The following is a 241,707-nucleotide window of genomic DNA, read 5'->3' as shown; positions in this document are numbered from 1 at the left end:
AGGAGGTCATCTAGTCCAACCCCAACTAAAGAGACACTTTAAAGAGGCCAGATTGCCTGAGTGTGGGTACAAAACAGTTTCTGAAAATTGGGTCCCTTTAAAGTGGGTCAAATGCGGCAGCCAAAATCACAAGTCACTTCTGACAATCTTGGCCAAAATGGATTTTCAGGGTGTGCCTGGCCTTCGAACTGGGGCGTCCGCTTTCCTGCTCAAGGAAAACTGACTTACTCGGAGACAACCTGTGCCTGCCGATAGTGGGGGGCAGAGTGAGGGCAGCCAGCTTCAGCAATGTTACTGAGCATGCTCAATACAAGGCAAGCTGCAAACCTGGGCAGGGGGAACGGGCATATGACCCCACATGCCTCCCGCCATGCATCCCCTCTGCTTACACTAGCTGTCATAAAGCTAGCGCCCTAAAAATGGAGTGTAGCCATGGGCAGGCGAGCCGTGGGAGGGGCTAGCCTCCCCGACTACAGACCCATGCCACGTACTCACGTAGCTAACCTGTTGCTCCACACTCCACTCTATTTTTAGCATGCTAGGTCAATGGCCGCTAGTGTGAGTGTGTCTCCCGCTGGGATTCGCACCCGCTGCTTGGCGCGAGGCCATCCCCTTAAAAGGACAGAGCCACGTTAAAAAAAACGTTTGTTCTTGTTCAGATAGCACCTTGAATGATCACAGACAGGTTTTAAATAATCTCATTTACTCTTCATTATTTAGACTGTTTACTGAGGGCATTTCTCTCCACTTGAGCCTTTGAAAAGAAAGGAGTTAGTTTCCCTTCATTCCTACCCTGTCTTAGCTCAGTTTCAGGTTCTCAAAACACAGCCATGTTTGAATAGCGAACACTGCAGACTGGGCCAAATCCCGAGAGGTGCTGAGGATCTGCATTTCCCATTGAATTCATTGGACATTGCGGGTGCTGAGGAGATGCTCAGCATTTCTTCGGATTTAGCCATTTGTTGGTTAAACAGCGAAGCAAAACAGAAAACAAAAAAAAACCCTAAACCCTGCTTCCATTGGAATTAGCCAGAAAAATATCATGGAGACCTTTGTGCTGATCTGAGGCTTTGTAAAAAGTTTTTACATCTCAGTCCAGATTGTGATACAGGATTACCCTTGCGAGCAGAGGGGAACCCTGTACTCCACGGGCAGCCCTGCAGTCTGGCCCTATAATTGGAGCTGAATTGACCTGACTGCATCCCTTTATTTCATCATTATTTGCTTGCAAAATGTCCCATTGGCAGTGACTGTCGTGGACAAGAGTCCGCAAAGGCCACTGTTTCCTCTGTTCTGGTAACGTGGATGGATATGAAGGATGCCTTCCTCTCCCATCAACTCTGACAGGGTGTAGAGAGAGGGGACTCTCCCGTCCTGCAGTGGATTTTCTTTCCATGGTGCGTGCCTGTAACTCCCATTCATGTTCATGGCATTTACTGGTGCAAGTCAAGGAAAGAATCAGATCCCCCTTGAGCAGTCCGATCCTGCCCTGGCTACTCACTCAAGGCTCCCTTTGATTCCAAGTGGAACGTACAGTAATAGGATTGTATTAAAAGGGCCCTGTCCAACACGCAGTCAAGCCAATGGATCAGGCCCTGGTAGGCTCTAACCTGAGTCTGAGGATCTTGCTTTCTCCTGCCTTTGGCCACTCTTCTCTAGCATATAACTTCTGTCCCCAGTAATGTAAGTGGTGTCTGTCACAGCTCTGTCTTTCCATTCCCTGCCCAGCCCCAAAGACGGTTTGGAGCCTACAGTAGCCTCTTGAATGTCATTCTGTGAGCAGCTGCAAAGTGGTAAGAAAGGCGACCTGCATTGTTCCCAGCACCACCACACAGAAGGAGCAAGCAGCGCGAGAGCTAGTCTGTACAGAGAGTTACTGTGCAGCAAGCCAGGGAATCAGTCTACAGCCCTCCAGCCCACCACACACTAACTGGCCGGGTGGACCCTGCTACCCTGTGGCCCTGCTTTGCAGTAGTTCAAAGTGCACTAGGGGACTTCATGTGCACGGCAGCCTAGAACGCTACACCCCAGCTTGCTGCTCACTGCCTCTCCATACAGACACACCCTGAGATCCCTGTTGAACAGGCCGATCGCTCGTAACCATCATTTGTTAGACCCTCAGGAACCCCCGCCCCAATAGCATGGGATGACAGGGTCAGTGAAGGCTGTTGTGCTCAAGAACTAAATTTAAAAAAATGAGTAGCTCTGCTATTCCAAAAGAGCCTTTTTCGAGGCGCATGGTATGTGCCTGGTTCTGAATGAGGCCTCCACCTGGCTTCCTGTTTTGTGGGTGGAAATTTCACACTCTCACAATTTTGTGAGGCAAATACTTGCAGGTGCCACTGTCTATGGTGCCATGTGGGATAGCAGCTGCCAATCACATCTTAATGACCTCAGCCATGCCTGCGTTTCTTTCCATACATGTCGATAGGTTTTAAATTAACTGGAGCCACTCAGGAAATAGACCTAGCTGCCAATACAGCCATTGCAATGGAAACATGTGCTCGGTGAGCAGCAGCGGTCAAAAGAGAGAGTAAAAGACCAAAAAAACGCAAAACCAGATGTTAGGCTTAATTAAGAAAGGGATAGAGAATAATGCTGGAAATACTGAGTGCCATTGTCAAATCAATGATACTCACTCTGCTTGGAGACAGTGCTCAACTCTGGATGCCTCTCCTCAGAAAGCATATAGGAGAAATGGAAAGGGTGCAGAGAAAGGCACAGAACAGGATTAAAGGCTTTGAGAGGAGATTAGAATAAAATAGAGCAATATACAGTTGTGGTGAAAAGCTCACCATTTCCCATAGATAATGAAGATTTGTAGTGAGCTAACCTCCGTATTTGCAGTACTCCCTGTACTAAGGCTAGGGAAGCACAGTGGATGCTGCTTAATAGCAACCCTGATATTAACAATGTCCAGTTCATAGCAACATTTTGCTGGGAACCAGTCCTGTCTCATTGACCTTAATGTTAATGGGATGCAGATACTGGCAGCAGGACATTGCTTACTGAGAACTGCTTTTGGAGGAAAGGCCCTGGCCACAGGCGGATTTGTGAGGCTGCAGACAATGAAGGAAACTCTGGGACCTGCCTTCCCTTGCTGCAGCCCCGCAAACCTGCCTTATTGGCAACAGCCAGAGAATGGCCCACTTGTGGCTGGCAGCGGAGGGCTTGCTAATGAATGGACTCTAGTGTAGAATGGAGTAGTCCACATACTGCACTATTTACTTAGCTTAGTTAAAGTTGGCACCATAGTTTAGTGGGAGGCAGATCTGAGGGGATGCTGTACAGGTATTTAAATAAAGAATAGCATAGAGAAGGTTAGTTGGGAGCGCCTCCTCAGTTATTCATATAATACCAGAGCAGGATGACACACAGCACCCAGTTTGAAGTGGATGGAAGGAAATGCATTCTAAACAACGTATGATTAAGCTGTGGAACTCGCTGCTACAGGATATTTTACTCAGAGCTTAGCAGGCTTGAAAATCCAAAGATTAAACATTTCCATGGACAATAAGAGCAACCCACAATTACATTAGATAGGATAAAAATACAAAAGGGATATAACCCTTTTTGCTTTGGAGCATAAACCAACCACTAGCTGCCTGGGGTTAGGAAGGAATTTCCTTAGATGCACCATAATTCCATAATGGGCCTCTATGGAGCTTCCTGGGCCTTCTTCCAAAGCATCTGGTACTGGCCACTGTCAGAGATGGGATTACAGACTAGATGAATCATTCACTGGTATGAGCCATTTCCGATGTTCCTATTTGTCCCTCCTAAATTGTGGATGCAAAATGGGAGGAAGCCAAGTCTCGAAATCAGGCTCTTTACTAGAATGGACCACTGCTATTACCTTATAGTTAAGGTTAAGACCAGCTTTCTGTTTAAATCTTGACTTGGTCTAAATGCTCAGATTGCCGTGAATGTCTCATACAGCATCCTCTTCTCACTTGCCAATAGCTACTGCTAATTTCCTCAGGCCTCTGAAATTGAGAGACCTGATTAGCTGTTAGTGTACTAACCCTCCCTTCCCCTTCCCGAAGAGTAAAAGTCTGAGAAAGGATCATTTCCCTTTCCTATGTTCTGTAAAGACCCAGTCATGCTGCCTGACACAAGCAAAGCTCCCAGGAGCAAACACTGGGGTGATTCTCACACAATTGGAAATAATAAAGGGAGAAACTATTGGCTTATTGTAAATTGATGTATAATATTTGGGGGCATCTTACCTGACAGGAATGCTTGATGCTGTTTGCTCAACCACCATCTCACCTGACTCTTTCAGGGACTGCACATCTCAACTCTTTAGTTTAATTCACATTCGGGGAGGGAGTGGAGTTTCATGATAGGGTATAGAACTAGCATGAGGGAGTTCTGGATTCTGCTTGCCTCCTCTACCACACTGACTTGCTATGTAACCTTGGTTAAGTCACGTAACCTTCCCGTGCCTCAGTTTCCCTATCTGTACAAACCTACCTCACAGGGGTTTTGTGCAGCTTAGTTAAACGCTTTGAGATCCTCAGAGGAAAGATGCTATGAAAAGTGTAAATGATTCTCTTTGTGCTACTTACCATTATTGTGTAGGCAGAAAGCTTGCATTGTTTGCATTGTTTCCTTGCATCCAACCTTCCTCTCTACTCTTATTCCACCAAACTGAATTGTTCCAGAGCATGAAACTTACAGCACTGGAACATCAGAATACCGCAGTGCCCCTGGGTTGGTAAAAATAAACGAATCTCTGTTGGTGTCAACCAGTATCGTTCCCTTGAAGTCAAGGAGTTTACACCAGCTGAGGGCCTGACCCCAAAACTGTACTGAAGTCACTTTTTAACATGATCTTCCACATTAGCGCACACAATGGGTTATGTTCAGTGTTGGGTTAGGGAGGTATCCTAATGTACGTGGCTGTTTCCCTGGCCCCTGCACTTATTATACATGTGTCAGGCCTTTATATTCGCATTGTTGACTAAAAGCTGGAGCAATGGGTTAATATTATGCATTCTGTGTACAAAGCTGAAATAACCAGTGCATATATTTTTGTATCATGAAATGTTTTCCAGAAGTAAGTAGCTTTCTTGCACCTTTCTCACAGACACACAAAAAAAGGTTGATACCTTTAATTACACGTCAGATTTCATGTAGCTTACTAAAAGTTAGCACTTTTTTTTTCTTCCACCCACCCATGCTTTCCTTCAGTAACACTAAAGATTATTGCTGTTCAGCTTTTTGCCTATCTTTCTTGTTTGTACATCGTTTAAATATCAAATGTGTCTCCCCAACGTGAGTTTTGTAGTGTTAATGTCACCATTTGGTTACACAACTATATAGTTCCCATGCTGCTGTGAAAGTCACAATTCTGATTCTTTGAATTTCCTCTCATGTGAAACATGACTTGGTTAAAAACATCTGGTTGTCAACTTTCTCATTGGGTTGGTTTTGTTTATTTTTTCACAGACAGTAAAGTTCTAGTTTAAATAGTAACAAATGAGATAATTTGTAACCTTCGTGGGTTTCTGATTTTTGAAAAGTAAATAACGAATAACGTTGATAACTGCCCAGGATGGACGCTTTATAAGAAAGTGAGCATTTCTATATCACACTATATATGTTTTTTGTTCTCAATAGAAATTGATCCCTTTGCAGGGATCCCTGTGTCTTTTCTAACCAGTATCCTAGTTAGAAAAGAGATGTTTAGTCTAGTTCTATTTTTATCATTTTCCCCTTGCTAATATTTTAAAAATTAAATGAAATATACTTATTTTTACATAATGCATAAGGAAAGGTAACCAGAACTTCATCTTGTTAAAAGATTGTCTGTATTTGGTTCCATGCTGTATTCAATTATAACTTTCTTCCTTCAGAGACTATTCTTACTTCACAAATACTCTTTAGTGTTAAAATGTAAGAAGAAATTGTCCTTATATTCCTTAACTAATGTATTATTAATAAAATATTTACAAAAAAAGGTAGAATCCAATGTAGGATTTAATCTGTATGTAGAGCTGGTTATAAAGGAAAATCTTTTCCAGGTGAGGGATAGTCTCCTTAACAATGTTTGAGCTACTGGGTTCCACACTGCTAATGTTGAAGTCAATAGGAGTTTTGCTCTTTACCCAGTGGTACTTACACTATCTTTCAAAGCAGAGAAATAATAAAGCAGAAAAGATCTTATCGTACAAAAAGGATGGGACTTGCATCAAGCCTCCAATTCCAAACTTCCCTGGAACTTGTGGAAGTTTGGGTCTGGGCCAAACTATGCTCCTCAGAACCCTCTCTTTGGTTCAGGTGTGTTGGACTGCACAGGATTCAAGTTTTCCAACATTTAGAATCCAGAATATTGTCTGTTGAGGGGTAAATTCACATGAGGGAATGGCCTGGAGGGAAATTGTACGATATCTGTGAGTGCTGCAGAGAGGATGGGTTTCTGTGTCCATAATTGTCCATCATTTCTACAGTATGATCCGTGATTGTTCATTATGGGGTTTCCTGCCCTTTCCTTGGAAGCAGCTGTCACAGTTGGAGACAAGTTGCTAGACCAGATGGACCATTAGTCTGATCTGGTCTGGCAATTGGTGTGTTTGCACCAGGTCCAAAGTGACAGGTCCCGGAGGGGCTATTGGGAGCAGAGCCGTGGGATCTGCCCGCTTGTGAAGGCTGGGAATTTCCCAGGAGCCTAATCCAAATCTTCAGAACAAGCAACTGAAGTTGGGCACCTAACTCCTTTACATCGCAGTCTAGCCTGTGAATGATCTGCATCACAGGTTGGGGTTTGGATTTGTGAGGCGTCTCTCTATGCCTGACATATCTCCATCTCTGTCTGCTCAGGACGACAGATAAAAGAAGATGTGGGAGGGGAAAGCTGAAGTCAAACAGTTTGCAGTTCATCTCACCTGGAATCTTGGGGGTTTTAATAAGAGGAAGCATCCAGCAAATGAATGGACGAGATTCTTCTCCCAGTGGTGACACATTCAGCTCAGATTCCAAAAACTTTGCTATAAAAAGCATTGCTATAACTTGCCCCATTTAGCGGCCCAATCCTGCAAGAAGCTGAGCTATGAGATACCGAACACCCTCAACTTCCAAGGCAGTGGATAATTATTAACGAGTGGAGGTCGCTCAGAACCGAGCAAACTTGTGCTCAATCTACGCAAGCTCTTATACTTGATCCAATACATCTGTTAGTCTATAAGGTGCCACAGGACTCTTTGCTGCTTTTGCAATACAGTTACGTACAGATGTGACTATGGAGGGTTCAGACCCAAATAGGCCCCGACTCATGTTTATAGTTTCAATTTATACAATGCACCTGTATAGTACGATAAAGAATTAAACTCTCTGGCAATAATCACCTCATCCAGCAGTGTGTCAAAATTGAGAGAGAGCGAGCTTCCCATCCCACCATAAAGGATCCCTCCCAGTGCAACTCGCCCAATTCACAACAAGCTGGAGTGAAGTGAGAGGCAGTTGCAACAATGCCAGAAGGTCAACAAACTCAGCGTATTAGACCAAGGGTGACAGTCAGGGGCCTGTGACAGACAGTGTCCTGCCCACCAGCCTTGCCAACACTCCCATGCTGGGACCAGCAGCTCATGCAGCCCAGCTCACCTCAACTCAACTCCTGGGTGAAAGGGTTTGTCTCTGAGATGCACGTGGCTGGGCACGTCAGCATTAACACCGGGCACCCAGAAACATGCTGGGAATCCAGGTACTTGCTCAACGCTCAGGCTATGTCCACACTTAGCATGTGAGAGTGGCCCAGCTCCAACTGCAGCCCGGTAGCACATCAGTGCAGCCACTTGCTGCAGCCGCAGAAAGAGGTTCTCCCGTTAGTATGGTAAACCCATCTCTCCAAGGCGGGGTAGCTAGTTGACCTTCCGTCGACCAAGAGCTGTCTACACAGGGGCTTAGGTTGGCTTAACTATGTCGCACAGGGGCTGGATTTTTCTCACCCCTGAGCAACATAACTGGGTCGATCAAAGTTTCAAGTATAGACCAGCCGTAAGTCAAGCCTCTGAATCTGCCAGCTAGGCAAGTAGCAGAGCTAGAAACAGAATCCAAGAGACTGGTTTCTGAGTTCCCTGACCTAACCACTAGACACGTGGCTACAGAGCAATTCATACCATTTAACTGCCTTGTGTCCTCCTTTGTCGACTGTTATGTGCTGAGTGAAACCTTGTTCTGGGTTGCAGCCTTTATTTGAAATAGCTTGGATAGTTCTGTGATAAACTATTGTGTCCCTAGGGAGAGAGCTCAGCTCCCATGGTACTACAGTTTTCAGATCAACAGGGTGAAAGTTACCCTGTACGATTCTCTTAGCTTGGGAGGCTCTAGGAACACACGGAGACCGAGGACAGTCACCACAAACACAGTGACAGGACAGAAGTCTTGTTTGTATTATAAATTTTACAAAGCAGATGATTAAGGTGACAACCACATGCACAAACCCCGAGAAAGCCCATGCCATAGCTACTGCTGTGTTCATACTCTCTTTGCCAGAGATGTTGTAGAGTCTGGTGGATCTCTCAACAGGTGGTCACTGATGGAGGGGGTAGTTCCTGCTGGAGTCTTCCCACCCTATCTATTTCAGGGAACCCTTTTTATCTTGTTGTTATGACCACGCCTACCACCTTATGCATATGCATGAAGGTGCAAACTTCCTTTTCCTTATCTGTACTTGCACACCTCATCAATTTTGGGGAGCCCCTGTTTTTATAGGTTGTCCTCTTAGTTCCCCTTATTCTTATAAACATTTATGTAAACATGTTCCCATGGTAACCCGCGGTAAGAGCAGACCTTTCTGTGACGTTACAATCAGGTGCCTTGTGTGGTCTAGACAAGTACACTGTGCAGTATATTTTCTTGGAACATCACCTGTTATCGTGTTCTTTACAATAATCTTGTAACTTGACTGACATAGCTATCCCTCCCCATGTAACCCTCAGTGGTTTGAGCATTGGCCTGCTAAATCAAGGATTGTGAGTTCAATCCTTGAGGGGGCCATTTAGGGATCTGGGGTGAAAATTGGGGATTGGTCCTGCTTTGAGCAGGGGGTTGGACTAGATACCTCCTGAGGTCCCTTCCAACCCTGATATTCTATGATTCTACTCCTGGGTCACCTATGTATGTCAAAAACCCTGAAGCCTACTATGACCAAGCTGAGATCTTACAGGCCTCAGCCTATAGGCATCACATTACTTACATACCTGATACACACTTATCACACCTAACTAGTTACTACTGTTATACTCCTGTCCTGCTTATTGCTATACGTATATCTACAACTGAAATCTATTCATCGCACATCAATTGCACATGAACTAACAGAGGAGTTTGCCATGACAACAGGTAACACAATTAAATGATAAAATGGCCTGTTTTAACAGGGTTGAGTTAAAACCATGTTCAAACTGATGTGGGAGCGAGTCTTCCATTTAAGATCATTGTAAGAAACAGTGAAGGGGCCCCACCTCAAACAAAGGCAAATAGAGTGCCCAGAAACTGACAGCGGGTGCCACTGGCCATTGTGGCCAGGTGGATGTGGATGTGTGAGAGCACACACACACACTGAGGACAGGCAAGAACAGGGAGGGGGCAGAGGCAAGAAAGCTAAGCGGAGGGCTGTGTGAGCACAGTATAATGCTGGAAAAAGCTAGAGAGAGTGTTTTGGGGTCTGTTGGCTAAAGGGGCTTGGGGCTGCAAGCTAGGCAGCTGCTCCTTTAGTTTTTGGTTCCACCAGTGTTCAGAGACCCAGGACTTTGTACCTGGTTTGTAAATAAACAAAACAGCATCAGAGAAATAGCAATTTTTACTCCCAATTTGAACATCCCAAGGGCCCCAAAATTCAACTAGCCACTCTGGTTGGAAAGAAGCAACCCTGAAATGCAGTCTTTGCCAGAGAAGGGAGCTTCCCCTTTTCCCGTAGTCAGCCAGGACTCTGCTGGATCTCATTCTGTCTGCATTAACAGAAGGGAAAGGCTGGCCTGGGACTTCTTTTTTATTCTTGCACTCAGAGGGTTAGCAGCTCCCCTTACTTCCCCATCTGCACATCTGCACTAATTTGTCATAAGGGAACTGGGCCTTCAAAAAGGCCAGGATCTGAATGAGTCATTAGTTTGCATTTCATTCTCATCACTATCTTTTATTACCCCCAGACGCTCTATGCTACAGTACAGCCAACAATAGTATTACAGGCATGGGGCTAACCTGCAATGAGGTATTATGTAATTCAGTAGCTGTACTATGCAATGAATTACTCAGCTCAGCTCTCTGGCAAGTGATATCATGGGATTCAATTGGCTGTAGGGCAATATGGTCCTGTCAGCAACGTTCCAAGCAAATTCTGAGGGAAAGTGGTATTGTTTGTAGCCCATGATGGCAGATTATGGGATTGGGCGGGGGAGGGGGTTTCGCTGAGTTTCTCCTGCTCCAGCAGAAAGTTACTGTTGGTTGCTGAGCCAGCATTATACAAAGCCGACCCATGCCTGCCAATCGTGTGGGGGGGGAGGGGCAGTGTGAGGGCAACCAGCTTCAGCAGTGTTACTGAGCATGCTCAGTACAAGCCAAGCAGCAAACTGGGGAGGTGTGACCCCCCGCATGACCCCCCAATGCATGGTCTTGGCAACACAGATGCCCAGGGCGTTGTACAAAAGTGGGTGAAAATAGTCCCGTGCCAAGGGTCCGAACGATGAGAACAGCAGGAGGCCATTACATGGAGACGGGCTTCTGGAGAGAGATGAAGGGCGAAAACAAGGTGGTGGTGTGGTGGCCTCAGAGGTGAAGTCTCACCGCTTGAACGTTGCCCAGGTTCTTTGTTCTTTTTGCAGAGGAAGAATTGTTCCGTAGCTAGTAAATCGACAACTGAACGTAACAGCGTGGAGGAGCGTCCTTGGAGACGTGGTTTCTGTGAAGGGACTTAAATGAGGAGAGGGCAGAGCTGTGGTGGCCAGGGACTGGATTCCAAGGAAAAGGATATGTTGGCGCCATCCAGCTTAGCACCTGGGGCCGCGCGAAGGGCAACGAGGAACTTAAACAGTGACAAGACGCCGCTCATCAACAAAGGTGCAAATTAATGCCAGATATAGGACTGGTTTTCTGAGGGTTTGTTTACAGGGGGAATTTTTTCAGCTGTATCATTAAACCACTATAGTTATGTCAGTGTAACACCCCTGTGGTCATTCTTATTCTAGAATGAGTGGCTTTTTTGGTTTAGCTTAAACTCTTCCAAAGCTACATAAACTGAATTGGAAAAAAGGCCTCCTTATACCAGATTATGAATGTCCACACGGTGATGATACCAGTGTAACTCTTGTGCTTAAAATTCACACCTTACTGTATACTTTTATAACTTTCTTATATAGATTTTGGTCCTTGTCCACTAAGCACTGTTCCAAAGTGAATACACCTGTAAAAAAGACCACTGAACTGCCAAAAGATGGCTTGAATTGGAACTCCCAACCTAGCGTAAGTGTTCGTCTACACAGGAAAGTTAGACTGGTACAAGGTAAGGGGTGAATTTAATCCCCTATATTTATACTGGTCTAACCCTCTGATGTGGACACCCTTATTCCAATTCCCCCTTTTTCCAATTCAGCTTATGTCGCTTGGCAAGCAGTGAGAAATGTCACTCTTATTCTGGAATAGGAGTGCCCACACAGAGAGTTATACTAGTATAACCATAGTTATTTATCTATACCAGTATAACTGAAAAAAAAAAAAATCTCGTCACCAAACTCTCAGATACTCATCCCCTATTGCCAGTTCCCAGAACTGCCCCTTCCTCTGTGGGTGCTGACCCAAGCAACACACTCTGGGCTTATTCACACACCAAACTAGCCACTCACGGGACATTGCATCCCCAGGGTTTCCTGGGTCACCTGGTACAGGCAATTGATTCTGAAGGGGACTTCTGCCGGGGCAAGGAAACCAAGAGCGCCGAGGAAGTTTGACTTCTTCAGGAACGGCAGCTCTCAAATCGTGAGCCTCAGGAGCATAGAGTACATCTGATCTCCCATGCACATACTTTGTAATACTCCATTATAATAATACCTAATGTATTAATAGGAACACAAAAGCCAAATCTGCTACATTGTTCACGCAGTGACAGGTTGACATTTTCTGCATAAACTATGAGATCTGATTGTAATATTTTCTTGATGTGAAAATGACAAGCATAAATTGGCAAGAACTCAGTTTACTACCAATACAATTAATGTATTGAAGGTTGATTGACTGATTTAGCAAACAATGAATATATCTGTGTTTATTTTAATTTTATTGCATTTGTAAGAATAATATCAATACGACAATATAAGACTTTCCTTTGGGTCAATTGGCATCTACCTTCCAGCAGCTCCCTCTGCACGCCAGATTGCGTACCACTGTGGCAGGATGGTTGAGTGCCCATTGGACTGGATGAGCCAGATCTTCAGCTCGTTGTCGGTCCACTGAAGTCAATAGAGCTACATTGATTTACTCCCACTGGGGAGCTGACCCCAATATGTTCAATGATCTAGGGAAGCATTATTATTATTATTTATTATTAACAACGATTTTATAAAGTGCCTTCTCTGACATGGGTCTGGGCCCATTGCATGGCACACCCAATCGGCATTGAACCTGAACATATTTTGAACTTCCACAGCACCAACCCGCCAAGACGCTCCAACCACTTTACAAACATTGACTAAAATTTATCCCCATGAGCTATTATTCTCATTTTACAGAAGGCGGGGGGGGGGGGCGGAGAGGAGGGGGAGAGGAGAAACTGAGGCCCACCCAGGTTAAATGACTTGCACAGGGGCCAACAGTAAGTCTATGTCAGAGCCAGGACTAGAATCCAGACTCCCGAACATGCATCATCTCTCCATGTGAGCCCCAGTCCTGCATGGCTATGAGCAACTCCTACAGTATGCCGCCTATTACTCCAGTCAAAGTTGAGGGCACGCAGCACCTCGCAGTATCAGACCCCTGGGGTGAATGGGGATTGGGCCTGAGCCAAAGCCCTCTGAAGACAATATGGAAAATTTTTCTGAAGCACTGAAGTGACTTAGGGGCCTAAGTCTCATTGCAAGTCCATGGGATTTAGTCTCCTAAATGCCCAAGTCACTTTTTGAAAATGGGGCTTGGACTCCTAAATCACTTAGGCCCAGATCCTCTAAGGGAAATACATGAGAATTACAAACCTAAATACCTTTGACAATCTGGGCATTAGGCACTTTTGAAACTTTTACCCTGATACTAGTTCCATTGACTTCAACAGACTTTGAAATCAGGCCCTGTACACAGAGCTGATCATGGGCTTTTGGGGACCATTCTGATATACCGTCACTGTTTACTTACAGCAATAAAAAATAGAAAAATCCCACCCAGCCAAGCTATTTTGATCTCAGTCAGATCAGGTTGGTCAGTCTCCATGCACTTGCATGGTGGGGTTGGTGTAACTACCTCTGATGACCATCGGCATTATAGCATCATCTCTTTTCACTGAGACGCTAATGCAAGGGGGCGGAGAGGGGACTACAATGTAGAGGCCAGAAGGATATTTCTTTGGATTGCCTTTCTCATTTGCATGGGATATACAGTCATGCTCCTCTATTTTCTCTAAGGCGTCATTAGTGCTGACGCCGCACACTCATTTCCACTGATAGCAAAACTGCTGGATCATTGGCACAGTTGTTTTCAATTAATTGAGGATATATCGCTCCGCCTCAGCTCAGCAACCTAACTGCCATGTGGAATCACCCGGCTTATGCACAAGGCACAATGGCACCAGCCACCATTCATTTATGTCGGTAATGAAATGGCATAGGCTGGTCCTTAACAGCCACTATTAGGGCCATAAACAAAGGATTTCTATTAGAGAAAGCGATTTCCAGTGGAGAGCCCCACCGGGCCCTCCCTGTGCCTCAGAGATCTCAGGAGCAGTCATCTGACCGCATTGCCATGCAGGAGTGTCTTTGAATATGGGCTCCATAAAGTTTTAGGGCTAGTGTCTTCTAATCCTCTGGGGGCCTTTGTGCCTGTAATTCCTGTGGTAACGAGGGCAGTTGTCAAGACAAAGGGAAGCAAGGAATGGGAAGGGCTGTGGTTGTAGTTCCCCTCTGGAATCTGTTCCCTTTCCCCTGGCTGAGCTAGTGCAGTGCTTGGGAGACCCCTGGCCACCACTGATTTAAGGACATATTCCTCAGGCAGGACAGAACGGCTGACAACCCACCTCCATCGTTGTGTTCGAAGTACCTCTTCCTGTCAGATGTGTGATTTGCTCATCGCACACTGCACTGACTGAAAGGAAACCCTCTGCCGCACAAGGGAAAGCAAGTGCGTAGGCTAGATCCCCAGTGTCTATAGACTTGGCTCATTGACTGGGAGAGAGCAAGGCCCATTGGCACCAGCAGGGGAGCTGGCTCAGGTCCTGCTCTTCAGAAAGATTCTGGAGATGGAAGCTAATCCCTTTGGCAGAGATGCCATTAAATGGCCGGGTTAAATGTTCTAGCACTGAGTCCGGGGGAGGTTACAGAGAGCTGCAGCCTGAGGGAAGACCCAGACTCCCCCTCATAGCTCTGTCAAAGGGGGGTGGGAGGGATGTCCTCCTTAGAACAAGTCATGTTTCTGTTCCCAAACTTCCTTACCTCAGTCCCTGCTAGCCTCCTCTGTCCACAGCTGACCTGAGGATCCTCCCTGAGACAGGGGTCCTCTCTGGTGAGGGGGATCTGTGGGAAGAAGCAATGCAGCATCTGGCAGCATTACTCTTCTGCCTCACCCCCCATGCAGTCCTGGGGCAGGAGGATTTCCCCCAACCCAGTAACACAGCTCCTTTGCCCACATACCTACTGTCATTCAGGGATCCCCAGACCTGTGGAGAGCCCTTGGCAGGCGTGGGAGCATGCTGCCGTGGAGGTACAGCAGACAAATAAATATTACTCCCTTTTAAACAAAAATACCTAGCACTGTTCATCCACAGATCTCAAAGGGCTTTACAAAGTAGGTCCAGAATCATTATCCCAGAGGGGAAAACTGAGGCACAGGAAGAGAAGTGACTTATCCAAGGTCACCCAGAAAAAGCAGTAGCAGAGTCAGGACCAGACCTCAAGTTGCCTGTGTCCTGGCATGCTGCTCTGTCCACTCCAGCAGCAATAGAAACCTTTTGCTGAAATCCTGCAACCAGCAAAGATTACCAGCTATTCTCTGGTATTCCAGCCCGTGCTGATTCCAGGCAGAACGAAGGGGATAGCAAATTGTGCTGCCTTTTTCCAGAAAGGGGAGGGTGTCAGGTCAATTCTCATCTCTCAGAACTGGGGCTCTTAAACTTAGTTAAAATCCTGACCAATAAAATGAGACTCTCTTTGAGACGTTCCATAAAATGGCAAACCCACTCCAGGGCGAAAGCCCAGAAAACTCCAGCTGATTTACGCCGGTCTTGATGAGTGCAGAATATGGCTCCATGATCATAAAATGGCTGGTGCAAAAACAATGTACATGTATATACTTAACTGCTCAGGAGACGCTGATGTTTAGGTAGCCCTGTAACTTTGCATAGCACTTAACAAAGAGAAGAACAAGTCCTTGCCCTGAACTTCTTTTTTATTATGTCAACTGTGGCCCACATCATCCCCCAGAACAGTAGAAACTGAGTTTCAGGGGCTGATTCTCAACTCACTAGTGTAAATCAGGAGTAACTACGGTCAATGGAGCTACTGTGGTATAAAACCAGTGTACATGAAGGAGACTCATGCCCTCAAAGCCTCTGTTCTCATAGTCCATTGTGACAAAGTTCCTCCTCTGCCTCGGTGGGTCCTGTACTTATTGGCGGATTTGCTCGCCTCAGAGATTCACAGCAGCCCTCAGTCTGGCCACTCTTGCTAGTGGCTCAAACCTGCTGTCCATTCAGCTAACCTCATCACTGGCCAGCATGGGGGAAACAGAGAACAATCCCCGCAGTCTCTGTGTCCCACCTAGTGGGTCAGGGACAGGGCAGATCCTTTTCCAATTTAGACCTTTCCTTCTGGTGTTTCTCACAGACCAGGTCAACTCCTCTTGTGTCCAGTCAGGAGTTGTGGGGCGGGGGGGGAGAAGAACCTGGGCCCACCGTCTACACCAGCGTCCAGCCCCAGGCCCTGTGGATAGCAGCTGTCTACAATGTTCCCCGTATCAGCTGCGTGATAGCTACAACTTCATGGGCTACTTTCTCAGGGCCTTTCCCCAGCACCTTCTTTATCCTCACTGCAGGATCTGCCTCCTGAAGCCTGATCATGCTTAACCACTTCAGTCCACCAGCAGCACACCTTCTCACTCCTGGCACGCCCCCCTGCTAACCCATGGGAGGGCCTTTTTAAACCAGGTGTCCTGATTTGCCTGCCTGCCATAATTGAATCTAGAAAGTTCTTAATTGGCTCCAGGTGTCTTGATTAGCTTGCTTGTCTTAATTGCTTCTGGCAGGTTCCTGATTGCTCTAGGGCAGCCCCTTCTCTGGTCACTCAGGGAACAGGAAGCTGTTCATCCAGTGGCCAATATATTTGTCTTCTACCAGACTCCTGTATCCTACTGGTCTGGGTCTGTCATACTGTGGAAGATCTGGTTGGTGGGAGACATGGGGGATCTCTACCTCTAAAATACTCAGGGGCAATGGACTTGAGCAGGGCTGGCTCTAAGGGCTTGAGAACAAGGTGATTGCTCTAGGCACCAAATTCCCCTCAGCAACACCGCTCAGCTCTTTTGGTTTATTCTCTGCTCCCAAGTCCTGGGCCACTGGGGGTGGGTAGGGAGGCCCGAGAGCTGAAAAAGATTTTCCCCCTAGCCAGCAAAATGGCTAGGGCCACCCCTGGAGTTGATGCATCTTGTAGAAAGAGGAAGTGTTGCCAGCTCCCAAGATTTCATCACAGCTCTTGTGCTATCTGGTGTTTGCCTGAAAGCTCCAGCTCCCAGGGTCATGTGAGTATGTACCACTCTCTGCTTCTGTTTTTGAAAAGTAAGTGTGTAGCCCTTGTGGTTGCAGAAAAAAGCTTGAAAAAGTGAATTGTAAAGGCTCAAAAACCAAAAGGCGAATAAAGAGCCCAACATTTATCAAGTCTTAAAATTAGGGCTGTTGAGGGATTAAAAAAATTAATCGTGCTGTTAAAGAATAATAGACTAGCATTCATTTAAATATTTTTGGATGTTTTCTACATTTTCAAATATATCAACTTCAATTACAACACAGATTACAAAGTGTACAGTGCTCACTTTATATTTATTGATTACAAATATTTTCACTGTAAAAAATAAGAGATAGCATTTTTCAATTCACCTAATACAAGTACTGTAGTGCAGTCTCTTTAGTATGAAAGTTGAACTTACAAATGTAGAATTATGTACAAAAATAACTGCATTCAAAAATACAACAATATAAAACTTTAGAGCCTACAAGTCCAATCAGTCCTACTTCTTGTTCTGCCAATTGCTCAGACAAACAAGTTTGTTTACATTTGCAGAAGATAATGCTGCCTGCTTCTTATTTACAATGTCACCTGAAAGTGAGATGAGGCGTTTGCATGGCACTGTTGTAGCCAGCGTTGCAAGGTATTTACATGACTGATGTGCTAAGGATTCATATGTCCCTTGATGCTTCAACCACCATTCCATCAGACGTGCCCATGCTGATGATGGGTTCTGCTCGATAACAATCCAAAGCAGTGTGGACCGGCGCATGTTCGTTTTCATCATCTGAGTCAGATGTTACCAGAAGAAGGTTGATTTTTCTTTTTTGGTGGTTCGGGTTCTGTAGTTTCCACATTGGAGTGTTGCTCTTTTTTTAAGACTTCTGAAAGCATGCGCCACACCTCATCCCTCTCAGATTTTGGAAGGCACTTCAGGTCCTTAAACCTTCGGTCGAGTGCTGCAGCTATCTTTAGAAATTTCACACTGGCACCGTCTTTGTATTTTGTCAAATTTGCAGTGAAAGTGTTCTTAAAATGAACAACATGCTGGGTCATCATCTGAGACTGCTATAATATGAAATATATGGCAGAATGCGGGTAAAACAGAGCAGAGGACATACAATTCTCCCCCACGGAGGTCAGTCACAAATTTAATTATGCATTTTTTTTTTTTTAAGGAGTGTCATCAGCATGGAAACATGTCCTCCGGAATGGTGGCCGAAGCGCTAAAGATTCATATCCCTCTTCGTGCATCTGGCACTTAAATGTCTTGTGACGCCAGCTACAACAGTGCCATACGAATGCCTGTTTTCACTTTCAGGTGACTTTGTAATTAAGAAGTGGGCAGCATTATCTCCCATAAATGTAAACAAACTTGTTTCTCTTAGCAATTGGCTGAACAAGAAGTAGGACTGATTGGACTTGTAGGTGCTAAAGTTTTACACTGTTTTGTTTTTGAGTGCAGTTATGTAGCAAACCCCTACATTTGTAAGATGTACTCTCATGATAAGAGATTGCACTATAGTACTTGTATGAGGTGAACTGAAAAATACTATTTATCATTTTTACAGTGCAAATATTTATAATAAAAATAATATAAAGTGAGCACTGTGCACTTTGTATTCTGTGTTGTAATTGAAATCGCTATATTTGAAAATGTAGAAAAACATCCAAAAATATTTAATAAATTTGGTATTCTATTGTTTAACAGTGCGATTAATCGCAATTCATTTTTTTACATTTGTTTACATTCACATACAAAATTAATCACGATTTAAAAAAATGAATCGTGATTAAATTTTTTGAGTTAATCGCATGAATTAACTGCAATTAATTGACAGCCCTACTTAAAATCTCATGATTTGTAAGCCAATCTCATGATTTGGGCAGAAGGAGCTGACTCAGGATTTCTGAATGAGTGGAGTTTGCAAAACCAGAGAGGTGATTAGTGTCAGTTTATGAAATCCTAGCTGAAATCAGTGAGACAGACCTGTGACCCCAGATCTAGGGCTCCTAGCCTGGATCTGTCAAGGACCCACAACGTTTAGCTGAGTCTCATTCTCTGTCCTTTCCAATTCTGGGTCCTGGGAACCGGGCCCAGGACCACCACGCCAAGCCCAGTTGAGAAGGGATTTAGAATAGGTGAATATGCATGAGCAGTGATTTAAGAAAAGCTCTTCAGAAAGTTCCAAGTTTGATTTACTTTTTTTTTTTTTTAAACCCAGCCTGTAGTGTAATGTTTCTGAAGCCCGGTCTTCCGCCCTGGGAAATTCTGAGAGTCCAGAATAGCCATTAGCATTACGGGAATGCTTGCTATGGGCCCTGGCCTCCATTAAGAAGAGCAAGCGAGAGGCCTAAGAATGAGCAGCTAAGAATTTGGGCTGAAAGGTCAGGGACCGCTCAGAAATAACTGAGAGGTAGGCAGGGTCTGTTCAGTCAAGAGAAAATAACCTCCTGCAATATCCACACGGGATCTCGGTATTTCTCTTACAACTCAATCCTCTGCTAAGTTCACCTGAAAACAAATCTCGAACACACAGCTGGTGGGAAAAGTAGTAATGTCATCTTTGCTTCCTAGCAGACTGGAATGTATGTGTACAGTTATGTAACATCCAGGCAGTAATGGGTTGGGTGTTGTTAAAAAGTATTTTAACTGGAAAGCCCACTGAGCAGATCAGGTTACTAAATCCACCTCCTCCTTTCTATACTGGTCTGGTTTTACAAGATGACTGCCCATCACAGTGTCTTCCGCACCAGGGATCCAGCGGTTGATTTGCAAAAGGTCCAGAGGGTACAAGTGGGAATCAAAGCTGTGTGCGGGAGAAGGCTGTCAGGATAACTGCTCCCTCCCCCACACCCCAAAATGGTGTTTCTAGTACCAGTGTAGTTCGGTGCACCCCAAAGGGGAAAAGTGTGCTCTTAGGGTCTCTCTCTCCCAATGGTAAGCCACCCCTAGAAGGGACAGGCTAGCAGGCTGCAGTGGTGGTGGGGAACATCATCTGGATGCAGGAGGAGGGATTTTTCTCCCACTCACTCTTCTTCCATCCAAACTTCCTCCACCCCCATTTTTCAGCTGCTGTGGAGATGGGGGCAGGAGCAGTGGCCAAGCAAAGTACTTCTGTATGTACCATCCATGGGTGGATCTTAAAGCATTTCACAACCATTAATACAACTAACTTGATATGTTTTTAATGAGATTACAAGTTTAGTTGATATAGGTAATAGTGTTGATGTAATAGGCAGACTTCTGTAAGGTGTTTGACTTGATACCGGAGGACACTTTGATTAAACAACAAGAATGATAGAAAAGTAACATAGCACACATGAACTGGATTAAAAGCTGACTAACTGATAGGTTCCACAGTGTCACTATAAATGGGGAATTGTCACTGAATTAGGTGGGGGTCTGTTCTTGGCCCTACACTACTTACCATTTTTATTAGTAACCTGAAAGAAAACAAAATCATCGCTGATCAAATTTGCAGATGACCCAAAAATTGGGGGAGTGGTAAATAATGAGACCAGGCCACTAATACAGAGCCATCTTGCTTGCTTGCGCCTTGTTTACCAAGCAATGTGCTTTAATACAGCTAAATATAGAGGTATACGTCTAGGAATAACGAATGTCGGCCATATTTACGGGATGGGGGCTCTCTCCTGGGAAGCAGTGACTCTCAAAAAGATTAGGGGGTCATGGTGGATAATCAGCTAAACATGAACTCCCAGTGTGACACTCTGGCCCAAAGCGCTAATGTTATCCTGGGATGCATAAAGAGGGGAATCTCAAGGAGGAGTAGAGAGGTTATTTGACCTCTGTGTTGGGCAGTGGGGTGACTGCTGCTGGAATACTGTGTCCAGTTCTGGTGCCAACAATTCGAGAAGGAAGTTGAAAAAATTGGAGAGGAATTGGAGAAGAGAAGATTAAAGGGTAACTAAAACTCTGTGATAGTGACAGACTCAAAGAGCTCAATCTATTTATTTAACAAAGAGAAGGGAAATGGGTGACTTGATTAGTTTGTAAATATCTAGGTGGGGAACAAGTATTTAATAATGGGCTCTTCAATCTAGCAGAGAAAGGTACAAAATGATCCAGTGGCTGGAAGTTGAAGCTAGACAAAATCAGACTGGAAATAATGTGCACATTTTTTAACAGTGAGAGTAATTAACCACTGGAACAATTTACCGAGGTCATGGTAGAGTCTCCATCACTGACATTTTTCAGATCAAGCTTAGATGTTTTTCTAAAAGCTCTGTGCTAGGAATTATTTTGGGAAGTTCTATGGCCTGTGTTATGTAGGAGGCTAGAAGAGATGATCAAACAATGGTCCCTTCTGGCCTTGGATCCATGAATGAATTCGGACTTGCACCTGGAGAGTAGGGAAATATTCTCATCCCCACTTCACACACAGGGAAGTGAGGCTCTGGGCACATTAACAAGACTTGTACAAGACCACAGAATGAGTCTGTGGTATAATTTAGGAATAGGACCCAGCATTCCTTCTTTAGGCACCTTGTTCTGCACTGAGTTTTAAACTGAATTAGGGAACTATGGTTAACCATGGGCCAGCTAGAATTTTATGCATAATATAGTTTGTCCTGCCAGTATGGCTGGATTAATCACCTGAGGACCATATTTCAGAGGATGTACACCCACACTGGTCAGCCAAACTGTGTTCGAAGTCAGTGGATTTGGATTCATGTTTGAAGTGAGCTCACCACTGCCCCCTAATGCAGTTAAAGGCCGGGGTAAACAGGGCCTAGACCATGCAAACTTTTGCATTCATTTGAGCGGCGTTTTTTTGGTTGACATTCACGTACCGTTATCTGTCTTTACCATCATCTGTTACAAAAGATGTACTGTGCTGTATTTAATGTGCAATCTGCATGCACCTCTGTCAAAAACGTGGGCTACTTACTGCCTGACCAAAGAATTCACTTTGGTCTCAAAACAAAGTCTGCAAACGGAGTCCCTAATAGTACTGCTTGGAAAAACAAAGTGAACATTTCATCAACTTTTTTTTTTTAATGTCAGAAAATCTCTGGTTCTTTGCAAGGTGAGAATGAGCTCATTGTACTGCAAGATCCGGCTGATTGCCCTCCCAGTTACCCAGCAATCACTGTTGAACCCCCAAAACTGAGCTCAGAAACCAGAGCCCCAAGAAATGGCCTTATAGCATCACAGACGTGGAAGACTGGAAGGGACCGCAATAGGTCTTCTAGTTCAGTGCCCTGCACTTACTTTTACTCCGGGCAGGACGAAGTAATAACTCGACCAGTCCTAGTTATGTTCAGCCTTGAGGGGTTAGACAATTATCTCAAGGCCAGGGGCCACAGTCAATACTTTAACTGCTTCCCTTGCCCCAGGCACACAGGTGTTGGACATAGGGGTGCTGCTGCACCTCCTGGCTTGACGTAGCAATCACAACCCAAATACGTGGCTTCTGCCTCCAGCACCCCCACGGTAAAAATGGTTCCAGCACCAGTGCTCAGGCAGAGCCGGTCGAACACCTCTCCTGCTGTCCCCAGGGCTCCCAGCTCCTAGTAGGGAAGAAGGAACGGAGCAGCAGCTTCTCCTCCCTCCCCTGCGAAGCAGCAGGTGCCAGCTGGGGAGCAGTTGTGAATCTGCAGCAGGGGAGGGCCAGAAAAGCTACTCCTAGGAGGCTGTTTTTAGCTTACTAGTGCTAAGGGTGATGTGGGAAGAAGCCAGACCACCATACGGGGCCATTTCGTAAATTCATCCCTGGTGTAATTCCTTGGAAATCAATGGACACTGGGCTAAACAATAATTGCTTTTGTCCTGTTATTACACATGCTTGGTCTCAGTCTTAATGGCAGCCTGGTTTCTAGTAGGCATTCTTCACTCTCGAGAGACCATGGATGCGCCCCTGAGAAGTAAAGAATTTACTCAGTTGGGTTTTTATGGCAGCCGGGACTGTGGCTGAAGACACCCACTCGAGAGACCATCGCTGCAGCAATAGATGGGGTGTTGCGCTGGGAGTCAGGAGCCCTGGGTTTTATTCCTGTCCCTGTTGCTGACCTGCTGGGTGAGCTTGTACAAGGTGATGTCACTTCAGTGCCCTGGTTTCCCCAACTGTAAAATGAAGATAATGATGCTGACCTCCTTTGTTACGTGCTTTTTGAGACCCATGGATGAAGAGCACTGTGCAAGAGCTACGTGTTATAACTATTGGTTTCCCCTCTAACCCTTCAACTTTCTTGAAGTATAAGCGGTTTGGGGGCAGGGAGTGTCTCTCACTATGTTTGTAAAACACCTAGCACCATGATCTTAGTTGGGGCCTATAAGAGCTGTACTCTAATACAAATAGATAGAAATACAGTTTGTGTATAAGCCTCCCTCTCTCTCTGCTCCTGTGTGTGCATTGAGAAAAGTTAGTCGTGCACGCTCTCTCTCTCTCTCTCTTTTTTTTTTTTTGGTTAGAATTTCATTGCTGTGGATTTAAGCTACCTTAATACTTCCTAACTTCAGCTGGAAATGTTTCACTGATACTTTTGGAACTTCCCTTTGTACATCTTGTACAAAAGGGACCAACGTTACTCCTTTTCTAGTCCTGACCATGTTGTCTGTGCACGTTCCTGATTATTGGCACAGTGAATTAAATTCAGGTGAACAAGATTCAAGATGTTCCCATATTTAAAACATCCCCCTCCCAAGACAACAAGTCAGTTTAAAAAAAAAAAGCCATTTCCTTCAGAACCTGATTACAAAGGATTATTAAGTAGAATAACTTTGCCCTGAAGAGTTATGTTTAACTCTGCAAGACAAATGGTCCCTTTCTTAAAGTGTAAAATAATTTGTTAGCTCTTAATTTGATCTTCTAGAATTAGCATGTAAAGCAATTTTCTCTTTTCTGTCAGTGCAATAAATCAATCCTTTATAGACAGAAACGTTGTTTATATCCTCTAAAGGGGGGGGACAGCACATGGAAGCTAGAGTTCTTCTCTATGGCTTTGTTTTAGACAGTAGAAATCTATCTTCAGCATCTTGCGTACTGTTGCTCTTTCTCTTACATGCAGTGGGTAAATGCATAACATACTTCCTCTGTAATTCCTCTCTCTTTGAATTGCCTGATTTAGGGAGCAGAGCTCTCTTTTAACACCCATTTGCTCACATGGTAGAAGTTTGCTTTAATTAATTTCCAGTGGGCTAAACTCATCCCTGTTGTATCAATGCACTGACTCCAGTCAAGATACACTAGGAATAGATTTAGCCCAATATATCTTGTTTTTATGGGGGGGGAGGGTTTTTTGAATTTCTTTAACTTCTGCCTAACTGTCCAAATCCCCTTCATCTGACCCAACGGTAGATAAGTTTTACCATATTAAATGGGAGATCTTTTCTTGCTCTTTGCATCAGAGTGGGCCAAATTCCTCCTTCTCAGTCATACCAGCATCAATCCGGAGCAATTCAACTGTGCAAGGAAACCCAGTGCAACTCTACTTTGCAGAACCGCTGTTCTATCAAAGCTGCCTCCCTGGGATGCTTTTGCAGAGTGAAATAAATGAAGCACATGCTTTGCATTTGCACAAGCCCCAAACAATTGGTGGAGGGTGCCCTTTCATTGAGCTAATCCAGAGTAAAAATAAAAACCGGCAGTGGTATTTGTAGCTGGGCCAAAGGAAAAGGTTCCCATACAACTTTCTTTCTTTTTTTTTTTTTTGGGTGCCCTTTAATTTTATTTTTTTGGTAACTACAGTGCGAACATGACCATCACTTTTTCTTGAGACTCCCCTCGCTGCCTTTTCCTTTATGCTTTGCAAAATGAGCCCGGCTCCCCTGAATCTCGGGAAAGAAAGCAGCTATTCGCCGGTTTATAAAAGAAAGTGCATGAGCCTTTTGATGTTCTCCTGGAATATCCAGGCTCCAGTTCAAAGCCTGGTGGGGCAAGGGGGGGATCCGTTTGCTTTGCCTTGAAATGTCCAGTCGCATAAAGCGCCAGTTGGATCTTTTGTTCCCCAGAAGGGGCCTCCAGGAGAGAGAGGAGTGAGTGTGCACGGGGGGAAGAGAGGGATCGCTGGCCCCGGTGCAGGGGAGGCAGTAATGTTCATGCCTGTGTGTTTGCAAAGAGCAAAGGGAGATGCTGACAGATCCCTGATAGATGTGCAAGATGGCGCAAGCCCATTCCAGCCTCTCCAGCCACCAATTGTCTTAGGCAGCGCTCGCACCATGAGGATCTAGGTTGGCTTCCAACCACCCCCCCCTTTTTCCATTTCGGTGCTTTGGAGCTATTTTGGGGGGCCCTGAAACCCGCTTTTGAGGGGGCTGATTCTCCCCCCCCCCCACACCACTCCAGCTGGATTTCCCCCCCACCCCCCCGGATCGCAGAGGAGGAGAGACACCAGCCACACCAAAAGTGGATCCATGGCTTCCCCCGGCTCTCCTCTGCCGGCCGGCGTGTTCGGGTTCCTGCTGCTCGCCTTCGCGGGAGGTAAGCGGGGCTCCCTCTCCTGCCTGCCCGGGGGGTTGGGAGGGGGGAGGGACCCACGCTGGGGGGTGACCCCCGCACCCCATTCCATCTACCCCGGCTCCGACCGGTCTCTCCCGGCTCGGAGCGTGTTGCTGAGCCGCTTTCCAGAAGGGGCAGGAGCCCCTCTGTGGCTGGGGCATTTATTTGCACCCGGACACTGGGTCCCTGAATTTCTACCTGGCTCTAAACGGGGGGGTGTCGGCGGGGGGCACCAGCGCTGATCCAGCCACACACTCCCCGCCTGTGTTTTGATTTTCCTGGCTGCTTTGCTGGGAGCACATGGGTCTGTCAACAAGCTCCTTTCCCAGCAGGGAAATTTGCCAAGCAGCCGTGAATACTACAGTATCGCTGCAAACGGGTCGCGCTCTCTCTGCACCCCCCCGCGCTCTCTCTCCACCCCCCACCCTCTCTCTGGGGCCAGGCAGCACTTGCTGGCTCGGTTGCTATTTTTTCTCCACTTTGGCAGTTCATTATCAGAGGCAGACTCGCTCTTTTCGGGGCTCCAGCCAGCAGCTCGAGAGTCACGGCAGTTACATGGGGAGCTGAATTCCTGAAGCTCAGTGAGGCTCATCCTTGCACTGAAATGCCCTTCTGATTTCATTTGGGTCTGAGTCATTCTGAAACCGGGCCAGAGGTCTGTAAGCGATATTCTGAAGCACCGAGTAAACTTTTTTTCAACACACACACACAGAGGCAATTTATATTCTGCATTAGCATCCCCATGTTTGCAAAGTTCGACAGGATTTCCCCTTCCAAGCGGGCTCTTATGCGGGGGCGGGGGGTATGCTGGAAAACTGCAAGCTAAGCCATTTAAAATGTTCTCTGGCCAGGTTTTTGAAGTTTAAATCTTGATTGGTGTCAGTGGGGAAGATTGTGTGTAGCTGTGTAGATTGGAAAGAAGGGGGGGGGTATACAATTAAATAATGGGGGATTCCCCCTCCCCCACAGATGTTCCTATAGAATTTTCTGATGGCCTGTCAAATTATAAACCGGATTAATTGGAAATGTTCCAACTATTTCAGAAATGCTTTATGTTTAATTGGAAGAAAGAAAAGAATCCCCCTGCATATAGATTCAGAATAGACCCCATGGCATTCGTTATCACTGATAGGAATTAACGCTGGTGTTACTGAGTGATCTGTGATTGCAGTGGTGTTTGCACCATTACTATTTAGAATTCACACCTGGAAGATATACACACACTGGGGTGTGTGTGTGTGGGATGAATCCTACCATAAAATGCACAATCCTTGTCAGTGGAAATGATAGCTAACAGGGTAGAAGTTATAGTGAAAGTTATAAGGGAAACAGCAAACTATTTTAAACCTACAAGTGTTATGCTTTCATGTAATGCTTGGCTTCGGTTCACACAAATGCCAACACAACCAGTAACACCCCCATAGGTGTAAGGCTGAACTACAAAAACGTCAAAGGGATTTTCCCCTGGACCTATCACAAACCCTGCTGATAAATTGTAACATTTTCTCCCCTAGTCTGGGTGCCCTTAAAATACAAAATCAATGTAAAAACAGAACCAAGAAAGGCAAATGATCTTCTTTGGCAAAGGTGGAAAAATTCATGTGGGAAAAGGATTTTCTCTCTTTCCCCCTCCCCGGTTCGTGGAGGAACCTGAACGAAATACGGTACAAGTTGTTTGAGAAACAGCTTAGCCTTCTCAGAACAGGAGAACAGTGTTACACTTAATCTGGGTGTATGAAAAATGATTAGGAAACCAGGGTGCTGGGTTATTACGGTAATAAACCTGCTGTACAGTTCTTAGCAGCCAGTGATGGAAGAAGTGTGTGTAGCCCTTGGAAAATATAAAAACAGTGATGAATTGAACAGTAATGAGACAGGTCTCCTTATTACAATCAGCCTGGTATGATTTCTGGACAGATAATAGTGCAATTAAGGTGATTGAAATAATGCTTGGGGTGTTTTTACCTCTTTTTTTTTTCCTTGCAAGTTATTGAAAGTTTAACCTTCAAAAATCAAGCTCATTATTAGTTTATTGTCTACTGATCTCTTAGATGGGCATCATGTTTTCGTTTGTATTGCAGTGTGTAGTTGTTTTGGTGACTTTGTGGTATGCTTTCGTGGTCCTTCTTAGGAACATTTGGCTGCGGTTTAAAAGGTGGTTGTTGTTTTTTCCTTCTTCTTCTAGGATTTTTTTCTCCCTCAATAGGCTTAACACTGTAGAAACAGTGAGTGTAAGTTTCTGTGGCCCGCTGAATTTAATAAAACGTTCTATGTGTATGTCAATCAGTAACTCAATAGAAACCTTTTCCACTGTGAGGGAGACTGTGACTCATAGGTTCTGCATAGAGGAGGTAGTGTGTCATGTTGGGCTTTCTTTTTCTCAGGATGCTCTCTCTTTTCATTACATAATGCTTGAGTTCCATCCTCCGTGTTTTTCAAACTTTCCAAAATTAGTGCAGGCTGCCTCTTAAATAAACCAAGTGAAAGCTGAACTGGCTGGGGGCTCAGTTCATGGGATCTGGGTTCAGCTTCAAGACAGTATTTCCTCTTTTTTTTAATTTCCTGGAGTTCTTTGTTCTGGGTGATGGACAGCTTTTGTCTGTCATTGCTGAGCCCTACATTCAAAGAAAGGCACAGGATATGAGATGCACCCAGGTTCTGCTTAGTAACAGCCTTGGAATTAAATGTTGTCATTTATATTTAAGTAGGCTTAACTTTTAAATTATTGAAGCTATAAGCTTTCGCTAATTCCTATTCTACATGGCTTTGGGTTTTTTTAATGTGAAAAGGGATTGCTTTCTCCTAAATTGGCATAAGACCCTGTCTTTTCTCTTAAAATACATACAGGGTATCTGGTATCATTTCCCTCATAAAACTCAAAGACAATATATGAAATTCAAACCTGCATTCAGTCTTTGTTTCGTTCAGGGAGTTCAGCTTGAGAATGTGTTTAAGTACTAAGAGCTGATCAGTTTTCATTTACAATCAAAATCTCATGGTTAATAAAATGACAGCAAGGGTTGTCTAGCAATAACAAAGTTACATGTAAAATCCGAGAGTGCTGAAAAGAGAGTGTAGAGTATGCCTGCATCTCCATATTGTGTAACTATACAATGATTGTTATTGTAATAACATCATTGTTGAGATCCCATGGTATCAGGGTGCCTATTATTATTTAATATTTATATTTCAATGGCACCTAATGGCTAATGCAGATAGTGCCCCATTGTATTAGGTGCTGTACAAACATATAGTCAGTCCCCGACCCAAGTAGCTAGATGAGACTCTGCATAATGGTAATACAGATAGAAATTTTATACATCTTTCTAATCTTTTTTTCCTGGTCTTCATTACGTATCAGCCTGCCGTCCTCCTACACCCAGAACTCCCTGTGAAGTCCATTGGGAGTTCAGAGCATGTAAAGAATACAGATTTGGGCCCAGGGTCTATATTACAATCCTGACTCCTCGCCCGCTCCCCCTCCATTTCTACACCAGTGTGACTCCACTGGTGTCATTTACATGGCATATGTGAGAGCAGAATCAGGCTCCCAGCAGTAACTTCTGTCAAATGGCAGAGAAGGCGTTTTAATGGTATACGTACAAATGAGGAACTGTCTTTTTTCCTTCGCACTGACTTTACTTTTCTGATTTCCTTCTTTGTGCCTGGAATTTCTCTCTCTCTTCTCTTCCCCTTGGAGCATGCTGAGTGCAGAGCACGGACCCCATGCAGCACCAGCCCCTTCACAGCTATGCTCCGCAGATACTTTAGAAGCAGTTCCATCGAGTGTGTGCTCCTTTATCCCCCCTCCCCCCCCCCCTGCGTTCGCTTCCCCACTGCCTAAAAGTAACTCCTTTGTCTGAAGTGTTGAGATCAAGAGAGCCTGGCTTTATCACCATGGCGCACCATTGACATTCAGAGGCTGGCTCCTACTCCCATTGAAGTCAATGGGAACTTTCTTATTGACTTCAACGGGAGCAGGATTGGGCCCGAGCCGTGCGGTTTCTGTGTGAGGAGCAGCATGTCAGTATAGCTCCATGCTGAGCTTCTGGCTTTTTCCTGTTGAAAGCAGAGAGCTAATTCTGCATTGATTAGAGAGCATGCCATGCATTTCATTTTGCAGATTGTAACAGCCTCAGAACATGAGCGGCTTTCTGGTTTTTTGACCCATAATATCACCCTTTTATTTGATCTAACCAGACAAGCCAGGCAAACCTTTTTCAGATTAAGAATTTTAATTTAAATTCGCCTATATCCAAATGCGGTGGGAGGGGAAATAGTCAATTCAGAATTACTTTGGAATCACCAACTTATTTGAACTTTACTGGAGCTTGTCGTTTTACAGAGTTTGGAAACTAATAAATTACAGAGCAGAGCTCATGAAAACCTACCCAGTCACTTTATCCAAAAGAATATGAACATTTTGGTTTTTCAAGGAAATAAAAATAATTGTTGACACATGTTCAGGAGTCACTGGCAAGCATATAAACCCAATGTTTAAGGGGCAGACATGTCAATAATTGCACTTTAAAAGAAGAGCGAGGCAAGCAGGCTGACATATTGGGAAAAGCACATAGCTACTAATCTGGTGTTGCTATTATATCAGATGTCACTGTCCCACCGCAGCCTGCACTTGAGTGGAGCCTAGACACTTAACAGTCCAGACCTGCTGCTGCTGCTTTAGTAATTTAAAACCGGAGTTTCATAGCCGAGGAAAGGATTTGTTTCATTTTTGCTCATTGTTTTGATGAAGCTAATCGTAAAACAAAAGTTGGGATTTTTTTTTTCTTTTTTGGGCAGAAGCTGGGATTGGACGATAAGGGATGGATCGCTGGATAATTGCCCTGTTCTGCTCTTTTCCTCTGAAGCATCTGGCACTGGCCACTGTCGGAAGACAGGATACTGGGTTAGATGGACCATTGGTCTGACCTAGTATGGCAGCTCTTTTGTAAACCGATGCTTTTGCCGAAAGAATCTTTGTAGCTCAGACCCATGCAATGAGTATGAAGGGGAAGAGGTGCTGATATTTCATTTGAAAACAGCTTTGATGTGTGGCCCACGCAACTGATACCCCCTGGAGGTGGAGCCAGTACTGATCAGCTAGCCCTTGGTACTTCGTTATATCTCCATCAGATTGATGGCCATGTTTGCCTCTGTTCATTTTCAGTAAGGTGTGGAATGAGAAGTGATAAGGCAAAGGGAATTGAAGGGGATGGAAAGAGCTAGTGTGGTATCTTTCTTCCTTAAATCCCTTGGGAATTAATAAAACACCCCAAAGATTAAATTAAGGATACGTTGGGGATATTTTTCCCCAAAGGAACCTGCTATGTCTGTCGTAGGGTCACCTTCCAGTCCAGGACTGTCAAGTCCGTGGCTTGGGGAGACTCTGAGTGCGGGCTGTAGACCTGTGATGCTAGAGAGAGAACTGCAGGGTCTCCAGGTGTCCTGCAGTCTCAATACAAAATCCCCTTCACTGTCCTCTTTCTTATCATCCACATGAGGTGCATGGCATTGCTGCCATCAGTTCGGAGCGAGAGCTCTCAAGGACGGTTTCCCTGCCGTCATTCTCCTTGTGAAGCACCAGGCACCCTGGGATGCCAGATAGGGATGGTGTGGCTAGTCCTCCCTTGGAAGTCTTGCAGGGTCCACGTTGTGAAGGATCCAGAAGGAAATGGGGAGCTCTTTGGATCCCAGTGCTATCTCCGGGCATTAGTTTTGATACCTTCAGGTGGCAGTTCTCCCCACAGACAACAGGGCTTGAACCAGCGCCCCTGGAAGTCAGTGAGGAAGGTTCCCATTCACTTTCTGAAAGGTCAGTGGGGCCCAGACACAGGGGTACAATGAGTGTCATATTTGGGGGCAGGAAAGAGTTCCTGACCTGTCACATGGAGCTATTGACATAGTCGTATTTGGAGGGTGAGGAGCAATTGCACTTTGCTCCCCAAGGGACAGAGGAGAAGATCAAGGTGGAGTTGCAGGAGAGAAAGAATGATAAAGAGGGAAAATGCCAGATGTTAAAAAAATGAGGGAGAAGGTCAAGTTAGAGAAGAAAACGGTCTTGAAGGAAGAGTGGGGACCAGGGGCAGAAGAAAAAAAAAAAAAAGATAAAAAGAACAGAACTTATGCTCTATGAAATATTTTGGATTAATTGGTCCCGTGGTGGTGGTTGTTTCTAGCTGTAGCAAAGAGAGATAGGGAAATATCCCTTTAAATAGTTTGCGGGCCCTCACTGTGCTCGGTGGTTTAGAAGCAGCCAGAGCATCAGTGTGCATGTAGGTAGGCCTGGTGTGTTTGGGTGTATTTAGAACAGGTGATTGTCTGGGACCCCGCTGTGCCTGGGTGGCTTCTTCATATAACTTGTTGTATGAAGAGCAAAAGACACAGCCATTGGTGACAAGGCTTGGGTCGCAACAGCGTCTGTGCTTTCTGCTGGAGCTGTATGAAACAGAGCATGTTCCCACCTTTGGAAGAGGATGGGTGATAATCCCTACCCCTGCCCACTCTGCTTTGGATGCTACAAGTAACCCATGTTTTCCGAGAGGTTGATTGGCATGGGCATGTTGGCAAGGACGTTGGGTGTTTTTGCCCTGCTTTGATACACATAATGTGAATCAGCCGTTGGGATGTGGTACGTGTATCCCATGTGGTTGACTTCCCATAACTGCAGTGGGATCTTGAGGATCTGTGTCTGAAATAGTTACAAAAAAGTTATATAGATCAAAGTTTTGTGGGCAAGATCCTTGCATGTGGCCAAATTGCACAGAGCACAAGTCAGGGTGTGTATATGCTCCCTTAGTCCTGCTGCTGCTCTGTGCCTGGCTCTTCCTCCTGTACTGGTAGAGCAGAACAAAGGCTGCTCTAACTTGCTCCAAGCCGCAATAACGTGCAGAAGGGGGCCCACTAACTTACCATGTGACCTTGAGCAATCATTTCGTCTCTCTGTGCCATCTTGTCTATTATAGTTCTTTGTGGCAGGGACTGTATCTTACTATGTGTGTGTACAGCACCCAGCGAAATGGAGCTGTGGTCTTATTTGAGGTCTCTAAGATCGACTGTAATCTAAATAATAATAATGCATCCTATACTCCCAGGTGACTGTCTACTCTATAATGACAGGTTTCAGAGTAACAGCCGTGTTAGTCTGTATTCGCAAAAAGAAAAGGAGTCCTTGTGGCACCTTAGAGACTAACCAATTTATTTGAGCATGAGCTTTCGTGAAAAGCTCATGCTCAAATAAATTGGTTAGTCTCTAAGGTGCCACAAGGACTCCTTTTCTTTTTGTCTACTCTATGAACACCTTATTGCTGACTAATTCCACTCAATAGCTCAATCTGGAAGAGGTCTTTCCCCTTTCCGGGTATTCCCAAATAGACTGGGAATTGAATTCGGGCCTCCTGAGTCTTAGACTGGTGCCCCACCCTGGACCATCCTTCCAGCTGAGAGCCCCACTGGCTACAGCTTTGTTTAAAGATGGTCACAACCAACATGTTTTGGGTCTCACTCTGGAGCAGGCCGTAGAGTTTGGAATTTTTCTCACCCTTGTTGTCACTGTCTTCAGAGTTCTAACCCCTGGGAATTGTCTGCTCTAGTTTATAACATCGGGGGGCATTTTGCTGAATGGGAGACTGGTTCTTCACTTCATACTTGCTCCTTACTCAGGCAAAATGTTCATCAGCTGATGGGAGGAGAGGCAATTGTACTGGGGCCCCAAAGCATCCGCAACTGGGGTGAAGTGGGAGCCAGTCAGTGAACATGATGTAGTGGGCCCAAAAGTCCTCTCTATGCCTGCAATCCCTGGGTGAAGAGGGCTGGGCTGGGCCCTAGGTCAGATGTCCCAGAGGTGCTGCGTTATCCTTGGCTAAGTCCTTGTGCACTCCCATGAATGATGGACGTGTTTTATGTGCGCTGATGGAAAATAGCTTTATATAACCTCCCATCGAAATGGAAAGGGGATAAAAAATTCGGTGCTAGTAAACTTTACTAGGGACCATTATAGTCTGTTCTCTTCTTTAAATGTAAATTTTCTGAATGCCCTAAAGAGCCAGTTTGCACTATACTACAGAGTAGGGCTCTACTAGTCAGTGACTTGGTCATCTTCAGGAAGATTTAAAGGGACACTGTCCAGATTTTTAGGTACCCAATTTCACCAGCCTCGAAACAGTTGTCATCTGCTAGAGAACCTCCTTCAGATCCTAACTCTCTAATAAGAATATAAGAATGGCCATACTGGGTCAGACCAATAGTCCATGTAATGCAGTACCCCGTCTCCCGAAATTGGCCAATGCCAGGTGCTTGAGAGTAGTGAACAGAACAGGGCAATTTATTGAGTGATCCGTCCCCTGTCGTCCGTCTCAGCATCTGGCAGGCAGAGGCTCAGGGATACCCAGAGCATGGGGTTGCATCTTTGCCCATCGTGGCTAATAGCCACTGATGGACCTATCCCCCATGAACTTATCTAATTCCTTTTTGAACCCAGTTATAGTTTTGGCTGTCACAACATCGCCTGGCAATGAGCACCATAGGTTGACGTATTTCCTTTTGTTAGTTTTAAACCTTCTGCCTATTAAATTCATTGGGTGACCCCTGGTTCTTGTGTTATGTGAAGGGATGAATAACACTTCCTTATTCACTTTCTCCACACCAGTCATGATTTTATAGACCTCGATCATATCCCCCCTTAGTCATCTTTTTTCCAAGATGAACAGTCCCAGTCTCTTTACTCTCTCCTCATATGGAAGCTGTTCCGTACCTTTAATAATTTTTGTTGCCCTTCTCTGTACCTTGTGCAATATTAATATAGCTTTTTTGAGATGGGGTGACCAGAACTGCATGCCATATTCAAAGTTTGGGCCTACCATCGCTTTATGTAGTGGCATTATGATACTTTCTGTCTTATTAGCTAACCCTTCTCAATGGTTCCTAACATTCTGTTCGCTTTCTTGACTGTCGCTGCACAGTGAGTGGATGTTTTCAGAGATTTACTACAGTGACCCCAAGATCTCTTTCTTAGAATGGTAACCGCTAATTTTGACTCATCATTTTGTATGTCTAGTTGGGATTACGTTTTCCAGCGTTCATTACTTTGCATTTATCAACACTGAATTTCATCTGCCATTTTGTTTCCCAATCACCCAGTTTTGTGAGATTTCCCTTGTAACTCTTTGCAGTCTGCTTTGAACTTAACTATCTTGCATAATTTTGTATCATCTGCAAACTTTGCAACGTCATTGTTTACCCCTTTTTCCAAATCATTTATGAATATGTTGAACCGCACTGGGCCCAGTACAGACCCCTGGGGACCCTGCTATTTACCACTCTCCACTGTGAAAACTAACCATTTATTCCTGTCCTGTCTTTTAACCAGTTACTGATCCATGAGAGGACTTACCGTCTTAAGAGCCTTTGGTGAGGGACCTTCTCAAAGGCTTTTTGAAAATCCAAGTACACTGTATCCACTGGGTCATCCTTGTCTACATGTTTCTTTGACACCCCCATTTTATTAAAACATAGTCCCGTGATACTGAGAAATTTAGAAAGCAAAACTTTTTTGTAGGACCTGACCAAAAAACAATTGGTTTGTGCTCCTCTTTCTGCTGGCTCTGCAGTTAACTATCAGAAGCTCTGATCCTGCTCCCACACATCCATAGGCATTTACCTTTACTAACCATGATAGTTCTGTGGGTAAGGCACCTTGGGCCGAACTCTTCATTGCATTTCTCCAGGTTTATGCTCATGTGGCCCCATTGACAGTGGAATAATGCAGAGGACAGTCAGGCCCCTTATATTCAATAGGCTACACGAGGCTGGATTTGGTAGTCTGACAAGTTCACGTTGTGTCACTGACATTGAATTTAAACCATCCAGAGAATTGGACAGGAAAATTGTCCCTGTGAAGGGGCATCTCCATTAGCCTAAAGCTGGCAAAGACTGCATAGCCATGTCATATACCAGCTGCCGCTCCTCCCCCAACATATGGAGACAAAGGGCTGGGTGAGGACAGCAGTGGGCATGGTGGAACTGAACTGGACTGGGACCCATTTTAATTCCTAGCTCTGCCACTGACTTCCTGTGTGACTTTAGTAAGTCATTTAATTTCTCAGTGCCTTGATTCCTTCACCTGTGGATTGGAAATAATCATAGTACTAGCTTTGTCTGCTTAAGCTGTAGGTTCTTTGAGGCAGGGATGATCTCTCTTTCCGTGTGTTTGTACAGCGCCTAGCACAACGGGGCCCTGATCTGAGTTGGGGACTCTACAAGTTACACTATTACAGATCTTAACAATAATTACTCTTGTAAAAGAAAAGGAGTACTTGTGGCAGCTTAGAGACTAACCAATTTATTTGAGCATGAGCTTTCGTGAGCTACAGCTCACTTCATCGGATGCATCCGATGCATTGCATCCGATGAAGTGAGCTGTAGCTCACGAAAGCTCATGCTCAGATAAATTGGTTAGTCTCTAAGGTGCCACAAGTACTCCTTTTCTTTTTGCGAATACAGACTAACACGGCTGTTACTCTGAATCTGGTAAAATAAGACTTTTTAATTTCATCTTTTTTGAAAGCACGGGGGGAAACGGTTCCGAAATGGAAAAGGACAAAATCAGGGGAAGAAAAATTTCTTTTCAAGCTTCTAAAGGGAATCACAATGAATGCTGAGTTTTAAAAAAATTAAAATTATAAAAACAAATAAACTTGGAAGTGTCTTCTAAGCTTTTAATTCATTCAAAGTTCCTTCTCTTTCAGCACTAGGTAACTCTCATAGTTCCAAAGTGCTAATTGGCTTCTCTGTGTGATCAATATGAGGAGATATTTTGCGTTCAGTAACCCTATACATTGACACGTGTATTATTCGGAAAGATGTTAAATATTTCTCAAAGGGGGAGTTGTAGGATGAAGCCTCCAGTCATTTTCTCTTTTCTTTTATGTCAGTGCTAATAATACTCACCCTCCCTCCCTTTAAGAGAAGGTACAGCAATTTCCCCTCACAAATTCCAAAGCATAGGCAGCTGGAGTTAAGACAATCATTTGTTTAATTGGCTGAACAGTGCCCGGTTACTCTGTGTCATCAGTCAAGCTGGCTGCTGAGTAGAGTTTTAGAAACAGTTTGCATCTTTTCAGGCAGTGAATATAACACACACTGACTCAGAGTCTATTTTCATAAATCCCTCTTTCCAGGGACTTTGCATGGGATGATGTTAGGTTTGATATACAGCCAAGATGTGGACAGGCATATCAGGGAATTAGACTTTTCTAATGAATGCACATGGCCTGAGTAATTACCCCCCACCCCAATTAATTACAGAGTTGAATGGTTTACATTTGACTAGAAAATGGAGTTTATTTCCACTTTGCTTCAAACTGGTGGCTTTCTGATAAATTTACTCTGCTATTTATGAGACAAGAGTTTACATTTGTTTGGTCCTTATCCATCTAATCTATCTATCTAATCTATCCATCCTCTCCTACATCCAGGTTGACCTCTAAAGTAAACATTCCTTTGTCTAAAAGGAGGCTGCTTGTCCCACAGGGGGAATTCTTGTGGTAACGTCATCATTCCTTTTACTGTAATCTGGACTGTCATGGAGAAAGCCTGGGCTCAGAGTTTGGAATCTGCCTTTTAAGATCCGGAATCTGATAAGGAAAATCTTTGCTTCACTTGAATTTCCCAATATGTGTAAAGTCAAATGGACTTTGAAAATCTCCCCCAGAGTCCAAAGGCATGGTGCCCAACTCCTTTTGAAAATCAACTCCCATTGGAGCCTTTGAAAAATCTTACCCAAAGAGAGCATTTCTGGGCCAAAAGGACTTTAGCTCAGGCAGTTCCTGGATCTGATAGCGCCACCCTTTCCCATGTTGAGTAAGGATGGGACAGCTTGGAGAGTAAAGTAATACTGAGGGTGAGTATGGGAAGCACCACCTGGCCCCGTGTGAGCAGAGGAAGTGATATAGGATCTCAGGCCTTCGGCTTAATTCAGTCCTTAGCGAGGCAAAACTTCCAGGACGAATTCCCTGTCTTATACCCCTGTCTCACCTGATTGGCTCTTTTTCACATGGAGAATCCCATTGATTTCATGAACAAGGATGTGCAGAACTGGGCCTCATTCAGTGGGAGTTTTGTCTGGGTAAAACCTGTGGCCAGATTCTGCCACATTTGATTCATGGTCAGTAGTACCTTGCTCCATGGATACTCAGTGTCTTACTTTCTAAGTGGTGCTTTCGAACGGTGTACCGGGTGTCCCTTCAGGTGTTGCCTTCCTCCTGACATTCCTGAATATGGGCACACAGGAATCTGGCTGTATATCTCAGTTACTTATATGGCCCCATTACTTAGTTTCTGAGCACCTCCTAAACATCTTAATGTATTTATCACCCCTGGGAGGCAGGGCAGGGCTGTTATCCCCATTTCACAGAGGGGAACTGGGGCCCAGATTTTTAAAGGTGTTTAGGTCCCTAAAAACACACACAGTGGGATTTTCTGAAGTGTCTAAGCACTTAAGAGCTTCTGAATATTCCACTGGTCACCCCTCTGCATCTTTAGGCACCTCACCTCAATGCCTGGCCCTAAGTGACTTGCCCAGGGTCACGCTGCTGGAAGTCTGTGGCAGAGCAAGGAATTGAACCTTATTTTCCTAAGTCCTTAGGCTAGGGCCCTAACCACAACACCAGCCTTCCTGTAAGCAGAGAGGTGTGTTCCACATGCCCACAGAATAAGCTGGTGGGAAATGGGCATAGCCAGCCCCAAGGTGCCAGCAAGCATAGTAAGCCAGAAGAGGGCTGGGGAGGGGTGATTTGCTGCTGATCTAGGCTAGGAGGAAGCTAGCCCTCTGGAGGAAGAGGGAATCGGGGTAGGATTCCAGCCCCAGAGAGGGGTCTGTGAGTTGCCATGCAAGTCCCCCAAAAGGCACAATCCAGCTCCTCACTTCAAAAAAAACCCACCCCCAGGTTCGGCGATCACTGAGTATCTTTCAAGCCTTCCACGAACCAGCACGTGCCTGAGAGCAACAGATTTTTTAAAATGACGAGCTACAGCCCTTTCCTCATTCAAGCCGCGCGCACAGTCAGGATCAAGGCAGAATGTTTACCGAGGTAAACATGATTATCCCCAATCAGAGGCCCTAATGATGGTTATTATAATGACAGCAATTGTGGGGAAAGGGTGTGTAATTACGTTGATTCTTCTCTTTATTGTACATATAATAATAAGCAATTTCATGCAACAGACGAGGGGGAAGATGGGGCATTTATTTCATTAGGCTCTTCAGTGATTGGGTGTTGGGCCAAATCCTGAAGTCTTTACTCAGGCAAAATTCCCACTGGTGGGAGTTGAATGAGTAAGAATCTTGTTCCTATTACAGAAGGGTCCAGAGGCCTCAGCAGAGAATGGGGCCCTGTTGTGTTAGATGCTATTTAGACTCTGGCCCATGCTGCAGAAAAATGCTGAACATTCGTCTAATTCCTTAATTTGGGGGGAAATGTAACTGACGGATTCTGCTGGCTGCACTTTGAGCCGCTGAGAGAGCCACAGGGCTGTCTCTTAAAAAGGAGCTGGAGGGTCCGGTTAATCATCGAGGTGTGTGAGGCTATCCTGACATTCTAAGACATGTAACAAAAGGTTCGTAACCTGGTGGGAGAGCATGTTTATTTTAGGGGGCCGCTGCTACATGGAGGCTGTCCATTTCGTGTACACATGCCTACCTCTCCAGCAGCACCTTTGACATGCCATGCATTACCCTGCCTCCTTCGCTGGCTCTGTCCCTGTGCCTCCTCTCAGGTTACACTCAGTATCTACCCCTAGTAATCCAATTTAAGCGGCTGTATATAAGTAACTGATAGGAACTAAAGGAAAAAAAAATAGAGGAAAAGTACCCTAGCTCACAAAGCAGAAGAGAAGGTAATTTTGTTTAAAAATAACCTTGTATCACTTTCCCTTATTTATTTTTAGCTAGCACGAAAGGTATGCATAAAGAGCCCCTCAACACATTTGATGTCATCTGTGTTTACAGCACCTAGCAGAACAGGATCTGGTTCTTGGATGAGGTCCTGTAGGCCCTACTGTCATATAAATGATAAATGATGATAAGTTGTGGCTTGGGGTCACCAGGTAAAACGTCTCTATAAAGGTGTCAATTCTGCAAACCTGTGCGCAGAATTCATCCCATTGGAGCCAGTGGGAGAGAGGCAGAACTACTTAGATAAGCGCTCCCAAAGCCAAACCCAAAAAGCCCCGTGGATCAGAATGGATTCTCTAGCACTAGTAGATTCCACCTGGTGGAACTTTGTCTGGACACATGCACATGCCAGGATTCCATTAACTTCACTAACCCATTCCAAGGCAAAATTTTAAGTTACGATACCAACAGCGCTTTGGGACAAGGAACTTGTTGATCTCTCAACCGCATCGGCAATTTTAGAATCGTCTGATGTCACAGTGTCAAACTTCCTTCTGACCCAGGGAATGATCCCTATTGCAACAGTTTCCTCCGGTGTAGCTGACGTATTGCTTGCTGGAGTGTTCAAAGTTGGTTTGACTAATTGCCTGTTTAGTCCCCTGGGGTTTGTTTATGAAGTGTGGTAGGTTCTATAGTAATCGTTAGAGAAGGAGAAGACATAAGGTAACTGGAAAGTTATCTAAGGTAGTTGCCCAGATTGCCACTATGGTATCTATGAGTATGGCAGTAGGATCTTGTCTGCATCCAGGGAATTTGCAGCAGTGTAACTATATCAGCAGAGTCCCTGGAGACTAAACACTGCTCTCCACCCTACAAGTGGACTTTCCAGGGCAGGGTTGAAACATATTGGCAGGGGAACATGAAAGGAACTTTAACCGCTATTACCCTAGCCCCTTTTTCTCCTCCTCCCTTCAAATCAGTGGGAGAGTTTTGCTGTTGATTTCAGTGGATGCGGGGTTGAGCCCATTGTGTGCTTGGCTGACTCTACCTGTTGAGGATGTTGCTGATTAAATGATGGCTACCCCATTAATTTAAACTGGAACTTTCATGTGCTCCTAGGACGTAAAGAGGTGAAGAGATACGGATACGTACTATGGAGAATGGCATCATTACTGCGGTTTTACTTGGTTACACTAGTTCTTACAACATCATCTCTTCTTCTCTTTTGCTAGAGAACTGCAAGAAGAGCTGAAGGGAGTGACATACCAAAGAAACGTTAGCTAGATTTGGTCTAATTTTCAGTGTATTTTGTCATCTTTTATGTAGTGTGAGACTGAATGGAAATATCCTCCAGACAGGACCATTTAAAATCCATGACAAGCCCCCCGTCGACATCAGAGGGAGTAAGATGAGACTCAAGGTGCATAGAAAGTAAATTTGGTGCTGTTGTTTCTGGAATATGTAGCAGAGAACTTTTCCACTGAGTATCAGCATGATCTGGCACTCATACCCATTCTGCAAATTGGTGGGTTCCAGGTACATTGCACATGCAGCCTGCAGCAAGCAGCATTTTTTTCAGAGAACTGTAGAAATTGCAGATGGAAGAGGCATGTCTGATGATCTGATCCCTTCCTGGAACTGCAGGATTGTGTTCAACAGCATTTCTATTTGATTTAGTTGGGGTACGTCCTGCAGCAGGGGGTTGGTCTAGATGACCTCCTGCGGTCTCTTCCAACCCTAATCTTCTATTATTCTCTGATCTCCTCATGTTTGAAAGCAGCATCTGATGAATGCCCCACATGATGAGGCTTCCAACGCAACCCTTGGGAGACTTGTAAAACACAATTGTTGGGAAGACTTTCCTGTTGTTCAACTTAATTTTCCTTTTCTCAGAGTCCTGACAGTACCTCTAGTGATCCTTCCTCTTAACCACCCTAGTAAAGTCTCCATCCATGGTGTTTACACCCTTCAAATATTTATATTAGGACAGCTGTCCTTTGATCCCCTTTTACATTTCAGGTGTGCATGTAAACACTTACTCTGAACTATTCTTAAAAGTGCTGGCCTATATTCATCTTTCCTTCAAGTCTGTAATCACGACTGCATTGCAAATTATAGCCTAAAAAGGTGTGCTGGACTAAATGAAGCATAAAATACAAAGAACATAGTGTTTAGACATTCTGTTGGGAAAAGGAGAAAATTAGCATGTATCTTTGTGGTGTGAAGCGTGGATTTGCTTAGTGTTAGAAATTCTACGTTAACCCATGTTCTAAAGATGTCAGTTAGTGTAATGGGCTGCAGGAGATGTTTTGTGTTTCTGCTCCATAAGATTGTGAGTTAATATTACTGTGCCTACTTTACTGTTCATTAAGAATGTAATAATGACATCATGTGACTGCTACTACATAAGATGTGCTAGGTGGTAAAAGTAAAGGCCCAACTCAGCCGATTAAGGGGCTTCCCTCAGAAGGCACCACTAGCTTCCTGGAAACAATAAGTTGCAAGGAACGTGCAACTTGAGGGTCGTGACTCCCGGGGGGGTGTCATAAGTCGGGGGCCGTGGCCACCATCCCTTTCTGTTTGCTTAGAGGAGTGGCTGAAGCTTTTTTTCCTGTTGTCACCTAGGGTCATGAGGTGGAGAATGGCTGCTCTAAAGTAACAGATGCGCATTGTTTGAGCGAATCCTTCTTTTATAGACATTGCCCCACCAGTCAGGGCTAAGGTAATAGTCTCGAAGTGGGTATAATATGGCTGAGATTTCCTAAGCCACCTCAAGGGTTTGGATGCCCAGTTCCCATTCATTTCAGTCCCTTAAGGCATCTCTGAACAACACTGCCTGCAGCTGCTCCTTATTGTATTTCCCTAGCCAGCTCCAGGAGGGTTCAAAATGAAACACAGACTCTGAGCTGCTTGTTGGAATGCGCGTGCTCTTCCCAGGTGCTCCTCAGGGCACCAGGAGCAACTAACTATTCCTTGCTGGAGCGGTCCCTTTCTAGTCTTCTTGACCAAGCAGCTTCTGCCCGTTTCTTGGGAAAGGTCCTTACGGCCCAGACACAGCAACCTGTTGTTTCTGGACGGGTTTCATAAATCCCTGGTCTTAGTCAAAGCCTTAACTCTGGATGCTTCTTGTGGATTAAGTAACTGACTTGGTTTGTTCCCTTTTCCCCCCATCTTCTAGATTTTGGTCATTCCACCGAGCTGGCCTTCGCCGTGGAGCCCAGTGATGACATAGCCGTGCAGGAGCGGCCGCTGGTGCTGTACTGCCAGGTGGAGGGAATCCCGCCCATCACCATTACGTGGCGGAAGAACGGGGCGATGGTCATGGACAATGAGAACACCTTCGTGCTGGCCAATGGATCGCTGTACGTCTCCCGCTTCCAGAAAGTCAGGGGGGACGGGTCGTCTGATGAAGGCGAATACGACTGCATGGCTCAAAACCGCTTTGGGCTGGTGGTCAGCCGTAAGGCGAAGATTCAAGCCGCTAGTAAGTACTGTGCTCGCCCTATCCAGGCCTCCAAATTCCAGCCAAGGATGGTCTTGTTTTGGAAGTAGAAACGTTCATTCCCTGGTACCATTGAAGGATGCATAGTAGTTGCATTGGCTGGCTGGAGGTAGAGCAGTAAGTCTACAAGGATCTAAATGATCTGAACGCCAAGGGGGCATCACAACTTGACTATAGATCTGAGATGCAGAGGCACATGTGCTCCCATTCTGTCCCAGAGCTAATGGGTTTTTGGGAGCCCAGCTGCCACTTACGTTTTCTGCCTGCCTGCCCTCCCTGTATCTGGTGCACAGAGACGTGGCTTGGGCGTGCTTTCAGAACTGGTGCAGGAGCGTCCGTGCGCCTCTTTCTGTAGATCTTACACGCAGGGCTGGAAGGGTGAAAGTTCATATATGGACGGGATTGCTAAACAGTAAGAACCAAGCCATTGGCAGGCTTCTGTCTGGAAACCTGAATGCGGGGTGGAGGAGAGGATTAAAAGAATGAGAGAAAAAGGCAAGTGGGGAGCAGATGTGGGCTATCGCTGTGATCTAATCTTTGGAATAATTGTACTCCTGTAAAAGGAGAGCTAATCAGCCCTTGCTTAAGGAGGAGAAAAATAAAGAGACCTCATGGTAGTAAATCCCCTGTCCCAAAGGAGTGTGTTGCAGTCAGTCACACAGCGAATACTCCATCACTCATGTCTCTTCTGTTCTGTGTTTTGAATTCTCTTTGCCTCTCGCCGCTGCTAGGTACCATTCATAAGGCATCACTTTTCCAACAGTAGGCAAAGACCTTTTGAAGGTCACTATTTCTTTGTTATTTAAGGCAGGCAGTATGGAGGCAGCAAGGCTTATTTACTCCGTGGCATTGCGTTGCCTTCGGGGGCGAGGCTAACAGCACAAGACAGATTGTCTGTTGTAGGAGCCTGTAGGGGGGAAAAAAATGAAAATGTCAAAGAGTGAATGAAATTTAAAAAAAGAAAGAAAGGGAACAAAATACTGAGTGGAACACGATTGTGATTCCGTGGCCTGCCTGTGCCTGCAGTCTGCTGCTCTCTTATTTATCCCATTGTATTTGGAAATGCTGTTCCTGAAGTTAATTCTTTCTTGAGTGGCATATGCTCTGCTGGTGTTTTCCTAAATGCAGCCTGCTTGGGTTTTTGATTGCTGGTTTGGTCATGAGTCTGAGGGTTGTCCAGATAGCAGCAGCAGCTAACAACCCCCTGAGTGGTGGTTTCTGTCTATGTGCCTTCCACAGAGGGTCTGTCCTTTTGCCAGTAGGCTATCTGCAGGCTGCCTGAGGTCCAATAGGGTGTCCTTTCTGCATTCAACCAGATCTGGTGGTTATATCTAGGCGTGTACTTTATGTACAGTTCGAGTAAGGAGATAGCCAAGGTGGGAATGGGGTATCACCAGGCTGAGGTCCTTCATGTAAAAATTCTGGGCCAACATTATGAAAAGACCCCAACTCCTTTAAGAGAACATGATTTGCTCGCTCTAGGAGTGGTCCCATAAAAACGCTTCCATTGCCTTTGTAATTTATTTTGAGACCATCTGATGGAAGGGGCAAAAAAGCCCAGGCAATATCCTCCGTCAGGGTGTGGAACTTCCCTGGTTATACTTATTGCCACCGAAACCACTTAAAATCCTTCCCTTCCTGCTGTGGGGCTTTGGATCGCTGACTGTCCTTAAAGGGAAAGTCCTGCCATCAACCGTTCCTGAGTGTATGGAGAGGCCATCAGCCAACCTCGCCTTTTAGTGGTGTGAGTAATGACAGTATCGAGGAGGCAAAGGGTCTGGATCTGTGCCAGGCAAGTAGCCAGATCTGTAACATGTCAGTCTCCTGAGGACAAGCCTCAGAGCGTTTTTGGTGACCAGTTTTGTCATTTCTGAGCTGGGAGATGGCTGACACAGGAGTATAATTTCCGACTTCCTGGCCCTGTAAGTGGGAGATGTAAGAGCCAGAGGAGTTACCTTTGGGATAGCTGATTGTCAATAAACAGTGCTCTCTAGGCTATGGTGTCAATATATATGTGAAGAACTGTGTGTTCCTCAATAGCATTTCCTTTGGTAACTAGATTTTAGCTTAAATCACAATGAAAGATAATCACGTTGAAAATATTCTGGACCATATTCTGGCTTCGGGCTTGGAACTGTCATAATTTCTTCCCATGCTCCATTAACCCTGTACAGAATATACTGTCTTCTCCTCACCCCGTGCAGTGAGATCCCACCAGGAATGGGAGTCATCTGCAGGGCATCGTGGTGCATGGAGCTGAGCATGTGTACTTGGGCCAGTGTAACCCACTGTTCAGCGTGTGTTGCCGATCCATAGAAAATATGAATCCGCCGCAAGTGCCAGCTAGAAACTTAGTTCAGTGGCTTATTCGTTAGGTCCCAGATTCAGTCCCCTCTGACGCTCAAGATGACGCCTGTCCTCCCTGGACCCAAAGCTTCACCACCCATCTTGCTTCTTCGTTAGAATGTAGAATGGCACCTCAGTCGACTGGGTATCAAAAAAGAACAGTTTCTATTTTTTTCAGCATTTTTATTAGGGGTTTTTTTTTTTTTGGACCGAAACAGGTGAAATTGGCATGAATTCATGAAAAAGTCCAGTGTCCCCGAATCTGCCTCTTTTGCTGAAAAAAGGTTTAGGTTGGAAATTTTGTTCCCCAGCTGTATTTAGAAGCAATGTTCCAAACAGGTGGAAATTGGTTTGTCGTCTCTTGCACTGGACTTCCACGCTGCCAGGGCCACCGGTTATTTATTCTTTGTCCCATGGTAGCACCTACGGGTCCCAGTCATGGATCAGGGCTCCATTGTGCTAGGCGCTGTACAAACATATACCAAAAAGATGGTCCTTGCCTTGAGGCGCCCACCTTGTGCATTAAGCACAGAAATTCCAGTTGCATTAACTGGTAACGAGCGCTTATAATCTTGGGTGCTGTTTTCCTTTAAGGAAGAAAATATGAAAGAGTTAAAAATGTCTATGGGCTAAATCCTGGTCCCCTGCAGATACGCCCTTCGTTCTGTACTGACAGCTGGGCAGAAAAGTGAAGGAGAAATAAAAAAAAAAAAATCATGAAAGTTTATCAAGGCTGCGCTACTGAGAAGTAAAAGGAATCTGACAAAGCAGAGCCCCCAGAGAGCTCTGCTATACATTTCACTCTGTTCAAAGGGATGACAGTCGTCTCATATCATCATGACAGACTCTGGCTTTGTATTGTCGCTTGGCTTGTAGTCTTCTTGGCTCGGTGGCGCATCCATGTTTGCATTCAGGAAGTGTGTTGGATATCGCCTTTTTTTTATGTTTCAAGTTTACTTCAACACATTGATATTGGGTAAAATTTAATTGGAAAACCAGGCTGATCACAGATGTACATATAATACAGGGTCCTCATGGTATGAATGCTCAGATTCGAACTCCTCATAGATTATTGGCATTGAAATGAAAGGTTATGCCGTATATCTCAGGGAAGGTAAATTACCTGAGCTTTTCAATAAAGTCTTGGATTTGGCAGTATTTAGACATCTCAGTGATGCAATGATTTGGGAAATTTTAATATAGAGAAACATGGTCTGAGCATAGAAATGGAGGCCAGACATTCCTGAGTCAACCAAGACTCCAAATCCTAGCTCTGGCACTGATTTTTCCTGCAGCCTTGGGCAAGTCATGTCATTTCTCTGCCTCAGTTTCCCCATCTGTAAAATGGGGCTAAACTGCACTTTTTTTACCTCCTAGGGGCAGGGTTATCAAATTTAATTAGTTAAATGCTATATAATTGCTATGTATTCTCATGAATAAAACCTAGGCTTCATAAGGGTACCTCTGTTGCTATACAGTAGTATTGCAGGGATGGAAATTGGCTTGTTCTGTTATGTGGATTTTCAGAACATGTGCAAATAGTATTTTCATACAGTAATTAATCGTACAGTAGTAATTAAACCGAACAAAGACCTTTGATATTTGTACCTGCATCTAGCAGACTTCTTGGCCTGTCCTTGATCAGAACTTTCCAGTTGTTTGTTGTTTGTTTGTCCAACCCCAGTGTGTGGGTTTGAAAGGTCGCAGCATATGGCATGCTGTTTTATAATCTGATTATGTTATTGAATACAGCTATTTTTTTCTAAAGATAACAGAACAGTTTCATAATTTATCTTCTCATATCTCTTAGCTTTCTTACTTAAAATCAGTTTCATGTATCCACGTTCTCCTAAGGGAAGGATCAGGGAGGATGTGTGAATGTATCTGTGTAGGTCTGGCTCTGGCTTGCAGAGATTCATGGGCAGGGGGGAAAAAGAGGTATCCTTTTTTAGCAGGACAGCATTAAAGATCTTTAGTTTGCCCCTGGAAAAGCTGATTAGAGGCACTTTGATCAGGCATTTTATTGCTCATTTCACACTAGCTCTCTTTTTCTCTCCAGGCCTGCAGATGTTGTGTTTAACTATAATAGCATCATTCAGTGGGCAGGCCACAGGTCTGGGCATCAGGAGACTCAGGGGTCAGTTCCTGGTTCTGATGCTGAACTCCTGGGCAATTTTGAGCAAGTCACTTCCCTTCTCTGTGCCTCGGTTTCTCCATCTGTAAAATGGGGATGATAATTCTGACCTCCTTGGTAAAGCTCTTTGAGCTCTATGGATGGAAATGCTATATAATCTCTAGGTATTAATAATGAAAAGGTGTGATGCTTTGTTTTGTTTTTGTTTTACATTCTCCATTTGCTGGATAAAACAGATGCAAAGGGCTTGATTGTGTCTGTAGGCATAGCCCTGAGCAAGACCATAAACTCCAGCATATCAACACTACTCTCTCAGAGGCACAAATTCCTCCCTGCTTCCTTCTCCTTCCAGCGGAATAGCACTTTCTGTTGGCTTCTACCACTGGCATGCAGGCATAGGGATTGGTGGAGCTCAGGCTCCGTCCACTCTCTGTCTACTCCTACCTACCTGCTCAGGTGAGGGAAGATAAATGGATCTAAGATCTGGAACGGATGAAGGAATGGGTTAGGAGCCCGTACGGTCTTGTAATTCAGGTCTCACAGCCTAGTCCCAAATAAACACAGGATGAGTTTAACATGGAAGAACTGAGTGGTATTTCCATTCCATGGGGTCTATGCCATGCACGCTGGTGTTATACCACTCTCCAGGCCTCCTTCAAGAGAAGAGCACTACAGAATGTAAAGCAGCTAGGCTCCTTACCATCACCGCCTTTTGTTTATCTAGGGCTGATCTGGAAGCCATGTGTCGTCTTGCAGAATTTGCAGCCTTTCCACCCGCACTATAATTTTGATGGAGCTGCCTTGCATCATCATAAATCACAGCCTGGCCTGTGGAATAGGACCCATTGATTATATCACTCAATAACAAGCAATTATCGCTAATTGGAAACCACTGTCCTAGTGAATGCTGGGTCAGCTGCTGCACACATCTGGCCTGATGCTGGCAAGTTGCACGGTTTGATCTGATTGTATTAAAAAAGGCAGTCTCATTGCTTGATGCCAAATGGGTTTCCTGAAGCCAGGCGAGATGTTTTGGCCTGATGCTTTGATCTAGGTTGGCACCCCACAATGGCTCTGCAGAGGGCTGTACCTGCCAGACAAGAGTTCCCCATCACCTCTTGTCCAGAGAGACCTCAGTTACCAGCACTGTAGGCGCCCAGCTCATTTACCTTATTTCAGCAGATCTCCAGCCACTTGCTTCCATCCCACTGTGCCTGTGTGTACTTGGCACTTCCCCTGTTGGCAGGAGGGGAGTGCTGATATTCCGTGCAAAGCAGATGTGACTTCTGTCCTCTGCATCGATCCTTTGGAGATGGACATTACAGACAACAGCACCAACTTCTCTAGTGAACCCCGAGGCCAACACCCCTTCCCTGCTAACCGCTAGCCTCCGTGATCTAAAGGGTGAGGGTCTCAAGGTCACTTGCAAAAAACTCTACTGTTCCCACATGCCTTTGAGTCCTTTTGCCTTTTAAGCTATTTGCCCGGCAAAGAAAGTTGTGTGCTTTTTTTTTTTTTCTTTAAAAGCAGCAAAGATCTTCCCATCATTTCAACTCCTCTGTATAGAAGACATTCAGTATGTTTAAACTGCAGCCCCCTGTGAGCTGTGGGATGGTAGGAAGAGCAGGCTGAGCCTAAATAATGGGAGAATTGATAGGAGGGAAGAGGCAAGAAGGAAGTCTAAAAGGATTAAGCAGAGACAAAGAGGGCTGATTATTTTATGGGTCACAATACAAGGCATTAGAGTGAGATCACAAAGGGATGTAATTACAAAAGAAGGCCATATTGGAAGGATCAGACCAGGATTATAGTGGGAAATACATTTACACCGTTTTGTTTCACTCATTATGAAGTTAGCATTTTAAATTAAGGTTGAAACAAGATAGCCCCAGTGTTGTCACAAATGTATTTCCTGGGCAGTGCCACCATATGGATTTGGATGCAGATTGCAAACCACCCTTCAGAACTTCATAATTAAACCTTAGACCCACCTACCTGGTTTGTTTTTCTCTTGTCGAGAAGATGGAGAGCCCTTTGGATGGAAAGTTGAGATCGGGTCACCACATTTCCAAAATTAAAAACTTGGGGTTCTTTTGTGGTGACACGTTTTAGGGTCATGAAATATTTGCACAAGACAAAAATGCACTTAAATATATATACGCCGGTGTTGCTACAGCCAACATCTGGCTCAAGAGTGACATGAGCAGATTACTTCTGGTGGAGGACTTTTTCCATAGTAGGTAGGCCTCCAGCTTCCAGTGATTTCAGTGGGCGTTAGGTACCTAATGTCTTTGTGGGTCTGGGTCTGAATGAGCTTTGATCTGAGACGTTGAGTAGTATCACTCTGAGCAAAAGAACTGCTTTGGTAATTAATGTCTGTGTGCTCCTTCGACTATTCTCCTCAGTCCAAATATTGTGCAGCATGCTGAACCCTCATTCAGTTGGACTGGATTGTTCTTGGTAAACCCTGAGCCGATTCTACTTCCTGGAGCAATATGTCTTGGGGGGGGACAACAAACAACATTTTAGTTATAAAATCAACCAAATGGTTTGATTGGCTGAAATGAAAAAACAAGGACATTTCAGGGGTCCTGTAAAGTTCTTGTGAACCAGCAAAACCACATGAAAGAAACAGAATTGTCCAAGGAAAACTGGGACAGGTGGCTTGGATTTTTAATAGATTTGCAGATTTAAGAGTTAGCCACCCATCTCCCATTGAATTTCAGAGTCTGCCTAAGTTGCCTTTGAAAGCTTGAAATTTGGTGCTTGTTTCACCTTTCTTGTAAAGGATGCTGGTTTGTAGCAGTGTGAGGTTCATTTAAATGTAATCTCACTCTTCTCTGTAATGGTTGAAATGTAGCTAGGACAAGCTGTAACTGCAGCAATGGTTTCTCGCTTATAGGAGCATTTGCTCTTCGAGCAGTAATGGCACTTAGTCGTTTGAAAGAATTCTCCAGGGAAATATATCAGAGGAGTTTCATTAATGGTAGGACTGTTGAGTTATTTGTCTCATTTAACCTTTGTAGCAAAGCTGAGGAAGTTTGGACATCTCTAAGGTCAGCAGGACCTAGATAACTGATTTTTAGACATAACCAGAGCAATTTGAAGGTGGCTTTAAAAAAAAAAAAAGTCTACATCCACAACTGGTGTAAACTGGGGTCTCCACGGAAGCCAGTGGAGCAATGCTGATTTACATCAGCTGCTGATCAAGCTCTTGGTGTTTCAGTTTTGTTTACTTGTGCTTTAAAAATCTCTGTTCTGTCCCTGCGTTATTTTGCAAGTTTGTTTGCCAAGATGGTAGCCGTTGTACTTGGCAAGAGTGGGACACTGAAGTTCTTTCAGATGACTGCAGGGATTCTATTGTTGGAGCCAGTAAATTTTCATTTTCATCTGCTGGGATGGTGGTTCTCAACCTTTCTAGGCTACTGTACCCCTTTCAGTTGTCTGATTTGTCTTGCGTACCCCAAGTTTCACCTCACTTGAAAATTGCTTGCTTACAAAATCAGACCTAAAAATACAAATGTGTCACAGCTCACTGTTGTTGAAAAATTGGTGATGGTCTCATTTTTACCATATAATTATAAAATAAATCGATTGGAATATAAATATTGTACTTACTTTTCAGTGTGATACTTGAACCTGTTTTTCACTTGAGCCTTGTCTGAAGCCTGGGCCCTAGGCAGCGGGGCTGAAGCATGTAACTTAGCTTCGCAGGGCTCCCTGTGGCGTGGGTCCCTGGGCAATTGCCCTGCTTGCCAGCCCTGCACTTGCAATATCCCTAAACCCCTTCTGTGACCCCTGCCACCCCCGGGGGGCTGCAACCCTTCGGTTGAGAAACACTGATCTAGATGAGTTGAGTACCCCCCAGTAGACCTCTAGCACCTTGTGGAGTACGCATACCACTGAACTGGGAGACTGGATGCCATTTTCTAAGACATCAAGTTGCCTGAAACTGTTTAATAGCAGATCAAGTCATCAGTAGTGACTATAGAAGAGTTCAAAACCAAAATGTCTGAACTGCAAGGATATTTAGACCCATGACAGACCCCCTCAGTCAGTCATGGTCCTGGATCTGAACTGGGTCTGGGAAAGCTCTGATTCCACTCTGTGTCCATCTCTAGGCTTTATGCCTTGGGCCCATCTCTAGGAACAAGGGAGTATGCCTGAGTTCCACGTGCTTGGCCTGGTATAAATCCAGTAAGAAAAAGAAAACTTTAAATGGGGACAGAAGACCAGATCCCCTCATTACAAAGCTCTTTTAATAGGGGAAAGGCACCCAGGGAAGCTGTAGTGTAGACTTCTCCATCATCGTGGGGACTGGGATTTCCGGATGCAGCCCTGGAGCGCAGGTTGATTGCCTGAGTTGCAGACGTTTGTTATGTCTTATTTTGACAGCTTGAAATCTTCACTACTGAAGTGGCAGGAAACACAGTGAATGCAGGCTGCTTTATCTTGAGCCAACATGGGGAACACAAGTAGCTGTGACCTAGTGTCCGGGAATCCAAACAATGCCTCTATAACTTCTATCCTAATTTGGAACCTTAGAGCTTGGAATCAACATTTATTGCCAGGAATCTCCCAGATTGCAAACCTCAAGTGCTCTGAGAACCTGTACAGAAGGTGTTACAAAAGAGCAAAGAATTAGGTCACATGATTCACTGGGAATTTATTTTGGCTTGGATCTAGAGATGCCCTTAAATCTTAGGCTTTGCAAGCCTATCAGCATGCAAATAGTATCCAAAGCCAAAGAAGAGAGGTGGCTACAATGACCAGGTGAGAGAGATGCTTCGTTTTTTTCTGCCACCGTTTATTGGAAAGACAGTGAGTAGGAATTGACTTTCTGGAGCCATTCGGCCCAGGAAATCCATACTGTTGGTCTGATGGGTAACTAGTGATTCTTTGTAACTTAAAAGATTCCTGTGCCTGGCTTGATATGTTGTATTTTGCTAATCCTGGGTTTGACCCTGTGGTTACTGATAATGGCCAGGAAAAGGAAACGAAATAAAAGATGTTTGAAAAGATGTTTAATCTCTGAAATCCAGCAGGGTGGTGGATTCTGCACTTTAACCTGCTGTCTGCAGTTACAGCTCCCTCCAGGGGCATGACAGCCCTGGGATAGGGTTTTAAACCCTTTTCTGTTATGTGCAAAATATGTCAACAGCTCCTAAGTGACTTAGGCACCCATGAGACTTTGGCTGCTAAGTCTCTTAGGTGCTTTGGAAAAATGGACCCTTAATGATAATACTTTGTACTCTGAAATCAGTGGCAGTCGTACCACTGATTGCAGTGAGAATTGGCTAAAGGGTTTAGGGTCCCACAGTACTTTAATCTTCATGTGCTCTGTGAGAGGAGCAAGCCCTATGCTCCCTGTTTTTGAGGTGGGCAAGCTCGGGCACAGAGAGGTTAAAACAGCTTTCCGAGGGATGGCAGGGGGCTGGGAATAGAACCCAGGACCACTGGCCCCTCTGTGCTCCAGGGCAAGAGAATGCAGAAAGGCTGCAGAGTGATACAGTGAGCGAGGAGGCAGAGAACTCACATGCTGGCTGAAGATAAGCAACGGGTTTCATTAGGAGAGAATGTGCTGCCAGATTGGTGAGACGTGCGGTGAGCACAGGTGCTAGCCTGTGCTGGAATGGGGATGTGGCCTTAAAGGTCAACACGGGGAAGGGACTGTTGCATGATCCCTTTTCTTCCATTGTATACCGACATCTCCAGGTCGGTCCCCTTTCTGAGCATGGGATGTGCTCACGCTCCCTGCAGGTATGGCACATGGTTTTCCAGCAGGTTCCTGCTTTAAACCCAGTTTTACAGTTGGGTTGACTGAGGCAAAAGGAGGTCAAACGATTCGCCGGAGGTCATTCCATAAGTGGCTCGGATTAAATCTGAACCCAGGACCCTGCCGGTTCCCAGCCTTGGCTGTGACTGCCAGACCAGATGGCCTCCTGAATGCAATTTAAAGATCCTCAGCCTTTTCTCTCCCTCATTGTTCTCTATTGTGGGTTTTTGAATGCCGGACGTTGAAAGTGAGAGTCGGTTGGGATTTGCTGAGTCTGAGTGACTGTTTAATGACGTGGGCTCTCAGGAGAGGGTTTAAAGCTGCCTTGCTGTGTGTTTCAGTCTGTAAAAAGGTTTGAAATCTCTTCGCTCTCCATCACTTTGAGCAGTTTTCTAAGCATAAAGCTGCTTTTCTCTCTCCAAACCAGCAGCAGGTGAAAATGGATCTCTCGTACATTTCATCTGCGCTGCTGTTGTTCCCTGCGTCAGCCCACTGCCAAGCTGGGATGGGTGGAGAGGTAAAGACAGGGCTGAAGTCTACGTGAAGGAAACTTTTTGGCCTAAATCCTATGGATGGCCTGGCTGGGTGATGTTTGCCCCTGCCCTCTCCCATCTCTGGTGGTGCAGTGAATGGGCATGCCATGCTCCTATGGCTTTCACACCCTGGTTGCTTGTGTGGGGTTTCAGTGCAGAAAGCTGCTGAATGAACCCGTGACTTGCTCTGGAAGTGAAGCCCATTTCTCCTGGGAACACAATGCACAGAGTGGCTGGCTCCTTCCCCCAAGCCACCCTCCAATGCACATGGAAGGGATGCTGGTAGCTACTTGGTGTGGGACGGTCTCTTCAGTCCACATGACCCCATGGTGTCCCATTTCTGTGATGTTTTGTGTGTCTTCCTTGATCCCCTGTGTACCATGCAGTGTCTGGGGGTGTTGGTGGCGTAGGGGCCATGAAAACAGAAAGGGGAACTGATGCATACATTTAAACACACAAAGGAGAATGAGGAGTTTGATGACTGTGAACTCTTATGATATTGCCACCTCCCCATGTCCTGGCTTCACCTTCCCTGACCCTCTTTTCACATCAGATCCACAGATGCAAAATCTCCATGGGCTGGAGCTCCGCAAGTTACTTGCTGGGTGAGCTTGGGGAAGTCACGTGACCGTTCTGTGCCTCAGTTTCCCCACCTATAAAATAGTCAGCGGGGAGGGGGGAAACTAACACGTTGACCATTTCTGTAAATCATTTTGAGATGCTTAGGGGAAAGGTACCGTAAACCGGCAAAGTCTGGAGGGGACAGTTACCTCAGCCACTTTGTGCTCCGGGAATAAGCAATATTTGGCTATAATTTCCATCTCCGTCACTTGGACAACATGGAAGAGGACATGTCTGTACACAGTTGCTCGTGTTCCTTGAAGAGCCAGGGAAATTCCTTTCCTAGGGCTGGACAGCTCCTCTCTGCAAGCCACCCTCCCCTCCTCCTCCTGTCGCTTTCTGCACCTTAGGAACAGCAGTGGCTCACATGCCTGAATAAGCTGGCACCTCTGGAGCATTCCTTGATTAATGACGTTTCTTTGTCCATCCTAAGAGGCCCCCATTATGTCCCTTTGATGCTGCATTTTGCACTTACCACTGTCACCAAGCTCAATGACTAATTTTCACAGGTCACGGCAGAGGGACAATGGATCAGGCTAAATTGGGAAGAAACAAATGAAATTTTGCTGCAACTGAGAGCGCTAATTAAGAGCAGGGATCAATTTTGGCACACAAAGGAGATAGTTTTAGGCGGGTGGTGTGTAAAAGAGTAGCAGTGCTTGCAATAAAAAAGACGTGTGTGTGTGTGTGTGTGTGTTTGTGTGTGTGTGTATGGGCTTCACCTGCAGTCTTGTTCTCGGTTGCATTTGATCATGGCCCATGCTTCTGTGCTTATTCATTGTGGAAGAACAAAATGTTTTCCTACCTAGCGTGTCTTCGAAGGTCAGGCATTAATGCTGAGAAAAGACTTATTAGATCTACTCCATTACCAGGTCAGTGCAGCATTGTACCCTGTGAGATATATTGTCCTGTTTAGCATTAAAAATATCAAGCCACCAAGCTCATATTCCACATGATCATTAATTACGGTTCATGTAAAAACATTTCCACAGCACGGTAAACTTACACGGTGCTTTGCAAACACAGAATCAGGTACAGTCCCTGCCCCAAAGACCTTGCAACCTAAGAGGCTGGTCTCTGATGCCCTTCCTGAGTGTGAGTATTGCCTCTTTCCACCAGTAGTCTCATTGATTGCAGTGAGACCATTCGCAAAGCAGAGTAGTACTCCAAGTGAGTGAGGATGGCAAAATCTGGCCCTAAGGCAGACGAAAACAACAACAGACCATAACAGTGCTGGGAAGCACCAGTGAGCAGAGGTGAGTGAAGGGAGAGGGGAAAGGGAGGGTTTCTGGAGGGTTTGGTAGGAGGGAGATCTTGCCAGATGTTGCAGGCACAACAGGATAGAAGGCAAGAAGCCAGGAATGTGTAAAAGTTAGGAAGAAAGCAGTAAGGAGAGAGGATTGGGGTTCACACGAGTCCTTCTCTGCAGGTGAAATAACCCATTCACAGAAAGAGCCTACTTTTATTTAGTGGGAGTTGGGTCAGGTCCTAAATATGGATCTGAGGCTTTGTTTAAACACCCAAGTCAGACTGGTCTAAATAAAATCTGTTTAAAAACCATACTGTGTAAGGTCTTGAGGACTGGGACTGTTTCACTGTGTTTGTCAGCTCCTAGCGCCATGGGATCCCAGTCTCTTTTGGGGCCCGTAGGCACCACCATCATACAAATAATTATCATTAATAACGAGATACTAGAATGTGAAGGTGAAAGCTTTTCTTCAAACGCAATCTGCACTCACAGCAACAGAAAACTATTGCCCCAGTAAGATATATTGGGCCAGATCCTAACCTGGCTTGGACTGCAACGAAAACAAGAAGGCCAATATTTTCAAAAGCGGTCTCTGATTCTGGACTGCCTTGATTCTCTGGCGCCAACCGAAGACCACAGCTCCTCTTGGCTTCAGGTGGAGTCCTGCGTGCTCAGCTCTCCTGAACACAGGTTGCACGGGGGCTCAGTGCAGGCACCCGCAAGGAGAGAGGCCCCCAAATCGGGGCCCACTTTTGAAAATGTTGACCTCCAGCTACAATTCCCTGACAGTAAAGGAGCTGCGTGGGAGGCTGGTCAGAGCCCAACTTGCCTGCTTAGGCATTCTTATGAAGGTTTCTCTTGAATGCCTGGCCATCGGCTGAAGTTTAGGTTTCAGGATCGATGCTAGCTCCTAGCTCCACTCGTTTATTTCGTTTTCCACCACCTTCCCTTGCCCAGTTAGTGTCAATCGAGACGGCGGCTCTGATGTTGAGCCCTCCTCAGTTTCACTGTCCCATGATGCTCAGCTCTGAAGGAAAGTCCTGTCCCTTTGTTCCCTCCCGTTTGGCGGTTCCCTCCTAAACGAGAATGCTTGCTGAGGCGTTTTGTTTGGCCAGAGCAGCGGAGTCCATCCAACTCACCATGGTTTCCCATGGAAATGTATGAAGGGGGTGGGAGGGAAAGACCTGATTGTGTCTTTCATTTACGATCCTAATGCACTGAGAGAGGGGGAGGGGAGAAGGGAAGGGCCCCCAAAGGGGTCAAATCTGTCTCTTGATTAAAAAAAAAAAAAGGAGAATTTCTTTTAAGTGAGCCTGGTTTGAAGCTAATGAGAGTTGGGGAAGTTTAATGAGTGTTGGGAAGAATCTCTCTAGCTTCTAGTGCTGGGTTAGACAGGCTCTCGCAGGTTTGGGGGATTCTGAGTGTTAATATGAGGAGGGAAGGCTTGGATTGGGGATGGGCGGGGGTGGGGGTATTTTTCTCTTCCTTTCTCCTGCTAGGGTTGTACAGTTCCACTTTGGCTGTACTCTTGACTTCCCCAGGGAATCTTCTACAGCCAGTTTTCCCTTCATGTTTTGTAGTCCAGTGTGTTTGCACATTTTCCTTGTGGTGAGCTAAGCAAAGCAGCGGTCAGGGGCTTCTTACGCCATAGGCCCCAGTCGTGAGGTGAGCTCCCTGCGGGCCAAGCTCTGAACTCGTGAGTAGCTCCAGGCGGGTGCAGGGAGCTCGATGCAGGATCGGGGCCATCATCTGCAAAGGCGAAAATGTTTGAAAGCTGAAAATCAAATGGAGGCTGCAGCTCTCTCATGAAATAAAACCCAAAGGCTCATTCCTGCCTGTGAGGAGAGGGGGTGGATTGTGAGGTGATATCACACATAAAGTACACAGCAGGGAGCAAAGAAATTCATGGAACTCCTGAGGTTGTGCCCAGGATTGTGGGCCAAAGCAACACATCACAGCCTTTTCGATGCATGAACAAGGTCAAATCTGAACTAGAATTATCTCCTGGGGAGGAAACAATTGCCCTCTCTGTGCTAACAAACTATAGTCGGAAGTGGCACTGCTGGAATTCCCAAACAGCGGGATTTGCAGGTGCACAAGCACCTGGTAAAATCAGGCTACTCTTCGTTCGTGTCCTAAGTCCTCGGTGGACTTTGGAACCTGCTTTTAAGGATTCAGCGCTGAAAATTTTGGCTGGGCTTTTCCTTGAGGTGTCAGGTACTCAGGAGACCCGGCTTTAATTCCTGGCTGTGCCACAAATTGTCTGTGTTGTTTTGGGCCAATTGCTTAATCTCCTTGTGTTTCAGTGCCCTAGCTGTACAATGAGAATAACAGTGCTCTTTTCTCCCAGCCTTTGTTTGGTCTATTGGAATGCAATTTTTGCAGGGCAGGCCCTTTCTCTTCCTATGTGTCAGTACAGTGCCTAGCACCGTGGTCTTGGTGGGGACTTCTGGGCACTATTGTAGTATGTGTGTGTATATTTATAGATATGTTGAGTCACAACTGTAGAGAATATGCACAGGCCATTCATGTTGTAAAATATCTGGTTAGCGTAGGTGTGGAACAACTCAATGATTCACGGAGCTGTGGGCTGTAGGGGGAACGTAGTATCTTGCCTTTGTTTCATAGCTTCCATCCCCAGAGAAGCCTGCTTAAATTTTTTTCATTAACTGAATTCACCCAAGATTGAGAGTACCTTCTTCTTCCAAAGAGCCTTTCCTATGTGTGAGGATGTTTGGGTGATTTACCAGTTTTAATTAGCTCTCCTGACCAAAGCATGGGTCCCCTCTTCGTTTGCATGTTGACTAGAATTACAATGAAGATTATCCAAACTGTATGGGTAACATCCAACTGGTGAGTGACAGACGTCCATCCATACTCATTTTTCCATTTCAGCAGGAGCCATTTGGGATGGACGCTGGCTCATTATTTGGGAATTTTTTGCTGACACACATTCAAACATTGGTTTGGAGTTTCACAGAGGCACTGAAATTCGGCCGTTCTATGAGGAGTGAGCACTGACTATTATTTTTTTTTTCTAATTTCAGTTCTGGATTTTCTCATGTTAAAATCTATAGTGATCTAGAATTTAGATTTCAGAGTAACAGCTGTGTTAGTCTGTATTCGCAAAAAGAAAAGGAGTACTTGTGGCACCTTAGAGACTAACCAATTTCTTTGAGCATAAGCTTTCGTGACCTACAGCTCACTTCATCGGATGCATACTGTGGAAAGTGTAGAAGATCTTTTTATACACACAAAGCATGAAAAAATACCTCCCCCCTGGGAGTGGGTGGGGGAAGGTATTTTTTCATGCTTTGTGTGTATAAAAAGATCTTCTACACTTTCCACAGTATGCATCCGATGAAGTGAGCTGTAGCTCACGAAAGCTTATGCTCAAAGAAATTGGTTAGTCTCTAAGGTGCCACAAGTACTCCTTTTCTTTCTAGAATTTAGACACATTCTAAACCTTTCGTGGGCAGAGAGGTGATTTAATTGGTGAATGGATGGAAGATGCCACATGTCTTAGCTATCTTGTTCAGAGAAGGAAGGGAGCATCGGGAGTCATTAAATTGAGAGCGAGGGTAAAATTGTCCTGGGGTTTGCATTCCAAACACTATTCACAGGAGGATATTGGGTTTTTCATGTCCTAGGAGGTAAACTTTTTTTGCTGTGATTTTTCCTCCACTTCAAAATATGCTGGTCTGAAGTTTATGGAACTCTTGCCACAAAACATTTGCAATCCTTGTGGATTATTCAAGGTACAAAACTAAGTATATAATCTATGATCAATAAATTCTATGGCTGAATTTGGGAGAGGAAATAAAGAGAGGGCAAGATTCTGCGTTCCAGAGATGAAAAAGGTATAGAATCACTCCACAAAAAGGAGCAGAGGAGCCTTTAGGTTCTGAGTCTGTGTTTTCCTACACAATGATTCCGATCGCCCTGCATCTGTCACAATTAGTTAGTCATTGTTTGAAAATTCAGAACGAATCAAATGAAAGGAACTCCCGTGGCTTGAAGAAAGCGTATTCTCTTCTGATGGCCCCGGTGAATGTTTGCGCCAATTCTACCTCTAGGTTTTGTTGTCCTGCTGCTGACACTGTTAGGGAAGGAAAATGATGCTGATTGCTCTTGCTCGTCCTTTGTGGCAGCTCCGCTCATTTGGCAAGAGATTTGGAGGGACGGGGGTTAAGTTTTGTTTTTTTCCCCCTTGGTTGCCTAAAAGTCAGATTTAAAATGGAGGAAGAGAAACTGTTTGTTCTAAGGTAAAAGTTTAGGACATGATCCAGCAAAGAGTTACTATCCCACACCTTATAGTGCCATGTAGGAGTAAAGAGACCCTTGTGTGTGCTTGCCCATAATAAATGTGCATATGAACCAGCTCCTGTTCTACAGCCAAGGAGCACACAGCTCCAGGGAAGAGGGAAGAGACTTGCATGGTTGTTGTAAAGCTCACCTTGGCTCCACCTAGATCCTGACGTCATGGCATGTAGGGCCAGTCCCCTGGCACTAGGTGAGAGCTGCTGTAATTTATGGTAGCTGTTAATGAGGCCCCATGGGGATGAATTGGTAACTGGGGATCAGTTCAGTAGAGCAGGTCTCCCTGCCATGACACCTTTCCTTCAGCCACATCCCCTGCCCCAGTGGTAGGGCAGATTGGGGGGTGGTTTAGGAACCTCCATGCTGGCTCTCTGCTATTGGAGGGCCCAGGGTCCACAGGTCGCGCAGTGCAAAGTGGCCCACAATATACGGCTATAGAAATTAGGATGCATTTATTAGCATTATTCTTCCTCTCCTCTTCCCTCTGGGCTAAAACAAGGCATTTGCATGGGTTTCACAGTGGCAGGGCTGTAACCACTCTTTTGTTCTTGAATAAAGGCTCAGCCAGCAGAAGGTCTTTTGTCACTGGAGTGAGGCTGTTTTGTTGTCCAGAACTATTTGAGTGAGATGTGGAGTTTCTAGCAGAGTGAGCACAGGAGCTGGTAGTGTGAGTGTCTTGGGTTATGGCCTGCTGCAATCGGTCTTTGCACGATGTTTTTTGTAAATCATAAGTAATTGGCAACATTCTAACACATCCGATAGCTGAATGGGATACTGGATGTGCGTATGGAGCCAAATGATATAATTCGGTGTCTCGTGCTAGGTTGTGTAGAGGGTGAATCATTTATAGCAAAATTCATGAATTATTTCTGTGGGGTGCGTCCCTAACTTCTTCCACACTAAACACAAACCAAAACATTTCAACGTGTAACTGAATGATGGACCCATTGGTGCAACTTCATTTTGGTGAAAGAGAAATGGCCGAGGAGCTGCTCCGGACAAGCAGACAGAGCTCTGTGCTGTTGTTCACCCCAATTGAAGCTTCACGGTGCATACTTGAACTCCCACCATAGCAACAAGTTCATCTGTAGGCCAGTATAATGGTCGAGTACAACATGGGGCTATAGCATAACAATGTACCCAGGAGACCGTCCAGACTGTGACTTCCCAGGGAAGAAAGGTCACTTTCTCCAGGAAGGCATGAGGGCGGGGTTCTGAATGACTACGAGAGACTTAGAAGAAAGAGTATGGCTCACGGGAGAAAGGGCCTGGCTATGTGATGTATGGAAATTCACCGTGGCATGAACGCGACAGGCTTCTGGAATTCTGTGGCACTTTAAGACCAGTCTCCATAATCAGCAGAGGGGAACTCTTCAGGAATAACAAAATGTACTGAGGGAGAGTGCAGGCTCTGCATTTCACACCCACAGAATGCACCGCTGGCTGCAGAATTCTAAGCGCTCTGGTTTCCCACACGCGCAAGGCCAGGGACTCACTTGCTGGCTAGTAAATGTAACCCTTGCAGCGTCAGTGTGGTGAATATGGATGGCTACTGCTGTCTAGTAGAGATAGTAGCTAGAACAGGAGACTGGGAGCCAGGACCTCCTGGGTTTTTATTCCTAGCTTCATCCCTTGCTTATTAGGAGGCCTTTTGGGTGTGCCCCTCATCATGTCTCTTATCCATCTGTAAAATTCAGCTGTTGTGAGGTGTAGGAAAGGTGCTATTTAAATGCGAGGTCATAATAACTACTACTATTGTCACTTAAAAACACCGTCAGAGAAGCCGTCACTGCACCAAAACAATTTTGTGGTGAAAAATACAGATTCAGTGACCTGGAAACAGGTTTTGTGCATTTGTGTCAATTTTGCAGAATGGTTTCCATTGGAAATTATTTTTTTTTAAAAAAAATCTAAACATTATTTTGATGTTTTTGAAATAAAATATTGAGTTTTTTTATTTGAAATAACTTTCACTTTGAAATTTCTTTTAGCTTTATTTTTTAATTTTCTTTTTAAAATGCTCAAGAATGAGACAATTTGTTGTACCTGAAATTAATTTTTCTTTACAATTTTGATAAACTGAAAATTAGGAAAAATTTCCTTTTTTGGTTCAACCTGCAGTGAATTTAAATTTTTTTTTTGAATTGTTGAGAAACTGAAAAAATCTGTTATAGGCCCTCTACTGAGGATGTTGGGATTTTATACCAAAGGTCCGTTTATACTGCGTGCCAGCGTCAGGCATCAGTGCTCCAAGTGTGGCTAAACCAGCCACATGCCACTGGCAGAAGGATGCAATTGGTGCCGATCAAAGTGAGCAGATGATAAGTGTTGGAAAACAGAAGAACGGGGATTGTAGTTCTCTTCACCTCTCTCCACTTTAAGATTTCAAATTTCTATGGTGAGAGACACATGAGGTGGAATATTTCTAAAGAGCCACTTTCCATCCTCTAGAGGATGAGGAGTAGGGCAAATGGAAGTAGGAATAAATTGTATTGCCAATTTTGTGTTAAAAAATCCCACTAAATTCCTGAAATTGGTTTAAAATTCAATTTAAAAGATTAAAAAAATATGTGGTTCTGTTTGTTTCTGTGCCTTTAGGATATACTCAGTTCTTGCTTTCAGGCTTTTCTCCATGATCATGTGGGCTAGAAACTTGCTACTTTTAATATAATGAAAGCTGAGATTATGTGATCGCAAGACTCCAGGAGCTGGGGCTTTCGGAAAAACACCACATAACATAATAAAATCACGAAAGCTGTCAAAACAGAATAAGATGATTAGCTTCGTGTGGTGCAAATAGACACCAATTTGGGTTTGTCAGTGTCGTATGGTAAAAACTGGTTTATGTTTTAGGAACCTTTAAATAAATACAAATTTACTTGGAGATGCTTTGATCGTGGTGAGCTTCTCATTATCTCTCTGATACTATGCAAAAAAGGAAATTGCTGTGTCTTTTGTATTTTTCTATTTAATGCCATATAAATATAATTGCTTCAATGAACTGTCTTTACCCTCTTGAGGGAAGTTGTAGTCTAGGAAGAAGCCCTTAGACGTGAATGGATGACTTTGTAATTGCCATAGTTTCTGAAACACATAAGGGGGAACTACTGCTAATCACTTATGGCATGTTATGGAAGCAGCATAATAGAAGTCCCATTTAAGATTCAGAAGAGCTAATATTATTGTGTATCTTGCAGGGGGAAACTCTAGCAAAGCATCTCCAGGGCTGGAGGTTTCCTTACTAATTAGATCTTGGGTTTGTGGTGGGCTTTTCCCCCCCCCCCGCGTCCGCTGATGGTACTTTAATTCTGTACAATTCTCTTCAAAATTATCATTTGGTTAAAGAGCTTAAGAAGTAGCATCCAATAGGAACACAGGAATTAGATAAGAAATAAAATCCCACTTGTCTGGTCTTTTGTCTCTGACAGCTCTAGATGCTTCAGAGGAAGGTACAGGACCACTGCAGTGGGCAGTTCTCAGATAGCCTGTCCCTTGGGAAAGTTTCCTCCTGACTCCCAATAATTAGAGGTTCACCGATGCCCTGAAGCATGGGAGTTTCTACCCCTTCCATAACTTTTAGTTTATTTCTGACTATTATAACTCTGAATATTCCTGTTAGCCCAGTATTGACAGCCCCAAGCATCCAAAATCATTAGATTGGCATAAATATAATGAAATTTTAAAATTAATGTGGGGTTCTTTTTAGTTATCTTCAGGATTTTGAGACTTTAGGGTCATGTTTTCAAATTGCCCTCCACAACCATGAGGGCTGGGAACTTAATTTTTTTTAGTGAAAGCTGAGATTTTCATTTAATCCCAGGAGCTGGGGCTTTAAGAAAAATACCAAATACTGCAAGTGTCACAATTAAATCATGAGATTAAGCAACACAGGAATATCCGTATAAATAGCCAATCCCTTTTGAACCCTCTTCAGCTCTTGGCCCCAGTGATACTTTGTGATAATGAGCTCCATAGGCTCCAAATGCCACAACTTACTGTAAAATGGTTGCTGGGTTGTGGACTCTTACTGGAGAATACTGTTGTGGATTTTGCAGCATTGCAAGGTGATGTTACATTCACTGCCTTGTCAGAACCACAAGAGACAATGGCGGTCTGCTTGTAATCTAAATTCCAAGCCAAATTCCCTTTGTAATAGAGTGATCGTGATAGGGTTAACTGGGTATTCAGCTATGCTCCATCCCTCCCTTCTTGTTTAGTCAGTGAAAGTCCCATTCTCCTAATTGTGATGCAGTTAAATAAAGCAGCAAGTTCCCAGCCTGCAGTCCTGTTAGTAGACTTACGTTGGTTGCACTGAGCAGTCCCTTTACAAATTTTTCCTACAGGAGCTCCTTCATTTTTTAAAGCGAGGGGTCCAAGGTGAATGCCTCTGCTGCTTGCCACTGCAGCTGTCTGACACAGGCAGAGAAACCTGTTGCATCCGATGAAGTTGGCTATAGCTCACGGAAGCTTATGCTCAAATAAATTGGTTAGTCTCTAAGGTGCCACAAGTACTCCTTTTCTTTTTGCGAATACAGACTAACACGGCTGCTACTCTGAAACCTGTTCACCCAATAGGTTTCAAGGCCAAATATGTTAAGGGCTGTTACAAAAAGGACGGTGATCCGTGGTTCACCATGTCCATAGATGGTAGGACTAGAAGCAATGGGCTTAATCTGCAGCAAGGGAGATTTAGGTTAGATATTGGGAAAAGCTTTCAAACTCTAGGGGTAGTTAAACACTGGAACAGGCTTCCAAGGGAGGTTGTGGAATCCCCATCACTGGATGTTTTAAAGAACAGGTTGGACAAACACCTGTCAGGGGTGATCTAGATGCTCTTGGTCCTGTCTCAGCACAGAGGGTTGGACATGATTTCTTGAGGCCACTTCCAGCCCCATCTGAGGATCTGGCCCTGAATGTTTCTACCTGCACTCCAACCAATAATGATCATTTCCCTGTATCTACGTGAGACTTTATTGTCTCCATCTGTCGTAATTCACCTTGTTTGCACAATCTACTGCGTGCATCACCTTGCTTCTGGAAAGTCTCTGCTTTTCATTAACAACTCGGAATACACAGAATTGTCCATGTTCTGAGCTGCCTGTCTCTATTTCTGGGCTTTGCTGTCGCTGATTTTTGTTTTGTAGTGGTGTCAGTTTACCCTCTTGTGGTTTGCAGGAGACTTTGTTGCTCGATGCTGCACTGCACTTGCAGGCTAATCGTAAATGCACACACAGCATCATAAAGGTAGAATCATAAACTGGATTAATGTTCATTGATCTTTTTGAGGGATTGAGGAGAAGGAGGGAGAGGTTTGAAGTCCAGCTAGAGTTAAGTCCCTGAATGTTTCCAGGTTGTCTCAGCAGCGGGTTAGCACTTACCTTACAACTCCTCCCCACAGCCTAATTGTTCTTTAAGCAAATTGTCTGCCTTCCATATCAGGGATGAAGGAAAAACATACAAGGAGAAAGAAAGTCAATTAGCCATTCATTGCCCATTGAACTCACCGACAGATTTCTCCCCAGGGTGCGCCTAGGTTTGGGCTGGATTCTTCATTGCGCCTCTGTGCTACTCCAGCAGCAGGAGATCTTTCCCGGAAGAACTTCCCTGACATAGAGGGGCTTCCCAGCCCGTGTTGCTGGTTGGAATGGTTCCATGCTGGCTCACCTTGCAGCACGTGGCTTAGCAGGCGTGTCGGTGAGGGGTTGGGCTGGGCTGGAGTGCTGATGCACTCTGGCTGTCCTTGGAGTTTCAAGGCTCCAGGGGGAGCAGGGGTGTCCTCAGCACTATTTAGAGAAGCCCTGAGGCTGGGTTTGGAATAGGGGAGGCTTCCCACCACTCCGACATTATGTGCATTTCCTCCAGAACCGAGAGTTGTACCCTTTCTCCTTGTTCCATTCCATCTGCCCCCATGTGCTACTTACATCAGATCGGATTGGTGGGCACCTCTGATAGTGGGCAGTTCGTTTCATGCCCTCAAGCTGAGTGCACTGAGCCGGATCCCCTTCACTTTCTTCCTTCCCAGCTGCCTCTGAGAGCTCCCCTGATAACATCCAGGTCCTTTCGTCCACAACGATGCCCAGAGTACTTGGCTCTCTTCCCGCTGAGTACTTAGGAACCTCTTGCAGCTCACCTGTGTCACGAACAACTGCCGTCCTCTTCTTCTCGTCGCTGCACACACACTTCCGTTTTGTCTTCTTGACAGACAGTCACTCCTTTCATACGCTTGCTCCCTGCACGTTCTCCCCCTCCCTTGACCTTAGCATTAAGTCTGGTCTTGGGATAGTGGCGGTGTCTCGTTCTATCGATAAAATATTACCAGCGCTCTCTTCAAATGACGTCTGCTTCTCATTTCATTGCTTTTGGGAGAACCCCTATAGGGTTGGCTCTGATGGTTTTAATCCCCATCTCTGATAAACCCAACAAAGATTAGCTGCCATTAAATCCCATGAAGGCTGCCCGTACCCGTCCTTCTCAGAACCTCATTTCACATGGTAGCTGGGTTTCTGCAGAGTAGATGTTTTGGATATTGCCATATTTTGCACTGCTATTGTTAAGTGTCCTAGAGAATCAGATATTCTACTTTACTATCGTGGTATAAAGAGGCCTTACAAGGAGGGGATTAGACTGCGTTTAATGTTGGTGGGCTGGAAGAGTTGAAGTTACCCCTTACCTGTGTGTAGGTAAGTAACCTCTCCATTTTGCAGATGGAGAGGTTGAAGAACAGAGAGATTAAGGGCTGGGGTAAACCAGAGTGATTCCACTAGGTAAAAACATTTTAAGGGTCTATGTCCCACTGACTTTGAGTGGGATTTAGGGTTCTGAATCACTGGTCTGCTTTTGGAAACTTTACCCATTGATTTCAGTGGAGCTATGTCCATTTATGCCAGCACATGGTCTAGACCTAAGTGACTGTGGCCAAGATAATACAGCAAGTCTGTGGCCAAGCCAGGAACAGAAGTCAAATTTCCTGCCATCCAGTCCTCTGCTTTTCCCATTAGCAGATTCTGCCTCAGTGTTAGTGTCGCCTGACCATTCTTCAAGGAAACCCTTGTCCGCCAGGTTTTCCTGATACCACTTTCCAGTTCTCTCTGATTGTCCTTGGGTGTTTGGTCGTGATCTGTGAGCGTATCAGAGCAGCTCTTCTACTGAATGCCTGCTGGGTTTTCCTACTTAGCCTGGTGCTTCAACTTAATGCCACCGACAAATGGGTGTGCTACCTTTCTCGCTTCTGGCATGCTCTGCATGGATTGTTGACAGCATTGCAGACACTCACTGGTTTAAATGCTGGTGTAGACGAGGCTAGACCATTTTCACCTCTGCCAGGAAAGGCAGCTCTGAGGGCTAGGGCACTAGGCTGATACTTGGGACATTGGGGTCCATTCCTGGCTCCGCCAAAGGCTTCTTGTGTGAACTTGGGCAAGTCAACGATGCTGTGCCTTATAGCCCATCTGTACAATGAGATAATAGGTCCCTTTCCCCACCCATTTTTTGTCTGTTTAGAGTGTAAACTTTTCAGAACATGGATTGTCTTTTACCATGTGTATGGACAGCACCTAGCCCGATGGAGCCTTGATCTCAGCTGGGGCATCTGTGTTCCACGAGAGCACAAATCACAATCATGTGCGGAACATTGGGTTCTTGCTGCTGTGGCTTCATCTGACATGGTTAGGTGCAGGGGGTAAATCTTGGTCTTAGTTTGGAATTTATTTTCACTAATTAGCTTGCATTGTTTCCGGAAGTTTGATTATATTTTTTTTGTCCAAGAAGGTTTTGCATTATAAAAAAAAAGAAAAGAAAAAAGAAAGCCAAGAGCGTCACACAAACCCTGACAAATGGCGTATTGTCCCCAACTAATAATGTGTAATTTTTCACAAGGGAATGTAATCTCTACCCATTGTAATTTCTTCTCCTAGCCTGGCTTACTGTTAATAGGATGAATAGTTACATGAAAACTCCACGTATGGCCAACTCTGGCTTTTGTAACAAATTGCTCCCAAAAAAACTGGGGAATGAAGAGTAGGGAGTGGATGAAAATCCTGACATAAAGTGACTTTTTCTGTACTGGGAATGGTTGGCTGGCAGCCAATGACAATAATGGCCCGGCGTGCCAGAATTAACAGACAAATAACACTTTCCCACTCCAGCGTAATTATGAGACGCTCTCTTAGCAGCACTCCTTCCTGTCACTCATTCTCCTGTGTCCAAAGGAGCTGTCAAGGGGGGAAATGTCTGAGTGTTGTGATGGGGCACTATGAAAACATGAGTGACAGACAGGCATTTTGACAGCTTGACTTCAGGTACTTACCGCAAATGTAAATACATTCATTTGAATCCAATTGAGACAAAAACAGGCCTTTTAATAGAAAATAAATGGAGGACAGCTTAATGGTGACATTTTTGGGGTTTTTTTTTTATGGGTTTTGCCCAGACTCGCAGAGTATTGTGGAGGGTGAAGTGGTTCCCAGTCCTCAACTGCTTGAAGCACATATTTTTCCATCAAATTGCTTCCTGCTCCCCCCAGTTCTAATGCTAATCCTTCTCTGAATGGCGAAACAAGGAGTTCATTCAATGCACATTAAAGCAGCTGATAAAACCCACCCCCAGTGATATCAAGCAGCCAAGAGTCTATCTTACCCAGTTCCTTTTGCCCTTTGGAGAGGTGCTACTCTGCAGGAGCAAAGGTGATAGAATCAGGCCCTTTCTAATTAATATATCTCACAAGGTCTTAATATGCGCGGGGTATTATCCCTGTTGTTATCATGTAGAAAGACTATACCCAGACTTATACCAACCGGGTTATAAAATGCAAACATAGAGCGCAGTGCACGCTTTTCAGGGATATAAAACTATTCATCACATAAGGTGATTGTCAAAAGGGTGAGGCCATTCTCCACCCTCCACAGAGCAGACAGAGGCCATATCTACACTAGCACTTATGTTGGGAAAACTTTTGTCGCTCAGGGGGTGAAAAAAACATCCCTCTAAGTGACATAAGTTTTGCCAGCTCATATGCACGGGGGGGTGCTCTCCTGCTGATATAGCTACCACCGCTTGTGTCACGGAGTCACCGGGCGATGCTGTGGAACTAGTCCATATGAAGACAGCCAGGGCTCTGGGGGAGCCTCCTCTCTCTGAGCAGACTGTCTCCAGGGTAAGAAGCTTACACAGCTTTGACCTTCCTGGGTCTGACCTTGGCGCATTCAGCATCCCCTTCTGACACCTTGCGCTTCCCACAGCTAGTCCGCACAGGACTTGGCTCCTGGGGAAGCCAGTGGGCCTGGCACCCCAATGCTGCAGTCAGACGTGACTCTCAGCCAGCCAGTAAAACAGAAGGTTTATTAGATGACAGGAACATGGTCTAAAACAGAGTTTTTAGGTACAGAGAACAGGACCCCTCAGTTAGGTCCATCTTGGGGGGCAGGGAGGCCAGAGCCCCATCTGGGCCTCCCTCCATTTCCCCAGCCAGCTCCAAACTGAAACTCTCCTGCCCCTCCTCTGGCCTTTGCCTCTTTCCCGGACCAGGAGGCCACCTGATCTCTTTGTTCTCCAACACCTTCAACTCGAACCTTGCAGAGGAGGGGCCCAGGCCATCAGTTGCCAGGAGACAGCCATTCTCTGTGCAGACACCATCACACTGGCCCTCTAGGGCTCTGTGACAATCACACATCCTTATCCCATCACCTAGATACTTAAGAAATGCCTTGGGGGAAACTGAGGCACCCACACAGTATTCAGAGAAAACGTTAAGAACATTCCCACTTCGTCACAGCTTGTTGAGCTGGTTTTATTATGTCAACGGCAGAGCTCTCGCCTGTCAACATAGCGCGGCTGCACACACACTGTATCACTACAGCTGTGCTGCTGTAAGCTTGTAAGTGTAGACGTTCTGTGAGTCTGTGCCCTGAGCTCACACCCTACTGGGGTTTGGCCGTAGGGGTAACTTGAACAGCTTTTTCTGCTGATTCGTTGTTCCTAGGGTGTCTCTCTGTGATCTCCTCTGTCTTAGTTCTCTGTAGCTCAAAGAGCTGCTTTTTTAATCCTGCTTTAAGGTAACTCGACCCACGTCTTGGTAGGACTCGGCAGTACCTAGCCTAGGGTGGCTTGACAAAAGACAACGCCTGGATTACTTTCCTCCAGGTACTGTTCTGTGCTGTGTAGGTTCTTGTACCATGCTCATCGTCGTAGTCTGAGCACCTTCCGGTTGTGCGTTAGGTTTTGTTCTCTCATGGGGGAGAAGTGTATGCAGCTGAACGCATGGGCAGCGGGTATCGCAGGCCAGGGGAGGCTGAGCCTCCCCAAACAGCTCAGGCATGGCCCTGCCCCCAGTCCACCCTGAAGCCCCCTCCTGCTTCCCTCTCTTCCCCTGTGGCCCGGGCTGGGTGGGGAGGTGTGCAGTCTGCAACTTGGGGCAGCTGGGTCTGGTACTCGGGCCGCCTGGCACTGGGGTCATGCTGCCTGGTGCTCAGGAGCTGGGGGCATCCACCCAGCACTGTGGGGTTGGGGGCGCCCACCCGGCGCTCCAGGGCTGGGAGCACTGTGGCTGGGCATGCCCACCCAGCACTCTGGCACTGGGGGTGCTCGGGCGGCCCGGGGTTAGGCAGCAGCTGCGATGGGGAGCTCCGGGCACCAGCAGGGGAGGGGAGGTGGCGAGAGGGGCAGGGATGAGGTGGGGCCGGGATCTAGCCTCCCTCAGTGGGCGGTTAATGCGCTGCCCATGGCTGAATGTCTTGTTTTGGTAGAGTTGTAAATGTTGCTCTGTATTTGTTAGGGAAGGCAGGTCACAGAAATGCGCCTTGTGTTGGAGCGGAAGATGGTGGAGAGGTTTGAGATGCTCCTTAATTCCTGGGGGAGACCATTCGCCAGTCTTGGACCAGCCCTCCCTGAGAACATTCTGTCTCCCACGCAGAATGGGCTTTACCCTTACTGCAGAGCGTTCCATGGTGCCGGAGGTGTGATGCTATCGACCCCGGTGAGCCTTTCCCTCTGCAATAGGTACGGTCTGGGCGATCTTCAAGCAGTACGTCACCCAACTGTAATTCAGCACAGGTAAGTAGGGTAGGCTGGGAATATTCATTTTCTTTAAGGGCTTGGCTCAGCACCCACTGAAGTAAAAATGGCATCCCTTCCATTGACTTCCGTGGGTGCTGAATCAGGCCGCAATGGTGTCAGAGTCCTGGGAACACCATTGAGTGCAAATGGATTGCAGCCATGTTGGCTTGTGGCTTGTCATCTGCCACCTACCGTACTGAGACGCATGGCACAGAAAGTCATGGCCCTACCATCAAAATGCTGCACTGCCCCTTGATTGTAAGTCTGAGTCTCATTAACCTGAAATCCGCTTTACACTGGCCTCGTAGTGCAAGAGACCCTGAAGATGGATGTAAGGAGCTGAACAGCACCTCACAGTGAGCGTATAGGGGTGTTAGGGTATGGGGGATTTAGGCCAAAGATCTCGATAGACACGAAGGCTTGCTGTTCCACCTCTCCTCCTGCAAGGGGCTTCCTGCTCTGCAGGGTGACGTCCATTGCATAACGCTGAATTCCTGCAAGACGTGTGGGGTATTGAGGCTCCAAGACTGTAGCACCGATGACCTACGTGCAGTTTACGATGGCAACACTCATAAACCAGAGATGAGACATGGGGGGCTTATTTCACTTCTTCCTCAGACCTCGCCGCTGAGCTGTGGGGAATCTGCTGTTTCAGCAACAGGTCTTGTATCTGCCATGCATAGGTGATCTCCATTATTATGTCTGGTGAAGAAATGGGTGGATTGGACAGATAGGGCTCATTAGGTTTCTGTTGCACTGGGCATTGTACAAATATGTAACAAAATGGTCCCTGACTCAGGGAGCTTGGTATCTGAATTCCTCAGCGTTCTGGAGTGTGTGACTCTGGGAGTTCGAATTGGACCTGTTTCTGCTGTACATAGAGGCTCCTAGATGAGCATAGGTTGAACACTGACTGTTCTGGCAGGAGAACAGACAGGTAAAGCTCACTCAAAGCCAGATCCTCCGTAAAACTGCATGGCAGAGCAGGACATGAGCTCCGGTAGTTCTTGGTGCAGGCACATGCAAATCAGTTAGCAGGATTGGTCCTTAATTTGCAAGCTCACTGGAGCAGGGAACTATTTTCTGGGAAGCACCCAAGCATGCTGGGGAGTGCTACAACGTATGACATAACGACAATGTCCCAGAATGATGTAGGGCACGCAAAGGTCTGAACGAAGTTTAGCTGGAACACATTTTCTGTGCGGTCACTTCCACAGGCCTAGTTAGATGGGACTCAGACCCATCGTGTAAATAGATGCTGTTTCACCCCACTTTTATTCTAGTTTAGCTGTTCTACTCAGTGTTAAAGTGGAAGGGGAAACAGGGAAGCTCAGTTTAATGGGGCAGCTCTTTCAAATACAGCCTAATGTAGTGATGCCGAATAATAACAGAAACTTTACTGTAACAGTGTAAAAATCTGTTCTGAATTGAGTTTGATGGGCTGCGTCAGATCCACCCGGAGGTTGCCACTCCCTGATAATCATGTTAAGCCCTGATTATTTTTTAAAATTTGTAAGCAGATTTGGATAAACCGTTTCCTCTGCCCCCCCTCCCTCCCCCGCCAAACTTGAAGTATCTTTCCTGCTTTCATACAAGCCTCTTCAAAACCTTTCTCTACTCCTTGATTGGTATGGTATGCAATGCATGTCAGGAAAATCCCTGGCAATAACAAACAGAGCACCCTATTCAAATAAACCAGCTGGGATATCTCATTTACCCTCCAGCTTCATCTGAGATTGTCTAGCTAATGGGAGCGTATCCATGTTTAACAGAGTAAGGAGTTCAACTAGACTTTACAGTATTCCATTGCCAGGGGGCTTTGCCCATAACTAGAGCAAATGGGAGACTCCTTGTTTGAAGTTAGTGAATCTCAAAGGATTTCAGTTGATTGAATACACAATAAGGCATATAGGGTCTGATTCTGCTTTCATGTGCACTGGTGCAAATTAGGAGTCACTCCGTAGACTTCAGTGGAGAGACCTACAATTTGTATTGGTGCAAGTGAATGGAGAATCAAGCCCATGATGCCTGTTGAGGAATTAGGTTGCTTCCTTATTACATTGGAGGTCCATGAACTACCTTTGGGTACATAGAGGAAGACAACAGTTAAGCAGCCATTTATCTGTTATTTTTACAGTGGGAGAAGTAGGAAAGATACTGTAGGAGTTGGACCTCCCCTGAGTGAGAGGGGATCGGAAGATAATTGGGATGGATAAGACGCATGTGAGGGCTTTTTCAACATATTTGATGCATGTCAGGGAGACAAGAGCACATTTAGGAGACACAAGCTTTTCAGATCACTGAAGTTTGGTTATATGAGGTTTAGCTACACGTTCTCTTAAAGTCACTATCATAGAGTCATAGAATTTAAGGCAAGAAGAGATCAGTAGATCATTTCCCTTGCCTGTCCCATGTGGGAGGTCATCCAGCATCCTCATGCTTGGGTAGTTGCTTGGGCAGTTGCGCTCTCGGTGCTTGGGGTGGCAAAAAACCTAGCGTTGGCCCTGATCAACGATAGAATTTTTAGACCAAACTCACAAGACTGTAGTGCCTGCAGATATGTCTGACTAGCCAAATGCTTATGGTAGGGCAAATGATTTTGATAATGAGGCATTTGGGTGGCATCATTGCAGGAGCAGGTGGCCAACCTTTTGCTGGTGGAGAGGAGAGGCACTGGGCAGTTGTGTCTTTGGCACGGCTCGGTGAGCTTTGTTGCACATCTGTTTTTGAGCCATCCAGCGGTGGTAAAACTGAGGGTCACTTTGGGACAACAGTCAAGACCTTGAGCCAAGTGTACTTATCAGATGCACTTTTAAAATATTGATTCTGTCTACACTCCGGGCTCTCACCTTGCACTTAATCAGTTGCCTGGTTTCTTCGACGTAATGCTGGGCTGTCTCCAGTGTAGTCTTCCTGGACATAGATCGTGCAACCCACCAGGTAGCCAATGCCATATCAACTTTAACAAAAGTAAAGCTGCCTCTATTTGCTCATCTGTGGTGTCATGCTATGTGCACAAGCCTGTTTTTCAACCCTTTCTCCTGACTATTGAATACAGAGAATAATACCAAACTGGCATAGCTCTAGCTGAGTCACTGGCAAAGCCCTGTGCAGTGATTAGCTAGGCAATCCTCACAACATCTCTGGGAGGCAGGTAAATATCACCCCCATTTTATAGATGGGGAAACTGCGATGCAGAGTTTAAGTAACTTACCCAAGGTGACATGGTTAAACAGGGACAGAGCCAAGATTAGCATCTCAGAGTTCTTGGCTTGTAGTACCTTGTTCCGGTTCCCTGTTTCTTGTTTCTGTGTAAGAATTCCTACCTCTTTCTAGGTCTGATTCATTGTTGCCCTGCACCTTATGGATTCACATCAGAAGCAAGTACAAAATACTCTGGTCTGGTTGCATTTTACACCCACTGTGTAGGGTGCAAATCAATGGAGAATTAGGCCACTGGTATGTAAGGGCCATAAGTAGCTGTGCTGAAGACGAAAAACTTAGTGTTCATGAGTGTCTTTGTCCGAAGGCGATGATTTTGCTGGCTGTATAGGTGCTGTGTTTGGCAAAGGAGGGGCCGGGTGCAGGGTTTTCACCTTGTTTAGATTGTATCGCACCATTACTGCGGGGGTGCTGTTTGGGAGCCAAGCGCTACAAACATGAGGGGCAAATCCATGCTTGGTGTCAACTCTAGGCATGAATCTGACCCCAAAGGTCTCTCACATGGCATCGGTGCTGTGTTGTTGCTAACCACCTGTAAGTACTGTGCACTTCTACTCACTCTGGTTAAGGAGGCAGAATCAGGCCTTTTGTAAGAGGCAAACGGTGCTGTAAATATTTCATGCTGTCAGAAGTTGAAGTATTATAGAGACAAATAGCCCATAGGGTCAGCTGTAAATAAACCTCTCTTTGCTTTTACTTGGGTTGCACTTGGTTAAGTTCATGCTGTCCTGTGGCTCTAAGTAATTCCCTCTTCCCTTGCCAGTGAGGTGACTGGCTGGTTTCCCCCCGAACAAGCAGAATACGGTGGGGTTAGAATAAAAATCTTCAACCAGGCCGTCCCAAACTCTTCCCTCTCCACCTGGATTTTGACACCGATTCTGGACTCTGGCTCAGCTAAATGAAAGGCTTGGAACTGTTGCCAAGTGAGGGGACAAATTAACTCCAGATGGGGCTTAGTGGGGGCAGCTCTTTGCTGAACTGCTCTTTCAGGAAATAGCGAACGGGGCAGCTAAGAACCAGGCAATTATTTTTCAGCCAGCCGGGCGTTGTCACTGTGCATGCAGAGAGATTTTTTCCCCTTTTTTATTACAAAGCGTGAGACGTCATTGTTCCCACCACCCGAGGCATGCAAAATCCACTTTGCTCTTCTGGATGAAGGGTGCAATTGTCGCCAGGGCTGCTTGGTAAGACCTGAGCAAAAGACCAGGCGAAAACGCTTTTGGCCTGTCGGGCAGAGGGAGAAATCATCCTCTCTTCGGCTTAAATGCTCCCCTCTGCCTCTTGGCACAGAGAAATGGGGCCAAGGACTGCGTGGCCGACAACTGAGGAATATGTGACATCTGTGGTTCAGGCTCCTCCCCTTTCCTCTCCCGGCCGCAGACTGTGTATGAGAACCATGTACATTTGGGGCAGGGCCGTAAGGAGGTGTGGGGTAAAGCCAGAGGCATGGCTACTTTGCCCCTGAGAAATGTACAGATTCCCACAAGGAGCGTCCTAGTGGATGATGCTAGGTTGTTTGGTGTTAACTCCTCCTCTCTGTGCATTAGCTCCCCCAGAAAGGGTAGGGTTAGGCAGGCATCCTTGCTGTGGGATCAGAGCGTGGAAGGGCATTGGACTTCAGATCCATGTCCTATCTTTGCCAGCCCATTATCTGTGTCTCATTGACATTCTGGGTGACTAATGCACGTTCACAGTAAGTTTCTTCCTCTTCGGTTGTGTCTGTGGAAGGGCACGATTTGGTCCTGTCTCCTGGGTCTCTGCCACCATTTCAAACATACCGCTCCTAGCACTTGCTGCAATCAAACTTCCTATTAGTGGGTTGACACAGGCCACCGTAAACGTAACGCCCCTGAGATCTCTCACTCACGCTTTGGAGAGAAACACCCAACCGCTAGATCAAATTTACCTCCACGCTTGAGCCTTTGTGACATGTGATGAAAGCTTAGGCATCGAGTTTGAAGGAAGAGACTAGAGCCTGGGAGGATTCTGTAGGTGGAAACTCCGCGCATTGCTAATATTATCAGGCCATGTTCTCTCTGAGTCTACAGCTCTCACCCACCCCGCCCCTTTACAGTCTGTCTTTTTGACTTTCTCACACACAAACACATCTCTCCATCCTCAAACAAGCTCTCCGGCCATGCATTTCTAGTGCCCCCAGGATTACAGATTTGCAAACCCCACAGCCATTGTTAGCTCTGTCTCCCCCCCTCCCCCTCCCTTTTCAATGCTCCGCTTTGCTGCAAAGGCATTTTTGAAGCAGATGTCCGACATGAGCCTTTCCCAAGTTCTCAGCCCACTAGAGACATTCTCAAGAGGAACATGCTTCAGTTCTAGAATGTAGGTGAGCCTTTCCCAGTCGTCAGCCCCAAAGCCAAGCTGGGAATTCGAAGGCTTGAGCGAAGCAACTGCACGAAGCTGATTACATTCTCATCTCATTGTACAAGGCGGGCATTTGCAATTTTAAGCAGAGGGGGGAAGAGAATAATAATAACCCTCCCCCCCCCGCCCCAAAAGAACCAAGCAAATGAATTCCGTTTCGGTCCGGATGTTTCCAGACCACCCTGCCCTGCACAAACAAATGAGTTAGATGGTCCGAAATTCCATCCCTGCCTTTCAGGGCTTGTCGGGGGAATTCCTGAGTAATGGAGGTTGTACTAGGTCACGGGGGCAGCGGGAGTGAATCCTCAAAGTTTTGCTCTGGCGCTAAGTCTCCTTTTTAGGCATGTAGGAGAGGGTTTTTTTTACATCTCCCCCTCCCCAAAACCTGGGAACAATACCTTGGTGTCGGGGGCCCAGGCTGGTTCTGTGTAAAGCCCTGCAGCGTTATCTGGGAGGGGAAAGAACTGACGGGAAAAAACCATGCTTCTTCTTGTGGACACTTAGTGGAATCAATGTGCATTCAATTAACCCCGTAAACCATGCAGGCTCTTTAGAAGGTCCAGGAAAAGAGGCTTTCAGGCATTGTGCGGAGAAAGTTTTTTTTTTTTTAAAAGCCATCGTAATGATTCCTGTTTGAATAAAGCCCTCTGGGTGCTGAGCTGCACGATGGGGAATGGAGGGGAACTTTTCTGAAAGCTGAGTTCAGGTAAACTCTAACGGGCCTGATCCCGAACTCCTTACAGTCACTGCAACTGTATGGTGCAGCGGAAAATTAAAATCAAAGTCACACTGGGCCTGAGCCTGAAATCCTGACTGTGTTTGTACTCAGGCCAAGCTCCCCTAGGCATCTCTGAATAAAAACTCTGAATAAAATAAGGACCCAGGGGTGCTGAAACAATTTGTATAGCGAGGTGCTGAGAGCCATCGAACCAAACTGGAAACCCTCTATCTGATGGACACCACTTCAAGCCAGGGGGTGCAGCAGCATCCCCAGCACCTCTAGTTCCAGCACCCTTCTAAGGATCTTCTTGAAAGTGATGGGAATTTTGCCTGCTTAAGGAGATCAGGTTTGGGCCCTAGATTATAGTAGCGAAGATGGAGTGGGACTGCAACTGTACAGTGCAGCGGAAAATTAAAATCAAAGTCACTGCATCAGAAGGACCTGCAGAGAAGCTAACGAGGGGAGCTTGCAAACTGAGTTGCCGTCTCACCCTTAGTGATGGTGCCTCCAGGTCTGGTGAGTGAGACAATTTGGTGACAGGTGTGAATGTTTGCAGGGCATCGGACATTGGGAGTCGAGAGGCTGTGTTCTCTTCCTCGTGTTGTTGTTGGGGTCTGTGCCTCAGTTTTCCTATCTGTAAAATGGAGTTAATGACACTTTTTGAGATCTGTGGCTAAAAAGTGCTAAGTGCTGACTGTTCTGTGGACAAACAGAGGACCTAATTCCCCAGGTCTGTCTGGCAACATTCATGAACACTAAATTCATGCAAAAAGAAAAGGAGTACTTATGCTTATGCTCAAATAAATTTGTTAGCCTCTAAGGTGCCACAAGTACTCCTTTTCTTTTTGCGAATACAGACTAACACGGCTGCTACTCTGAAACCATAAATTCATGCAGCAGTTTTAAAAATAAAATTATTCCAATCGCTTTGTGTGTGTTCCCGCCGATCCTTGCAGAACTGTTCAGGCGGATATGAAAACAGGTGTGGAGGGGTTTGGTTAGGAAGCTAGAAAATATCGATTACTGGCAAAAATAAGAACCACCGTCAATGCAACTGAGCCCTAAGTAGCCCCAGTAGAATCTCTGCAATACAGTTGAACAAAGACTTTAAAACAGCCAAATCCCTTTCATTGCATGCAGATGATGTTCACCTGGAGAAATCCAGCCATTTGTGGATATTAAACTAGACACTGTAATAAGTTCAATATGTATTTCAATTTACTTTGCTGCAAATAGATTTAATTTACCAACTGCAGGGTTTTAGATGGAATCGCCTGTATTTCTGTCATTTTATGCTATTTGCCGAGTGCATTATACATAAAGTTGTAAATGAACAGACCAGTGTGTGATTTGTTGTACAGATGACATGGATGTGCAAGTAAATTAACGATGAAGTCTTAGCAGCACATAGTTTAATTATATTTGCAGATGAATTAAGCAGTGCCCTCTTCCTTTCTTACTGTGATATATGGTTAAAAGTATATTTTCATCCAGGGCGTTGGAAGTCATTTGCACCATCCTCTATGGAAGGTTCGTTACGCTTGGTGAATGGCTGCAATTTGAATTCATGACACACGTGCTGCCTAGACACCCATACTTCTTTATTATTGTATTATTAATAATAATTGTAATTTATTATTTTATGTTATTGCCTATTTGTGCTGTGCTAGCAGCTGAGGGCCCCAACCAAAGATCAGGCTCCTCTTGTGCAAGATGCTGTGCAAACAAGTCGTGAAAACCAGCCCCTGTGTCAGAGAGCTTACAACCTAGGGCCCCGACCCTGCAATTGGCAGAGCCCAGGCAGGCTGTGGAATCCATGCAGAGCCGGAGGGGTGCATGTAGACTCGGGCGTATACCCACACGCTGCCTAGGTCGATGACAGGATGTGAGAGGTGACTGGCACGGAGAAATGGGCAGGAGGTGGGGAGAAGGAGAAGAGGTGGGTGGGAGGATGTGGGGTGATCCTGTTAACTCACAAGTTTAGCCGGCTGAGGCCAGTCCGTGGTTGCATGGGAGACCCAGCCCCACCAAAGAGAAAATGAGGGCTGGCTGCTCCAGGAAGTGGTGCTGGTGATTCTGTTCTGAGGCCCTGGAAGGCATCGCTACTCAGGACCGCACGCAAGCACGTGCTTAACTCCCACTGAGGACAAGCTAAGCATGTTGCAGAAGAGGACTAGAGTTAAGGAAGTGCTTAAGTGCTTTCCGAGTCAGGGTCCAAATCCGTGCAGAAGCAATGCCCGAGTGCAGAGGGCAGTGCCATAACAATCATTATTGCTGTCTTATTTCACTCTTTTTTGTGTCCTAAGTTCTCCACCATAACCATAAGAGCTTCTCTGCCAGTGTGCGTTAACTACAGCGTGTCTGATTAAACACAGCAAAGCGTTAGCAAAGGAAACACTGATATTGCTGTGACTGCTAACAACGTTTTGCTATGCTGATACTGTGGGGGGCTCTGTCGTCTTCCCTGGGCTCTGGTAATAGTGCCTTTAAAGCTGCCGCTTCTTGCGAGGCGCTGGTGGGATTCACAAGCACGGCTTTGCCCCTGGTGGGCGTGTGCAGATGTAAAAGGATCAGGATGCTTTGGTGGGAAAAGGAAGTGCTGGTGTGAGACCGAGTTCCAACCCTGGAAATCGACATGTCCGCCAATAAAATACCCTGTTGCCAGCTCAAAGAGCAGGCAGGTCTCACCAGCTGGGAGGCCACATTGCATGAGTCTGAGAGTGCATGAGATTAGACTTTGTGGGGCTTTTCTGGGGGCTGGATCGGGTCCTAGGTTGAAAAATGTCAGTGTGCGAGTATCTCCACCTTTGTGCCCAGCGCTAGCCTCTGCCAGCGGGCCAGCCCCTGCCCTGCTCAGCGCCGAGGGGACAGCAGGTGTGCTTGCTCCGCATTCTCCATAGCATTGTGGGGGGTGGCTCACCACAGAGCCTACTCCGCTGCTCCTTTGAGCAGGCTGCTGCACCCGCTCGGGAGCCAGGATGCACCAGCCAGCGAGAGGGTCTGTACTTAGAGGTAGTGATTAGCCTTGGATAGTATGTTGCAGGCTTCATAGCTTCTAAGCTTTAAAAGTAGCTCCTAAGTCAATTTCAGTGTTGTTTGCTTTCTGGGAGTATGAACTTCATTCATGTGTAATATACCTGCTTGTCCATATAATTTAAAAGTTATCACATTTGAAGTAAATCGTGGACCAAATCCTCAGCTGGTATTAATTGGCATAGTCCCTTTCAATGGCACTGTGCTGATTTACACCAGCTGCGAAATTGTCAAAATATAAGTAAATTGGGTGAAATTCTGGCTCCATTCAAGTCCAGTGGGAGTTTTGCCATTGGTTTCAATAGAGGTAGTATTTCACCCACTGTGATGTGGAAAATAGGAGTTAGAGCTAGAGAAAGGTGCAAGCTACACCAGATCCAAAGACTGCAGCTGTGGATCTGGATTTGAATCCAAATTTGTGCCCAATAGAGAAAAAGAAGTCGGGGTGAAATCTAGCTCTGATAAGTTTTTCTAAGGGGAAATGATCTATTTCCCCTGATAATACTTGTCTAAACACTGCTTGGTTGCTGGTAGCTTCCCATCAGTCTTTGGTTTTTGTTTTTGGATAAACGTTAGTTTCTGCAGGCCAGTGGCTTTTAATGGTTTCCTTTGAGTCCACACACACATTCGAACAACGCTGTTTCTCCTTGACATTTGATGTGGAAGTGGGAATGTGTATATCAGCATTGCTACTTCACAGTACCCTTCAGGCACGGAAACTGGGACCTTGGATAAACTGGAGATTAAAGTGAAGCAGAATTACACAATAAAAATCCACATTTTTCAGGTGTGCCAGGAACAAATTGGAGAGGCGATTCCTGCTAATGGGAAATTCAGTGTGTTATCTGAAGAGCCATTTAATTAACGAACAAGAAACCTGTTTACTATGAAAACAAGTCGCAGCTTCACTAATGGGCCTTTCAGTTTCTTATGCTGAGTGTAGGTCTCTTAAAGGATAAAAGCACCAGCAACTCGGAATCCAGTCTTAACCCACCAGCCAGATTGGGGAGGCAAAGAAGTCAAGAGCCATTTATCTTTTATTAAGAATATGAAACCAGCCTTTCTTTTATTTAAACACCCAGTTTATTTTCTCTCTTAGAGGTTAACAGTGCTAAATGACTTTATTCACAAATTACAGTGTGAACAGAACAATTAGCTCGCCCTAGTCAATCCACCTACCATTACCGAAACTGCAAACAAACACACCACATATATGAGTAGAATCAATCTTAGTTGCAAGCATATGCGACTCCAAGGCACTTAACAACATATTTTTTAAAAGCCTCTTGCTTTCTCCTCACTTTCCTTCTTGCTCTCACTTCCAACGTACTGTGTATATCTCCATAGTGGGTTCCCCTATTGCTCATCCCAGTTGCTGATTAGTTATAATTCTAATAGATGGATTGTTTTAGCAGTTGTGGTTTTGATGGGTGTCTCCCCCCGCCCCGCCATAACAATCAGAACTTTTTTAGCCAGTTCAGTTTTTCATCGCAGCTGTTTTGTGTGTGTTTAAACGAGAAAAGTGTAATCCGTTGTAAGCTGAAAATGGGTGACACTGTTCCTTTAACTGTGCAGAGGGCATAGCTGTTTTTACTTAAAGCTCTTGGAGCAAATTGTCTCACCACATCAGGGCCTCATTTTCATCATGTCTATCTCCCCCTCCCCCCCTTGAGTCCTAAAAGTCAAAGGCCAGTGGGGGGAGGGGGGAGGAGAGACAGAAGGCAATGACCTCTGAATAAGTAGTGGAGCAGATGGCCACGCCCCTTCCTCTGAGCTTTTCTCTCATTGCCCCGGGGCACAGATCCGTGACCTTCGCTTTAACTGAATGCCTGGACTGTGGGACTAGGACTTTGGCGTGCTCTTTAATAGGCATCCATTATCCCTCTTTTGCCAAAAGCAAGGAAAAGTAGGTTCGTTTAGATTTGAATTTTAAGTAAAACTGTTTGGATTGGTCACCCTCTCCCCTAGGTGCCCTAAGTTAAATTGTTGCTCTCAGTGGAAGATGCACTCATGGACAGGTTTGAAGGCTTTTAATTTTGTTTAAATGCCTGCTGCTATGCAAAAATCTGCACACACCACACACACACACAGACACACACAGAGAGCACGTGAAGCTCTGGTGCTCCAAGTCAGAAACTCCCAGTGCGCTGGGTGCACAAGCCACATTTCCTTTTGCTGATATCTGTTTTGTACAGAGTCGGGATGAAAACTCAGGAGTTCATTTGATGGCACTGCCTTTCCCATCACACAGCTAAAGGAGAATCTCTGTCCATTAACACTGGGAGCATTAGGGTTCAGAATCTCTTCAAAGGTTCCACTCAGTAGAGCAGGGGTTCGCAACCTTTTTGTTTCTGAGGCCCCCCCACCATGCTATAAAAATTCCATGGCCCACCTGTGCCACAGCTGGTTTCCTGCCTATCCAGTAGATTAAAAGCCAGGGCCGGTGCTAGGGGGTACCAAGCAGGGCAATTGCCCAGGGCCCCACGTCACAGGGGGCCCTGAGAAGCTAAGTTGCTCGGGCTTTGGCTTTCAACCCTGCTGGTTTATTTTGGCGGACCCCCTGAAACCTGCTCATGGCCCCCCAGGGGGCCCCGGACCCCTAGCTGAGAACCACTGCACTAGAGGGTGACATAATCACTAATATTTCAGCAATTCTGATTCCAGACAACAGGGGTCAGTGGTGACATCAGCTCATCGGCTAATCTAGGACATTGCAATGTAGTAGAACTAAATGATACCAAGCAGAGGGCCAGATCCCATTCTAATTGAATTAAATGGAAAATCTCCCAGGAGCAGGGGTGGGCCAAACATATATTTGTTGTAAGTGGGTCTTTTAATCAGTTGTTCTGATACCATTGTCAAATATTGTTACTGCTGCACTTCTCCACACTATGTCTCTTTTATTTCCTTTGCTACTTTAAGTTTGAGTTATTGGAGCAGAGGGACATTAAGTGGAGTTTATGGTTGAAGAGACTAGTTTCCTCACCAACGTTGTTGCAGGAAGGATGTAATAATAAATAACAATAATGGCTGAAGTGTCTTGTAAAATAAGAGAGATCCCTTTGTGGAGCAGATATATGCTTCTGCGCGAATTAGAAGGAACTGCTTTTCTCATTAGTATTTCCAGGAAGTTCCTCTGATATTTCTGCGGATGTCATTGAAACCCCAGTTGTTGTTGTTGTTGTTAGGGGAGCCCAAGTTCATGTGAAAGCAATTTGCTTGATAGCTGCAGCCTTCCTCATGAATTTCCTTAAGGGAGGCTAGAAATATGCAGAAGAAGAATGCAGCAGAGAACATGGAATTTGATTTTTGCATGAATGATCAGTGACGAGCTTAACCCTTTGAACATGGATAGTTTACAGGGTCTGTCAGCCAAATGGATACTTAGATACATTAATGCTCGCAGTCTCCAAAGGGTTAAGCACCTGAAAGTTATTCCAATAACTTCCCTTTACTACAAACTAGGCTTATATAAGGACGTAGGTAGGTTAGCGGGCAAAGGGACAAATTCAGCCCTGATGTAAGTGAGTGCAACTTCACGGGACGTCAGTGAGAGTTGCATGCCCTTATGCTCGGGCTAAATTTAATCCAAAGACTTTAGAATGTTGATTTTTTTAAATTATGTTTTTTAGTCACAGAACCCTGTTTTGTGACATCTGCCATGGTTTACAATTGCACCTATGATAGAAGGCTAAAAAACCACTGAAGAGAGGGCAGTGGATGCTAGTGCGATGGTACCCTAGGTTTTGATTGCTCATAGCTCATGTTCCTGTTTTCAATTAAATTAGAAAGTATTTGTGGATGAAGTGACCCATTAGTTGGGTAATAACACTGCCTTATCATGCCTGCTTATCAGTATTAGTTATGCACTATAAAACCCATACCAAAGCCCTTGGGGGAATCAATCAAATTGAAACGGGCCGCTTTGTGTATGTGTGTGATAGAACCATTGTTACACGTGAATCACGCTTTGTACGCCACACTGTTCCTGATAACTACTGGAGTCTTCCTAGCTGTGGGCCAATCCTGCCTTTAAGTGTTCTGCATCACAGATTTCCCTTGCCTCTGCCATGTTCCACACAGAACAGAAAGAAGCAGGCCATAAATTTGCTGATTATGTGCATTTAGGCAGACTAACTCCCTTAATGGCCTTTATGATGGTTGTGGCAGCCAGTGATGGAGTTTTGCATCCACAGTGCCTAACAGGAAAAGCTTGCTTGTTCATGCTATACATTGCATTAAATAAATTGGAGCCTACTGTGACTGATTGCGGATATTAAGCTTCAGTGGGATAGATTAGGAAGGCCCTCTCTTGCCACTCTGACTTCATGGGAGGGTGAGTGTTGGATTTAAGGGGTTTATACTTTTTTAGGGAGGGGATGTATAAGAATGAAAAAAGCTAGAAAAAGTCGCATCTAAGTTCCTGTCCAAAACTAGAACAAGTTGCTAGGGCTTGATTCTGTAAGGCCCTGAGGCCCATGGTCCTCAAAGGTGTAGGTGTCCTGAAGTCAGTGGGAATTAGGTGCATAAATACCTTTGAGGATCTGGGCCTCAGTGCCTCATGCACTGGCTTCAGTTGGAAGAAGCAACTTTTAGCGCAAGACCCTTATTTCTAGCCAGGTATTACTTGCTAACTGTATTCCCATTTCTGTTGTTCCTCTCCGGAGTGATCTGTGGTGTAAATAAACGAAGAGAACAAACAGCATTTTTATTTTTGACTTTCTAAAAGCCACCTTCTGCTCCCAATGAAGTCAAGGGCAGTTTTGTCATCGAGTTTAATGTCCGGTATGAAAAAGGAGACACAGAGATTGACCTACCAAATGTATCAAATAGAGAACTACACATTAAATGAGACAGATTGTTGAAATTCACTGTCCATTTGAACCAGTAATGAAACCTGATAACGTATTTAGACTCCACTTCTTCAGAGAGATCTAATGGCTGATCAGCTGGAAAGAACTGGATTTCTGGAGAACATCCTGCCACCCCCGTCAGTTTCAGTTAGTCTGTTAAGGTTGTATTTGGCATGAAGCAGGAGCATGAATATCTCTTTCCTTGATCTCCTAGGACCAGACTGAAAAAGAAAGTGGTGACTTGCAACAAAAAAACTATAATTAGCAAATCTCGGGCCACAAAGTGACAGATCACACTTCAGTGTTGCAGTGAGGAGAGGGTGAAAGAGAAAACGCACCCCCAGTGAGATGAAGGGGTACTAAGAACAATGTAATTCAAACAAATCTGCTCTTTAGAAGGCCACAACTCTGCTATTTTTGAAGGGATGCCTTGGAGTCACATCACATTTCCAAGAGGTTGCATTTTCCTCTTGAAGAAAACCTCACAGCAATGGTTTGGATCTTAAATTCTGAGTGCTCTGCTTTGAATTTGAGAAGCTGCAACACCTTAAGGTCAGGCCAGGGGGCCCCTGCTAGTTGGCAAAGGGGGAATATGGGTGGAGGGAGCAGGATGTCATTTTGTCATTAGTTGGGCTTCAAAGCAATTCAGGCATTAGGATGGAAGCGGAGTCGGGGGTTGATTGAAGGCTGTGACCCAATTAGAACAGACTCTACATATACACACCACTGGATTTATTCACCTGGCACATAGCTGCTGTTTCAAGGAAAAAGCAAAATAAAAGCAGAGAGAGAGAGAGGCAGGCCATGGTGCAGAAAACTACATGGGCTGATTTATTTCTTCCAGCAGCCTGTTTAACTGTCCTGAATGGAATGCAATGCATAGACCAAAAATGATACCAACACTCACTTTTAGTACTTGAGAGTAGTACAACACAGTGAATGGGCGGGGGCGAGGGGCTAGAACACTGCCCATTAGGAAGGAGGTGCTGTTTAAAGTGCAGGTCCCCTCCCAGGAGTGACAACCTCTCAGTGACTTCACAGCAAATCGGCATTGCAGTGATAGACAGCTCTGCCGGCCCTGAGAGCTTAGCCGGGAGCTGAGCTGGGCATGCTCTAGCTCATGCACTACAGAATGGCCAACCTCAAGCCTTCAAAAATCATGCGTCAGGCCCCCCCAAAGTCATGAGACTGGCTGAAAAACCTACGAGGTTTTCAAAAACACAGTGAGTTGTTTGGATTCTCTTGATTTTGCTGTCTGGTTTCTGAGCCTTAAGGGGACGCTGAGGCTGTGGTTCCAAGCTTGCCACTGCTGGGCTTGAGACTGATCAAGGAAGTTGAGATACTCGTGCAGTCTCTTGGGTCTAGCAGCTGGGGTGTTAAGAAAACACCCCATATAGAGAGATTATAGAGTTGGCAACAACCTTGCCTCCCGGTCCAGAGTTGGTCCCGGCCCAGCCGGGAGTAGGATTGCCAGTGTTGGTTGGACGTATTCTGGAGGTTCCAGCACGACATACTCTTTCATTAAAGATTACTCTTTAATTCCTGGATACTCCAGGACCATCCTGGAGAATTGGCAACCCTAGCCAGGAGGCTTCTGTGTTAGCTGCTCTCAGAGGTGCTCCTGCCTAAGATCTTGAAGCCCCTGGTTGGTACAGCTGAGGAGACCTTCTAGGCTGCTTTTCCATGGGGTTTCTATGGTGAGGTGATGGAGGATTCCAACTATAGATTTACAGCATAGGCCAGTCATAGTCTCCCAATCCATCCATGACCACAGACTTGGGGCCGTGGCTAGAACCACACTGGTCTACCCCATCAACACTGCTCTACCCTTCACCCCCGGGCCACCGGGGCCTGGGAGCAGCAGTAGAATCAGGGCCAGAGCCACCCAGCCAGGGAGCAAGGGAAAGGAGTAGTCGGAGCTAGGCACCCAGCTATGGGCTGCCAGAGCATCCTTCACCTGATTGCAGGAAGCAGCCAGATCTCCCAGGGCAACCAGGACAGAGCTTCAAGGAGCCACCAGAGATATCTGGACACCAGCCCAGGTAAAATGTCAGAGCCAGCCAGGAGCATAGTGATTCCTATGTTTCTAAAGCTTATTCCATGCTACAGCCTCGTCAGGCTCTGGTAATTAGGATGTTCATTTATGTAGATAAGATAATACATATTAGTCAAATATGTAAATTAGGCTATTAAGTCGTTTTCATGCAACCTCATGATTTCTGAACCTTCAGCCACAACTCATAGATTCTGCAGCAGACACTTAGTTAATCATTCTGTTGATGCACAAGGCAGACTAGAATCCAGATCGCTCTCCCACAGCTGGTTCGGCTCTGCTGCGTGAACGGCAGCAAAATGGAGCAGGAACATGTTTTGGTTAGTACAGGTAAGGCGGTCTGACACTGAATACACCCATGGCAGATGGTGGGGATAAGACAATGCCATTATTACACAGACACTCTTCTGACTATAACCACATGTTAAGTCATGTGATAAACCGTGTATCTGCCTTTCCTCAGAATTGCATCCATTACATGCAGGGCAAGTACCACACATGTATCGGATGGCGAACAATAACTCAAATAAACGAGAGGCCCTGCCTCAGAGAGCTGACTCTGTAAGTGTCTGCTTGTGTACAATGCATTGCAGAGCAACAAGAGAATGGAAGCACAGAGTCGCGAGCCTAGCGATCCCGAGATGAGTAGGCCTTGGTCAGAGGGACTGCTTGTAGGAGTGAGCGTCTTATCTGGCCATAAGCACCAGAGTGTGACTTCATCTGAAGCTCCTATGGGGTCACTCGCTGATGGCTGACACACTGGAAGGCAGAACGACTCTAGGGTTGTCAACCCTCCAGGATGGTCCTGGAGTTTCCAGGAAGCAAAGCTGAATCTTTAATTAAAGATTATGTCACGTGATAAAAACCTCCAGGAATATGTCCAACGAAAACTGGCAACCCTGCCGTGGAGTGAAACCCTGCCTCTCCCAGCACAGCTGCACAGGAGTGACTGCAGTGCCGTGTGGGGTGATCGGGAGGGTAAAGGGCACCACCAACAGTACTGGTAGGAAGACTCTCCGGGGCAGTGTGGTGCTGCAGCTCTCTGCATCGGTGTGGAGGGGCGAGGCTGGGAGCAAGGTGAGGGCTGGACAGGGGAAAGGCAAAGGCATAGCCAGTGCATCTGTGAATATTAGAGCTGGGTGGACACTTCGTGCGTGGGCTTTGCTAGTGGCTATAGAGCATCAGCTGTGGGAAGAACGGGGAAGAAATCCCTGCTGCAGGGACTTCTTTGGCCAGCTGTGATGCCTGTGGCTTGGTACAGATGGCCAGGAATGAGCCCAGTGACTTCAAAGGGAGGTTGTGCGTGATCCAAGACTACAGGGCTAGCTAGCTAGTACAGAGGCAATGCTGTATCCCTACAGGAGGTCTGCAGTAAAGGGGGCAGAACCATCCTCAGGAAAAGCCAGGGGAGTGCCTGCAGACATGCTAACGATGGTAGAGGACCCAGGTAACCGGCCCACAAATGGTCTTTTTCCTTTGGATTCATTCAGGGTTGTGGGCGTCCAAGTGCTAGCCCCCGCCATGGCTGCAGCTTCCGGGACATCAGTTACTACCAAAAGGAAAATGCATAAAGATCTATAACCCTTTGCCTGCAAGTAGCTTAACAATACCTCTGAGCATTACCCTAAATGTATATAATAAGTCTGGACTAATAAAGTAACGAATTTATGAGCTTTTTAAAGATTTTACTAGATAAATAGAGGCGCTAATAACATGATTCGATTTCTTAATATAAGCAATGTATTTACTGGGACCTCTTAAAAACTGTGTCCTAATGTTAAAGCTGAAATTGTAGCCTATGATTTGTATTTCTGCTGCTGGAAGCTCTGGCTTTCATGATCTGTGTAAGCTGCAAATCCAATTATATAATAGATGCGAGAGAAGGGATGTAATGTTTCATATCTAATTGTTCTAACATGCAAATTCTTTCTAAAGCTGGCACATATTAAGATAAAAGGAAGCGGTGGATGCATTCGAGGTCCGTGCGCTGTGTAAGTGGAGCCGCGCACATTGCATAGCATTGGGTACATCAGCCTATCGTTTTGACGGGCTTTATTGCACGGCAAGATGCTTGGAAGAACCTCCAGGAACCCCGAATCCCAAACTGAGGCTCGGCTACGCTACAGCTTATGCTGGCATAATTTATGTCGCTCAGGGGATGTGAATAAGCCGCCCCCTGCGTGACGTAAGTTACACCGACCCAAGTGCTGGTGGGGACAGCGCTGTTGCTGGGCAAGCTTCTCCTGCCGACACAGCTCCCGCCACTCACTGGGGGTGGATTAATTAAGCTGACGGGAGAGCTCTCTCCCATCGGTTTAGAGCGTCTGCATTAGCAACACTCCAGTGGTGCAGCTACATGGATGCAGCTGCATGGCTGTAAGCTCTGCAGTGTAGCCAGAGCCTGAGAAATCAGTTGCTGAATGAATTTAGTGCCAGTGAAAAGTGCCAGATCGACTGCTCTGGAGGGCCAAGCCTTTCTACTGACATAGCAGAATATGCCACAGATCCAAACTTCCCAGCTCACCCCTATTTCTATAATGGATTGAGCCCAAAGCCGGGATCTGAACATCCCAGAAGTTTGGATACAGACATGAATGGTTTCAGAGTGGCAGCCAGGTTAGTCTGTATTCGCAAAAAGAAAAGGAGGACTTGTGGCACCTTAGAGACTAACCAAGCTTGGGCCCATCTCTGGCAAAAAATATCTAAACGCAAACCAAGTGATCTCACAAAACTGGCTGATAGGGCAACAAAATGGCAGATGAAATTCAATGTTGATAAATGCAAAGTAATGCACATTGGAAAATGCATAATCCCAACTTTACATATAAAATGATGGGATCTAAATTAGCTGTTACCACTCAAGAAAGAGATTTTGGAGTCATTGTGGATAGTTCTCTGAAAACATCCACTCAGTGTGCAGCAGCAATCAAAAAAGCTAACAGAGGCTGAGAATCATTAAAAAAGGAATAGATAGTAAGACAGAAAATATCATATTGCCTCTATATAAATCCATGGTACGTCCACATCTTGAATACTACATGCAGATGTGGTCGCCCCATCTCAAAAAAGATATATAGGAATTGGAAAAGGTTCAGAAAAGGGCAACAAAAATGATTAGGAGTGTGGAACAGCTTCCCTATGAAGAGAGATTAATAAATTTGGGAATTTTCAGTTTGGAAAAGAGATGACTAAGAGGGGATATGATAGAGGTCTATAAAATCATGACTGATGTGGAGAAAGTAAATAAGGAAGCATTATTTGCTCCTCATAACAGAAGAGCTAGGGGTCACCAAATGAAATTAATAGGCAGCAGGCTTAAAAGGCAGAAAAGGAAGCATTTCTTCAGACAGCGCACAGTCAACCTGTGGAACTCTTTGCCAGAGGATGTTGTGAAGGCCAAGATTATAACAGGGTTCAAAAAAGAACTAGATAGGCGGATAGGTCCATCAAATGGCTGTTAGCCATGATGGGCAAGGAGGTGTCCCTAGCCTCTGTTTGTCAGAAGTTTGGAATGAGCGACAGGGAATGGATCACTTGATGATGACCTGTTCTGTTCATTCCCTCTGGGGCACCTGGCATTGGCCACTGTTGGAAGGCAGGATACTGGGCTAAATGGGCCTTTGGTCTGACCCAGTGTGGCCGTTCTTATGTTCTTAAGTGAAATGAGTGTATGTGCTGAATTCTTAATATGCACAGTTTAAATGTCACATAGGTCAGACCTTCCAGAAATTATATCACTGTACAATTTTGTATCCTAGTTTCCCGTGTCCTACTGTTGATCAGACATATTGAGAAAACAGGCCATAATGTTATGAATTTCTTGCATCTATCGCTTTAATATCTATGAATCTATGAATTGCCAAGTTGCAGCTCGACTGCTCTATTATATTATTTACCTCCATCCTTCTAAGCACTTAGAAAGAATATCGTGGCACAGTGGGGCAGGGCCTACACCTTCTTGTCCATCTGGAAAGTGCCTAGCACTGGTTAGTTGAGAGATTCCCCTGCTCTCCCCTCACCACAGCTGTGATCAGCTGAGGCCCTCAAGTAAACAGTTGCTGGGTTTAAACAGGAAGGGCTGGTAGCAGGACATTGCCAATCATCTTGGGAACTTGTCTCTCTCTTGATCTTACGTAACCCAAGTAAGCTGATCTTTGCTGTAAGGACTATCTGTTTCCCCTGGCATTGGGAAGAGGGATATATGTGGATTTAGGTTTGTGGTTGTTGATGGTCCTGTTATAGATCGTACCAGTAACATAGGGGAAGGAAGAGTTCATAATCATGTATTTGTTTATTTTGCCATGTATGTAACTAGTATACACTCCTAGAGGAGCTGATTAGGTACATTCAAAGTGATCAAGATAAACAGAGGGACAGTCTAATCCTGGCTAAGCATGTCCAGCTCCATTGAAGTCCGTGTTCAGCCAGCGTTGAATCTGGCCTATAATTGTGATTTGCAGGGGAAAGCTGGACACATTTAAAAGATCAAAGAATTCCATAGCTTCTGCCTACCCCAACAGCCATTCACTCGCTGCTCCTCCTCTTGCTCTGTGTGTTGATCTCTGTCCCTTTATTTTACTGCTGTGGCATCAATGGCACCAGCCAGTGAATGGTTCTGATTTCAGCATTGGGTTCTTTTGATGAAGATTCCCACTAGTTATCTCAAAGCTAATGGGCTCTGTGATCTGGATGTGAATGGGTCCCATTCAGCTTTGTTTTATTCATCATCAGCAAAGCATGAAATTACAGTGGAAATGCTAATAGATTTCCTAACAACTTCATATCTACTTGTGTGAAATGGTTATCTGCTGACTAATTAGTAACTTAATTATTTAATATTTTATTGAGGTCAGGTTTTTTTTTTGCATTTCTAAACAAGACTCCATTTTAACGACTGAACTGCAGGACTTCTTTTTGTTGGGCTGATAGAAAGAGGAAGAGAAGCCAGGAAGAGCAGTGGCATCTCCAGAAGAAATGATCCCAACCAGGCTTGTGTGAGCCAAGTGCCACACCAAGATCTCAGGGGTATGAGTGGTCAAGGCCAGCTGAAAAATGTGTTTACAATCGCGTGCTTAATTTGCACTGGCATTTACAGTGCTGGTGTATGCAAATCAGGTCTTTAGGTCTGTCGACAAATCGAGCGCACACATCGAAGCATATAATTGGCTGTTTGCGTATGCAAATCGTAGCAACTGAGTGTGTAAATTAAGCATTCGACTATGCACTTCTGAGCATTGGACGATGAGGCCTGTAAGCCTGTTATGTGTATTAATCTAATGCCAGGGTGATACTGGATTTTTAAGAGGGAAGAGACCCAGTCTACCAATGATTGGTCAGTTGATCTCCCCAGTTAGACTTAAAAGAGGGCATCTGGGCTGGCTAAAGGTCCCTGCATGAAGATGGGAAGGGGCAAGTTAGAGCTGCCTGGGAACGGAAGTGAGACAGAAGGAGCAGCAGAGTTTCCCAAGGGAACGAGCTGCAGAAAACAGCAGCTCTGAGCGGCTGGTGATGAGGTCTGACCATTGAAAGGCTGGCTCAAGCTGGGGAGCCCTGGCCAACTGCAGGAAGGCTTGTGCAGAGGCCTCTAGGAATGAGGGGAAGAGCCAGCATGGTCAGTGGCCCAGAAGCAAGCGATTGATTCTGAAGGGCGGAGGACATTAGCCAAGATGGTCAGGGACGCAGCCTGGTGCTCTGGGTGTCCCTAAACCTCTGACTGCCAGAAGCTGGGACTGGATGACGGGATGGATTACTCAATAATTGCCTTGTTCTGTTCACTCCCTCTCAAGCATCTGGCACTAGCCATTGTCAGAAGACAGGGTACTGGGCTAGATGGACCATTGGTCTGATGCAGTATGGCCGTTCTTATGTTCTTGAGGAGTAGGGGGAGGTTTCACAGCTGGGGAAGCTGCGGAGCATAACGCAGAAGACCTTCATGGGGGGCTGTGGGAGGAGCGCAGGAACAAGAGATTGGTCCTGGAGGGACGTTCCCCTGAGCGGGGGTGAGACTGACCAGTGAGGAGGCCTGGGAGAGTAAAATGCTTCAGGGAGGCTGGAGAGTGGGGCCCTGGAACAGGGGCTAAAGGAACCGGGACAGAGTGGTCAGTAACTCTCGCTTGCCTTGTTTTGCTTTGGGGATTTCAGAGGAGCTGTTTCTACTGCGAGGGATCCATGGACTGTGGCACTTTACATTCATAAAAGCATTTGAATTTGCCGCTCAGAGAGAGACAATGTTCATTTGTACAGCTGGAAGAAAGGGGACACTGAGGCTGGCACGCCTGCCTTAGAAGGTGCTGTGGGTGGGGCTGCCCCCTGACACTTTTCATTAATATTAAGCAACATAGGCAATGATTGAAGATGGAGGGAACTGGGCTGGGCTGGCTAAAGGGCTACAGCTGGGGACTGTTCTACTTCGAGCCAGCTGGCAAAATCTCCAAGGGGCCATTTCTGTAGCTGGGGATCTGGTGCACATGGACACCTCATGCACACTCCATTTCCCTACTCCTGTCCCTTACTCTGGCCTCAGGTAGGGCTGGTTCTCCCAGGGCTGGCTACAGTGGAAGCCCGAGGGGGGATAATCTAACCCCTGTTGTCAGGTTCACTGTCTGGTTTGAAAGATGCAATCTGAACTGAAACGGGCCCAGGCAGTAATGTTCCAATCCAGATCTAGCGGTCCAGGAGTGTTTTGGAACTGGAGTTGCACTCCAGGCCTGTCCCTAGCTCTCAGGCCGAGCACTGGTGGTGTGTTGGGATTTATTTATTTATTTTTGTGACTGTTAAATGGCCAGTTTTCTCATCTCGACAGAACTGCTTACACACTGCAGCCATGCTAATTAAAACCATTCCTGACATAAAAAGCATCCTGCCGAAAGAAAGGAAAGACCTCTCCTTCCTGGAATTTATGATTGAACATGCGCTTAACTCTGCCTTCCTTTGCTGTGGCATGAAACTCTTTTGCCCGGCATTGATTTATGTGATTTGGGGCGGGGAGGGGTGCGGGGGGGCACTGGGTTGGTTTTGAATGGACTGCAGTTGCAACCCATTTCCTGCCCTCCTTTTTGCTTGCTTGCTTCCTCCTAGTTTGGTTGGTTGGTTCAGCTTTTCCAGTGGTGCCCTGGCAATATTTGTTTGGCTCTTCATTCTCTCTTGCCTGTTTCCCCAAAGCATCTGTGTCTTTGTTCCCCTTAATGTTGCTTCCCTGGGAATCAGCTGTCTTAGATGTTGTCATACCCTGTTCTTTCTCTGTTAGTATCCCTTAAAAGCAACAGACATGTCATGGTGTCAGCATTGTAGTGACACTTTTATAAGCCACTGGTCTTGCTTGTTCATGGAACACGAGTGTAACTCCATTGAGTTACTCCCAGTTTGCACTGATGTATGTGAGAGGATAGCGAGGCCTAGAGAGTTTGGCCGTTGTGTAGAAGACTGCCGTGTGTTTTAGAAAGGAGGCAATGTTGAACACGACTGCAGACAGTTTTGTTCTTCCCTTGGCTTTCCAGAAATACAGTTTGGGACCAGATTTACATTGCTGTTGTCTGTCTGGCTGATCTGTTGCACTGAAAACCACTGTTTTGGGTTCATTACCTTTGATCTAACTAATCAGTATTTCTAAAGCAAACATCACCTTACTATTTAAGCACTGGCATATAAGTCTTTGTCTACACTTGCAAATTTTGCTGGTATGGCTACGCTAGCAAATCCTTCCTGTGGAGACGCAGTGATACTGGCAGAAAAGTGCTTTTGCTGGCATAGCTTATTTTGGTTCAGCAAGAGAAATAACCTATACCAGGAGAAGCATTTTTATGCCACTGCGCTAGGGATTTTGCTGGCATAGATATATCATAAAAAATCACTCCCCTAACTGACACAGTAAAACTTTTAATTGCAAACCCAGCCTTACTCTCTGTGATACCTGTGTATAACATCTGGGCATGCAGTGTCTTTACAGAGGATGGTATAGCTAGACCGTTTACTACCCACAGGCTCAGTCTTTAGTACTTAGGCAGACAGCACTCCCATGGGTTGAAATTAATCACAGAGACTGCAAGATGGGGCACAGGACCCCATGCTGTCATGTATTACAGACTGTTTCAAAACGGAAGCTACAGAGCAAACCAGTGATCACATAAAAAACATTTTAGAAAAATAATGGACAAAATGCCTTTTGGATCTTGTCAATGATACTTTTGACTCACCCCATGTCAGATGAAACCTTTTAAAGTTTGCATTTGATTGGCGGTAACAATCTCTGTGCATCGGACTAAATGAGAGAGTAAAAAAGCAAGCGGTTGCAAAGTATGTTTTCAACCTGCAGCTGAGCATGACCCGGACATTTCAGGATAGTGCTGCCCGATTTACCCTGCCTGTGGATACACATGGATTCATTTTCTTCCTGTTTATCCCAGGATTCTTGTTAGGCTAAGTCCTGCAGCTCGGGGATCCTCTTGGAAGGGGCTGTAAAAGTTTTATTAGTGAAACGGAAAAATGTTTGTAGTCCTATTGTTCCTTGTGAAATAAAAGCAGAAAGGGTAGATAATGGCATGCCTCTTTACTGGACTGAGCAATCAGCCATAAAGCCGGTGTGCATTTGAAGCTGGACCACTGTGCCGCTCGCTAAAGTGGAGTCAGCAGTACCCCGCTGTTTGATTGGAGCCTATGGGTCTAACTAAGGATTAAAGGGAGACTCTCCAGGACTGTCAATGGACTCTTGTTTCAGCTGGTTAGAGGTGGGAAGGCACCAAGGGAACAAGCTACCACTCAGTGATCCCAGAGCTGGTTCCACATTGGCCCCAGACTCCAGGTATATTCCAGCAACCTGGGAGCTGTTCTAAACTCGTCTGGATGGCAGTGCCCCCCCAAGGTGCTGTCTGAAAGCTGGGAGTTGCTGGAGCGCAGTGCACTTTGGCTATGCCCGTTTCCCAGCATGCCCCCTACACCAGGTGTTGCTATAGGTGTGGCCCAGAAGCTGGCTCTATGCCTGCTAGGGAATCTGTGGGTAAGGAGATTTGACCTGTCTGCAGCCTTGCCAGAGCAATGCGAAGGGGACGGAGTGGGCCAGAGAATCTCTCCCTCTGTTTCTGTTATCTATCCTGTGCGCTCTCCAGTCACCTCCTCCTCTAGCCTTGCATCAAGGCTCGGTTTATAGAGAATTTAATTATTAAAACATAAACCTTTCTTAGTTGAACGAATATTAATGCACTGTGTGACCTGCCTGCCAGGTGTACGTGAAGCTGTCCATTTCTCGGAATTACTGGGTTGAAACCAATGACTGTGAATGACCTATAACAATCCCTTTAAAAATATAGAGTCCACAGTGAAGATATTTCATTTTAAAGTGTTTGCTCACGTCAGACATTAGTGCTGCTTTACTTCCATCTGGCAGCTACAGCCGGCGGTGAAGTTTTATCAGACGTTAAAGACGTTTGAATTTTCTCCTGGGCTAGACTGTTAAATCAACCCATTTTCCACCATTTTTTTGTGTGTCTTGTGCTGTTTTTTTCCTGGCAGCTGTGGGTTTGATTCCATTTCTCTGTTAAGTTTTCTGTCAGCCCTATCTGTAACCATCTCGTGTTTTATTGCGCATGAATGAACGGTGATGGCTTTCAGATGACAGATATTGTCATCCGAAGAAGCTTGTTTAATACAAATTTCTGCTTAGCTTCTGTCCCTGCAGTGTTTTACAGGTAGCACGAGATTATTTCAACTAGCCTGAATCTGCAGCCAAACTTATCCTCTAGGAACAACCACCCTTTTTCCCCTTCAGGGGCAGTTTGTAGCGTCTGTGGGTATCCTTTCAAAGACTGCTCGTCATCTGTGAGAATTTTGGAAGCCGTATTCAATGGAGTTACACCACTCTCACTGGGCCTGAGTGTAGCCTCTAGTTTCCATATGACAGTACACTCCCAAGGATGTGCACCATGGGCATTTCACCCTCTTCCACCGCTGATAGCAACGCGATCTCGGATGTGTGAGGTAATAATGCCACCCGCTTGGTTTGTGGATCTCTGTGCACTAGGCGTCATGCACATGCATTTTGAAATGAAACATTTCATCTGTGGTATTAATTTTGTTATTGCCTCATGGTATTTGCTTCTGGTATTTCTCCACTCTGGAAAGTAGAGCGTATGTCATACTTTTCAGGAATGCACTATGTGATATTATAATAACGTAACATTTAAATTCGGGGTCAAAATCTGGTCTCAGTGTCAATCTGGATTAATGACGCTGAAAGTCAGTGTAGATCGCTACAGCCCAGATTGGTGTTGGGTTCCCCCCAGTACATGCACAGAGGGATCTGAAAAAAAGAAAAGGAGGACTTGTGGCACCTTAGAGACTAACAAATTTATTTAAGCAAAAGCTTTTGTGAGCTATGTCTCACTTCATCGGATGCATTCAGTGGAATCAGAGGGATCTGGGGTAGTTCTGGGGTTCATGCAGAGGGAGAGGGTGGATCGGAGGGGGGGGCGGGGCGGGGAAAGAAGTAGGCAGGCAACAGGTGGGGCTGGAGTGGGTGCATGTTGTTCCCTGATGACCCTGGATGGAATCCCTGGGAAAGATAACACAGCCTAGGACTGTATTTCTTTCTCATGCAGCCCAAATCTGGAGTTCTAGAGCAGCTTCATCCAGGGGCGGCCCTGGTAGCAGCATTGCCAGGAAGCCAGTGGCTACAGTGTGAAGGCACAGGGCTTTTGTGCAGATGGCCCTGGCTTCTCATGGACCTTTGCGGATCCACCAGGTTTGGGGACATGGCCCATGGCCGATTCCATGGGCCGGGGAAGGAGGGGGTGAAGCAAACTTCACCTCCCATGAAACAATATGGAAGCTGCTCCATGGGAGTGGGTAATCTGGCCCTGAAGGTGTAGATTTTGAGTAACCTCATTGAAGTTACTGGTCTGGAGTTGTCGTTGTGTCACTGAGATGAGAATTTCACCCATGGTCTCATCAACAGAGTGTGCAAGCACGAGCGTAGCAATCAAACACAGATCATTCCATGCCTTACGTAGCTGATTCTGTTAGTGAATGACTGGAGACCCGCCTCGTTCCAGACGGCGTCGCTGTGTGTGTCGCTGCTCGGTGTGAAGACAGAGAGAGCGCCAGCAGAGAGCTTGCTGAAATGCCGCCTAAGTGAAAAAAAAAGATGTTCGCAAGGCCCAAGGTTTGTCATCTCTGTTTGCCAGGATCCCCTGAATTTCTCTAACAAGGTGATTATGCTGGTTCATGGCTCTTACCAACAGTTATCCATGTGGTTATCCTTCTGCATTTGCGATAAATCCGTGCTCAGTTGTAACAGTGACAGGCAGGCATGAGAAACACAAGCTGGCTCGATAGGGGGCCTGCTGCTGTGGGAGTGGAGCAGGAGTAAAGGCAGCCAGACTGTACATAGCGGTGGCTGGAGGGAGACTTCTGAATGCAGGTAGTATGAGGCTAACTTTTCTCCATGCGTGGCATGTCCTTTAATTAACTGGCAGCAGGTGAGAGCCATATGGCCAGCACGCCCTGCTTTTTGTAGTTGTGAAGCTCCTTTGATCCTTCTCCTGTGCACCTCTTGGCCTGCCTCTCTGGATTAACCCCACTGCCTCTGATCCTTTTTGCTAGTGCGGCATGTACGTGGGCTTTTTACAGCTTTCTGAAGCTGGCTAGGGCATAAAAATCCGACCCTAATGATGGCTCACATTGCGCCCTCTGGTGGAAGAGGCAAACTCTGAGACATCCCCCACGCAGAGCTGAATTCCTCCCTCGGGGTGAGGTCTGACCCCCCGACTAGAAGAAACAGCCAACATCCCTTCAAAATACATAGATTGCCAAGATCTCTGGGGATTACTTTGAGACATGGGACCGTGGGCAAGGAGGCCACGGGTTTCTGCTTTGGCTCCGGAGCCCACTGATACGTCCCTGATAGCTCTGAGTTGTGCTGACTGGGCTTCTCCTGGCTGCAGCAGGGCCTGCTCCCCCTTCCTCCAAATGATAGGAGTTAATACAGCTGCGGGCTCTGCCTCTCTCTCACACCCGCCCATCTGGTATCAGGCAGCGGAGTGGAGATTGCACACCAGCAAGTTAACATGGTTCACACGCCTCCTCCCCACCCCCCCAGCCTCTCTCCTTCCTCCTATGTCACAGGAGGATCTGGGGAGAGTTTTCCCCTTAGATAGAATAGTCATAAACCATGAATGTCTCTCATGAATTGAAACCCAAACTGAAGCAGCCTTATTCTCTAACACCTGGCCAGAGAGACTGACTGATTAGAGCAGGTCCCAAGTGAATGTTGTCTTCAGCTGCAGGACTCCCTTCCCTGGCAGCACCTTCTCTCTGACACCTGTTCCCCCCTGCGCTTCTGGGTGTGCCCCACCAGCCAGGCAGGATCCTCTCTTCTACGGAGGACCTAACCCTAAGCCACTAGTGCTCAGTTCCAAGGCCCTTAACCTGTTGGCTCCAGCACGGTCCTGAGCTGCCTCACTCCTGCTGGGCTTGATTCACTTCTCACATCGCTTATACCAGCTTAACGCCATTGGCTGGACTGCGGTTACTACCTTGGTGAGTTCAGAATTAGGCCCAATGTCTTCCATGAGAGCGGAGGGGCGCCCAGCACCTTCTGGGAGGTGCTGATACCAGGCAGGATCAAGTGTTACCCCAAGAACTCTTGTTATGACTTCGTTGTTTGCTAAGGGCCAGATGCTGTCACCTCTGTTCACAGTGAGTAGTACATTGCCCCATGAGGAAATTAGTGGGATTGCTCCCATGAGTCCTTAGCATGGGTAAGGGGGCCACAGTGCAGCCCACTGAAATCAGTGGGACTGCTTGCCAAGTAAGGGCTACAGAATCTGGGCCTGAGGTACTAATATTGGAATCTGTGCCCCGTATATAGTCATTTCCTAGCAGATCCATTGTAATTCAGCATTCGAGAAGCATTATTTAATGGGTCTGGTTTCTAAGCACAGTGTATGAGCACAGCAGTATTAATCTGGGTTGTCCCTGCTGCGGCAGCAGAATTTGCATGTGGGCATCTTGAAGCAGACAGTATCGTATGTCTTTCAGTGTCACACTGACCATTTGTTGAAAGGCGGTGCATTTCCAGAGCCCCTGGAGTACCATACATCATGCAAATGTGCAACGGAGACTTTCTCTTGCCTTTTAATAGATTGCCCGGCTATGACTCTGGGCTGAAATGCAGCTAGTGCTGTTCTGCAAATATCACACTCCTCTCCCGTCTTCTTCCTGTTGGTCAGACCCACTGGTCAAGCCATATGCCAGCAATTGTCTCCCAAGCAGCCACGCATCTGCATTAATTTATACGGTTCAATGTGGCCAGCTCGTCTTAGCTTGATTTCCCCAGCGGTTCTCTGAGTCAGCTGGATGGCTGGGGCCTCAGTTTAGCGGTCCAGCCCCATGCCAGATGGTGGGTTATGGTTTGTGAAGGCCACCAAACTGACAAGCCCATTGTGCTTTATTACAAAAGAGAGGCTGGCTGTTTTCCTTCTGCCTTCATTTTCATTCAGCGCTGTCACTATAATGGATAGTTCTTGGGGCTTTACCTATTTTTTTATTTTTTTAGTTAATTGTTAGCAGGGTATAAATTTTTGCCTTACATTTTTGACGTGGATGCCTGTGTCATTTTCTACCTAAATACCCTGTAGGCTCTGTTTTCCCTGTCTTTTCTACAAAGCATGAACACCCAGAAGAGCACACACACACAAGCAGTCTTGCCCACAGACACGCATACACAAGAATTCTATTTGCAGTCAATTTAGTCACATAAAAAAGTTATTAAGGTGTCCTAGTTGGTCTCCTAGGGAGCCATTATGTGCAACAAGGTTTCCTTAAGATAGACTTAATCAGCGTGCTGGATATTTTGGGTGTCCAGATGGTTTTGCAGGGTACTAATAGCCAGTGTTTTCATTACATGTCGATTGCTGACTTTGCATCGCTTTTGTTCGTACCATCGTTAGGCCCGTAGTGGGGGCTGAGTGTTTGTTTCCATAAAGATGTGACTCTCTGAAGAGAAGACCAACTCCGCAAGTATAATGTAACGAGGGCCGAGCTATTAGCTTCTGAGATTCCCTGAAGATCAGGCATGAAGGAAGCTGATGATGACAAGCTCTGATTGACAAATCTGGCAGCAGAAACGGTGACACAGATCAAATTCAGAGCTCTCAGTTATTTCAAAAAAAGCAACGTTTTGCAATCGGCCAGTCTGGAGAAATGTGAATTCCTTTGGGGTGTTGGTCATACTTTAATGGTTGCTTTCTCTCTCTTTCCTAACCCCCTCCCTGAGCAGCGTTTCTGCTGGTGCAGAGGGCGCCTGGACAAGGCAGATAGATGGGAGTGCACCACTTTGGGACTGTTTTGGCATTCCTGCTCTTAAGTGCTTGGAAAGTGCTGGTTACGGTTTGAACAAAACTATGGCTCATCTCAGCCTTACTGTGCCAAGTGAAGATCTTAATTTATTTGACGCGTCTTCAGGTGGGATCCCTGGGCTACAATGAGCCGCTGGTGGAGAGATGTGCTGTCCCCGGAGCAAGTCAGGGGAGGAATTGTCAATAAATCTCAATTATTTCCTTTTCTGATTCCCCCTTTGGTCCTATGGGGAGGAATCTGCAAGTATTCCCCCCCCCTCTGTTCCCCCCTCCTCCCCCCCGCCAAGTTCAACCACGCTGGCTGGTCCATTGTGGCTGCAGAGTTCCAGCTTCTCTCCCCTCTGCAGGGGTGGGGTGTGTACGCTGCATGGAGCCTTTGTTGTCAACATCCTGCCTGTGCAGATATGTAGGGGGACCCCTCAGTGGTGTGGGGAGCATTTACTTTCCTTTATGGCCTCATGCAGCTGTGTCAGGTGGGGCTGCAGTGTGGCCCAAAGTTTTTAACTGATCATTCTGGTCATGATGTTGTTGTGACCTGAGGAAGAGCTCTGTGTAAGCTCGAAAGCATGTCTCTCTCACCAACAGAAGTTGGGCCAATAAAAGATGTTACTTTGCCCACCTTGTCTCTCTGGTATTCTGGTAACAGTCAGTTTCTAATGACAGTGAAGGTCATATTTAGTGCTCCTCTGGGACTTTTCACCTTGAGAGCGCTTGGCCAACGTCAATTAAAATGAATCCTCCCGACAACGTTGTGAGGCTAGTTAGGTAAATATTATTAATCCTGTTTCCTAGATGGGGAAAATTGGAGGTCACAGGGTGACTGAGTCAGGATTCAAGCTCAGGACTCCAGATTCCTAGGCCAGTAGACTTCTCTCCTATGAGTTCTCACGGCAGAAAAACCTTGGGAGGCTTTCGGAGTCAGTAGACAACATGGACACGCATGTAGCTGCTTCATCTGAATCTTAGCTGGGTAATTGCAGGTTCTGTTTGGCTCCCTCGTCACTAAAACCCACCTTTGAAGTCCCTGAGTGATTTTGAATTCGGTTTGTATGAGTGCTCTTGCAATGTCAAAAATGTGCTTGTGCTCTATTCCCCAGCTACCATTCTGTTGTTTTTTTAATATGTTTAATTCTCTAAGGGTTTGATCCTGAGAGCCTGCAATTCCCTTTACTTCAATAGGAGCTGTAGGTGCTGAGTCCCTCTCAGAATTAAGCCCTAAGGGGCTTTGATCATTTTCCAAGATACACTCCTGTCTTTTGTTAACTATGATATCTGCATTTGATCCACTATGCAGGGTGTTTACAGGTGTGTGTAAGGCGTGGGAAAGAGAGCGTGTGGTAGGCACGTAAATGTTTTTAGTTAAATAGCAGCTGCTGTGATCAGGTCTGTGCTTCACTGCTGGCATGCAGAAGGGCTTCTTGCAGAAAAGATGCTACTGGCCTATGTGACTTTGCAACTATATGCCAGTTGAATGGTGCAACTGATTGCGGATGGATGACAGCATTCTGGCTAGCTCTCTGTATTTTTGCTTGTTGAAATTTTGTGATAAAATGTTGGCAAATTACACAGCCGCAAAAATGCTGACACCCTCCCCTGTCACTGGGGAATCGAGAGAATGCCTCTTTTTTTGATCAGGGGCTGTGCCCTTACCATTGAATGCTTTGGAAGTTAGCCTCCGCCTCTTAAGGCTCAGCTGCCCTTCCCTCATTACTGGGGCCTTCTATGATATCATGTGCCCAGTTCTTCAAACAGTGCCACAGGTCTTCAGGAAAAGAGAGAAGACACGGTCTTCGGTTACTGATGCTCCTCATCTTAAAAGAGAGAGAGAGAGAGCAAAAGAAGGCTTTAAAAATGTTGTGAGATGTCCTTTAAATATCCCGGAGGAGCCACTGCTAAGGGTGCACGTGACGTATATTTGTTTTGGTTTTCAGTTCCCCTTTAAACATCCCCAGTAAATCCCTAATTCTGACAAGCAACAGACACATTTTCAAAGCACCTTGTTTGATTGTGACAGAGAGCGGAAACCAGTGAAAACACACTTGAGACCCATGTACATTCTAGATATAGATTAGGTGTCAGCTGATCACCAATACTGATAATGTTGTCTTTGTGTTGCATATGAGCCCTGTTGTTTAGGTTGTATGCTGCTGTTGTAAACCTTATTGCATATCTAAAACACATATGGAAACACTCTGTAGGTGGCAGTGATAAATTGCAGAAGCACGTGATAGAAAGGTGCCCGATAAATTCATTTAGCTAATCTTTCTGATCTCATCTCTCCCACTTTACATGATAGTCTTGTATATTTCGGTATCTATACAGACCTCTGAAGTAGCATTCTCTTTATGGCCGGATGTACAAACTGCCTGCCATGGCAGTTAAGCACATTCAAGTAAAAAGTGGAAGACTCAGATGTAGTGCACATAAGGAGTAGAAATACTGCCACCATGAGCTGCAGCCATTCCTCTTCCACCTCTTATTTTCAGACAAGCCTTTTATTTTTTCTCCCTTCAAAGGAAGCAGTTGCAATTTGGTAGACTGATGGTTGGGCTTGGGGCTGCCTGTTTGGATCTGTCCCACTGGTGAGTGACACCATTGTGAGTTTGATAGGCAAAGCTTTCCCTGTTCCTAGTAACCAGAAGCCAGTTCTTCTCTGGGCAGTTCTGGCTTCTGGAAAGCATTCACCTTCCTTCTGTGATGTTAGTGATAAGGAGGCAGATAAGGACCTATGTTATAAACCCTCTCAAAAAAACCCCTCCTCTTCCTCCATATTAGTAGCCTCCACATTTTCTCTATCTTTAGCAGTTGTCCTGGGTCCTAACTTGTGTTTTTCTTATTTAGTTTGGAGGCTTCCAGGGTCGGGTCTAACTCTTGCTTTTAAAGTACTGTGTAGTTTATGGTGCGTTATTAATAATTTCTGCACTGCATGTATATTGTGAGGGGAGAAAGGTAGCAGAAGAGCTCCATTGAAGCATGAAAATTGTGGAACTTAGGACCAATTCCAGAAATAAGAACTCAGGTAAGACGCTCGTTATATGCAGTGGCTACTTCATTCCCGCTGCTAGGCCTTTCCATATGTTACTGTTGTTACAGTAGAATCTCAGGGTTACGAACCCCTCGGGAATGGAGGTTGTTCCTAACTCTGAAATGTTCGTAACTCTGAACAAAACATTATGGTGGTTCTTCCTAAAGTTTACAAGTGAGCATTGACTTAATACAGCTTTGAAACGTTACTATGCAGAAGAAAAATGCTTTTAACCCTCTTAATTTAAATGAAACAAGCACAGTTTCCTTACTTTGTCAAATCTTTTTTTTTTTAAACTTTCCCCTTTTTTTTTTAGTAGTTTACGTTTAACACAGCACTGTATTGTATTTGGTTGGGTTTTTTTGGTCTCTGCTGCTGCCTGATTGCGAACTTCCAGTTCCAAATGAGGTATGTGATTGACCGGTCCATTTGTAACTCTGGTGTTTGTAACTCTGAGGTTCTACTGTATTTAGTATTTGTATTACTGCTAGTCATGGCGCAGGACCCCATTGTGCTAGGCGCTGTACAAACACAGGACAAAAAGACGGTCCCTGCCCCAAGGAACTTGCAATCTAAGTATGAGACAAGAGACCACAGATGGCTACAGACAGATGGGGAAGTGCAAGTAAACAATAAGACGGCATCAGTCAGCATGACAGGTAGTGATCTCTGCACACGACCAGCCGAACCATTGTCAAGTTTTTTGCAGGCACCACGGCAGAGGAGAGTTTTGAGTGGGGATTTGAAAGCAGATAACGACATTGCTTTGCAGCTGTTTCTGGGGGACGCCTCCCAGGCAAGTGGGAGAAAGCACCCAGGTATGCGTTCGAAAATGTAATGAGCGGGCAGTGGAGGCTGGCATCAGGGCTGAGCGGAGGCCAGCCTCAACAGCTCGATAGTGAATGAGAGGCGACAGGTGGGGTGGAGATTACCGTGAAGGGCCTTGAAAGCGAGTACAAGCAGCTTCTGTTAGGTGCAACAGAGACCTATGGTGAAATGGAAGTCACTGCCTCGGGGCTTTAACGAGCATCAGCCCTACGTTGTCGAATGGTTACTTACCAAGGAGTTTGGTGAGGGAGTGGATGTTGAGATGCCTGTGTTCACTGGCCAAACCCCTAATCCAGCAATGCTAGCAGAAGGGCAAGGAAGGGGTTAACACCAGAAGACACCGCCGCAGAAACCCAATCCACCTCTCCTGGTGCTTTACAGGGAGAAATCCAGGAAAACATCAAACCACACAGACTGCACAGCAGAGATGATATGCTTGAGCGGTGAACTTTCTCTTTGAGGCGGCAAGAGCTTGGCTGGCAGCCAGCAGCAGCAGAATAAGCGGAAAGGGGAACTTCCACAGATAAGCTATTTTCAGCCAACAGGGCTTCTCTCTGCGAAGAAACAGAATAAAGTGTGAGGCCTACGTATGTGTCATGTGTCCCACTTCTGTGGAGTTTGGCCTGTGTTCTGAAGAATGGCCGTAACTCAACTTGAATTCCCCTGGATCTGTGCCAGCAAAATAGGAAGCCGTTTCTAGTGCCAGAGGAGTGAAGGAGAATGTGTGTGTGTGTAACGTAGCCTCGTGGAAGAAATGACAGCTAAGGGCTTCACTGTGTCTAGGGGAAAAATGAAACCTGGGGGGGTTGGGGGTGGGGAGTTGCTGCGCTTATTCAGTGTCGCAGTGGTTCATCCCAGCCTTCCCTTCCCTAACGTGATATTTTCACCTCAGATCTGAGTTAATTAGCCTCAGCACATGGTGGTGCAGATCACTCCAGGTGCTGTGAGCACCTAGGAGTTGAGAGTGCTTGGCATCTGGTAGAATCAGACCCAGAATGGACATGTGAGAGGTGTTCAAACAAGGAGTGTTAGACCAGTGAGTTCTTATTCCCATTCTGCCACTGACTTGCTCTGTGACCGTGGTCAAGTTCTTTAGTTTCTCTGCCTCACTTTCCCCTTGTGTGCAATGGACATAATACTTCCGTACCTCACGGGTTGTGTGAGGAGATCCAGATGGCTGGTGTGATGTGAGTATGGCACAGATATATTAATATTTATTTATATTAATGTCTTTTGCTAAAGTATAAATGTCTTATGTCTTTATGCTAAAGTATAAATGATTGTCACCTTTCTTTCATTATTTAATAACAAAAGCTACAACTAAAATCACGGGGCAACTAAAGAGGTGCTGAGCCTCTGATGAGCAACTGCAAATCCCAAGACAATCAAGACATCTGCAAACTGTAGAAAGAGGGAGTGGCAGATCATGTAGCAATCCCAGCCAGACGTTATCAATGGAAACCTGGAGTTTCTCTCTAGCTGAGTTTGAAAGAGACAGGTACTTGGATACCATGTAACGGGCCTGGCATAAGAACCTGGTCTGAACAGAGTCAGTAGAAATTGCTTGATCTCTTCTGGCTCCCAGTGTAGAATTATCCTCACCAGGTCCCTTCCCAGTTCTTTTAATCATAGAAATGCTTCACTACTGGATCCCTATCCAATGGTTTGTTGGCCTTGCTCCTCTTTGTTCGAATCTATGAAACAGAGAAGTAAGCAAATGTCTCACCTGTTTCTAAAAGTCCAGCAGCCCAAGGATTTTGAAAGAGTGGGTCAGAAAAGCAAAACCGCATTAGCACAGCGAGAGAAAGATGGTGTGGCATTCAAAGTCTCCTTGGCCAGATATTTGGAACTGGTTGTGTTGCTGAAGGACAAAGTTTAGACTGACATGAAAGAGCAAACGGAGTAATGGACTGGCCTCTCTCACCAGTGACCCTACAGGAAAGGAAGGAGTGACAAGACATTCAATGTGTACACCATAGACTTATCTGTGGGCCAAAATGTATTCTTCTCAGGACAGGACAAGTAGGCCACCACTTAGATTGTCCAGAGGCCCCTGGAATCAAGTCTTGTAGGTGAAGCTGTTTCCTTTGGAAAGATGGGAATTCTCCCTTCTTCTGACCTCTAACTGGATTACATGCATTAATGAGGTTTTTCCAAGCATGGCACAGCTGCCTCTTGTTCTTTCCCCTCTCTGTGATATCATTGCAAGGCCTGTAATTCTATAGCATAGCAGAAAATGCATGTCATGGAGACATTGAGTATTGCAGCTGGGAGTCTTTTATCTACCCTGCAACCTCTGTTCTCCAACCTGGACAATGCAAAGGGACGGTCTCGAGGTACGAGGGAGTAAATATTTCCCAGTGATGTTGTGTCTCACTGATACCCATGTAAGTAAGGCCTGAAAATGTATCCTTGTGCCTGGTTCTTGCCAGGGTCTCTTGAGAGCCTCACTCAGCTGTATGTGCTGCCATATCTTGGATCGACAGTTTAATGAAAAGATAAAGGGCCTGACCTTGGAAGCCCTTATTTGTGTGAACATTCCTTCACGACTGAGGATAGTGTTGCACCAGTGACTTCAATGAAACAGCTTGCATGAGGTCAGGGTTACTGGATTGGGCTCCAACTTTATTAATTCTAAGCCAGATCTTGAATTCGTTAGTCCTTACTCAGGCGAAACTCCCACCGAGTAAAGACTTGGGCTGCGATTGTCAGGTATTGTAATAGAAAGGGAAATGAGAGAGTGAATTAACTGCATTGATGCGGTAGCCCTGATAAAAATGGCATGCTGCCCCAGTGTTCTATAAATCACAGGTTCCATTCGGAAAGGAGTTTTCTGAGGTAATTAATGAGCCAGTATAAAGATATTAAATGTAGAATGTGCTGTGATAGAATGGCTTGTCATTCTCTGAGCCATCTTCCCTCATGTGAATAACCACAAGGGAACAAAGGCCAGCCTCCGTATAGACTAAAGTGCACTATCTCTGATAGCTGGGAATGAAGTAATTCTCTGAAAATAACAAAGGCACAGTGAAATACATTAGTAAGCTAATTACAAGAGAGCTGTTGAAAACAGAAAATTTCAAGCTATTATTGAAATGATTGCTAGCGGAGAAACGGGTATCGACAACAACAAAAATTAAAAAATGCATCTCATTTAAAATTCATTAGCCTTTGTAAATCATGAGAGTTCCCTCCTCTCAAAGTGGGCCTGATGGCATTTCAGTGGGCATTGCTAATGAATGGCTTCCTTTTCCTTTGCCTTTCCTTTCATTTGCTTCCCTTCAGAATTCTGTAATTGCATGTCATCTTCCCAGAGGCCAAAACTAAACAGGCACATAGTCCAAATCTTCCAAACAAAAAGGCAAACAAATGCATCAAATTGTATTCAAAAGGAAAATCGTTACGCTTCCTGCAACATACGGTGAGCCAGCTCCCGCTGAAATCTCTGCGAGTGTTCCCATTGACTTCAGTGGGGGCATCATGGAGCTCTGTGTTCTTTCGTTAGTGCTGGCTGGTGCTAAGATAGTTCACCCCACCTGGAAATGGTCAACATACAATCTTACTGGTCCTACAGCTTCGATATCAGGATAGATTGGACCCAACAGGTGGTGGCTAAGTGAAGAAAATGGATGTTAGAATACTTCCCATGATACCATCAGTCAGCATTTGACGGTGGAGGTGATATCATCTTTATTGAACAACAAATCAAAACAGTAACTCGTTTTAATTGCATGTGTCAGGGGTAGGGAAAAAATCTAAATAAGGAGAACGGTCTGCTGGCAACATGCTGGATTGTTTGGTTTGCACCTTACGATCCACCAATTTCTGGAGAAAGAAAAGGAGTACTTGTGGCACCTTAGAGACTAACCAATTTATTTGAGCATAAGCTCACGAAAGCTTATGCTCAAATAAATTGGTTAGTCTCTAAGGTGCCACAAGTCCTCCTTTTCTTTTTGCGAATAGGCTTTTTGCGAATAGGCTGTAACACGGCTGTTACTCTGAAACCAATTTCTGGAGGTTTATCAGACATCTTCTTCTTTGTTTTTTCATTATCACCAGGATCTGTCGGAATTACTTGAATGTGATGATTCACGATCTCTGTCTGCACCTGCAGCATGAGGTCAGGTGCTGCACATTGGAGGGATGTTCTCCCGTCAGGGTAGGTGTCTGGTTCAAACCAAATTGCAATCTTTCAGAGCTTGGCGACACGCTCTGCTCCAGGGGGATGCAATGTCATCAGATGCATGATGGATTTAAATTGTGTGACTAGACCTGTAAATCATCACCATAGTAAAATAGAGCCTGTCTGTTCCAGATGTGGAGCACATCACAGGAAGCAGCCCACCCGCCCATGCACTAAAGTATCAGGCAGGGAACAATATCTGGGCCTGATCCTGAGAAGCTGCTGAGTGCCTGAAATTCCCTTGGGGACACCTCCTGTGGTCCTTCATCCCTGCCGCTATTGAGGGCGACGATAGTTTGCCTGAGTAAGGGCCTCAGGATCTTGCCCACTGCCTTGTGGTGCTCAACACCTCTCAGGATTGGGTCCTGCGGGGGCGTGCCTTCAAATGAACTGACCGTGGGGATGGGGAAGGCTAGAAGGAGCCACTTGGTACAACAACGAGCTGCAGCGGCAGGGAGCAGAGGTTCCTTGCTGCCACGAGGCTCCGCTGCCGGTGTGACGAGTGTTGTGGTTCACTGTTCACGTCTCCGGAGTCCATGGGAGATAAAAGCCAGCTTTGGCTCTGTCGTCCACAAGTCCCAGGCTTAATCCTTCGGTATCAGGGGGATTCCTTTTGCCAAGCACAACCACCCGGCATGGGCGTTGCTTCCACTGTGATAGCCTCCTTCAAACTCACGCCTCCGGAATGGCTCTCTGCAGGACTGCTGGAGTGTCCCCCCACGAACCAGCGCCGCCTAGCCAGGGCCGTCGCTTTGTAATGATGACAAATAACCTCCGAGTGAACTCCGTAAGCCACATGTGCAGCCCTCCCAGGCAAATTAAGAGTTGTTTATGACATTTAATACTCCCTTTTCCCCCGCAGCGGCAGGGCAGGGGGAGCCCGGCTTTTGTTTCACAAATGGTTGCCTCAGGATACACTAAAAGCAGTCTCCGAGTCAGAGAATCATTTCTTCCTGAAAAATGACTGCAAGCCAGCGTGCTGATAAAGGCCTCTCCCCGCGACGCCGCCTTTCTGACAGAAACCTCTGCTCTCCCCTTAACCAGTAGGAGAGTGCCAAAAGGGCGGTTTGTGAGTAGATTTCACGGGAACATGTGTTGCATGGAAGAGTGCGCTGGAAAACTAAAGTTCCACTGTCCTCTGTTTTGCAGCTCTGCCTAGCAGGTGACTGGCCAGAAAGCTGCTGCATGCTACACGCTGGTGCTATAAAAAGGATGGGAGTGGCCAAAAGAGTTACCCGGTGCTCCATTAATTGGTACCATGTATCTTTAGAAGCTAGTTAAAACATGCAAAGCAGCATGACCTAGAGGATAGAGCCATGGACTGTGACTCGGGGGATGCAAATTCTATTCCCAGCTTTGCCTTTAGCCTGGGTGACCTTGAGTGAGTCACTTCTCTCTCTCTGCCCAGTTTCCCTTATCTGTAAAATGGGGCTTATGATACTGACTTCGCTTTTAAAGTGCTTGGAGATCTCTGGCTGGAAAAACTCCGTGTCAGAGCTAGGGATTATTTCTGGCAGCCTTCTCACTTTTTTATTAATTCTCTGCCTAGAAGTTGGGTTGAATTTACAGGGAAAAAGCATCCGTAAGATCACAAGAAACGAGTATCTGAGGGGAATCATGGGATTATTGCTTTCTGGCCTTTAACAGTTGTAGGGTGTATTTCAGTGTGAACCAGCCCCTTTTGATGTTCAATCACTGTCCCTTTCCATGCATGGCTCACAGATCGTTTCTGTCCCAGCGAAGATCTCAGATTCACAGGAGAGTGTTCCTGCATCAAAAATTAATGGTGTGGTAGTTATTTTCCAATAAGTGAACTATAATCAATGCCATAAATCTACTTGATATTCTTTAAGACTGTCAGAATGGCTTGGATATGTGTGTGTGAGAGAGAGACAGAGCATGCACGTGTGTATTGAAAAGAAGCCCATCAACATCTGAATTGTTGAGCTGGAGGAGATGATGCATGTACCTGTAAGTCACTTTCATGACTCAATACACTGAGCTAAATTCCGCACTAGACAGCTCCATGGTAGTGCCTTGAAGCTGGTTGGAAGGAGAGCAGTCTCTTTACAGGGCCACACAGTGCCTTTAAGCCCATGGAGGACCAAGCAGCGTAAGGCGGAACTGAGCCGCAGCAGGAGGACGTGAAGGCCTTCTAGTTGCCTCAGCCCCAGTTCCTCCAGGGACTCTCATGGAATGCGTGCTGGTGAGGGGGTCCCACCACTAGGTGCTTCCCCTCCCGGTGTCAGCTCTGCTCCACTGGCCCATGCAGGGGTTGGGGAAGCCAGGGTGTCATCTTCACTCCTAGTCACGACCTTCTGGGCTGGCTTGTGTTGGTGGGCGCAACACACCAGCACAGGACTGGCATTCCCCGCTGCCATTTTGGTTGCCCTCTTGCACCATCTGCCTTTCGCCTCATTCACCTGCTTGGGACCATCCACCATCTGGCTTGGATGGACCTTGCTGGGACTCTGCGGTTTTATTGCACATCCTTCCTTTGCAACATGTGTGTGGCAGAGTCATGTTAGTGAGTACCTACTGTGGTAAATTGCCGGCACTACTTTGATGGGTCTCGTGCTTTCTCTTCTTGGGGAGGGTTCAGGGCACCGTTTCTTGCCCCTGAGCTTGGGTATTAACTGCCCAACTAGTGTTCTAGAGGAGGGGAGTGGAGAGGGAGGGACCCGGGCACGCCCTCTACTCTGGGTCCCAGCCCAGGGGCCCTAGGGATAGTGGTAAACCGCTTGAACCAGTGGTTCCTTCCCCTGGGCTACTTCCCTCTCCTGCCCTTCAGCTTAGGGGGCTTCCTGCCCTCCCTCTGCACAAACCAGGTGTCCCTTTACCTAGGGTCTTGGTCTTCTTAGCCCACCGCAGCACTTCTCCAAACTCTCCTCTGCTTCCCTCCAAACTGCTCTCTGCTCCAACACCAATCCACTCTGCTTCAACTCCTCCAAACTGCTCTCTGCTCCAACACCAATCCACTCTGCTTCAACTCCTTCCCTTGTCTGATTGAAGCAGGGGGGTTTTATCAGGTGACTGGCTTCAGTTGCTCTAACTGGCTTCAGGTGCTTTAATTAATCTATAGCAAACTTTCTTCCCTCTCCAGGGAATAAGGCTCCCTTCTAACACTCTGCTGCTGCTGCCCTCTGGCCATGCTGTATCACACTACCTATTGGGGATATTTAGCACCTGTGCACAGAAATTATCCCCGTTATGGTTCGGCATCTTTCCACCCTTTTGGTGGAGCAACAAAATGAACAGTAACTAATTTCTGTGCCTTAAGAAGATGTTACCAGGCTGTAGATCTTAGTCTGGCCTTAGGAGAGCAGCAGGATTGCCAGTTTTCCCAGGAAAATGAAAGCAGGAAAGGGGGAGAGAGGAATGTTTAGTCCCGTGGCCCAATCCTACCTGCCTTACTCAGGAAACGTTCCCATCAGAGTCTGGTCCAGAGGGGACTCGCTTTTCTTTGACCTGACAACGCAGCTTTACGTGGCTGAATTGTGCTTTGTCTGGTTTGGTGTTTTTGTCTATGTGAAGATCTGAGATTGGATCCCACATCACAGCTTTTAAAACCTGGATTTATAAAAGACCTACCTGCCATCTTAGATCTTTTAAATCCCACCTGTCCTCCAGGGGAATGCCACTGAATAATGCCAAGTGCCTGTAAGCCAGGGAGCATCGGTCTGCAGGGCAGGGCATTATCGAAGTTTTCAGGACCATTTTTTAAAACAAAAGATGTTGTGTGCTTTACAGTCCAGACACTAGGCAATATTGTATCCCTTGGAAAGAGCAACCAAAGTTGTCTGATGCCATTGCGGGGATGCCAGTTCTATGGCAGATTCCTCTGCTGGAGACCTACAGGATCAGGCCTGTTACGCTCCTCAGTACCCCCTGGATTTTCCATTGAGACACTGACTAATGTCTCTTCTCAGGATTGGAGAGCCCCGGGGCAGCATGGGAGCGAGGCCAGAGAACAGGAGCTCCACTGAAGCTGGATCTGTGGGTGTTCCACCATCTGGCTGTTCTGTGTTGGGAGGGGAACTCTGCACCCCCCAAGGAAGGACAAGTAGGAAACATCAAGTTGAGTGTCCTGTGCCCTGCATGGGAAAAACCCACCTAGCGCAGAACAGGGCCCCCCAAGGGTGCCCTGCGAGGACCTTTCAGGTGCTCTCACTCCCTGCGAGAGCACCATGTCCCGCTTTGGAGCCAGCTTAGCTTAGCTTTAACTATCAGTTGTGATGATCCCAGGCCAGGAGGCAGAAAAGTCTGGCATTGTTCCTGTCTCCTGATCTGCCTGATGCTGGGCTGTCTGCTCAACAACTCAGAGAGCACTGGGTCAGCTGAATGAAGATGGAAAACCTTTCTCCCCCCAGCTTGTGCAGGGACAAGCCACAACCCAGGTAGGCAATGTGCTAGCCAGAGGGTAAGACCATGACTATGGCTCCTCCCCTGTGTAACAGCCTCCGACACTGGGTCTGCGCAGGGCGAGTGTGGTGCACACCCCCTGGGAAAGTGGAAGAGCCTTGTGCTAATGTGTGTTTCCCTGGAGCCCTTAGAAGAATTCTAGCTGAAGTCCCTAAAATTTCCAAGGCCTCCCCCACTATATGTCCCTCCTCCCCCACCCCAATGCAGCCCCTACCTTCCAACCAGTCTGGACTGAAAGGGGGAAGCGTGCAGATTGCCTGTTTTTTGGCACACGGCCATGTAAATTGTAATGTAAAAAGCCAATAACGCTTGACACAAATGAAGTGATTTCATCTTGCTGTGAGTATGGGATGCTGGGGTTTTTTTTAGTATCTGCTGCTTATTTTCTCCCGTAGACAGCTGCTCCGTCACGAGATGGGTTATTAGAATGCGATGCAGCGCACCAGCGCTATTCAAACTCAATCAGCAGCTCCTATCTTCAGGCGGTTTAGAACTGAGCAGCAAGAATAAATAAATAAATTAATGGAATAAAAATCCCCAGCCTGCTCCAGGTGGAAACTTGGCATGTTGGCCTGAGAACTGCTTTTGATCTGACTTTTATTTGGAACCATATTTGGATGAAATCATCTCACCCAACTTTGGTCAGAAAGAATCAGATCTGATGATTTTTAAAGTGGCGGGAGAGCGAAGAAATGAGAGGGAGAAATCTTGTGCTCTGGGAGACTTTGGCAACACAAAAAAACCCTCCAGAGAGCCTGATTCTGCCATTCCTCCTCCTACTGCCTTGCTCTGGGAGTAGTTCCATTTGTTCCACTGTGGAGCTGAAAAATGGTTTGGATGACAGCAGAAAACGTGTGGCTAATTGGAATCTGTTTTTGGTTCAAGGTGTGGGCAATAGACACAGAACTGTTGAAAATCCGCATAGCAAGTTACAAGCTTTGGGCCTGATCCTGTGTGTGTTTTACTCGATTAGTCCTCTTGAACTCAACGGGACTGCTCTGAGGAATGAAGATGGCTAATGTGAGTGTAGGATGGAGTCCCATGCCCTTTCAGAAACCCCCACTATGGTTGGGAAGTGCGGTACATAGCAAAAACGTTTTTTCCCCCTATCTTCTGGTGGCTGCTTGTTTGCATTGCGTTCATCCAAAATGTCTTCCTCCATTCTAACGCTGTTGAGTCTCATGGCCCATTTGGTTTTCAGATCTGAGACCCAACGTGCACAATGGAGATTTGGGATTTTAAACCCTCTTATTAGAGGGAAGAGCTGAAGGGGATTTTCTTCTGTGGCGAGTGAGGCACGGCTGCTCTCTAATAGGTCCCTCCCTCTTTAAAGCTGGGAGAGAGGTGATTTTTCATTTCCCTCAGCTGTGAGTGACGGCCCCCACTTCTGATACTCCTGGAGAATTAAATAGATAAATGGGCGGCGCTGTTGTTCACGCTTCACTATGCACAAAGCCGCATGCATTCAAAACAGGGCTCCGTAGCCGTTCAGCCACGGCCTCACACAATAGCATCATTAGACACGGAGAGTGAGCTTCCAGTCAGGGTGAGGTTGCTGTGCAGCTGTGAATAGCCACTGGGCTCTTGTGTGAGGTGTTTTTTTTTTTTATGCATCTTTTTAAAAAGAATGTAAAAAGAAGATACAGTGTCTTTTCTTAAAGACTCGTAAAACCGTTCTGTTCTGAAAGCAGGCGTCATTGAGAGGAGAGGAGAAACCCAATGGAATTTGCTTATTCTCTCTCCACAACCCCTTTTAATATCCGGGCTCCTTTCAGACAGGCCGATTCTCAGTTCCCAGAGTGTGAAGGGTAGCAAATAAAATGACCTTGTCCAAGATAAGAATTTCTCTTTGCAGATAAGGCAGACTCCGTATTTATTAAGACTTAACCTGCCAGCTCCTTTGAAAATATTCAGCTAGTTTGCTAGGTTAATGGTGCCAGGTCTCTTAAAGCGTCAGAGAATGAAGAGGGACATAATTCTTGTGTTTGCTATGGGAACTTGGCTATTGGGTGGAGTTTGGAGATGGGTGAGGGGTGGTGCGGACTGCCAGCATTTAACGAGCCTAATGGACCCCAAAGATTGTTTCTCTCGTGCCTTTCAGCATGAGGTTGTAACACTTCAGATACACACTTAATTGGCACACTGTTTAATTACTCCATGGAAAAGGTCTCTTTGACTTCTGTTGGCTGGATTCCTTCAAGGGCGGCCAGTGATCAGGCTCTGATCTTTCTGCTGCCTTAGTATTATGGAGGCTTCCCTATCCCCTTATATATGGGAAGCAGAATGGAAGGTGATTAAAATATGCTTCCACCCAGAAATGTGATTCTCACCATGTTCACTGTGTCTCAGGCATTTCCAAGATTTGCTCAGCGTGCAAATAAAAAGATGTTTGTTCCAACTGCTGTCCTCATGGACTTACCCAAGACTTAGGGGTCTCTCCCTCTTACATGTCATCCCCAGTTATACAGGTTCTGCGGGCCACAGCTATGCCTGGGCAATCCCATTAGCCTTTAGAGAGGGGTAATCAGAAGGCAGTGGGTTGTATTGGTGTCTGTGAGGGCCTGCTTTGGCCAGCAGAGCTTCTGTTACTGGTGATGATGTACAAGATGGAAATAACACAGCTTGGCTCTCAGGGCTCAGGCTGGGTTTGTGGGGACGAGCTGTTAGGGAAAAGGCCTTTTTAGTAGTAAACTAGCATCAGTGAGAAAATCAGAGACACATGATAAAGGCCATTCCCCTCACACAGTGACATTTTTACAACATTACCTTTCAGGGAAGAACCACTCTTTAAGGGAACCAGTTCTGCCACTGCTTTGCTTTGTGACTTGGGGCAAATCACTTCCCCTGTGCCTTAGTCTTCTCATCTGTAAAATGGGGTTAGTGGTACACACACTCCTTTATAAAGGACTTTGAGGGCTTTGGATGAAAAGCTGCATATAAAAACTAAGTATCACGACTCTTCCTCCTTTTACACTCTCATTTTCACCTGTGATTTGCAATTTCTAGAGGGTCTGAGGTGTTAGTGGGCAGAAACATGGAGCACTACTATCCAAGTGACTGCCCTTTTCGCGTGTCATTTTGCACCCGGTTGAACTTCCATGGCTTTTGAGGGTGCTTAGCACCTTACAGGACGTGCTCTTAAGGCTGCGTTGGTTCACTGCATTGTATCACAAGCAACTTGGGTGTGTTGTTTTCTGGAGTAATTTAAAAAATGGAAAAGCAACTTGATTACAAAAGTAGCAGGGCTTCCCGCTCTCCAAACACCATGCTTTGTATTGAACCTTCAGAGTTCTTTTCCCCCTGTGCCTGCAGTTGATAATAATGTTTGCGTTTTAATGATTCTAACAGGCATGGGATTTGCTTTGACATCCCGAGTTAATGTTTTCTTTTTCTACATCAGATCTAGGTCAATCTCTTGCTTAGCACTAATGCTCTACTGAACAAAAAAGGATTGGCCATTAATGGTTTCAATTTAGTTTTTCATGGAGTAAAGAAAATTTCATTCAATACCTATTTTCATTTTTATTACATCAGACTTTCCGTGGCATCTGTTAGTCTGGAGAGTGTATTTGCTCTTCGATTATGGAAGACCCAGCAAACTTGTTTGCCGTAATAAATCCTCTGTGAATATGGATGAGGTCAAGATCTGCTTCTTACCTGTGAGATGCTGCAGGTTTAGTGCAGTGTCTTGAGGACTTTTCCTCCGGGAATCCCAGAGCAATGGAATTCTGAATTTGGAAGCTCCTTAGTGTGCTGTATAGTGATACCTCGCCAACCGCTGGAGTGGAATGTGGCAGTCAATGCATTCGAGTAACACTCCACGACAGTTTTAGGAAGAAGTGAAGGATAATTTCTCCCGTTGAAAGTACAGTTAGGCATAATGTAAATATCCACTCTGGGATGTGTCCAGGACCCAGGAATTAGAATACTTCTCCTGTTATGAAAAATCCCATAGGCTTTACAATAACAAAAAATGGCTAGAGTCTTGGATTTCTAGCTCATTCAAAAGATGAGTGTCTCCTGCAGCAGGTCCCCCACGCATTACCATTGGCTCAATACTGAATTAGAAGGAACAGTATCACCTAACAGAATCACCAGCGCTGAGTCTTGCAGCTTCTGGGGCACAGGTGCTGACTTTTGGTTTTGCTGGTGGGTGTTCCTCTCCGCCCGCTCCCTCCCTGTGCGAGTGGTGGGGCGGGCCTTGGGGGAAGAGGCTGGGTGGGGTTGGGGCTCGGGCGGAGCATGGGTGGGGCCACAGGGCGGCGTGGGGGTGGGGCCTTGAAGGGAAGAGGCTGAATGGGGTCTTGAGATGGAGCGGCAGGTGGGGAAGAGGCCAAGCAGGGGATGGGGCCCACAAAAGATTAATTTGGCCCTGCGGGTGCTGAGCACCCCCTATTCTTTTCGGTGGGTGCTTGAGCCCCAGAGCACCCATGGAGTTGGCACCTGTGGTCCGGGGCTTCTTCTGGAGTTCCCACATCCAACCAAACACTTTATAGCTTACGAGATCAGCCCAGCTACTGCCTGCAGTCTGTGAGTGCTGCTCATGCAGCCCCCAGCCCATGGGTGCAGCACTCCTCTGCTTGGCTGTCTGTGCTCTGCACGGACAATATGTGGTGCTGCCAAAGGGCGGGAGTGCCAGTTCAAGATAGCGCTGGGCCCAGTCGAAGGGGAGCAGCTCTGAGACTTTTCACGCCGTAGTCATGTTCTGGAGATAACAATACCACCAGCATCGTTCTTGGCTCTCTACGCCTGTGGTGGTCTTATGACAGGGGTGGGCAAACTTTTTGGCCTGAGGGCCACATTAGGGTTGAAAACTGCAGGGAGGGCCGGGTAGGGAAGGCTGTGCCTCTCCAAACAGCCTGGCCCCGCCCCCTGACTGCCCCCCTCTGAATTCCCTATCCATCCAGCCCCCCCTGCTCCTTGTCCCCCGACTGCCCGCTCTCAGGATCCCCTGCCCCTATCCAACCCCCTCTGCTCCCTGTCCCCTGACTTCCCCGACCCATATCCACACCTCCACCCCCTGACAGGCCCCCGGGACTCCCACGCCTTTCCAACCCCCCTGTTCCCCATCCCCCGATGGCCCCCCCACAACCTCCGCCCCATCCAACCACCCCCTGACAGGGCCCCCGGGACTCCCACACCTACCCAACCACCCCCTGCTCCCTGTCCCATGACTGCCCCCCAGCACCCCTCGCCCTGGTCCCCTTACCATGCCGCTCAGAGTGGCATGTCTGGCAGCCGTGCCACCCAGCCAGAGCCAGCCACGCTGCCCTGTGGGGGCGCGCAGCCCCACTGCCCAGAGCGCTGCCCAGAGCGCTGCCCGCTCAGTGGTGTGGCTGCAGGGAGAGGGGACCGTGGGGGAGGGGCCAGGGGCTAGCCTGCCTGGCAGGGAGCTCAAGGGCCGGGCAGGATGGTCCCGTGGGCCAGATGTGGCCTGCGGGCTGTAGTTTGCCCACCTCTGTGTTATGAAATACTTCCCTTGGAGGGGAGGATACCACATTTGCCTGTACACAGGCTCAGAATGATGTTCACTGTAGCCAAGGCCCCAGCAGCTGCGGGCATTTTTAACCATCACATCGTCCGTAATTGCATTTAGCAGAGTTAGGTGACACAATGGTCAACACGTTGGCGCCTTGCCTACTCCCATTGTTCCTACCACGGACGGAACTGAACCAGCAGAAAGTTTTAAGGGGGGAAAGATCAGTTCAGATCCCCTCTAACAGCAGGTCAACAGAACCAGCCAGCAATTTCCACTCACCCACTACTACTCAGCTGCTGCAGTGGTGGTTTCATTGGGGACAACTGGATGGAGTAAGCTAAATGACCAAGATAGAGGGATTAGATAGTGCCTCCCTATCCAGGAGACTGAGAGTGCAAATGAATATTATAGTGCCATGCAATTATTTTAAAAAATAATTATGTAAATGTGCATGCAAATTAGATGCAGCCGTCAGGCTCTTGGCAAGTGGCCGATGCCAACCGGGAAGGTGTGGTTAGCACTGTTCCCAAGGTATGTTTAGACAATTAAGTGTCCCTGATAACAGGAATCCTAGTGTTTCCTGGTGAAAGGCAGGAGAGTCAGAGAAGCAAGTGCTCAGCGGTGTGGATTTGTTGTGCAGTCAGGTGAGAAGTATGTAGTATGGTATGGTACAGATTTATCTCCCTTGAATGGTGCCCCATAAAGCCGTCAGTTTCCCACCCCTTTCTCCTTTACACACCGATGTGATTTATTTCCAGGTTGGGAACCACATTCAGGTGCTCACTTGCTGTCAACTTTGTGGCAGTTTATATGAGCTCCAGCAAAGCCTTTGTCTTTGTAACTGTAAAGAAAGTTTCAAACCTGCTTTAAAAAATAGTATTTTGTAGGTCAGTGCATTAATTTTTAATGCAGATTGTGAAAACCAGCTGCCTTGGCAGGGGTCGTGGTGTTTCCTAGGCATTTAACATAAACCTGTGCTTCAAAGCCACATTACAGGGTCACTGAAGAGTAATATTTTACTTACTGTCCTCATAACTGAATTATTTATAACCTCACATGTTTTATTCATGATAAATATTAATACCAGTGTCTTTAAGAGGAGAGGTTATCACTGCAATTTTACCTGTACGAAATACGATTGAAATAAAGGAATGGAAATGCGTTCTTTACCGAGGGCTATTTTCATTCACACTCCCCTCCTCAAATTAACCCCTTCAGCGGCTGTTAAATTTCAATATTGTTTATTGCTAGAGAACACCGTGATCGTTTTTCCAGCCTGTAGTTTCTGCATCCTTACAGTGAGTCATAATGCAGGGCATCTGCGTTGCTGGCGTTTTTGTTTTCTTGTTTAACTTTGTGCAGTTCAGTGAGTTCATGGACCCCTGGTGATTAGCCAGCTGATACCAATTATAGCGTGATCATCCAGTCAGTCACTGTGCTTGGTTATCAGTTATTGGGCACCGCTATACTATTGACAGGTGGTGACTTACCAAGACTGTACCCCCTTTTAGGAATGGGAACTCTCTTTTCACTATGTTTGTACAGCACATAGAACAATGGATGCCTAATCCTTGATTAGGGGCTATCATAATAGACTATTCTCAGTGGTAGCTGAGGACAGGACAAGGAGTAATGGTCTCAAGTTGCAGCGGGGGGAGGTTTAGGTTGGATATTAGGAAAAACTTTTTCACTAGGAGGGTGGTGAAACACTGGAATGCGTTGCCTAGGGAGGTGGTGGAATCTCCTTCCTTAGAAGTTTTTAAGGTCAGGCTTGACAAAGCCCTGGCTGGGATGATTTAATTGGGGATTGGTCCTGCTTTGAGCAGGGGGTGGGACTAGATGACCTCCTGAGGTCCCTTCCAACCCTGATATTCTGTAATTCTGTGATTCTATGATAATACAAGTACTACTAACACATCATCATTAGTTTATTGGGCATGCCACATTCTTTCTCCTCGTGCAGGATTTCCTTCCATCTCATTATATTCGATGAGAGCTTTATTCATGGAAATAAGAATCAGTTTAACAGTATAAAAATAAATAAGGCATTAACTTTACAAGGCAAACATGGGGCATGCTCCAGCTCCCACTGACGTGCATCAAGCCCTTCATGAGGTGAATATGTTGGGACAAACCCAGAGAATCCATAGAGGATTGAATAGTAATTTGCACTGGATGGACACAATAACGTACCTCATCCTGGCCCTGAGCCCAAACCCATTGAAATGGAAAGTGTCCCAGTGATTTCAGTGGACGTTGGACCAGGTCTCCTTCTGGAACTCTGCCCTCTGTTGGTGAGCACTGACTGACATCAGTGGTCCCATTTGAAGTCAATGGGATAGCTCATGCAGTGCTTGCCAGTGTAACTCAGGGGCCCACAATCAGGCATGTTGCCCTTTTGAGAAAAAGGGATAAGGGATCATTCTTCACCTTCAAAAGTTAAATCAGAAATAGGTTTGGTCAGTTTTATTGAAGGCGTCAGGACACTCCCTAGAAATGCTCCCTGTAGGGAGAACAGAAGATGTTTCTGTATGCCTGTGTGTGCAGTTTCCAGGTTAGTATGTTTCCCATTGGGTTTCCCATTGACTAGGCGGGCTTTGATCCGCTCGTGCAATATGTCTAGTGTGCTGAGGGCGCATGGCAGCTTGGGTGTTACTGCTATCTACACAAGACCATATGGCAAGGGGAATTCACAAGCACTTGAAACAAAATGGATATTAATGAAATACTTAGAACCAAAGAGCAGGGTCCAGGGGAAACCTTCCCAATCCTCCAACCGCCCTGTGCTGGGGCTTTCTACCAAGCGCTATTCAATCAGCTTAACAAATCTGTATTTAGCATGTTGAACTTGAGACTGATGATTTGGGGAGCAGAGGGGTTTAAAGCAGCACATATTTAATGTATTGCTAATAGCCTCTCCCATCTGCCCAAGCCCAACTGGAATCAGCAGGTGAGCGACCCTGACACATACGTAGCTTGTTCCTTAGCAGATGCACATTGATTACCCTTGACACATGTAAAAGGAGGTGGGCTTTTCTGTGCGGGAGAGGGGTATTTTTAGGGATGGGAAAGCAGAGCTAGGGGATACGTGATTTTCTTGGAGTTTATATTATATGGTAACTTGAGGGATCCTCCTGTGTATATGGTACTAAAAATGAATCATGAGCTAAATAGAGGCTCTGAGGTGTTTATTAGCCCAGGTTATATTTATTACGCAGTCAAAAGTTAGCACCTTCCAATTAATTAATAGTAATAATTATTGCATTCTGGTGATGATGATTTATGTAATGCTAACGGCATGCCAGACACTTTACCCACAAATGATTATTACTCTTATTGTACTGCAAAAGCTGGTCTTTCTTCTTCTTCGCTGATGCTTTGAGAGTTATCCTTTGCTGACAGCTGGTTGACATGAGAAGCCCAGGCGCCCCCAAGTGTCGTGGGCATGCAGGGCCCAATCCTACAAAGTCCTGAGCACTTTGTGGGACTCACTACAGGCCCACTGGTTGAGGAGGATGCTTGTTGCAGATGCTCATCACCTCCCAGGCTCAGGGCCTGTAGTAACTAAGTTTAACAGCAGAGGAATGTGCATGTTATGTGGTTGTGCAGAACTGAGGTAGATGTGTGAGTCAGTAGTTTATACCCATGCTTTTCTCCTTAATGTAACGGAGGGCAACCTATATCCTAATGAGAGTCGTGACCAGGAAATAACAAACCATGGGCTGTTGTCTTAAACTTGTCTTCTGTTGAAGGATATCCCCAATCCTATCATGATTGTGTGTGACTCCTTGATAAGCATGGCCATCTTTAAGCAGTTCCTGGCCTTTCCTATCTTCCTCCAGAGTGTGATGCCACATTAGCACAGGGGGAATCTGTTTTTTTCCCAAATTACTGCAAAACCCCACTGCATCATGCTAACAGTTTGGGAGAGCTAAAATAAGGACTGATCTGAACATTTGCCAAAAGGATCCCTCCGGACAATGTTCCCTTTCTATTGTTTTTCTTTGACTGGAATGAATGACGGACAAAGCTCAGACTTGTGTCATGGTGGCTATCATGCCGGAGGCTGATCACCAGTGCAGCTCCATCAATGGTTTCAGTGGTGGGAACACTACTGTAGATCATAATAGAATGCCCTAGACCCTTCCTCTCCAGATTCCCAGCCAGGACTTCCCTCCTTGGTTTTATAGTGAGCCCAGTGCATGCTGGATCAGGGGTTTAGGGGATGCTGTGTGTGATTGATGTGTGTGTGATTGATAGCACTCCTAGTTCTGTACTTAACTAGTGAGTTCCAGTGTCTTGCTCTGGGCAGCTTAGAATTTGACCTGTTGTCTCTTTGTATTCACTAAGTCACCAGTTCTCCTTTCTGAATAGGTTGTTGCCTGTACAATACTGAACTGGTCCCTCTGCTGCTATTAGGGTGATGGAGAAAATATGCACTAAAATTGGCACCGGCATCATCTGTTGGTGTTTGCCAACCTCTGTTGCTATCAGTTCTGATCCTATCATTCTAACAGCTCTGACTTTATTGGGGTTGTTCCCTTTCCTTTTGTGATGCTGGAAGGCAGAAACTTGAAATGATAGGAGGCCACCTGGAGTATGTGCCAAGCAAAAAAATCGGCTGCCATAAAATGGTTGCCAGCCTGTTCCTTGCACTCTTTCAGTAGAGAAATGAAAATAAAGTTAATGGGGAAGTTAAGTCAAACATACAGACAGGACGTTTGTGGTGGACATGGTAGAAGGGCACTGACAGCACTGGAATGAAAAGCGCAGAGACAAGACCTTTTCTGCTCTGCAGCCGAATCCAACGCCTACTGAAGGTGATGACAAAGACAGTCAATGAGTGACACTGCAGTGTTGGAGCATCCTACTGGCCCCTGCTGTGATGGTGGTCACTTCTACACGTGATTGCAGCGCACGTAAATTGTGTAATTGCAGGCCTCCCATCCCGCTTTCTTTGCCCAGGTGCAGGGTTAGCATGTGCAAATGCCTGGTGTGCAAACATCCTTTCTGCACACCAAGGCACGGGTCCAGATTCAGATATGACCCTACAAGCCGCTTTTGTTTGCTGTTTCTTGTCAGGTGAAGTGGTGGATATTTCCGCCAGGCTGGGTCATTGTGACCTCTGCTGGCAGTGCGCCCTCTCAGCGCTGAGCTGTTGTGATCTCATTTCATGTCTTTGTTTCTTCTCTTCCCTCCTCCAGCTATGTCGGACTTCCATGTTCACCCTCAGAACGCAGTCGTGGAAGAAGGAGGTGTCGCAAGATTCCAGTGCCAGATCCATGGTTTACCAGAGCCCTTAATCTTGTGGCAAAAGAATCAAGTCCCCATCAACACGGACAATGATAGGTAAGAGACATAGAGGTAATTTATTACTGACCCACACCTACATGTTGGAAATAGCAGGCCAGAGGCTCTCTTGCTGGTAGAGGGAGATGCAAATGCACTATCTGGGCACACTGAACATCAGAGCGGGGTTCATCTGAGGGAAGGCTCTTCTTTTGTGTTTCTGCCTTGGAAAGGCATTGAAATCTATGCCATGAGTTCCATCCTCCCGGCCCGGGGTGCTGGAGTGCTGAGAGCCACTGAACTAAACTGTGCACCTTGTGTATGATGGAAACCACTTCAAGCCAGGAGGTGCGGCACCTCTTGTTCCAGCACCTATGGTTCTGGCTAGGGGATGTGCCAAAATAATGCTTCCTAAGGCTATCCCGGGGGCTGGGAACATACTGTCCTGGCCACCCAGTATAGCCACAATCACTTTCTGTAGGGCCTCCTCCTGAGCCAGTGTGGCAGTCACTGTCCTTTTTTTGTCTCAGACTGGAGAGGCTTTTTAATCAGATTGCCATGTACAATATCTATCTCTACACTTTGCTCCCACTGCAGGTTGATTCTCCTGAGCTAGGAGCCCTCCACAAGGGACAGCTCACAGAAGGTAGCGCTCACCAGCATGACAAAGCGTTGTACAATAAGATCCTTTTATGTTCTGAAGGTTTAAAATACAATCTAATCACTAGCCTTACCTTCCCAAATGAGCTACATTGTAATACCCCAGCCTTGGCAACGAGACCAAAAGAAGGGTGCCAACAGAAGATCTTTTTAGCTCTTTCCCATTCAATCCTCCTTAAAAAAAAACAAAATCACTTTCCACTTCTTGGCCCACCCCCCCCCCGAAAGCTTGAATGGCATGTCCTTGCTTCCTTTGTTTGACAGCCTTCCCCCTTTGTTTAGGAAGCGCCGCTAAGCCTGGTTTGATCTTCTGAGTGTGGGCGTGGAATGAAGGGACAGGTGGCAGGCCACCCTAGTCTTTGGGAAGAGTTTCAGCACGTAACAGGAAATGCTTGATGTGCTGGCTCCAGTCTGTGATAGTCACAGCTGCAGCCAAAGCACCACAAAGCAAGTCTTCCCGGAGCCAATCCATCACGGCACACCTTGATCATGACTTGATGTCCGCACACTGGGGAGAGATGAAACCAGGAAGCTGTAAATATTTTTCTGAAAGTCCCCTGTTTTTAAACGTCAGCTCAGCATCAGAATGTGGCTTGGTTCCTTTGGAGCTAAAACAAAACACACGCGAACCAGAACAATACTTGACCTTTTCAGCTGTACTGTGAATTTATAGAAGCACCCAAGAGACCGACCACAGAGTTTAAAATTGCAACGGTCTGATTTTCCTGGTATTTTCCATCTACCCTTTTGTAGCCTACTAGCATTATATCTACACTGCAATAAAAGACCCTGGGCATAGCTGGGTCAGCTGACTTGGGCTCGCAGGGTTTGAGCTTCAGGGCTATAAATCTGCAGTGTAGACGTTTGGACACGGGATGGAGGGGGGGCCTGGGGCTTGAGCTGGTGTCTGAATGTCTATACTGCTATTTTTACCCCACAACCCAATCCTGAGTCAGCTGACCTGGGCTCTGAGACTTTGAGCCGCAGGGTTTTTGTGGCAGTATAGACATACCCTAGGCTTTATTCTTCTACCTAACGCACTTTGAATAGTCCTTACTCATGTGAGTAGCTCCATAAGAGTGCTTGCTAGCAGGACGCATGACACAGTGGGACTGTTTAAGGTAAGTACTACTCAATGTGAGTAAGGGCCACAGAATTGGGCCTTAACATTTTTTGTGCTCATCAAAATGAGACTGTTAGAACTGGGTAGAGTAGGCCATGCCATGGGCAGATTTGTGAGCAAGTTGCTCTTGTATCTGTTGCAGAGATGCACAGGGTTGGAACTGCAGTGTCAGAATAGACTGCCAGATACGTCCACATCCCCAGACCGCTAACACTGGCTGCGCATCTGGCAGGGATTTGAGTGAGATCATCACACCTCACTTTAGCTGAGGCTCGAAAGGAACAGCCACAGAATCCAGGGCTCTGATAACCAAACCCGTTTGCCCGACCTTCCCTCTACTTTTCCTTGGGTGAAGGAGGAATATTCAGATGCTTACAAAGGAGCTAGTTTAGGCTCTTCCTACCTGTGCTGGGCATCCTGATTTTGAACGGATTCCGCTTCTTTTAGGATGAAGGTTGCTGTCATAAATATAAAGGGAAGGCTAACCACCTTTAAATCCCTCCTGGCCAGAGGAAAAAACCCTTTAACCTGTAAAGGGTTAAGAAGCTAAAGATAACCTCGCTGGCACCTGACCAAAATGACCAATGAGGTGACAAGATACTTTCAAAGCTGGAGAGGGGAGGAAAACAAAGGGTTCTCTCTGTCTGTGTGTTGCTTTTGCTGGGACCAGAGCAGGAATGCAGGTCAGAACTCCTGTAAAGGGCTAATAAGCAATCTAGTTAGATATGCGTTAGATTCTGTTTTGTTTAAATGGCTGACAAAATGAGTTGTGCTGAATGGAATGTATATTCCTGTTTGTGTGTCTTTTTGTAACTTAAGGTTTTGCCTAGAGGGATTCTCTGTGTTTTGAATCTGATTACCCTGTAAGGTATTTACCATCCTGATTTTACAGAGGTGATTCTTTTACTTTTTCTTCAATTAAAATTCTTCTTTTAAGAACCTGATTGCTTTTTCATTGTTCTTAAGATCCAAGGGTTTGGGTCTGTGTTCACCTATGCAAACTGGTGAGGATTTTTATCAAGCCTTCCCCAGGAAAGGGGGTGTAGGGCTTGGGGGGATTTTGGGGGGAAAGACGTTTCCAAGCGGGCTCTTTCCCTGTTATATATTTGTTAGATGCTTGGTGGTGGCAGCAATAAAGTCCAAGGGCAAAAGGTAAAATAATTTGTACCTTGGGGAAGTTTAACCTAAGCTGGTAAAAATAAGCTTAGGGGTTTTTTCATGCAGGTCCCCACATCTGTAACCTAGAGTTCAGAGTGGGAAAGGAACCTTGACAGTTGCCCAGAAGGTTTTTAACATTAGTTCAGTCCATAAATCGTGACATTTGTAATCTCTGACACCAATGGGATTTGGTGAAGAGAGTTGCTTCCTTTGTAGCTGAGTTGAAATTCTACATTAATCATGGTTGGTACAATTCTGTGTATAAATTGCATATAAATTTGTATGCTGAGTGTTACACTTTGAGGTTTTGAAGACAGAATAATAGCTTTGGAATTGAATCTTCTAATGTGGTAGGCAGATTGTTAACAAAAGTGAAGGCTTCTGGTGGTATAATTCATCCAAAATAAAGGACATTTGAAAGTCCCAGAGAGATTGCAATCAACTGCAGTACGTCCAAAACTGATTGCTGTCATGCTGTCTCAGAGATTCAGCCGAGCTCTTGGAACCCACAGTGAGAGCCGGTTAGAGACACTTAACCATATGCTGATCTAGAAAAGATAGTCTCAATCTTCCAGACAGAAATAATCATTAACTCATCAAAATGTAATGACCTACTACCAGCTAATTTAATGACATAGTTGTTTAAAAAAATGCCAGACAACTTATAATAAATATATATCTTTGAAACCCACAAACACACTCATTTAAGGTAATACAGAACTGACTCGCAAAGGCCAGAAAATTCAGACTTCCTAAAATCTACAAACTCTGTGTGTACCTCAGCCCATTGCCATAATAGATAGCATTACGGTATGCAAGGAAGCATGTTATTTAGAGACTTCTGCAACATCAAGTTTCATCCTTTGGGTTAAGGAGAGAAAAGTATTTTAGCGTTAGCTTTGAATTCCCTGGCTTTTATTGGTTTGTCAGATCACTCATGCTTTTCAGTCTAGGTTGTTTTAGTTGTTTTTTTTAAATTGTTCTATTGACATGTGGTATGAGAAGGTCCGAGGTTCATTCACACCCACATCATGAGGATCCACAAGACAGAGATTGTTTTATTGGCAGCTTCCATAGTAACAGACACATGGCAGAAGTTCTGGTGTTTTTGGCCAATGAATGTGGTCGACAGCCCAACACGTTCTAGATCATGAGACCAGGGGAGGGGGTGGACAAAAATCACCATTTGTGTAACCTGGTCCAGCTCCAGGAGGCCAAACTGAGCCATCTTGCACCACATGGAACGATGCTAGTGGGAAATTAGTGCTGAGGTCTGGTGGCGGTATTCTTTTGTCTTTCAACCAGTGAAATCTGAATAATCATGTTTTTGTCTGTGATGAGGCAGGGCTTCTCCCCAGCTTCCAAATGACTCTCTGCCATGCCCAAAGTCTCTTTGGAGCAGTTTTATTCCCAAACTGAAACCAACAAATAAAACTAGTTTCATAACTCACGTTTTGCATCTCAGGCTTTCGCTGCCTCCCCTCCCGGGGGGTGTCTGGCAGTCCTGTTTCCTGCAGCTTCCTGCCTCTCTCTCACCTGCTGACTCTCAGCCAGTTCCTTCTCACAGCCAGCCCTTCACTGGAACTTCCTTTAGAGCCCCAGGGGCAGCCCACCCCCTTAATTGGCCCAGCTGGGAGCACCTGTTCTGGCACAGGCAAGCTGGACTTACTTCAGTTACAGGGGCCAGCTGCCCTGGGACATGGTCCAATTTTGGTAACATGAAAACTACTGTTAACAAAGTCAAGAAAACGATGCAGTGCTCAGTGGGGACGATTTCTTAAAACCGTTCATATCTCGCTAGTTCCCTCTCTGCAAACATTCTGCTTTGCTGGTGACTCTTTATATCTCGTATAGCAAGATGATGGTACCTGTCCTGGGTACCAGGGACGCCACCTTTGACATGGAGCGTTCCAGTGGAACATGAGAGGAAAGCTCCTGCTAACGGGACGGTGTCAAGATTAAAAAAATCAGACCAGCCCCAACCTATTCAGTGTTTTATACACCTTCCTTACGAGTGTTACTACTGTTAAACACGTAGGAAGGGAGAATGTCTCTTCAAAGCGGAGGATAAATTCTGTGCATTATGAGACCGGAGATTAACACTGAAAGGTTTTTTTTAAAATATAGGCCCCGATCCTTAGGTCTGGTTGAGCTTGCTTGGTGCTGTACCGGATTGTGCAGCACCCGTACGTACCCCTAAACACTGGGGCTAGTGGATGGCAGCATGGTGCCGACTGGCCTAGGTTAGTGCAGCCTCACCTGGGACGTGCAGTTCTGCTCCCCAATCATGTTGCATTCTGCGACTGTTTTTTCGTTTGTTTTTTTTGTGTCCTCTAGGTACACGCTGCTTCCCAAAGGAGTCTTGCAGATTACCGGACTCAGAGCCGAAGACAGTGGGATTTTTCACTGTGTGGCTACCAACATTGCTAATGTGAAATTCAGCCGGGAGGCCAGACTCACTGTGTCAGGTTAGTAACAGTAAACGTGGTCTTTCACTCTTTCGCCTTCTATCTGTTGCTCTGAACCAGCTGAGTGTAACAGAACTTTTGTGATAACAGTATTGAAAAGCTTTCTTCTGTCCACAAACAGTACATTCATCGTTCCTGCTTGTTGTTAGTTTCTGCCAGATTGGTCCATGTGATAGCAAATAAACCTGTCTCTTTGCCTTTTAATTAGTGCCAACCATTGGGCAGGCGGAGGAGGGAGGAAGAGGAAAACATGAGTTGTAGAAGGAAGGAAGGGAGAATACATTCTTTCTGAAATGTGAAAGATTCCCCATTTCCTTACAAACTTGGTCTACTCTGGAAGTAACTGCAACACGCGGCGTGATCAATTATTTATCCAACAGGGAAATACATTCTAGTGTTACATTACATCCTGAGAAGTACTGACATTTCCAAAAAAGAGAAAAAAAAAAAAAAGAAAGCAAACAATTCTCAGAGCATTAAGGTGAGGTTTTATTTGGTTTTACTTGACAGAGGTGAAATCTGGCCCTACTGAAATCACTGGGACCAGGTTTTCACTCCCGATAGTACCGAAAACTTTAAGGGGAAATATAATGGCATATGAACTGTTTTCCAGAAAGTGAGTGTTATGTGCCCATACAGTTTTGGCACACTGCCACCTGTGCAAACAAACGATACCATAAGAAACACACAACTGCTTCCCTGCACAAATGGAGTATGCATGAGCTTTGTATGTGCAAATTCCTTCATTTTGTGATAGTGCACAAAAATGAAGCGTGCAGGTGATGTCCATGCATGCAGTGGAGGATGGATTGAATTACCTTTGAAAATATGGCCCACAATGTTTCCATAACTTCATTAGAGTCCAGCTTGTCTTGTCTGTAGTGTTTTGTGGGCCATCCTTTTTTAGACTACCCTTCTAGCACACAAGTAACAATCTAGAAGCCTCTATGAACAGTTGGCTCATTTTCTGCCAGGCCAACTGGCTCATCAGTTGGCTCAATTTCTGCCAGGCCAGTCAACCTAACATAAGTAGTGTAGCCTTCTCCTTAACATTTGATCCGATGTTGTTTGGCCACTCCTTTAATTTTAAGCAGTGTTAGTCTGCAAAACCTACTTCAGTGTTTCAATCACCCTCCCTAGTGTGATGAAAAGAAAATATGAAGTCAAATCATGCACCCATAACCCAGCAAGCAGCCAACAGTAGATGACAACTTAGAACTTTGTGCAGGAGAAGGCACTTTCTGTCCTCAGCTTCCTTTTAGAAAACATAGGTGGTTTGCTTCTTGGTGGTTTCAAAGTGTCAGAGGTTCTTAGTTTCTGTTGGTTTCATTCTTCCTGAATGGCCACTTCTGGGCAAATAACCCAGCAGTCTGGATTTCTTCTTGGAGATATAGAAACCTAATTTACATGTAAATTTCAGATAAGGAATTATACTGCAGAATGGGAGCCGATTTTCAAAAAATGCATATGTGAAATTGTGCATGGAAAATAGGTGTTCCAGAGAGAAAATCATGCATGCAGATGATCAGTCAGACACACGACTCCAGCTGGAATTTAATTAACCATTTTGTGAAGATACACAAGCAGGAATAGAATCCAGCTTCCTCTGCTGTACCTGTACAAGTCTGTAGAGCTGACAGGTGAAATAAGGCATACAACATATAATGGTCAGTTGAGCAAGCCAATCTGACCCCGATTATACCCAAGGAGCAGATCCATTGAGCAAGAATTTGGACATAGTCACTTTTGAGTGTAGAAAAGCACTCTGAACAAACCAATCCTGGAATTTTTGGAGCTTCATATGTCGCTTAATGTGATACAGCGGGGCAGGACTTTAGCCTTTGTAGACAAGCACCACATCTCATTACCAGAAGTCATGATCCTGTTGTCTCATACAGCTATGCCCACTGAGGCCCAGGACCTGCTGTCACCAAGCCTGCTGTAATCCTCGGACATGGCTCTGTGGCCAGTGATGTCATAGAGCTTGGGCTGTTCCTTTCCTGAATGCAAGATTAGTCTCTCGGCAGCATGTAAGAAAACAGCCTTTGGGAAATGGGGAGAGGCTGGGGCAGAGAGATGTTGCACTTTAAATCTGATGGGAGAAGAAAACGGCTTAACTGCTTCTGAAAGACCTGGTAGCATTCGAGGCCTGTTACAGATCTGCTTGCTTGATGTATGTGAACAGTAGCTGCACGGAGGGGAAAACGAACAATAAATTATCAGCGGGCTGAAGTTCTGTTTAACAATTTACTGCTCTGAGTTATTATTTCACTCAGGGAGTAAAGTGCTAGCTGCTTTCATCTGCCCATCTCTCACTCTGAATGGATGTTCCCCTGGTTTCCTTTATGTGCAGCGTTTGTGGTGTTTGTTTTCCTTAAAGAAACAAGTCCCATGATGACTAAGTCAACACTATGCAGAGTACGCTGATAGTGCTCTTTCACTAGTGGAAGTTACACCATTATCATCAGCGTGAGCACTACATAGACAGCATTTCAGCGTGGTTTCACCGGTATAGGCCTTGCGTCAGCGTAAGCGCATGGGAGTTGCACTGCCATAATAGAACTCAAAGTCACCTCGCAAACCTTTGCATCTTCTTGCCCTTGGATGTGATGGTGGCAGGGGGTAAGAATTACACCGATTCGTGTTCTGCCCATCACCTCCATAGTTGGGGCTGTGAATCTGTCATTTGTCCACCTGCAAAGAAATGGACCCAAGCCAGTTTTTTACTGGAGCCTTGGAACTTGGTTTCAGAACCAAGACTTTGCTAATGGACCAGAGGAGATACAAGATGAAGATGGTTTCTGACTGCAGCACCAGAACAGGATGGACTGTCAGTGTTTCTCACGGAGATGTTGGTAAAAGAGAGACACCTGATGAGCAGGTTGCTGGTTCAAGAAGATTCATCCTTTGCTGATGTTTCCCTGTTTCCTGGGAGCGTGGTGGTACCTCTCTGATAGAACTGCTTGCAGGATGCTTTCTGATCAGTTTTGTTGTCCTTGCAAATGCTTCCACATGAGATGGTTGTACAATAGGATGGACAACCTGCCTGCACCCCAACCGACCAGTTGGCACTGCTCGCCTCACTCTTAGACAGGGTTGCGGTGATGGAACTGGAAGAACTGGAGGATAGAACCACTGGGGTTGTGGACCCTAAAGCACGCTGTCAGTCTCACAGCTGTCTTCCCTCTCCTCTTCTGCAGCACTGGGGGTGGCCCCATGGCAGCACAATGCACAGATGTTTCTTCCATCCGATTGATTGGTTCTTTTCAAGTGCCTTCTTAGAGCAGATGTTCCCGTGTGGCTTCCCTGCCTCTCTGCACTGACACCTTTCCTACGCAAGTGCACACCGATGGCATTTCTTTCTCTAACAGAGTGCTTGTCCTTATTGATGGTGCCTGGGACCTTTACCAGCCTGATCATCCTTCTCTTCGATGCTGCTGCCACTGGGACTGAGTTCAGAGGTGGGGACTTTGTGCCTCAACCTCAGCCAGTTTCGTTTAGGAATTGCAGCTTTTCCCTTTCACTCCCCTGCGGTGTTTTGAAATGCATTAGGCTCTGCTTCTAGCTCACTCGCCTGGAGCTCTCAACCAAGAATCGCTCCTTCATTCCTGCCCCCTGGATCAAACGAATTTCCTGTGTGGTGCGGAGAACCTCCTGACGGATCGTTTGCCGAGATCAGCCACTCTGCATGGAAGGCTGGTGTTTTACGTTTCCAGCCACAGTCAACATAGGCCCTGCTCTGCGGCCCCCTGCTCTCTGCTTGCCCCTGTGCCAGCACCACGGGAGGTACACTGCGCTCCGGTTACTTCTGAATTGGAGGCGATGAAACCGTAAGTGGCTCCCATCGGGCTTTGGCAGCCCAAGGAGCACGGTGCGGAGCACACGGGAGCACACGGGCTGTGTTGTGACGTGGTGTTAAGGGGCAGTCTGCCCACATACGGGCAGAGTGGAGTGGTGGCAGTAATATGTAGCGTGCCCTCTGTTGTACCTGTTCACTAATGGATATGCAGGCCAGCCCCCAACCTGCCTGGCCAGGTCCCCGCTGGGGCTCTGACGTAGTGCTGGCGATGCTTGCACGTTGCCACTTGTGAACAGAGAGCAGCATGCTTCCTGGCCCCCGGGTCAGAGGCATGGGGAAGAAAAAAGGCTTATTTGCATTTTGTATTTCCTGAGGCATGACAAGGCAAATGAGGTGGACTTCATCCCGTGTTCCAGCAACACAGAGGAATGAGATTGCACTGCCCTTATTTTATTATGGCACATATAGTGGTCTGTGTCCCGTCTGCGCCCCCCACCCCCCCCAGCTCTGCTTTATTTACTCCAAGTCTCTGCCAAGAAAACATCCCTGGATCTTACACCTTACTGGGCTGTTCATTCCTGTTCTCATGGTGAAGACAGACACCCCTGTCATTCGATGGACATTTACATCCAGACTGGATAAAGCAGGAGGGAAGACACCATCAGGAACAATCCTGTCTATGAAGAGGGAGGGATAAGATGATGTATGAGGAAAACCACTTTCCATTGGGATAGAGGGGCTGGTGCAGATAAGAACTGACACACACCAGGGCTCATCACTTAAGCTGAGCCCCAAATGGATCCTTCTGGGGTTCAAAAGAGTTTGGACAGCTTTTAAAACAGTTCTGTTTCATTTTGGCTGCTGACCCTGCCCTTCCATTTCTGGTTCTGGACAGTACTGTAGGAATCTTGGGAAAGTGCTTTATTTCAGCCTTGGCCAGAAGCGAGAAGTACCAGGAATCTTGGGAGGGAACCTGTTCTTGTGAGATGTCTGACCCAGTGTTGCAAATCCAGGAGGGTGCATGATTTGCATAAGGTACAGTGAAGTATTTGAGTTGGTCTTGGGGTTAAAACATGGCATGGGGGGCCAGGAGAACTGTGTTCCTAGCCCAAATTGGACCAAGATTTTAAAAAATGGGAACTGGAAGTTAGGTTCTCAAGGTAATATTTAGGCATTTTAATAAGTGATGAGCATCCATGGACTTCAGTGAGAGATGCTGCATGTTTTTAGTGCTTTTGAAAACCAGGACTTTTTATTTAGGGAGCCTAAGTAAGAATTGAGGGGTGCAATTTTCAAAAGCATGTTCATCCTACCTAGCTCTTAGACAGAGCTTTGCATCAATAGATCTTAAAGTGCTTTACAAAGAAGATCAGTATCCTTATCCCTATTTGACAGGTTGGGAAACTGAGGCACGGGGAGGAAAATAATTTGCCCAAGGTCACCCAGCAAAGTGGCAGCAGAGCTGGGAATAGAACCATGGTCTCCTGAATCCCACTTCAGAGCACTAGGTCACACTGCCTCCTCTCTTCCTATGGAAGTTGACAATAAAGCTTCCATTGACTTCAGTGGGAGCTGAGTGAGGCCAGCGCTGAGTGCTTCGGAATAGGAGCCAAGCCTGGTGTTGTGATGCTGCGGAGAAAGGTGTTGAGATCCCTCGATAGAAAGTCTCGTTTTTCAAATCTGCTGAAGTTCGCCAGTTGTTAAATGTAATTAAGTGCTCTGATTCTCTTCAGAGATCGGTATTGCACAGGGTAGGGTGAACTGTACTTAGCAAGAAGCCAACTTTTAAGCCACACATACACAAAGCGATTTGGATCTTACCTCTTTAAAAACAACCCATCCTGTAGCTTTATCACCCCCTGTACAGCAACCATATACATGCTTAACAAATGATCCATTCATTTGTGGTTGCTTCAGTACCACTGTAATATCCCCTGACTTCAGCCCCCGCTGCAGTGTGAAGCTAAAAAGTGCAAGAGGAAATGAAATCTAGGAGGAAAGCTTTTGCAAAGAATTTCCAATGCAGCATTTCTGTTTGAATGATCTTTGCAGTCAGAAGAAGCTCCGTGTACAAGAGCCAGTAGTGGAGAGATCTGAAAGCAGAATACTCAATATTAGTCACAAATCAGACCCAAATGAGCCTGGGCTGATTTAATTATACCCTTCACCTCTTCCTACCCCCACTGCTGCCCTCCAACTCCTAAGGATCGAAATTGATGGACATATTTGTCCATGCAGGTGTACAGAATATTCTTGCCACCGGCAATGGATTGTTGAAATTCCTTAAACACTGCTTGACCTCAGTGTTTGTGGAGTATAACCTAAGCCCATGGAAGTGGGACTGCACCAGATATGGACTTTGGTCACTCTAAAAAGCACTCGTCGAGTGATAACACTAAGCCTGTGGGTTGTCATGGCTTTGGGCTGATTTTGCCTTTCTGGAATTGGGCCCAGTTTTTAGTAATGCCAAACTTTTATTGTGTGTAAGAAAGGATTGTATCGTATTGATTCCCACTGGGGTGCAATTTGTCTGACAGGTTGTGGGTCTAGTGCACACGGTATTATTTTGATGTATCGCATTATGGGTCGTGCCCAGAGGCTTCAGCCAAGATCAGGGCCACATTATACTGTATGCTGCATGGCCACATACCAAGCAACAGCGCTTGCCTTGAAGAGCTTGCAGTCCAACAAAGGAAGTATTGTTATTTCCATTTTACAGATGAGGAACTGAGACACAGAGAGGTTAAATGATTTACCCAACTACACACAGGGAGCAAAACCAGGAGTTGAGCGCAGCTCCTTACATCCACACACGGATTGGCTGATACGTTACTTCAAACCCCCTTTGCAGAGCAGACAGTCTCCTGGGGCGAGACGGCTCTCGCAGATGTTCAGCTTGCACTGCGTGTGGCTCTGTGGAAAGCTGCAGTGTGGGGAGTGCTGAGAAGCAGAAGTTTTGGGTTGGAAGGCATCACTGTTTTTGTTGTCTCTTCATGCATTCTTAGCTTCAAAGAATGGTACTGGGCATTCAGCAGCATTGCCACTCTCCAGCATTTCCAGGGTGACAGCAGAGACGCCTCGGTTTCTGATGCCTTAAGTGTACATCAGCTCTACCTTATCTCCCGACCTCCTGGAAGATGATGAAAGGTGCAGAAATCAGTCAAATAACAGTGCAGAGGAACACACCTCCTCCAAATCATATTTCAAATCTGTAGGAAGCATGAAAGGAAGGGTTGGTCTTATGAATATGTCACTGGGCTCTCACAAGATTTGGTTTCAGGTCCCCGCTCCGCAATGTGCTTCTTATGCAAGTCACCCAATGTCTGTGGGCCCCAGTTGCCTACCTGTAAAATGGAAATAATACTTTCTCTGTTTGTCTTGTCAGCTTAGACGATGAGTTCTTCGTCCTAGGAGTACGTGCATCATCTAGCACGGGGGTCTCAAAGTCCTGGCCCGCAGGCCATCTGTGGCCCGAGAACCTCCCCACTGCGGCCCGCCGAAACTTTAAAAAAAGCTTATTTCATCCGGCCCTCATGGCTACCGGCTGAGGGAGGGGGGCGGGAGGGGAGCGGGCAGGAGAGATTCACATGCCCCTCTCCCCAGAGGAGAGACCCATGCAGCCACGCTGCTGGCTCTGTCTGCTGCAGGCACCGCCCCCCACAGCTCCCATTGGTTGGGTCGCCGGGCAGAGTCAGCCAGGGCGGCACACGGCCAATGGAGCGAGGTGACATTATTGGCCCGCTGGGAGGATTTGAGGACTGGCAGTGGCCCTAAGGTAAATTGGGTTCGAGATCCCTGACCTAGCACAATCAAGTGCCGGTCTAGGTGCAAGTGTGATACAAGTGAATAATAATGGTACTGTAGCGCTGCCCACGAGATCTGTAACCTGTCATACAAAAAGCATCAGTGTGAATCAGTGTGGTCCATCCCTTTACTGCAAACCAGAAAGGTTTTCTGATAAATGTTAGCTGTTTGGCCTGAAGTCAGAGGTGATGTCAATTGTTGTGGAAGGAGCACCGCGTGGAACCCCCTGTAGTATTTCCTTGGGGAAATGTCCCTTTAAAAAAGATCCCCAGAAGGAGAGATTTAGAAGCAGCCCCTGTGAGCAACACCAGGGGTCAGAGGCAGGAGCTTAGTTGAGTTTGAGGCCAAAGCACATGGCCATAGCAGCAATAAGAGATGGCTCCTTTACAGGCAGATATCAGCTGTTCTGGATGCTGTGAGCCACGTCATGAAGCGGGGGAGGGCCTAGCATGTGTTGGGCTCTCACAGTCTAAAGTCCGTGGGTGTAACTTACGCACCAAGGGGGCAGCGAGAGGTGAAGCAGGAAAAATAATTTATATGAGGGCATACGAAGGTGAATAGTAAATCAGCCCCTTCCCTATTGGGTCTCACATCTCCTTACACTTTCCTCAGAGCTGCTATCCTTCCTCTAAGCCACTTCCCCTTTCCACCCACATCACATACATACATCAGTTTACACCCACCTATTGGCGTGTACTTTCACCAGTGTTTTTGTCACCTCTAAATCTGGTCTGTTCCTTTTAATGCTGCTTTTCAAAAGAGATGGCATTCAGTCCATGCCATTACAGATGACTTGGGCACCGCGTGCATTTCAGTTAAAAATTTGGCCGATCCATTGCCAGTCAATGCTGTTTTCTTATACTTTGCATATGTGTACAGTATGTGAATTGGATTAACAGAATGTGCTTGTGGATTGGTCATTGCTGTCAAGAGTGTTATCACGGAAACGTCAATATGCATATTTGAGGCACACTTCAACATACACTTGTTATATAGGCAACGTCCTTGTTTGGTGTGACTAGTTAGTGAATGCATATAATGAAATCATTCATTCTGGGTTACATGGGTCACATTCTGTTCCATCATGTAGATGAACTGAGCCCTCGTGGGTTATCATTGTACTCTATAGTGTCATATCTTGCAGTTAAGCACTAAGGCCTAGTAGGTCTCAGTTAACAGCGAGTATTTCTTTGCAGGCTCCCATTCTACAGTTTACAAGGATCCCATGATTCTTGTCGGCCCAGAAAACCTCACCCTGACTGTGCACCAGACAGCTATCCTGGAATGCATTGCAACTGGAAATCCCAGGCCCATTGTGTCCTGGAGTCGACTAGGTAAGCAATTGAGTGGCAGGAATTTAGCTTGGCACTGTTGATTGTCCTCACACAGGAAATAATTATGTGCCATTGATTATTTATTGCACAGGACAATTCAGCCTTCTCTTTACTGTTCAGGTTAATTGTAGACTCAGAACCCCTTTTATCTTTCTGTCTATGGTTTGTACTGCCTTCCGAGTTCCTATTTCAACTTGTTATTGAAGTGGGTTGGTTAAAGCTGTAAACGTTTTATGAAAGGTGATAATTTTATCTTTCCAAAAAGTGACAGCATTTTCTTTAGTTGCATCAAAAGCATCAACGTTGGCTCCAGAGAAGTGACTTCATTCGCAAACATGTCTTCCATGTAAAACAGACTTGAGAGAAACTGTCTGTCTATTGAGTGATTTAAAATAAAACCAGGGAATGGGAGTGGTTAATAGCTGCACACATGAAGCTCTGAAGAATACTCAGTGGTGAGGTCAAGAGTATTTGTTAATCAGCATGAAAAACTGAGCCACTGTCAAGTTCTATCGCACGAGTGGAGTAGTGCGGTGTTGTTTGCAATCGAAAAAAGAATTTTATGTTAAGCTCTGCCTGCTTGACGTTAGCCCAGAGAAATGCATACAGTGGAAGGGTGCTTTCACATTTAACTGCCAAGCAGAAATCTTTCCTGAATAAATAGCTGATGGCCTTTGTGTTGCACTCTGGTACCTGAAAATATATGTGTATGTGAACCGAACCAAGTGAATGTTTCCAGACCTTTGAGCTGTTCCTCCTCGGAGAAGCACATTGCAACCATTTCATTCTCACAAGATTTTCCCACCAGGATATTACATGTTCCCCAAAGTGGCTATGCAGGGTAATGGGCTACGTTTTTGGGAGTGAAACACACTCTGGGTAGCTATGCTCACCCTAGACTTCAGCCGCGCTCCTTGCTTTTTATTCATGAATCTCTGGTTCTCAGAACTTGATTAATGGTTGTTAGCTTCCCAGTCTAGAGCCTCCAGGGAAACAGCAAGAATACATTTATATAGTGGTAATCCAGAAAGATTTTTTTCACACTGCCTTTTCCATTCAGATGCTATTAATTCTATTCTGTTAATTCTAACAGATTCTATTCTGTTAATACCACCTACCCAAGACTGTCGCTAACTGACCTTTTCCCCCTGAGCAATAATCATCATACTGATGCTGTTTTAAAAACCTGCTGGATATGCTATGCCACGGTGTTGCAATGTTCTTTTGGGCACAAGGCCGCTCTACCCTGACTCTCAACTATAATAAACTACTTTATAATTGCCCTAATTATATCAGCTCATTGGCTTGTTCAAAACACTTGTCTCCATAGAATGGGGTATTAATGAAGATATAATAGCATTGAGCCATATTACCCCATATAGATTCAGTCCAACACTACTATCTATCAAAAAAGACCCCAACTTCTCTGTCGTGGCATTTGATGTAGAGCTACCGAGTCAAAAGAAAACCTCGCTATTTTTATTTCCACGTTAGTGTGAATGCTTTCCTCCCAAAGACTCAAATAAACTGGTTAGTCTCTAAGGTGCCACAAGTACTCCTTTTCTTTTTGCGAATACAGACTAACACGGCTGTTACTCTGAAACCATTCTTTTGTCTATTTCTACAATGATGTGAAAGGTTGCTTACGAGTTCAATGGATCTAGGGATCCCTTAGGCTCTTTTTTGAACTATTTCAATAATGTGAAAATATCAGACATAGTCTTTGGTGTTCTTGTGTCCTCACAATCAGAAGGAGGGGAAAGGAGACAACACAACTTTGAAAGGACTCCCAAGTAGGACAAAACCAGTTGAGGGAAGCCATGGGGGTTGACATCAAAGAAGAGGTATTTTCATGCCTGATTGAGTTTATACATGTGTAGCTTCCTCATGTATGAATTTTACCTGTCTGAGGCACCTCCTACAATGCTAGTTCATGAAGAGTAATTGCAGGAGGGCTCCTCTTAAATAACTGTTGAAGCAATACAGCTTGGAGAAAAAAACTTTCCACACGGAACCATAAACTATAAAATATATGGCAGTGAAGTCTTCAAGGTAGGCGGCCAACTTAGATTAGGCTCAGTTTCAGTTTTATTTAAATAAAAACGAATATAAATGAATAATTTGTGCACCATTTTTTTAAAAATCAGAAAAAGTCCCCATTGAAGTAGTTCACCTTTGCAGGATTTTGCCATTTCATGGGGGTCCTTTGTACCCCTCAGTTTTTATTTTGCTGCCATTTCAATGAAATGGCAATTGTTTTATTCAGAAATGAGCGCAAATGTGAATTTTTGCATTGTTTTGTGTGTAAAAGCTGTCTTCTCTTAAACAAATGGACCCACTTTTTGCTCTGACTTTGCCAAAAACCTGGCTGATTTTCAGTGGGAAATGGACCCAGTTTTGTTTGGGGGGAAAAATCATACAAATCATGGGTCAATTTTTGAATGGTATGCAATAAACTTTTACTTTTATTTCCTTGTGAATATTTTGTATCCCTCTACCACAAAGTTCTTGTGTCTCCCACTGCATGAAATGCTTTGCAAAGTGAAATGTTCATTAGAGGATTTGTTCCGAGAGAAGTGTAAAATCGTTAAGGTTTTGGTTTGTTCAAGAAAGATAAGATTTGTCCTTTCACAACTACACACTCGAACCTGATCCCGTAGGCGTACAAAAATGAATCTCCAGGGAACTTATTGCAAAGCCAGCAGAATGAATAATGATTTTTAATGTATTACATATCAGCTTATCCTTTAACTAACAAGCTGCTGATCTGGCCTCCATCAAAGATACTGAGACAAAATAACACGCTATTTAGAGAGATCTACAAAAGTGAGACAAGGAAGAAAGGGCAGTGATTATCTGATAGCGTTATACAGAACTTGTCAGAAAGGGTTACACAATGGGAAGGAAATTACTAAAGAGGGAGCCATTCAACACATAAACCATACAACAGTTGTAGGAGCCAATTAATTGGTAACTTATTGGACACAGAAGCTTGCAGTAGATGGCTGACTGGTTGACAGGAGCACCATTCCCTGAAGTGTTTAGAAATAATAGAGTAAATTTCACCACTTCACACACTGAATAGTCAACTGTTGCAATGTATTCTAAATATGCTAATACATGATGCCCAATGTCTGATGGAGTAGAAGACCTATGTGTCTAAAACGTAGAAGGCTGCTATGCCAGGATACAAAGAATTCACAAAAGACCTAAATGGTCAACATTAGAAAGTTGTTACTTTCTTTCTACTTGCTACTTATAAAAGAAAGGCATTCGCGTTGTTGCATATTCATATCGCCTGGCACGTTTTAACGAATTTCTGTAATTGGTGCTGATGTGCCAGTCATTTGCTTAGTAGACAGAACAATGGAATCCATTACAGTGAAAAAGCATCCCAGATACCTTTGAAAATTAAATAACTTCTACCCCAAATTGCAGGGATCTTTCCTCCAGATTTCACTCTAATGGGAAATTTTAAAACGTTATTTGTGCACTGCAAGGAGGTTCTTTGAGGGTGTCTCCTATTTGGAGTATAGCCAGCTTCAGTGTGAGCAGTGTTTACTAATTAGTAATCCAGCTGCTCTTCACTACCAGCCGAAACCCCCACCTTAAAAACAACATGCGTTTTAAGGCCCTATCAGTATTCCACCCTGCTGTTTGCTAGTTGGTTCACAGTGTTGTTTTGTCACAATCGCATCACTATAAAGTGAAATGGAAATGACCTAATTCTGAAGTCTCCAAGTAGGCACACAGACTTAGGGCTCAGTTCCTCCTATAGCCCCCGGGGAAGCTATGTGACACTGGGACTCATAATGGGGTTTCATCTCCTGCTCAGTCAGACAGCCTACTGGATGTCAAACGATGATCCGTGAACCACCCGTTCTAGTGGCTCATTGGTAGTTCTTTGATTCACTAGTCATCATTTCTGAGAGACTGTAGTCTAGCAGACAGTGAATGTCACAGGGTAGGAAGATGTAGGAGGTCCACAAGATGGTTTTTGTCTCACAAAGTCTTCCAAAGAATTAAAACATTCCAAAGCCGCTGGCATGGCTGATTTCAGAGGATGCAAAATGTCCTGCTTATTGTTGGGGTCGACTTTCTGGAAGGGACTGCTGCATGTAAATTTACTGGGCTCTTTGGGCCCCCATGAAAAGGAATGCTATTTCCAAACGCTGATCCTGAAAGGGTAAGGGAGGTGCTCGGTACCTTGCAGAAGGCACACAGTACCCTGTAGATTCGCATCCTGTCCCAGGCAGGCAGTCTGGGGATCTGAGATCCTGTCTCCATTTGAGTCTGGCTGATTGATTCCAAACTTCTGTAGTGTGTGTGGTGTGGTAAGTTACTGATGTTTGAGCCATTCCACCATCCGAGAAGAAACTGCAGTCTAGTCACAGAGTTTGGGTGAGAGCAGGGGGCTGGCTGCATGAGGAATACCACTTTCTCCTCCATGTGCTCTGGGAAAGGGTGTCTCAACTCTTCTGAGCTGGCATTGCAATGGGAAGCTATTACAGCACAACCATCGGTCTGCATGGTTGGGGAGTTCTCACTCTCATTTTGATGCATTGCGTCTTGTCCTGTGCCAAGAGTGTGAGCTCTTCAGGGCATCTTTTTATTACCTGTTTGTATAGCGCCAGTGGGGCCCTGGTCCATGGATAGGCTTCCTAGGTATTATCACAAGCCAAGTAATGGTACGTTCATGTTCTGTTTGTGTTCGGGTTTGCCAGACTGGTTAGACTTGCAAGGCTGACTTCTTTGGAGATTGTCTAGTTCCCATTGTTTTAAAGGGTGGATAGCTCTGCAGCAAACTTCGGCAAACAGGATACAGTGAACAAGCCTGTCCAGATTGCTCTCTGTTGCTCACTGATTCAAAATAAGTTAAAGGTCACATCAAACATTTCACTCCTGTGAGCCCCTGTAGCTTAGAGAGCCGAGCAGCAGCGTTTAGAGCAAGTTAGCTGGGGCAGGATGTTTTTCCTCTTTGTGATATAGCCTAATGCAAGGGTTTTCAACTTTTTTTTCATTTGCAGACCCCTCAAAATTTCAGATGGAGCAGGGGACCCCTTTGGAAATCCTAGACATAGTCTGCAGACTCCCCGAGGTCCATGGACCCCCCCAGTTGAAAACCACTGCTCTACTGAAAGATGGGGGCCGGGTGATTAAAGTTAGGAGCGCAGGTTTCCTGGGTTCTGTTCCTAGCCCTGTCACTAACTCGCTGAGACTGTGGGGTTTCCCTGTCTGCATAATGGGTTTGAGAATATGTGTCGACCACGCCAGGGGGTTGCGAGGTGCAGTTCATGTGTGTGGAGCTCCCTGTGCTCCTCAGAGGAAAGGAGCCGTGCTTGTGCCAAGGGTTATTTTTGTGCTGTCTCTGTGACTGTGAGATGGGGCTTGATGATAACACTGAGGGCTAGATCCGCGTGCGCCTCACTCCAGGAGAGGGTTCATGGCTGTGAATCCTGAGTTGGGGGAAGCACCACACTCTGGCCCAGCTGGGGACCTAAGTCCCTTGGAGGGGTGGGGCGTGGGCCACACCCACTCCTTGACATTTCTTACACTACGTCACTCAGGGCTGTGAAAAATTTTATACCGTAATTAGGTCGACCTAACCCCAACTGTAGATGCAGCTAAGTCTCCTTCCATCGACTTAGCTACTGCCTCTTGAGGGGATGGGTTTACTACAGAGATCATAGAATCCTAGAATATCAGAATTGGAAGGGACCTCAGGAGGTCATCTAGTCCAACCCCCTGCTCAAAGCAGGACCAATGCCCAACTAAATCAGGAACCCTTCCATTTCTGTAGTGTCTACACTACAGAGTGTCGCCGTAGACAGACCCTGAGAGAGGGAGTGTGAATTGAGCCAGCAAATGCAACCTTTTATGATTATTAGAGATGGCAAAACTTGCCTGACTTGAATGGTGGATGCAGTGTAGTTGTAGCCATGTCGGTACCTGGATACTAGAGGGACAAGGTGGGTGAGGTAATATCTGTTATTGGATCAACTTCTGTTGGTGAGAGAGAGAGAGAGAGAAGCTTTTGAGCCACACAGAGCTCTTCAGTACCTTTCCCAGAGCTGAAGAAGAGCTCTGTGTGGCTCGAAAGCAGGTCTCTCTCACCAGCAGAAATTGGTCCCATAACAGATATACCTCACCCACCTTTTCTCTTGAATGGTGAATATGAGCTGGGAGAACTTTATTTTATTTTTTTTGTTTAGAAAAGAGATAAATTTAGCTGGCAGGAGAAATTTCCTCAAACTCTGACACCTCTAATTAATCGATGGGCTCTGTAGAGACAAACGGAAACATATTGACACTGATATTTCGACTGTGCGGCATATCTGACGCAGCCTGGGTCTTTTATGTAGCACATGGTAAATAGCGTAATAACCCAGGCTGGCATTCAAGTCATATTTCTGTGTTATTTCTTAACTCATGTATACAATCATACAGCCTACCTGCCAGGTACAGCCTGCTCACATATTTCACCTGTCCTACTTCCTCAGGAGAGAGATTTGATTTTTACACCTATTGTAAATATGGGCTTCAAAAAAGTCTAATTTAAAGAGGAAATCAAGTTCAATTTGAATTTAATTCAGACCTTCTTTACAGTTTGGTTTACATGATGTTATTCAAAAGGAACCGACCCTTCTTATTGCTCATTAAACACTGGACAGGTCATGCTTTACTGTCCTTTTTTATGGCTGAGCAATTTCCTGCTGCAGCACATCGGCCATCTATACAATTATTTAATGACATTGTTTTTCTCCGTCTGAAAGACCTGAGCCCCTTTCACTGTAACGTAAATAATGAAGTGTCCAGGGTCTGCCTGCCTGACGGAACAGTGAAACCTCTGAGTTAAACATTTCCTGTAAAACATTGCAAAGATCATGGGCAGAAGATGCTTCTGCAACTTTCAGGGCACGTCCCCTGTTTTGTGTCTTTCAATCCATAGTACCTTTTCCCACCGCTCTCTGTCAAGGTGCTGTCTGAAAGTAGACTATTTATTTCTGCTGGTCTGATGGGTGAACACATACTGCAGGATCTGCTGATTTATTTATTTTTTTTAAAATACCTGTTTTTTTGTCTAGTGTCATCTCTTAGTGCTCCTGTTCTTGAGGACTTAAGCTGTCTTGGTGGTTTGGCTCCTGTGATAAATGGTTTTGCTTTCGGTGTAAACGAAATAGTTCCTGGAGTGAGGAAGAAATTGCGTGCCTAAACTTAAGTAGAAACAAACAGAAGAAATTGGTAGATGCCCGATATATCACAGGTGGCTTGCAAAGTGTCTTTTGGGTGGGGTGATAGTTATGTGTCCCTTTCTGCTGGAAGAATGACTATACTGTAATTGACGAGTGTAGCCATTTCGTTGGTTCTCTGTAAGGCTGTGGCTGGCTCTGGATTCTTCACAGGCAGGATAAAACCCCCATAAAAGCTCTTCATTCTGCACTACTATTCTACAGAAGGAATTTTCTTCCTGACCCCAGCTGCTAATCAGTTTATTGCCTGAAGCATGAAGACCAATAGCAAAGATAAAAATTATAAGGTGTCTCAGCTGCTTGACTACGGTGACCCAGCCACATCTGGAATGTCAACAACTTCATTTCCACACCGATTGGCCCATAAATTTCCCATTGTTGGGTTACAGTAGATATTGACACTGGAATGACTGTCTGTTCCACAGAGCCGTGAATGTTGCAAGCAGTACCGTTCGCAGTCCCTTTGGTAGAAGGCTCCTTGTGATTAAGACAACTTGGTAGTTATGCGTCTGACTGGAGTAAAGCCAACCCTAGAATCAGAGGGCCAAATCAATGGCAATTGCAGGTGCACAGCATCTTGGGATTGAGCAATAGAAACGGAAAATTACTGTCTCATCTAGCTGATCCCCTGCCAGTGAATGACTGTTCTCTACGGAATGTTTAAAGTCTTTATTGGATTTCCACTACTTCCCTGCGGAGACTATGCCACAGTCTAATATAATCAGTGGCAGGAATTTTTAATAGTGAGCCTAAATTTTCCTTTTTTCTTAAAAAGAAAAGGAGTACTTGTGGCACCTTAGAGACGAACAAATTTATTAGAGCATAAGCTTTCGTGGGCTACAGCCTGCATAGAATGGAACATATAGTAAGAAGATGCATCCGATGAAGTGGGCTGTAGCTCACGAAAGCTTATGCTCAAATAAATTTGTTTGTCTCTAAGGTGCCACAAGTACTCCAGTTCTCTTTGCAGATACAGACTAACACGGCTGCTACTCTGGAACCTTTTTTCTTAATATCTCAATACACCTTTAAAGCACAACGCGAAAAGTGTTTTGCTACCGAAAGGAACAAATATTTGAAGAGGGTGTGTTGTGTTCAGGTGCTAGGAACCCCAAGGCTGGGCCTTTATTTTTTGGTTCTGTAGGGCTTTTAACTTTCTTTCTAAACACAAATGCAAGAAGGAAACAGGATTTCAGTTTCACATCTGATGAAAGGGCAGCTCCTCCAGCAATAACCACCCGGCTCTCCACTCAAACTCCCTGGAACGAGCTAGTGCTGATTTAGAGCTGTGTTTGTCAGGCGCGGAGTCTTCAAACACCAGCCAATGGAACAATAAAATGCAATGGCCTGATACTAATGAAACATGTTGTAATTGGGAGCAAAGGCTTAGTTGGGGCTCTTGGACTGGCTTTTCCCACATGTCACATGCATAGGTTGAGTTGCACTGTGGAGAGCTGGAGCTAAAACTCACTGAAGTCAATGGAAGGACTCCCCTTAATTGTGACTCAGGACTAACTCCCCTCGCTGTGGGCTAGAGAGTTCAGCTTAAAGGTACACTAAGTAATTTTGTCTCGTTTCCTCTTCCAGATGGCCGTCCCATTGGCGTAGAAGGAATTCAGGTGCTGGGGACAGGAAACCTAATGATTTCTGACCTCACTGTGCAGCATTCTGGGATATACGTTTGTGCTGCTAACAAACCCGGCACTAGAGTGCGGAGAACTGCCCAGGGAAGGCTAGTCGTACAAGGTAAGATAACCAGGCTACTATTGGATAATTACACCCATTTAGCTATTTTCTCCACCTCTTCCTAGCCCTGTGTAAAGATCTGGCCCTTAACAGGTGCTGGTTCAGTTTTTCCTAGATGTTCTTTGCATTGCATGTTCATGAAGAGAGGAAAGTTTTTATTTTAAAAGTACAATCCTCCCCAGACCCCTAGGTAGGTACTCGGATGGCTAGCCTGGGCCGCTGCCCCTGCTGCTGCGGCCAGTGCCATTTTTAGGTGCTACCTCGAGCAAAGCTAGTACATGTCTGTCTGCCTGAGCTGAGAATGATCATGGGACACAAAGCCTTTCCTTTCGAAATCCCTCGTTCGTTTGTATCCAGCCCAGGTCAGTAGAGAACAGAAGTCATTAACGCCCAGTGGTTCTTCTGTTGCCTCTGTGAAACAGGTTGAAATGCCCCCATCCAGTTCTTGTGTTCACAAAACTCACCTGTCATTAGTTAGCACCCTTCTTAAAGGACCAGCAGGGAGCCTAAAGGCTGAATGGGCCTGGAGATTGATTTACTTTCTCCCCTCTACCAGTGGTCCCCCCAGGGCAGGGTTGAGGCCCACTGATAGGGTGTCATGGAGGAAGCTTATAGTGATGCTGTGTCATACTTGTTCTCTGCAGATAACAGAGTTCACCAGGTTATCTTTCGCCAGCATGACTTTTATTTTGTACAGTTAAGACATTTAAAACTCTGGTTCCGGACAGTCAGTGGGCAGAGGACCCACCATAGTGGACTCCAGCAACAGATGATGAGTCTGAGCCACCCACGAAAGATTCAGAGTTGAACCCTCTTAAAAAGTCACCTGTGACATTCCCCATATTGTCAGTGCTAGGGAAATGCAGGTTCCACCATTGGCCCACAGCAATAGTCCTGACAGGGCCACTTCTCATGGGCCTTCCAGCTAGCAGCCAGAACCAGGCGCTCCAAACCTCACCGAGCCACCAGTCTCCCTGGCGAAAGGAGCCAGGCCAGTGTTTAGAAAGGCAACACAGCTGGCAGCGTGGAGCTGAATGGTGATAATCCTCCCCTGATTACAGGCACTCACCTCCTCCTCAGGCTGGTCCACTTACAGCATCTCACCCTCTCATCAGTTCACTCATTAACTGTTGACTGATGATATCCTGAATCTCAAATTATGCGTCTCTTGCCCGTGGGCTAATTGAACCTTTCATGCTAGTGACAGGGAAAGTGCTCTCCTTCCCCGGTGATGCTCACCTGTCAGTTACCGAGAATCACATGCTGGGTTCACAGCTGTATCTCTTGCTACCACTGCAGACTGATATCAGCTCTAAAACTCCTTATCACTCAATACATGCATTCCTTCCCATGCTGATCTATGAAGAAGACTCAGGTCACATGGTACTGGCCTCCTTTTTGTTCCCAGCTGCTAAATCGCACTAAAAGAAGCTGAAAGTATGTGAAATCCTCTCCCTGTAAGCAATTGCTGTAATTGCCACTGGGACGTTATACCATTGCCAGCGGGGATGGAAGGGGGTCACACAGCGATCTCCCTATTCAGATGTGGCCCACACAGTGGAAAAGTTTGGGAACCCTGGCATTCAGCATTTACTTCTGTAGCACAACATAACTGAGAGCGGCTGTAAGGTCAGGTTTCTTTGTGTGACGCATTTCCTCCACTTGCACACTCCGAGATAGACACAAGGGATGCTCTCCATTCATCTTGAAAGATAAAGGTGCTGAATAAAAGCACCGCTAATAATTCATAGCAGGAGTCAAGCAGATTCAGGTTTTGGAGCAGTAAATCAGCAACCGCCTGGAATGCAGCCAGGTGCAGCTACAGCGTCTAAAGCCCCAGGATTGGGATGGTGCGGGGGAGTGGAAGAAAAGCCATTGAAAAGTACTTTGCGTCTGGTAGGAGATCTTTCCCAAGAGTATGCATGTGGTAAAGGCTATTGAACCACACGTGGCTGGGGAGCAGACAAGGGAAGTTTAAAAAAAATGGAGCTAGTTTAAAAATCTTCATGAAAGTTGCAAAATTAAAAGCTTTCCGTTCTGCTGACGGCTTCCTCTTTAGTGACAACATGGTAAGGAAAAGGAATAAGGAAACTGTTACATGGCCAAACTGATTACAAAGAGGCCGGGTTTAAAATCACATCTGTGAAGACATGGGTTCAGATTCTGATTTCAGGTATGCTACTGTAAATCCAGAGTTACTCTACTGACTTCCATTGGGGTTATTCTGGAATTACACTGGTGAAACTGAGAGGAGGATCGGTTCCTAGGTGTCACAGCCATTCGGGACAGCCTCCTTGTCATGGAGCAAATGCTTTTCCATTAAGAACTAGAAGATCAAAAGGGTCTATGAATATGAGGAGCTGGCGACTGCTTCGCTGTGCAGACACAGCGGGGCTGTCGTGCTCTGACTGTTGCTAGCTGAGTTGTATCTGGAAACTGATTGGAATTCAGAGGTACAGCAAGGGTCATCCGATTGAGTGTGTAGTCTCTTTCCAAGGGCTGCATCCTTCCCCTGTGGAAGCCAGTGGCAAAACTTCCATTGGCAACAGAGTTGTGCCCTCAGTGAGGTCAACTACGCTCGCTGCCAGCAGCTTCTGCTGTATCTGAACTCTGTATTGTCTGAGTTTTGCCACTCAGAGCTTCAAGTGATTGTTTTCAGAGGGGTGGCCGTGTTAGTCTGTATCAGCAAAAACAACGAGGAGTCCTTGTGGCACCTTCGAGACTAACAAATTTATTTGAGCATAAGAAACTGCCGAGAGTGAACTATAGCGACTGCAGGGTTTAGCTTTATCAAGGTATCAAAGGTGTAAATTACACAGTTTAAGGGGGAAAACCAATAACAACGAAACAAGAGTCTGAATGATTTGGGAGGAGCTCTGCAGAAATGCTAGGCTTCCAAAACAATGCCCAAGTCCCCACAGCACGATCTTCCAAAGTGCTAATAAATAATACTTTCATTCCTGTTCCGTGAGGCTCTCACCATGCTTTCCAGGCATAAATCAGTTAACCTTTGCAATACCCTGTGAAAAAGGCATTCTTGTCCACATTTTATAGGTGGGGAAACTGAGACAAAAAGAGGTTAATGTGATTTGCCTAGTGTTGCACAATAAGTCAGTGGAAAAGTTTGGAAGAGAACCCAGGAGTCCTGACTCCCATTACTCAGCTTCAGTCGCTAAGTAATGCTGTGTCCCAAAGATCTTAATGAAAATCTTGGCTATAGGTTGGGATGAGATCTTTACATTTGATGTCTTCACTCTCTATTTGAACACTTATTCTATTTCAGTGATAATTATCTTTCTCATTACAATCTCCCTTTTAGATCGGCTAATACCATCTTATTATCCTCCTGGGACTTCTCCTGCCTTCAAAGGTTAGGGTCTCAGTCTCTCTCACTCTCTCTCTCTCACTGCCCTCGCCTATCCATTTAGAGTTCTTTGATCTCCTTTGTTAAGTCCCTACACAGAAAAGTTTCCGTTTTCTTCTGGGATCCTAACACAGACCTTTGAATATCACGTTGTGCCATGTTACAAGTGAAAGTCTTGTGAGGGGCTGTTTTAAGAGCAGACTGTGTCTAAATACAAAATGGAAGGTGTTTGTGTGGGATGGATGGGGGAAGCAGAGGGGTCAGTGGCAGTAAAGAAACTAAATCAAAGCCCTCTCTTTCTCTATCTCCTGTACGATCTATTGTGCTTTATTATGTGTTTGGTGTCATAACAAACTGATGGGCTCTGAATGGCCAGATGGTCACCAGTGTTCTCCACTCCACGCTTCATTGCCTCCTGAAAGCTATGGAGAAAAATGAGATCCCATCTCACAAACGACTGTCCATCTTGAGAACACATTTTAGAAGGCTCTTTCGGACAATCACTGCCTCATATCTCTGTTCTCTGCTTTCAGAAATGGGTTTTGTTCTTTTGTACAGTGGATTCTGCAGCTCATACTCTCATGTGAGCTGTTCTGTTGATTTCGTTAGCATGGGTTGCAGGATCAGGCTCCAGGTTAGAATTAATTCACAGATGTGCTGCAGTTACTGTGTTACGTGTTGGAACTCTTGGCATTTGCATTGCTACAGTTGTTTGCCCTAGCTAAGGAGCTCTTAGCATTTACACCATTTACACTAAATTTATGCCATAAAAATGTGTTCAAGATCTCACCGTGAAAAGATTCATATTGACTTCACCAGCTGTTGGATCAGCTCCATTGAGAAAGGGACATTTGCAAATTTCAGATCAGGGTTTGACTTTTGAAACTCCCCAAAGTTGGAGATACTCTGCCCTCTTTTTCCTCTCCAGTGTTCCTCGGACACGTGCTGTGTCAGTATGCATACAGATTCTCAGCCTCGGTGCTCAGTGGAAGCAGAATTTTACTTTGGATTATTAGCCGATCTCTCGTAAAAGTTGTGTGTCATGTTTTGACCAATGATGGTGCCGTTTCCCCACAGTTCTCCCTCAAGTGGACTTCAGAAGTTCAGCCTCTGTTCCGATATTAAAACTCTGGGCCCAATTTTCAAATTTTTGCCCCTTAGTGAGATGTCCACATCCTGCATTACGGATGCTCAGGTCAGTATGTAGGTACATAAAATGGGCACGCATGCTGCTACTGTAGATCCATAATTCAAAGCCTGCCTAGGAAAGTAGGCTATTATAGCTGTTAACCATCTTTTGGCTGTTTGGCAACCTGCATGAAATGAATTTGGGGGGGTCAGTCCAAGTTTCCAGTAGTATGGAATCATAGAAATGGAGGGCTGGAAGGGACCTCAAGAGATGATCTAGCCCAGAGGTTCTCAACCAGGGGTCCAGGGCCCCCTGGGGGCCCGAAAGCAGGTTTCAGAGGGGCTGCCAAGCAGGGCCAGCACTCGCTGGGGCCCACGGTAGAAAGCCAAAGCCCCACCGAAAGGGGCTTAAGCCCAGGGCCCTGATCCCCGCCACCCAGGGCTGAAGCCGAAGCCTGAGCAATGTAGCTTCGCAGGAGCCGCTGTGGTGTGGGGCCCTGGGCAACTGCCCTGCTTGCTAACCTCTAACACAGGCCCTGGCTTTTATATGGAGAAAACCAGTTGCTGTGGCACAGGTGGGTGGTGGAGTTTTTATAGCATATTGGGGGGCCTCAGAAAGGAAAAGGTTAAGAACCCCTGAGCTAGTCCACCACTATGAGGCAGGACCAAGTATACCTAGACCGTCTCTGACCAGTTTGACCACAGTTGTGATTAATTGACTCCCTGTTGGCCATCTCAGCCGAGAGATCAAGGCCTGAACGGGCCCTGGGGACTGAACTGCCCTGTCCCAGCTAGATGCAGTCCCTCCATTTAGGCATGTAGATAATGGCAGTGTAGGGAAACTTGCCCTGTCACTGCATATGATGCACGGCACCTCTTGTGTTGCTCAGGGGCTGGATTATCGGAGCGGCTGCACATCTCCAGCTCCCATTGGCTTCAGCTGGAGTTGAGGGTGCTCCGCACCTCAGAAAGTCAGGCCCAGACGACTTCACACTCCAGGACACCCAAAATACTTAGGAACAAATAACAATAATGGCTGTTTCATGCTTAGCTTGGTGTGAGTAGCTGCTGATGAGATAGGACGTTCCCCCGGGGATCGATATGGCGTGCCATAGATCTTCATCACATCACGATGCAGCATAGCTAGGCCCAGCCAAACTGATTAGTGCATTTATTTAAACATTTCTGAAGATGATATTAAGCTTTATTGCTTTTTGATACATATGTCACGCCTTTAAATAGTCATTAAAACCATATGATCTCTTCCCTGCCTCTCATTATATCCTGGATAATCAAGCTTTCTATCCGCTCACTGCACTTCAGACAAACAAGAGCCAAGATGTGCCCGGGCCTCCTCACCATAAGTTTGACGTTACCACCTTAAATATAGCTGTGGATCTGGGTGAAATGGGTTTCTGGTTTTCTCCCCGCTACGGCCTTTTGTTGTGTTAAGGTGGAGGGAATGGAGGCATTTGGGCGAGTGAATCTCCTCTCAGGTGAAGTAAGCATCCACAAGACGATCCATCCATGATGAATGACAAAGGGGGATGGATAGCCTGGAACAGAAAGACGCTGGTGTGGGTAGGGTAAGGAGAGTGAGAATATGCAGGGTGTTTCAAACTGTCCACCTTCTTCTCCTAAACCCAGCAAAGAAAAAAAAATATTCAGCCGATGCTTATTGGCAACATGTTAACTATTGGGAAATGGAAGGGCCAAGTGACCTTCCAGAGAAACCAGGCCTCTTCCTAATCTGTGGATGGGACAAAACAATCATATCTGTTTTCTTAAGTGTTTGGAGCTCCCCCATTGGGAATTCCCAGTCTGTTAAGCACTGAATTCTGCTACGCCCTAAACCAAAAAAAGGCAACAGTTCCTTTCTTCCCCCTTCACTTGCACTTGCCCGACCCCTGACATAGGCTGGTCCAGCCCACGAAAGCGTATCAGCAGCCCTGCTGCTTGAAAAACACAGGATTATGGTATTAACAATTTACTGCAGGAACATCTCAACTTTTTCCCCACCAGACCCTCCACCTGGGCCTTTGCCCCCCTCCTGTGCGAACGGTTTTGCCTGCTTTCTATAGCTCTAGTTTGGGCGAATACAGAGGTACTGCGTGTGTGTTTCTGGTCGTGCTTGCCTCAAAACGTTCCTCTGATCACATTAGTTAGCTATACAGGCTGTATCATTTTAGGCATAGTTTAGCAGAGCTACTATATCTGGTGTTGCACGCAGTGGCCTGAATTCTGGTCTGCCCTGTGTGGGAGAGGAGGCCCAGGGAGCTCTGATGCACCTGTCTGGGGCCTGGGCAGAATGCTGCTTTGCCCACTCCTCGCCACCATGCCCAGCATCTTTCTCAGGGCCCAAGGAGGCTTGGCCAGGCCAAATCTTCCTGTCCCATCCCTGATCCCACTGCTGCTAGTGACAGGCAGTAACTGGGGAGCACACGTATCGCCTTTTAAAGGCAGCAGTAGGTGCTGCTGCTAAAGGCATTCACCCAGCTCCCCCTGCGACATTCTGCCTGATCTGGCCTATGCAGGTGAAAAGTTCCAGGCTAGCTCCACGTGGCGCCACACCCCTTCCCTTCCCAGTGCAAGAGCCAGAATTTAGCCTTATGTTGTTCAACAGCAAGCAGGAGGTTGCAATAGGAGCTTTGCGTGCCAGCCAGTAAGGGCTGTTTCATGGGGAGCAGGGGCGGTGGAGAGGCAGGAGTCGGTCCCAGAGGTGCACTCAGGCAGAGGCAATGGGAAGAGAAGGGGGCAGGGGGCTGCTGATGTTGGGTCCATCCTGTTCCTTCTCTGGAGATTTTAAGCAAGTGAAACCTGGAATCTGGCGCTAGATCTGATTTCGTTTAGTGAAACAGCAGAGCAGAGCGGGGCCATGCTGAATCCAAGGGGATGGGTTTTTGAATGGTGAATAGCGTCCCTGGCTCAGTGCCAGTGGACACAGCTGTACGTTTGGTTACCCTGGAGTAAAATACGACAGTGTCCCAATTACTCCCTCTTGACACCAGCTAATGAGAGAGAATGAGAAGAGAGAGTGACTCCAGAAGTGTTCTGCTGGATGGCTTCTTCCCTGGTTAAAAGATGTTTTCCCTTGAACAACTAGCGGGTTCAGGTTTTCGGGGGGTAAAGGCAACCAGCCAAGTGGCAGGAGTTTAATGAAACAGTACGAATGGAGTTGGAAGATGTCTGTGTCCTCATTCAGTGCCTTTGAGTGCACCTGCAGCATTGAGGGCAAAATGATCTGCAGGCTTCTGATGAAAGCGGGCGGGCATCAAACTGCTTGCAGAATAATTGTGCTTGCAAAATTCCACCAGCACAAAGGGGAGGGAAGGTTAAGTCACTGCTTGAAAATTAGGTCCCCACCGTGTCACGCTCTCACTGTACACCACTTAAGCAATACAAAGCGATCATTTGCTGCAGGGAACAGGGTTTTTCCCCCCTCTTTCTGTTTGTCATTCTCCTACCAAAATCATCCTCCATTTTAATTTAATTTAAAAATTAACTTTGTCTAGGAGGTGAAAAAGTTGGGTTGCGGGGAGAGAAAATCCATTGATTGGAATCCAGGGAAGTTTCAGGTTTTAGGAATACGTGTCCAGTAGGTTTCTAAGATTATTAGTCTCTGGCTCCTGAAAAACTAGCCTGACAATGAACTCCGTCAGTGGAACATCCCCCTACTGCTCGCGTAAGTCAAGTTGACAATGCTCCACTTCTCTTTGATTATTAAAAATGAAAGAGCGGGGCTCTTGTGAGGAATATTTAGTTGGATGATTTAGTTGGGGTTGGTCCTGCTTTGAGCAGGGGGTTGGACTAGATGACCTCCTGAGGTCCTTTCCAACCCTGATATTCTGATTCTCTTCAGTGGGTTTTTTTGTGTTGCCGCTCTCAGGGTTTGCCATCTTTATGACGTTGCTCTTCAGTGTCGATACCTTTAGCTTTGCTTTGACCTTGGAGCCGTAGTCAGGATGCCATTTTCTCGTACAGCTTTGATTGTGAAAGGAGTGGGGGTTGGCTTTTTAAAAAATCCCCTGCAGAGTCTATACCAGATGTCAAATACACACACAAGGGTGGCGGTGCGGCTCTCTCCTTGGTCATGCTAGTGTAACTCGGAAGTAGCTCCAGTGGAGAAAATGGAGCTGTCTGGGTGTATAGGATTTACTTGGTGGGAGAGGAGAGTTGGACCCAGCCTTTGGACTTTTCCTCCCGTGAGGGGACACTTATGCAACCTTCACGAGACTGATCGTTCTTGCAAGGGAACAAACCACCAATGTTTTCATCTCACGAACAGTCTCGTGATGTGTATTGTGGTCACTGCTGGCTCTCGGGAGGCACCATGTTAACATACCCACCTTGTTGGTGCCAGTCTCTGTTAGCAGAATTCTTTTCCTTCTCTCTTTCCCTCCTTTTGCATGGAGGCCTCAAGCCGATTTGTAAAATGAGGCGGAAGTCATTTCACTCCTACATTTGCATGGAAATATGGCATTTGAACAAATTATTTCCCAGACAGGAATGCAGCGTGCTCCTCCTGCCTCTGTCTAAATAACTGGGAAACGTCTGTTTGAAACAAGACTTTTAACAGGCTGCTCCGGAATCAGATTTCCCAAGGTTGGGGAGTTCTTCGTCTCCTGCAGTGATGTCACCTGCACGGGGATACTTCAGAGGTGTCATGGAGCCATTTCACCTCAGGCTGCACTCTAATTAGCGTACTGCTAGTTAAGCAGGGAAGGACCTGCTCTGTACAGGCCCAGGAGACTGTTTTCCATCTGAGTCAGTAAAGAACAAACGGCCCAGCATCTATGTAGCCAATCTGCTTTTTATAATAGCGACCATCCCCTTAGAATTTGAGCAACTCCCAAAGAATAACAGCCAAACGGTGTTACAGGGAGGGGTCCCTCTATCTGAATTTGATTTGAAGTGGGAATGGATGGGGAGAAAATCACAAAAGACCAGTGGCTTAACTTTCGTCCCTGCATCCTGCCAGGCAGATGGGTGAAATGAACCCCGTGGGGTGTGATTTTTTCAGCCAGGCTGCAATCCAGTCTCTGATTTTGTGGTGACAAAGTTTTGTGCATACATATATGTACACACACAATTGGAGGCATGCACTGAAAATCAGGCTCTGTATGTATATAATTTGCAACCCTGCAAGGTGCTTCGAGGCTTGCAGAGGGTGCTATAGAAGCCAGGTAATAGCAATGATCAGAATTAGTCATTATTATTATTATTATTATTCACATTGCTCTTACCCGACCACTGCACTGGACCAACCACCAAAGCCAATAGAAATCCAAGATTGTCCCATGATTACAGTCCTCTTCAGAGAGAGAGGCTTTTTGTTCAGGCAGGGTAAAGTTCGCTCCTCTGCAGAGGGTAAGCACTACAGCGGTGCAAGACATAAGGCTTCCGTGCAAGTAATGAGGGCTGGTCTGCACTTGAAAGTTAATTCAGATTAAGAAAGGGTGTGAATTTAAAGATCAGTAGCTATTCCAGAATAACCCCAAGACCATAGTGGATCGTGGACCTTGGGCTGTCTCTGAATTTTACCCTGGCTGCCACATCTTAGGGAAGCCTGTTTGTGTCCTAGATTTCTGGAAGTCCGGCGATGTAAGTGTGGCAGGGAAGGGATATGTGCATCTTTCATGGCCGTGCCTGCTAATCTTCTGCTTGGAAAATGCCTGCTGTGCAGTGAGCCTCCCTCACTAAATAACCTTGCTTTTGTCAAAAATATTTAATGTCAGCAAGCCACTTTGTGCCTTTGGGCTATAAATTCATTAGACCTGTGGCTGTTGTTTGTTTGTCTTCCTAGGAACTGCTGGAGATTGCAATTGGATTCGGGTCTTAGAAGCAGCAATATGGAGTGTATTATAGCTTTGCCCTTTGAAGCGTAACTGCTTGTATAAACTCAGCTACTCAGGCATGCATTTCAAGCGCCGCTTTCTGGATCCCAGTATATTGCTCTATTCTGATAAATGATTTTAAGCCTCAGATGAGCTGCTCGGAGGGGGGAGAAATCATTTCCTGTTAAAGTCCGGTGAAAAGTCAGAAACGTTTGTGACTATTGTGAACTGAGTAGCAATCAGAGATGTTCCGGCTTCTGCCTCCAGGAGTTCTGGGTCCCAGGCTGAAGACTTGGGCATACAGGGCCTGCTCTGATCTGTAACTGGTCTATGAACCTGCAGCAAATGGGAATCTGGTGAGGAGAGAATGGCCAGCCAAACTTTTGATATGTTACTATTGTAAAACCATGCTGTATGTAGCTGCCAAAACATTTGTAGCTCGCTAAGAGAGCATCATCTGGTGGAGAGTGTCAGGTGTTTGGATTTCCACTGCAGACGTGCCACTGACTCTGGGCAAATCACGTCACCTCTCTGTGCCTCAGTTTCCTCATCTGTGAAATGGGAAGAATGATACTCCCTCTCCTATATAAAGTGCTTTGGGCTCTCTGGGTGACGACCACTGTATATGAGCACATGTTCGTCTCTGGCTGGCTGTGTATAGGGTAAAGAAATGAACTCTCTTATTCATCTGTCTTGTTTCCTTGTGGTTCCCTTGTCTGTCTGTCTTGATTCACCTGTTGGCTCTTGTTTTATAAATAGATGGGAAGTTCTTTGAAGCTAGGAACAGCTTTTTGTTCTATGAATGTATAACCCCTAGCACAGTGGGGCTGTGGTCCATGACTGGTGCTCTTACGCGTTACTGCAGTACAAAATAATCATATTTGGAATGGTATTGCCAGAAACTCTCATAACTGTTTGTCTCTTTGAATGAAGCAATGCTGATCGCTAACAAACTCCATATTGCTCCACAGCCAGGCAGATGGAAATGAATGTGGCTCATTTGAACTCCATTTGCACGTATACTGGAAAACTCTGCAGCATACTCCAATTTCCAGAGTGATTTGTATAGCTGAAGAGCTTGAGCTCCCGTTTAGAGAGAGAATTGTTGTAATATGTTGCATTTGAGCATCAGAAAGCTCTTTGCTAACATTAAGTAGACCTTGTGCTGCCGCTCTGAGTTCGGTGGCGTGGTATTTGTTGTGAAGGTGGGTAAACGGAGTCTCAGAGACAACTTGCCCGAAGACGCATTTCAAGTCACTGCTGGGAATAGAACCCAGGACTCCTGACTCCATGCCCAGCACTCTAACCACGGAACTTCCCGTAGAGTGCAAAGCTATGGTATAATTTGCCATTCCTGGTTGTGTGTGGGCTGGGGCGTGGAAGGATGTGAAAGTGGCACTGGAATGATACACACTATGTTTGGGGGCTCACACTTTCAAACGGGCCTGCAGAGCTGCTGATCTGGCACCTTTCACCAGAGCTCATTTCATGCAACGTACACAATCAATCACAAGGAGAAAGAAGGAATGAATCCAACACTCCCCAGCACATGATATTAAAAAAACATATTAAGGGAGATGATTCTGGTTTTTGTATTTCATGCCTGTGTTTGAATTCATTCAGATCAACAAAGTTCCAGCAGGTCCTTTCTAATGTGCAGGATTCATTTTTAAAGAGCCTTCATCACATGGGCCTTGTACCAGCATATCACTGGCCCAGAGCCATAGTACCGTTGCTGCAAAGCCATGGTAAGCAGCCAGGGCTTTGTGGTTCAGGGTAGCCTAATATAATAACACACCTCTGCGTAAACAAACAAGCATCCAGGTCCCTTAAAGAGCAGGAAGGGGACCTTGTGTTTTTAAATGACTAGCCCACCTGGCATCAGTAGCTCATCCAATTACTGAAAATTCCTCTCCCCAATTAACCAGCCCAGCTCTATTCTTTAGTTGGTTACAGTCCTGGTTACAGATGGGCAAGCACAATCTATAGTTATCTGTAGACCACACACGCCTGTCAAACCTGCCGAGCTACCTCTGGATCTGATAAACTGCGGTGGTTTTCTGTTGTCAGCCTTCGCCACGCTCACAAAATTGACTCAGGTTATTTTACATCAAGTGATTAGAACGGGCTTGGTGCCAGGGCAACATTGGCTCCTGGCAGTGTTCCTCATGCTTCACTTTCCTTCCCTTCACAGCCCCTGCTGAGTTTGTGCAACACCCTCAGTCAATTTCCAGACCTGTAGGGACGACTGCGATCTTCACCTGCCTGGCCCAGGGAGAGCCTCCCCCTCAGATCACCTGGCTGAAGAACGGGCAGATCCTAGAACCGACTGATCACATCAAACTGAAGAATAACAACAGGTAAATCAGCTGGCAACAGATTTCAGCTTCATTGAGTTGGGTGGAGGGATGCCAAAAAGGTCAGTGCTGACGTGAAACGTACCGCCAGGGTCTGATATTGCACTGGTGTAAATCAGGAGTAACGCAACTGGATTTAATAAATTACACTGGTGTAAATCGGAGCAGAATTCTTATGTGTCGGGAATTTCCCCAATCCCTAAATAATCATTTTTGGAAGTGTGCTGTCCACTCAGACATTTATTTAGATACAGACCCAAGATCGATACGGGCAGCAGAGCAAATTAATTTCACCCATGCATTAACTTTTGAACAGAAGATAGTTGAGGCTAATTTGTTATGAAAGCCTAATCCCTTCATTTTTGACTGGGGTTGTTGAAGTCTCCTTAAGTAACAGTGACTGACAAGCCTTTACAGTGACGCTACTTTTTGGGAGAGATGCTGACAAACTCTATCCTGTGCATTGTCGTATCTGTGTCTTAAACGCCCCATGTTCTGCTGGACAATAGTTAAATGAGCGATCCCAAGACACTTCCATTCCTGTTCTTTGATTGCTTTTGGAGACTGAAAGCGCTAGCTCGGAGTGAGGATAGAGCAGAAGAGACTGGTCGCTTTCGTATGTGTTCCCCGAACAAGGGGACACTTGTAATGAAAGACTCTCTGACCTGCCTTATAAGAGGAAGCTGAACTGAGGGCCATTATTAGTAACAACCAGGGCTCCAATGGTCAGGGAACAGGCAGAAACACACACTTTTTCCTTTATTAAAACAGAGCAACTAATTATATAGCTAAAGGAGACCAGAAAGATGGTCTTGTAGTTAAACATTGACGTAGACCCAGGAGATCTAGGGTTCAGTTCCCGTCTCTGCTGCTGACTCCTTGTGGGAAGTCACTCAATCTCCCTAAGCCTTAGTTCCCCATCTGTAAAAAAGGTATAATGGTATTTTTCAGCTTCCACTCTTTGTCTGGCAAGCTCTTCAGAGTAGGGACTTTCTCAGTTTAACTGTCTGCACAGCTCATAGCATAATAGGGCCCTCTTTAAAAGTGGTGGTGTTTTTTTTATGGAACTTGCATCAGTGGGTTCCCAGGTTTGCTGCATCTCCGTGATTCCTACCCCATGTTTGCTCAGTTCACAAATAAAAAATGTTTTTACTAACCAGCCCTGTAAACTCAGTCAAGATCTGAGAGCCAAGTTGGGTTCTCAGCTCGCGTGTAATTACCATAATCACGAGGCTGTAGGCCAACTGCCCTCGGTGACCTCTGTGCAACTCCCTTTTTCTCAGATTCTGGCTTCAACTACACTGGTGTGGTTTTGTTGCCTTCAGGGAGGCGGCATGGGTGTAACTGAGGAAATAATTTAAAGGCAGTGAAGTTGCAAAGGTGGGCCTGCAGTTTGAATGCAGGCTGTGATACAGCAAAACACGGGATCATGTGCTTTAGCATCCAACGCGTGGGCTTAAAGTCGAACATGTGCTTAAGTGCTTCTTTTGGATCAGGACCTTTGTTTAAAATCACACTGATGAGCCTGAAAAAACGCTACCCCCATCTCTCTGCTGGTTCTGCAGAGAAAAAGGCTGTCACTGAAGTAAGCAGAGATTGCTCTGAAGACACATTGGGAGCAGCAGCAGCTCTGAAGAGCTCTGATAAACTCAAAAGCTTGTCTCTTTCACCAGCAGAAGTTGGTGCAATAAAAGATATTTTCACACGGTCAGTTCCCAGAATAGAACCACAGTTTAGTCTGTACCTTTTGACCCCTGGTATGCTCAAATGCTCATGGAGGCACCCCTGTTGGAGATCATATTGGCTCGGTAGCAGATTTTCTCTAAATTTAGACTTTTTATCTCACTGGGGAACAGTGTTTTCCGCAAGGACTCAATAACTGCTTTTCCATGCTAAAATACAGTCATTTTTGCGTTGCAGAAATAATATGGTGGGATGCACTTAGTGTGAAAATTACAAGTTGACAGAACAGTTTCTATGGAAATAACTTGGAACAGCACACTATGAAATTACAGTAGCTGTGCCATCCACCTAAATTACCAGCAGAGCTTTATGGTCCCAGGTGGGATATAACGTTACCTGTATTACCTGTATGCAGGAATCCAATGAACACAACATGGGTTGAGAAAAGTCTCTTCCTTCAGTCTTTGTCCATCAGCGAAATGTTATGGTGGCATTAGCTTCTAATTCCGGGGAGAACCATGTTTTTGGTTATTATAACTTTATCATAGGTGGCAGGAATAGCAGGCCAGGGGAGATGATTGATGAACCTGGGAAGCTGAGTAGCGAATCCCGCCTCCTCAGCCGCCCCAGAACCTGCGTGGCGCATATAAAAAGCTCAGGTTCTTCTGGAAGAACTTTTGCTTTTCCCACTAGGCGGCTCGGGGTCTCAGGAGGGGAGGCAAGGCACATTTCCTATTCAGCGGCTTGGGCCAGCTCGGGGCAGCTGGGGCTGGCCCAAGGCTCCTCCGGCTGCGGTGTGTGTGTGTGGAGTTCGGGGCTCCAACTGTGGGGGGCGGGGGAGGGCTCCGGGGGAAGGGGAACTTGGAGCTCTGGTAGGCAGGGGAGCAGGGCCTCATGCGGAAAGGGCAGGGCCAGGGGGCTAGCCTCCCTGAAGCGGGGGTCCACCCACCGCCCATGAGCTTTATAATAACGAGGCTTTTTAGCATTATGTTTCTGATTGTTTTGAAGCTTTGTGAAATGATCGTGGGATGTGAGTTGGAATAAAGATAGTGAGATATTATCCACCCTAAGTGGAGTTTTCATCCCAGTCAGGTGTCTTTATAAAACTCCAGGCCCCACAGTGCCTTTGTGCACATATGCACATTCCATGAGTTGTATTACAGTGCTGGCTGAGATCAGGGTCCTGTCGTGCCTGGTGCTATTGAGGTACATAACAAGAGACAGTCCCTGCCCTGGAAAGCTTCCAATCTGAATAGACAAGGAGTGGGAGAAAACAAAGCACTCTTAATCCCATTTTACAGATCACTGTACTGAGGCACAGAGATCCATAGATTCCAAGGCCAGAAAGGACCATTGTCTGACCTCTTGTAGAACACAGGCCATAGAATTTCCCCAAAATAAGTCCTAGAGCAGATCTTTTAGAAAAACATCCAGTCTCGATTTAAAAAATGTCGGTGATGGAGGAATTAAATTGTTCCAAGGATTAATTATTCTCATCATAAAAAATTTACACCTTATTTCCATTCAGAATTTTTCTAGTTTTAGCTTCCAGCCACTGGATCATGTTAGACCTTTCTCTGCTAGATGGAAGAGCCCATTATCAAATATTTGTTCCTCATGTAAATACTTACAGACTTTGATCAGGTCACCCCTTAACCTGCCTAGTAGGCAGCAGATTTAATATAAACAAAAGAAAGTATTTTTTCACACAATGCACAGTCAACCTGTGGAACTCCCTGCCAGAGGATGCTGTGAAGGCCAAGACTATAACAGGGTTCAAAAAAGAACTAGATATGTTCATGGAGGATAGATCCATCAATGGCTATTAGCCAGGATGGGCAGGAATGGAGTCCCTAGCCTCTGTTTGCCAAAAGCTGGGAATGGGCAACAGGGGATGGATCACTTGATGATTACCTGTTCTGTTCATTCCTTCTGGGGCACCCGGCATTGGCCACTGTTGGAAGACGGGATACTAGGCTAGATGGACCTTTGGTCTGACCCAGGGTGGCCGTTCTTATGTTCTTATGTTGTTTGTTCTCTTTGTTAAACTAAATAGATTTAGCTTCTTGAGTCTGTCACTACGAGGCAGGGTTTCTAATCCTGAAGTCATTCTGGTGGCTCTTCTCTGAACTCTCTGCAATCTACCAACATCCTTCTTGAACGGTGGGCACCAGAACTGCACACAGCATTCCAGCAGCAGTTGCCCCAGTGCCAAATATGCAGGTGAAATAACCTCTCTGCTCCTCCTTGAGATTCCCCGGTTCATGCCTCCCGGGATCGCAGTAGCTCTTTGAGCCACAGCACTGCACTGACAGCTCATGGTCTGCGATTATCCACCGTGACGCCTCTTTTTTTTTCCAGAGAAACCAAGGTTCTGTCTACTTTGCAGCTAGAGATGCACCTGCAGCATGTGTGGACATAACTAAGCTAGCTTTGATCTAGCGGGATTGAATAACCACAGCAGTGAAGCCTGATCAGCATGAGCTGTACAGGACGAGCCCACTCGGGACTCTGAGTAGGCTCTCAGGCAACTCGTCTGTCTGCTGCAGCTTCTCTGCTATTGTTAATCAAGATATTTAGACCACGGGTTCTCAAACTTCATTGCAACGCGACCCCCTTCTGACAACAAAAATTACTACACGACCCCAGGATGGGGGACCGAAGACTGAGCCCGCCTTAGGCCCACCACCCAGGGTGGGAGGGGCCAAAGCCCAAGCCTCTCCGCCCCAGGGCTTCAGCCCCAGGCAAAGGGCCTGTAACCTGAGCCCCGCCACCCAGGAAGCCCTCAGGCTTTGGTTTTTGGCCCAAGCAGTGGGGTTCAGGCTTTGGCCCTGGGCCCCAGCAAGTTTAAGCCTGCCCTCGCGACCCCATTAAAATGGGGTCGTGACCCACTTTGGGGTTCCGACTCACAGTCTGAGAACCGCTGATCTAGACCACCTCTGATTGCCGTGTAGACATACCTTAAGGGTTTTGCGTAAGAGAATCTGTGACAGAATCTGGCACTGAATCCAGTTCTTTTTCGTGTCCTAGTCCAGTGCCATACTCACGAGACTATCCTTCCTCTCAACCTGAGGAAGGCGGTAAGTACCCAAAGCTTGGAGATACTCAAACCTTTGGAGATACCCACATCTTTTGGAGTCAGTTTGGCCTACCTGGGCTTGCAACCCTGGGAGATGGAAGGGACGGGACGCACCTGAGGGAGTTTCCAAAGCCACTGATCTGAGAAGTGCAGTTGTAAGTGGGTTTACAGGATGGCTGATTGTTGTGGGAGAGGATGAACTGGAGAAAAGAAGTCAATGGTTTGTTTTTCTGCAAGGACCCTTTCCAATGTGCCCTTTCCTTTCATTCTTGGGTGCATGACTAAGTACTGTAACCTGCTTAATTCCAGGCAAAGTCCATTTGCGATTAGGCCTTTGGATTTATCAGTCACTTGCACTCAGAAAATATTTGTCCATGTAATAATGGATCTAGAATCTAATGGTAATGAAGCTACTAAACTCCACTCTAAGCTTTTTAATTAGATTACCCTGTTTCCTGGAAAATTCATTTGGATTAAAACTCTGCTTAATATGGCTATAAAGGTCTGAATGCCCCCAAAGGGGTTTTTTGAAAAAGAATAAATCATCCAAAGTCATATTGTGCACTAATTGATTTCCAAATGTACCATATGAACAACCCTGCTCCTGAAAACGACACAGCTAGAAGTGACGGATAAATATGTCAAGTGCCAGAAGCAGATCGGAAGAGGGGCTCCGTCAGAGGAATGACATCGGATCAGCGCGTGCATTCTCCCCTCACCCTTCTGACAGACCACCTCCACCGGAGATGTTGTTCTTGTAGACTGCTGCATAATAAAGTTAAAGCACAGCAGCCGGGAAAAGTTCCCAGTCAAACCCGTTGGTCCTGCATCAGGCTCTAAGAAAGGGTCACCCATTGACAGACTAGGATTTAGAAATAGCCAAAAACTGGGGTGTTTTGGTCCCCCTCCTTCAGTTCCTATCTCCAAAATGTCCTGTTAGATTTTGGTTTTACAAACCTAAAACCAAAATGAGTTGTTCAGCTCCTGGTCCCATTTATTTGAGCCCCCCTTTCACTCTCATCTCATGGGCTGAGGAAGGATCAGTTTGTCTAAATGGATCCTGTCTTGGCCCATCTCTGCTTGGGTAGGTATTTTAAAGAAATCTAGGTTCAGGGATTTTCCCTTTTTGAACTTATTGTTACAGATCTCTGACCACCTACGCGAGGACTTCATGGTTGTCACTAGCATGGCATGGAAGGTGGGGAATAATTTCTGTGACTATATCTTCCGGTTCGAAAGAACATTTCAATTTGTCTGTGTTTCTGGCCCTGCTGTCCTCTCCGTCTGCAAGCATTTGAGTGCCTGAAGCTAATCAGAGCTTGTATTCATTAGGAGCAACTGTTTCATTCCAGTGGCTTAATATTTGCCAAAAGCAAATGTCAATTGATAGATTTGGTCCTAAATTACTATTATTATTTATTATTATCTATTTCTTGTACTGTCGTAGCGCATCAGGACACTAATCGTTGACCGAGACCTTGCTTTGCTAGGCGTTGATCACACAAGTAACAGAAAGCAGGTCCCTGCCCCCAAAGAGCTTACAATGTAAATATAAGGCAAGAGACAACAGGTGGATGCGACAGCCAGATGGGGGAACACAAGGAAACGATTGATACTGGTCAGCATGGAAGTAGATTTCACAGCACACCAGCTGCCTAGCCAGGGTAAAGATCTTGTAGACACAAAGGCAGAGGAATCTTAAGGAAGACAATGAGGTGGTTTTGCAGATGTTTCCTGGGAGCTCCTCTCGTGTGGAAGGGCCTTGCGTTGGCTAGTTACATAGGTCTGGTATTGTTGCTGCTCCCTGATTGGTTCACTTGCATAACTACCAACACAGCACACATTGTCCATATTACAGTCAAAGAGAAAACTCATAAAACTGGTTCGGTGGGATTTGTCCATGAGAATTGGCTTTAGGATCCAGGCCATGCAGAGGAAAGATGCTGATCGTGTTCGTGCATGTAAATAAATCCAGAGTAATTCACTGGCAGTCATTAATTGCACCAGTGATTCCCTGGTACTCATCGTACTGGATTTCTGAGATGTCATAATGATGATTGCAGGATAAATGCCCAGACAGATAGAAGTGGGACTTACACACGCTGCTTGGGTGACTGTTACACAGTCATTCTAAGAGCATGAGACAGAGTAAACAGAGACTCTTCGAGAGGGTAGCTGTTGCATTGTTCTTTCCACACGGTTGGGTTTCGTTCACTTTGTGCAATAATTGATCTGTGCCCCCCGACAATACGGAGCCTAGAAAATAAAGAATGCATGGCCCAGTCCCCAGCATGCAACAGGAAGAGCTGGAATGGGGCTGGGTGTGAGAGCCTCTGGTCTCTGCTCTGCCTGCTTCCCCATCCTAGACATTTCCTGACAGCCCTCTCAGAGGTGTAGTCCTTCCACGAGTGGTTCGGATCCAAGCCAACCCTGGTAAGGTAGAATGCCTTGTGTGAAGTCCCTGGCCACAGTATCAACCCCGCCTGTTAAACCATTCCTCCTGCTTCCTTGTGGCTACCAGCTGCCCTGTGTATTTTGCACATGTTCAGTAGATTGCCCCCACTCAGGCCCCTGAGGTACCCTTTAGAAGAGCCGTGTTCAGATCTGTCAGGAACGCAGCTGAACACAGCAGGGAAGGTTTAGGCTGCATGTAGAAATGAGGCATGTAATCCCAAAAGAGCAGAGCTGTGTGTGTCCAAGGTCACAAAGCACTTATAGCTTCCTTAAGACAGTGTCTCAGGGCAAAAAGAAGATGCAGGCATAGACTAGCCTAGGATCCTGTACCCACCCTGGGAGGGCAGTAAGAGAGACCACCCAGCTCCTGGAGTCATGTGATTACATGAACATCTTGCCTCTGGTTTTTAAGAAGTGTGTTTCTAGCCTTAGGGGCTTGTGAAGAAAAGCTGGAAAATATGGACCACAAAGACTTAAAAAACAATAGCAAATAAAATAACCCCAAATTTGTTGTTTTTAAAATCTCTTGATGGGGTCGGGGGGGAAGGGGATTCATGGTTCTTGAATGCTGGGGGATAACCATGCTGGATTTTCCTTGTCTTGTGGGTGAAGTGCAGGACAAGGAGTCAAGAGATCAAAGTTCTAGGCCCAGCCATTCCACAGGATTACTGTGTGCACCCAGGTTGTGCACTAGAAATGTACAGATAATGTGGCAAGTCATTTGAATGCTGTGCCTCGGTTTCCCCTTCTCTAGAATAGGGGTGATAATATTTCTCCAGGGTGTTATGATTAATTAATGTATGTGAAATGCTCTGACATCCTCAGGCAGAAGGAGCTGCTGTATAAAGGTACGAAGTGGTATTGTCTGCGGTAGACATTTGTTGAAGGAAATATTCCCATCCTTATTTCCCTTCTCCTTTTTGGTTTCTTACAACCTCCCAGGGAGAGTCATTTAAAGACCTAATCTTGCTCCCATTGAGGTCAATTGCAAAACTTCTGTTCACTCCAGTGGGACAGAGGCAGTCCCCAGATCAGTGCCAGAAAGGGAGGCTGGCGTTCTTTAGTGACCCAGTCCGGTAGAAGCCATCTATAGGAAATTCTATTCTGAAGACTTTGCAAAGGGCATCATGCAGTTGAGAAGAGGCCCGTTAGCCTCTGGAAGTCTAGATCATCCTGCGTCATGCCCCGTATGGGCTGCTTCTGCACAAGGAAAGCAAACCACAGGCCAGAGAAACTTCTGAACCTCTTTTGTGAGTTAACCACAGGAGACAGCAGCCAGAAGGCTAGCACAGAGGATAATGCACTTCAGTTAAGAAGCATTGTATTTACATTGGCTTTGACTCGCTTTCCTGAGATCATGCTTTAAAAATATTGCCTGATATACTGGAATTACTGAACTTTCCTGATAATTATATCTGAATATGCAAATTATAGGCTGGGGAAAGAGGCGGGTGTTCAGACCCTATCTCCTCTTGAGGGTATTTCTCTGCCCATTTGATCCTTCAAGGGAAAAAGGGAATCAGTTTTAGGCTTATTGTATTCTCTGTTCTCCCTCCCATTTCTCTCCCTCCGTTCCCACCCACCCCACCCCACCCCGCTTCCCAACCAAACAAGGGAAAACTAGCCTGGAGCTCTTCCTGACATGTGCCAGTCCCAGCCCACATTGATCTCCTAAGACAGGAGTAACTAGGAGTTCAGGGCCACATTGTATTGTGGTCTGAATGTAAAACAAAGAAAGGCCGCTTCAAAGGTGTTTGGGGTTTTTTTTTTCCTGGTACAGAAGGACACACCTTTGACTTTGGGGCCATTTCCTCTTACGGCTTCCCACGCCAAAATCCTGTTGAAATCAATCAGAATTTTGAGTAAGAATTGATGGCAGGAGGTAGAGCTTGGTCATACAGAATTGTCCAGATGGAATATCTGGACTAAACTCTGCCTTATGGAGGATCCCAGGATGAGGCCTGAGTCCTTTTGGAGGGATGTATGCATGTGTCCTTAGGTACCAGGTGGTGGCTAAAATAATTGGAAGAGAAGGAAGGACTATTAGGGGACATGTGACTTTAAAATATGTAATTGGTGCCCAGGATAAGACCGTCAACAATTTTCCCAACAAGAGAATTTGACTCTCTTCTTGAAAATTGTTCAAGCCTCATTTTCAACCCGTGATATCAGAGTTCAGGATGTTGGAGAAACACTGAATTTATAGCTGGGTTTTGGATGGATGAAAAATTCTATCCCGTGGGGTAGGTGGAAATGACTGCTCTTTATGACTGAAACCTCAGCAGATTGTGACTCATTATATCCCTCGGACCTGTGCCTTACTGAGCCAGTTATTTTAGTGATCTTCATGCATGGTATGGGGCTATGGACACACTGATTCACTTGCCAAGCAATTTATAGTCTTTTTACATAGTCAAATGACCTTTGCAAGCTAAGTCCAAGAAATACCCTTTCCATTCCCCCATCTGTAAAATGTTAATTCTAATTATTTTATGCTCTGAAGAGCTCTTAGTACATTTAAGATTGTCCAATGCGATGCCCTCTCGAAAGGAGGTGGTTCTGTTTTGAAAATGCCAGCTGTGTGGGAACAAAATATCTGATCAATGTTTAGCAAAAATCAGAGGCAATTCTGGATCACGGATAATTGTTAATGAAAAATGCATGAAGGCCCAGGCCTAGGGAATTGTGGGATTTTCCATCAAAAGCTGTGAATAAAAATCACTTTCCCTAAGAAGTAAGACTCTTGCTATGTGATCCCTTTCTCAGACCATGGAGCCCATGTTCGTTGGAATGATTGTATATTTGACCAGCTCACTGGAATTTGTTTCATCTGACAAACATAGGGCTGAATTCTGCTCTTGGAGCCGCACAGTAGATTGCAGCTCTGATTTGCTCACCCTGCATGTGCAGATTCCAGTACGGGATACAGAACAGGTAGAGCGGAATCGGCATACGTAGTGCCAGATCCTCAGCTGGCATATATCGGTGCAGCTTCATTGGCTTCAATGGAGATGTGCCCCTTTGCACTAGGTGAGGATCTGTCCCACTCTGCCCTGATCTGAGAGTACACATTCACCTACAGAATTATTTCAAAAAAAAGAACAGGAGGACTTGTGGCACCTTAGAGACTAACAAATTTATTTGAGCATAAGCTTTCGTGAGCTACAGCATCCGATGAAGTGAGCTGTAGCTCACGAAAGCTTATGCTCAAGTAAATTGGTTAGTCTCTAAGGTGCCACAAGGACTCCTTTTCTTTTTGTGAATACAGACTAACACGGCTGCTACTCTGAAACCAGAATTATTTCAATTGATCGTGATCAACAGTGCATAATTGTGCAGTTTGCAACAACAAAAGTGCGACTGCTCCTTAATGTGTGAGCTGTAGCTCACGAAAGCTCATGCTCAAATAAATTGGTTAGTCTCTAAGGTGCCACAAGGACTCCTTTTCTTTTTGCTCCTTAAATAGTTTCCTTAAATAGTCTTAAATAGGTTTCCCCAAGGGTGGAAGGGGAAGTATAATGCGTTACTGGCAAATTCCGACACTTGTAGTCAATGCAATCTGCAAGAAAACGTATCGCCGCCATGGCGAACGGGTGGTTCTTTTGGACGGTAGAGGTGAGCTCGCGCACTTTTCAAAATCATGCATTTGAGGTTGGTAGATTGAAATATACCAGGAGAGGGTGAGGCATGAAATAATAACAAAATTGCCACTATGAAAGGTTTATTGCGTTTCATCATTTGACCCAATAAGTGTTCAGTAGGTTCCAGGGGGTCATTTTCAGGCTAGAAATAAATCACATTCAGGGGTTTATGTAGCTAGGCTGCATTGCCATAACAGCAAGTAACAAAGGCCAACATCTGCAGAGAAGGCAGGCTCTAAACATTGATTTTTCAAGAAGATTTTATTTACAAAATGGTAATTAAGGGATTTCAATTATTCCACTGAAAAGGGGCATCAGTACAACCCAGGGCTCAGGTGGCTTTTGCTTTCACAGTGACCTTAGCTTATGAACTGTCCCCCTTTAAACTCTGTTACCTTTATGTGTTGAGCTCCTGTTGTCAATATCCCTTGAATGACTTACTACATGAGTGGTGTGTGTTAAACCCTCATCGGAGAAAATAATACATTGTAAATACATGTAGAGAAAGTTTTGTTCCTTCTCTTGGTGCTGAATTCCAGTGCATCCACCGGATTTCATTCTAATAGATGTCAGTCCCCATCCACCTGCTATTGTATACGCTGCATTGTCAGCTTTTGGATATCAAATGCAAGCAAGCTACCTATTGCTATGGCTGAGTAGAATAACTGCCCCTTGCAGGGGAGTGAAATAGTTCAGTGGCTTGTTATGAAAACAAAGAGGGGTTCATGGTCCCAGCAAGATCCTGCTGACATGACTGAACTGTGTGCACACATTTGGGGAACAATCAGGCCCCTGTGTTTCAAGTCTTGAGGGCAGTTGGAGAACTTCACTGATTACAGGTCGAGGGAGCTGCATGCTAAAGTCTGTTAGTTCCCAGAAGCATGAAAAATAAGGAAGAACAAGAAGGTGGAGGGAGGGTCTAGATGTTAAGCGGCTGCTCCTCACTTAAAGATCATTTATGGGTTTGATTTTGTTTTGAAGGAATATGTAAAACCTGCTCTGCAACCCAATTGCCTCTGCAGCATGGGACGTAGAATCCCTCGAACAGAGCACAAAGCCAGCAGTGGGGCATCATCATAACTCAGTCTCCTCTGCCGTGAGCAGGGATCATGCATTAGGGTCAGGCGGTCATATCCCACAAGATGGATTTGCAGCAATTACAGGGCAGCTGACATTGATGGACCTTGGTCTTTCCCATCTCATGTGTCTCGATGATTATTTTGCTGCTGCTGTGATTTTTCTCAGTGGTCCGTTCCATCTAGCTGGCGTATTAATAACTTGCTGATTCAATGTTATAACTCACTCTTGTGTTGGTTATGTATGGAAAACAATACATTTGTAGAGGGGTCCCTTGTACAGCTCTGCGTGTTCTCCCGTTCCTCCTTTTATATCTTAACCCAGCCCCCAACACACACCCAAACAGACATAAGAACTGTTCTGGGTCAGACCATGGTCCATCTTGCCCAGTGTCCCGTCTCCAACAATTTCCTGTACCAAAGGTTCGGGAGAATGTACGGAACCCACCTTCTGGAAGTCACAGGTTTAGGGTTTCCCCGGTATGGAGTTGCGTCCCTGACTATCTTGGCCATTAATAGCCATTGATGGACTTATCCTCCATGAGCTTTTCTACTTCTTTTTTTATCCAGTTATACTTTTGGTCATCACAACATCCCATGGCAATGAGTTCCACAGGCTAGCTGTGCGGTGTGTGAAAAAGTGCTTCCTCTTGTTTGTATAAAACCTGCTGCCATCAAACTACGTAATCAAGAAAAACCTGTCATTGGCCATTGTCTGCTGTTTAGAGCAGGGAACCAGGAATCAGGAAGCCACTTTGTTGTCAGCTTCTCTGCTGGCATAAGAAGACACAAGGCCACAGAAGTGAATGGAATTGTACCTTCTGACATCAGCGGTGAACCTGGCTGCTGAGTTCTGTTCCCAGCTCTGACACTGACTTTGGACAAGTCATTTAAACTCTCTGTGACACACATTCCCTATGTGTCAAATGAAGATAATCGTGCTACTCACCTCTGTAAATTGCTTTGGGATTAGTGCCAAGTATTGTTAGAGATGTATCTTAATTGCAACACTGGCTCTAAGTGAAACTCCTTCAGACATAGGGAAAGCTCCGATCCCTACCCAAACTTTGCAGCTCAGGCCCTTCTCTTTAAGAGGGACCAACTGAAACCAATGATCCAAGAGCCCTTGAACTCTGGGAACTTTGGAGTTGGGTTGGGATTTAGATCTGAACCTGCAGCTTGGACACTTGTAATTATTATTATTTATATCTATATCCACAACAGTAAAATCCTAAAGAACCCAAAGGACAGTTTGTGTACCATGAGTGTGTGCACGTTACATACTTGTGTGTACTTTACATGCACATGCAACTGTGTGTATGCTTGTGAGAGAAAATACATTCAAAGTGAAGGTTAGACTGCTGGTGTGCTGAGACCACTGCCAGTCCTGCTGACCTGGATTGTCTCATTGGTTCCTTGTAGTCCCATGCATTCATCTATTGTTTCTCGTCTTATACTGCATGCCCTTTGGGGCAGGGACTGTCTCTTTGTTCTGTTTGTATAGCGCCTAACACAACGGGTCCTGGTCCATCATAATACAAATAATAAATCATAATAATAATGAAATGGGCATGGATTGAAACTATATCACTTTTTAAGGCCTTGACTGTGGCTTCTGGAGTATGTGGGATGCAGCTTGCTATCTCCTCCGTGGCCAACCAGTTCTGCTGCCTTGGGGCTAGGATGTGGTGGAGCTGAAGCCCTGTCCCCTTGGCGTGTTGTGCACCCCCTAAGGAGTAGGGAGCAGCAGTCCCTGTTTTCACTTGAAATAGACTGGAATTCTGCCTAACTTATGTGGGCAACCTGGGAACGGGGAATTTCCTTGCTCCCTCACCCCATATGACGGTCAGGCAGAATCTGGACCTATATCGGTAAGACATTCAGGTACCCCGTTGATGAGCACAGGACAGCTAGATATGGAGCCTCTCTATCTAGATATAGAGCCTCTCTACCTGCCCATTTTTAATGCATTGATCCCTGTGCTATCTGGGCACCACTTTTGTCCTCCATCTTACTCCATCTTACTCCATCTTACTTATTTCTCCAAAACTCCTGTTACAGGAGTTTTGGAGAAATTGTGGTAGGTCTGAGCCAGGCTCCAATTGCAGGATTTAAACCAGATCCTGGCCAGCCAGAAAGAGAGTTACATCGTGTTCTACTAAATATAAATCCATAGAGCTTAAAGCCAGAAGAGACCATTCTGGTTATCTAGTTTGACTTCCTGCACAACACAGGCCAAAGTCTTTCACCTAGTGGTTCAAGCATGAAGTCCATCATGTCTGGCTGAGCTAGAGCACATTGTTTAGAAAGACATCCAACTCTGAGGTAACGATTTCAAGTGATGGAGAATTCGCCTCGTCCCTTGGGCAGTTCTTTCATTAATTACCCTCACTCTTAAAAACGGGCACCTTATTTCCGGTCTGAATTTGTCTAGCTTCCAAATGTGGGACACCTTTGGAACAACGTCACCACGCACCACTCCAGGCAAAAGCTTCTTTCTAACCATGCTGGCAAGTGGCTGAGAGACAGTTATTCATCTGTACAGTCATCTCCAAGACAGACCATCATAAATACAGTCATGCTGGCCATAGCATGTGGTCAGAAACTTTTCGAATGGGCGATTGCCATGCATCTAAATGCTGACTGGTACATTCCTGCCACCAACAAAACTGAAAAGGCTCCCACAACTAGTCACTCTAATCTCTGCGTTAGTTACATCGCATTTTCTCCTGATCAGGAGCGAACCTCTTTTTGTATGTGTGCACATGCTGATACCTTTCCAAGTAGGCCCCTCTTTTTCTTTGTGCTGCTGAAGCAGTGAAGAGGTTTCCTTCACTTTGGGAAGCTGAGCTCTGGTCACTGGCCTAGACCTCTGACCCGAGTGAGATCAGTCATCTTGATTGCCTGTGAACCAAGAGACAGCTTGTGAATATGCTGCTTTTGAATAGCTGAGGCCTCCTGTTCCTCTCCACCCCCACTTCAGATCGGCGTGGTGTGAATTGACAACAACGCAGCTCCCCACTTTTATCAATGCCTGTCAGTGCATTGTGCAAAAATTTGATTGAGCTCTCCGCTCACTGAGCATCTTTAGTGGCCAGCAGAAAGCGTTCTGGCATCTCATATCGTCTGATGCGTTAATGTTGCCATCAGTCTGGCAGGAGCGGAAAAGTTTTCAAAGAGCAGATGTCCCGACGTGACAGATTTTCTGTTCACAGGGAGAAATAAAGGGCACTTGCATATTTCAGGCATTTTGAGCCAGAACCACTCTGCTGCTGTGTGAAGGGGAGGGGAATGTCACATAGCAGCTAGACGTTTTGCTTTTGTTTAAGCTTCTTAATAAAAAAACAACAACAAACCTTTGGGAAACAGGGCCAGATTCTGCCCCAAATGACACCTGCTGCAGCCTCATTGATTTTGATGGGGATTCACAATGGGCAAAAGCAGGCAGAATTGGTCCCATAAATATTTAAGAGGCAAACTGGAGCTTATCAGTGGCCTCTTCAAGGAGCAGAGCCTCATATTTGACGAATTATCATTGACTTGCTGCTAATAACCCCCTTAGAATTTAGGCATGATAGAGATTACCATGGTGTAGGCAGGGCGCTGGATCAATTTGTATAGTGGGGGTGCTGAGAGCCATTGAACCAAATTGTAAACCCTGTGTATGATGGAAACCACTTCAAGCCAGGGGGTGCTGCTGAACCCCCAGCACCCCTAGATCCAGCACCTATGGTAGGTGCTTCCACCAAGGATATACAGGGTCTTGACAGTCCATTTGTGATATCTGCAGGTCAGGTTGTGTTGGTTTTTTTTTCTATGTGAGTGTGTGTGCGTGAGAGAGAGAGCGAACCTTATTTTGAGGTTACTAGTTCCTTATATAATTGTACCTTATGGAAGTCCAGCGTTTTTTCCTAGGATAAGCACTCTGCCTGCTTCTCTGCCCTCAATTTCTACACCTCATTAAAGTTTTTAGGTGTTGCTGAAAATGTAATAATTGTATCGACCCACTGTCTGTGACCTAGTTCAAAGTAACACAACATCTGTGGCCTCTGTCGATCATATTTAATGGCTCTCTTTGACCCTAATCATCTACCACTCACAAACTCGCACTTATAAACCTCCAGGAAAGAAAAGTTTTAAAAAGTCTCTAAGACAGAGGTTTTAGCTGCATGCTGTTTTCAGTGTGCGCAGAATCTTATTTCTTCAGACATGACAGTCTGCTCTAGGAATGTTAGCTGCTGGTGTAAAATCTCACAAGCTACAACTCAGTTAGGAAATTTAGTTATTTCATATGGCAGAACACAGTGATATCAGGGTCCTATTGGTAAGGCATATGGTGCCTGTGAAATATCACAGGGTATGCCTACCCAGATCCTGATCACTTAGCATCCCCAGGGACCTCTTGGACTGGAAGTTCTAGCATCTGGATAACATGGTTTGGTTTAAAATGGCAGCTAATCACCTCACACTTTGCCCTCTGAAATGCTCTCTGAAAATACAGGAGAAAGGGTCAGGTATACAGCGGTTATCTCACAGCAATTGTGTTTCCTGCCCTATTACTCTGCTAGCATTCTGCTAAAATAATCTGCCAGCAGACGTGTTGAGACAAGCCTCTTTCTAATATTGAAACAGCCAGAGGCAGATCCAGTTTTAATGGAGATAATATAATTTCATCTTGACTGACAACATGACGCTGGCTGGAGAGTAGGCTGTTTTCCATTGGGGGAAGGGAGATCTGGGTCAAATTCAAGGCGCTGGTCCTATTCTTTAAGGTCCTTCATGGGCAAGTTCTCGGCTACCTCAGAGAGTTTCTTTCCATTCATGACTTACGGGACAGCTGCACTTATCAAGAATGTTGATGCTGTTCGTGCCTGGGATGAGACTTTTGGTAGGCGGTGGTAGGGGTGCAGGCAGAGAGTTCTGTGGGTCTCTCTGCTGGAGATGATCCCAAGTCCTGCTCTGTGGCTGTGCAAAGGCCACCTTCTTATGCAAAAGCCTTCCTGCAATGACAGGAGTCAAAGAACAAATAAATACGGAAAACACCTCCAGGGAAGAGTACCTAAATCTAGCCATGATGAACAGGATCCATGATGTGATTCAGATGTGTTGTGATTCTTATTCCTGTATGCTGTATCTAGGTACTAGACAGATGGGTACGTTGTAAAAAACGTAGAGAGAGACAGTTCATGAACACTGAGGTAAATCAAATAACCCCTCCAAGCCAGCATTGAGGAGTGTTGGCAGACCATTCTTGGGCAAGCCTGCCACAGCTCGAGCTGTACCTGTCTGTGGCTAGAGACAGACCTCAGCCCCGCACTTTTCACCAGCGCTAACGATAAAAGAAACAAATGTTTTTAATTTCAAATTCAACCTGTGATTTGTATTGTTGTACTCTTCAGACTCCACTCTGAGAACTGCTATTGCTCAGCTTTTATTATATTGCTATTCTTCTGTGACACATTCGAGACCACCAGCGTTTGACTTCGGCAGTAAAGTATTTCACTGGTAAAGAACAATAAGCTGCCTGCTCTAATCTACACAGCCTGTTTAGCATTACGACAGGCGGCCACAGGCGGGACTTGAATTGGATGCAGTGCTCTGATCCCTTAGGCAGAATAGGCCCTCGTATTAAGGGTTGTAACTATGATCTTGGCTTGAGGTTCATCTGACTTTTTGGGGGCACTGCATTCTTGGTAGAGTGTGCATCCGAGGCTGTGGAATCTCCCACCACCAGAGATCAGCAAGATCACCAAGCCCTACCATTTCTAGGTTATGATGCTCAACCCTCTTTCCCGCAATAATGCAGCTGCAAAAAGACCAAATCACATTCTTTTGGAAGACAACCCCCAAGTGTGGGTCCACTCAGGGCAGCAGAGGAGTCGAGGGAGAGGTGGGGAGTTTTGATCTCTTTTGCTGACAGTGTTGGTGTGACTCGTTTAGGTATCTGACACCTAGATACTGCTGGGATTGGTGAATTAGATATGAGTTGGAGGCTCTTTCACATGCCATCTGGTGCCAAGGCATAAATTAGAAACTGGCTGATTGCAGACCCTGGGATTAGATCAGCATCTTCCCCTCTGGTGTCATGCGATTTCCTCAGCTCGTTGCAACAGAGAGCTGGCTTTTTGTTTTCAGAAGGCTGTACACATGTCGGAGAGCAGGGCACGAGGTACAGGTCTGGTTAAATAGGGGCCAGTTCCTAATGTTTTCAAAGGCTCCCCACTACAGGAAACTCTCAGGGAAGACATCCAAACCACGGACCATCTAGAGCAGTGGTTCTCAAGCTAGGGCCACCACTTGTTCAGGGAAAGTCCCTGGTGGGCCAGGCCAGTTTGTTTACCTGCTGCATCCACAGGTTCGGCTGATCGCTGCTCCCACTGGCCGCAGTTTGCCGTTCCAGGAAGCGGTGGCCCTCGTTTGAGAACCACTGATCTAGTGAACCACTGCCCTCTAAGAGCCTTCTCTGGTGGGGCAGCTTTGATTCATTCCATGTCACTGGAAGCCACAGAGTGGATGTCAGACTTGGACGTTGACCTTGAGTGCTGTTTTGCAAGTGGCCATATGAAAAAAGAAGGCTATAGAGTCTGCTCCATCGATCTGAGCAGCCAGCCCAAGAATGAAACGAAAGGACAGTGAGGTGTGAACAGAGCCAGGGCACTGCTCCCTCCCCAACCCTGACTTCCCACTGCCCTCCACTGTCTCTTTTCCTACATTTAAAATGTATATTAAACCCAGCTATAAGTCCGTGGAAGCTAAATGCTTCCCATTGTTTCTGTGTCGCTTTGTCTGCAATCGGGAGGTTCCGCGCTCCCTTCTGCTTCAGAGCCAGCCTGGATAAGGCTGTTCCTAGGTACACAGATGCCCAGCGAATTCATAAGAATAATCCCAATATTGATGCTGCAGACGGAAGCAGCATTCGTGCTCCTTTCTCACATCTTCTGTTTTATGCAAAGCTGCAAATACAGCTTTTGAATTGCATAATCCCGCCTTTGCACCATCTGTCCTTGTGGAAATCATCTCTTGTTGACACAGTTGAGCTACAAGTTGGGCCTTCTTTCCCCCCTTTCCTTTTTCATTTAATCAGCTATATTGAGCCTATGGCTATGAAGGGAGTTTACGGTTTGATTCACTGAAATCACCATATCAGCTGAAACCGTCCTATTTCGTATTCCATTTACAATGTTTCCAAGGAAACAAAGGCCTAGGACATAAATAGATGGCTGTTAAACATTTGCTCATGTGTGCCAGTCCTGATGATTTGCAAGGCAGAAATATGAATGTTAAATCAACAGCAATAATTAATTTTAATACAGGAAGACCAATATTTTGTTACAATTAAAAGAATCATTCATTATGATATACAATCAGACAATGTTGGGTTATTTGTAATTTACATTTTCTACTTACGGTTTTTCACTGACATAAACAATGTGCCTGATTCTGACCTTACTTAAAGTCATGTAATTTCATTGACTTCAGCAGAGTTACTCCAGATTTTCACCAGCGTAACTGAGACCAGACTCATCCACAATGTTTCTTTATCTCTAACGTTCACCCTCATGTAATAAAATGTTTTTTTTTAATGCCATGATCTGGTAGTAAATGTGGATTTGGTTAGATTTGGAGCATTTCTTACATACCAAAGGGTGTGTGTGTGTGTGTGTGTGTGTTTGTTTCTGCTTGAGGAATCATTTATTGCATGCTGACTTTGACATATACTGTACAAATGTCACTGAAACCCTGAGACATTATGATCCAATGAAACTTTCTGCTAAGTTACAAGTGAGCCAACACAAAACCATTCAAAACCTGTCAAATGTACTGAACAGAACTCAGGAAATCATCATGAGAACAACCAGGCAAATAAGCATAAATACAGTGCAACAGGTATGTGGGCACCACAATGTATAACTATATCATGTGATACAGCGGTAAGCAGAGTTTACGTACAATAATGAATGAAAAATGTCCTGTGTGAAAATATATACCCTGCAGGATTTTGTCAGGTGATGAGAAACATCCAATAGAACATGGTAAGTTAAAATGCCAGTTCAAAGGTTAGTAAAAATATTTCCAACATTGTCCAGTCCTGGCTGATGTAAATGTACTGGTAACTTCTCAACATCAGCTAGGGATGGGGCTCAGGCACTGGGTTTAGCACCATGTCTGAGCTTTCCCAGAGTGGGTGGCTGGATCTGTGCATTTGGTTAGGGCTCATCTTCATCAGAGACTTATGTAAGTTACATCAATGGTTTAGAATTTGCCCTTGATTGTGAGATAGAAATGGTGTGAAGATGCCATACACTCTACCTCTCCCACCATATTGAAATGATTTCATAAACATGTTCTTCTCCCTTTCACGCCTTCCCAGTCAAGGCCCCATGCTGTGGGAACCTTCCTCCCCCACAGAGAGGAGGCTGGGATGGGACACTCTTCCAGATCCCTTCTGTACTTTTTTAGCTGGCCAGAGGAGTTTGCTGGAGTCATTCACCCACCGGGGACCGAGCGCCTGACTCACTCCCCGGACCCCTAGTCAATTCCTTTTCCACTTGAACTCAGATCTCCATGTTAGTGCCTGACATCAGCCATGAAGATAACTTGTGGATGCTGTTCAGAGAGGTTTGGCTCTATTACGAGCCTCTGGTGGTCAGTATTTACAGTGGCTAGTGTGACCGATTGATAAAGTGGGGGCCAGTCAGTGAGATTTCTAAGTGGATGGATATTCCCTTTAACTCTACTTACATTCCTCCACACACACAGGGCTGTGTTCTCTCATTGATGAGTTCAAGTAAGTCCATTTAAGGCTAATGGAAGGTAACCTTATATATAAGTATTTTAGTATTCTAGCTGTGGTCCAAAACACTTCAATTTACAGCAGAAATTACAATTCAACCACAATTTATAGCAGTGATTTGTACTAGTACCATCTCTTATTTTTTAAAATAAGTGTTCCAGTATTTGCTCCCATGCAACATATTCTCAAGCTGAGCTTAGCAGGAATTTACATCTTCAGAGCAGGCTGAAAAAAGCATCAACTTCCCTCTTTTTTACACAATAGTAACTGGACTAATGCAGTTATAAATATATTTTGTTTGGCACCTTCTTGAGCTACTGCATCAAGGTTGTTAGAAGCAACTCCAGTTTATTTGAGCTTCAGAGGCTGCCTGCCAGTTTCTATTAGATAGCAGAAAGAACATTGTAAGAGTACAGTGACCCTGGGTCTTTGAAGGCTGATGTATTGGATATTTACTTTTAATCTCTTTTTTTTGTTCCAAACTTGATTTTTGAGGAAATATGTAAGAGCTTAAAAGACCAGACCATGCATTGTCTGCCTCCCTTTGAGAGCTGAAAGTTACTAAAATGCTGTTTTGAACAGTAAATAGCAAAATAGGCAGATTGCTAGTAACAAGTGTGTCCTCTTTTCTTTTCTTTTTTTCTTTCTGAAATTGATAGTTGCTGGCTCTGTTTGTCTGAATCTGGGCAGCTGTTCCACTCCATTGGATATGAAATTGTCTCAGTTATAAATGGCCCTTGTCATAAAACCGTGCAGTTCTTGAAGTAGCAATTCACTTCAACTACCTGAGGTGTAAATGGAATCTAATTCTTCGTATTACCACCTATCTAACGAACAACCATCCTCTCACGCTGGCAGGATTGGGGCACTAGCGTCAATGAACAGAGCCACCAGCATTTTAGAGATTTGGAGCATGACCGGGCTTTTTCCCCCTGCTGAAATGGTTGTGACTGAAAGCCCCTAAACCAAGAAGCAGCCCCCCCCACCCCTATCCCTGCAGTATGTTTGAAGAGCAGTTCCAATGATTGCAGTATGAAATCGGTGCTTTCAAACACCAGCATCAGAAATGCACACGGAGGTTTTGTGAAAACCAGAGAACAGGCTCGCAGGCTTTGGATTTCGGTTTGAAATGATCAGGCTTTTCAGTACACAAAGGCAAAGGATGAAGCTACAGCCCCGCAGGATAAGTGGGCTAATCCTAATGTTACCCTAAGACTGCTATAATGTGCTATAATACAATTACAACATCACCAGAGGGCTTTCTGACTGGGGTTGATTAGACTTGGCTTAAATTTCACGGGCTTTGCCTTTGCCAACTCATTGTTGGTAGCTATTTCGATAATCCTTCCTAGCCAAGTTAACATCATGTGAATAGACACAGGGACCAAGCAGGTGTAGGGCCCAACTCTGCAAGGCACCAAGCACCTTTAACAGCTGAAGTTGGCACCAGCTGAGCTCAGCACCTGTCTAGAGGCTCTTACCTTCTTGAAGAATCAGGTTCTTTAGTGAGACTAAAATCTTACTGAAAGTAGGGCTCAGAATTCAAACTTTCCCTGTGCTGTCTTGCATACTCACTCTGCTGAACTCAGATTGCTTCCCTCCCTCATGACCATTTGTGATCATGAAGCACCATTCTCATCTCTAGGCTGAAATAGCAAATGACTGGCAAATATCTCAGGTGTAAAGAATTGTGCTGAAAGCAACTCAGCTGAGCTTGGGGGGCCAGGGCAGATTAAGATTCCACTGAGAAAAGGCAGGTTCTAAGCAAGAAGATGAACATGAATCAGATTTGAGAATGCCACCTCCCTACCCTTCCTTGATACTTGCCTGTTTATACAGCCGAGGATTGCATTCTCCCGCTCTGCCCCACAGCATTGCACTGGGAACCCATGTTCCATGACCCCTAAGTCATTCTCACAGACACGGCTCAGTGTAGGACACAGTTGCCCATCCTGTAACTGCGACCTATATTGTTAGTGTCTCATTCTTTCTCCACAGCCCAGGGGCAGCAGCCCCTCGGGGTGTGCCTCTTCCCTTCTAACTTTAATTAGAGGTGACCACAATCTCTTTAATTCAAGACACAGATATGCCGCCTGGTTACAAAATCAGGATAATGTCTTCTCCTTTTTCTCTTCCTCCTCCCTGGGCTTTTTCTTTTCATGGAATCATCAACTTGCAGATGCAGCGTTGGGAGCCTATTTATAGCTCCTGTTTGGCTCAGCAAGCAATGCCAAATGGGATTTATTTCAACGGTCCCACAGTCAGCCTCAGCTGTTTGTGACATCTTTTCAGACCCGGCCGGATGGACCTCGCTGTGGCGGGCAGGTGGGATTTTGAAGGGGCCAGATATTTCTAGGAAAGCACTCGGCTCAGAACAGCTTGTTTTGTTTTGTCGGCCTGTATTTTTAGCACACTCACAATCTACGGGATCAGTCAGGAGGATGAAGCTATCTACCAGTGCATCGCTGAGAACAGCGCCGGCTCCACCCAAGCCAGCGCGCGCCTGACGGTGCTGTGGGCAGATGGGTTGCCTGGTCCCCCGCAGAATGTGAAAGCTGAGACCGTCTCCGCAACCACCGTCCAGGTATCCTGGAGCGAACCTCTGCAGAACACCAAGGAGATCATCGGTTACGTGCTGCACATAAGAAAAGCTGCAGGTATGGGACAAAAACCTGATGCTCCTTCTCCTAGGTACTTGAATATTATGGTGATGAGGGGCATGTAAATGACTAGATAGAGAGATGATCAAGTTATCTCATCCCTGTCATCTGAATCTCCCTGAAGATTAGTCTTTGTATGCAGGTCAGAGAATAGGAGATAAGAGTAAGCAGAATATGAGAAAAGTTATACCGAACCTTCCATATAGCCTAATAGTTAAATATAAGGAACCGAGTGCTGGTATTTCCTCTGAGAGGGAAGGGAAAGTGAAGCTATATGGGCCCAGTCCAACTCCCATGGTGAGTAGAATCAGGCCAGGCAAATGCAGTTCCTTGTTTTGATGCAAAACTACGACTTAGTAAACTGTTGCTGCAGCATTTGTCTGTCCGATCATTCCCTCTTAGGCAAAGCTAATGTCTCTCTGCTTTCCCTTTCTTGTGCATTTCAGACCCCGTGGAGATGGAATACCAGGAGGCTGTTAGCAAAAGCACCTTCCAGCAGCTAGTGACGGATTTAGAGCCCTCGACCAGTTATAGCTTCTATATAAAGGCTTATACCTCCCGGGGTGCCAGCAAAGCCTCTGAAGTCATGGTGGTGAGCACGCTGGGAGAAGGTAAGGAGACCTAAAGCTTGAGAGATCTGATGCTGGGAAACCTGCGGATAGCAACTCCATTTATCGGGCTGATAAATGTACTTGAATATTTTAGATCATGTCTTCTTATTGTTCCCCCTTTTCCCTGCTCTGTATTGTGCCGTAGGATGTTATATAGAATTCAGCTGTCGTCTTATGACAAGGAGCTAATGGAGTTCCTCATCCTGGCAGTATTGGACTGGCAAGTCAAAAGCAACTCACGCTCTGTCTGATCTCCGACGCTACACAGCCTAACATTGTGTAATTGGAAGTTGTTGAGGGTTCTTTTTTTTTAAAATGTAGCCGTTTCTGTGTTGGTTGTGTGCCCGGTTGCAGGTGAAAGGCTCTTTATTGTTTATAATGTACCAAAGGAGAGTCTTTTGCAGCAAGTGGGGTATGTTTGTGGATTTTCTCTCCCCATCTAAACACACTACAGAGACCTCTGCAATGTTTTGTGCTGTGCAATGCCAGTGGCTTCCTCACACAACCCTTTTGTTCCCATTTCTCCTTCCCCGAGGTCCCTTCTCCGGAAAATGAGTGAGTTCTTTTGATCACCTCAGTGGGGCCTGACTTCATGCTGCCTCATGCCTAGATTTCCGCCCTACTCCCACCCCAAATTCTGTGTGCAGCTCTTGCAGGATCAGGCCCGAGCGATGAAGGAAGTAAAGGCCGTTCGCCAGGTGGTGCTCTGGGTCTCAGTTTGGAGTCATTGGGCCAGATTTTCAGCTGGTGTGAGCTGGGGTAGCTGCTTTGAGGGGGAAGATGAGGTAGAATAAAACCAGCACACCTGCATAGAGGGGATCCACAGGTGATATAGAGCGATTGGAGCTGCTCCTATGCCACTCACTTCCTGGTTCCTGGCTCAGGGGGAGAGGCCGGGGAAAAGGTTGTGGCAAGGGTAGCCCTACGCTGGCAGCCAGCTACATGAGAGTAGCACTCTCGGGCTCTGGATGCCCCATTGAAGCCAATGGGAGTTGAATGCCAGCCCGTCTCAGGATCAGGCCAACGCTGCGTTGTAACCTTAAACCACTTGTTTTAAACAAAGACTAAAGTCCAGGTCCTCCAAGGTATTCAGGTGCTGAACTCCCATTGAGGCTCTGGGCCTAAACCCCTACGCATGAAACAAAGGTCTCCGTGTTCCCCAGGAGCCAAAATACTGTAGTAATGTGAGCACAAGGTCTGGTGTCTGAGCAGCCATTCCTAAAGAACCCGGCATGTGTACTTTCTTTGGATGACTGTGGTTCTCCTGAGGGCAGCTGATTAACAGCCCAGCAGAGCGAATCCTTGCTTTACCCACCGAACAAGAAGCTTCCCTCCCAGCCACAAAGCCCTGACCTGGAGCGACCTCATCTTTCAGTTCGACCTCTGGGGCTTATTCGTACCTTGGCCTCTCTGTGGAGGTTGCCAGTTAGTGTCCCCAGTGTGCAAGTGCTCTTTGTGATGGGAGACACTTGTCCACAGGAAACTGGACAGAAATCACCCAACCCTGTTTAATAGGCCACAGTCGTGAGATGCGATAACTTTCAGTCACTGGCCGTGTGCAGGAGGGTGTAGTGTTTTCTGAAGGGGCAGATCTCTGAGCATTTCAGGTGGCGGATGCCCATGGTTTATCTCAACGGCCTCTTCTTTTGCTGTGAGACAAATGCATAGGAGGGGTGTGTTTTCCCTCAAGAAAGCACTCTGATAATGAATTTGAAATTGAAATATCAGTGATATGAGGAGAAAGGGCCTATTTCAGATATAGTTGAAATAGGGCCATTGACTTCAAGTTGGTGAATCAGATCTCAACTCGTCTTTCAGTGGATGTGAACGTTTGCTATAGTATTTAAGTAAAAGGGCTAATAAATCCTTGCAATGGAACGGGCTGCGTAGTTACCCTTCAAGGTTATTCACTCAGCATTCTGAAGGAAACCAGTCATCCTTTTAGCTTGGCTTTCCTTTCAACGTAGAGAGAGGGGGTGTAAACTTTAAAATCCTTGACCCAAAGCTCTGAGTTCAGTAGCAGTAGCCAGCAGCCACACATGCCTCATAAAACTTGGTGTTTTTTGGACAAGGTTGGGGCAGGCTGGGTAGGGCTTTTTGACATTATTCCCTTAAATCAGCACGTGCACGTTTACGTATTTTGTATCAGGGTAATAAATTTCCAGGCTCTTTGAAGCTTGAAGGCATCCTTGTACAGCCCTAATGTCTTTAAAAACAACATCGCCCCATGTAACAAAGATTAACCACTAAGCTGCAATTTGTAATGGACAAATAAGCCTTGCTAAATACCCCATTCTCCCTCCACTGAGCTTAATTCACTTCTTTTTTTCCCCGATTGCTGCTGTTTGAAGGGGCTCTTATCATCTAGTTCATCTGTAAAATGTTGTTCTAAAAGACTCTCCTAAGACAGAAATGTTTTTGTGACTTATTTTAAGTTCAGTGACACCAGGTTTGGTTTGTGTTTTGGGAAGGCATGACGACAAGGAGAGACTTAGGGTATGTCTACACTGCGATAAAAAACGCGTGGCAACGAATCTCGGCGCCTGAGTCAGCTGACTCATGGCCATGCGGTTTTTTTACTGAGGGTAGTGTAGACGTACCTTTCAAATGCCAGATTCTGAGTTGCTCTGTTCCTGCGCTTGGTGGAGAAACAGAGGGGTGGGGCAGAGGTGGCTTTAAGCCACCTTTGCAGTCTCCAAATTCTAGGACAGCTGAGGCCTGCTCTACTTTCCACTCTGCTTCCCATAGCCCTCTCAGGACAGCCAGTTACATCTCCCCGACTGAGGATCGGACCTGGTTTTAACACCACCTAGAGCTGCTGCTGCTTTAAGTTTCCGCACTGACATAGGGTCTTTACTGGACTTTACACCAGTGGAAAATTGGCATTGTGGAGCTCCCGTCTGCCACACCCAGCTGTTTTCTGTTCAAGGATAAAATATTCTATCTAGCAGGCTGAAAGGAGCTGCAAGAACAGAATCTGTGGCATCCCAGTTCCATAAAAACGTAGAGCACTAGACTTGGATGTTCACTGAAAATAAGACTGATGCCAAGTTTATGTACAGTGGAACATGTTCATATGAGTGCTTAGGTGGCTTTTTTGGTGAAATCTTATTGACGGGAGAGGACCTATGCTGTACAGGACTGTAAGTATCTGCAGAAGAAATTAGTGTGTTTGTCTATTAAAACTGACTAAAATTACTGTGACAGGAAAAATATGTTTTTTCCCCTCCATACAATATTCCATGTGCAATGTCTTATCTGATGCTGTCAAGTCTCCCCCAGGATGGCTCTGTCATCCTGACTGAGGGACAGAGGAACAGTGATACTTAGTGTCTCTGCCACTAGGAGACGTATTAGATGTGCTCAGAATCCTCTGTTGTGGCATGTCTGTTGCCTGTTCCTCACAAAGCCGCAGCTTGCCAAGCTTTATATCTTAAACAAAATAACAAGATGAATTTTGCCCTGGCTGACACTGCATACAACCCCATTGCAAACTGTAGGGTCCAGTGCATCAGGGCAAAACGTATCCCAATAACTTCTGTATAGATATGGCCATTGCAGTTCCTAGCCACAAGGTGAATGTCAGCACAATACAGAATTATTATCTGGTAGAGATTTTTCCAGGGTGTAATATGGTGAAGAAATTCAGTTCCTTAAGAACAAGGCTATATAAGAGTATGGGGCTCTCTGCTTCTTGATGCAAAATGTGCTGAGACAATTTGCCTCAACACCAAACAGAGAGACACTACTTGAGGTGCAGAAGTGAGTTTTGCTTCACCGGTAGGTTATGGGTTAGGCCCCTGAAGAAGCCAGCCTGAGCTTTCTGGGAGTAAGATGAGTTGGATTTGGCCCTTAATTTGTAGACAAGAAAAGATCCCATAACAGGCGTTCTAGTGGCTGGCCCGAGACTGGGGATGTGGCTGCTGGGCACTGACTTGGACTTATTTCAGATTTCGATGCCCGTAAATGCACGTCTAACACACAAATGCTGGCAAATAGCAACAAGCCACATATAGTTGCCTCCTTCAAACCGTTCCTCCAAACTCCTCTCATATTTTCTATCACTACTCTCAACTCTGATGCTTTCCGCTTCTTTCTTTGCACCTGGTCATATTAAAAAATGAAAAAGAAGAAGAAGAAAATACCAAGGAGGGAAACCAAATAAATGATCTGCATCCTTGGTAAATATCTGGCATTAGAGAAATCTTCCTCTCTGTTTTCCATTGTTCATGCTTCCGCCCTGTCTACACCACACCTGGTTTTCATTTCTTGTCATGTCTCTCTTGTTTGAATTCTAAGCTCTTCAGGGCAGGGACCTGATGTAAAGCTCTTGGCATAGTAGTAACACCATATTCAATAATGCGTTGAGAAGTGGACAAACGATCATGCAATGGAGAGAGGGGTCTGATAACAAGACTCTTAGAGCTCTTCAGTCCAGTCCTGAGCTCCCGTAAGCCAGTTTTACATCTGCGTGACTCCACTTATTTTGGTGGAGTTACTCCAAATATGCACTAGCATAAGTGAGATGAGGATTGGTTGGGCCCATTGTCCCAAGCAGTCTACAGGCAGGTGCAGGAAGACAGCAATGCATTGGGCCATCTTCGGAAGGTTTTCTTCATAGTCTAGAATCCTGTTTTTTTTTTAATGAAAATTTAAATTGCACTGGAACTGAAAGAGCCAGCACAGAAGCTGTTAGTTGTATTGTGAGGTACCATCTCAATCCAGTCACTGGAGGGAATGATTGACAGGCAGAGGGGGAAGAGATGGGTTAGATAGTGTAGGTACTTCAGTATAATATGAATTGGAAAGATGACACAACACAAGCCTAGAAAGAGCAGAATAGGCTAGGCCCTACTCTGAGACACACTGTTGTAAATTCAGAACAACTCCATTGATTTCAGTGTATTCACTCTGAATTTATGCAAGTGTAGATGAGATCAGAATCTGTTCCAATAGTTGGGATTGCTGCTCAGCCTTCCGGTAGTGAGATAAAGATGTGACATATTACAGATGGGGAGAAACAGGTGCACGCCTTAGACGCAAACAATGTGACTTTTAAAATCTCAAACTATATGTGCATCATAACAGCGTGTAAGCAGCACACACTCCTATTCTTGTCTTTTAATGCTTTTTAGGGTTTTCTCCAGGACTTTTTGACATTTCTCTAGGATGAAGACTGTTCCTTTAGTCATCTTCGGCTAAAGAGGATGCCAAGAAGAAAGTTGAAATGACCTGGGGAAAACTCCAAACAGCACTGAAGAGGAAAACAAGTATTCCATCCCTTAGTAAATTTGGGAGACTCCTTACATATATTAGATATATTTTACCTGTTATATATACTTCTGTGAAACACATATAATTGTGTGTGTACACATGTGTATATATATACACATACCTCTATACTGCCATGCTGTATACACTTATTTGTGTAATGAAATTATAAAGAGCACATGCATTCTACAAGTGCATACATAAAATGAATACTATATATTCCAAGTTATAATGAATACTATATATTTCAAGTTTTGAAGGAGAGAAGTTCTTGTGGTTTTTATTAAATGTAAGGCTCTTATACCGTAAAATAAAACAAACTCTTCACAAATTGGGGTGGCCAATGTTAATGTTTCTTTGTCCAATGGATAATAAAGGTATTTCTCCCCCCATTACCACATTTTCATTTATGATTCAGGTAATGAGGATCTAACAAAGTGCAGATTTTCAGCCAGCCTACCATTGAGCATATACCCACTTCTGCGTGCACAACCAATGCACACTCATTTTTGCACGGATCCTGCATGTTTGTGTGCAGATTGGATTGTTGGGCACCCACTGGAATCTAAACATGGCTGCTTGTATGCACAGATTTGGCAGATGCCTACGTCTGTGGTGCAATCAGTTGCATGCTCAACGTTGGAGTCCAAAGGAGTAAACGTTGCCCCGAGTGTGCCCACTGCTCTTCTTTTGATACATGGCAGCTGATTTCATTGTGTCTCTGTCTCTTCAGCATACAGAGTCTCAGTAGAAAGACACATGCCTCAACGAACAGATCAGAAAAGGCAGTTTTTGTGCGCACCCCGGTGAGGCATGCACTGTAAATGCTGTGTAAGAACCTTGAGAGATGGCGAGAGAGAACCCGTGTACTGTAATATTACAATATTCAGAGGCTCACAGACTTTGCCCAGCTGAAGGCTGCTGTGGCAAAATTCCAGGAATTTGAGAATTACATCGAAATTGCATACACCTGAGCAAATGAAAAGACTCTATGGATGCGCCTCTGTGCACTTCGTGCCAGCGAAAATGATCAGGCCCTTTTTATAAAAGGCGTGGGCAGCAGCATGACAAGCACTGTGGATAAAAACGTTTATCACGAAATGCCAAATCCTACATTCCCTAAACTTTAGAGAAATCGGGATCTAAATCCAGATCCAGACTTTGCAGCTGGCCCTTATGCCTATAATGGTCTAAATGACAGACCTCCCCGAACTTCCTCAGCTTTCAGAGTTCATATTCTCAGTCCAGATACCAGGCTGTGGCCGAGCTGAGCCTAACATAGCTTAGGGCTGTGCTATTTGTACACTTGTTGTCAGTGGTCCTCAGAGCCATTCCAGTAGCCAAGTATTTCCAGCGTGCAGGGTTACACTGGACATGCCCCCTTGGTCCTGGGGGAGGGGAGAGACGTAGAAGCAGCTGTGGCCACCCTGCATTACTAGTGGAGCCCTCTATGCAAGGTAGATCCTCCAGTGGCCAGACCACGGCTGAGTCCGTGCAAAGCAGCTGCAATAGGGTGACCAGATGTCCTGTTTTTAAAGGGACAGTCCCATTTTTGGGGATTTTTTCTTACATAGGTGCCTATTATCCCCCACCCCCTGTCCCGTTTTTTCATAGTTGCTATCTGGTAACCCTAAGCCGCAATGAGGCTGAAATTCTGTACCCTAGTGTCCTTAGCTGTTAAGCTCTTTGAATACATCCTGTCCCTGACCAAGGTTTCTTAGTCTCGAAGGTGATTTCTGCAACACATAGTCCTTGAGCGTTGTAGGGCAATTTAGAGACGTCCAGGCAGCTCCCCCCCTCTCCCCTCCCCGTCATTTCAGCTTTGTTCAGGTGGCACAAGGCTAAGCACCCTGTGCTGCCATGTGAGATCTGTTTATTTAAGGATATGCTCAAATTTTCAATTCCTGGGGCTACCAAATGCTGAGCTCATCACACAAAAGTGCTGCGTTCTTTCTCCCTAGCGGAGAGAACATTGCATGCGCCCATGTATAGCCCAGCCCTAGCTTAGGGATTGACTCCAGGACGGTTGCCTGAATTGAATAGTATTGTGCAGCACAGTCCTGGTGTAGCCGTAGATCCATTCACTGGATTTATGCTGTGCAAGCGCCTCCTTCATGATTCTTATGAAGGTCAGTTTTTATCTCCAGAATGATATTGTCATCTCATGGAATGGCATGTTTTATCCCCATTGTCACGTCGAATGGATATGGGGAGAGAAGCATAATGTAGTACACCTTCTTACGTCCTCCTGTGAGCTGCACAGCTGCCTTCTGGGTCCTCCCCATGTTAGTTAAACCAGTGTAGACTCCTTTATGCGCCATTCAGTTCGGCGTTCCAAATTCAGAGGTGATGTGTAAGATACATTTTGGTAAGCGAGTGTGAGTCTAAATCTAACTAAGTAACTCCTGGTCTCTAACTCCTGGTCCCATATGTTATAACAGGGACAAAATACCATTGCTAGAATGTCACATGGTGAAATGAACCTCTTTGAGATGTCACCATGGGCAGATGCTGGCCATGTGAGGACATGAGACCAATAAATAAGGGCCACGCTTCAACGGGTGGGATCCATCACCTCCACCTCCTCTAGGGATTCCGTTTACAAGGCTATTTTCCATTTTAGGGTAGGGCCTGGAGTTCCACCCCCTAGGCTGAGTCAAATGGCCGGCCTCAAAGAGGGGACCCCAGACCACCCCACAGTTTTGTCCTGGAGGGATCAGGAGGGAAGGAGTATTATAGGAAAAATTACATTATTGAATTTAAAAAAAAATTTATATCTACCTCTTGGATGAAATGGCATGTTCCAGTACAAGTTTAGTTCTGATCCATAAACAGACTCCATTGATGCGTGTACACAGACGAAGCCATGGTGTAAACAGATTTCCATTTCAATAACTTACACATCTGGATACTATCCTGGTAAGAAGCAAACTTTGATATAATTGGTTGTTTTCCGATAACAGATGTTAAACCAGAATATGTTTATACAAATGAATGTGGAAGCCTGCTTTCTTCGTTTTCTACTGAGTGTACATGGGGATGTTCTCCTAATGTAGGTCAATGGAAAAACTCCAACTCATTGTTCCCTTCTATTGACTTACATGTAAGTCATTAGGAAAATTCATTGACTTGCCCTGACATTGCATCCCAATGGGAATCAATGGAGATGGAATACCTTTTTGGAAGACGTATTACTGTGATTGCACAGAAGTGTCTCAAACAACAGATTAGTTTTTGTTTTTCCACAACAACTGTACTTCTTTGAGAAAAAAACGTTTAAAATGTCTGGGAAATTTCAGATCCTTCCCATGTGCTGTTTTGACCATAATCTCATAAAATAGTAAAAAAAACTGGGAAAATAGCTTATTTGCTGTTGTCAAGCTTCAAACTGGCACAATTACATTTTATCAACATTTGGAAACAAACTTACCTTTTCTGTAATACCATGATAAGATACCACTCAGTTCAATTAAAAACTGACACATTTAAAATCAATTATTATTATTATTATTTATTCAAGTATACAATTACTTTGTGGCACTCAGTGCCAAAAAATATTGTCAAGACAAATATCTCAGAAAGCGTCGATAAAAGGTAGGCTTAAGATAGCTGAGGTAATGTCTTTATTGGAGCAACTTCTATTGGTGGAAAGTACAAGCTTTCGAGCTACACCCACATCGTTGTTATTGGGGCATTTGATGCATTGGATGAGGTACGCCACATGTTGTGACAAGCATAGGGAGGACCCGTGAACCTTGAAAGGTGTATGTTGTGAGGGGTATTGATCTTTGTGGTAGTGGAGATGCATCTGCACGTTTTGCACCTGTTGTTCTAGCAGGGTCTAGTGCTGCTTTGAGTTGGTGTGTCCTGATCTGTGGGAATTTCACTTCTGATGATGAACTTGGCAAGTTTAGCAGGTTATCTGAAGGCCAGAAGTGGGGGTTCAGGAAAGATTCATTTCAGGATATGGTCTCCCTCACATATGTGTTGTAGCTGTTTGATGATACCTCATATGGGTTCCAGTGGCTGGTGGTAGGTAACAACCAGGAGTGTGCTGAAAGCGGGGTTTTTTTTTTCTGTATTGAAGCAGGTTCTCATGGGATATTTGAGTGGCCCTTGCCATGATGTAATCTACTTCTCTGGTGGTGTAATCTACTTCTTCTTCTTTGTTTAGTGAAGGCAGGTTTACTTGTGTTTAGGTGTATAGTCCGGACTTTCTCTTTGGAGCAAGTTATGTGGTATCTGAGTGTCTGGCTGTAGATAACAGATTTTTGTGGTGTGTCTGAGGTGGTTGCTGGCTCTGTGGAGGTAAGGTGGGTTTCTTGTATATAGTCATTTGTGGGGTTCCATTGTTTAAGCTAATCGTGGAGTCCAGGAAGTTGATGCTGGTATGGAAGTGTTCTAGAGCAGTGGTTTTCAACCTGTAGTCCACAGACCCCTGGGGGTCTGCAGGCTATGTATTAAGATTTCCAAAGGGGTCCGACCTCCATTTGTAATTTTTTAGGGATCTGCAAATGAAAAAAGGTTGAAAACTACTGTTGTAGAGAAAGTTTGATGGATGGGTGATGGCTGTTGAAGTTGTGGTGGAAATCTATGAGGGAGTTTAGGTCTTCATAGATTCATAGATACTAAGGTTAGAAGGGACCATTATGATCATCTAGTCTGATCTCCTGCACAATGGAGGCCACAGAATTTCACCCACCCACTCCTGCGAAAAACCTCTCACCTATGTCTGAGCTATTGAAGTCCTCAAATCGTGGTTTAAAGACTTCAAGGAGCAGAGAATCCTCCAGCAAGTGACCCGTGCCCCATGCTACAGAGGAAGGCGAAAAACCTCCAGGGCCTCTTCCAATCTGCCCTGGAGGAAAATTCCTTCCCGACCCCAAATATGGCGCTCAGCTAAACCCTGAGCATATGGGCAAGATTCACCAGCCAGATACTACAGAAAATTTTTTCCTGGGTAACTCAGATCCTCTTCTGTCCGAGGAGGAAAATACCATGGCTTATCTCAGGTATATCATCGGCCTTGTGGTGCATTTTGCCAGAAATTCTTCCTCAAGGTGTCCCATGAAGAGGTTGGCGTATTGGGGAACAATCCCAGTATTCGTGGCTGTCCTCATGGTTTGGACAACGTGTTTGCTGTTAAAAGTGAAGTTGTTATGGGTGAAGATGAGTTTGGATTTCTGAGGGTTGTGCATTATCTTGTGTTTGAGGCAGGCAGCCACGCCATTGCGGTGAAGGATGTTGGTGTATAGGGAGGTGACATCCGTGGTGGTAAGGATGGTGTTTGATGGAGGTTGTTAAAGTTTTAGAGTTTCTTGGGGAAGACTGTAGTGTCTTGGAGGGAGCTGCCCTTTTTTGTGGTGAGTGGTTTAAGGATGTTTTCTATGAGTCCTGATTAGGGATGTAAATATCATTTAAAAAGTTAATAGTTTAAACAATTAAAAATATTTAGTTTAAATGGTTAAATGATTAAAGGGCTGGGGCTGCTGGGGCCACTCCAGCCGGGGCTGCTCCGGTTGGGCAGCGCGGGATGGCTGGGGCCAGTGGGTGGCTTGGGGTGGCTGGAGCCAGTGGGCCAGCCGGTACAGGGTGGCTGGGGCCAGGTGGCCAGGCGGCCCAGGGGTTAACAGTTAAGGTGGGTTAACTGGTATGACTAATGCTTACCGGTTAACATTTTACGTTTCTAGTCCTGATATTCCTTCAGTAAAAGTGCCCTGGCTATATATGATGGGCCTGCTTAGGTTCCCTTGTTCGTGTATCTTGGGAAGCATCTAGAAAGTCCCTTGAATGGGTTCATGGGGGATGAGGTCGTAAGGTTTTTCTTCAAGTTGCTTTGGGAAGGATTTGACAGTATCTTTAAATTCCTGGGTGAATTGTGTTAGGAGGTCTTCTATGAGTTCTTTACAGTAGGTGGTGTCAGAGAGTTGTCTGCTGTCCTTGTTGACATAGTCATCACGATAAATGACTATGGTGGTGTCCCCTTTGTCTTCAGGTTTGATCACTATTTGGTCGATGGATTTCAGAGACTATCTGCTTTCCTCTTGGTGGTGGATGTAATGTTTGTTGAGGATTTCACAGTGAATTCTTTTCCTGAAGTAATCAATGAAATGATCCAGTGTGTGGTTTTGTCCTCTGGCAGCATGTGCAGTCCAACGATTCTTTTTTCTTATGATTGGCATTGGGATTGTGGTGCTTGTGGGTGGTGTCATCTTTGTTGTGAAAGATGACACCACATCGTGATTGAGGTGGAATAGGTGGAAGAAACCACCTCCAACATGCCTTACCCTTCTGTTTTACAGTCTATCCCAACTTGTATTTAGCTCAGACACTCTACTTCCTTCCCCAAGTCTGTGTAGCTCAAAAGCCTGTACCTTCCACCAACAGAAATTGGTCCAATAAAAGATAGTACCTCCCCTGTCTTGTGTCTCTATATTCTGGGACCAACATGGCTACACCAGCACTGCAATAAATGGTTAGACATTTCTGAGAATAAGAATAGTGACTGTAATTACAGCAGCGAGGATACAACCACAGGACCCCCAATCCTTATTCTTTTGAGTGCAGACTGCTAACCAAGTGGACTCAGGTACTAATTTCACCCCTGTTCGGTACTTTATGGAAGATTAACTCCTTTTTCAGAGGTATCTGACATTGGCTACTATTGGACACAAGATACTGCTAGAGATGGACTATTGTCCTGTTGCAGTTTGGCAATTCCAGTGTTCCTGTTGACCAGGGTTAACTGAGATCAGATTTATTCCCAAATTGTTATAGGGCTAGATTCTCTCCTGCACCAAGGGCAGGGGCAATAAGGAGCTAGATCCAGCTCTTTGATTCTTGGAGCAAGCCCCGGCCAAGTGACTTCAAGCTACACAACTGGTTTAGAGTCCTTAAGGGACCCTAAAACCATCCAGGATTGCCATGGTGTGGCAGATCTCTGTCACTCCTCCTGCCTGACCTCAAAACACCTCCTCCCTCCCCTGCCATGCCCTCTACACCAGGTGTTAGGGGCCCAGAGCTGGCACATTGGTACCAGCAGGGATACACCTCTTTGACAAGGAAATTCTCTGTGGGCCAGTTGTGGTCAGTTTGCACTTAGTGAATGGTGCAAAAGGGCCAGACACTGATTAGAGCATTTGCTCTATAGAGTTTTGTGGTAGTCAGCAAAAGTGTTAATGACTGAACAACACCTGGGACGCCTAAAGAATGTTGTACACGAGGTGTGGGAAGAAAAGGAGCACAGAGAGGAAGGGGAAAAAATTCTGCCAAAAACCTCAGTCCAAACTGTCTCTCGTATTATGTGTTGGGCAGGCAGCCATGTGAGCCTACGTTTTCTATCCCTAAAACGCAGCCTGAGGTTTCCATCGCCACCTTGTTTTTTGAACTGAATCAGCTGTGAAAAAAAACCATGTTTAAATTACAGGGCAACTTGAACTGGGTTTGCAGACCCACAAATCACTGGGGAGCTTCTCAGGCCGTCCAGCTAGGTGTGGTTGGCTCACTCTTGGTACATGGTTTCGCTCTGGTTATCTTTGTGTTAAAACACTACCTTGGGTATGTGCAAGGAAGAAGCAAATATGGGAAAACTCTCTGTGCAATTCACCACTCCAGACGCCGGGAAGAACTTTGAGAATGGGACCTGGGGGGTAGGGGGGGCATATAGCTAGCACTAAGCCTGCTCACTGTTCGGACTTTAAATCTTTCTTTACCTCTGTGACATAAATCAACACGTGGCCTGTGTAAAACAGGAAGAGATGCAATACCCCCAGGGGCGCTGTATGGACCATGCTCATCAGCAGCCCTTGCTACACCCTGTCAGGGCCAGCCATGCAGTGGTGCCCAGTGCATACATTGGAGGGCAGCCCCACTCCAACTAGCTACATCCCCATGTCTCCTGACACTAGCAGCTCCTCCCCTTGTCTCAAGGGTCTGAGCCCAAAATCTGTTGATGTCAATGGAAAGACTCCTATTGACTTCATTGGGCTTTGGATCAGGCCCGGGGGGGGGGGCGTAGGCATCAGCATTATGGGTAAGTGGGGATAACAAAGTAAGAAAGGGGAGTCCTGCATCTCCCCCGCCCCCAACCTTACGCATCCTTGAGATCTGGTAAGTACATCCCTTTACAAAAAGATTATGATGAAACTGGTTGCAAGGTAGCAGCAACATAGAGAAACTTACTGCCTTGATTGAAACTGCTTTGTTTTCACTCTGATTCCTGATTCTTTCCCTTCTTTATTAACCTCTCTGTGTAATGGCCCCTGAAACACACTGCAGAGCCGAGCCCAGACTAGCAATCGCTGCTGGAACAGCAACTGCAAGTCAGTGCAGGAAGCCTGAGAGCTCAGCCGGTTGCAGCATATTTCACGTATTGCTTTAAGACTAAAAAGGAAAGGAGGACTTGTGGCACCTTAGAGACTAACAAATTTATTAGAGCATAAGCTTTCGTGAGCTACAGCTCACTTCATCGGATGCTTATGCTCTAATAAATTTGTTAGTCTCTAAGGTGCCACAAGTACTTCTTTTCTTTTTACGGATACAGACTAACACGGCTGCTTCTCTGAAACCTGCTTTAAGACTGATGTCTCTAACTCCATCCTTCTGGTTTCTCCCTCCCTCAGGGATTAATCACTCTAAAAAGCTACCATTGCCCTCGGGGAAGGAGAGGGGAATCTGGAAATGCACTTCCGATGCTCCTGCATTCCTGACCTGACCCGATGGGGCCGAGAATCAAATTGCAGACAGACTCTACAAAGTAGCCTCCTAGCTTGTTGAACTGCCATGCTGAGAACAGGAAACGGTTTGAAACTCACACAACTTCTTGAAGGAATTCAGGACTATAAAAGCAGGATCTAACCTAAGCTAATCTTCTCGATCAAATGAATCTTTCTATCACATCCCCTGACTCAACAGCTAACATGAAATACTAGCAGGGATTTCATTATTTTTCTGTGCACAGCCGATTATGTTTAGGCTACGACAGGCACAAGCATGACCCAAGTCATTAAAAACCTCTCTCCCTCTCTCTCTGTTTCAGTCCCAGCAATGCCGTCCCTCTTTATTAAAGTTCTTAACAGCACCACCATCCAAGCGGTGTGGGAACCCTCCGTCAAACTGGGCCAGCAGGAAGGGTTCAAACTGTACTACCGTAAAGTTCACCTAGCCCACTTTACTGGCCCTATGCTCCTGCCCAGCAACGTTACATCTTATAACATTACTCACTTGGGTAAGTACTGAGGAGGGCTTTATCTGCATTACGTGCCTTTGCTGAGCAAGAAAATTCCCCTTTATGTTGTTGTCATTATAGCGGAATGTCTAGAGTAATAGACGACAGCTAGGGAACATATATCATGAGTGCCTAGCAAGGTTTGTTTTCCACTCCTCCCTTAGGCCCTCAGCCTGCCCCACTGATTTAAATGAGAGCAGGTTCGGGTCCTTATACTTACAGTGACTGGCTTTTGCAATGCGTGTAAAATGTCTCTGTTTTCGTGACAAGTGCAGGCTCAGCAAGATTAGTGTACTGAAGCTCTTTAACCTGAAATGCCCTCCTCGTGTCTTTTCTAAAATAGACCCATCAGTGGTATATGAAGTAAAACTCCTGGCATATAACCAGCACGGGGATGGAAATTCTACTGTCCGCTTTGTATCCCTTCGAGAAACAGTTGAAAAAACAGGTAAGAGGCCAAAGCAGGCCAACTTGTGTTCGTGATGTGAACCGTCACAGGATAGGAGTGATCTAGCCAGAGACAGGGTAGGTCTTACTAACACGCAGGTAATTTAATAGTGCATCCAACACTGTGTGTTGCTACTTCTGAACCGTCACCTTTAAGAAGCACTTTATTTTCTGCCCAGCAAATAAATTTGAAGCTAGGTTGCATGGAGAAGCAGTGCCTTCTGGTGGCTAATATGGTTAATTCCAGTTGCTTAATCTTTATACATATTCATCACCCCTTCTTTCTTTCTAAAGGAAGCAACTGGAAATAATATGGGCATGAACTGCCAACTCTGTAGCACACTCCAAACCACCAATTACCGATCATTAGTGTTGCTAGGAAGGAAAATGTTCTGGATCTGGCGGCTCAATTCCGTCTAATCTCTAGTTACAGAAAACAAAGCAAAATGTGCACACTTTCTGGTACTCCTGTAACTAAATAGCAATGTTTGTCTTCTAAATTCAGGTTGTACGGGCCCCAAATGGAGAATGTGGAATGCTGTTTGGTGGACAGGCTAGAGAGTGCACACAGCTAGCTCTCTCTCTTTCACAAGCAACAGCTGTGCATGGACAGCATGTTGTTATTTATTTAAGTGGGGGGAGGGATAGCTCGGTGGTTTGAGCATTGGCCTGCTAAACCCAGGGTTGTGAGTTCAATCCTTGAGGGGGCCTTTTAGGGATCTGGGGCAAAAATTGGGGATTGGTCCTGTTTTGAGTAGGGGGTTGGACTTGATGACTTCCTGAGGCCCCTTCCAACCCTGATATTCTATTATTTGTATTATTGCAACACCTAAGAGCCCCTCTTATGGACCAGGATCCCGTTGTGATAGGTGCTGTACAAACACAGAATCAAAAGATGGTCCCTTCCCCAAAGGCCATATGTTTTTATCACCAATATTGCATTAGAAGTCTTAGGGTTAAATCCTGGGAGTTCATTCTGTATATTTGCAGTTTCAGCTGACTTCAGTGGGAACCCAGAACATATATCCGAGGTCAGAATCTGGCTCTTAATAGACTCAGAGCCAAATTCTATCCTTAGTTACATTTAGGTAAGTTTGCAGTCTCTTCACTGTACTCAGGGGAGCAAGTCAGGTTTTAGTGCTCGGACTGAACCAGAACTGGGTGTAGTCACCAGTGTGTTGGGCTATTAGACAGATTAGATGAGATTGTGTTGATTATAGTAGTTTAAGGAGTCCATTGTTGTCCTGCTTTTCTACATCTCCACAAACTTATTGCAGTGGGTGATAATAGCAGATAAAGAATCATTGTTTCTGGAGTGGTTGGTTGGTTGTTAACAATCTGGGACACTTTTGTCTGTGACAGTCTCTCTCTGTTAACAAACCAAACAAACAAACAAGGAAATTCCTGTAAACAAGAAAATGAAGAAGAGCCTGTCTGAAACTGACAGAAGAATGGAGGCTCCAATTTGTAAAGGTATTTAGACATTGTTCTACTTAGCGCTGCAAGACCTGAGTGACTTAGATGCTAAGTCCCATTTTCAAAAGTGATTTAGGAGCCTACGTCTCATCGGAAGTCAAAATCACTGTCTAAATTGCCTAGTCCTTCCAGTGCTGAGTGAAGAAATGCCTAAATCCCTTTACAAATCTGGTCCTGAACTGAAGTCCAGATTTGACCCGTCCTTTGCTCCTCTTGCTGGTGCACAGGAATGGACGTGAATAGAGTTTTGGTTATGCTCAGCTGTATTATCATTTTCACATTGGAGGCTGTCTTGGCTTTGGAAGCAGATTCCTCCCTGGTCTAACATGGTTTTGCCATCTCTCACTACTTACTAGGATTCTGTTCCCACTGCAGGGAATTGGTCTCAGAACAGCTGGTGGGTTTGCCTTTGCTTTGTGAGCTGCAGTGATGAGTTAAGGATGCGTTTGCTGCCATGATTCTAGTCTCCTGGCTCTTCCGCACCTAGACTAGACTCCTCTCTGGGCCCAGTGTCCAGAGGCGCTATTTGCAGCTTCCATTGATTTCAGTTGGAGTGGTGGGCAAGAGCACCTCTGAAAATCAGGCTTCAAATAATTTTAACCTAGTTCTTTGGAGGGCATCTGTGTTAGGTAGGAAGAGAGAAAGAGACTGAGTGTGTCAGTGCTGTAGTTACCTGGAGGCAAGAGGATTCACCTCTCAGGGGAATCTTTAATTGTTCACACCTTTTGTGTTCTTGTATGTGTTGAAAAATACCCTGGTGCTTTGGGAGTCATTTTAACCAGACTTCCAATGGGAATATCTTCAAAACAGAGATTGTTATTCATACTGTACCATTAACGTAGTAAACATGAATCTCTGCTGGAAGTACAGATAAGTCCATCAGCTCCATTCTAATACTTAGCCTTTGTTTTGAGGGATACCACTGAATAAGATATTATAAACTGCTCTGGCTGTATGCATCCGATGAAGTGAGCTGTAGCTCATGAAAGCTTATGCTCAAATAAATTGGTTAGTCTCTAAGGTGCCACAAGTCCTCCTTTTCTTTTTCCTCCAGTGTAATTCACATCATACCTCTGACACAGAGAAAATGCAAAGTTTACAGATCCCCAGGCAGGAAGGCAAAATAATTGTATGTTATCCTTTCGCTTTTCATCTGAACACAGCATTAGAGATCAGAGATGCAGGCTCGACTTTTAAAGGAAATTGCTTGTCTCAGGAGACTAGGCTGAAAGCTTTTGTTACCGTGTAGCAGAACTGCCGGATTGCAGCAAAATCTTAGGAATTAGTTCAGTTGAAAGTCCCTGCTAGCCCCTCCAGCACAAAGGGAAAGGGGGAGACACGGGCCTGTAAATAGCTAGCTGCGATACAGCGGGTGTATTTGGGGAGAGCGCTTCGCTGTCATGGAAAGCTGTTGCAGAGCTGTTGTGTTTTCCTCAGCTAGCTTTAGCCTGTAGTTACATCAGCTCAGACAGTACCCTCGGATGTTATTCCAATGGCAGTTCTAGGTACAGATCACGGAGAGGGGATAACGTCCGTCTGTAAGAGTGTTCAGCTGGCAGCCTGCTGCAGCCATCGACCTGCAGTCTGAATAAAACAAATGTTACGCTTGGCAGCCTGATCCCATTTCGTTCATTAAATAACAGTGTCCAAAGCTTTGGCCAGTGCTAGCCCTGGCTGTTACCGTGGATATCAGTTGATTGATCTGGGGACGTTACCATGAAAGACTGTCAGCAACAGCTGGCACAGATGAGCCACACCCCTGCCTCCACGCCCCTCACCCGGCGCTGGATAAATACCTTCTGGCTACGGGCCCAACAGAACAGAGCCCCACGGTGAACGAGCACATCTTACGCCAAGTCCTAAAGAGCCACCAGACGGGCTGTGGTGAGCCGGGTCCAGGGCAAAGAGCCTGCACCGGCAGGGTCCTGCTGGTCACAGCCTGGAATCCAGCTCTGAGGGCAGCCAGCAGGGCTCCCTCACTGTGGCCACTGCCATAACGGGACGTTAAGGAGAGCAAGGGAGTTGCTTTGCCAGCAAAGCTGTGGGGAGGCACCCCCTCATAGTACAGTGAGGCCCCTCCTGCCCCCCAAACATTCCCTCTCTCCCTGCCCCTTGCAAACCTCCCTCTCCCCCACGCATCCCTCCTCCACAACTCCCTCCCCTCTCCCAAACTCTCCTCTGCTCCTCCCACCTCCTAACAAACACCCCCCACCCTTCCCCTCCCTCAAATACCCCCTTCCCCTGCCTCAAACACCCCCCACCCTTCCCCTCCCTCAAACACCCCCTTCCCCTGCCTCAAACACCCCACCCACCAAACACCCCCCTCCTCCCCTCCAACACCCCCACCCAAGCCTTCCCTTCCCCCAACACTCCTCAGCCCTCCCCTCTCCCACCCAACCTTTGTCCTCCCCTCCAGGCCACTGCTTCTACAGCTTCTTCCCCTGAAGCACCTTCCACATCTGTTTTCCCCACCCAGGCTCCCCTCTCCCATATCTGAACCTCCTTTGGGGCAGGGGAGGGGGCAAGGAGGAGCTGCTGCTGGACTGGGATCAGTCTCTTCCCTGGAGCTGGCTCAGCCCCCCACCGTCCCCAGCTGGGCTCCCCTTGCTCTGCCTTCTCAGCCTGGGGGCCATGGGGAGGGAGCTGTGCCAGGTCCTGATAGCAGGGGGGACAGAGCCAGCCCCCTCGTCACAGGAGGCTGTGACGGCAGCTGCCTCCTCCCTGCCCTACCAGGCCCCTTCTCCGCTGACTGGCAGAGAGTGGGGTGGGAACGCTGAGTGCTCTGCCCTCCCCTCCCACAATGGGGGCTTAAACCTCCAGGCTGAAAGTTGGGGAGATGTCTCCTCCTTCCTTCTACAACTGTTAGCCTCTGAGCTACTCAAGAACATGGCCTGATGCTGGGCTTCCCACCCCAGCTCATGCTGCGGTGCTCATGTGTCTAGGATCGGAAGCACTAGGCGGCTAAAACCCCAGGGACTAACCCCTTTTCACTGCTTCTCCTCACAGTGTTGAATCCCCCGTGTGACTGCATGAAAGATGAGCAAAATAATAAGACCTCCACCACGGGGATCATCATTGGGATCCACATTGGAGTCACGTGCATTATATTCTGTGTCCTGTTCCTCATGTTTGGGTACAGAGGAAGGTACGGTTCTCTCCCCACACGGGCCGAGTGACGCTAATACACTATCTACTTGTATTGTGCCGTTTGCTTTGCCCCGGTGTTTCTCAAGCTGTTTGAAGTGTTCTCAGACTCAACCGCATTGCAATAGCACGAATGTCTCATGGACCACCTCCCGTTTGTGAGTCCACCGGCCAGGCCATGGTCCCACTTGTGATTGCAGGGTCCACTTCTCCTTCCATTGGTGATTGTGCCCCTCCACGTGGGATTGTATAACATCCCTGTCGCTGGTACAGTAATTGCTTGCCTAGGCTCTGATCAAAGACCAGTTAAGTCAATGGGAGTCTTTCTATTGGCTCCAAAGGGTCTTGGATTAGACCTGAAGTGCACAGGAGTTGCGGGCGCTGACTTGATCGTAAGCAGAGCTGTGCGGCCACATCCAGCAAGAGGCCTTTGATGTCAAGCCAGCACCTCGCCCCTACAAAACGTATTAAAAGACAGTTGCACTAAATACCCTACCTGGGGCAACAGCTGAGGTGGCACACAGGGTGGACACATCCGCAGGGAGATCTGCTTCGAAAGCTGTGTCAGAGAAATGGGTTATAAGGAGGAGCGAGAGAACATGGCGCACCGATAAGTTTGGAGGGGGTTTCAGGTGTCCGGGGAAGGAGAGGTGGAGACAAAGACTAGAGCTGTGACTCTGTTGGCTGGCTTGTCTCTGAGTCTAGCTCCTGTTTATGAAGGCTGTGTATGAGCAGAGACTTGGCTGTAAGATGTGAACGGCGAGGTGTGCCCAGGCCCACATAAAGGGCTGCATGCAATGTTGGGAAGTGCTGCACTTTCAGTTTCCTCCCCCCTCGGTTTTCCAGACTGCTGATGTGTAAAAACGTCCAGGAACAGCTGTCAACCCCCCAGATCCCGAGGAGTCAGAGGAATGCCACAGGCCTGGTTCTGAACGGAGCTGCTCGGAGGGACAGGGACGACCTGGACATGAATGGGAAGCAACTGGAGATGAACGAGCTGGAAAGGTTGTTTCTAGCATTGCCTTCCCAGGATCAACAGGATAAGGGAATAATGGTAAGGGTCCTGCCTTGACATTAATCGTGGGATTTACAGACACTCTCTCCTTTCAAACACACTCCTCTTCCCTTGATGTTTGGAGAGAGATATACGCTTAATTCCCTTCCATCCATTGAAAATATAGATCCGCTAAGCACTAATGTTTAATCCATTCCGCACTGGGAGTGTCTTTGTTCCCCAGTAGTGGCTAGTTCATATAAGAGGTTAAGAGTCTACTACAGCTGCTAGCTAGAGGAATTATTATTTTATCACAAGTGACAGAGGCTCCTGCGTTTAGTGCTGACAGTCTCAAGTTTGAACCCCATTGTCAGCCCAAAGGGGGTTGGTTACGAATGTACAACTTTATAGTGGTCGCCACAAACAGTCCTTATTCCTGGCATAGGGGGTAGAATTTAAACTGTAGATGGTAAGGGCGTCTATGTAAGATGTGCATATTCGTTCCTGGATGAACCATGTCATTTCTAAGAAGCCCAGCATCTTGGTAGTGATAGCCAAATGCAACAATTATTGTCTTTGTAATGGCATGTTTTTTCTCCTCTCAGCCAGATCACGTCCCACCTGACTCACACGATGAGACTCAGATATCTACACTTCCATTGGATGAATTCAGCATTATAGAAGAACAGCTTGATCCCCAAGCCAAAAGTCTGGCTCCTGATGATCAGGGTGGACCGCTACACAACTTTAGCCAGGAAGTCCCAGCTTTGAAACATAGTCCCATCAATGAAGGATAATTGCCAAGTCTTTAAGCCTCTTGTAGGACTCACCAAGAACCATTTCCATGTCTGGTGATGTCTTTACAATGATTTGTCAATCTCAGGTCAATTTAAGATTTCTACAGTCTGATTTTTGTTTTTGTTTTTGCTTTATTATTTCTTTTATATTGATATACAGCTTTTTTGAAGCTCTATGAAGTTTATCTTCCTGACCTGTCTCAGGCCTCTCTGTGCATTTCTTCCTACAATTGCATTATCAAGACTGGTCATAATTGTTTTTCCAATGGCTGCTAGGTAACAGACTTTACCAATTCTCCAGTCTCCATCAATGATGGAATATGGCGGAGCCTTGTTCCCTTGGCATTGCAGCCCATGTTCCCCATTAGTGGCTTTAGCACTACTTTGTGATCTACTTTTTATTTCACGATGACTGGATTAAGATGAATCCTTCTAACTTGACTCCAAAAATTCAGGCCGGGAAAGGCCACCTCTCCATGGATTTGATGGTTTTGTACACTTTCTCTATTTCTCAGGATGCTTTTTTAATGATTGAATATAAATAAGAAAAAAAAATGAGGCCTGCATGAGGGCTACTGAAAGACTTGGACAAACATCCCGAGTAGACTCAGAACCTACCTCAACCGGAATGAATGTCTTCGGGGAAGTAGCAAATATCTGTGTCTTCCTTTGTTTTCAAAACAAGTTGGTCTGCATAAGCTTGGTACTACCTCAGAAGTCATGCTCCATATCTGCCATGGTGTTGTCCTTTTTTTATGTCGTCGTCATTCTGATGTAAAGCACTTCCAAACCTTGAAAGCAATGTTCTACCTCAAGTTTTATATAGAAGTTCATTCGTTTGTGTTGTCAGACCTGCTCCTCTTTCATCTGACTGTTCTGCTCTGCTCCAATGAAACCTGTTCAAAGACAAACAAAAGGGCAGTGTGTTTGCGTTAAATCCCGATTGTGGTGACATTTCGTTAGTGTTAAAAGCTTTACATTTAGCCAAGTCGTGGTGCTTGTGTTCGGTTTTGTGTGTTGGAGTTTTATATGATTGTTCTCCTTTAATGACTGTTGTAGCAGGTTTACCACCACCAGTACCCTAAAGAGAGTCTTCACCTGCCACATTAGGGCCAAACTGGACCCTGGGGTACAGGTGAGCTGTTCCCAATTGCTCCTTCAAACCAGCGAACCCCCACATTTTCTAAGGATTGTGGGCTTGATCCTACAAGAAAGTAAGCAGTCTGGTTTTGATCCAACTACGTCAATGCTTAGTCAAGAACTAAGCATGCGTGTTTTGCTGAACCAGGATCAGAGTGCTCAGCTCCAGGCAGGATCAGTCCCCAGGGAATAACCAGTTTGTCTAATCAGAGTTCCAGTCTGACAGATTATGGGACATCAGCCAGATAGGTTAGAAGTACAGCACCTACCCTTATGCACGTTCCCATCTTTACTCAGAACCCTCAGGCTCTACCATTGGCTACGTGGAATAACACACTCCCAGCTGAGATAATGGCACTTGTTGGATACTGGAGGCACTTGGCCTTTCAACCTCATTCCTCACACATCCAAGGAGGTGCCTGATTGTCATTGACACATCCTCTGTCATGTGTTAAATGCCTCAGGGAAGTGCTTTTTGAAAGAAAAGCATATTCTGGTCCCTTCCCCCCCCCCCCTTTTTGGCTAAATACATATTTCTAAAAGATGCATTTTCTTCATTAGCTTTATTTCTTTTCAGCCATAGTGTATTACATCTTACTTTTAAAAGAAAAACCCGCTAAAACTTGAGACTTCTGAATACTTAGTATTAAAAAGCACATCAGAATGTTCAAAGGTACAGCTGGATGAGCTGCCTAATATGCCACCTTTCTGAGTGGAAAGAGTGCCTGGTGTGGTGGAGGGCCACCAGACTATTTCATTAACACTTCACTGGGAAGAACATTGGTTGTTTTGAAAGGAAAGGGGGAAATTTTTTATTACTATAGGAAAAAAAAATGGAAAAAATACAGTCAGAGGCAACATGTGTATATATATTTAAAGCAGAGAGGACAAAACCTGAGATCCTTTACTCAGTCTTTAGTCAGTCAAACTCCCATTAGCTTCAGTGAGAGCTGTGTCTGAGAAAGGCCATATTCTGAAGGCCTAAACAAGTGACTAAGGCCTTGTTTACCCTACAGGGGAAATTTGATCTAAGCTCCGCAATTTGAGTTACGTGAACAGCGTAACTCAAATCAACCTAGCTTATATCTATTGACTGTGGGGTCCACACTACGCGATGTCGACGGGAGACATTCTCCCGTCGACTCCCCCTACTCTTCTCGATCCGGTGGAGTACAGGAGTCGACGGGAAAGCGATCGGCGGTCGATTTAGCGGGTCTTCACTAGACCCGCTAAATCGACCGCCGATGCATCGATCGCCACTTGTCGATCCCCTGGTCAGTGTAGACAAGCCCTAAATGTCTGATTCTGCCCTGAACTATGCTAGTTCAGTCCCAATGGGTCAAAGCCAGACTTGGCACCATTGACTTCAACTCAGTTGTCCTCACTTGCGCTGAGGCTGAATTGGCTCATTATCATTAGTGGGGACGCACTCAGCTAACGGAGAGTACAGTCTGGCGCATGTACCTCATTGCCTGCACCTCACCATTCCGCCTACACTCTTTCACTGTTAGATGGTCATCACATTCTCTGCTGTTCAGCTGATGAGATCCCAGGAGTAAGAGACCTGTGACTGGGTGCACATGTTAATATATACTTGAGTTGCTGCCCAACAGCAAGTGAGTGTGCACCGTAGTCTGCACACTTTGCTTTATCACGAAAAACCTCTTTGCCCTTGTCTGATGCGCCACTCGTAAAGCAAGAAGCCTTTTAAAAACTGCTTCTTTTCACCAGGAAAGGGAAGGCCCGCACTGTTCAAAGGCAGTTGCTGGGTGCATCCACGCTGCGTGTAGTATTAAAAAAGGCTTAAGGGAATGGTCATGAAGAGAGCCTCCAGCAGGGATGGATGTATCACTTGGATGGGCAGCGGCTTTTTAATAGGAGGTTAGGAAATTAATACTATTTCATCAAGGCATTAAAGAACCAAGAGAGCAATTGGGGACAATTATGGTTGTCTCTCAAGCAGCTCAAAAGACTGCACTGGGCTGTGTTTTGAGCAGCTTTCCAGCCACTGGAGCTCCATTAGAGTTTCATAAGATGGAAATGAGGCCAGAATCTGGCCCAGAGATAGCAATGTAGGGACCCACTTATTTCACTCTTTTTTTTTTTTTTTTAGATTGCCTTAAAGTATCAAATTCTACATTAATTACCCTTTATTATGAAATAGAAGGTGTCAGCACTCCAGGCCATTAAAGATTCTGTTTGCTTAGCCACATGCTGTTTTGAATGGTAAAGACCGATTTCAATTTGGAAAGGTGGGAAAAAGAGACCGTTCTAAGGGCTTGTCTACATTACCAGCTGGATCGACGGGCAGCGATCGATCCAGCGGGGGTCGATTTATCGCATCTAGTCTAGACGCGATAAATCGACCGCCGAGCGCTCTCCCGTCAATTCCGGTACTCCACCAGGTAAGTAGATCTAAGTACGTCGACTTCAACTATGTTATTCACGTAGCTGAAGTTGTGTAACTTAGATCGATCCTCCCCTCCCCCACAGTGTAGAGCAGGCCTAAGTGTCCACAGCCGCAGTTTGCACAGTGCCGCAGAACTAGTTGTCAGTGTCCCCACCCACTCCAAAATTGGTCATCCCAGTTTATACGGCACCAGCATGTATGGTGACAGGATCACCGTGCTCTTAACATGGCATTGTGACAACAGGCATGGAGAAATTCCTCCTGGCAGCTTATCTTTAGGCTATTGTTGGTGGTATCTGTTGTAGACCTCATGTCCGAAGCCCTTAGAATGTAGTGTGGTCAATCGGTGCATGTTGCTGGTGACCTACCTCAGTGCAAGTGGTCAAGCAACCTGGTGGCATTGAAACATCTGTATGGCGATGCTGAAGAAAACCCAATCCACAACTCTAAACATCCAGGCCAGCCATTTCACAGGCATGTGTTTTTAAGGAGCTTATTTGTAAAGTATTTTTATACACGGTGTTGAATCAAAGGTGACAATTTCACTTTTCTTTGAAAGTGGAAAGGAATCAGGAAAGGAAACTCGTTTAAGTAAAGAATCAATTGTCTTGCCTTTTTTAAAAAAAAAAAATGAAAAACAGTTCTGCAGCTTCAGTACCTGTGGAATAGATCAGTATGTATCAGAAACATGTTTATCAGCCCCTCTTAACTAACTGTACCCTTTGGCATTTGAGTACTAAAAGAATTGTCATAACGTATATAGCACAGTGAGCAAAAATATATAACTCCCATTTCCTTTGTGCTGAAATAGATTTACTCCTCATGAAGTTAGATCTGAGGGGGGCAGCTTCCCAGAGGGTCCGATTGACCAGTATGCCATAAGCAGATGCAATGACGTTGACCTCAATTAGGTTGAGCAACATGCGCCGGTGGCGAATATGAGTCAGTGTTTATAAGTGTCCTGGCCCTTTAAAATTCCTCTTCTCCTACATGATGTCTTTTGGTTTTGTTATGTTTTGTTTTTTGCAGGATTGGAGGGGTTTTAAAGGGCCAGATCTGTATGTGAACAAACCTACAAACGCTCTCCCCCTATATGACCTCAGAGAGGTTGCTGCTCATGCTTTTACAGTATGCTGGGGGAGGTTTTTTTCCCCCTCTCCCTCCAAATTTCTTAAGCAGATTGCAAGTGAGAGTGTAACAGCTTTAAGCCAGAGCACCTATGCTCTCAGGCCCTGTGGTTTCTGAATTTAGGTTATTATTGATCAGCTGGGGATGTCTAGCTACAGAAGAAGAGTTTGCCTTGTAGGAGCCAGTTTATGCCAGTGTTTGGAAAGGCAAAGTGATGGGGAATGGAGGTGCAGGGTGACCCGAGAGTGGTGGGAATGTTGGAGCCTTATTAAAGGAGTACGGTCAGTGTGTATGGCGAAAACCCAAGGAAAGGGTTAATGTTAGTGATTTGAAGGGCTTGATAAATGTGTCTCTCTTATTTCAATCAAAACAGGAATCAGCGTCTAAGATTTGAAGTAGCTGTTAGAGAAAGCTCAAACTGCAAGGTCTGGATTTCAAACACTTCAAAGCTTGATCTCCAGATCTGGGCATTTTGGTGAGGGCCCGTCTCTAACACTTCCAGCACTCACCGGACATGTCACGAAGCAGAGCCCCCATGCCACATGCACAGCATCAGTATTACTTAGTTTACAATTTCCTACCAGAAGGAAGGAAAAAAGAAAACGATGATGTATTTCCTCGTACATTGAGTTACAACCTGGTATCAAAGAGAACCCAGACCCCCTCATTTGAACTCTTGTTTTTATTGTCTGTGTGTGTCTAATGAAGTTCAGATTGAATAAAGTACTGTTGCCAAAGTGAACACATAATTTAGACTAGCTTTCGGCTCAAAATACCTGGGGCTGTGAACCTGTTATTAGTTTAATATCACATTATTGTGATAATGTAATAGTAACACATATTTGTCACTCCTTCCTTTTATGAAAGGGAAATGCTGTGCCATTTGATTAGTTGAAATACAGTAGTATGTCAAAAATAGGGGTTTTTTTCCTAAGATGCAGAAATGTAATGGCTCGAACTGATGTTGATTATCTGTTGGTTTAAGACAGTAAAAGATATATGTGAACCTTTAAAGATTATTTTTAGATATTTAGATTTTCCTCTCTTTGAGGTTTCTTTTAAGCTCTTGTAAATCCATAGCATTGCAAAATATCCATAGACGTTTGTGATGGGCAAACCTCAAAAGGTTTGAAGGTCCATTCTGGAGAACCACCACGGAGATGTTATCCTACCTGAATTATCTAAGCCTCCTGAGTCTGCAAAACTGGACAGGAAACCTTGCAACAACTGGCATTGTCTTGTGTGTTTTTGAGTACATGATCATCCAGCTTCTGGTCAGATGGGAAATAACACAAGTAGCTGCTATCTTTTTGGCTCTTGGATGCCTCCATTTTTGATCCCAGACTGAACAGAGTAGCACAGACCTGTGCAAAAAATAAATACAAATTTATACAAATACAAATACGGCTGGCCCATGTCAGCTGACTTGGGCTCGTAGGACTTGTGCTAAGGGGCTATAATATTGCAGTGTAGATGTTTGGGCTCAGGCTGGGTTTGAGCCCAGAGTCCCAGAGCCTGGGCTCCAGCCCTGAACCTGAATGTCTGCAGTGCAATTTGATAGCCCTACAGCCCAAGCCCCACGAGCCCAAGTCAGCTGACACAGGCCAGCCACGGGAGTTTTATTGCAGGGTGCACATACCCTTAGTAACACCAATATAAATCTGGAGTAGCTTCACTATGAAGCTACTCCTGCTTTACACTGCTGTAACTGACCGCAGAATCTCGTCCAGTATATTTATCTAAGGAAAGCGTTCCATTACTTCAAATAAACTGACTTTGTTTACCATCATTTTCCTGGCTGCAGTAAGATGAAGCTGTGGCAGGAAGTATCCAAGACCTGGTTTTGATAACCCCTAGTGAGCACGACCTATTCTTGGAGATCTGTTCCCAAGTTTACCAGAGATGGCTGCTACCTCAGGGAAAATATCTGTGTTTTATGTTTAATTCAACAGGGAAGAATTTTATGCTGTGACAGGGTATTTTCATACTGTTGGATTCAGGTATTTATTTGTGAAATGTATCTTTTTTTTCTTTGTCCTTGTTTCATAAAGATGCTGGAATTTAGTAAGTGTTAAAACCAGACTGGAATTTTTAAAACTTCCACCTAGGATTAAAGAGAACAAGGATGTTACGTTGAAGTCAGCAATTAGAAAAGAAACAATACATGAAGTGCTATCACCTTAGGGCCCAATCCAAAGCCTATTTAAATCAACGGAAAGACTTCCTTGACTTCCATGGGTGGTGGGTCTGGCGTATGGTACAAAACACACAATGCATTGTGAATCTGCAACAACCTCACTATGTTTCCTGACACATTTCTCTATACTAACATAATTATACTGTGCAGTGAGTTGAGGACAAGAGTCTCTAAAGCGTTGCAGAGCCCCTACTTTGGGGAATGAATATGAATGTTTTTTTTGTGTTGGAAGCGTATGATGGTCTTTAAGAAAAAAGCAAAGCATACTATAAAATACATTTCCAAATTCTGAGCTTCATCCTTTATTCCAGACTTCTTAGCCTATATTCAAAGCTGGGTTCTTCTCTCCTCACAAGCTCTATGTCTGGTTCCTTCGTAATGCTCATGTTTTCAATGTGAATGTAAATAGTCATGAGTGCTTAGCGTACACCCTCCTTGAAATAATTTTTCACCCCACGATTTCCCATTGCCTCTTGAATATGACTCCATCATTCATTTGGTGATGACCTGTGTCCTTTCACCCTGTATGTCCATCCTGTCCCCTTCCATTCATCCCCCTCCATCCCACCCCACACACATTGTCAGTCAAAGCAAATAAAGTCTTTGCAAAGGAAGACCATTATAACCAGGAACGTCTTCTCCCATGATTTGCCTTCAAATATCTTGTCACACAGAGATCACAGCTAGGAAGATTTCAAATCCTGGAAAGACTCAGAACCACTGTCATTTTTTTAAATTGTGGTCTTTACATTTTCTGCCATGTATACTGTATGTAGGTGTCCCATTGCGTAGTGTTATGTGAGTCTCATCATGAGCGTTGCCCTTACTGTGTATATACTGTAGAAAGGAAGCGCGGGGGAGGAAGTAATCCACAGACGAGAAAATGCTGAAGGAGCTTTGACCCTGGATTGTCTCAGTTGTACAGAGCGAGTTGGCATCTCTGTTCTACATGGCCTGCTGCTCCTTTGCCATGGGTTACCTAAAACGTTGTCAGTGTTAATGTTTCATGGTTGGATGGAAAAATGTAACGGCTGGGACAGAGCTTTGGTTTATTTTTTACAAATTCTGTAGAGACAAGAATATTTAAGCTCAGAGAAGCCCAAAGTTTGAGGTACTTACAGGAAGTGTGATATTTGTGCATAGACAGACGTCTCCAGAAACAGAGCTGGGAGACGCTACTGCAGAGTTTGCTTTATACAGAAACTCACCGAGCCAGATTCCAATCTCATCCTCACGGGGGGTAAACCCGGAGGAAGTCTGCTGCTATCCATGGAGGTGAAAATGGGGCCTGGGTCTTTGAATGGCAGTCATGCTTGAGTGAGCTGTCATCATCAGCAGGCGTCATTAGTTGGTTAAAAGCAAGTGGGATTCTGAAAAGAACAGCAAAAAAGAAATAAAATTAAAAAAACCCTATACAAACAAGTGGTAAAAGGTGCGGGGGCGGAGGGGAGAGACCCCTGTGGAGATCATCTGTGCAAACAGTATTTGCAAATGTATCCCTACCAATAAAGATACATTAAAAGCAGACTAAAGATCTTATCTAGCACCTTGACGCCTGTTAATTTATCCCTGCCCCGCCCCCCAAATTTAAAAAGAGAAAACCTGGATTTGTGCCAACTAGAATGGTGATCTCACTGAATTCCAGACCGTGCGTTTGAACTCTGGCAGTGATTATGTGTGAAGTACGGTAGCATCTTCAAGGGAAAACTCTGCTATTTCAGGGCCACATTCGCCTCTCAGTTACAACAGTATCAATCCGCCATGACTCTGTAAATCAATGGAATTACTCTGGATTTATGCCAGTGTAAGTGAGAGCAGGATTTGGCCCTGGACATTTTATAAAGAGAAGGGACTTGGGGCCCAATCCAGAGCCCACTGAAGTCAGTGGAAAGACTCACATTGACTTCACTAGGTTTTGGATCCGGTTCTTTCTTACAAAGCGAAGAGGGAGTTTATTTTGATGGTATTTGCAGCATTATTGTAAACTTGTAATATCTTTACATTTGTAATAAAGTAATAATAACTATAATAAAACTCTTTGTCCCAGTCCTCTTCAGGAATAAACTGTTAAGGAAAAATAGAAACCCAAAATGCAAAGCACTTTTCTACTGTTTATTTTTTACCTTTCTTACTTTTATCTGTCTTGATATTTGAAATCCCACTGATCCTATGATTGTTAGTCCTTGTATAAAAGAAAAAAAGAAAGAAAAAAATAGATTTTTTTTTTTTTGTAGTTTGCTCTGTTTAGATTTTAGCCTGTGGCTACTTGTATAAGAAAAATAAAACTAGAATAAACTAGATCCAGTGATTCATGAGTGTTGCTTTGTTATTCTTAAATCGAAGGCAGAATTAATGAATTGTGTGTGTGGATTTGGGTTTTCAGGTGTATAAACGCAACATTCTCTTGTGGACTAAAGCGGTGGAGGGTTATTATAGATTCATAGATTATAAAGTCAGAAGGGACTGTTGTGAAAATCTTTTCTGACCTGCTGTATAACACAGGCCAAAGGACTTTGCTGAATTCATTCTTGTTTGAACTAGAGCAGATCTTTTAAAAAAAAATCCCATCTTGATTTTAAAAATTGCTAGTGATAGAGAATCCACCACAACCCTTGGCAAATTGTTCCAGTGGTTAATTACCCTCACTATTAAAAACAGACATCTTATTTCTAGCCCCCAACCTGAAGCAAATACTCACCAGCAACTACACACCACACCACAGAATCACTAACCCAGGAACCAATCCCTGAAACAAACCTCGTCGCCTACTCTGTCCCCATAGCGACTCTAGCGACGCCATCAGAGGACCCAACCACATCAGCCACACCATCAGGGACTCATTCACCTGCACATCTACTAATGTGATATATGCCCTCATGTGCCAGCAGTGTCCCTCTGCCATGTACATTGGCCAAACCGGACAGTCTCTACGTAAAAGAATAAGTGGACACAAATGAGACATCAGGGATGGTAACATCCAAAAGGAATTAGGAGAACGCTTCAATCTCCTTGGACATTCCATAACAGATTTAAAAGTGGCCATACTTCAACAAAAAAACCTTCAAAAACAGACTTCAAAGACAAACTGCAGAACTAAAATTCATTTGCAAATTTAACACCATTAATTGGGGGCTTGAATAGGGACTGGGAGTGGCTGGCTCACTACAAAAGCAACTTTCCCTCCCTTGGTATTGACACCCCCTCATCAATTATTGGGAGTGGACTACATCCGCCCTGATTGAATTGGCCCTGTCCACATTGGTTCTCCACTTGTAAGGTAACTCCCTTCTCTTCAAGTATAATAATGCCTGCATCTGTAATTTTCACTCCATGCATCTGAACAAGTGGGTTTTTTACCCACGAATGCTTATTCCTCAAATAAAACTGTTCGTCTTTAAGGTGCCACCGGAATCCTCATTGTTTTTATTTCTAGCCTGAATTTGTCTAGCTTCAACTTCCAGCTATTGGATCATGTATTAGCTTTGTCCATCAGATTGAAGAGCTCTTTGTTTGTTCCCCATTTAGGTACTTACAGACTTTGATCAAGTTCACCGCTTAACCTTCCAGGGAGAAATTGGTTGAAAATCTGAAGGTTGAAGGCAGTTTGGGTGAAAGTGATAATGAAATGATAGATTTTGTGATTCTAAGCAAAGGAAAGAGTGAGAAGGGCTGAATAAGGACAACGGACTTCTAAAAAGCAGATTTTAACAAATGGGAAGACCTGCATAGGTAAGGTCCCATCGAAAGAAAAGCTAAGGGAGAAAGGAGTTTAGGAGAGCTGTCAATTTCTCAAAGAGACAATATTAAAAATGCAACAGCAACCTACCCCAATGCAAAGAGAAGATAGGAAGACTAGCAAGAGGCGTTCTTTAATGACCTGAAAATCAAAAAGGAATCCTACAAAAAGTGAAAGCATGAACAGATTGCTCGAGTGGAATACAAATAATAGTCCAAGCATATAAGGACAAAACCAGAAAGGCTGAGGCACAAAATAAGTTACACCGAGCAAGGGAAATAAAAGACAATAAGAAGAGGTTCTAGAAATCCACGAGGAGCAAGAGAAAGACAAAGGAAAGTGCAGGTCCTCATTGGGGAAGGAGAGCTAAAGACATGACATCAAGAAGGTTGATGTGTTTAATGCCTATTTTGCTTCAGTCTTTACTAAAAGGGTAAATTGTGATGATACTTACTATTAACAACAAGGGGGAAGGAATGCATGCCAATTCTGGGTCTTCTCTGAACCCTCTCCAATTTTTTCAGCATCCTTCTTGAATTGTGGACACCAGAACTGGACACAGGATTCCAGCAGCAGTCGCACCAACGCTAAATACAGAAGTAAAATAACCTTCCTACTCCTACTTGAATGATATTCCCGACTTGTACATCCCAGGTTGTGTTAGCCTTTTGGTCACAGCACCTCACTGAGCGCTCATGTACAACTAATTAGCCACCGTGAGCCACAAATTCTTTTCAGAGTCACTGCTTCCCGGGAGAGGGTCACCCAGTAAGTATGGCCTTTATTCTTTATTCCTATAACTTTACATTTGGCCATATTAAAACATATGTTGTTGGCTTGTGCCTAGATTATCAAGTGAACCACATTACACTGTAACAGTGACCTGTCCTCATCATTACTTACCACTACTCCAATCTTTGAGTCGTCTGCAGACTTTATCAGAGATGTTTTCTTCAGGTTATTGATACAAACGTTAAAAGAACTGATCTCTACAGGACCCCCACTCGACACACACCCACTTGATCATGATTTACATTTTGGGATCTGTCAGCCAGTTTTTAAGCCATTTATTATGGACGGTGTTGATTTTGCATCATTCTAGTTTCTTAATCAAAATGTGACGTGTTAACAAGTTAAGTATAAATATCAACACTATTACCTTTATCAACCATCTGTGTAATCAATCTCTAAAAAAAATCAAGTTAGGTTGACAGGATCTATTTTCCATAAGCCAGAGTTTCCCAAACTGGCGGGTGTTCCCCCTTAGGGAGGACACGCAGAAGCATTCGGGGGGGCGTGGTGGGTCCAGGCCAGCCCCCTGTGGGGTGGGGCGGGGAGGGAGTGCCACTCTGGCCCCAGCCCTGCGCCTGGCCCCATCCCCAGCCTCAGCATGGCTCTGCTCCCGCTGCTGGCTGCCGGCCCTGGCTGCAGCTCTGTTCCCGGCCTGGGGCCAAGGCTGGGGGAAAGAGCCACACCCGGCTGCGGACCCGGTTACTAGCCCCCACCACTGCCTAGCTGCGAGTCTACTCCCATCCCCCCCCTCCGCCTTGGCTCCTTTCCCCGCCACAGCCTCGGCCCACTTACCCCTGTCCATGTCCTCTGCCCCGCTGCCTCCTGGGAGCCATGGCCCCACTCTCAGCCCCAGCTCTGGGGGAGGGGATAGCGGGGGGGGCACAACTCTCAAATTTTGGGGACCACTGCCATAAGCCCATGTTGTTTTGCATTAATTATATTCTCCTCCTTACATGCTTTATTAATGAAGTCTTCTATTGCCTCTTCCATTATTTTGCTCAGGAGCAAATAACCTGGGACCTCTGCCAGCTCTTCTAAAATTCTTGGATGCAAGTGATCCAGCGTTATTAAACTTGGTTCCTCCCAGCGTAGCAAGGCTTGGAAAAAGAAATTCTACACTGTAACTGTTCTGATTTTTTTTTTCACTTTTGTTTTACGCGTTGCTCACACATCTTGGGCCATCTGAAGCTGGTGTAAATTGGAGCCATATCAGCGAAGGATCTGGGCCCTTTGTCTCTTTAATCACTGTTAGTAAACATGTATCTTGTGAAAGTAACATCCTTTATTCTCCCTCTCACTTGCACCTGGCTCCTGGGGTAGCACCATTGACTTTAAGACTGATATGCCTGATTTACACCAATGTTAAATGAGAGTAGGATCAAGCCCATAAGCTAAAACCCAGGATCTAGAATTTTAGCTCCCAAATCCCAGCTAGCTGCACACCATCCCCCAGACTTGACCCTATAAAAACACCTGCGCTCCCCTGTGGCACTAGGCCTTCGGGAAGTGTAGCCCATGGTTCTTTGTGTTGCAGTCAGCTGACCCGCTCTATGAGGCTTTCCCAGAGACTTGTGCAAGAACTTGCCTGTCCCACTGGGCACACAGGGGGAGTGGTGGGACGGCATCAGTGGACGAGGGGCACATCTGTTGTTAAGCCTGCAGAATGGGTGGGTTACCAGCCCTTGTGAAAGCAGCCCCCCAGGCTAGAGCCTAGATCCAGCTAGATCCAGAGAGCCTGGGTGAAATGCATTAAACTTAAGGCCAGAGGGAACCCTTAGCTCAACTAGTCTGACCCCGCCCTGGCTACCCCAGACCATTACATGTCAGCCGGTTACCCCAAGCTTGAAGTCAATGGCGCTTACGCACACGTGTAAGTGCTTTCCTGACTCACGGCCAACGACAGGCCGAGGTAGTTGGAGCACTGCTCTGATTGGGAATGACGGTTCCTATGGGCCCACCGCTGCAGCTGGCTCTGGGGTAGCCCTGGGACTACGGCTCCTTGTGTGGGGCAGCCTACAGGCCTCGGGAAAGCATCCACGTCTGCCCAGGCAGCTCCAATTGCAGACTCACACTTTAGGTTGGCCTTGCTAGACCAGGCCAAGACACTGGCCTTGTCATCTGCCGCTTTGCTTGAGCGGACGTACTTTAAAGATTCCCCTCGCTGCCCCGAGGAAGAAAGGTGTCACGGCTCCTCTGCGTGCAAAGAAAAACTAGGGCCGTGCTGCTCCGAGGCGCCAGAAAGCACCAATTGTAAATACAAAGTTGTGAAGATAAATGTATCTGATAGTCAAAAATCACTGCAGTCATTGGCTTGTGGATAGTTTTACAGTCACCTGGTGGGGCCCATCATAAAGAATGAAGCTTTAGCAAAGGGCTGGGAGCAGAAATACGGCCAGCAAACGCATGAAAGGCCTAAAGGCAGCGCGGTGCCAAACCGGGGGGGTGGGGGGGGGGTGTCTATAAATTGCTTTAGAAGGTTTTATAGCTGGGGTCATAATAAGACATGACAACTTACTCTGGCCGGGGTGGGGCCGAACGGCGGTCCTGCAGACTGAGCCGACAGCGGCTCATGGCTCTGTCATGCTTAGCCAGAGTCAGGCCAGGCGGGATTTTGGGTGCTGGGCCTTAGCCGCTTCCTACAAAGTGCCCATTGGCACCAGGCTCAGAAGCATCGCTCAGGAGATTAAAGGGCGTGGGTGCAACCCGTGTGCCCAGGTCTCTGGACCCCCCGTAACGTTCAGGGCGGGTGTCGAACCAGGGCTCGGGCGTGGCCCATTATAAATACAAGCGCCATTTGGGACACATTGGTCCAGCTTTCTAGCCATCGTAGGTGCTTATCTGGCCCACAGTGCTGCAGCACCAGCCCCTCCCTCCCCCCCCCCCCCCGTTAATGCTTTTCTCCCCACTCCCTGGTGAATTAGGGCAGTGCTGTTATCCCCATTTGCTAGCTGGGGGAACTGAGGCACAGAGAGACCTGGGGACTTGCCCACACAGTCCAGATGGGAGGCTGCCCCTGCCCTAGCTCCTGCGATGACTGGGCGGGGCGGGGGGGGGGGGCAACTGGTGATGCCGTTAACCTTATGGCTGCGAGGTGGGCTAGAGCCAGCAGCCAGCTGAGCATCTACGGCACAAGGAGACAGCGTCACTCTTCTCCTGGAGCACCTGGGCAGGGCTGGCCTTTGGCACCCCAGGCACCCTCATGGGCACTTTGCCTCGCGTTGCCCCTGAGCCCCGGGGACTCCCCGGACTCCCCCTCTTCATCCCCAACCCCTGCACTGTGGCCCCCCCCCCCACCCCAGCCCCTGCAGCTCCCTCCTGCACCCCTAATTCCTGTACTGGGCCCCCCCCATGCCCCTAACCCCTGTGTGCCCCCTCCTTGCCCCAACCTCTGCACTGTGCTCCCAATACCCCTAACTCCTGCAACCCCCCCTTCCTGCGACCATGTGGGGAAATTGACCTGGCTGCCCACTCCCCCGCCCACACCTGGAGAGCTGCTCCTACATGCGCGCCCTAGGGGGCTCTGAGAGTGGGGCGCGAGGGGCTCCCTGCGTCCAGGTCACTTTCCGATCTGTGTATCACCGCACACCTGTGCCGCCACTGGGCGGGAGCAGGGAGAAATCTGGGCACGCCCCCATGAGGCGCTCCCCTGCCAGCTGGGCGCTGTTTCAGATTCTACACTGGCAGCTCACACCCCTATGCCGCCCCATGGTGCCCCCTATTGACGGCGCCCTGGGCAGTCACCCGGGTGGCCCACCCCTAAGGCCGGCCATGCCCCCTGGGCCCGAGAGTAGCTGGTGGACAAAGGTGCTCAGGTGGGACGAAGCACAGAGGGGGCTTTTCTGCCGCGTCCTGCAGTTGCCCCGGCCCTTGGAGGTGCTCCAGAGCCTCTCCGGGGTGGGCGAAGGCATGGCCAGGCAGTCCCGCCATTGGCATGAGGCTACGGTGGATGTGAGCACCAGCTGCTGAAGTACCGGAACAAGGATGGCACGATCCGCCCGCCTAAATCCCTGCCTTGGCGCAGGAACGAATCCCCCCCCCACCCCCGCCCCAAAGACTGGCTAGGTGACGAGCCCCAAGTCACACGGGCAGTTTGGGGACGAGGCAGGCACTAAACCCAGGTGTCCTGAGTCCCACCCGCAATGCCTCGATTGGCCCAATGACATGTCACTCTTCTCACTTGCCAGTGGCCGTTTGGGCCCTGACGCCGTTGGCTTTGTCAGCATCGTTTGGGCCCTGCTGCGTGGTCTGCAGGTGCAGCAGTCTCAGCAGGGGTTGAAGGCTGCAGGGACTCCTCCCCTGGCACTGAGCGCAAGACCAGAGCAGAGACCCTGCCCTCGTGACCGGGTTGAACCGACAGCCTGGCTCAACCCAGCCGGTTGCTTGACACACGCAGCGAAGTATGGTGACGCTGCCCGTTCTATGTAGCACACACCTGGGGGTGGGACTCAAAAATCGACAGCAACAAAGCCTGTGCAAGCTGTTGCTGGCTCATGGAACAACCTTAGGAATTTGGGGGGTCAAATCCTGCACCACCCCCCCTCCCCCCGGTCAGGCTCCGAGCCAAGACCATGGGCTTGGTCCCTGAGTGAGGCGGAAGGCTGCACAGCTGGCCTGCAGCCTTGCAGGAGTGTGGTGTGGACAGTAATTTTTAACCAGCAACCTGGGTGCAGCCGGTTAGAGGCACAGTGGGAGGAGTTGTGTTTTGTTGCCAGGGCCTGGAAATGCAGTGGAATTAAATGGTCTGAGTCTGCGCAGAATCACCCCCCCCAAGAGACAGAGGCGCAGCTCAGCCCGAGGAAGTGGCAACATTGGCTTTTTCTCATCTTTACACCTCTGCGTGCTGGGCTGCTCCGGGGAGTGAGCCCAGCCCAGAATCCCTGTCGTGCCATGACCACTCGGCTGCGCCATGCCAGGCCCCAGTGGCAGGGCTCTGGGTTGTGCAGGGAGAACGCTGGCCAGCTAGTTTCAGTGCATTAATGGCTCCTCGGCATCACTGAGGGGAGGGGGACAGAGCCTGTCTCCCAACGATCAGCGACAGGTGGGTCCCAGGGCCAGCCAGAGGCCATCAGGCCACAGAACGATGGAGGGGAAGAGAGGGCTGTTATAGAAACCAATTTATAGCCATCTGCTTATTGACTGGTGATTCAATGACGAGGAGTCAATTTGGGTACTGCAGTCAGATGCTCATTGCTCATCGACATGAACCGTCAGACCTTGCGCCTCAGGGGAGCTGAAGGAAATCAATTTCCATTGCCAACAAATGGACCCAGCGGTCACTAAACACCACCGGTTGGGCTGGGCGCCTCAGAGCCGGCATTCTCACCGCACGCTGGCTCACTTCCACCTGTCACAGTGTCCCCACACCCCCGGTGAGTGAGTGGATGAAGCTCGCTTGATAGCATTTTACCCATGTGTCAATGACAACACAAGGTAATAGGCCGGGGAGAATCAAGCCTTGAAAGCTGACCTTGTTGAGAGAACGCAGCAGGGAACTGACGATGGAGCTGAAATGCCAGCCTCACTCTGCGGCTCGTTCGTGATGTCAACTCATCCGGCTGGTTTCCAAAGAAAGGCTAACCCAGGTGATGAAGGGACCAAGCTACCACCAAGAGCCGTCCTTAGAAACACATGGCGCTTTCTCAAAGGCAGCACAAAGCCCAGTGTCCTGTTCGGCCTGCCCCTTCTGCGCCTGGCTCACCCGGCTTGCTGCCCTTGGGACATCACCTCCCGCCTTCCCGAGCCCCGTTTCAAAGGGGTCTGCGAGGCCCTGGCCAAGTGCTTTAGCAATGTCTCCTGTAAGAACTCATGCGCTCCGAGCGGGGCACTTGCTCATTTGCCTGCCAAGCGGTACCCGGGGTGGAGGCGGTGTTGCGCCAAGTAAGCGCTCCGGCATGCTTTGGGAGCGCTGCGCTCCTGGCACGGCGGGCAGGCGCCGCCCTTGGCAGCCGGGTGCCAGAGTTCCAGTGGAAAGCTCGGGCCTATGGAGCCTACATTCGTCGACCCCAATGCTGAAACAAACCAAGCCCCCAACACCAACAGGCGGGATTTTTAAAAGGAGCAAGGTGCCAGCCTGGTGGAGTGCCACTCCGCTGAAGGGAGTGTGAATCTGGATGCCACACTGTGGAGAATTAGCATTACCTGGCATGCTGAGGTAAGACCCATTCTGCTGGCTTGGAGTAAGAATTTAGCATTAAATAACCCTCCACATGTCACGTTGGTTACCTGTGGTGGCAAAGAGCAATGCATATTGGGCTCTTTCAATCCCCTGCAGGGAGGGGACAACCCTGCTTCTTCACTGCTCCTTTCAGCTCTCCTTGTTGTTTGAAAGTGAGCGAGAGAGAGAGAGCATGCTACACTGACAATAGAGATGGGGCCAAACCAATATCCTAGCACCAAACAAGCCTGAAATTTGGGGTGTTTAAAATCCAGGTCCGAGTTTTGCAATCTGACCCCCCCCCCCCAGCTCCTTCCAAAGGCCCCCATGCGGTTGTCGGAGAGCACCGAAGCCACATAAAAAAATTGGGGAAACAACAGGAAAGAACAAGGCTACATCTTTGAACCATCAGCTCAAAGCTTTTTCGCGTCCATATGGTGGGGATAGTGTGGGAACCAGCTACAGGCCAGCGCCAGCTGGCTTTTGACTATTGCAAAGTACGCTGACTTGACAAGTTCAAAGGGATTTGGCTAAGGGTTCAGAGTTCAAATAAGAGCACTTTCAAGTCGTCCCTTCCTAGGACTTTTACTGCTTCCAGATTGAGCAGGACTCCATGTGGCTAATTCATCTGATTCTTAGAGATAAGTTTCCAGTGTGGTGCGCGGGGAATTAGCCTGGCAGCCCTGTGATCGCTCATGGGAAAGTCCAAGCTAATACCCTGTGCACGTCACTTAAAATGTCGCCCACAAAGCCCGCTGGGGCTTCAGGGCACTTACTGTAAAAAAGGGGGTTGTAAATTATCAGAGAGCACCACAAACGGACACCGCTCCCTCCTGCTGAGCCAGCAGGAGGCGCTGCCTGCCGGAGACACTGACATGGTGGAGGCGTTTAGGGGAGTGGGGCATTTCATACCTTTTTGGGCCCCATTCTGCCTCTGGGAGCAGGGCACTTCAGTGAGCAAGGCTGGCAAAACCCAGCCCTCACTACTTACGTTACAGCTCGACTCTGAAAAACATCCATGTGCTGTACAGTCAACTGCTTTGGCGGCGGGAGGGGGTCTGTTCCCCCCATGCGGTCAGATTTACATCCCCTCGCTCTGTGGACAAAAATCAGCTCTTTTATCCCTGGCTGAGCACACCAGCTGCAGGCGTGGAAGCTGGGACACTGTCAGTGGGATGATTAACTTAGTGCCAACGGCAGGGTCGTATCCTGCCCTCAGTTACACCCATTTCATGGTGGCATCGAGGACTGCAGCCCTGACTCTGCTTTACACCAGTGGTTTCAGTTGAGTTACTCCTGATTTACACTGGTGGGAGAGGAAAGTCAGGCTCAGAACCCAGAAAAATGTAGGCCCGGGACTTCAGAAAGGATGCTGATAAATGAGAGAGGGGTCAGGAAAGAGCCACAAGAATGATTGTTTAGAAAACATGCCTTATAGGTATAGCCCCAAAGAGCTCAATCTATTTGGCTTAAGAGGATGTTAAGGGGTCACTCAGTTACAGTCTCTATATAATGACATGGGGAACAACTGTTTAATAATGTGTGTCACACTGTTGGAGTGGCTCACGAGCGAGAATACCAACCTAACGGCAGACGGTTAAGAAGCAGGGCACAAACGCCTGTCTGGTTGTGAGGTCTAGAACAGAGATGTCCAATAGAAATTCAATGCTAGCCACACTTGTGGTTTTGAATTTTTCTTATTAGCCACATTATAAAAAAGCCACATTAAGCCACATTAATAAAAAAGCCACATGCATTAGCCACAATCGAATAGCCTATTAGCCACATGTGGCTAGTGATGAACGTATTGGACACTGCTGGTCTAGAATTAGATTTCACCAACCAAGTAACACGTGTAAACTCCTAAGGCACTATACAGCCTTAAAATGGAGACACAGACAAGCACCTTGGGCATTCCGATCTATGCAGCCCCCAAGCAAGCTTAACTCCGTGACAGATGGTCACTTTACACCAGCGATCACAAAATATTCAGGTTACTTCCAGTCCGAAGGACACATCACTTATCCGAGGTCAATTTGCACCATAGATTTCCCACCAAAGACAACACTTATAGCCAATCCTGTAATAAACTCACTAAAGATTTATTAACGTGAAAAAAGAAATGAGTTATTTACAAGGTAAAACCAGATAAAGACACACACACAACTGAGTTGCAGTCTTAAGTTTCAGATGGTCATAGCGCGACTGAAATATCCCAGCTCTGTACATCCATTAGGTTAGTCCTGGTGAGCTCTTGCTTTTGTTTAGGAATCTTTGCTCCTTAGAGTCCAAACGGCATAAAGAGATCCTAATCCCTTCTGCTCTGAGATTTTTATCCCCATTCTCCCTAGGGACCAAGCTTCCGCACATGACCTCTTCCTTGGTGGGTAGGGGAAGCCATCAAGAAAGTCTTTGTTCCACTATGGCCCATTTGGATTCAGTCGTCCTTCCTGATGGGCAGGAGAGAACACCGTTTTTCAGGATCCAGCATTTTGCATTGGGTGAAGTTTTTCTGGTTTGGTGAGTTACAGAGTTTCAGAACAAACATTTTATAGTTCTAGAGCAAACGCCTAAGTATGACCTTATAGTGGGGGATACAAATATTATATGCAGGATTAATACATGCAGCATCCGACAAGCATTCCATAGAGTCTAAACACATTCTTAGAACACGAATATTTATATCAACCCACAGGCCAGCCAGACCAGTTTCCAGCCATGCATTTGCCAGTGTTTGGTAAGGCCCGGGGCCTTGGCATGAGCTGGCACCTGCTCTACCAGCATCCTGATAAGCTCTCCAATCTAGCAAAGAGATAACATGATCTAATGGCTGGAAGTTGAAGCTAGAGAAATTCAGCAAGAAAATAAGGTGTAAATATTTAACAGTGAGAGTAATTAACCATTGGAACAACTTAGCAAGGGTCATGGTGGATTCTCCATCACTGACCATTTGTAAATCTGGATCGGATGTTTTTCTAAATGATCTGCTCTAGGAATTATTTCAGGGAGGTTCTTTGGCCTGTGCTATACAGGAGGTCAGACTAGAAGATCACAATGGTTCCATCTGGCCTTGGAATCTATGAACCTACGATAATGGATCCTATGTGTAAAGACCTTAGTTCTCCATCTCCCAGTGGACAAAAAATTAATACAATCCCCATTGGAAACAAAAGGCTGTTGAGTAAAAAAAAAAAAAAAAAAAAAGACTTAACTTTGTTACCAGCACAAAATTCTCTGTTACTCACACACTCTAGGGCACCCACCTGTTCTTAGGGCTCAGGTGTAACCCCGTTTAGGCACCCCTCACCCTCCTGCTTCTATCAGCTCAGGCGTAACCTTACCCTCTGCAGGTTTGCAGGGTCTTTTACCAGTGAAAGAGCCTTACACAGTAATATCCTACGGAACCTCTATTTAGTAGCAATCACCAAAATCAGACTGCACACACTACACAAACAATGTTCACCATGCCCGATAAGACAGATGAACTTTTCCCTGCTGGCCAGTCAGGATCAGGTCCACCTGGGGGACTCCAGTTTCTGCATGGTGTCATTGGCAAAGTGTTGAGGTCTGGCAGCTCTGATCTTTGGTGGTGTCCTGGAGTTGGTTCCCAAAGAACTTCCTTTTGGACCCCAGTTTATATAGTGAAACTTGAGTCCTGCTTAGCTGTACCTTAACCAAGCATTATACTAGAATTTTACTAACCAATCCTGATATATCACAACAAAATTCTCTAACCAATCCTACCCCACCACCTTAATTAATTTACACCTAGCAAAATTAATTATGTAACAGACAGAAACAATCGAAGAACCAGACAGAGATCAGACAAACAATAAAGAAGTGGGGACCATAATGACAAAACAATAAAGAAATGAGGATTTCACAACCACAACTACTGAGAAGTGATTGCTTGCCAGACAGGATGCCATCAAACTAAGTTTTCTTTAACCATCTGAAGATCTGTTTCTTTATCTGGTGACAGTGGGGGCCATTAGGACCGGGACTCCTTATCAGCCTGCCATTACATTGTTTTAATGTAATTTACATGGAATGTGGTGATGTGACTTCCTGCTTTTCAGCTAATGGCTGCTGCTCGTCTGCTCTTTTAATCTGGCTACAGACGAAGGTCTTAGGCTTTAGGCCTCACAATATGGCTGCAGACAGAGGACTTATCCTTACAACTTGAAGGAAGCTCAGCAGCTGTATGAATACATTCCCTTTACATCGCTCGGGTCATGGGTGCCATGCACTCTGGTGAGCTCATGCTGGGCCGATACGATGCACTGGGACATTTGGCCAAGGTTGAGTGTAGTGCCAAGAGCAATCAGGCAATGTCAAGTTTTGCAAATGATTTTAACGATGTTAAAAATGGCGAGCGAAGACTTACCAATTAAGCAAAGTGTTTTAGGGCCTGTCGATTAGTTCCAGATGCTGCACAGCAGAAGCTCTCAAGCAGCGTGAAGGAAACTTTTTTGCATCTCTTGCTGTGCAAAGAAGGGAAGGTGGTGTAGCCAAATCAGCGATGTCAGTACACACACAGGGCCAGATGCTCAGATGGCAGAAACTGGGTGAGAGTCTGGCCCACTCTAGATAACAACAGCGAGTGGCTCAGGCATTGGGTCAGATCTTCCACAGGTATAACTCAGTGGAGCTCTATTAAAGTCAATGGAGCCATGTTGACTTATACTAGCTGAAGATCTGGTTCCTTGTCCTTCCCTCCTCCACTCCATCTGTGTCTCTGGCACTGGCCTCCTGTCTGTATCTCTGGACAATCAGACTGTTGCAAGGGCTGGTTTTGCTGCAACTCACACACCTGGAATACGTCTGAGGCTGAAATCCCCCATGATCCACAATGATTCTTATTCATGCCCCAGTCCAGCAACGCACATAAACACATGCTTAACTTTAAGCAAACACCTAGGTCCTGTTGGCATCAATGACACTAGTCCTGTGTTAAAGTAAAGCACGTGGCTAAGTGCTTTGCAGCGCGTTCAGCTTCAAGCCCTTTCTCACCAGCTTTTTTCTAGTGGTTCTGCTCTTCAAAGACGGCCCCTTTTGACATGTTAATAAAATGGATGCTAAGGTTAAGGCAAAATTTGCCCACAGGTTTTGGACTGCCTGAGAGACCACAATGTTCCTCTGTCAGTGGAACAGGAACTAACTGTATTGCAAACTGCTCCCACATGTTGCCTTTTTAATATGGGCTCTGGGCATCAGTGGCCCTTAAAGGATGCTGCAGAAGAGAAAAAGGAGGGGAACGTGGCTCCATAGTCAGGAGACGGGGCCTCTAACACTTGCTCAGCACAGTCACGTAGAGCGAAGTTTTCAAAAGTGTCCACAAATATTAGTTGTCTCAATTTGTGGGCGCTTGGCTTGAGACCTGAGTTCCAGAGAGATGAGCAGGGTCCAGGGTGGGTGAGTGAATTGCACCGTGCTACTGACTTGCTGACGGATCCTCAGATTAACTCTCTGGTGGCTTCTCATTCGTGCCCACCCGGTTTCTCCCAGCTTTCTAAAAGGAAGCGAACGCTCACAAATGGGCTCTGCGGCATTAACTCACTGCCCTGTTTTTCTTACTGTTTTAGGATAAAAAAACCCACCTTCATGGCCAGCCTCTACCCAAACCCTATTCGGCTTGTGTAAACTTTGGTGTTACTAAAAGAGCATTCGGTAATGCTTGCCATCAGCAGGTTCAGCACTGTTGTCGTCCAACTGCTACAATCAATTCAGGAGGCCTCAAAAAATTCATGATCGCTTTGAATCTACATGAACTTTTGTTTTCCCTATCTAAGGAATGAGCTCTCCTTCATTACTTAATTATGCCAGGGAGTTGTCATGGAAACAATAAATTCATATTTAGTCACATTCCAATACCACTCTTTAAATGGTCAACTGGCATTTATTTAAAGGTCAGTGACATTGTGGAGATGAACATGGTGCTTTGGTGTACGTGCAATTGAAAGGCACCTGCAGCTCCCATGGGAATATCATGCTCAGGATCTGCTCCATTGTGCTGGTGCTGGGCACACCAAAAGGTTGTGGTGTGTGTGCTTGGAAGCCCTGGCAAAGGGCGAGAATAAATATAATTTCTTCCCCACCCTGGACAGGGAGGGCTCCAGAGTATAGGCCTTGCTTTCTCCTAGCACTGCCATATGCATGCCTGACACACGACACGACAGACTGTAGGCAGGGCCAGCAGCCCCAGCGAAAGGAATGGGATTGGGGGCCCCCCGCATCCTCTCCCAAGCCACCCTCTGCCCAGCAGCCCTCAGGGGAACGAGGGAAAAGGGATCCAGAATTCAGACCAGGGACTCTGGCTGCCACATGGTCCTTCCAGCGCCCCCTCCAACCCCCCAGTACCCTGGGCACAATCTGGCCCAGGCTCTGATTCCAAGGCCAGAAGGGACCATTGAGATCATCTAGGCTGATGTTCCATAAAGCACAGGCCAGAAAACCTCCCCCCAAATAATCCCTCGAGCAGAGTTTAGAAAAACACCTAATCTCGACTGAACATTGTCAACGATGGAGACACCATTAAGATGAATGGCTTAGTGGTTAGTTACCTTTACCGTGAAGAATCTACGCCTCTCGCCAGGCTGAACTATTAACTTGCTTGGCCGTGCCAGGCTGATTAGCTTTTAAAACCTGTGCATTTTCCTGGGTGTATGCTACATGCCACCCAGCTTGCCAAGGGGAGAGGCCGGGCACACAGAACCTCAGCCGGTCACCCTTTCTCTGAGTCATTCTGCTGGATTCCATGGCATGACTTAAGGCTCTTCATGGGAGTTAAGGCCACTAGCCTGAATCAGGATGACAGGCTCAAGCCTTCGCTACGGTGACTACAAGGAGCAGCAGCAAAATGATCACGACTAGCAACACGAGAGCGCATTTTGGTCACATGCAGCACCTGCCCTGTCTTTTGGCCTTTTGAGTCACGTGATGTGCTCGTCACTGGTTAGGAGTAATCACAATTAGAGCTTGTCACAGTTTAAGGACATTTTTCATTGACATTTTGAATTTTATTGGGGGGGAAAAAAACAGACTGGACTTTCCACAAACCATTCACGAAAAATTCTGGCGAAAAATGACACAGAAATTCTGACTCTCAATGGAAAAAAAGGGATGGATTTTATGTGTGTGTGTGTGAGAAATGTTCCAGTTTTCTAAATGTACTGGGAGTAAATGGGGAGTAAATCTCTGGCCTGTGATATACAGGAGATCAGACGAGGTGATCTAATGGTCCCTTCTATCTAGGAATTGTTTGACTAGCTCTGAAAATACTTTGCACTTCTCCAGTACCTTCCATGTAAGGCTTCAGTGTAGACACTCACTACAGTGATGGGAAGGGTTCTCCTCATTGTAGTTAGTCCACCTCCCTCAGAGGCAGTAGCTAGGTCAAGGGAAGAATTCTTCTGTGGACCCATCAGTGTCCATACCAGGGGTCACATCGGCTTAACTGCTTCACTCAGGGGGGTGGATTTTTCACATCACTGAGCAATGTAGCTGGGTTGACCTAACTTTTTAGTGTAGACCTGACCTTTATCTTCACTGCTTAACAAGCTGGGTCTTTACTGCGAGATAACAAATGTTTGATAGTTCTCTCTGTAAGTGCAGACGGGGCTTACCCCAAGGTAGTTAATCACGGTCAACACTATACCCCTGCCTGGGGTTGATATTGCCGTAAAGTGCCTTGTGGATACTGGTTTTACAGCAGCATAGCTAACAAGCATTAGTTGGTTATCCCACAGCAGACACATGCTTTTCCCCTCAGTGAAGACACCCCCTAGTCCCAGTAAGCCCCTTCCCTTTGCACCCACTGCCTCCCCTCCCACTATGGGACGTTTCATCCCCCACCAGCTCTCCAAACACCTCTCCATAAAAATGTTTGCACGGATAGAACCGCAGTTCTCAGTGCTGATACCTTGTTCCATGCTCAGCAGCTCTTATGGTATGCGGCAAAAGATTCCCTCATGGTACAAAGAGGCTGCTTTATCCAGACAAGTCAGAGGCAAACAAACCCCAGCCCATGATGGCGCTTGAAGTGTAATTCAATTATTTCCCACTGCCCTGCCCCACCCGCACTCCCAGATCTGTCCACTGTGTAATTTGTGCTACTCTTTCAACACAGAACACATTTCCTTGGAATCCATCCAGCTAAGTGTAGAGTAATAAGATTTCCCCTGCCCCCTTTTTTCTTAATCCACTATCTGAATGGCTTTCTATGTTAGTAGCAATATGCTTTTAATGAGAGACAGAAGGTACTCGGCAATAAAAACCTAAACTGGGAATGCTTGAGTAAACCACGTATCCCAAGAGGTCACACTGGTATTACTGATTTACTTGAGCTGATGGAATCAAGGCTTTAAGCATCCTACCCATAATAGAAACATTTTCAGCCCAGTGGACCCCCTAAAAGCCTGTCTAAATGAGATGAGGATTTTCTAGGCTGGTACTAGCTCATAACGTACGGAGCCTGCCAGTCCCATTAAACTCCATAAGACTATACGGGATGTGTTATTCATGTCAAAGGTTACGATGCAGTCTCGCTTGGTGAGTGCTGCTTGCAAACCATGAGTTATGTTGCCCCTCCCCAGAGGTGTGGCTCAAGCCTCATCCCCAGTGCTTGCTAGTGGGTGTGACTTCTCTCCTCTCCTAGCATGGGTTGGGTTTCTTTTTGTGTTGCCTGGTGCCTCCACGCAAGGTGACTCCTCACTGTGCGTGGCCTATAAGGGGTGTTGTCCTTTGGGGAAATGAATAATGCTACCAATGCTGGGAAGGAGTATAAAAGCCAGTACACAAGAAACAATAAAATCCGTCAACACAAATCCAAACAAAGAAATGATTCACCCCTAAAATAACAACATAACAAAGGGGGAATAACAAATAAAAATATGACACTATTGGAAGCAGGAAAATAGGATCTGGGGAAGGTAAGTACTAATACATCAACAAATCACCGATTTCCCACCTCCTAGGGTGACCAGATGTCCCAATTTTATAAGGACAGTCCCGATATTTGAGGCTTTTTCTTATAGAGGCCCTTATTACCCCACACCCCCTGTCCCGATTTTTCACACTTGCTGTCTGGTCATCTTACCACCTCCTAATCCTTACAACTCTGCCCTCCCTGGCACTTTCCCAGACAGATGGGACACTGAGGATGAGTCCGGAGATTCGGACAGTTGCAGTGCTGTGAATGCTGGCCGGCTTAAACATAAAAATGAGCCCTCTTACAGTAGCTTTGTCCCCGGTCTGGAGTCCTGTGGAGGTCTTGGTACCAGTGCCAGGTTGGTCTCTGCAGGGCTGGAACTGCCTGACCTGTGCATTAGATCCCACAGCAGTTCAACAGGATGGGGAGTTAATTGGAGACTCCTTGAGGCGTTCTGCTTCTCACTCAAGCTCAAAACTGAAACTAAAAGGAGTCTCTGTGTCTCTGAGTCAGGCTGACCCACTCACAAAGGGCTAAGCAGCCCTTGATTATCACTGGCCCTGCAAACTGTCCGTCTAAATCAATCTACCCAAAACCTCCCTCAGTAAGGAGTTTCTATTCCATTCTGTCCCCACCCTGACTCCACGCATGCTGGCAAAGGGTGCCAGAGGGATCTAGTAGGCGTTGTTATTATAGTACCTAGGGTAGGACCACCCCAGAGGCTAGGTTTAGAGTTTCAGGGGCTGACTAATGCCAAGTGGGGGTGACAATTATAATGACACTGACACTCTTAGCATTCTTTCCCAGTGTGCTGGGTTCTGTTTCTAATAACAACGTGCATGATGGAGCACCTTTCACCTGACGAGTCCAACTACTTTACAGAGATGGGTCTATAGTAATATGTCTATTTAACAGCTGAGGAAACTGAGGCATATAGAGATCAGATGACCTACGGAGAGGAGCAAGACACAGGTCTCCTGCCACCCAGTCCCCTGGTTTACTAGCTAGACAATGCTGCTTCTCAATGTTATTATTTGGAGTATACTAGCAGGTAGACACCTCATCTGAGATCTGGACCCCACTGGAGCTGGTGCTGTACATACCCATAGCAGAAGACAGTCCCTGCCCTCAAGTGTTCACAATCTAAATAGACAAGACAGACAAAAGAAGCCGTACCAATCTCCATTTTACAGATGGGGAAACTGAGGCACAAAGCAACCTGCCCAAGGTCACAGAGGACATCTATGGAAAAGCTGGGAATTGAGCCCTAATCTGTCAAGTCCCAGGCTCAGGCCTTCAAATGCAAGTCCACCCTTCTTCTTGACTGCTCATTTAGCATTAGCGCCATCAGGGAGGCCAAACCCCAAGGGTTTGTTACTGGGGGAGGGGTTAGCTTAATTTTTGACAAATGTAAATGGCTCCCAATAAATGCAAATGATTTTTCATGAGTTCTGCTCAGTTGGGTTGAAAATCAGCCCCGGCACAGCGTAGTCTGCTCTGAATGGCACAATTTTCCTAGCTCTAGGAATGCAGATGCAATTAGCTAATGTCAGAAGTAATTATCTGCTATAAGGGAAAGGCTTGCAGAATGGTTTAGCTCAAGAACCCTTGTCACTTGTACTTTAAATTGGCTTTATTTGAATGTTAACAGCCAACAAAAATCTGTCTGCTGCTTATTTCCGATGGCTCCTTCCAAGGAGATCGAGAGCAGGATGAGCTGCTGGCTTTCTATCACTGGTGTGAGATATTTAGGGCTTGAGCATGCGTCTATTCACGTTAACGGAAAACTCCACTTAGCTTTACTGGTGCAGTATCAAGCTCTTCAACACCACCGGTATTACGTGTGATAGAAACACTTGGGCTGACCCCCCCAGAGGGGGGCTTTGAGGAGGGGTATCGATGAAATCCCAGTGCAGTTCCTACGTGCAGTTTTGATTCATTCAGCCATGGTTGTAGCCTCACAATCCATTACCATGGCCACGTCTGTGACATCACAAGGTGAACTGTGTCGCTCAGCAAGTCCTGCAGGGTGGACAACAGGGTGATCCCAAAGGAAGGGAGGTCACTTTAGACACACAGTGCCCAGATTTCAATGGAGGTTAGATGCCTAGCTGGGCCTCACCTCCTGGCAATCAGAAACAGTGGGAAATACAGTCATGTGCTGCCCTGCTAGCGTGCCTTCCACCCGAGAAGCTGAGCACCTTACAGACACTAATGGTGTGACCTTACCACTCCCCAGTGATATTGTGATCCATGCACAAATCCAAGAGATCTAAGTCCAATTGCCGTCTCTTTTGCTATGGGATCTTGAGTAAATCAAGCCAAAATCTTCAAAAGTGGCCTCATATTTTGGGCGTTCATCTTGAAGCGTTCACGTATGGAGGCATCCAAAAATCATAGGCCTCTTTTGAAGATGTTGGCCTTACCCCTTATAAGCTGCAATTTCTGCAGTTATAGCCTGGGGATATTGGGTAAAAATTTCCAAAGCACCTGAGTGACTTAAGAGCCTATGCCCCATTGACTTTCAAGGAGACTTAGGCCCCTGAGTCATCTTTTAAACATGAACTGAGCCATCTAAGTCAATTCAGGCCAGATTTTTAAAGGTATTTAGGCACTTAAATATGTTCACTAAGCACCTAGTTAGATTGCAATCCATGGGAGCTAGGCACCTAAATACCTTGGAGGATCAGACCCCCTAGGCCCCTTTGAAAACTGCACTAAGTACCAATCTTCCTTTTTAGGAACCTAAATACCTTTACAAATGCAGCCCTAAATCACTTTTGAAAATGGAACATAAGCACTTCTGAAATTTTTACCCGTAAGCTCCTAAATCACTTTGGAACATTCTGATCAATATCCCCGACCTACCTCACTAGCGTGTGTAAGGTTTGGTTCACTAACGTTTGTAAAGCACTTTGGGATTCTCTAGTAAGAGGCACTACAGAGATGTAAAGTATTAATTTACAGGTAGGGACTCTGAGTCACAGATATGTTAGCTGGCTTGGCCAATGTCGCTCAACAAATCAGGAGAAGAGCCGGAAATGGAATTCAGGCCTATTGATCATCATCATCAGTAGTAGCTGAGTTTTATAGTGTAACTGCTAAAGAATTCTCTATTTCAAGAAAAGGAGGCTAGAGAAAGGATGCTCATTTTAATGTTGTTTTGGTGGAATGTTTTACTTTTTTTAAAAAAAGTTTGCTGGTTGCACCATCTTTTTGGAACCTAGATAATTAGCAAACTAAAATCCACCTGACAAGAAGGAAAAAACGTTATTATGCATGGAATGAGCATTATCACAAGTGGGGTCCCCCTTCATTTGCAGCATTAGATAGTCAGTGTAAAGGGACACTCTTAATTCAATTGGCCCCAATTTTAATTAATTGGCCCCAATTTTAAATTTTGTAAAAACAAGCTTTAATAAAGTTAAGACCAGTGGAACTGATTCAACAATTTAAAAAAATTTCTCATGAAAACAGTTGTTTTAAAACATTTAAGCAGCTCGCAGTCCTGTTGGAAGCTCAGACGTGGCAGCACTGAATATTTTGAGAGAGGAGCCGAGAGAATCATCGATTTTTTAAAGTATTGGCCGAAACAAAACGGAGCTGCCAAATGACATTTCAAAATGAAATGGCCTGTTTCTAAACAAAAGATTGAAATTGTTCTTAAATAAAAACAAAACAAAACAGAATGAACCATTTGGAAGCTAACTATAAACACAAGTGAAAGGGATTTTGCTGATTTCCATTGCCCATGCTGAAAGAATATTACACTGTTATCAGCTCTCTGGATTTAATCGCAAGTCTTATGATATTTACTGTTTTTCTTAACACTGCAGCCCCTAGGTCACGTGATTACATAAGAATCTCAGCTTTCTTTTTTAAACAAAGTACATTTCAAGCTCTCGTGGTGGCAGAGCAAAGTTTGAAAACATGAACCCCCCCCAAAATAAAAAATCCTAGAAGGCAAATAATCACCCCTGCAAATTTATTTTTAAAATCTCATGCTTTTTAAACTCAATCTCATCATTTTGGGGGGGCCCAACTCATGATTCTGGAATGATGGCAATACTGGCATTAGAGACAAGTACATCTGAGATTTCTCTCACCTTTAACCATCTAAGGTGTTGTTAGTAACATAGGTAAAGAAATTTGATTCTTGATTTTGATCAGATGATTTTTCGGTCCCTTTCAAATGTCTGATGGAAACATTAATCTGAAGAGTTTATATTTAGTAAAGAAATAGTGAAGAAAATAAGGTAAATTAACTGAGGCAACTGCCCACAGGGTAGCACAGATAGCTGAGAGTCAGTGTAAATAGAAGGTTGTCGGCATGATTGCTTAGTTTGCCAACGCAGAATGAAAAACACCTTCAAATACTCAATCTGAGCAGGCTGAACAGGCAAATGATAGAGACTTGCAGGATTTGCTGCCTAAGGTATTGCTGGAAAAGATGTTACTCCTAATGTCCTACTTATAACACTGGCAACTCATCTTTTAGAATTTATAATATACCATAAAATCCCAACTATCTGAAAGGTCATTTTAGCTTTAATACAGTTAGGGCATAATGGTTTCATTTGCTGACACTTTTATGAATCTTCGCTTAATTTCGACAGGGATGTTGTAAAACCTTTATAGTGATGTTCTCTGCACTGAAAAATAATCTTTAAAAATCAAGAGCTGGAACATCTTCATCAGCTGTATGCAAATAAGCAGCCCTGAAACGGCCAGCCCTTCTGTAGGGAGAGACATCGATTGATAGCCCATCAGCCTGGTGGGAGTGGGATTACGCCCTCATCCCGAGACAATAGATGTTTTAGTTATACGCTCCTTGTGCATCCGTTGTTGTCAGACAATTAGATATTTGTGGCTGGAGTTGGGCTGTGTGTCTCAGGTCAGATGCCAGAACGGGAGAAGGGGTTGGGAGAGCACAATGGAAGGTGCCAGTTTCCAACCCTTCAATATAAAACTTTTCATCTCATCCTTGCTTTTCAGCTGCCCTTTCTCTTGTGGATGACTCTTTGGAAGGCTACCTTGATGCTTGGCTGGTCAGATTCCCCTTCCCCATTTCAGCTACAAACAGGAACCGTGTGGACTTCAATGATCCCTTGACTTCTTGCTTCAGATCATAGCTCTGCTGCAATGACACACCTCTGCACCTTTCTGCTGGGGCTTTCCCCCTCAAGGGCCTAGGAATGATGCAAGCTTTTGCTGTTAACAAGCTGTTTTCCCCTAGCAGTCTAACGTGGTTTTGCCACCTGCCTTTGGGGATGAGGAAGCCCCACGATTCCTTTACAAGGACGTCGGGCCCATTCACAGCACCCACTTTGCACAGCGCAGCAAGTTGCAGGGTTGCCCAATGAAAGCATCATGTTTGGCCAAGGATAAACTGCTAAATAAATGCCTGTTTTATTTTAAAAACAGTCATTTCTGTTTGGCATGCTGCCTGAAAAGCAAGATCAGCTAAGATACCGCCTGCCCAAGAGCCACGTGTAATCACAAACCCTCCTGTTTTCATGGGGGTTTGAATCAAAACAAGAACGTTAGCAAACCCATTTTGTTTTAACAGGCTGTATAATTAAAACAGGCAGTTTTGCAGGGGGTAGGTAACTTAGCAAACTTCCCATCTCTTCCTAACACCAGCGGGGTACCACATTTACCCAACATCACCCTGCACTTTTAGGATATCATTTGCATTACCATAGTGCCCCAGTCCCATGTAGTGCTCAGTAATTGCTCTGGATGCAGGGTGCTTGAGATGCTCTTTACTGTGTTTTTCAAGCTGTTCATCTATTTGAGCCAGAGCGCTATGGTCACACAATGCCAGCACAGCACCAAGAAGGCCTGAGTTCTAATCCCAGCTTTGACATTGACTCTCTGACACCTTGAGCAAATCTATTATAGCCAATGTTGACGCTACACCCCACATTCTTCATAGAAATATGGTTATAATACTGTTATGGCATAATGAAGATATATTTTGTGCAAGATGCGTCATGTGAGGTATCATTGGAGAGGTTCTGATTTACTGAATATGATTATCCTGTTTATATGAGTGTATCATTTCTGTATCTGAGGTTAGGAATATTAACTCTGTGTCAATTGCAAAAGTGCTTGTAGCTGGGGAACGCCCACCAGACAGTAGGGAATCAGCCTGGATGGGCCATTAGGAAGGACAATATGACTTTGAAGATACTGATCTCCCACCTTCCTGAGAAGCTTCCTGAGATGCTGTTTTGACACTGCAGGTTCATGTGATCATGTCACCTGGTACTGGATACCACCTTGAACTGCTAGTAGGGGGTGGGGGTCAAACTAGGAAACAAAGAATTCCTGCCATATGTAAATCCTATTTAAGGCTGGGGAGTGAGTTAATCTTGGTTCTTCTCCACTGCCTCCTTGCCCAAGAAGGAAGACTGCTGAAAACACCCGAAGAAACAAAGGAACTAAGCTAGGGGAGAGGCAGGGGCTGAGCCCAGGCGAGAAAGATCTAGCCTGTGAAAGGAATACCTGGAGATTTAAGCTGCAAGCAGTGCAGTTTACCTTCAAGAAACATGCAACTTGCATAAAACAACAGTTTGGGTGAGAAAAAGCTACTATTAACCAGTTAATTTAGTGTAGTAAGCTCAGGTTGCGTGTTTTGTTTTATTTGCTCAGTAATCTGCTTTGATCTGTTTGCTATCCCTTATAATCACTTAAAATTTACCTTTTGTAGTTAATAAACTTATTTTTTGTTTATTCTATAATCAGTTTGTGTAATTCATAACGGGGTGGGGGCAGAAAGCTGTGCATATCTTCCTCCACATTGAGGGATGCAGTGGACTTCATGAGCTTGCGCTGTCTAGGCTTGAGGGTCTGGCACAACAGGACAGAGTGAGGGAGCCCAGGCTGGTGGAACGGGCGGGCTCAGTGGGACCCCAGTGTATCAGGTGGCACCCGGAGGGGGGGGCAGCAACCCATCCCACCAATGTATCTTCTCATTCTGGGGCCTCACTTAGGACACCTGAGAGCCCAGAGGTGCTCAGCAACCACAGCCTCCACGGACTTCAGCTAGATTTTTGGGTGCTCTGCAATTCTGAGCTCCAAGTCTGTGATGTCTTGAGCTAGCCCTCTCCAATGGGCGGATACTGTTGAAATTTGGGGCCTTCAGTGCGGCCCAGTCCAGTCCAACCAATACAGAATTCCTTCTGTTTATGTACTTGAGTATTAAATGCAATGTCCTACTGCTCCCCCCATTTCAAATGTTCCTTGTGCTGGAGGATTCTGCACTGACAGTGCTAACAGCATTGGGAAGGGACAGTTACGTGGAATGGCACTTAGGAAAACATGAGAGGTGCGGTGAGGTATTTGGTCTTGGGGATGCATCTCCTATTTCTTCCCACTTTGGGGCAAAAAAAAAAAAAAAAAGCTTTAAACCTAGAGAAATGAGTGTGTGGGAGTGTTTGAATTTTTCATTCTGCACTCCAGCAACCCTGGACAACAACAAGCTGCCCCACTTCTCCTTCCACCCCACCATTTGCCCCTGCCTCCAACAATGACAAATACGCATATCTGGATTTTTCTGCTGAAACTGGCAGCAGTGAAATATAGTTAACGAGGAAACTTAAATGGCCATCGTCAGGCTTCGGTATCAATGCAACTGTGAGACAAAGGAAAGCAGTTCACAGGTCTCAGAGCTATTGATTCAGGCTGTCTGCAGACTCTGGCATCAGTTAACCTTCACAAAGAAAATTGAAAGTATCTTCTCAACCATACAGAGTCTCTGTGGCAATTTAAAAGGTAGCAAATTATGTCATGGCACAATCCCAGCATACAGGGGGCCCTGACAATATGGAGCAACCTGGTACGATCATTATTTAACTCGTTTTGTAGCTGCATTAGGATTCCCAGAACATTACCACCCTAGACTAACCAGTCTCCAGCCTGTCATTTTGATGAGCTGGAAATGGGGACATTTCACTCACAGCCCTAACCCTGTAGAAGACTCATGCTAGGGAGCCCTTGCACACCTACATCAAAAGAAAATTTCTCTCTAGGAAAAACTCTCACAAAAGGCTTCCCCCACTCCTGGCCCCCAGCTAGAGTGTTGTCCTGTGGCTTCCTTTTGGCCAGTAGCATGCCTGGTGAGCAAGTTGTACTAAACCGCCGATCAGCTCCAATGAATTTGATCTGAAGCGACTCCTCTGCAGACTTCTTGCTGAGAGGATGCTTGAGGATATATCACAGGGCATGCAGAGGCCTCTGGAAAGAAGAGCAGCAGGGGGTAAGAAGAGAGAAAGCCACCTCGCCCTAGCTCCTTGAGCCCCTAAGGACAGCCATAAAATAGCCCTGGCGCAGCCCATCTGCTAGACAGAAGAGCAATTTTTGTTCTGACTCTCATCATATTAGCACTTCCAGGGGGATTGCCAACTCCGAAGAGCTTTTCAGTTCAATTCATAGCACAACTTAGTGAGCTAGGTATGGGAGTATCATGATCCCCCAATTCACAGAGAGATAAGCTGAGGCACAGGGAGTTAAAGTGATACAGGAAGTCACAAGAGGAGACAGGAACTTGATTTCCGCTTTCCTATTCAAGCTGCTAGAACAAACTCCCTTCCTTAGGTTGCTTGGCCAGGAGGGTCTGGCTCCTTAGACAGCAGCCAAAGGGAGCAGACTCCGTGTCCCAGCAGGAGCAGCGAGCTGACAGTCAGCCCGTGCACAGGAAAAGTGAAACTAAAGGGGGAAGGGTTTAATCAAAAGCAGCTCAAGCTGAGTAGCTCTGCTCAGCCCTATTCTGCAGCGATCATCTTCACTGGAGCTCGAAGCCAGATCTTGGCTTCAGCATTAAGGATTTTCCCGCACTTTTCCCTTTCCAATTTGAACAACGATTATCATATAGGTAACTACACAACTCATATCCCCAAGAGGTACATGTGTCTCATGATTCAAACATGCCTTGCTCCAAGAGAGCCATCAAAAATCCCCCACTTTTAATGGGAAAAGATTAAAAACCAAATTCTCCTAATTTTATATGAAAACTACTCACTAACGAACCTTCCGCTTGTCCAGAAAGCTAATTTCCTTAGCACCGAAATGGCTAAATGAGTGTTGCTGGGAGTAGCAGAGGAGCCTGTCTTGTTTATTGAGCGATAAATATAAAGATGCAGTAACTAAATTCATCAGTTCCTAAATTCAGCCATTGGGAAAAGCTATTTCCAGCATCCAATCTACAACTG

General features: G+C 45.9%; 1 protein-coding gene across 1 annotated transcript; it reads left to right on the top strand.

Annotated features, from left to right (window-relative positions):
• Window positions 1-25,290: 25,290 nt before the first annotated feature.
• Window positions 25,291-208,705, top strand: IGDCC3 (immunoglobulin superfamily DCC subclass member 3). Its single transcript, XM_077829340.1, has 14 exons — window positions 25,291-25,357; window positions 42,442-42,747; window positions 124,544-124,688; window positions 129,907-130,037; window positions 138,837-138,974; window positions 147,812-147,970; window positions 160,491-160,656; window positions 183,790-184,037; window positions 184,487-184,651; window positions 198,960-199,148; window positions 199,492-199,596; window positions 204,078-204,216; window positions 205,062-205,269; window positions 208,658-208,705. Exons 1-14 carry the CDS (start codon window positions 25,291-25,293, stop codon window positions 208,703-208,705), a joined length of 2,214 nt encoding a protein of 737 aa, XP_077685466.1.
• Window positions 208,706-241,707: the final 33,002 nt, after the last annotated feature.

The sequence above is a fragment of the Eretmochelys imbricata genome, chromosome 10, assembly GCF_965152235.1.
Source record: "Eretmochelys imbricata isolate rEreImb1 chromosome 10, rEreImb1.hap1, whole genome shotgun sequence".
Classification (NCBI taxonomy): domain Eukaryota; kingdom Metazoa; phylum Chordata; order Testudines; family Cheloniidae; genus Eretmochelys; species Eretmochelys imbricata.
Note: the sequence above shows the minus strand (reverse complement) of the source record. Positions and strands in the feature narration are given on the sequence as shown.

What these genes read in the sequence shown, in the direction of transcription:
- IGDCC3 (XM_077829340.1), top strand. Translation starts at nt 25,291, where the DNA reads ATGGCTTCCCCCGGCTCTCCTCTGCCGGCCGGCGTGTTCGGGTTCCTG. An exon ending in AGAAACAGTTGAAAAAACAG is followed by an intron (nt 199,597 to 204,077) that starts GTAAGAGGCCAA and finishes TTCTCCTCACAG; the next exon opens with TGTTGAATCCCCCGTGTGAC. An exon ending in AACAGGATAAGGGAATAATG is followed by an intron (nt 205,270 to 208,657) that starts GTAAGGGTCCTG and finishes TTTCACTGTTAG; the next exon opens with ATGGTCATCACATTCTCTGC.